The sequence below is a fragment of the Peromyscus californicus genome, unplaced genomic scaffold (assembly GCF_007827085.1).
Source record: "Peromyscus californicus insignis strain IS unplaced genomic scaffold, ASM782708v3 Scaffold_4__1_contigs__length_199733344, whole genome shotgun sequence".
NCBI lineage: Eukaryota > Metazoa > Chordata > Mammalia > Rodentia > Cricetidae > Peromyscus > Peromyscus californicus.
In genome coordinates, this window is record NW_026294562.1 from 36886590 (window position 1) to 37143684 (window position 257095).

The 257095-nt window shown below is 46.2% G+C and overlaps 1 protein-coding gene across 6 annotated transcripts; it reads right to left on the reverse strand.

The window, feature by feature from the left end:
• Positions 1-21349: 21349 nt before the first annotated feature.
• On the reverse strand, positions 21350-224760 carry Kank1 (KN motif and ankyrin repeat domains 1). 6 transcript variants are annotated; one of them, XM_052762153.1, is made up of 13 exons: positions 224516-224760; positions 145540-145667; positions 81252-81371; positions 44745-47423; positions 33610-33804; positions 32893-33001; positions 31551-31799; positions 30002-30089; positions 27911-28130; positions 25639-25781; positions 24985-25185; positions 22902-23000; positions 21350-22379 (listed from the first exon to the last, which is right to left on the reverse strand). In XM_052762153.1, exons 3-13 carry the CDS (start codon positions 81286-81288, stop codon positions 22317-22319), a joined length of 4083 nt encoding a protein of 1360 aa, XP_052618113.1. In that variant the 5' UTR covers positions 81289-81371; positions 145540-145667; positions 224516-224760; the 3' UTR covers positions 21350-22316. The 6 variants fall into 6 exon arrangements, with proteins under 6 accessions (XP_052618113.1, XP_052618114.1, XP_052618115.1 ...); XM_052762154.1 differs by lacking the exon at positions 224516-224760 and adding an exon at positions 186568-186624; XM_052762155.1 differs by lacking the exon at positions 224516-224760 and adding an exon at positions 169739-169852.
• Between the last annotated feature and the right edge of the window lie 32335 nt (positions 224761-257095).

The window sequence follows — 257095 nt, forward strand, 5'->3', positions numbered from 1 at the left end:
GCCTTTCCTGGATCTCGCTCTGTAGACCAGGCTGGCCTCGAACTCACAAAGATCCGCCTGCCTCTGCCTCCCAAGTGCTGGGATTAAAGGCGTGCGCCACCACCCGCCCCGGCCTGTTGCTTGGTTTTTCAATGACCGTGTATTAATTTGACCCAGGATGAGGTAAACAAACCTGCTAAATGGCCCTCTCCGGATAATGAGACTATACTGTATTATGTAGTTATATTAGTCATCTAGTCTTGACACTGGATGAAGGCCAGTTTTTTATTATCTGTATGTATAAACTCAGCAAGTGTAAATATCATCCTGTTTGGTGGGGAATTCTTTGGGCTTTTACCTTTTCCAGTTTGGAAATGCGAGCCACAGGTTTTGGACCCAGGGCATTGCTTCCAAAGCGACAGGAAGATCTCCTTATATTTGTTGTGCTCAGTCCCGAGAGCTCTGGCCTCCTGCTTCTTCCTGGTAGCAGGAGACAGCTGTTTCCTTCTCCTTAGTCATCTTCTCTTTGGGATCTTGCACAGCTGGAGGAGAGCTATGTCTCTACAGATGCAAGGCATCGCTCCAAACATGGGCTAAGACAGCACCAAATTTTGATCCAGATTCCCCAGGTCCGGCCACAACTAAGTGACTACAGCTGCAAGGCCGCTTTCCAGAGTCTCAGCGGGTCTGTGATCTCATCCAGGCTCCAGGGGGAGGGAGCCATGTTCTTGCTCACAAGCTGTTAGCATCAATCTGTGTCCCATGAGTGGCCACACTAAGGACTTGGATTCTTGCTATCAGTCAGAGGCCACACTCAGCTCCTTGCAATGTGGCTCTTCTCAGCGTGAACTCTAATCTCCTCAAAGTCTCTGGGGGTGGGGGGTGGGGGTGGGGGTCTCCTCAGAATGCAAGCATCTCAGTTAGATGCAACATGATCACAAATGTGGCATCCTATTGCCATAGTTTGGTGGTAGAAGCAGGTCCCAGGGCCCAACTGGGTAAGGGCATCACGTCTTGGGTGGCAATACCCAGAGCCCTGGTAATGGGGGCTGGCAATGCAATCTGCAGCACTGATGTATGGCAATTTTACAGTATGCACAGAACTTCTCTAACAATGGATTTCTCTCTCTCTCTCTCTCTCTCTCTCTCTCTCTCTCTCTCTCTCTTTCTCTCTCTCTCTAACTTAAAAAGAGCAGGCCATACTGGTGTATTCCTGTGATCTTGGCACTTAAAAGGTTGATACAGGGTAAAGAGTTCAAGGCCACCTAAGCTACATGAGACACTGCCCCAAAACAAACAAAACCAACAGAAACACCTTAAAACTAACAGGAAACATTATTTATAAATGACTCTATATTGGGTTAATGTCTCTGCTAGAATAATTTAAATAAAGAATGATGGCATGTATCTGTGGCCCCTAGCACTCAGAAATGAGGTGACATCTCTGAGCAAAAGAATTCAAGACCAATTAGGCAACATAGTGAGATCCTGTCCCCCCAAAAAAGATGTGTTTCCTAAGGCACTCATAAGGCATTCAGACAGCCCAGACCTGATGACGCAGTTCAGTGGTAGAGTCCGTGCTGAACATTCTTTGGGCCCTGTGTTCAAACTCCAGCTCCAAAAATGTATACACAGATTTTTATTTTTACAAAACAAAACAAAAAACCCACTTTAGCCCTATCTCAAGTAGTAGAGCAGGGTCATCAAAGTTAACGGACAGATTAAAATGTACCCCTTGCCTGTGGGGGCCATGTGTAGATAGATGCCTCCTACCCAGACCACCAGGCCTGACTGCAGTTACCTTTGGTAACATTTCCTGAGGGTACCTTCTGCCCGGGCTGTGATGCTGAAATAGGAGACCTCAACTACAGCGTAGAGAATGTGTTCTACCCTAGAACCAAGCATCCCTATAACGACCAGCAGGGAATCTAACTTCTCTGTGGTTTGGTTTCCTTATGGGTAAAGGAATACAAATGAGATATTGGGAGTTAGAGAGATGGCTGGGCGGTTAAGAGACATACTGCTCTTGCAGAGGACCCAAGTTCGGTTCCTAGCACTGATCGTGGGTGTCTCACAACTGCCTGTAACTCCAGCTTCAGGAGATCCGGTGCCTATGAACTCTGCAGGCATCTGTACTCACACACACACACACACACTTTAAAATAATAAAAATAAATCCTTAAAAGGGAGACTTGTATCAGTTAATTCTTTGGGTTTTTTTGTTGTTTGTTTGTTTATTTTTTTATTTTTTCAAGACAGTTTCTCTATGTAGCCCTGCCTGGCCTTGAACTCAGAGATTCACCTGCCTCTGCTTCTCAGGTGCTGCGATTAGAAGTGTGTGCCACCACCACCCAGCTACATCAGTTGATCCTTCAGAGCCAGATGGATGGCAGAATCAGCCTACGCCATCGAGCTCTCCGGAAGTTCACAGTCCATAGTCTCAGTTTTCCAACCTCACTCTGGATTTCAGATGGATTCTCCCACCCACAGCCTGTTGCCATGGCATCTTAGTTCAGGGTCACCTATGGTACAATAAATGATCTCAGAATGTCAATCTCATTCCAGTAACCTCTGATATTCAGATGCGGTCCCGGCCCCAAATCCACATGGGTCAGTTTCTTCTTCTTTTTTCTTTTTCTTCCTTCCTTCCTTTCTTTCTTTTTCTTTTCTTTTTTTTGGTTTGGTTTTTTTGTTTGTTTGTTTTTGTTTTTTCGAGACAGGGTTTCTCAGTGTAGTTTTGGTGCCTGTCCTGGATCTCACTCTGTAGACCAGGCTGGCCTCGAACTCACAGAGATCCGCCTGGCTCTGCCTCCCGAGTGCTGGGATTAAAGGCGTGTGCCACCACCGCCCCGGCCAATTTCTTCTTTTTGTGAATTTGGAGCTGGAAATATAAGAGCAACTCAAAACCAGCTCCACCCTGGGCAGCCACCATCTGCTTCTCACCTCCCTGGACTCTTCGGAGGAATGGACTCTGGCACTGGGAAGGAAGTAGTTAAACTCTCCTGTTTCCCCCCACCCCCTGGCCATGTTCTGTACCCCTCCCCCCCGCCCCCAGCTTACCATGTCTGTTCTGTTTCACTCCTCTCTTTCCTCTGTCCCGAGTACTCGTTGATCTAGGACTGACAAGTACTTTATAATATTTAACATTTACAATGGCTTTCCTTTTGTGTGTGTGTGTGTGTATGTGTGCATGTTCATGTGTGTACAAGTGTGTATGTGTGCATATATATGTGTGTGTGCAGAAGCCAGAGGACAGCCTAGCTTTTTCTTCAGGCTTCATCCACTTGTTTTGTGAGGTAAGGTCATATGTTGGCCTAGAACTCACCAACTAAGCTAGGCTGGCTGGCCAGTGAGCTCCGGTGATTCTCCCGTCTCTACCCTGCCTCGCCCCTCCCCACCAGTGCCGGGATTACACGTGCTTGCTGCTATGCCCGGCTTTTAAAATGTGAGTTCTGGGGGATCAAACTTAGGTCCTCGTGCCAGCGCAATCAATGGTCACAAGTCAGGCATCGTTCATACGACTCACATTCAGCAGGCCTAAAAGCTAAAGCTTGACAAAGTCATGTTCTTGCTCCAAGTCTCAGGTGGAGAATGTGGCAAACTCTGTCATTCTGTCCAGTCCAAGAGCCCATGCCTTCTCCCTGTAGCACGGTGACACTAGTTCCCTGTGACATTCCTGGGTTGGCTGAGTGATGAGGGTGGTAAGCCATGAGCGAGGGAGAAAGGAGTCCATCTTCAGAAGAGTCCTATGGAGGAGGCTGCAGTACCCTATGTGGACACTAGGTGGCAGAGGACCACTGGGCTCTGTCTGGTATGTCTTGCTCACGGGTTTTGCTTCCTGAGACCTGTATGTTAGCCAAAGGTTGTTATGTCCTGCTGTGAATCTTTAACTCTGATGTGAAGAAAAGGCTAGGCATAGCTATTAGTTACCCGAGTTTTAAAAGGTTCCTTACTTTAATTTTACACAGCTGTCACCAGAAACATGACAGAAACTACTTAAGGAGCAAGGATTCCTTTGGGCTCATGGTTCGAGGGCACAGTCCACCATGGCAGGGACTGTGTGGCAGAGTTCGTGGCGCCAGCTGTGTGTGGCTGGGACTCCTTACAGCTTGGTAGAGCTGGAAGCAGGGAGCTTAGGCCGGAAACCCTACCAGGCTACGCTATGAGGTCGCCCTCTAGCGGCCAGCTTCTTCCGGAGGCTTCACCCTTGAAGGGTTCACATCCTTCTGAAGCCGCGACACCCCGGGGACCAGGCGCCCAAACACACCGGCCTGTGAGAGACTTTCTCATTCAAACCCTAACGTTACTCCAGGGCACAAAAGAAGAATTAAAGGCTGAAAAGCCAGCGTGGAGATGAGAAAAGAGCCATGATACATCTCCAATACTGCAGAAATTCCATTTAAATCCCTTCTTTGAATTGTTGATATTTCCACTTACATTTAATGATAAATTTCATTTCATTCCCCCCTTTTTTTTCTCTTTCCACGGTCAGAAGAAAAATGTTTTCCCTCCAGGAAAACCAAGGAAAAGAGAACTTACACAGGTCTTGTTTCTTAAAAAAAAAAAAAGGGGGGGGAATAAAATGAAATTCTATTTCGTAGGGGAGAGGCTGAGTTCTATGGTGCTTTGTTGTGGCCGGATAGTGGCTGAGAATGTTGGTGCAAAGACTTCAAATCGTGTTGGGTGGCTGCACTTCCTGGCAGGAACAGGCTCATCTCTCCAGTTTGCCTGTGGGGTGAATGAAGCGGAGGGAGCTTGGCCTACTTCGTTCCAGAAAGCCCTCTTGTAACCTTTATTTTAAGACAAATTAGGTACAACCGTAGCCTAGTAGGGACTCTGCCTTTTCCAGAGTGGTCTGACAAATGCTTTAAAAAGTGATGGGCCGGGCAGTGGTGGCGCACGCCTTTAACCCCAGCACTCGGGAGGCAGAGGCAGGCGGATCTCTGTGAGTTCGAGGCCAGCCTGGGCTACCAAGTGAGTTCCAGGAGAGGCGCAAAGCTACACAGAGAAACCCTGTCTCGAAAAACCAAAAAAAAAAAAAAAGTGATGAGTCCCTACCTTTAACTGTGTAAAATCCAAAGCATTCTACTTTGAAGGACGTGGTGGCTGGTTATTTCATTATTAGGAAATACTGCAGAACTATCCAGTGTTAGGATTGGGGCCTAATGAGAGGTAAGAGTGGGAGCCATTGTCCACAGGATGGGGAGAGAGGCCTCCCTCTGCATCAAAGCTGCGCCTTCCAATCTTATGGCTTGGGATCTTGTATGTAGGACAGTATTCTGATTATTTAGTCCTGATTAAACTGGATTCAACCTCCAAAGGCATGCATATACTAGGCTCCAACCTGATCAATCCTGATAGTCTACCAGCACGATGACCGACACATTAAGACCTCCATTGTTGTGAGCAGACCCTGTTCTTTGCAAAGGAGACCAGCACCCACTGTTCAAAATGAGAGAACCTGGGGACTTCGGATCTCTACTGAACTCACTGAAAAGGAGTTCTGAGCAATGGATGGAGTAATGTTACAGTGGAGGGGCAGAGAACCTCCTGTGGCAGTTGGTTTGGCACAGCGGGAAGGTGGGAGGAGCTTCATAGGACTTAGCTGTCCCCTCCGAGGAAACCTCCTCTTGTCTCCTTGGGAGGAATTGAGTGAAGCCTTGATAGCGTTGAGGAAATAATGTGATTACATTCAAGAGGCCAAGGAGAGACCAGCTTGGACACCCTCCAGGCGACCCAGGAGAAAAACTGCCATGCTCTGAACTGAGGAAGTAGCTGTGGGAGAAAGGAGGAGAAACTGGGGGGTGTCAGAACAGCTTGGTGTTGGGGTGTGGTGAGGTAGCGCCATTAACACAATGGCGGGCCTGTTGGGAGGCACTGGTCACTACCAGCTGCTATCTGGGAGGCAGGTTAAGAGAACTGTTTCAGAGACAGGGAGGCTGAAATGAGTCCCGAACATTCTGGAATGCCCCTGAGCGTGGTGAGATTGCAGAGGCATGCATTGAGAAGAGCACAGGTCTGGTGAGGCCCAGGGTGTGCTGCCTGCCAGAGATCTCAGTCCTTGGAGGACAGCTCTCCTCTCTACACCCTACACCTAGCCAGAGCAACCTGTGGGTCACAACCCCTTCACAGGGGTCACTTTAAGACCGTAGGAAAACAGAGGCATTTACTTTTCGATCCATAACGGTAGCAACATTACAATTATGAGGTAGCAACAACAATAATTTTATGGATGGGAATCAGCACAACATGAGGAACTGTATTAAAGGGTCGCGGCATTAGGAGGGTTGAGAACCGCTGGCCTAGAGGTTCCTCAGAGGATTCTTCTTGCTGACCTTGTCCCGTGCTCCGTCGTCGCTTGTCCCGTCCCATCGCAGCGGCCTGAAGAGCTCAGTCAGCGCTGCAGTGGACGGCCCACTGCGCGTGTGCGCCCCGCCATTATCCCCGTTCGTGGGGTACCCGAGAACGATGCTTGCTTCTGTCTGAGCACCTCTGTTCTCCTAGAGAAATGCTAGTGAGGGAAAGGAGGGCAGAAAAGCGGCCCAAACTGAAGAGAAAGATGAGGTTCCCCTAAGCAAAACTGCCAGCCTTCCCGTGGTACTCGTGCAGGCTACGGAGCGCCTCCAGGAGCACAGGCTCCCCGACTTCCCAGCAGTGACAGGCTCCCCGGAGAAAGCAGCTGCAGATGCTCTCTGCCTTTCTTTCCGTCTAGAAGTTTCTTCATGTTCAACAAGTCATATAGCCTGAACACGGGTAGGATAGGGTTGTTGGCTGTGTGTGTGACTGTATGGAATCTGTGTTTATTACAGGCAGGCTGCTGGAGCCTGCCCGTTCGGCTGGCTTCCTCCGGGAATGGATGCTTTATGGCTCTAACTTGGGCAAGGTAGAATGTCTGGCTTCAGGGTCTCAGGATACCCAATCGTGAAGAACTCTGGGCGACAGGAATGTGATAGTTAATTTAGTGTGTCGGCTTGGGTAAGAATGCCCATCTAAAACCGGGGCAGTGGTGATGCATGCCTTTAATCCTAGGACTTAGGAGGCAGAGGCAGGCAGATCTCTGAGTCCAAGGCTTGCCTACTCTACAGAGTAAGCTCCAGGATAGCCAGGGCTATGAAGAAAAATCCTGTCTCGAAAAACAAACAAATGCCCACCTAACTGATGAACTATATATAATCTCTGGGTATGTCTGGGAGGGAGTTTCTATAAGAGACCTAGAAGAAAAGACGCATGCCATCCCATCTATAGTTTGGCTCCAACAGAACAAAGACTTGGAAGGGCAAGCTCTCCTGCCTCTGCCGGGGTCTCCATCTTCTGCTTCAGTCAGACCGTGGCTCTCCCTGGGCCGCAGGCTTTTGGGTTTGGACTAGAACCACGAGAACCACTGTCTTTTCTGGGCTTCCTAAATCAAGACGGCACATTGTAGAGTTTGTTGACTTCAAGAAGCTCACAGCTCAATCCCTCATATACCACTTTCCTCGGTGTCTGTGTGTTCTACTGGTTTGTTTCTTGGGTGGTCCCTGACTGAATCATAAGGGTCTCACAGGGAGGGCTGCGGACACAGCTGAGCATGGGAGGTATTTCACTGAGCATCGTCAGGTCAGGGGCAGTAGATGCCAGTCTATTGGAGAAAAAAACAAAACAAAACAGTATTCCAACCCTGTCTGCTGTCCATTACCACCCACTCTCTACCCCACTTTGTGCTTTGTATCACCCCTGGTTCCTTCCTTCCTTCCTTCCTTCCTTCCTTCCTTCCTTTCCTTCCTTCCTTCCTTCCTTCCTTCCTTAATTTTCTCCTCTTTCTCCTCCCTTTTTTTTGTTACAGTCTCCCTATACAGCCTGGCTGATCTGGAACTCACTATGTAGACCAGGCTGTCCTCCAGCTTGCGGTGATCTTCCTACCGCCCCCCTCCCCAGTCCCCTCTCCCCTCATCTTCCCTGCCCCCCACCCCTGCCCCGGCCCCCCCCCCCCCCCCCCCCCCCCCCCCCACCCCCCCCCCCCCGCCTTGCTGGGATTACAGGCATGTGACATTGCTGTAGCTAACCCCCGAGTTCTGTGACACCATACTTCTGGGGCAGAAGACCTGACGTAACCCTGGCAGGCAAGAAAGGTTGAAGAGAAAAACCTTAGAGCAAGTAGGCATGTGAGTTAGCCAGGCATCTGAGGCCTGCCTGGCACTCAGAGACTTTCCCAAAGCAAGCTGGGAGCTTGGGAAGGGCACCTTGAGGGAGTTATCAGAGCTGTAGCCTGAGGTACAGAGGCAGGTAAATAAATTTCTGTTTACCTGATCAACTGATGTCCTTAGATTTGGTTCCTAAAATGACAACCTAGAGAACTGGGCAGCCACACTTCAAGGACACAGAGTCCCCTGAGAACGCACTTTCTAATTATCTCTCTTGTCTCCAGAGCTGGGAAATTCAGTGCCTTGTTTGTTCTGCTGGAGACAGCAAACTCCCTCCCTTTATCCTAAGGGTGGGAGTGATAGCCTCATGGCTTGCTTGCTTAAGTATAATAGGTTTAAAGAAAGCAGCTATGAAGTCTTTGGCTTTTGTTCTAGAAGTTTCTGTCTCCATAGTGAGGAAGTCTCGTGACCTAGCTATTACTAGGGCAGAGTTCTTGAAACTAGTGTCATACTTGTGGGCTTTGTGCGTTGCTGGCTGGACTCTGGCTTACAGTCATTGAAGTCGGCTGGAGGCGACATTCAGGAGTGAATGGAATCCTGGGTAATTGTTCTATGAGAGCCAGGGCATGGCCAGAATCAGACCTGGTGTCACCAAATAAGTAGGGTGAGGCTAGAGGATTTCATTGTCCTTCAGTCCTTTGTCTTTACAGTCAGATCAGGCTGCTTCCCAAGCCCGTAGACCAGGATGTTTGTGGAGGTCAGGTATAGCTCAGCTTGCAATCTTTTCCTGGCCATGGGTAGGGGAAGATAACAGGCACCAGAGCTGATACTTCCTGTCTGGAATCTTACACAAAGGGAAAAATAATGGCACACAGCTGCCTCCTAGGTTTATGGTGAGGGGAAAGTGGGCTGGCGTGTATTACACACTCGTAAGCAAGTCTGTGTACAGTTGAATGTTAAAGAGCCTTTGTTGTCTTCGCCACTGAAATGAGCAGAATGTGAAATAAATGGTCAAGGCAAGATGGCTCTCGGCAGCTTCTAGAGGTGACAGACATTCTTGACCCAGGAGACAGGAGTTCTAGCATCCTCTGATCAGGCTTCCCAAAGAGTCATGGGAGTATCTCTGTGTCAGTCCTCGCACTTAAAATACAGCGATGATACAGCTGGTGATGACAGCCCGTGCGTCCATCTGTAGGCGGTGCTATGCGCAAGACGGGCACATGCGGACAACGGACTTTGGGGCTAGGTTATAGTATGGATGAACGTTCAAAACAGGCAAGTTAAACAAGCCAGCGACAAAGGATGCCTGTCACATGACTCCACTTAGGTGAGGCATCTCAAAGAGGAAGAAGCACAGAGACAAAGCAGAGGTCAGGTTTCCCTATATTTGTAGGTTTTGTTATTTTTTTAAAGTGATGGTAAAGTTCTGGAAATAGAGATGATGGTTACAGGAGACACTGAATAGACATAATGCCACTGAATCAATATCTTAAATGGTTAAAATGGCAAACTTTGTGCTATATATATTTCTCCACTATAACAACAACAACAAAAGCAGAGACAGGGACTCAGCTCATTGGTAGATCATTTGCCCAGCAGCAACAGCGAGGCTCTGGGTTCAGCCCCCAGCACTGTAACAATAATAGAAAAGCAAGTAATGAAAAACGGAGAGAGACAAGGTTGTAAATATGGTTTCCGGGAAAAGTCATGAGGTAGTGTCACTGCCCCACAAATCCACCCAGCTCTGGCCTGCAAACACTGCTGTTCCGCTCTCATGCCTCGGGCCCATCATTTCCCTCTGGACGTGGCTCCAGACAAACTCCTCAGCCCTGTGTTCTGTTCTCACACATTCAGGTAGATCTTCATGAGGTGATTCTATTACTCCATGCAGTACAACCTGAGATTGCAGATGTGTTCTGTTTTTCTCAACGCTACATCCTGTTTAAGAAACTTGAATGGGCCGGGCAGTGGTGGCGCACGCCTTTAATCCCAGCACTCGGGAGGCAGAGCCAGGCGGATCTCTGTGAGTTCGAGGCCAGCCTGGGCTACCAAGTGAGTCCCAGGAAAGGCGCAAAGCTACACAGAGAAACCCTGTCTCGAAAAACCAAAAAAAAAAAAAAAAAAAAAAGAAACTTGAATGGCTGGAGCTTGGGTGTGTTCACAGCTGGCCACTAAGGGGAGCTGATGGGTCAGGACTCGCTGAGGAGGAGCAAATTGGTCTGGTAGGGTTTTGAAGGGTGACAATCTCAGTAACAGGGGCTTTGGGACACTCAGCTTCTCACGCCCCTTGACAAGTCCCCTTATAGAGGGACCATAGGTGTTGACTCAGTTTATCTGCAGAACAACTGTTTACTTAGTTGATTTAACTGGATAAACATTTTCTTGGCTTATTGTCTCCTGGGAGGTGTTTTAATTTAGTGTCTTGTTTTATGGTAGGGGTTGACTCAGTACAAGCCTCTCTTTTTCCCAGAGAAGGGTAGAATTTGTCCCCACCACCAACACATGCTTTTTTTCCTCATAAAACTGCCCTAGTGTGGCCAGCTGCCTCGAGTCTCATGTAGACTCACCTCAACGGGTAAATTCCACACTGTGCTCTCCTCCAGGCACCCTCCTTTTAGCTTAGCAAACGAAGCTGCCTCTGCTTGCTATTTTGATTCTTTTTTGAGTGAAGGGGTGTTAGTAATATTTTTTAAACGATTTTTTAAAATTTGGTTTTATGCCAGGCGGTGGCAGCACACACCTTTAGTCCCAGCACTCGGGAGGCAGAGCCAGGAGGATCTCTGTGAGTTTGAGGCCAGCTTGGTCTACAGAGCAAGATCCAGAACAGGCACCAAGCTACACAAAGAAATCCTGTCTCGAAAAAAAAAAAAACAAAAAAAAATGGTTTTATAATGACATAATTTTCCCCTTCTCTGTCCTCCCCATCAAATCTCTCCTGTGTACCCTCTACACTCTTTCAAATTCATAGCCTCCTTTTCGTTAATTGTTGGTGGTGGTGGTGGTGGTAGTGGTGATATGTGTCTGGGTGTATTCCTAAATGCATAAATACAGCCTGTTCGGTCCACATAATGTTACTTGTGCATGTGTTTTCAGGCTGGCCTTTTAGAGGTATTAGACACCAGCTGGTGGGCTTTTCCCTGGGGAAGACTATTTCCCCGGCTCTCAGCGTCCTTTAGTTGCCTGTAGTTCTTTGTCTAGGGCTGCGGCCTCGTGGGTTTACCTTCCACATTGGTATGTCTTTTGGTGTTCAGGCCATGTTTTGGCAGCCGTGTTGGTGAGACTTCATGTTTGTAGCTTTACTGACATTTCTAGAAGACACACTCTCATAACAAACTTCCTGGTCCTCTGGCTCTTCCCATCTTTTTGGGTCCTCTTCTGCAAGGATCCCTGAGCCTTAGGTACAAAACTCATGTTGAGGATGTATCAGTTGGGAATAGGCTTCCCAACTCGGCATGTTGATAGGTTGTAGTTTTTCTGTCATAGCCTCTGCCACGAAGAGAAGCTTCCTTGATGGAGGCGTGAGAACTGCACTCTTCTGTGGGTATAAGGACAAGTATTTGGAATAGAGTTAGAGACTGTGTGGGTTTAGTAAAGTGGTGGTTGTGGGTTCTCCACAAGCCCCAGGTAGCTGGCTAGGTTTCCAGTCCCAGGCATGATTTCCCTGTTGTTCAGCAAGCCTTATACCCAATTAGAGAGCTGTTGGTTAATGCCCAAGGTGTGTGTACCACTTCTGCACCTTTAGGATTATTATGTCATGTTGGTCATTGCTGTGGTCCATAGGCATCAAAGCTGGGTAGGACTATTGATTACTTCCCTCCTTTGAAACCTTGCATGGTGCTTCTGGTACCATGAAAGCTGGTCCTCAGGGAGGAGGCTTTGAGATTAGATCCAACTTGGTTCCTATGGGTCCTGTATCCAAAGTGCCTGCCAAAGGCAACAGAAATAGTGTTTTGGGAATCTCTTGGATAACCCTGACCAACAACTCAAGAGGGCTTCTCACACCTGGTGTTGGAGTTAGATAGTATATGGCACTTAGGGGAGTATTGTCAGCAAATTTCATATGAACTACATATGAATATGATACACAGACTTACATGTATCATAGATATTCTTAATGTCTTAGTTAAGGTTTCAATTATTAAAGAGACACCATGACCACAGCAACTGTTATAAAGGAAAACATTTATTGGGGTGCCTTACAGTTTCAGAGGTTTAGTCCATGATCATCATGGCAGGACATGGAGGCATGCAGACAGCCATGGTGCTAGAGAAGGAGCGGAGAGTTGAGAAAGAGCTACATCTTGATCCCACAGGCAACAGGAAATGGTATGAAACACTGGGTGTAGCTTGAGCATATATGAGACCTCAAAGCCCACTCCCACAGTGACACACTTCCTCTAACAAGGCCATACCTACTCCAACAAAGCCACACCTCCTAATGGTGCCACTCTCAGTGAGCTTCCGGGAGCTAATTACATTCAATCTACCACATTTAGGTAGTCATTTTGATTCTTGAGAAAATTCCAAAACTAGAAGAAACTCCAAAAAGCCTCATAGCCTGGCACTGGGGATGAGGAACCCATTTGGGCATAGGTAAGAAAACCTTATGGCTAACTATGCCAGCTATACTGAGGACAGTCACCCCAGTCGCCTACAGAGCTGCCTGCTCTTGACTTCCTCCCTGAAGCAGATAGACATTATCTGGTCCAAGACTCACCTCAGTGTCGATCTTCAGTGAGAGACCATAGGTCCTAAGGTATTTCAGCCTTTGTCCATGAGCACAAAGGGGGTCAGATCGTAAATCAGTTAACTACATCATCTTTAGTACTTCAGAAGGTGATAGCAACAGAATTCTTCCTCTGTTACCTCTACCTGTGTCTGTAAGGCCTGTTTCTCAAACTTGACAAATGATGGTGTATTCACCCTTTGCAGTGGAACAGGAAGTAGGTGTCTCAGCAAGCAGGTGACAGTCAGTGTACAATGTTTACCAGCACAAGTCAGACAGTTAAATGAGCCTCAAGCAAGAGAAAGTCCTTTAACTTCCTTAGTAAGTGCCGAAGCTGTCTTCTCTGCTCTGTTCGGTCTCTACTGCAACCTCAACACTCAGGCACACTAGCACGGTCCCAACCTTGCGGCCTTCCAATGACAAGTCAGGCTGCCATCCATCAGCTGTCCTGGAGTAAGAGGGATAGATGGATGCCTGCCTCTCTCTTCCTAGATAGTGTTGCTAATTAAGAGCACCTCAGGGAAGTTTCATGAATGAGAATGCAGACCCTATTTTTGACCCTTTCCTATTGGCCCCAAGAAGTAGTCATGGCTTGCAGTGAGAATAACCCCTAGCCAAGAGCTGAGGGGACTCTAACGTGCCTCACACCTCTGTGATTCTGTCACAGAGGCAGAGGCAGTCAAATTTCCCCAAGCTTAATGTTGTCAACTCCTCAATGAGAATGTGCTAGAAAAATCTAGTCCTCCCTTTTGTGCTCTTTACCTCAAAGTACCATCTGGAACTGGCATCGAAGACTTTATGATGGATGGCGTGCTTCTCTCAGTTGGGGTTACCATGACGGTTTCTAAATGGCCGCTGTTCCTATCTCCCATTCATATTCAGGCACAGCTCACCTCCAGCTGGGTTTCCCTAATGGCAATAAGCATGGTGTGAAAACGTGTATCAGACCTCCGCAGACAAAGCTCTGCCAGTGCCAGTCAGTTTCATGGGTGGACCAGATGTGCTGTCGCCACCCTTCCCCACAGATAAGTAGGTTAAGAGAAGTATGTCTCTTGAGCAACCCCGGAGTCCTGCAGAGTAGTATTAGGGAATGACCCTATTAAGATGATAGATTTCTTTTACTTTATGACTCTAATTGATCCTTTACTTCTCTCTAGCTATAAACACCCTGGCATATGACCTACAGTTCCTGTCACTAAAGAATTTGTTTTTCAGTCTCCAAGGATCTGGGCTGGTCCTCTGACTTTCTTGGCCCAATAGAAAGCCACAGAAATGGTGGGGTGCCAGCTTGAGTCCAAGTCTCCAGAATCCTGTCCTTTTATTTCTTGTATGTTTGGATGGCCATGAGAACATGCGTAGGCTGCTAAGTTGGAGGCTGGAATCATGTGAACAAAGTCAAGTCCTCTCAGTTGCCTGATCAGAGAGAGTAGCCTACATCAGTGGAAAACCATGAGATTGGCCAAGATCAGGAGAACCCCATCACCGATCACCCAGACATGTGAGCAGAGACTGCCTACTGTGGTATGCTACCCAGGCTTTGGCACTGTTTGTTGGTTATGTAGCATTAATATGGGCAAAGGTACTGGGCTGTTGTGGGATATTTTGATCACATTCTGACACTCCTGAGACTGCCACTAAGTTTGCTTTGAGTCAGAGGGTGGAGCTAGCTACTGGCTAACTAAAATTAGCCATAGAGGTTTTGGAGGACCAAGGACAGATAGAGAGACACAGGAAGTAGTGAAGTGGCGCCTGGAAAGAGTCTCAACCCTTTTGGATCGAGAAAGAAAGAGAGGGAGAGAGAGGGAGAGAGAGAGAGAGAGAGAGAGAGAGATCACTGGTCACTTCTCCACTCCTTCTCTGATCATTCAGGTTCTTACCCTGATATCTGACTCACAGGTTTTTATTGATAAAGATTGATAAAGATAAACACGTCACTGAACAGGCTCTCCAAAGAGTTATTAGGAACAGCTCGCTCTCCTAAAGCAGGCTCCTGTACACTGCTCTTCCCTCGCACTGCTCCAAGCTGGGTATCTTCCACCGGTTTTCAACTCTGTAGACATGCCAATATCTTGGTAGGACAGAATAAGTAGGTAAAAGGGGAAAAGGCAGTCTTTATTGGGCGTCACGCAAACAGGAGCCAAAGCCCACACACAGGACTCCTTGTATTTGCAAAACTTTGGATACCACTCTTGTTATCCAGATAGGTCAGGTCATTGCATGGGTTAACATTCATCATGCTGGCATCTGGATAGCGTTCTTCTCCATGCAGCAGTTAGTGGATGTGCAGATAGATAGTCGAAAGGGTTATTGGTGAGTATAGGCAGTGTTTGGCTTTTCTAATATTAATATGGATTAGAAGCATAGACAAAACTTTGACAGAACAGTTTTGAATCTACGATCCAGTGCTCTGACAACCAACCATAGGACTATTGTCCTCTTTAGCTGAAGTCTCTCAACTCTGACACATGAGACTAAACTCAATCTCTTCCTTTTAAGACATTTTTTTTTTCTGAGACAGGGTTTCTCTATATAGTTTTGGTGCCTGTCCTGGATCTCGCTCTGTAGACCAGGCTGGCCTCGAACTCACAAAGATCCGCCTGCCTCTGCCTCCCGAGTGCTGGGACCGCCGCCCTGCCTTTTAAGACAGTTTTCACACTGGACTTGGTCATGCATACCTATGGCCCTAGCACTTAGGAGGCTGAAGCATTAGCATGAGTCTGCAATACATAGTGAGTACCAAGTGGCCATCCAGGGCTACCCATCAAGACTGTGTCTCGAAACACACACACACACACACACACACCCTAAACAAACAAACAAACCCAAACTCAAACCTGACTACACAAACCCAGCAAGACTGAAACAAACGAGCAAAACCCATACAGTCAAGGATCAAGAGTGTATAAGGCAGGCCAGTTGGTGTAGTGGCGGCACACACCTTTAATCCCGGCACTCTCAAGATAGGCAGAAAGAAGCAAGCAAATCTCCGAGTTCGAGGCCGGCCTGGTCGATGTACAGGGTGAGTTCCAGGACAGCCAGGGCTACACAGAGAAACCCTGTCTCTGGAGGAAAAAAAGAGTGTGTAAGATAGACCCTGAGCTTCTGGGTATTTGATTATGTGTCTGGCCTTATATCCTGCCAGTGATTGAATGACACATACTTTATTGATGTTCCTTTGGTCCTCAAGGCTGTCCATCAATCAGTCTCTGTGATTGTACTTCCTAGAGTCGAGTCTTGGAGATTAATTTACAGACAGGAAGGATATAAACACGTTGGCTCCAATTTCTCAGCCAAATACTAATTGCTTCTACTTTTTCTCATCTCAACTCAGTCTCTCACTCCAGAGCTGTGACGTGCCCTGTATGCCTTCAGAACAACGGACACCTTCAGTTGGCTCCTGGTCCCGAGGGCTCTGGTGACTTTCCCTGGCAGATGTGTGTGTGTCTCAGCTGCTGGCGTGCATGTCTAGAGTGGCCTCTGTCTTGGCTGTGTAAGGACCATTGTGAGCTTCTGGCCAGGGACGGAGAGAGAACAGGGGGCGGGTTTCAGGGGCAGCTGCTGAGAGAGCAGCTGTGTGGTTTTGCTGGATCCTCACGGGGACCCCAGGGGGGGACCAACTGGGTTCTAAAGGGGCATTCATCAGGGAGGGAGCCGATGCACGGACTCGGGGCTGCACAGTAAAGAAGGGGTCTAAGTGAATGTGGGTCATTTCCTTTCTTCTTACAAGACTGCTCTGACTTTAAGTCACGAGCGCTGGGCAAGCTCTGAAAGCACACTGTAGATGAATGCAGGGTTTATAAACACGGGCTATATTATCTGAGCCATGGAAAAAGAAGGCTTGTCATAGGAGAAGGCATCTTTTCAGAATTATCTTTCAATTGAGAAGCACGAATTCTACAGGGAACATCGTGACTACTAAGGCTTATTTTCTGAAAGATGCAAAAGAGACACCCCCAGGTGACAAATATGGATCCTGAGGTGTCCTCCTTGCCCTGTAGGAGTCCTTCCAGACAGGCCCTTGCAGCTGAAGAGGAAGGAAGGAAGGGAAGGGGAAGGAGAAGGGAAAATCTACTTAGAGTGAGTCTTCTGCTCACAGTGTGGCCTCTGGATGAGCAAAGAACTATGTAGAAATGCTGATTCCTGGACCTGTCCTAGACCATGTAAACTGGAACCTTGGGGATTGGTCTATGAACCCACAAGGGGATTCTATGTGCACTAGAGTTGTAAGAGTCTAAAATCCAATCCACCTTACAATCCAGGTGGCCCAGGCACACACTGCACACAGTAGAGGACCTTCTCTCTGGACAACTAGGATGTCACTAGTGTGCCATTCCTGGGATTCATTTAAAATTCGGTGTTGTCTGTCGGGGAGTCCCGAGTGATAACTTCCCTGCCGCCCACACCAGCTAAGTGTCTTGTTAGAGCAGCCCACTTCCAGGAACCAGCCTTGAGATGAATCTGGAAAATATAAGTCATGCCATAGGTCCACTCTATGCCTTTATGATGGTTTTTAAAGCTTCTACCTGGAGCTGGCACACTACTTCCGCCCGTGTTGAGTTGGCAGAGGAAATCACACGGCCGAAGCTAACTTCAGACTAGATGGGAGGTACACCCTACTCTGCTCCATTTACTAAAAGTACCAGACAGTCTGAGTACAGCCGGCTGGCTAGAATCAGAGGTTGTGGGTGGCCATGAGCACTCTTGGTGAGCAGAGCTGTCACTAACATTACAGGTTCCATGGCGGCCCGCTCTCTCTTTGCTTCTGACCTTTGGATATAAACCATCCATCCCCAGATCTTCTTTGACCAAGCTTTTAACTAAAAACACCCTGACATTAATATCCATGCACAAAGTGTACACAGCAAAATGAATCAAACGCTGCAGCCGCCACACAGGTGGGAAGTGGCCATCGTAGCAGCTAGGTAGCGCCTTCCTAGTCCCCCACCTCCACCCCCAGGCATCTTCTCTCCAATGGCAACTCTCTTCTGACTTTCTATAGTCTTACTCTTTACACACATTCACTCAATTAGTATTCACCAGTCACACACTGGAACCCCTCAGTCCGGGCAGGTGGCATTTCAAACCCAAACACAGAGGCTGGTCCTTCTTTCTGGGCATGCTGTCGGAGATGGGATTTTTCTGGAAAGTGTTACTTCAGGCAGGCCTGGGGGTGGATGAGTTGAGTTACTGAAGCTTTCAAGGACTCAACCTAGCTAGTGGGTACTGTCTTTATTTCCTGCTTATTTACATACAGCCAGTGTGTCCTAACAAGCCAGATGTCTTTGCTGCTTGACACATGAGGAGCAAGTGGACCTCCCAGTTGGGACTTGGGCCTCTGTGGTATTAAGCCACCGGGAATGGCTGACAGTAGTTCCTGCTCACCCACATCAGGCCTTTTCTCTTTGTTTAGCACCCAGCCTCACCCTTCCAGGTGGCTCAAGGACTCAGAAACCGGTTCCTTCTGGGATATGGAGAGGGAAGCCCCTCCTAGCTTGTTTTGGCTTAAACACTCACGAGGAGTACCTCTTGTGCAGGTCCCATAATTGAAAACGAAGGGCAGACTCCTCATCCTCTTGCCTACCAGATCACCAATGACTTAAGGCTCAGGCAGAGGTATATATAGCTGGTTTCCCAAAACTAGCCAAATGTCTTCCGCACCAGACACTCTGTACAAGTATGCAAAGCCAGCACTTGGCCTTCCAGCTTCTGCGCAGCATTCTTGCCAAATCCAGAGTGGGCAGCTCAAGATACCGTCTGGGCTCATGGTTAACTCTCAGCCCCAAGGGTACCACTAGCACCTGCAGTGAGAGGAAGCGGGGACCTGGGTAGGTCTGGAGCACTGTGGTCAAGGGCTCACCACATCCTTTTGTGGTGATCGTCTCCAACAAAATGCACTTTGGATGTATTTTTATAATCTGCTGGCTTCTAAATTACAGCTATGCTGAATAAGAGCTGAGTCAACTTATGATTAGTGATTTCCTTCTGCTGAATGTAAAGTGAAATTGTTTCCTGCTAAGGGTCAGGACTTAAAAAAAAAAAAGTGCTTTTAGTAAAAAAGAAAATGGAAAAGTATCACTATTTCGAAGCCAGAGCAAAGGTTCATGGCCTTCCTGAGTAACCACACAGTCCAGCTCCATGAGGAAGTGGGAAAGGAAAAGATTAAATTGGAAAACATACCAAGAGCAGCCTGCCTGCCTGCTCAGCCAGTCATATGCCTTGTGGTAACCAAACATGGAAAAAAAATGGTATGGTTGGCAATCACAGCTCCCGGCCTACCATAAATAACTATCCCAGGAGGTTCAGAAATGCCCTTGCACATGTTCAGGCAACACAGAAACTAAGCATGGATGGGCTCCTGGTACGGCAGAGGTACAGAGTTCCTGGTTTTGACACAACCGCATCCACCTTGCCTGTCTTCCTTGCAAAAACATCTGTGCAGTGTGTCTGGTAATTGGTAAGGAATTGTCAGGGTGGCCTGGGATGCTTGCGGACCCAAGGCACCAGATTCCAGGGGAGAGCTAGAATGTGTATCTTCTACCAGCTCCCCAGGAAATCCTGACCTGCTCTGTGAATGGAAAACGTCCTTCCACATAGAGGTCTTTGCCTTTGCAGCAGGCCCTCTAGAGCCTCTGAGATTTAAAGAAGGGTTGTGCTTAGTTGCTCCTTATTCCCTTGGAGGGAAAAAGAGCCATTTTCTCTTCATCTGCAAGGATTCTCACACGTCCACAATAGTAGTTCCAGTATTTTACAAAGCCAGGGATAAAACTCATCTCAGCAGGGCTGGAGAGATGGCTCAGTGGTTGGGAGCAATGGCTGCTCTTCCAGAGTACCTAAGTTCAAGTCCCAGCATGCACATGGCAGTTCACACCTGTCTGTAACTCCAGTCCTAGGGGATCTGACACCCTCACACAGACATGCATGCAGGCAAAAAAACAAAAAACCCTACCAATGCACATAAAATCAAAAAAACAAGCAAAAACTGCTCCCAGAGTACCGACAACTAACAGGATGTCAGGATTGTCACTTGTCTGTATTTGGGCCCGTGAGTCAGTGTGTTCCAGACAGATTTCTCCGGAAGCAAGTATCTCCCCATAATGAGGAATTTAGCTATCACATGTTCTAACGGTGGTTGGACACACTGTCAGTGTCATTTTCTTGATATCAGGATCTCAAAGTTCTACTGTGCTTGTCCTGTTGTCTTAGCGCAACTTCTAGCCTTCAGCTGGAATTTCCAGGGCAAAGGTTTCTAGGAAATGGGCGATACCTAAAGGTTTGGTCTCTTACTGGATCAGAAGATAAAGCTGGCCGTCTCCTCCCTTAGGCTGCCCAAGTCTCCTTTCTCAGTCCCTTTACAGAGTTGTGCTTCCATAAACCACAGCTTCACCTATGGGGGTAATCAGGCTTGTGTATACAGTGTGTGGAGATCCTAAGATAAAGAGCATTTGAGGTGCCCAGTGTTATGAGAGCAAACATGGCCCGGGCCAGCGTGCACTACCCAGAGGTTAGATACACAGTGTGTAAGGCTTTACTCAGAGATAAAGCAAGCACTTGTTTTTATCAGAGCACAAGAGTTCATTTCATGTTTCTCATTTACTATATATATATATGCTTTTGCTTTTTTTTGTCAGTGGTGGGGATTGAACTTAGGGCCTTGTGCAAATTAGGTAAACAACACCACTGAGCTAGACACCCACCCCCCACCCACCCCCCGCCCCAGTATTAATGCTTTTTACCTCTTAGTAAAACAAAATCCCCAGGATTATAAACCTCCTGAGAAACAGCTCTTTGCTCAAAAGGCATTTTTAGTCATTAAGGGACAGGCAAAGCCTCAGGTCACTTCCCTTCACAGGCCCCTTGCTCTTCCACGTTAATTTATGGCACCCATTTCTGGCTCATGGGCCTTAGGTTTTAATAACTTCCTGAGCCAAAATGTAGTCAGAATCCCAGAGCTCGCCGATCTTTTAGGGGAAAGAGAGAGCAGTTTGGGGGTCCAGTCTCTGTGACCTCACAATTATAGTTCACAGCAGAGGATCTCTGTCCCAGAGGCCCAGGCTGGCTGTGGAGGGCAGGCAGCTGGCCCAGGCTGACCCGAATCCATTCCCAGTGTTTCTTTCACAACTCCTCCAGCAGTTTCTCTAGAAGACCCAAAACTTTAAAAAAAAGTCTGCCTGGCTTCCTCTCCCCATTTTTAACCAACCACTGGTAGGTAGCTGCATTCCCAAATTAGCTCAGGACTAGCACTCATGCATCTGGAAGAATCGGCTCAGAGGCTCCCTGAAGGTTGCGGGGCTGAGAGGGGCATGTATAATAAGGTCTTAAATTTCAGCTTTGTGACATGCAACCTGGGGATGTGGAACCTGTGTCACAGACTCAAGCACCCTCAGAGACCCGCCCCCCTCGGAGCCGGAGACCGGTAGACCATGCTCTTGTTCTCCCAGCCCAAAGCATCCATCAGCCTTTGTGGTCACTGCTGTAAGTCACGGGAGCCAGGCAGCTGTCAGTGACAAATCAGGGGACAAGCAAAAGAGCTTAATGAAATTTTATTTTGAAAATATGGCAAGAGTCTAAGGCACTTCAAACATTTAAATACATACACAGGACCAAAGTAAATGTGACATGATAGAAATACACAGAGCTAGACTATGTTTCCCTAGAGGCCCATTTACAACCCACTCCTCTAACCTAATTCAGCCTTTATCACCAGATATAGACACAGGTGGGCAGCTGTTAAAAATGCAACATTACACGTTTCTTTATGACTATTGTGGAATATAAAAGTTGAAAATGCTGTGTCAATTTCATATAGAAGTCTTTTATATAAAAAGCTATATAATACATCACCTAGATAAACCAGCTGTGAAAATATTTCTTGTTGTAAGTTTATATAGTTAGGGGCTCATTTCTATTTTTAAGCCAGACATTATGAGCCTGGGGGCCAAGTCACTGATGATCAAAGTCATCTCGAGTTTCTTATTTTAAAAGACAAGAGAGAAATGAACAAAAGCCCAGTCTCCGGTCAGTATTGGGCATCCAACATTTACAGATAGGATGGAATCTATGAATGAATACTGGGAATGAAATACTGGAAGGGCTTCCCAATGGTTCCACATTTAGTAAGTACAAGTATTTGTGGAAAATTTCGAAACTACAATGTCATGAGAGAACCTGTCGCTTGCTTACACTGTAGAAGTGGCCTAGTCAAGCAGACTACCGCTTCCTACCATTGCAAATAACGGAGCCAATTCAGCAGCCACAGAGCTGGGTCCAAGCCCCACAAAGGCAGAGGGCTAGAGAGGCGGCCTGCACCTAGCTTGGCAATTTCCCACCAGCTCTGCTCTCCCTGCAAAAGTTGTCAGCCTTCGGCTTATTCCTTTATACTTCTGTTTGCTGGTCAGCTCGGCATGGTCCATATACATTCAGTATCTGTCACCCCAACAGGAATCATTAGCAGCTTCATGGTGGCACACATGTGGAGGGCTATGTTTACACAATCAGTCAAAGGAACCTCGGTGAGTGGGACCAGGGGATGTCTTTCTTCCAAGCCTAGGGGTGCCCTAGAGATCAGGAAAGGGGAAAAAAGTGGAGGTTAGTTACTAAGTGACTTCAGAACACTGGTTCACCACAGCTGACACCCACCACCTGTGTGTCAGAACCAGGCGATCTCTAGCTAAGAATGAGGGACGAATGTCCACCCTCAGCAGGCATGGCTCAAATGCCAGGCAGGCTTAGCAGGACTTGTCTAGGCACGTCAGCCTCCCACTGAGTAAATGATGAGCAGCCACTGACAGCTTTAGGAATAATGTCGGAACACAGTGACATGTAGCCATGAGCTCAACCTGTGCTGTTTGGATCCTTATGCATGGAATTAGCTCCTCATGAGAGCTGCTGTCCCCCAGGATGAGTGAGGTCCAGCCTTTCCTGGCAATGGGATAGAAATGAGGAAGACTGAAGCTCTGGGCTCAAACATTTTCAGAATCTATGGAAGACCCTTGTGGCCTGTCGATTCCCCTAGGAGAGGGGGCCTGTCAGCCTGTGGATTCCATCCTATCTGTAAATGTTGGATGCCCGATACTGACCGGAGACTGGGCTTTTGCGAAGTTGACGTGGGCATACAGAAGAACAGCGATGTCCTTGTGTCCAGCTTCCAGGGCTATGGAGAGGGCGGTGCTGCCGTCCTAAAGAGGAAAGGAAAACAACAGGCCAGCTTGAATCTCTCACACGCCAAGCAGCCAGAAGGTAACAAAACTAAGAAAGTCCCTCTAATTCAGCCATCTGTCAGTCCCTCAGGAAGTGCTTCTGGATCTTTCCTTCTTGAGGACATGGAGATAAATGAGACTAGCCTCTGCCCATAAGAAGCCAAGCACAAGGAGACTCATCCATTCAGTTCGGCTTTGCCTATCAGTGCTGGCAAGAGATACGTGTACACCAGGATCCTTAAAAACGGAAGGCTAGTTCGAGGCCAGCCTGGGCTACCAAGTGAGTTCCAGGAAAAGGCGCAAAGCTACACAGAGAAACCCTGTCTCGAAAAACCAAAAAAAAAAAAAAAAAAAAAAAAACAAAATACAAAAAAAACCCTGAAGGCTGTCCACAAAGAACCCCTATCCAACTGTCCCACCCTCCAGAAGGGGCAGTAAGAACAGGAGGGGTAGAAATCTCGGTCTCTTTTCTTACAGTCACAAATGATCAGGCAAGAACTAGGGTGTGTGTGAACAGGTCTAGCCAGTTGCAAACACCTCGGCCTTGCTCTGGACGAGGAAGCTGTGATCTTGTAGCCTAGAGCACCTCTACTGAACGCTAGAGGTCACGTTCGCATATAAGCACTCCACCCCGGCAGCGAGCCCCATGCATGCATGCATCTTGTGGAAATACCAGGGGGGAAACATTGCTTATGGGAAAGAAACATTTTTGTTAATTGTTTGATTTTTATTAAATTGCAGGGCCTGAAATGGATATGAAGGAACTAAGGCAAAGGGCAGTACAGCTTAGTTCCTGTCTGGTTTTGAAGGAAGGGCTCTCCTTTGGTCACAGCAACAGGAAACGATTCTCATGTTGAATATTAGCACCCTGCCCTCCCACACTGTGAATCCAGGGAGCAGCTTTTCTTCCGGAGGTCAGATGGATGTGTCTTCCTTGTGTGTGGATAAGGACGTGGGCAATTAGCTGGTTAGCCAGGATTTCCGAAGTCTCCACAATGGTAAAGATTCTTACTACCAAGAGACAAGTTTTCAGAAAGAAAGCAATTGAACGAACTCCCAGACACGAGGACAGAGACTGGAGTGGGGAAAAGGTAAAATGTAAGCTCTCGCTCCCTGAGCAAGTGAAGAGAATTGCATGCTCCCTGGAGGCGGGAGGAGGTTGCCCTTCTACCCAGTGAAGACCTCCCCTGCTTTGCTTGTTGGAGTGAGCCCAGCAGGGTCTGAAATTTATGGCAAAGGAGGATATTTTCCCTCTAACTTTATGGTGTTTTGAAATGAAGGAAGCTCTGGCCTGAACCTGTGTTCTGCAGAGAGAAACTTTCAAAACCAGGACCAGCTTGGCTTGACCTCTGTGACCCTGGACTGGTTCCACAGCCCAAGTGCTAGTCCTGTGCTTTCTGCCTGCAAGTGCGTGGTCTCTTTGTCTCAGAAGGTTCTCAAGCAAGGCTTATCTTGGAGTGGGACAGACCCGGAGCTGAGTGAGAAGGTCGATTTGGTGATGATGAAAACAGACCAAGCAGAAGTGAGAAAATGTGCTCAGAACAGCCAGAGAGCTCGTGGACTTCCTGGCTCATGTGTCAGAGAATATCCATGGTGACAGGCCACTGTTGCTCACCCGTGACACTGCATTTGCGTGGTTATGTGGTCCATCCAAGGGATAAAACCCAAACTTCTACTGGGAGACTGCTCACACACGGCTTCCACCGAGTGATACTTTGTAGGGCTCATCTGTTTCCTCCCATTAGGGGACACTGGTTCTCACCTCCTTCCTTTTATGAACTCAAGGCTGAGGTCCATTGATTTATTTTTGCTTTTGGCTAATGCACTGTCAGACTATACATGGTAAATGCTGCTCAGTTGGGCTATAAAAGGAAGAGGCCTGGATGCCAACACCAGTCCACACGGAGCAGGAAAGAGGGGGCTTGCGCCCGCCCGCCCCTGTGGAGGCCCCAGTGGTACTCACATTGTCCTCCAGGTGGCCATTGCAGCCTGGCTGGGCCAGCAACAACTTGACGATCTCCACATGCCCATGTTCACTGGCACACATCAGGGCAGTGGAGCCCTCATCATCCTGGATATTGACATCAGCCCCACAGGCCAGAAGGCCCTTCACCATGTCTATTCGCCCGTGACTGACGGCCAGCATGAGGGCTGTCTGTCCTGCCTATGAAAGAAATGAGGGTTAGAGTCAGAAGTACAGACTGAGCAGGAAGGCTGGGGGAGGGGTGGAGCGGATGACACACAAAGTCACCGGAGCTATGAGCTAAGGAAGAGCACACTGGGAGGAGTCGGGTTTTCACCAGAGCTCTGAGGATGTCTCAGTAGAGCAAGGGAGAAGGTTCCAGAGAGGTGTAAGCTCGGCGCTCTGGGTCTGGCATAAAGTCAAGACGGCAAGATAGTTGGAGTCCGCAGGCGATGAGTGTATGGTGAGGACCCTCCACAGGTAGGGTCCATTGTATGTGAGCATGTTTGGAGTTTCCCTGCAAGCTGCCCAAGAGCCCAGGCAAAGTCGGGAGAGATCTGCAACGTGGGACTGAGGCAGCGCCGCTCCGTCAACCTGGTCACATCAGACACTGGCCAGGGCAGTGACGGCGAGCGCTGTGAGCAAGACACCAACCTGACTGGCCTTGGCGTTGACGTCTCCACAGCCGAAGAGCTCTTCCACAACCTGCATGTCCTTCTCCGCCTCCACGGCTGCCAGTGCTGCCAACATGATAGGCGTGTACCCTGCCTTGTTCTGGTGATCGACGTTACACACGTCTACAAGAAAGGAACCTGGTTAGGGAGAGCCAGGTAGAGCTGCAAGTGTTCACTGGGAGTGTGGTGGTGTTCACAAGAGCCCCGTGAAAAGTACTCTAGGAATGAAAGGCTTGCGCCGCCACCACCGCCCGGCGAAGGAAATGCTTTTATGCCCTGTCCCAGAGGGCTGGCAGCAGCAGAAGGGATGTTAAGTTACTACAGTGTGCCCTGCCGGCAACTGGTGACCATGGTGTGAAAGCTCGGTGGTGTGCGAGGAGGTTCGAAGTGTACTCGCTCTGGAGCATGAGCACTACTGAGGGATCTGACAGGCACATGTTCAGAAACTCAGTCACACGGCTTCTGACTCTAGGGCCTGAGGTGTAAGAACAATATTAACGCAGTAAGTCCTCTAAGATACTGCCAAGGACTACCAGACTGGTCCCACGGGTGACCGCTCCTCTGTTCTCTTAACTCTCCAGAAGTGTTCCGGGGCTTTAATGACGCACCAGGATGAAGAGTAGTGGGAAGTGGCCTTTACACGGAGCAAGTGTCAAGTTAAACATTTAAGATGGGATGAGGACAAAATTGTCAGGACCCCACTCCATTTCATAGTGACATAACAGGATGTACAGAAGGACGTATGTATAGTAAGCAAAGTCTGTTGGGAGCAAAGTGGGTACATACATGTACCCAAGGTCCTCAGGATCTGAGCTCTTCAGTCTTTCCATGCTGAAGCACCCAGAATGACATTTTATGGAGCCAAAAATCTACTCAAAACAGTAAGCAATTAAAAACAAAGTAAATGAAGTAATTAACTAAAACCACCTAACAACAGAATTAATTCAATTTACCAAGATACACATTCTAGAGTTCTGAGGGCAGAAAAAACATTCATTTCAAGAGTAATGCTGAGCTAGGCGGTGGTGGCACATGCCTTTAATACCAACACTCAGGAGACAGAGCCAGGCAGATCTTTGTGAGTCTGAGGCTGGCCTGGTCTACAGAGTGAGTTCCAGGACAGCCAGGGCTGTTACACAGAGAAACCTTGTCTAGAAAAACCAAGAGTAATGCTGAAATCACACTCTCAGCTTCCCTGGGTATTATTATTCATGTCCTATTTTAACAATATCCCCAGCTATTGTTTATAGTCTGGAGGAGAGGAGGCCTGTAACTCCTTCCCATCATCAGATGGAAGCTGTTATCCCCTAACATGGGCACTGAAAATAGAGAATTTGCAGCCTTGGGAGCTAGCTCACTGCAGAGTGCTTGTCCAGCATGCAGAGAGCCTCGGGACTTAGCTCTAACACCACACCCACCCCCACACCAAGAAAAGAAAAGGGAAGTCAGAAACTGAGAATAGAAACAGATGATAATCATGCTGGGATTTTTTTTTTTTTTTTGCTCATATTATCAGGCCATTACACCAAAAGGCAATAAAGGAAACTGGACAATTTCACCATAGAAACCAGGTGCTAACATTATGTCCTCACCAGACTGAGTTACTGTGAATTCTGTGTTAGTGGCATATCAAAAATACTGTTTTGAGGAGGGAAGTGATTTAGGGGCTGCCCCACTGAAGCACATTGGTCTCTCACCTCATGCATAACGTGACCCAGGGCTGCATTGTGGGATGGCAAGTCCTCACTATTGTCACTAACTAATGTCCGTGATTCTTCAGGAGCGGTGGAGTGGGGCAGGAACCCTGATGACTCTAGTGTGGCTTTGCTAGTCGCTTTCCTGAGCAACCGCTCACTTCTGTAGGGCCACACAGGGGCTGGCGTACAAGGACAAATAAAGTGGTCACAGACACAAAAAGCCTGTGAGCCAAGCCCGTATGATTCATCAAGGAGCAAATGTGAGTCATGCTTATTAGCAGGAGTACACCTCATCTGAAGACAGCTGACCTGCAGCAAGAATATCTTCAAAACCTCCTTTCGAAATAGATCTGGATTCGGTTTCTTTATTGCCCAGGCTTGGTGCACTTGAAGCCTCCCACCCATGACTCAAGAACGATATTCTTGCCATGTCACGTGGAAAAGCAATGAGAAGATTTTAGGATGGCCCAAGAGCTCGGGCATGGGTCACCTGGCTTTGTGAAGACAAGTCACAACCTGAGCGTTCCTGGAGGAGCAACAGGGCAGCCTCCGTACCTGCGTCCAGAAGCAGCTTGACGATCTGGAAGTTGGAGTGGGACACGCTGTAGTGCAGGGCGGTGTTCCCATTGCCGTCCGCCATGTTGATGATGTAGCGGAGCACGTCCGGGGAGACAGCCTCGAAAGCGGTGATGTAGTCAGCCACCATGGCTGGCACGGCGGACTTCTGACTGGACACACGGAACCACTCATGCTGAAGGGTGTTCAGACAGAACCTCTGCCAAACACCAAGTCGCTGTTAGTCCTATTTATAGCGCGCTCTCGGAGCGCAAGCGAAAGCCCAAGCAACTAGGCCTTTTACAGTCAAAGTGCACGCTCTCAGCATCTGCTCTCAAGTGCCAGAGAGACCCAGTGCCCCAAGAGCAGCTTCAAACAGTGAACTTGAACTTCTCCTCTGGTTTGTCCACACTGGGATCGTTAAGAAAGAGGTCATATAACAATGTGCAAATGGGTTTAGAGCCAGATTCCCAAGGTTCAGTTCTGCTACTTAGGAACAAATGACCCCGGGGATCTTCCTTATCCTGCATCTCAGTTCCCATGTCTAAACACAAAACAAAACAAAACCCCTCATTTTTCTAGTATCCATCAGGCCTGGCTGGACTTCTGAGCTGTTTGTGTTTCCTGAACTAACTGGTCTTGCAAGCAAATTTTTCATAGGAATCATTTAGAACTTAGCCCACTCACAACTAAGTTGCCTCTGACCCAGACTGACTAACTCCAACTCTCCCACTGCACTAGGCTGGGAGGTGAGACTAACTTAGGCTATATACTGAGTTCCGGGCCAACCTGAGCTACAGTGTGAGGGCCTGTCTCAAAGAGCCAACTGAAATAATCTAATACCAGGCTGACATGGTAGCTGGTACTCAACAGATACCATATCCATTTATTATTGTGTGTGTGCGCACAACACACAGATCACACGCATGTGTGGAAGTCAGAGGACAACCTGCAGATGTTGGCTGTCTTCATCCACAGTATGGGTCCTGGGGCTCAAACTTGGGCCGTCAGGTTGACAGCAAGCACTTTGACCCACTGCACCATCTTGCAGGCCCTAGGAACACATCTCCCAGGGCCACAGATACTGGGGTGAGGTTTGGCTTGTGTGGTCTCATGGGCACACGTTCCTGTGTACTCGTGTCCAAGCCTGTGACAGCCACTGCCAACTTTCAACGTAACGTGCCAGGCCCACAGCATTCCAATTATGTTCCGAGGATTAGATAACTCCTCAGGTCTCATTTTGCTTTCAGAGCTCCAAACTCCTGAGAGCCTGCTAAGGCACCCGAGCAGCAAATGCTGACTTAGATGACTCAGCCTCAGATGAACTAAACCTGCTGACATGCAAGGACTCAGATCCATGCTATTATCAAATTAATGCAAGAAGCCACATTTTCACAATGTCCTGAAGATGGAGCTGCCAATCAGAGGCCTGGTCAGGTCAAGCAGCTGCAGATCCAGCTGTCAGCACAGCGGTGAGTCACCCGGCAGCACACCAGATTGGCCACCACCGCAGCAATACCTGCGTGTCCTGTGAGGTGCTATTCCTGACCATTATGATAATCACAGCCCCTATACTGTGTCCCTCCAACCGTGAAATGACAGTGCGGTTATTTTTCTGTTTAAAAATAGTGGCCGTCTGCATTCCACACCAGAACCCAATATGTACTTTCCTAACTGAAAGGAATGCTGACCTCAGCCCAGATACGTCTCTTCTAAAAACTACACTTGCTTTTTCAAAAGTTCTGGGATGCTGTTCTTTGGATCAAAAGGTTCTGTGGGTAGGAAGCAGAACATGGAGAAAGAAGATGGCCTGCAATTAGCCCTCTCTCTCTTTCTGCCAACTATGTGCCTCCCAGATGCCTCCACCCCAAGACAAGTACAGGGTGGGTAAAGGATAGCGGAAGCTGGGCCTCAGGGAAACAGCGTGTTCCCTGAGCTGGGCAGTACGATGCTCCCCCAGCTATGCCAGAAATGGATGGCTCACGGAGAAGCATGCATACAACAGCTCAGGGCCAGGCTGCCACATCCCTGACCGTGGTACACCTCGGTGATGCTGCATAGCCTGGGGATTGTTCCTATCATCGGACTCACCATATCTTTGCTGGTTAAAGCTTTGGGATCATTTATGTTATTTTTCAGTAAGTTGCACGCAGACAACATCTTTTCACTTAATTCATACCTAAAGGGGAGGGAAAAAAAATACAGAAAACTCAGGACTTGCCATAAAGTAAAAGTGATTTTTATCTGAAAGCCCACAACCATTGAATAGGTCAGGGCCATGAGCCAGCCTAGGCAGGTCATGATGATTGAAGCCGTCTCCAGGCACTGATGATTGACATCACCACACAAAGCCAGTACGTTTGCCATGAAAGTCTTTGCGTAAGGGTAACTTCTAGCTATATCAGTTTGGCCTTTAGGGCATTACAAAATAACATTTGGAAAATTGTATTCCTTTTATTGTAAGTTCTTAAAAATAGTCTTAGTCTTGGGCAGGTGTCAAGATACATGCCTTTGATCTCAATACTTGGAGGGCAAAGGCAAGCAGATCTCTGTGAGTTTAAGTCAGTCATGATCTACATGGTGAGTTCCAGTTCAGCCAGGACTACACAGTGAGACTCTGTTTCTAAAAAATATATATGTATGTATATACACATATATTTATATAGCTTATATATATTATGTATATTACTCTTAAGGAGTAAAGAGGTCTAATTTACTCTATTTCTGTTATGCTAAATCCACATCTCGTGACTCAAGTGTTTGTTCAACACACATGCAAAGCCCCAAATCCAATGACATGGTAATATCTCAATAAAGCTGTTTGAAACTAAGGAGACATTTCCAGCCCTCTGGAAACACTTACCTTGTGTTGACAACGGGCTTCCATTTGACAAATGTAATAGAGCAAACGTTTGCTGAAATGGTCCAATTTATACTTCATAGAACAAAAAAAAAACCACTCTGGTGGTTCCATCTTTTCTCATTTTATAAGCAACAAGTCCACACTTACTAATGGTGCCACAAACTCACTCCACTTCTCAGATGATGTTTTAGCCAACCCGAGTAGGTGAGATTTTACTGCAGCTGATACTTATGACAGCCCCACATCTACCGTTGTGTTCCTTATCACTCAGTGAGCAATGAAACAGAGACATGTGTCTGATACCCATCACCCTTCCAGTTAATAGAATTTTCTGGTTGAGGTTAAACTCCTGTTCTGCACACACACAATGGTCCTGTGATAACAATTCTGACATTACATCCAGATAAAATCATCTTAAATAGTGTGCTGGTCATCAGAAATGTCAAATATGTCTTTGTACACAAGGTGGTATGTTCAAACAGTGGATGCTATCGTGGGCAGCAGGTCCACATGCCAAATTAGACAGCACAGAGTTAAAGTATCTGCAGACGAAGGAGACTATGAGTTGAACTGTTCTCATGGCTACACTAAGAGCTCTGAAAGAGGCCATACTCTGCACTTGTATTTATTAGTTCCTTGACCAGATGAGCATGCCTCCAAGACACAGAGGCGACTAAACACACAGACGCAATTGTCAACTACCTGAACCAGTTAGTTCTATTACCCAAGCACACCACGCATGGGAGGAATCGGGGAGGGGAGGGGAATGTACCACACCTCTCTCTGATTTCCACCTTCTCAGGTTCACATTCGGGAACCTGCATTTCATCTTCCACCCTGGCAGACTTGAAACCTTCAACATTAACTGCATGCTGCCCTTCGGCCATTCCCCGAGTGGTGTCCTCCTCCTCCTCCTCTTCCTCCTCCTCTTCCTCGGGAGGATACTCAATGGTGTCACACTCGTCATCTGACTCGGAAGAAGAGCTTCCGTCTGAGCTGGAATCATCACTTGAAGTTGTCTCATACCTAGGTGGCAATTGGGAGTTCAGGAGATGCCCGCTGTCCCCACGAAGACCCAGTGACAGACCTCCCTGTGAAGGGCAAGCCGCTGCCTGACTGTGGACACCTCGCCAGTGGTTTCGAGCCTGCACTTAGAAACTCCAAGTAGGAGCTACACTTGAAAGCTTGGTAGGTTTACAGTGGGTTCTGACTTCAAAGAGATATCTCCCGTTGACGACTGACTGCTATCATATACCACTTGGTTTAATAATAATAATAATAATAATAATAAAAAGCCATGACAGCGCTAGCTCAGGATACACTGAGAGGAAAGGGACTTCATAGAAAAGTTGCTTTCCCCCCCAGCCTTCCTAATTTTGCCCCTTCACTCTCCCGCTGCCAAGGTGAACACATGATGTAAGTAACCAACAGCTCCTCTCTCACATGTCCTTTGAAATCTTCTGGGCAACATCACTCACTAAAGCCGAAGATTTGTAAAACATGCGCCATCATGTTAAGCCTCCCTCGGTAGCCACCTCACTATAAATACCCAACGCTGTCCTGTTGCTTTCTTATTGAGTAATTGACTAATTGCTTTGATCCAACTGTAGGAGGCCAAACAGGCTCAACCACCTGGGCCAAAGACTACGAGGTATTTATTCTATTTAGAAAGCAGAGAACTGGGGCTAGGGCTGCTCAGGATCACAGAGAGCTAAGTCAAAAGCAATCCATTCTGGAGAAGTGGATGACTGTCACTGGGCCCTGGACCAAGGTTGCCAGCCTCTTCCTGTTCCCTCCTGTACTCTAACATGTGCCAAGCACAACTGTCCAAGGGAGAGCAGCAACCCCGCTGGGTTTTGCGGAAGATGTTTTTTTTCCAGGTCAGAGGTGAGGAGATGTCACTTTCTCATTTTCAGTGGGTACCCTTGACAGAGGGACATTCCTTAAGGAGAGCAAGAGGAGAGAAGAGAAGAAGCCCAGGTGCACCTTTCTGAGGAGGGAATCTTCTGTCATCAGGATGTGGCAGCATCCCAGAACAGGCGCCTTGACCGTGACTTAAGTAGGCAGGAGGCAAAGGAGACAGGCGTCTTAGCACTCCCACACCACCAACTGGCCTTACCCGCCATTGATGCCAATGAACTGAAGGTTCTTTTTGGCGCCGTTCGAGTCTTTATTCCCATCGCTCTTCTTCATGATGGACTTCAGTGTGTTTTCGTTATTTGGACATACTGTTAAAAAAAGAAAAAGTGAATCAGAGTGATGAAAACTGATGGAAATGATACAAGCTACATGAGTGGGCATTCTTTCCTCATGTTGGTGAATGTAGATCTTAGAGTGCTTGTGTGAGAAACCTTTCATGAAACCCATTGGCAAAGTGTGTGCAAACAGAGAAACTAATTCAGCATTCTATTAATAATGTTCTTTTAAATGGGAGAAAAAAAAATCTATCAGTGTGCCCAGACATTACAAACCGGTGATAAGGGGCATTTACACCAGGCTGTAATGTTTATAAAGTGACGTCGTGTCTCATTTCACCCTTAAAAAACACTTAGGCACTGAGGTAGGGATATTGGTATACTTTTTCTTCTGCTAAGATAACCTGGGGGTGGGGAGGAGTGGCAGGATCCGCATGCGAGCATGTGAAAGATTGGAAGGCTGTTTGTACAGCGCATAATCTGTAGCTAAGACTACACAGCATGCTTTCTGTTAAAGATACTCTAGGCCTCGTAGCTGCCAAAAAATTATATAACCTGTCTTCCAGGTCAACATATAAATCATCAACTGGAATGTTGGCAGTGCCGTCAAGAACCCAACACCAAGCTCTGAGGAGACTTACCATAGAGGCCGGTGGCTATCTGGGCTTCTGTGAGGTTCACTGGGGGCAGAGTATTTCCCTGAGTGGGGAACTGGTCACGGCCTCTGACGAGCTTCCCTTCCGCCATTCCCGTCTCTTGCTCAGGCTGGGGTGTTGGCACATGTAACAGCCCTCCCGACCGAAGGCTTCCACACTTGGTACATTCCAAGTGATTCCCTGTTCAGAAAGAAAAGAGTGTGGGTATGTGGTACGAGGACCGCACAACACACTTAAAAGTCGTTTGGTCTCGAAAAACCAAAAAAAAAAAAAAAAAAAATTCTCAGCCGGGCGGTGGTGGCGCACGCCTTTAATCCCAGCACTCGGGAGGCAGAGCCAGGCGGATCTCTGTGAGTTCGAGGCCAGCCTGGGCTACAGCGCGAGATCTAGGAAAGGCGCAAAGCTACACAGAGAAACCCTGTCTCGGAAAAAACCAAAAAAAAAAAAAAAATTCTCGCGGAACTGGAGAGATGGCTTGGTTAAGAGCACTGGCTGTGTTTCCAGAGGACCTGGGTTCAATACTCAGCACCCACATGGCAGCTCCCAATGTCTCTAACTTCAGTTCTGGGGATCTCACACAGACATAAATGAAGGCAACACACCAATGTCCATAAAATTTTTTTAAGTAAATTATTTTTTTTAATTATTAAAAAACAATTCTCACAACTCACCCTCTTCTCAGGTGACCCCCGTGCTTCCCTTTTGAATAAATTGTACCACTTATTTACGTCACCTAGACTGAAACCTCCAAGACCTTATTCAATGACTGCTAAGCTCTGCCCTTGTCACCACAGTGCCGACCTGACAAGGCTCGTCGTCTGAGCCACAAAGCATCTCTTCCTTCTACTGTGGCTCCCATCTGGCAGAAACCATGTCCCCACCCATCTCCAACACCATTCAGACTTCAGCGGAGAAAAAAACCTGACACGATCTACAGAGCAGCTCCCCCACCAGGGAAGCTTGGGAGACGGAGTCCTCAGAGCACGGAGAACACACGGGGCATCGTGGCCGGGCACCACCTTGCTTTCCATCCTCAGTCCCTTACTCCTGTGGTCTCTGTGGGGAAAGGGACCGCAGCCGAGGGGTGCTAAGGCTGGGACCCCTCATTTCCTGACAGCTCTTCCGCTTGGAGTACCTTCTCCCCATCTCCACACGGCCACATCCTTCTTCTCATCCCTCCGTCCCACTTTTAGGGACAGAATGAGTTTTAGAACTATTTCCCTGTCAACTTTTTTTCTCATCATGTTTACTCGATTACTTCTCTATGTGTGAAGCATTTCATATTTGTTCACTGGCCAAAGCAGGAAAATTCGATTAAATAATATTTGTAATTTAATGTACCACAGAATTCTCAATATGACTGACACCGAAATGATGCTGATAATGTAAGATTAAATTGAAAAGCAAATAAACTGAAATTCATGGATGTATACATTTGTTTGAGACAAGGTCGTACTATATAGCCCTGGCAGGCCTGGAACTTTCTATATATACACATCAAGTTGGCCGCAAACTCGCAGAGATCCCGCCTGCTGCCTCCGCACGCCACTATGCCCAGCTAAACAAACAGAACAATATACACAAACATGCCTTTATAGAAGACTAATCAGTAAAACTCCACTGAAATGAATGAGCTATGGTGATTAAAATTTTTCAAATACTTACTACTTTTTCTATACTAAGTACAGAAAGTTTGCTGTGTATAATCCATACTAAGCATGGGTCAGCTGTTTCCAAAATCACTTTGGTTTAGCCATTTGATTTCCAAAGATGTGATTCGAAGGCTGCACAGAAGCAATAAAAGGCTTTTCATGACGGCTGTATTTAAAACAGAAGGAGCAGCTGGCATCACAGTCTGCGAAGGAAACTAGTGCATGAGCTGCAGGGCACTCGTACGAGACAGTTCTGTGCAGCCTTTATGGTTCCATGTGGTGCTGTGACCACAGCGCAGTCTTCTCTCAGCAAGCTGTCCACTAGCCTGGCATCCTGCCACTTTTTATGTTTAGTTCTATCCACGCACTTTCCGAGACGTGGCTTAAATCCTATTTCCTTTAATTCTGTGTTTCTAGCACCATTCTAGAAAGCCCCCCCTTTCTCTACCATTGCTCTTTAGCTCTCACTGTGCAAACAAAACACTCCCCACCCTGGATCCTCAGCTCCTGTGCATTCCCTTCCCGAGATGGCAGGTTCCTCGAAGCCCTTCTTGCTGCATCTGTATCTGGGTCCTCTGCAGGGCTTAGAACAGTGCTGGACAACAGATGTCCTCTGGAAAGTGTCTGTGCAATTCACCCGGAAGTCATAGATGCTGTTTGAGGTAAGGCAAGCTCACCAGGCACCAAACTAGTCCTTATTAGTCACGTCAGGGTGGACTGCTACCTAAGCTTCTGGAAAAATCTGTTCTGGGTGGTGTTCAAACTGGCTGGACTTGAACGGCCTGGACGTGACTCCCCGAGCTTGACAAGGCCCTTTCTATAGACATGGGCATCACATGGAGTGAAACCTGCCCCAGCATAAAGCCCTGACCAAGGACTGCCACATGCAAGAAGAACGGAGGAAAAGTGGGGATGCACAGGCAAAACCAGCATGGCCACCAAAGTCCAGTGAGATGATTTCAACCCTGGTCATGGTCGGAAATCATGTACATGAGGGGATGGGACTTCTAAAAATACAGAAAAGGGCTACCATGTGCTGGTGGGCTCAGGAATCACCATCATCGTTATTTTGAGGCAGGGTCTCACTACGTAATGGAGTTCTTGCTGGCCTGGAATGTGTTATGTAGACCCAGCTGGCCTCAGAGTGAAGCCTGCCTCTGCCTCTCCAGGGCTTGTCTCCACGCCCAGTGTGAAATCAGTACTTTTTTTAACCTTTCCCCATGATTCTGCTCTGCAGCCAGGATTGAGAACTATTAGATTAAGATTAAACTACAGCTTGAGAGTCCATGCCTCCTCAGCCTCAACTCATCAACTTGCATGTGTACGGAGTCTTAGAAGAAACTGGTGGTTTAATTAACAGGCCTGGACCACCAGATAGAAGTCCATAGCGAACATCACGTGTTACCCTAACGATAGCAAAATGCAAGAGCGGTGACCTAAAACACCCTCGAGAATTCTGGCCCTACAGCCCAGGTGTTCCAGATACCCACTGGGTGGCATCGGCCCCCACGGGCACCATCAGGGAAAAGACTGAAGGAGGAACGGGCAGCTTCGAGATGGCTTTTGTGGTTAACTCATTTAAAGTGGTCATGGATACCAATCAAACATGAGCTTCATTTTAGGGCTTGGCCAGGTTGGTGATGACTAAGGACAGTGAGGGACAGAAATCTTGATGTTCTGGAAAGTGAAAAGCATTCGTTCAATGCATTAATTCTAATTAATCCTAGTCCTCAAGTGCACACAGGATTTAATGTGTAGACAACCTTAATAGAAGGCAAACTACATTGAAAAATTTGAAAAATAAGTAACTCAAAATGTAAACTTTGTCTTATACTAGTCTCAACTTTGGGAACATTAGAAACAAAGTACTAAATAAGGAAAATAAGTCCATGAAAACTAGGGTCAGGAGAATTTTACAGGGCTCCCTTCCCTGTAATTCCTCTGTGACATTTCTCCCGGCTTTTGAAAACATACTAAGGTGAATTTTGAAAGTTTTGTTCATAGATATCTGCAGTACCCTGGCAAGCAAACCCATATTTTTATCTAGTTTTTCCAGCTGCTTTTAGAAAACGCAGCTCTAAACAGCGTGGCCAGCTCGGCAGCGGAGCTGCGGTGCTGAAGCTTTAGCATTCTGATTGGGGTGTTTTGTTTTGTTTTTGTGTTTTTCGAGACAAGGTTTCTCTGTATAGTTTTGGTGCCTGTCCTGGATCTCACTCTGTAGACCAGGCTGGCCTCGAACTCAGAGATCCGCCTGGCTCTGTCTCCCGAGTGCTGGAAATAAAGGTGTGTGCCACTGCCGCCTCGTTCTGATTGGGTTTTAAAGACCATTTAGCTCCCCGGTCAAGAATGAGCAGAATCCTAATTTCTGATTCACAGTGGAGGTCATCCATGTCTTTAGGTGTTTCCCCCAAAGTGTAACTGTGTAACTCTGAATCTCCTGGGGAGTGGATGGGCACACACAGGGACCCGCGGTTTTGGTGCATGGGCTGGCGCAAGGAAGAGTCAGTAGAGTTTTATTTCTGACAGAGGTCCCTTTGCGGGGAAAGTGCGTGTGGATGGAGGAGCAGGACCTTTCCTCTTGGAACTCTGCCCCAATCAGAGGAGGCATGCAGTCAGCAACACAAACAGTTACTTCCAGCCAGAGGAGCCATGGAGCAGGGACAGGGCAAAGCTACAGTTCAGTCATTTCTAGTAGCATTGTGTTATTTTCCTGAGAACACTTCAAACGGCTGCTAAGCATGCATCGAAAGTGGGCACTCACTCAGAAATGACAATGCTCGAATGGATTAAGAATCAGATTCTCCTTCACCACAAACCCCACCCACATTTAATTACATACCCTCCCATGACTTGACCCAGAAATCCCAGGCTGACAGGCTGCATTAACTAAGGCTGAGTTAAAATGTGCCCTGTACGGCTCCTCCCACAGAAGCAAAGGTCCGCTTCTCCTCCCCTGACCTTGGAGGCCTTGACCGCAGCTGAACCCTGAGCACTTTCAACCTGCCTAACATTATCTCCACGGGTGACCATTCACATTTCTGCCACATGTGTCTTGGCTTCCCAAGACAGGGGCCAGTTTAGTCAGGGCACATCTATATATCTCTTAGTTATATAGAGCTGACATTTAATGTACAACTATTGATCAGCATGAATAGATGGGGGGCTAGTACAGAGTCTAAACATTTTTGCTGAAGTATGAATGACTCTCCACGCAGGAAAAGACTCAGTGCCAGTGACTGTGTTTGCCATTGCTGTGGACATCAGGAATTCAAGCCATTTGTGTTTCTTGAAAATTACCACCCGCCAGCCCTTAGCCTGACATCAGTTATATGCTTCCGGATTCAGTCAGAGTAAGTGTCACAGTAAGCCAGTGTCTTCTCCCAGAACACTTCTGCAGTTCACTAATCACCATTTAGGAAGACCAACAGTTCAAGAGCAGACTTTTCAAACAAGTGTTAACTGAAGGGCCGCCAAGGGAGAGGGGCAGAGGTAAATCCTTTCAAGATCTCTCTTCATAGATGAATGCCTTTTCCCAAGATCATTAACAAATGGTCAAGTGACCTGGGCCTACAATTTCAATCTTTGAGGGATCACTTAAAAAAAGTTGTCTCCCCACCCCCCACCCCCACCCCCCTGAGACAGGGCTTCTCTGTGTAACAGCCCTGACTGTCCTGGAACTCACTCTGTAGACCAGGCTAACCCCAGACTCACAGAAATCTGCCTGCCTCTGCCTCCCAGGTGCTGGGATTATAGGCGTGCGCTACCACCACCTGGTCTGCTTATTTTTATTTTGAGTATTTTGTGCACATGTATGCATGTGTACCATGTGCACACCTGGTGTAGAGGACAGAAGAGGATGTTGGATGTCTTGGAACTGGAGTTACCGATGGCTGTGAGCCATCATGCGGGTGCTGGGAACTGAACTTGGGTCCTCTGCAAGAACGGTAGGTACTCTCAACCACTGAGCTCTCTCTCTAGCCCAAGCCCTCACCTTTAAATGTAGAGCCATTTCTCTAGCTCAACTAGCTCTTTTTTAAAATAATTTATTTTTATTTCATGTGCATTCGTGTTTTTCCTGCATGTATGTTTGTGTGAAGGTGTCAGATCCCTTGAAACTGGAGTTTCAGGCAGTTGTGAGCTGCCATGTGGGTGCTGGGAATTGAACCCAGGTCCTATGGAAGAGCAGCCAGTGCTCTCAACCTCTGAGCCATCTCTTCAATCCTGCTCAACTAGCTCTTAAAAAAAAAAAAAAAAAAGAAAAGAAAAAAAGATAGGGTTTCACTTTGTCCCTCTGGCCAGCCTGGAACTCACTATTACCAGGCTATCTCAAACTCGGAGATCTACTTGTCTCAGCCTCCTGAGTGCTGGGATTAGAGGTGTGGGCCCAGTAGAACATGTCCAGAAGAAATCACTTCTGTTTTCAACACAGGGTGTTATATACACCAGGCTAGCCCACTACTCCTTACATAGCCGAACTTCTGATCTTCTTGCCTCAACCTCTGAAGTATTGAGATTATAGGCATGGATCACCACACTATCACTTTTGAGAATCAGATAAAATTATGCACCGTTTTAGAAAACAAAACAAAACGCCCAAGCATTAAGATATTCAAAGTTATGGACTGACTCTAGATTAAGGAACTGTGATCACAGACTGGGGGTGCAGCTCTGTGACAGAGAGCCTCCCTAGCAAGGAACGGGGTTCATCTTAAGGGTAGACACACACAACCCTCTGCTCTAAGCCCATTTATTCCAACATGCCCCTAAAACTGGAGTGTTTAATTAGTGATGGGGTAGGTAACGGGTGGTAGCGATAGTACGTTTAACTATATTCAGAGGAGTGCCCTCAGTTAAAATGGATGGCCAGCCATTGACACAGCTACTTCCGTAGAAAAATTCTGCTGGGAGGGAAGCTGGGGGAAGAAAAAGTGAGTCTTCTCATTTGACCCAGACACAGAACTCAGACTCTGCAGAGACAAACGCAAACACCCTGGGCTGAGAACCAGCCAGCTCTCCAGACGCCCAGGCCAGTAGAGACCCCTGCCTCCCCAGGCCATCTAAACACTGCAGGCTTCCAGGACCTCTTGGCCTGGCTTATTTTGATGCTCTTATAGCATTTTCAAAAAGGGATGCAAAGAGAAAAGCAGATACTGAGTGGTGTAGCTCCAGAAACAAGGAGGCAGCTCACTAGAGACAGAATTCTGTAAGTTTCGTTTCCCACTCTTCTTTTGGCAAGATTTCCTCCTGCAAACTTGCACAGCGAAGAGGAGGTCTTCAAGTTCATAAACTTTTTAAACAAACCCCAGAGAACCAAGATTGCAAACACAGAGGCTGTTTAAGCAGCAGCAGCTCCCTTGAGTGTAAAAGATGAATTTTCTAAAAACCATGTGGCAGACAGTTAAGTCCTAGCTGCATTTGCTCAGGGCCAGTTTGATATTTTTAGGGTATTTGTAACTCTGAGTCATTTGTCTAGAATTTTCTTCCCCTTTCCAAAAGGAAAAAAGAAAAAAAAGAAATCAATATAACTCCCAGTGGTGTAAAGGAAAAAATAAAACTTACTTAAGATTTTTTGGTAACAACAGGGATTTCCTTCCTCTTACTTAGCCAGGCATGATGGTGTACACCTGGAACCCTAGACGGGAGAAGGCCAGCCTGATCCTCACAGTATGGGTTTGTCAAGAGGAGGAGGGACGAACCTACTTCCTGTGACCATTTTAACTGTACCAGAGAAACAACACTGTAGTCATTACCAAGTTATACTGTGTCAAAGCCGTGACACACTGTCCCTCCAATCCTGAGAGAACGTTTATGGCCAGCTGGATGAGAAAAAAAAAAAAACATGGAGGGGGTGCGGGGGATAGCATGATTCTACATGGTGGAATAATATGATGTGTGATTCAAATTTCGTTAGAAAAAGAAAGCGTGTTTCTAAAACACAGGCCACATACGTGCACTCTTGTACATAGCTAGCACACACTGGGGTACTATAGGAGAACATGTTTCACGTTCTTCTAAAGGACTTACAATCACATACTCCCAGTGCAATTTTAAATACAAAAAAGTATTCAGTGTGATGATGTGGTTAAAACAGCAGTTTGCAGCCGGGTGGTGGTGGGCATACGCCTTTAATTCCAGCACTCAGGAGGCAGAGGCAGGTGGATCTCTGAGTTCAAGGCCAGCCTGGTCTACAGAGCGAGTTTCAGGACAGTCAGGGCTACACAGTGACACCCTGTCTAGGAGGGGGTGGGGAGAGACAACAGTTTACAAGCTGACAAGTGACTTCATCATCAAACCCTTAACTCTAGAAAGAGTAAGTCTACAGACAGGGTATAATACTTGTATATATTGTATAATAATGTATTGAGCCTATTACTGATTTTTTGAATGACCGTGGCCTGACAATTTATCATACTCCCCCCCCCCAATTACCTATAATATTTATCTTGATAAAAAATATTAGTTGGACAGGCATAATTGGTGTGCATGGGTGTGTGTGTGTGATAGAGAGAGAGAGAGAGAGAAAGTATTCACAAGCCAGAATTATGAATACAAAAATTTGAGATTAAAAGGGGAAGGGGGGTGGTGCTGACGAGATGGCTCAGTGGTTAAGAGCACTTTTGCTGTTTTGGAGAACCTGGTTCGATTCCCAGCACCTACATGATGGCTCACAACCATTTATAACTCTACGTCCGGGGGATCGGATGCCCTCTGCCCACCTCCGCAGGGACCAGTCATTCACATGATGCACTGACATACATTCAGGCAAAACACTCACACATACAAGAATAAAAGAAAACAAACATCAAAAGTGACTTGCACAAGCTTTGTTCAGCAACTGTTCTGAACAAGCCCCTTTCTGGGAGAACTCAGACACGAGAGGCAGCAGCTTTCACTTAGCGCTTACGCTCCGTGCTGCAGACACTCAGGCTTCCCTCCTACAGTCCCTGATTCTTCACTACAACCCTGCGAAGACACAAAGACAACTTCTCCTTGCAGACAGAATCTGCATCCAGACTGCTTGGCTTCAGAGCCCGAAGTTAACTTCTTGAAAGAATTGGGTTTGTACAAGTGATGACTGATACTCTGAGACATGTCAAACCCAACTAATTCCTTATTGATTTTTTAAGGATAAGATTGTATGAACAAATGCCTTTCAGCACTGATATGTATTCTGTACTGTGTGAGGGATACTGTGGACTACAAGGGAGACGTGGTGATCCAGTGTCCTGTGACATTTCCTTGTACATGGCACGCAGATGTTGAGAATGCTACCACCTTCCTGGATCAAGCTGTCTGAATTTCCAGCCCACATACACAAACACCCTATATGGGGTAAATTCGTGACCCCATCCCTTTCTCATCAGATCTTGGTTACGATAATATGTGATGTGAATTATGGACAGTCTTAAGGTTGCTCTTGTGTACTCTGACAGTGGCTGCCACTGTGACTAACCATCTGCTACTGAGAGTATTGTCTCCTTTTGTTCCCAGCTGTCACAGAGCTCGTGTGAATTAGCTGATTAATTAGGTGTTCACTGCAGGGTCAGATCTACACACCGAAGTGTGGAATGTCAGCATGGCTGGACACAGCCCAAAACACACTGTAGCACAGTCAAATAAAACTTCCCAGTCTCCATGCTCAGGAGGCCACACACATTACTCCAGCAACACAGCAGGATATTCTTGACAAGGATGGGAAATAGTAGGCCCAGTTTTGGGAGGAGGAAGGAAGGCTGGGAAGAACATGTCTTCACAATCCCCTCTGCCATCTGTGTCTGTGGTACTGAAGAAGTTTATTTTGATATCAACATCTGACATCATGATTTTTTTTTAAAGGATGAGGAGACAGACATGTAAGACTTCATGTTAGCCTACATATCAATCTAATCCTGCTTATTATAAATGACTCCTCTGTATATTTATTAGTTATATATACATAAAACTATAATATATTAGAATATTAGTTATATATACATATATATATATATATTAGAATTCTAAAAGGCAAACCCACATAAACATCAGTTGTCATGTGCTTTTTTTCCCCCCACAATAAACACTGTCCTATAGCACAGAGACTGAAAACTAATGCTCATTCAGGTTTGAAAGCATAAACCCAGGAAGATATAGAAAGGGTATATGTTAGTCTACTTTCATGGCTGTCCTTTCTGGATATAAAGGGGCCCAATGAGACTCCTGTGGGTGCCTTAGTAAAATCTATCCCCACATTTCCACACAAAAATGAACCTGATGAACACCTTTCTCCCTAGGTATGGCTGGTTCCTGAGAACTACTGCATCAGGGAATGGAAGCCCAGGGCCGGCCCAGGATTAGTAGGGAAGTGTGGACTATTAGAGACTTAGAGCACCAAGGCAAGTCATTTCAGTGAGTCTCTTGGGAACAAGCTATCCCAGGGTGATTGCTCAATGACTAGCTTTAACTTAAAAACAGATGAGCAGGGATCTCAGTGAATGGGGGAAGAAAGATGTGTATGTGCCTATCAGCATGTGCAAAGGAAAAAGACCCATGGTCAGCTCTTGCTACGGGTCCCTTATCTCAAAAGGCATACCTTCCACTCCAGACACTTCACTCCCTGTCCCCGTAACTGGGAGCAAAGTCTCCATAGTACAGGTCTAACACAGCTGTCTTGTTTATTGCTTGTGACCTGATGACCCCAGCAGGGAGGGACCCTGGTTGAACTCCGGAAAGTATCCTCAGAGCCTGTGCCTGTGCTGAGGTGAAGTGGTAATTCAAAGGTTATTTGCCATCTTAATAAGTCGATGAGGTGTCTACCCTCTCATAAAATGTTAACCGAGGACATCTTACTCTAGAATTTTTAATTGGTCATATACTGATAATTATGCATATAAACAATACAGGCATTTTTAAAGCAGTTCTGTATAAAATGAGCAAATACATAACCAGAAGACAGGCATGAGGCATCATATAAAGCCTCAGAGGACACCTCCAGGGTAGCCAGGCCTCACAAACTTGCCTTCCTGTGTTAGCCTGAAACCAGAGGCCAGAGGAGGGAGCTATGGGATACTGAGGCTCGGCAAGGCTGCTTATGTATCTCAGCTCTTGGTTTGTGTTCAACTCATTACCATCCTAAAGCTTTCTCCAAGACTCCAAAATATGGTTCCAACAGTTAAAAAATAAACAAAACAAAACATAAAACCATTAAATCCTAGAGAGACATGTCCCTTGTCTTTCCTCCTATAGTTTGAATATGTCCCCAACAATTCATGTGGTGGAAAATGTATGTCACTATCCTGGGAATGGGTATATTATTGTTCATCTCACCGTATGATACATTCTTTGCTAGGATAGAGCAAAAGAAGACCTGGCTGAAATTTGGTGCCATGCTTTGGACTTCCTACTCTCCACAGCCTTGAGCTACACAAACATCTATTCTTTTGTAAGTTTCCCCATGCCCTCATGCTCAAGTCCCTTGGGGGGACCACCTACCTGTGCTTTTACTCAGCCTGGTTTTCTGGAAGTCAGTGTTCCTGAGCTCTTCCGTGCTTGCAGACTTCATGACAGAATTGATGGAGGACAGGGTGCTGATGAGCTGTGAATTGAGGGAGCCGATCTGTGAGTTAGGCTCCCCAAAAGCTTCAGCCAGTTCACTGTAGTTCTCAGCCAGCAATGTCTGTTGCTCGGCCAGCAGCTTCTGCACGCGCTCAATGTAGTGATCCAAACCGGTCACCACCCCAGACGCAAGCTGAGGCTGAGGAAGATCCTCCACGAGGTCCCCTACAGACTCGTTCCCGACACCTACACTCCTCCTGCTGCCCATCAGCCCCACAGTCAACTGTGGAGGCCCACAAGCTATGGTCCTCATTTTGAGACCAACTAGATAGTTGTCGTGAATACTGATCTGTCCCACACCTGACTCTTTGGTCTTCACAGCAGATGGCTTGTCAAACCCGGAATTGCCAGACAGCACCGTCCCAACACCAACAGAGCGAGTCTTAGTGGAGGGGTTGATGTCTTTGACACGGCCTTCTCCTATGGCCACCGTTCGCATCTCCACAGTCTGGGTGCTGGTCTGCTTGTCCAGAGTGCTGAGGAAAGTGTTGGTGCAGGACTCCACGAGGGTGGCCGCCTCTGTGTTGGTGCACTGGTCTGCCTGCTCCAGAGTTGTGCTGGTGTGTTGGTTTGTGGTGTGAGGCACCGCCATGACAGCAGCTTCCTCCTGGCCTACCACCTCTGTGTTCATGCTTCGGGACGCGCACTCCTTGGGAAGGCAGACAATCACATCAACAGAACAGTCTCCGCAACCAATGGACCGCACGTCTTTGAGGTTCAAGTTTGTCTTGAGGAATGTCAGGTCGCTCCCAGAAGCCTCTGTGTTGCTGCCTGTTTCACAGACGCTGACTTCCACGCCCACACAGCGGTCACAAGTCTCAACGGACTTCCCTACACATCGGTCATGTGTCTCCACTCTCTCCTTCACGACCCACCAAGTCATAGGCAGCTCAGGCCCCACGACTTGATTCCTGTGGTCAGGTTGGCAGGAGATGCCTACGCTACTTGTTTGCACGGAGGTCCCAACGCATGAATCCGTTGTGTCCACGTGACTGCCAACCATTTGGTCTCTGGTTGGCACGAGCGCCTCCACCAACTTGCTGAAGACCAGCGGCTGGGCCATCGTGGCCTTGTCCACTTTTTTCCTGGAGCCAGCCGCCTGCAGCTCTTGCTTTAGCTTAGTCATTTCCCGATCATGGGTGGTTTCTTTAAGTTGTACTTCCAGGCGGTAAATCTTTTCCTTTAAGGCCTCGATGGTCTGCTGCTGCAGCTCAATCTCTTTGTCAGCTTCAGTCATCACCCCGAGCATGGCTTCCGTCACACTGATACCAAAATTCCTTGTCTCGGTGACCGTCCCTACAGCCGTATCCTTGCAGGACCTGAAGTCTCTGTGGTAAACAACAACGTCATTCATGTTCTCGTCGCTACCCACAGCCACAGACTTGCACTCCGGAGACGGGCACTGTCCATTCTCCTGGAGCTCCGGTGCGGCCTCACAGCTGCTATCCTGAATCTTCTGCTCCAGTGCCTGCATGTCAGCCGTGAGCTGCCGGAACTCCTTGATCCTCTGTGTGCTCTGCTGCACGCTCTCCATCTCTTCCTCCTCATAGTCGATGTACAACTCCCCGCCGCCTCTCCGGGTTCGGGAAAGCAGTTCCAGCTGGGAGGCATTACCCGCACTATAGGAGCGCTTCCTCACACCACACACATCGTTCTGGGATGCAGCCCTCTGGTTCTTCAGCTGTGAGGCCAACTGCCTTTTCTCTTCTTGCAAAACAGAGATCTTGACCTGGAGCACGGGGATGGTTCTCACCTGCTCCTCAAGTTCCTTCAGGCGTTTTAAGGCGATAGCCATCTGTTCTCGAATATGCTGCAGGTGCATGGGGCTCACGTTGGTGACAGGGGTGGAGATCCCTGAACTCAACGGGCTGTGGCGGATGGAGCTTCCCATGGAAGAAGTGGTAGCCACTGCTGGGACATAGCTACCATAATCCCCATTGCCTTGGTATCCGTTCTGAAACTGGTGCATGGCAGAATTGTGGTTCCCAGAACCCATAAAGGATGGGAGGGAGCTCGTGGAGCCCATGCCTCCGAAACTGGCCAGCCTGGGCCTTCTGAACTCACCCGGTGCCATCTGCATGGTGACTCTCTCCTGTTCGAGTCTTCTCCGGGTCTCCATCAACGTCTTGGTGACATGAAGGTTGTGCTTTGGGAGTTGAGGTGAGGGAGGGGGCAGCAGCTGTCGATTTTCTGGGATGGTAAAAGTGGGTGAGGTCTCCAGCGGGGCAGGTGGCCGTGGGACTGGGGTTGATGTCACGTGGCTTCTGGCTAGGAGGAAGCTGGGACACTGCTTGCTGTCATCACTGTTGGAGGATGACAGGGATTCAGTGGAAGTCCACACACCTTGATGACCAGGTGTGGCCCTGAGTTCTGGACATGGCGCAGACGGTTTTCGCCTCTTCTGGATGTTCACTTTCTTGATAGTATTCCCCTTCTGTATGTCATCCACGTATTTGACGAAATCTAAGTCGAGCTGAAAACCATAAGGGGTTTCCACAAAGTATGGGTCTTTCTGCTCCTTGTTATGGTCTCCATTCAGAACTTCATCTGCTTTTTCTAAGAGAAAGAAGAGAACACGATAATACACTGCATTCCATATTTTGGTAAGAACAATTATCTGTGAGTGTAGCACACGCTAGTCTGACTTAAGAGTTGATAGTCCTAGTTTCTGAACCTCAACTCTCTGAATGAAAATGGAGACACTGACCATCGTATCAGCACAAGTCTATGATCCCAGCTACTGGAGAGACGGAGGCAAAAGGATTCCAAGTTCAAGGCCAATCTGGTCAACTAAGAGACCTTATTTCAACGTAAAACGTGATTGTAGCTCAATAGTAGAGCAATTTATAGTACTAACCCCCCACAAATAAATAAAAGGACAATTCAGGAAAAGAGGGCAGTTTTAAAGAGTCCTATCTTATGCAGTCCACTAAGTCACAAAATGCACTAAGTCAGCAGAGAAAAAGAGAGGGTCACAGCAGATGCATGGATCCAGGGATGTCAGTGTGTGTGTGTGTGTGTGTGTGTGTGTGTGTGTGTGTGTGTGTGTGTGTGTGTGTCTGCAGGTTTGGCAGTCTTTTCTTGCCAGTGGCCCAGAGCCACCTAGTGTCTATCTCCACATGATTCCATTTTGCCCCGAACCCTTCCTGCTTCTGATCTGGGGACACAGGACAGAGAGTGAATTCTCTGGTGGCCTGGGTGCAAGGCCACAGGCAGAGGACAGACTTTCACCTGCAGCTTACTTTCTCTCCCTACTCAAAACCCTCTGCCAACTGGAGGAAAGTTTTCTCCACTCTGCTGTCCTTTGCTTTCTGACACAACATTTACTACCTCACCAATACCTGGTTTTGTAGTCACAAGCAACCCAAACAGGTCCAAAGAGGGACGGAAGTGAGGGCAAACCAAACTCCAACTTCAGGGTCATGTGGTATTCAGTAAACGCTACTTCTGGCTAACCCAAACATAAAAAAAGGAAACACAGGAACCTTTCAAAGCCCAGGCGTTGTTGCTGATCTGAGCCATGCATTTCGAATTTAAAAGCAAGGTCATTTTGTTTAAACTGTAGGATTAGGTCATTTGTTTTTCTACAGTCCCACTAACACAGCCTGTGCTTTTAGGTCTAAGGAAAGGACCAAAAGCGAGGAGTGAAAATGAGAGCCATCTGTCCCCTGCCCCAGTCCTGGTCATCCCCCTGCCTACACTATTGTCAGACCCAAGGATGTGAAGCAATCTTAGGCTGCTGCCTGTCCTCCTGGTCTCCAACACTGCTCCACATTACAGCTGATGCCGAATGCTTGGAATGCCCCCCGACACACACACACACCCAACACACACACATTTCTCTCTCTTTTGAAACTCTGGAAAGTTTAAAAAGATTGCCAAATGGGACTAAAAATGGGCACACATTCTTTATATCTCAATTTCAAACAATATTAAGATAAGAATACTTGGCTAGCCTGTGGCATGAGTTCTGGGGTTCAACCATTCCATATACATACAAGCATTCCATATACACACATAATCCCCAAACCCAAGCTAAAACTGGCCGCTGCTGCCAGCACCACCCCCAGGATTAAAACTGCTTAGAGCAAATGTTAAGAAATTCTCTTTGAAATAAGTGCCCCAGCATGAGCTGACCCAGAGCGCCAGTGCCTGGAAATCTGAGCTCATGCTAACACAATGTATCTTCCTCTCTCTCTTTCCTAGCTTCCCAACTCCACAGGACAGTGCGCTAGCTCAAAATATGCAGCCAGACCTGTTTCCAGAACTATCTGAAGTTCCAAAGGAAGCGGGGAGAAAAGGAAAGCCCAGGGTGTCTGGGGGTGGAGGGGACGACACTCACCCGGGGTGCGCGGTATGGTGCTGGGCAGGGGTGGGATGGTGGGGGCGCGCTCAGGGTCGGGTGAGGAGGGAGCCGGAGCCATCTGCAGGTCACCCTCACCCCTAAGCACTCGGCCTAGCTCCCCTCGGCTCACAGGCCCACCCTTCCCCAGCTCACCTACCACAGGCGCGGATCCACAGCAAGACAGCCTCCAGCCGCAGCACCCCAGGCCTGGATTCCGCTCCTCTCCACTTAAGGCAACGCCTGTCAACTCTCGCACACACCTCCCAGGCCCGCAGGGACACCATAGGCCCAGCCTACACCAATGAGGGCTCCCCGCGTCCCGCCAGGCACACTCAGCAGGCCGGCATGCCCCTGGTGTCTTAATGAAAACAGGAAGCCGCCTTCTTCGGAAACCCGGCGCTCTTCGGCGGCGCAGCTTTGCCAGGAGCCCAAATAAAGCCGGCAATGTGAGCCTCTCCACCGAGGCCTCAGTCTGCCCCTGGGGCCAGACACTTCATCAAAGAGTCTGTGTTCTGGAGGCAGGCCTAGCAAACTCAGCCCGGGTCACCTGAGGAAGGGCAGGGCCACAATTGGCCACTGTTCCCGAGCACTGAAGGGCACTTCTTAGCATAGCTCCTGACAGGTGACCGGTGGCCAACAGCTCCCCTCCAAAAGCTGAGCCCTGGCCCTGAATCTTAAAGTAAATTAATGAAACAGGCCCTTTATCGGCTGTAAACAAAGCAGGGCATGCTTGCAAAAATATCACAGAGAGACTTTACAAAGAAAAAGTCAATCATGTCTGAGGCGGTGGCCGCTGGCATGACTTCTAGGTTTTTCTTAATGATGTTCCCACTGCAGCGTTTTCAGCAGGAAAAGTGAAATTGGTGTCAGGTTTCAGACTCCCTCCCCACCCCCAGCCCCCACCCCACCCCCCAGCTCACTTCTCCACAAAACTTAACTGGTCTATATTTAGCTACTTCCCAAGCTCAGCGAATAGAGATAACCAAAGGTCTGGGTCATTCTGAATTACCCCCAAGTGACAGTTTGGACTTCTCCCCTGGAAGTCAGGGGCAGTGAGAATTTAACCACAGCAGACTTCCTTCCCAAGCACTGCTGAATCTCAAATATTGAAAGGACCCTGGAGACTGTATCTTCTTCTTAAGCAATAAAAATGAAACTAAAATCCCAGACAGAGCAGATAGAAAAACATCCCCCCAAACAAACAAACAAACAAACAAACAAACAAACAAACAAACGTTCTCAAAGTACCAAGTATTCTACTATTACATTGAAATATCCAGTCTCACTTCAATATTTTTTATTTAATTAACTTAATATTGGTTTTTTTGAGACAGAATCTCATTAGATACCCCTGGTTACCTTAGAACTAGCTGTGTAGACCAGGCTACCCTTCAATCAGAGATCCTCCTGCCTCTACCTCCCAAGTGTTTGGAAAAGAGGTGTGGCCACCACACCCAGGACGCAGTCTCACTATTTTTTATCTCCTGATTTCCAGTGTCCTTGCACAAGCATCTGATGACATACTTATGACCCATACTTACTTCTCAATTTTTCTGTATAAAAGTGTCTTAACCCCACCCCCATACTATAAACATCCTCAGAACAATAGATTGAATTTTCAAAAACGTAAAACAAGATGGTTAGGAGCAAAGCAGACATTTAAAACCCCTTTAATGGTTATTTTTAGGGTGTGGAATTAGGGGTGATACATACTTTGTGCTTTATAAATTTTTATGCCAAAACTACCACAGAAGTCACTATTCCTACAGGAATGTAAAATCTAAGTACGCTCAAGTGTGAACGTGGCAAAGGTAGACAGTTAAATCTCTTCCACAGTAGAATTAACTTATTTTTAGATGAGTAAATCTAAAGCCAGTATTTCCCCCAATCTCCTTTTACTGTTAGTGTGGCCATACAAAGACAGCTCATGAAACAACCCTACCCCACCCGAACCGTCCTCAAGAGGCCCAGGAATAATCTTTCTAATTCTTCTCTTCATTCCTTCCTCCAGTGCGGGTATGATGCTAAGATCACTAGCTGATAACTTGAGTTTACACCTGGGGGTAGGCGAACCATGTGTTAGAAGGAATCTGGGTCTCAGGTGGCTCTGTGCATCAAAGCTAGTATTAAAACTCTTGAAGCACCTACCCCTCTGTACTTCTATGGAAGAGAAATAAACTTTAGAGTGACCCCGAATTCTAAGAGATACAGCAGTTTCTATCCTATGTCCACTTCTCATCCCTACCCAACCCCCAAACTGTGGGCTATATATATCTTAAAATGAAGAAAATGCTAAATAACTAAACTGAGGAGGTATTACAACATTAAAGCTTTTATTATGAAAATTGGTAAATTCAAGAATAAGAAAGTACAAAACAATGGCTTTTTAAAAAGAAAATATCCATAGCTGAGTTATAAAGAGACTTTTGAGCTGTCTCAAAAATCTTTTTAGACTAACAGAAATATGTCTGCTTTCACACGGCCAGAACTCCAATTGGTTTTGTGGAATTCTGCAAGCAACAGCTTCCGACCGTTCTGGAACTGGAGGGCTGCCCAGGTGTTTACGAGAATTTTCTGAATGTTTGGGAGTGCAGTCCTGAAGTCAGACTACTCCTAACATCCCTCTGCCTTCATTATACAACTTTTATTGAAAACTTATTGGGTGCAGAAAAAAATGATCCTATTCTGTTGAAAGAGTAGGAGAAAAAAAACTGTAAGAAATAAAATGAGATGTAGGCTTGCTGGGGCAATGAATCCACACCACACAGGTTGACCTTAGTTACAAAGGTACGCTATGGACAAGCCAGACCACCGTACGTGAGCAAGCGGCTAAAACAGAACAGGAGGCCCAAGAACTGGGTTTGGAAGAACAGGTAAGTGATGATAAGAACACAAGAGAAGAGGGGCAGGGCTGGGTCGGTCTGTGAGAGCACCTTCAAGGCAGGTGAGGCGGGATGGGTGCAGAACAGGCCCTGGTCCTGGGTCCAAGAGCAGGGCACTCTGGCCCCTGTATTATTTAGCCACCAACTAGGGGATGAAGGTTTGAAAGACATCAGCAAATCCGTCCTTGACAGCTATGGAGAGACTGGACTGGACCTGGCAAAAAGAGCTGAAATTCGGAGGACAAGTTACAATGGGTCGAGGGCTCTCTCTTGTGGAAGACGGTCTTACCGTGTATCTCTCTGGCTGACCCGGAATTCATTACATAAGCCAGGCTGGCTGTGAACTCTCATTTGCCTGCTGTTGCCTCCCAAGTGCTGGGTTTAAAGGAGTGTGAGTATTATACGTGACAACAAGGATTAGGTTTTAATAGCCACTGGGAAGTTTAGAGTCAAGAAGACAGGTATTTGTATGTGCAACTTATAGTCAATATTGAGACTAAAGACTTATTAAAATCTATCATTCATTCATCTTGACCACGTAACACTTTCTGCTGTAGGAGTTAGGGATATAATGTAAATGAAAGAAACAACACTTTTTTTTTTTTTTTTGGTTTTTCAAGACAGGGTCTCTCTGTGTAGCTTTGGTGCCTGTCCTGGATTTCACTCTGTAGACCAGGCTGGCCTCGAACTCACAGAGATCTGCCTGGCTCTGCCTTCCGAGTGCTGGGACTAAAGACTTCCTAGAACTTGCTTTGTAGACCAGGCTGGCCTTGAACTCACAGAGATCCGCCTGCCTCTGCCTTCTGAGTGCTGGGATTAAAGGCGTGTGCCACCACTGCCCAGCAGAAACAACACTCTTTTTTTTTTTTTTTTTTTTTTTTTGGTTTTTCGAGACAGGGTTTCTCTGTGTAGCTTTGCGCCTTTCCTGGGACTCACTTGGTAGCCCAGGCTGGCCTCGAACTCACAGAGATCCGCCTGCCTCTGCCTCCCGAGTGCTGGGATTAAAGGCGTGCGCCACCACCGCCCGGCAGAAACAACACTCTTACGTGGCTCATAGTCTAGTGCTGATAGGGCACACAGAAAAAAAAAAAAAATAGATGAGATGCTAAGCAGGAGTGAACGTCACCCCAGCCTTGGCACCAGTGTGCCGGGGTAACTGGGTGGCTAGCTAACAGTGGGCTGCACAGCCTGGGCCAGCACCCTTCTGAGCTGGTGTCACACCTGAAAATCAAAGGTCACAGAGACCTTTCTCCTCCTCTCTCTACCCAGTCTGTCCGGTCTGCAATTAGGGGTAACCACAAACTAACGTGACAGCCACCCTCAGAGAAAACTCCCCAAGTCCAGGAGAGATTCCCATGAGTTCAGAGGGAAATCAAAACCCACGGTTGATGATAAGGCTTTTCTTTATGCGTGTATTTACCTCCCCCAAAAGGCCCAACTGTGGCTTCAAGAACAGTGCAAGATTTTCTTGTGGTTCTTCTCCATGCACCAGTGAATCTGAGATACAGAAATGTTAAAAATCATTCCAGCTAGGGCCAGAATTGTTATTTATTCGATTTTAACTTTTTAAACAAACTAAACTCACTGTCAAAATAATATTCCATTTGGGAAGACCTAAAACTGACTCTCTTCACCAGGAAGCAGCAGCTTAGGCAGCAGTTACCCGGTGTGGGAGTCCGACCTGCCAGCAGCCGCTCTCAACTCTGTTCTCCCTGGTGACATCGGGCGACGTCACAGGTAGTGAAAAGTGCTACTGCTGGTGAGTGGCTTAGTGAGCAGAGTCCAGAGGTGGTGCCGAATGCCTGGTCTGCCCCCTCTCCCAAGACAGTCTTTCAGGCCCCACAAGAGAGCAAAATACCTTCATACAGCAACATCTGGGCTGTGGCCTTTTAGCCCTCCATTTGTCAATGAGACTATAACACTATGTGCCAGGGACAGGGTGATCTTTTTAAAAAAAACCAGAGTCTTGCTAGGTAGCCCTAGAGCATGGAGCTTGTTTTGCAGGCCTCAAACTTAGAAGTTCTCCTGCCTCTGCCTTGAGTGGTGGTATTATAGGATCTGCACCAGCATGCCTTGCTGCCCATTGACTGGAAAGCACAATGGGGCTTTGTGGTGACATTCTCACACATGGGTGCCGTGTACTCCAGTCACACTCACACGCTGTCTTATGCCTGTCTCCTCCTCATGCTCCCTTTTCTAACAAGTTTTACTTTCACGTCTTTTTCTTTTTAAATATAGATTCTGTGTATGACAGAAAATAGGCAATATTTATCTTTCTGAGAAAATGCCACTTTTGAGTAAGAAACACTCATCATTTTTCTAGACTTTTTCTACCATAACGAGCTATTCTTTATTACGAACAAAAAACTCTAGACATTTCCAAAATAATGCGCCCTGGACTTTTAACTGGACAAGGCTCTGATATTATTACTCTATTTGTTGGACTACAATGACCTCTTTGTTCTGCTGCCCACTCTAAGCCCAATTACTGAGGGCGCCATGAAGAATAATTACACCCGTGTGCCACCACCTCACACATTGTTAACGTGTTTTTACTCATCAGTCTCTGACTGCTGAAACTAAAGAGTTAATTCCCACCAAAGCATTGTCCTCTCTCACAGGAAGCACAGGGACCTGGCCTAGGAGCATGGCATCACCACAGAGTCCCACATGGACAAGTGGCCGAGTGCATTACACTGCTGTGGGGAGCATCCCAGAGGACCCCGCAGCTATGGCCTGGAGGCAGGAAAGAAAGTCGTGAGGGTGACGTGGAGGGAGGCAAGGCTCATGAGGTGAATTCCGCAGCATTTGAAGGTGTCTGAGCTAGCAAGGCAGCTAGCTCCTGCAGGAAGGGACAGTGAGTGGTACAGAGAGAAAGCAGGAAGTGGATCGGCTGGACCGTGCCCTTCAGAACAGGTCTAGCAGGAAACACTCCGAAGACACTGAGTACTAAGCTTTCCTATCCAAGCACCTTCCCTCCTAATACCAAATCTACATGAGAAACACCACCTATGGCACAGAAAACCACAAGAGAGATGCCACTAACCTGAGTATTCTGCATTCTGCCAAAAAGGAAAATGTGGCAGGGAAGGCACTTTCTTGCGTTTACCCAACAGTTACTTTGTTTTATTCATTTTTTTTTTTTTTTTTTTTTTTTTTTTTGCTTCTTGAGACAGTCTTGTCATGTTGCATCCCAGGCTGACCTCGGACTCAAGATCTGCCTCAGCGGCCCACGTGTGGACAGAGTTAACTGCTTCCAACCCGGCTCTTTTCCTCCCATTCATTGATTCCGCCACTCAAAAGGGTGCTAGGCTCCCTTTGAAGAGAGCTCATTTCTTTCTCCTGGGAGTGGAGACAGCCTCTCTTAATCTTGCCAATACCTCTCTGCAGTTATTCCAAACGGCTGTCCAAACACTTGTGCAGATAAAACAAGAAAGTGAAAGGGTATTTCAAAAGCTTTAAGGGCCAGACCCACTGACACTGTATGTAGCAAAACAGCAACTCCACGGCCGGCTTTGTTTGTGGGGCTGCCAGAGCGCTAGGTCCTTCTTTCTTCAACTCTTTCAATCTCACGTCCACGTTTGTAAGCTCTGTCTGTCAGAGCTGTTAACCTGCACACCATCCCTACACGAGCCTTCCTTCCTACACTAGTTCCATATCCCCAGGTTCCCTCCTGGGAATGCTCCCACACTCCACAGGGGGAGCCTCATCTTAGGAGGATGACAGATTCAGTTGATCACTTAGTAAATTAAATATTTACGAAGAACCCAACATGTGGCAAGCTGCTCAGTGCTGACCAGAACAGCCGTGGAGGGAACCTGCCCAGAGAGAACGAACAAACTAGAAGAGACAGATGTGTGCTTACACAGATTAGCAACTGCCTCAGCAAATGCCGTGGAGGTGAAACAGGGGTCCTCACACGGGGGTGGGGGGTGGGGGGGTGTCGGGGAAGGGGTAGGCACTTGAGAGCATCTGCTGGGCAACCAATTGGGGACATGGGGGAGGGGATGAGGCACATGCTAGCAGAGGAGGGAAAGACCAGTTTTGGATCCTGTAGTGCATCTTGAAGCTATTGGGTGTTTTAAACAAGGGAGGAAAATGGCCCATTTACATTTTAATAAGATTTCTCTGGCTAGTCGAAGGATTATATATTAAAATTCCCTTCTCCGTCTTCTGGTAGGCTTCCAAGGACTGTTTGTGCAAATCTTCTCTTCAGTCTCACAAGTGAGTATTTGTCTACTGAACAAGACAGATAACCAGCGTGGCATGACATTAAACTATCCAAACCTACACTCCATATTCGGGCAGTCGGGCCTCGTGTCTTGGTGTCCATCTCTCCACCTCTCCACCCTGTATTTAGGAGGAAACTGTGAAGTCCTGACAATGTCAGGCCCTGTAGGCTGAGCTGGAGACCAGACACCAGGACCAAGGCTGTGCCAGGCTCCATGTGCTGCCCCATTCTGCTACTAAAAAGGAAAATATTTGTCTGACAGCCAATGACTCACAGCGGAGAGAAAAGGTGGGGGAGGGGTTTCCTCTTCTGGAGGTCATTAAGCAACAATAAATCTAATCTGTGAAGGACAGAGGTGGCATGAGCAATGCCAGGAAGCAGGCACAGGACGTTTAGGGAATCCGCGTACTGACTGAACACAGAGGGAGGAATGCGGACTTACTCTACACCCCGAGATTCTGGGAGCGGCAGCAAGATTCAAAGTGTCAACACAAGGCTGACCTGGCAGCCAGCAGGAGCTTCTGTACCTTTAACCCTTTCTTGACTTTAATTTCTCCACCCATCCGTGACTAGTTGCTGAGGGAAAACTCAACAACTCGGAGAGGGTCTAGGGAGACTTAAGCAATGCTCCCCTCCCCCAGATTCAAAATATTTACCCACCAGAAGCCTCAAAGCTGGGTTTGGGGTTGGCTTGCCTTAGGTCCTGAATGCTCCTGTCTGCCTAGATCTTCCTGTGGCTGACACTGCCTGAGGAAGGCATCTCAAACCCGTGCTAGCCCCACTGCCTGTCAGTCACTGCTCTCAACTTCCAACACAACATTAGCTGTTTCAAACCAGTGCCGGTGGTCTCCTTGGCTCAGGGACTCTTCCGGGATCCCATTGGCCACTTGGATAATTTGAGCATCAAAATAATATAATTAATGATAATAACCAACTGATAAGTATCTGTGAGTCCATAATGCTAGAGAAGAGTGCCAGCTAATGACCACGGTGAGGATTATGGGAACAGAAAATTACCATACAGTAACCATCACCGCGGTGGCTGATGGAGACAGGAATGGCTGCAGAGGCTGGTGGATGGAATACTTCCTAACAAAGAGGAGAATGCTGCTGTGGTCTCATGACGAAACTGATGGTTCCAGTGAGGAAGCCAGCGGTGAACAAAGCTGGCGTCCTGACCCTGTGAGATGCACTGAGATAGAGGAGTCACTTTTGCCAAGTGAGATACGGCCGGAGTCTAGAAACATCCATGGATCCCACCTGAAGGACAACTCTACAGTGCCAAAGGACTTTCATCTATCTGGGAATTCTCAAAGTCACAAAGAAAGGAAACATAACTAACAGAAACTGGATTACTTAACAAGATAAATTTCAATTCCTTCCTCCTTTCCTCCTGCCATCCCTCTGACCCTTCTTTCCCTTCCTTTCCACATATTTGCTTATTTATCTATTCATTCATTCATTCATTCATTCATTCTGTATACAATGTTCTGCCAGCATGTATGTCTGCAGGCCAGAAGAGGGCACCAGATCTCACAGATGGTTGTGAGCCACCATGTGGTTGCTGGGAATTGAACTCAGGACCTCTGGAAGAGCAGCCAGGGCTCTGAACCTCTGAGCCATCTCTCCAGCCCCCGTTTCCACTCTAAAGGTGCATGAAGGCAGCCAGTCAGCCATCAAGGAGCCAGGCCAGGCCCCCGACGACGACGATGTCTGTTTTGCAGACTTAGCAGTCAGTCTGCTCTCTGGTGCTGCTGATTTGAGGATGCTCCCTTTCTTTGAGGTAGTTTTGAAAACATACAGCATCTTACTCAATTCTGGAGGTTGATGTGTCCCTTTACAAAAATATCACCCGGAATTCCTGTCCGCGGTGTTGCGTCTTCCACGGTTGAGCCTCAATCCACTCACCTCAGCGTACCAACGTAGTCCTCCCTATCTGTGGCTTCTCCCTCCATCTAGGACACACCTACCCAGACTCTACCATCTGTCAACACCAGCTGTGCTGTCCTTCAGAGCCTAAGCCACAGGGCTCCTCTTCCTCAAAGCCCCACCCACCCACACCTTAGCCGCTCTGTTCAGGGCAGAGCTGGTCACCTTGTCCCCACCACGCTCCTAAGGCCTTTGCAGTATGCAAAGTCCCGTGTCACGGTTAGCAGGCCCTTGGCTCACGCCCACCCTCAACTGTAAATGTTTAGGAAGGTGGGAACTGAGCAGAATATGTATTTTGTAATCCTTCAGTGCCTAGCTAGCCTGGTGCTTAGCATACCACCTGCTTAGTGTATGTTGGCACCAAAGCCTCACGTCCGGGCATCTACTGATGAGTAAGTGTGGTGGGGGAGGAGATTGCCTATTAAAAGCAGGTAAGCTGGGGCAGACTGCCCATGCTACTTGCTAGCTATTGGCAACTTAGATTATCCTCCAACTGTGTAATCAGGAAAATAGGCACCTGGATCAGTGCTGGGAGGGTGGGCAGGGAGGCTGGGGGTCTGTGCTACTATTACTAGGCCACTAACAGCCTGATAACCCAGAAATTATACAAGACTCTGCCTCGAATTCTGTCAGGGCCCCATGAAGTTGGGGGCTTAAGGTCATGAGCAATACTTGTTCAAAATCAAGGGGAGGAATCTGCTAAGCTTTATCTTGAGTCCTGTGTTTGGTGAACCCCGAAGGGGAGTAGGCATGAGCACATGTATATGCCGGGGTGAGGGCTGGGTGCTGGGGGATTTATTAAGGCAACTCCACGTACTTAAAAGGGAGGTTTATTTTGGGGTAACTTACAACAAGTAAAGGGATAGGTTACAGGATCCGGGAGAGGTGAAGTGCAGTCCGGCAGTGTTCTCTGGAGAACTCGGCTTGGTCTACATCCAGCATCCAGGATCACCAGGAGCCAAGGGCGCCAGCACATCCAGATCTCAGGTCTTAAGGGCTCCTGTCTTGGTCCCGCCTCAGGGGCAGGCCATAGATAGGCGTGACAGTTACTGGAAGCTTCACTGGGGGTAGTACTTCCAGGTCAAAGCTCCAACAGCTACCCACCACAGCTGGGTGCTGGGTAGAAAGAAGGGAGGCCTGGACCAGCACCAGTAACACCCAGGAAGGAAGGAAGGAAGACAGAAGGGGACACACATCCTCCCTTTTCAAAGCACGTCAGGCCAAGGTAAAATGCATTCTTCCCGCAGGGGTGCACAGTGACCGTCAGGATTCTTCCCGCAGGGAGGGGTGTGCAGTGACTGTCAGGAGAACTCACTCGGGGGTCTCTGGGGAGGTCCCCAGAGCTGAGGGCACTTCAACCCTGCACGAGGGTGCCTGAGAACCACCCAGTATATTTCCACGGTGGTCATCCCAGCAGGGCCTTCCTAAGCTGCGGGAAGGTACAGTTTTTTTCTGTTGAACAAGGACATGCAATAGAAACGGTTCTTTATTCGTGGTCAAGCAGTGGGCAACAAGAACCCATGACCAAAAAAAACCAGTAGTGATAATTTAATGTGCAAAATGGGTCCACTAGTATTCCATGAATTCCACAGCTGCTGACTGCACTCTACACAAAAATTCCCAACCGGGGCATGCTACTGACTGAATGGAAGTAGAAATTAATTGCAGGAGCTGTCACCCGGAGCTCCAGCAGGGCCTGTGGCTTGCTCTCTGTAGGGCCTGTTCACAGGTACCTTTCCAGTTGCCTCCTAGCCAGCAAGACTGAGCGCCCCTCCCCCCCTCTTCCAGCAACCCATTGGCAGTGTCCTTGGTTATACCCTGCACATGACTTAAGAGGTCAGAGGCCAGGCAACAGCCGTGAGGGGAAGGAGAGTGGAAAGGGTCAGCCACTGTTCCTGGGAACAAACAAGCATATGTCTTATTAAAGGGTCTGCGGGACCAGGGAGGTGCAGGAGGCGGCAGGTATCACATGGCTGGCACCATCATCCTTTGATCCACTGTTCAGAGTCAACAACAGATGCACCAGTCTTTATTAATAACCTACAGGCATCTCACCAGCCCGACCCATGCTGCTTGCTCTCTATCTAACGTTCACTATCTAGTTAGAATATTGGCACTGAATCAGCCCAGCTTCATCTCCCACACATAGAGGAGAGCTGCTCCTCAACCTTCATTCAGGAGTTCCGTGCTGGGCTGGAGAGCTGGCTCAGTGGTTATGAGCACTGGCTGCTCTTGGAGAGGATCCAGGTTTGACTCCCAGCACCCACATGGCAGCTCGCAGCCATATGTAACTTCAGCTCCAGGAAATCCTGTCCTTTCTTCTGACCTCCTCAGGCATCAGGCACACACATAGTAACAGATACACACATGCAAAATACCCATATCCATAAAATAAAACAAGCAGAAAACCAAAACCAAAAACCAAACCACACAAGAAACATTTTAATCCCTGTACAGCAGAGCACACCTTTAATCCCAGCACTCTGAGGCAGGGGCAGACAGATCTCTGTGAGTCTCAAGCTAGCATGGTCTAGATATTGAATTCCAGGCCAGCAAGGGCTACATTGTGAAGCCCTGTTCCCCCAAGAAACACAAAAAGAATTCTGTGCGACTCTGAGCATAAATAGGAAACAGGCCATGTGACAAGGACAGTTCTGTGAAAAGCAGACAAGTTGCCCAGGCCGAGACGGAGAGAGAGGGCACCAACTACACTTTTGGGCATGTGTGGGAGAACTCTTGCCGGAACCCCAGCCCTTCCAGAGCTGACACAGGAAACCAGAACCAGACTCAATATATCCCGGGCAACTAACTCCTTAGAGAATACAGAAGTGTGGGCTGGAGAGGTGGCTCATCAGTTAAGACTACTTGGTGTCTTATGTCCAGGTCCTTGTGTCCAAAGGGAGTAGGCTAGTACCGCAAGTATGCAGTACGCGGGCTAAGTTCGCCCCCACGCCTTAAGCATTCCTAGGGACTGGGTTATTTCTTTACTTATTTGTTTGTTTGTTTGTTTTGGAGACAGAGTTTCTCTCCGGGCTCATTTCTCAGCACTGACATGGCAGCTTGACTAACTACCTGTAACTCTAGTTCCAGGGGATCCAACGCCCTCTTTTGGCCTCTGTGGGCACCAGGCCATGCACATGGTGCACATACAGAGTTAAAACACTCATACACATAAACAAATCTTTAAAAAGAAAAGAAAAACACGTGAGAACAAATGTCCAAAGAGGGCTTGATTAGCAACAACACAAGGGAGATCCTGGACTCTAAGTAAAGCAAGAACCCAGAAACTCGAGCTTTAACTTCTGTGTGAAACTGTCGCTAGTGCTACAATGACATCTTTGTGCCAAAGCCACGGGCTGAAGGGAAAGTTTTCACTGAACCCAGAGGCAAGTGCCGAGTTATTTTTTCCAGCCTGTCATAAAGGCAAATATTTTTCATAACACACAGAGCTCCACTTTGTGTCGCAGCTGCCCCCACCCACATGTCACGTTCCCCTGTCTTTTTTTTTGACATTCCTACTTAGCCACCCAGGGACACAAAAGCTGTCATTTTCAGCAAGGCAGGAAGTCTCAGCAAACTTCCCTCAGCATTAAAGAGACTCCACACACTCCCAGGCACAGAGCCCAGGAGCCATGGCAGAGCATTTATTTATACCCATTTTGGAATTTCCTGACCAGCTAACAGTCACAGCGTCTAATTCCATGACATGGAGGCTCCATGAGACAGCAAAATCACCAATGAATGAAACTGCAGCACGGATCTTAACCAAAAAAAACAGGCCAAGATTCTCCCCCCGCCCCCCTCCACTCTTCCACAAGTCCCCCCCCCCCCCCCCCCCCCCCCGGCAATGCTGTACTAGAAATGGAAGAGAGCAAGGCAGCCAAGGTTCTGTCTCTCTCTTCTCTTCCCCAGCTCACTAGCCAGAGGGAGAAAGGTCCCTTGTTATAATCTGAGTTAGGGGGCAGCAGCTGGCTTGGGAAGGAAGTGATGTGGTCTAATGCTGCCCAGGGCTGGGCTGGAGACTTCCTGAAGATATTCTGTTAGTCCTGAAATTCACCACTTTTGCCAAACTTAAGCAAGCTTTTATTAAAATGTTAAAGACTGAGATGAAATTTGGTCAGGACCACTCCTGGAAACTTTCTAGCTGTGTGTCCTCAAGACACACAGGTGGGGGGGGTTTTATGGACAAAAGTCATAGGCCACCATACTTTCCCATGAGGCTTTGTTGTTATTTTCCAAGAACTATAACTCCCAGAATCCCAGGAAGTTACCTGGTCATTGGGCAGGTATTATCTTTCAAGAACTACAACTCCCAGAATCCCAGGAAGTGACTTGATCTTTGGGCAGGTGTTACCTTTCAAGAACTACAACTCCCAGAATCCCAGGAAGCTACCTGGTCTTTGGGCAGGTGGAGCTTACAGGTTAACTTCGGGTCTAACAATTCTTGTTTAGTGCAACTTGGGATCTGAAGGCTAAAAACATCATTTGTAAACCACAGCCCTCCCCCATCATGCTCTGTGACCCCTGCAACACACAACTTAGATGACATGAATTTCAAAGGCTGAAAATTAATTCCGGGACATGTACATTCTTTTCGCTGAGGTGGCATCAATGGACACGCTTTTGCCTCTGTTTTTAAAAATGAGTAAATTTGTGTCCCTGAAATGATTTACGTTCATCACTGCAAGGGAAGAAGAAAGGAAGGGAGGGAGGAAGGGAGGGAGGGAGGGAGGGAGGGAGGGAGGGAGGGAGGGAGGGAGGAGAGAGGGAAGAAGGAAGGAAGACAGAAGAAAGAAGGAGGAGAAGGAGGAAGAACCCCCACGTGTATCAACCAAAGCATGTAGGGTAGATGTGGTCCTGTGGAAGACTTGCTGAATTCCATCAGAGCACAAACAAGAGAAGCCAGTTCCAAGCAAGACCACAGAGATCAGCCATGACTGTGGCAGCTGCAAGGGAAGAGGTGAGGCTTGAGAACTCACAGGCCCTGTCCAGTTTCTCTGCTCATCTCAGGCCCCCATGCCTGCTCATCCCCTACCCCCAGCCCCAGCCTTTTGCCTTTCTGTCCACCCTCTTTCTAGCCGTGACCACACTGTGGGCTTTGTGTCTGCTCATCCCCCTGGCATTCACTTTTCTGTGAGAAGCTAAACCTTATTTGATATTTCAAGTTACTTTACTTATCACCTCCCTTAGGTAAGAGTTTAGGGGAACCTCTTCATTTCACCCCACCCCTACCTGAAGTTTTAGACTAAGAAAAAAAAAATGATGGCAAAGTGACACCCATCAAATGTGAAGTTAGTCATCCATCATCAGGGCCCAGTTTTAAAAGATGCCCATTGCTGTAAATGCTTTTAGCATTTGTTTTCCACAGAGAAATTGGTTTCTTTTTTTTTAAAATAAAATTCTGTATTATAGTGACATTATTTTAGCCAAAGCTAATTATTACTATCACAAAGCCTGCTGTTGAGAATTAAACTAAGGGGCTGATGAGGTGGTTGAGAGCAAAGTCTGTACTTTTTTTTTTTGGTTTTTCGAGACAGGGTTTCTCTGTGTAGCTTTGCGCCTTTCCTGGAACTCACTTGGTAGTCCAGGCTGGCCTCGAACTCACAGAGATCCGCCTGGCTCTGCCTCCCGAGTGCTGGGATTAAAGGCGTGCGCCACCACCGTCCGGCGGCAAGTCTGCACTCTTAAGGCTTGATTCCCAGCACTGCCCCTGTGTGGCTCACAACTGTCTGTAACTCCAGTTCCTAGGAGATCCGACGCCCTCTTCTGGTCTCCTTGGGTATTTCACACACATGGGTGAACATACATGCAGGCAAAACACCTATACACGTACAGCAGAACAATTAAACTAAGGAAAGCATCCGAATATGGTGTTTCTTGATCCCATGAAAGCATTTGGCTACATTTTTATAGATACATATTGTGCTCCAGGAAGGATATGATTTAGTATATAAAGCAGTGGGTGCTATTTGGCTTCTGTGGCCCGTGTCTGACGCTGTGCAGAGTCACCTGTGTGCATCTCCATGAATTCTGTCTGGCAGGGCAAGAGTTATTGTATGCAAATGAATGTCTGGTCTTTTGTCAGAGGATGACAGAAGCTGGGAAGGGAAACTCCTGAGACTGAGTTGCACTCACCTGGAAACCATCAGTCACAAAGGTTCCCACCACACAGAATGAAAGGACCATTTTCTTCACCCTCTTCAGACAGAGGAAGCAACAAGGCAAAGAGCTGAGGGAGGAGAGGACTCTCTGAGGCTGCTTCTCTGAGAGGTGGGGAGGAGCCAGGAAAAGGGATTCCTCAGAAGAAGGACACTGGCTGCAGACGCCAGGCTACTGTGGCAGCACGGGGCTAACTTTACCAGGGCAGGGGCTTCAGAGCTCTGCAATTACAAGTCGACACCTACGGCCCCTCAGCTCTGCCACACGATGGTACTGCCACACCAAGGCTGTCTCCTGGTAGTCTACCCCTCATCAAAGTCAGCGAAGCGGAGTGCTAATGAGATCCCATGGTGGACACCTCAGGATGCTTGTCCCATGCGGTGACCTCTCTCCCCTCTCCTATGCCCCTTCTGGCTTATGCACTTCACAGAGCCCTCCTGGCCTCACCCTACAGCAGGAACAAATGTACTAGCTGTCATTCCTGCAACAGCCTGCCCACATGCTTCCCACCTCAGCCCACCGCCCACCACTCTGCCGTCATTCACCCGTAGCTGAAGTACCTTTCCAAGGGCTTTCTCCACCTATGACCTCATCCATCTTCACAGCAGCCCTACAAAGCAGGTGTGACCATCTCCACACTTCACAGATGGGCTTATGTCATGTACACATAGTATCCTTCCACTGAGCCTTGACACTATATTGTGCTGCCCAGCCAGACATACTCCACCCTGCAGCTTTTATGGAGGCAAAGAGGGTCTGGGAAAGGGAGCTGGCACTTCAGAAACATGGGGACGATTAAGTACAGGCAGTTGTCTGCAAAGAAATTTCCTTCCAATTTCAGAAAAAAAAATTCTGATCTAATACAGCCGCAAAACTAAATATTAATCCCTCCTCCATCACAATATTAATTAAATATTAATTTTCTACCACAAAAAATCAAAACAAAACAAAACAAAAACCCTTGAACGTAAGAGTGAAATTGAGGGAAAGCATCTGGATGTAGTGTCTCGATGCTGTACAAACGTTCTGCTAAAGCTTGGCTTGTCGATACTGTGTTTTGGAAATGATATTTTAGGGACTCTTTCTTCTCTGAGTGAGGGTCACAGCTTATTTTTCTCTGGAAAAATTCTTCCCGTTTCCAAGGGCCAGCCAAAACCTCAGCTCTGGGGGCTGGGAGTGTAGCCTAGTGGTGGAGGTCTTGCCAAGAATGCCCAAGGCTCTGGGTTCAATCCCTAGCACTGAAAATGAATGCAGCCCTCCCCTGTCATGGGTAGATTTTATGTCAACTTGACACAAGAGTCACTGGACAGGAAGGAACTTCAATTAAGAAAATGCCTCCATAAGATCAGTCTGTACGCTAGCTTGTGAGGCATTTTCCTAATTAGTGATTGATGGGGGAGGATCCAGTCCATTGTGAGTGGGGCTGCTCCTGGGCTGGTGGTCCTGGGTTCTGTAAGAAGGCAGGCTGAGCAGTCATGGGGAGCAAGCCAGTAAGCAGCACCCTTCCATGGCCTCTGCATCAGCTCCTGCCTCCAGGTTTCTGCCCTGCTTGAGTTCCTGTTCTGACTTCCCTCAGTGATGAACTATTACCCGTAAGTGTAAGAGAAATAAAAACCCTTTCTCTCCAAGTTGCTTTTGGTCACGGTGTTTCTTACAGCAACAGAAACTCTCTCACCATCCCCCAGTGCCCTCTGAGGTCAGTCCTTATCCCCTTATTCGCCTCTCCCACCATGGTACCCAGAGCAGCGTGTCCCCGCTCCATCAGGGCATACCCCTTACATCCTCTCTCTATAAAATCAGAGAGAGCTCTGTCCTCTCCATCATAGACAGGGCTGTGTCCTCGGCCGTCGGGTGTACAGACCAAGTTCAACTCCAGCCCTTCTCAGGGAGCAAAACTCAAAAGAGTATTTATTTATTTCCTTTCAAGGTGTCTGTGAACACGCCAAGGACTCAGCCCATGCCCTCATTTCACAGCCAGGCAGGACTCTGGACACAAAGAAGTGACAGTCACTGACTTTCACTCTGTCATTCCAGGAGCTGGCACCAAGTTTGGAACCTCCCAGAAGTTCCCAGCCCCTGGACACTAACAAGCCACCTCGGGCTGTTGTTAGATGCTGACCTCCACACCCACCATGAATCAGACCTCCTGGGGCCTGGCCCAACGTGAGCATCAGCATTTTCAAAGCTCCCCCAGTGATTCTGTCCTGCTGCCAAGAGTGAGAACCATGCAAAGTTCTTTTTGGCTTTGGGATTAGTGCCGGGTTAACACATCCCTTAAACAACTCAAGCACCCTCATGGCCTAGGTCAGTTCAGGTACTTTCTGAGCCAAGTACCTGAACTGAAAGGAAAGGGGCGTTAAGGAAGTTGGGGGACCCAGAGAGAACCTGTTTCTTTCTCTAGTGACTGTGCCCCACTGGGACATCCATGTTCAGTGTTGCCATAGCGCCTGATTTTTATTTATTTATTTATTTATTTTTGGTCCCCAAAGAAGCTAAAGCAATTGGTATCTATACAAAATGAATTAATTAAAAATATCCAGGCAATGAATTCAAATGAAAACAATGGGTTGGAGAGACACAACATGGCCTCTGCCACCACGTGTCCTACGCAAGGACACCTGATACCCCTCTGTTCCAATTTCATTCCTGTTTCTATCACTTTCCTTTTCTTATCTTTCTTGCCCCCTCTGGTTTCATGAAGCCCTGGCTGTCCATGAACTACACAACCTTGACATTCTGATCTTGTTTATAGGCACAGCACCATCCATGCCTGGTACTGTTGCTGGGCTTTGTACATGCTAGGCAAGCATGCTACCAGCTGGGACCTACATCCCCACCCCACCCCGTCCAGGGACTCCTTTTTTTATTTGACAGTGATTTTCCTCTTATAAACCCACTGAAGGAAAAAAAATACATATAACCCAAGTTTTAAAAAGATTTAATTCACCGGGCAGTGGTGGCGCACGCCTTTAATCCCAGCACTCGGGAGGCAGAGCCAGGCGGATCTCTGTGAGTTCGAGGCCAGCCTGGGCTACCAAGCGAGTCCCAGGAAAGGCGCAAAGCTACACAGAGAAACCCTGTCTCGAAAAACCAAAAAAAAAAAAAAAAAAAAAAGATTTAATTCATTGCATATTAATTTGGTCATCTTTCACATTTAAATTTAGCTGTTTAGCTAACGAGATGTTTTATTGAAAAACGGAATAATGACAAGGACAATAGTCAAACAAGACCCTCACGTCCTCACCACCATTTCCCTGTGTACTCTGCAGAACCTCTCTACCGACCAGTGTTCATCCTTAAAGGGGCAGGTTGGAAGGAGAACTCTCTGCATTTCCTCTCGGAGGCGCTAGGCTATATGGGAGATTTCCTCCGAACACTCAAATCTCTTACTGTCCTTTTGCCTCGCCTCTCCCCTCAGACTGGTGATGGGGTGTGGGTGTAGATCTCTGGGTGTCTGGAGAACTGTACAGAGGAAAATGGTGGGTGCAGTTCCTTCCCAGAGCACTGATGCCCCTCTGCTCACCTCTCCCCAACCAAGGGGGCGACAGGACTTGCAGAGGATTAGAAGGCAAGCCAGCAAGGCTCTGCCCCCTCGTGCCTTCCTTGGGGTGTAGACCTTGCTCCACCCTGGGTGTTGGAAGACGGCTCTTTTATATGCCTGGATTAGCAAGACCTGTTCATGGGACCTAATGTAAGGGCAGACTTTCCCAGGAGAAGCCACCCAGCATGCCGCGGGAGAAGGGCGTGTCCTGGCAGCAAAAGGGGTGTGGTTCTTCTCAGGAGAGTGACAGAGGAAGAGGACACTATCTCGCTGTCCTATCTGAAAAGACAAGAGCGAGAAGCCTGTTCTGTTATCGCTTTTCCCTGAGCAGGGGCCTGAGCTGGGGCCACACTGGGTTTCCACATGTCCTGCTGTCCCCCCATTATTATCCTCATGAGATTAAAGGAAGAGATGTGGGTCTGTCTAGCCAAGATTTAAAAATCAACATTCTGCTGTAGTTTATCTTTTTACTTTGGGGACTGGGGGCCTTACCAGCAAGCACTCTACCCCTGAGCCATATCCCCAGGCCCGTGTTTACATTTTATTTTGACCCAGGGTCTCCTAAGCTGTCCAGGATGGCCTTCAACTCAATTGGTAGCCTAGGCAGGCCTTCAATTTGCAATCCTCCAGTCCTAGCCTCTTTGGTGTCTGGAATTACAGCCTGTGTCACCAGGCCTGGCTAAAACCAACATTTTAAAAAGTCAAATGGCAAAATCACCTGTGGGGCACAGAAAGAAATACGGGAATTAAAACCTTAAACATTCACAAGGACTACCTGCAAGGCTGTGAAGGAGCAACATTAGGGACTATTTACTTCCTCACATCTTAAAAGAGATGCAGAGGCTGCCCCACGAAAACAGCGGGAGAAAAGTAGGGCAGACCACACTCCCAGAGTCCCCAGCTCAGGTCTCACCCACACTTCCAAAGAGTTCCCCAAACCAGATTAAATTAGCTTGACCAAAGCAAGTCCATTGGTCCTCTGCCTCCGTCCTCTGGCCGGGTTGTCAACAAGCAGTGAAAGGAGCAAAGGAAGAGGCCAGGGGAGCTGGAAAGAACTTTCCAGAGAGCCTCTGAAAGTCCTCCAGGGGACGGCATTCACTATACTCTTACGCCACTCTGCCCCTCTCTGCATGCAGTTTCCCCGGTGACGTCACTGAAGCCAGCCTTTGAGCCGAGATTGGGGAGCAAGCAGCTACTGAACCACAAGAGGTGGAGTGGAAGTTAGTGATTGTTTGGTTCACCCAGGTGGACAGATGAAGTGTGAGCTAGCAGAGCAAGCGACTCCGGAGAACAGGCTGGTAGACAACAGGTTAGGGGCTGGGACGGTGTCGGACTGGCAGGTGGCAGGGCCCATTTCAGTCCCACAATTCCGCCCTTTGCTCTGAAGCATGTGCCCAGTGTTAGCTGGCACAATGCAGGGGCTCTGAAAGTGTGGCTGACCAGGGAATCTGCTGGTCCACAAAGCCAGGGAGGACAAATCTACAGAGACTATGACCCATTCCTACCTCTCGTCACAGATGGGGGAGGCACACGACTCACTGAAAGCAGGGGATGGCAATCATTTGACAGAAATACAAAACCCTCTCGGGATTAAGAAAAGCGGAGATGAAGAGCTGGAGACGGGTCCGTGGTGAAGAAAGAGCCTTGCAGCTCTTCCAGAGGACCGGGGTTCCTAGCTCCCATATCAGGCATCTCAGAAATGCATGCAACTCCAGCAGCAGGGTATTCCACACCCTCTCCTGGACTCATCCACATACCCACAGGTACACATAATGAAAAAATAGTTTTAAAAATCAAGAAAAGAGATGTTGAGAAATGATTTTAAAAAGGAAAGGTGAATTCCGCAGCATCCGTCAGTGAACATTGCCGGTAGAGCAAAGAGTCGTGGGGTTTGAAGGCTATGAAGGGCCTGTATTCACAGACGCAGGAAAGGCTTTCAGGCCCAGAGAACAGTGCTTCAAGCAAAGCCACAGGCTGGGGAACAGCCCTGGGATGGAGCAGACGCTTCTCCTCTCCCACAGTTGTCTGGCCTCTCGCTACCTCAAACCCACTGTGGTCTCCTCAGGCACCAGGGCTGGCGGTGGCAGAAGCAGACAATGGCTTACGTCAAAACTGGCCCCAAACAAAGGTCGAGAGTTAAGAAAATAGTTCTACAAGTTAGTGGGGGGAAAAGTACCTGAGGAGACAGGAAAAAAAAAAATCAAAGGATCTTGCCAGTCATCCCTAACCAAACAAAACCACAACCTAGCGAGAAAAAGGAAGGGAAGGAGATGCTTTCCCAGGGCCCGGCTGGCTCATCACACAAGAGAGGGACGGACGCAGCATGCTTCTGCCAGATGCATCTCTGAGCGGGTATTTTAAAGTGAGCCGCCGAATGAATGGGCTTTCTGAATTCAACTACTTCTGCCGTTTCCCATCACTCTGCCTACGAGTCCCTGAATGACACTTCAACTTAAACTCACCACTAACGGCAAGGTTTTCCTTCTCAATGTCATGCTGTCCGGGGAATACCAAAGAATAATTCTACAGAGGAAAAGCCCCCAGCCCTGAAATCCCTTTAACCTTCTACACGTCTATTTTGGCATTCTTTATTTCAAGTCAGTACTCTGAGGCGTCGTGGGCTCCAGCTGCTATTTTCTGGTGCCCGGATAAAGTCCCAGCGCTGTCTTCAGAGGACAAACATCTACAGCTGTTTCTGAGGCTGCCGAGAGTGTGGGAGGAGAAGCATGGGCTCACTGTGGCCCCTTTGGGATAAACAGAGAGGTGAGGAGACCTAGAATTCATGACACACTGGAGCCATCTCCCTCACACTCTGTCCCTGGGGCAGATTTGGAAGCTACACAGAACCTGGTGCTAGTGGAAAAATCTGGTGGCACAGGGCTTAATGTTTTGCAATTTTTTTCCTGTAAGCTACATTGTTGGAATCATTTCACAAGCAAACCATGCCTCCTCCCCCACTGGCCTACAGACTTCCACGTCTCCACCCTGGAGTGTTGTAAATGCCAGTGCATCATCAGGTTGATTCACCATTTGCAGGCCGGGCAGCAGCGAGGGTACGTGCTACAGAAACCTAAGCAGGTACTTCAGTATCCTCTCTGCCAGGGCATGGAAAGACAAACCAGCCTTTGCCATCAGTCGGAGGGGAGCAGGGGAGCAGTCTGTGACCCCAAATTTTCCTGGTGTGTCCCCAGTTGAATACAGCACCCCAGCCCATCAAAAATACTGAAGGACGGAGAATGAGCTGTATCTTGGCACGTCTCTGGGCTTACAGGAGGAGGCTGACTGAGAACAGGATCTAAGCGCTGACACACCAGTAGTATTACAAAGATATTAAGCACTAGGTTTGTGAAGGACTGGGAATACTCAGCACGCCACCCCCCAACCCCCATTTCTAGCTTAATTCGTTTGTCCCTTTTCTTGCAGGAAACTCTAGCACATACCTGTGGCAGAAAAACAATATGCCTTGAACTAATGGGCAGCTCATACACGAGGAAAGGACTCAGAAGAGGACAGGGATGGGAAAAAGGGACGCGGCATGCTCAACTGATGTTTGCACAAAACTATCTGTAAAGCCTGATGAGGTTTATCAACTCAACCAAATATTATGTGAATAAATCCAGAAGCCACGGGATTCTCTTATGGTTCTACCTAACAAGGAACATTTTGATTTTTAAATATGTGTGTGTGCGCACATGTGTGGAGGCCAGGCAGGTGTCTTCCTCTACCATTCTCCACCATATATATACATTGTTTGTTTCTTTGAGAAAGGCGGGGTCTCACTGTGTAGCCCTGGCTGTTCAGGAACTCACTATGTAGACCAGGCTGGCCTTGAACTCACACAGCTCTGTCTGCCTCTGCCTCCCGAGTGTTAGGATTAAAGGGTACACTACCATGCCTGACTCTATTATGTCTTTAGACTGGGTCTCCCCCTGAGCTCACTAATTGGCTACGCTGGATGGCCAGCACACTTCAGAGATCCACCTGCCTCTGCTCCACCAGTGCTAGAGTTACAGATATCTGCAACCACACCGGCTTTAATGTGGATGCCGGGATCTGAACTCAGGTCGTCATGTCTGTGCAGCAAGCCCTTTACACACTGAGACACACCTTTCTCCAGCCCCAGAAAGTGTACATATTCAAAACACAAAAGATCACTTGGAGAGAAAAAACCTTCTTCAGTTACATGAAGTAACAGAAAAAGATCTCAAGTGAACACAGTACCTGTGTCTTTTGATAGCAAACTGCTTCTCTGAATGCTGAATTCCTCCATAAATAAAGGTTTATATGCTGAAGATGTAACATGTCTGCAACCCTTCATCCAAGTGAAGGAACTGTCAAGGGATCCTTCAAATCTGGCTTGCATAAAACAAGGGAGAGTTGGGACTCCAGAAGCTGAATTTTCCAGTTACGTTAAATCCACAAACCCAACAGCTAGCCCCTTGGCCAGGCTTCCCTGTCTATAGTTCCACTTTCTATCTGTTGATGAGAGAGGACTGAAGAATACCACTTAGTCTGAATTCTAGTTGTCGCTGGGTCTAAGAACTGCTTGGAGGAGGAATCTGGCCACTGTATTTTTAAAAACCCTCAAAATAGAAGCATAATTATTTTTAAGTGGGGCGACCACTTGTCTGAACAGAACTCCCTGCTGAGATCACCAGTGCTCAGACACAAATGGGCCACATATTTTTAAATTTCTGATTTCAGTCTTTCTAATAAACCATATAGCCCCAAAGCTGAACCCAATTTGTCTTCTAAACACGAGCATATTTTCCCTAGCAATGAAAATGAATGAGCTAATGAATAGCTCACTCAGAATACATTTTGCAGAGAAGCCAAGAAAGAAAAAAGGAAACCCTACCTTGTTTGGCCTGAGAATGTTTGAACTCAGGTCCTCAGGTTTATGCATGTTGGCACTTTACACACTGAGATACTTCTCCAGCCCCAGAAAGTATATTCAAAACACAAAGGATCACCTGGAGAGAAAGACCTTCTTCCCTTCCATGAAGTCACTGAAAAAGAACCCGAGTGAACACAGTCCTTGTGTCTTTTGATGCCAAATTGCTTCTCTGACATCTACAGCAGTCTGAATTAATCCTGTAACATCTGATTTCCAGACCCGCAATAAAGATTTTATTAGTGAAGTCTATTCAAGGCAACTTTAATACATTTTTTTTTCCAGAAAAGAGTATTTATCGCTTCCATGAATCTGAGGACTATGCTTATATTCTTCATGCCAGATCGAATCAAACAGCTTTTTCACGGGAAAGAACCCCAAAACAGAGACTTGAGCTTTTGTTGGCCGTTTCCCTCCCAGCCCATAAAAACCTCTCGGAGACTGTATGAAGGAGATGGACTGAAATTCTCCAGGATACAGGAAGAAGGCAAACCCTGGAAAAGGTGAGCTGTCCATGGATGGACTCCACTAGCCCCCTGGAGCCAGTAGAAAGCACAGAAGTCAAATCATAATAAATGGCAATACTCACGACGGGAGTCCTAGAGTGTGGAATTTCCAAACCCTGGTGGGGCCAGCAAGGGCTGTGCTGCCTCCGTGCTGGCTTCCCGGGCCCTTAGAGTCACCGCAGTAGAAATCTGCAGCTCAGGCTTTCTTTGCCTTGCCCCGGGAGGAGCCCTTTTCTCTCCTTCCTACGCCCAAGGAGGCTGGTACTCACCAGTCCCAGCTTAGCTGCAGCCCTAATCGCCTGCTTGAAATCTGATGCTTAACCCATTACGACTGGGCAAGCCTGCGAGAAGGAATGATTGGAAGGTGAAACTGGCTACAGGTTAAGGCTGGAGCTTGAGAGTTAGCAAAACAGGCAAGCCCTGAGCAGGGAGGATCTTCCACAGCCTCTCCAGGGGTGGGGGGGATCAACTCTGGGGTTCTGCTTAGCCACACAGGCAAGACTCCAAAACCTAAGCTCTTCAGTTTATAACTAGTGTTGGCATTTTAACAGTTATAAAATTCAAAACTGCTTGACTTTAAAAAAAAAAAATGGCCTTGTCAAAGACCATTACTATAAGAAAAATTATTTTATTTATGACCTTCGGTGTGGAATTAGCCTTCAATAAATTAATATCTAAATTGTATTAAAAGCTGAAATGCACAATATCATTAAATCCAATAAATAAACACATCCAATGCTAGGAAGGAAGTTCATGGTACAATAAAGAAATATAAAGCATTAGACAGGCTAATTTAACTCAATGAAGCAATGCACACTAATGTGCATTAAAAAGTAAACTATCAACACAATCTTTATCATGCATATTAAGAACCTAACCAGCATTAAAGAAAAAAAAAACCTATTACCATAATCCCCATCTTAAAGGACATTTTGTTTTTAACCATCCCACTTTCCAGGTGTTAATAAATTTGCTGAAATACATACATCTCCCTTGGTATGTTTTCTCACACCATCTTGAGCAGATATTATATACACTGTCAATGTCAACACAAGGCAGCCTCGCTTTAGCCACTGACTCACTGTGTGAGCTTCACAAGTTGTATTTTGTCATCTGAGAGGAGGGGAAGAGGGGCCGGACAACTGAAATCAAAGAGACCTCCTCTAGCCCCTACCTGTATTTTTATGTTAAGAAACTCCGTTTTATCCTCGGCTTTTTCCAACAGTTTGATGACACTGTTTCGGGGAAAATACACGGCTCAAATCAGAATGCACATCTAACATCAGAGGTTACAAACAGAATCAAGAGACCCCGGGAAGTCACAGAGCAGAGCAGAGTTTGAAAATAGTTTAAGCTCTGCCTGTGGGGCCAGAGTAACTGAACGGCAGGGTTGGAACTCACCATCACCAACACACAGCAGCTCCGCTGTGTCCTTTCTAAAGATGGTCTCAGCAAACACCACAGTGATTCCAGGCAGGCTAGTCAATGCAGAGTAGTGTTTAAACTTGAAATTCCAGCTGCTAGGCTCACCTTCAGTGGGCTCAGAGTTCTGTTTGAGAAATGTGCCTGCCCAGAAAAAATATTTACACAAGCCAGAGTGGGCTGTGGGTGCCGTAGCCAGCTCTGCCTGCCCTGCAGGAGTCTTGGGCTCTGTCTACTTGACCCAGCCTTATCAATGCCCTTTGTACCTCATTTGAGATCAGCATAGAGACAAAATCCACAGCCAGAGCACTGCCCAGGCTAAGCAGATTCAAGACCTCTGACAGTTACTGAAGTCATTAAAAAGCTGTACTCTGTAACTCCCGTTTCTGTGAAATCACTCAGGAAATCATGGAAGAGGAGAAAATTGGCGCGACAAGAGGAAGCTCTCTGCATTATATCAATGAGGGAACAGTACGGCAACCTTCATTCCAAACACCCCAGCAAAAAGCGAAGAGTAACCAAGCTGCTAGAAACACGGCCAAGAGTATCAGGAAGCCATCACAAATATTAATTTGAAGGCTATTTTCCATGAAGACTGGGCAGATGCAGAGGAGTGTCAAAGCCAAGGGCTGCATACTAAAATGTACAAAAGCTTACTCAAGTTTGTCTGTCAAGGAAGGGGAAAATAAGACCTAGTATGGGTTTATAAGTACTCTCCCCTTCTATTTTCCTAACAAATTTATGAATGCTATCAAATTAATTTTTAAAAATGGAGTTAAAAAATATTTTACGTGTAGAGGTGTTTGCTGGCACAGATATCCGTGCACCACTTGTGTGCCTGGCACCCGCAAAACCTGAAGGGGGCATCGATCAGATACACTGGAGCTGGAGTTACAGAGGGTTGTGAACTATCGTTTGAGTGCTGAGAACCAAGCCTAGGTCCTCTGTAAGAGCAGCAAGTGCTCCTGAACCACTGAGCATCGCTCCAGCCCCAATAATTTAAAATGTTGAATGTAGTCAGTAAGTGAGCGAGCAGTCATCGTAAGTAAGTAGACATCTGAAGAAAGACACGCAGATTGACAAGAGGGAGAAGCCATAAAGCAGGGAAGGCAACCATTAGCAAACACAAAGATGGGAACAGGGGCCAGAAAAGTCACTTAACCATACTCATCCATTCATTCCATTTGACTGTCACACAGGAGAACCCACTTGCACCAATGTCTCAGCAGGGTTCCACACGAGGGCACCAGAGCGGGGGTTCATGACAGGGATAACAAGGCAAGGGCAACTGGCCTGTCTCCTGACATCTGACTAGGTCTTGTGTCTTAAAAAGTGTTCTTCCAAACCAGGTGTAAGGACACATGCCTATAAAACCAGCAGGTGGGAGGAAAGAGGACTGAGCTCAAGGGCAGCCTGGGAGACCCTGTCTCAGAAGAACCACGAAACAATGCACGGCAAAGTTCACAGCTTTGCTTATTTTTGCCTCACACCTGTCTTGTGAAGAAGACAAGACACGGGTTATTATCTTCATCTGACAAATCAGCCACTTGTTATTTGGCTTCTAAAGGAATCCTAAGGTCTAATTAGAGTTTCACAACATTAATTAGTGTTCAGAGAGGTATCAATCAGGGTAGCCAGTTTACAACACGACTTGGGAACTTGGGCGAGGAACAGATTGTCCCCATTTCGAGACCCCGAAGAAATTCAGCTACCTTCCTAACCAATGATTCCCATTTATTGCCTAGCTAGTTATGGAAGAGCCAAGCTCACAAGAGCAGACTCTGCAGTCACTGGTCATGTTTTGGACGGATGGTTACAAACTGTGCCATTGGACAGAAGCAGAGCTCAGCTCTGCTAAGGGGAGACAGTGTCGTGACGATGACTGACGTGGAAAGGGGTGAGTGACAAGGAGGTGGATGCAAATGGAAGGCGTTTGGGTGGGGCAGGTTGGCCAGGTTTAGCAAGCAGAAGTAGATCATCAGTTAAATGTGAACCCCAGACACCCACCACTTCTGTGGTGTAAACACATGCTCTATTTTAGCATCCTTGTCCACACGAGACCCTGGCTTCCACTGGATACAAACCCAGAGGGCAGAGATTCATGCCTGTTTTGTTCACTGCCGAATCCCTACTACAAAAACAGTACCTGGCACATGGTAGGCACTCAGCGATAGCTGTGTTTGGGCAGAGTTTATTTATTTATTTTTTTTAAGATTTATTTATTTTATGTATATGAATGCTCTATCTGCATGTATGCCCACACTCCAGAATAGGGCACCAGATCTCATTATAGATGGTTGTGAGCCACCCTGTGGTTGCTGGGAACTGAACTCAGGACCTCCGGAAGAGCAGCCTGTGCTCTTAACCACTGAGCCATCTCTCCAGCCCCCTAGAGTTTATTTTCTAAGCTGGATAGTGCAGTAAACATGTACACTCCTCACACAATCTTCACTTCTATGTCAGAACCATACATAAGAATTATTTATAAATTGCAGCATTGATGCTCTTATTTTAAAGTCAGCACCCTTGGTCCATTCTATCTCACGGTTCCGTGGAGAAGCTGGAATTTGGAAGGACACAGGACTGACTGCCCCCCTTACCCAGCTTAAACCCTAGGTGGTGTTAGTGTATGGTCAGTCTTTCTGAGAGCAGCTGGGGGACAGTGTTGTTTGGTCTTGTAGTGCTTTTTAATGGTTACTCTTCCTTGATTCCTAAGAACATGAAAAGTGTTTCCTATTCACGTTCTATGAACCAAACAGTTATTTCCAGTGAAAGGATTGGGAGACCACATTTAAGGGAAATGTAATTTTAAAAAAAATCATAGACAAGCTGGTCGGTGGTGGTGCATGCCTTTAATCCCAGCACTTAGTAGGCAAAGCCAGGTAGATCTCTGTGAGTTCGAGGCCAGCCTGATCTACAGATTGAGATCCAGAACAGGCACCAAAACTACACAGAGAAACCTTGTCTCGAAAAACCAAAAAAAAAAAAAAAAAAAAAAAAGCAAAACAAAAAATCATAGACACGCTTTTATATTTTTGGTGGTGGTGGTGGTGGTGGTGGTGGTGGATCTGCAAACATGTAGCTTGCATCTAAAACTTCTACTAAATGACCCAAATAAGTTACCCTTTTTTCTCACAGGACAGATCAGTAACTGGCCCCCACTAGCTGCCACCCCTCCCATATACATAATGTCAGTTTTCTTTCTACTGTTCTGATAAAACACCATGACCCAAGGCAGCTTGGGGACGAAAGGATGTGTTTGGCTTATACTTCCAGATCACACTCCATTATTGAGGGAAGTCAGGGCAGAAACTCAAACATAACCCTAGTCAGAACTGAAGGGGACCATGGAAGAATGCTGCTTACTGGCTTTTCTCCCCCTCTGACTGGCTTAGTTTCCTTTCTTATGTACCTCAGGAGCACCTGCCCAGGGGTGCTATTACCCACAGTGGACTGGGTCCTCCCCACATCTACTATCCATCAAGAATGCCCCACAGGCTTTCCTAAGGCCAAGCTTAGGAACCATTTTTCTCAGTAGAGGTTCCCTCTTCTCAAATGACTCTAGCTCGTGTCACGGTGGCAAGAACACACAAAACTAACTCTTAAAAAGAATTCTTTTACTTTTCCGTCATGATTATGTGTATGTGAGGGCATGTACGTGTGAGTGCGGATCGTAAGGAGAACAGAGAGGGGAGGGAGTTGGGACCCCTAGAGCAGGAGTTACAGGTGGTTGAGAGCTGCTGATGGACACAGTTGCTGGGAACTGAACTTAGGTCTCCTGAAAAATTTTCCCAGCCCCTCAAAACAGTACGTTCATAATCAGCATACGCTTTTGCATTTTAAACCAAGGGCAAGTATTTCTTGTGTAATACAAGACGAGAGGAAAAACACACAGAACAATGGTTTTGATAAGAAAAATCTTTATCGTCAAAAATATTTAAAATGTGAAAGTTTGGAAAGAAAGAAAACTATTTTTTGGGTGGTAGCAGTACCAAGGATTTTGGATTTGTCTTTTTTTTTTTTTTTAAGATAATACAACACTTCTCTACATTGTAGCTAATGAGCATCACATGCACACAAATCCATGTGTGCTAATTAAGCAACTGTGTGTGACTGATTTGCTTAAAGCAGCAGTTCTCAACCTGTGGGTCATGACCCCTGGGGAGGTCCGAATGATGCTTCCACAAGGGTCTCCTAAGACCATTGGAAAACATAGATATTTACATTATAATTCATAACAGTAGCAAAAGTAGAGTTATCAAATAGCAATGAAAATAATTTTATGGTTGGGGGTCACCACAACATGAAGACCTGAATTAAAGAGTGGCAGCGTTAGGAAGGTTGAGAACCTTGACTTAGAGGCTCCTTGTGCTAGTATAAGCAAGGACTCTTCTTTTGCTTGTCTGGACCGGACACCTGCTTGCTGCAAGCATCCATACTTACAGATCCTGGAAAACATGAATCTGAGGGCTTCCCCTTACACTGCTCTTGATGCCCAGACCTAGTAGGCAGGAAACCAAGCGCTGCCACCAGATACTGCCAGATCTCAGGGGTGAGGAAAAGGGAAGGGTGGAACAAGGCGAGGTCAGGAAGCGGAGAGGCAGGGGAGAAACAGATCTCTACCACGGGAGCAGAGCGCAAACGCTAACCGAAGTCTCCTGGCTCCAAGTGTCTGTCCCTCCTGAACACGACGCTGCCATGTGAGGGTGCTCGGAATCAGCAAAGCTAGAACTCTGGGGTCAGGCTCTGGAGAAGAACACTCTCTGCTGTCAATCATTCAGCTCCTCAGAAAGTTTTCAAGAGAGGAATCGATACTCTATAAGCTGTTTTACACAGGCTGTCATCGTTGGTTATGTATCATCTAATAGGATGACTGCCCCCCCCCCCAGTTTATTCTAAAAATTTCTCTCAAATCTTATAGAAGCAAACTGGTATTCAAAATATGCAGGTCTCTAACATAACCAAAGTAAGAATCAGAGTACAGGTCTTCATGATTCAAAAATATAGCTTGTTACGTATTCCACTAAAGGAGTTAGTTTACAGCACAAAGTCTCTTCTTTGCAGCGACCAAGCTATGTTCGACTCTGAGTTACTCCGTATTGTATGAAACAGTAGCTTTCAGGCTATGCCTTGTCCAGAGTGACTCCAGTTTAGGAAGCACTGGGTGGCTCCATTTTTAATCAAATGCTGAGTCAGAATGAGTCTCCTGCATCTTAGACACCACTACTAGTACATCGTGAAGCAGGAAGCACACAACTTGTTCACCCAAGTAAAGAGTTGCTATGAACTTAACAAAGTTGGTTGGGGCCACGGAAAAGCCAGGCCCAAGAACTTACCGAGCACCCCAGATCGATGATGACTACGACCCCCCTCACCTGGATCACCCAGGGACCTGTCATCTGCCTGGAGCAGGCAGCCCAGGATCAGGTCGATAAGCACTGGACTTCAGACTGTCCCCAGGGTGAGCGCTTGGACTTGGTGCCACTCATCAGGACTCAGTGAGGCAGCACACCCTGCTCCAGCTTGCCCTGGGCGAGAATCTTATTTGACCATCGGCACTGCCTCAGTACCGTCCCCGTCTCTGCCTTCAGGAAGGCCATCCCGTAGCCCACGTACCATTACGGTATGTGCCATGTGTGAATTTGAGAGTTAACAAGACGGCATGAAAGAACCTCAGGCTGCGAACTGCCACACCATCGAGTAGAGACAAGATCGCTCGGTGAATTATAAGCCGACAGAATTGACTGAACTTAGGAACTCACTCTTATTCAATAAATCCTGACATCGGAGAGACAAACAAATGTGTCTGGGCTCTGTTTCCGTTCACCCCATCCCCTTTTTCCCACGGTTGGTCTCATCAAACAAAACTCCTAGGAATTGGTTTTCTGGATCGAAACTGGTTGCCCTTCATCTAATGATTACTCAGAAGTCTGAAGCTGAGTGAGTGCTTCAGACCAACATTCAAGACTTCTACACTTCTTTCTCAACACATCAGCAGACTTTTGGGTAAGAACTGTATTAAAGAGAAAAGCAAAGGCTGGTCAGCTGACTCCGTGGGGTAAAGGCACTGACTGCCAAGTCTGACCGTGTGACTTTAATACCTGGAGCCTACATGACGGAAGGTGAGCGCTGACCCCCACAAAGTTGTCCTCTGATACCCCCCTACATAAGTGTGTGAGTGTGAGTGTATGTGTGTGCGTGTGTGCGTGCGTGTGTGTGTGTGTGTGTGTGTGTGTGCGTGCGTGCGTGCGTGCGTGCGTGTGTGTGTGTGTGTGTGTGTGTGTGTGAAGGCAAGTTTTCTAAGAGATTAAAGAAGACACAACTTCAACAAGATAGAAAGTTGCTGTGAAATCCTACTTCTCTAGGCCACTTACTATAATTTATCCTTTATTAAAAGAGAAATAAAAAAGTAATTTGAGGGAAGACATACCCTTCCCTCCCTCCTCTTCACCCCCTGTCGTCGGCGCGCACTTACCTGCGCCATAGCCGTTGACTTTTGTGGTATAAGCCATGCTGGCTCAAATCCAAGAGTGGACGCCGCAAACAGTGAGGATGTGTGCAGTTTTCATACAGCAAGTCCCCAACGGCTTTCAACCTGAAATGACAAAGAAAGTCCCATCAGAGCATTCAAGATGGGTAGAACCATAACCTCGGTTTCTGGGTACGGGTAGCTGCAATGGAGAAGGCAGATTAGAATGGAGGGAGACAGGCTGAGGATCCAGGTGGCGGCTGCATGAGGCTGGCCCCCAAGTATCCAGAGGAACGACATGCCCACCGGCCTGTCAGTGTCCAGACCTAACGCAATGCACCCTGGGGAGAGAAAACTGGCTCCCAGACACTGACTACTTAGGAAGTAGGACTCCTGACACATGTCCCTCTTTAATGTACTCCTGACACATGTCCCTCTTTAATGCTCTCTATATTTTTAAATTATATATAATAGTTATATACATACAGAGTTTTGAAGCTCATCTGCTTTTCTAGAAGCTGGTTCAATAATTTCATTTATCCAACTGCAATTTCAAAGCAGTTCTTGCACCAGACGCCCCGTCCCTGAAAGGTAAACACTGTGTAATAAATTTTTTGAAAAATATCTTTTCTCGGTCCCACTTTTCTTCTACGCCGTCACTTTGTTAAAATACTAATATGGTGCAATCAGTCCTCTCATAAAACGAAAGGACCCAAACCTTCAGTATCCTGCGCTTTCTGCTGGGGAAACTTCAAATGAGAGCACGCCACACCATCGGAGACACGGACTCCACACCGCACAGCACTTTTCTGATTTTTACATTGGCTCTCTGTTAAAAGTTACCTCGGTGGCTGGGGAGATGGCTCAGAGGTTAAGAACAAGGTCCTTTCAGAGGACCCTGTTCAATTCCCAGCACCCACATGGCAGCTCACAACTGTCTGTAATCCCAAGATCTGACACCTTCACACAGAAATATATGCAGGCAAAGCACATAAAGTAAAAATAAGTTATTTTTAAAAAAGTTACCTCAGGTTACTGCATTGAGACATATAACGGTTACAGACTTTGGGACAAGCATGAAATAAGCTAGGAAAAAATACTGCTCTAATTATTCCTTTTTGAAAATGCTTCTATAAAAGCCATACACAGGAGCACTGCCGATTCATCCTAACTCCAGACCTGTGAAGCCAGAAGAAACACACCTCCCTGCGAGGTGGTGTCAGCAGAGAGGTCAAACGACTTCTCAGGAGCAAGAGCATGCCAAGATAACAGTAGAAACACGCCGCCCTAGCACAGCCACCGAAACCACGGAGGTTTGTTAGGATACGGTAAAATCTCAGTGTAAGTTGATTTTTGAAAACCAAGACAGGGCTGGAGAGATGATTTAGAAAGTAACAACGCTTGCTACAGAAGCCTGGGGGTCTGAGTTTAACCCCAGGCATTCACATCAAAAGTCAGATGTGATGGCTCAAAGCCAGAAAGCCAGCAGCTCCTGTGAGATGCCACAGGGACAGGAGAAGGGGTAGAAGTTCATGGGCCAGGTCGCCTGGAGCACACAGGCCAGCAGCAGCAGCAGCAGCAGCAGCAGACCTTGACTCTATAGTAAGTGATCTTCTGACCACACACACACTCACAGCACACGCGTTCACACACGCAAATAAATAAAAACTTAAAATCAACAGTAAGTGTTATGTGTATGCATATATACCTACACACTCACCCCACGAAAATCAATGTGATATTAACATTTGTAAAGACGAGGACGGCCAACATCCAGTAAAGTCTAACTGCTGTGAAAATCTAAATCATCACATGCTTCAGTACACCATGATTTTAAGTACTACTGATTTTAAAAAAAGATGCTGCCAATCAAATCTTAAGCCTGAGTTTGTTAAAATATATGTGTGTGTGTGTGTGTGTGTGTGTGTGTGTGTGTGTGTGTGTGTGTGTGTGTGTGTTTGTGCGTTTAATTAAAAATTAGAAGTAAATGGACCAGGATGTCCCCTGTGCATGGCCCCTGACTGATGCACTGATGGACTATGCCGGCTCCTTTGTTACTTCTCTAATAATAATAATCATCATCATAAAAAGTGTCTAGACTCATCTTGTCATTTGGGCTTTATTTGCTATGAAAGGGGAGATGCGAGAATATGAATCCCATCTAAGAGGCCTTTTCTCTCAGGCTCCTTTCCAAACACACAGGATGTTGGTAATTCTTGTAAGTAAGAATAATGGGAAAGATGGCTGCTGATGGTGACCACACAAGGCAAGAACCTTGCTCCTTAGCTAGTGAAATTTTCCTCACTGTTCATAGCTGCAAACTCAAAAGGACTTTTTTGTTGTTGTTCAAGGCCGCTTCTGTCAGGTCCCGCACGCTTTTCCAGTTACAGCGGAGTGCTGTGCTCAGAGACCAGATGCTGAGCCTTCCACTCCCTACAGGTTCCCAGCTTCTGCATACCAAGGCAGGACAGTGCTAATCCCTCTCCCGACACTCCCTGGGAAACAGGGACACTGAACACGCAAGGCCTTAAACCGTGCAAGGTGCAAGATGGCTGCGTTAAAAGGCGAGGGGCAGAGGGAACATTAGTTTTCAGGAACAGAAGTGACTGCCAATGTCTGCCAGGTAAGGCTTTCCACAAAAGAATGTGGGGCCTGGAAAGACTCCAGAGGAGAGGTGGGGAGACGAGGGGGTCAAGGAGAGAGGCTAAGCTTCTGGAATCGTTCAACTAATTACACTTCTAAAAGCCACAAAGAAAACCTCAAAAACCTCAGCCTGAACCCCATTTTCTGGCCCCTCAGTGGCCTCTCAGGTTTGTGCTCTTGTGTCAATTCAGAGGCTTGTAAATACCACCATTTAGCCTATTGAGGGCCAACAGAAGACAAGAAGAGACAAGCTGTGGGTGTTAGGGGTGAATAAAGTATGTGTCAAGGTATTTGAATGGAGAGGTGCCCAGTCTTCCCAGCCAAGCTGCACAGACTTTGGCCCAACACACACACACATACTCTCTCGTTATTGGACCTCTCTTCCCGGCAGGAGATCTTTATCTCAGATCCAAACTGGTCTCTCCCACCCTCTCCTAAAACAGAACACTACAATAAAAAGAAGGAAGCCTAAAATTAGGAGCTACAAGCATGTCACAGATAAAACAACAAGGCACCCTGTCACGGGCTGCGGAAGCTGGCAATGTCTGTGTCGAGAACAGCTGTAAAGTGTGATCTGTCCCTCGCCGATATTATCCCATCTGACAGGGGGCCTGCCAATTGTGCTGACCTGCTCTTCCTCATGAAACGCCGAGTCTTTTATCGGTCCATTGAAGAAAGCAGAGAATAGCCATGGTCCGTTCCCTTGTTACCGCTCAATAAGGCGTCTCTTTTCTCCCTTGGAGGAAAGTACCAACCACTAACTCTGGTGGTGCAACTGTGGCTTAGTTCTGCTACCTACGGAAAGTCTTTCTTTTGATTTGGGAAAACGCTTCAGTAGAGAAGATAAAGAATGGGCCTTCTCTCTTTATTTCCAGAGACGGGATGGCACTGAGGGTCATCTCCATAGTAGTCCAAGTGTAGTTAGTTCAGTGCACAAGACAAATGCTGCCAGAGTTGGCCTCACAAACACTTTACACCAGCTGAAATGAAACAAATGGTGAAAAGCAACTCAAGAGAGGTCTGTGAAGAGCGCAGCCCTGGAAGACAGCAGTTGGAGAAACTGAGGCACACACACACATACATACACACACACACACACACACACATGGTTAGCTCTGTAGACCATCGGCTGTCACCACATTGCTTAGGACCATGATGACGATGGACAACACTGATGATAATGCTGCAGCTAACATGATTTCGTCCCTTGCTAGGATTTCTTAAATCTGAAATCGGAAACCTCACCTACTGTATGATGTGCCATTAAGTGCTGCTGATCTGAAAACATTTTACTAATTAAATGATAAAATGACCAGGGCTTGAGAGATGGCTCAGTGGTTAAGAGTCCTGGATGTTCTTCCAGAGGACACAGGTTCAATTCCCAGCACCCAGATGGTGGCTCACAATCATCTGTAATGACAGCCCTAGAAAAAAATCCAGCGCCCTCTCCTGGCCTCTGAAGGCATTGCACCTACGTGATGCACAGACACGCAGCCAAGCAAACCACTGATACACATAAAATACACATTTTAAAAATAAAAGTAAAATGCTTACTAAAACTACATTGGAGCTGATGATGAGTGTACCACTTGGTGGTACAGCATGTGTTTAGCATGTGTGAGGTCCTGGGCTTGCTTTTCAGCACCAAAAAAGAGGAAGAAAGGGGAGAGGAGGAGGCAGAGGAGGAATTGCACTCACTGTAAGACATATCCTTGTTATGAGTGTTAAAATCTGAAAGAAATCTTAAGAACTGAGGACATTATGATAAATTCTAGACAGTTTTTATTAAAACACACTTATCACCTTGTTTTCCCCTCCTAAGAGCCTGCAAATACTAACATCCATTTCCTCATTTTACAAGTAACAAAGGCTTAAAATTACCCAATCACACTGGATGGTGGTGGTGCACACCTTTAGTACCAGCACTCAAGAGGCAGAGCCAGAAGGATATCTGTGGGTTCGAGGCCAGCCTGGTCTACAGAGTAAGTTCCACGACAGGCACCAAAACTACAGAGAGAAACACTGTCTCAAAAAAACCACCACCAACAACAACAAAAAAGAATTACCCGGTCACATAGCTACATGACTGAGCGGACGTAGCTGAGCTTGCCCTGTTCTCATGTAATTAGCAGTAAGAGCATAAGGCTTTGACACGAGAACATACATGCACCAACACATGATGTCCCTTTCAAACCCTGAGCAGGGATGCTCGGTACAAGGATGCTTTGACTCACACTGCTTTTAGACAGAAAGGAGTGTAAATGAAGCAAGACGACAAGATGGTCTAAGGAGACTCAGAGAGGAACCTGCAGGAAACAGACTCTACCAAAAGCAACTGGACACACAGATGCACAAACACCTTTGCTCTAATTTAAAAGACTGCACAGCTCAATTATTTCTTTAAGTTAGTCTTTCAACCAAGCCTCCAAAAACCTGTCTAACTTACCACATACATCACATCACATACGACTGTCTACATGTTCCTGTGGACGCTGCAAAGACAGTCAAGTATCTAATTAATGGCAACAATTAAAAGTTATGTCAGAGTGTGGCCACCGTTGAGGATCAGACCCTCTCCCAGTGGTCTCTGCTGCTTACTGGCTTTTCAGCATCTGGGAGTGTGTGGGGGCTTTCATTTCTAATGGAGAAAGAATGTTGGGGTTTGCTTCCTGAGGTCTTTTAGGCTATGTTTGTCTACACAGCTATATCTGCAGCTTCATGTGTTGGGTAAATCCCAGATGAAAGGCTAAAGTAGGTGCTTTTATCATAGAAACCAGTTAAAATGCAGGCGCTAAGGAGAAAACAAAATAAGCACCAGTGAATAAGTTCGTTCACTCACTCATTCATTCATTCATCCATCCATTCATTCAGTGAGTGTCTGGTCATCATAAGCCAGTCTGATTGTGAACCTCAGAGTATAGATTGAGCAAAAGAGACACACACCCATCCTCTTCTCCAAAATGAGCTAACTGAAGATTTGTGCTTTGGGAACAAAGAAAGCATAGGTTCCTGGGATGCTTAATGACCAGCTGTACCAAAAGCTCATCTTTCTGCCTTACCTGAAAAGTTCCCACGGTAACATCTGCCTCCTTATGTGCTTACTTTGTCCCAAAGTGGGTGTGGGTGTGCCATGCCCGCTCACAGACCCCTATTGCTCATCCACATCCACCCAACACTACAAAAGGACACCGGTATCTTTCCCAGAGTGTGTAGGAGCTGTGGGCAGGCTAACACCACCTGGAAGCCTCCAGATGTTTTCAGAGCCCCACCCTGGCTCTGCTCCAGCTGGGTTGCTGGGACAGACATGGCTTCCTGTACACATAATAAGAACTAACACTTGCAAAGTTTCTTTCCAGGAAACTTTCTGTGGTGAAAGCTCATTGGATAGCCATGACCAACTTCTCCCCTGTCCACACACGTGACAGACTATGGAAGGCAGTCACAAGCACAGGGGCCCCTCTTCCCTTCAGGAACACCTCTCCACTTCTTATTGACTTTGGAGGAAAGCATCCTCAAGACTCAGGTGAAGCACATTGAAGCGGCATGTTCTGACCTGCTCTGGTCCCCCTGCAGCTGTTCTGAGGAAAATAATCCTAACGGAAATTAAACTTTGATTTACAAGTATGGCCAGATTACTAGTGCCTTGTTCTTGCTGAGAAAAGACTTCTGTCTGGCAGTGCTCAGGCAGTGCTTAAAATATCAGTACTGTTGCCTAGTCCGACATTAAGAACAAGACTAACAAGGCTGGGCGGTAGTGCCACACGCCTTTAATCCTTACACTTGAGAGACAGAGGCAGGCGGATTTCTGTGAGGTCGAGGTCAGCCTGGTCTACAGAGTTGAGTTCCAGGACAGTCAGGGCTACACAGAGAAACCCTGTCTTTAAAAAAAAAAAAAAAAAAAAAAAAGAACAAGACTAATAGCACAGATGTAAGAGAATTCAGTTCCTGTACTTGGAAAGATTTTAATGTGTCCTGTTTAATGATTTAAAATGTTCTCATTTATTGCTCTCAGACAAAAGTTTCCCTTTATTTCCTCTGGGATTATATTCTCTGGTGACGTTCTCTAAGCTTACTTTTTTTAACTGATCCATATTATTACTGGAGATGTCACTAAGTCAAGTGGGACCAGCCACACACCCTCAGATTCTTAGCCTTAAAATGATCTGTCTTAGAGTGAAGTTTCCACAGCATTGCCTCCCAGAATTTTGTAAGAAATGTTCCAATTTAGTGTCTTTATGGGAGTATGCAAATCGGGCCTCTGATTCCTATGCCTTCTCTTGGGCTCTTTTTCTTCTGTGTCTTTGTCTTGTCCCTACTCCAATGTGATAGTTTCTGTTTTATCTTATTATATTTTATTTTGTTATATTTTAATATTACTCTTAGATGCCTGTTCCTTTCTAATGAGAGATAGAAAGGGAGTAGATCTGGAGGGGAGGGGAGGTGGGAAGGAACTGGGAGGAGAGGAGAGAGGGGAAACCATAATCAGGCTATATTATGTGAGAAAAGTATTTCCAAGAAAAGGAAAAAAGGAATGAAAATCCTCAGATCTTCTTAGACATGGACCAGGTCTCTAGGAGCCACACCCAGCGATCTGCACTTTAACAAGTTTCTAGGAGACCCGATGGACAGACGTTCTTAACACCACAGCTTGATTAGAAGATTCACCAGGAAGAAACTAAGCTCCAAGGCTCCAGGAGCAGGGAAGGGTCCAGGATTTTAACACAATGCTTCTCAGTGATTTAGAAGCTATCCCCATGAAGCTTGATTTTCAATGGTTTGTTTAAACCAATATTAAACCTCAGCATGTGATAACAGACAGTATCAGATGCTACAGGGTAAACAAAACAGGCTTATGCTTGCGTTTCTGAGGCTTACAGACCTTAATAGCAACACATCAGGAGGGAAAGGACACTGGATCTTCGGACCTCACATTGAGGATTTCACCTTGAAGCTATCACCAGCCTCCGGGTTCAGAAAGGCTCGGTTATGCTAAACAGAAATCTCCCAGTGTGTGTGTGTGTGTGTGTGTGTGTGTGTGTGTGTGTGTGTGTGTGTGTGTGTGTGTGTGTGTGTTTTCCAAGAACAAACAAATGTCTACTAAGATAAACTTTATGAGGAGGAACTTTATAACGTGCTACCTGGTGAAAGTTCTCGGTGACAAACAAGGCAGAACTAGAGGAAAACTACAATGAGGTATCACCTCACACTCACCATCAAACTCCAAACTACCAAGTGACATTTGTGGTGTAGTGGTGGGCAGAGCTGCCTTCCAAGATAACAAGCGATGGTAATGTAGAGAAACAGGACTGTTTGTGCCCTATTACCAGAACTCAAAAATGGTACAGTTATAATGAAGACTGTATGGAGGTTCCCCACAAAACAAGAAATAGAATTACTCTATGATCCAGCAACCCGTTTCCAAAAACTCTCCAAAACACTGAAACAGAAACTTGAGATATTTGTGCCCCCATGCTCATTACAGAATTATTCACACTGTCCAGCATGTGGCAGCCCAGTAGTCCACTAACAGGTGAGTGTACAGAGTCTCCACACACTCAGAGAGTACTCATCTTTGACAAAGGCGTCCTATCAAACACTGAATAAACAACTGCTAAGCATCTCACGAGGTACAGAAACCTTGAGAGCACACACTTAGTGTAGTTCCCAGGTCTTCCTGTGCTTGTCTATGCCTGAGTTTATTTCTAAGTGTTACTTTATAATATATAACATTGTAGCTGGGCATAGTGCTGCAAGTCTTTAATCCCAGCATTTGGGAGGTGCAGGCAGATCTCTGGGTTCAAGGCCAGTCTGGTCTACAGAGTGAGTTCCAGGACAGCTAGGGTTACACAGAGAAACCCTGTCTCAAAAAACCAAACACATATATACACACACATACACACACACACACAAAACCACAACACAACACGAACAATCAAAGACAATAACTATTTTATTAATGGCTGCATAGTGTTCTTTCATATTTTTTCCATATTTTGTTTGACATTCCTTAATTACTAAATATTTAGAATATTTTTCACATTGCAACATTTTGACAGATTGCTCTGTGTACTTTCCCAGTAAATTCCAAGAGGTGGATGAGCAAGAAAAAAAAGACAGAGCCTGTTCATATCCTACAAATATGGGTAGCACTGTGTTGTTCTTCAGAAACCAAAATCATGGGAGGGAATTCGAACTGAGTTCCATCCCCAGTTTTGTTGCTTTGCACATGATGAACATATCCACCAAAAGCCCATCACAAATCTCTCTGCATCACAGCAAATGTGCTTTTAGCAGGTTTGAACTTGACATGATGTTTGAGCTATTCCACACTAGCATCTGCGTTTACTCCTCACTCTCAGCTTAGCGCAGTTTTTAATCTCAGAAGCTCAGTGCCTGAACATAACAGACACTGGGGGCAAATTAACAGAAAACATTCAGTTTCTCACCCCGAGTTACTCAGAGCACCTCACTACCCACTGCTGTACCCCAAGCTTGTCATGTGCCAGTCAGGCAGACTGAAACATGAGACAGGAGGACATTTTCAGTCAAAATGTAGTTGGACTCAAGGAACCTTCCAGAACTGCTTCTTTTTTTTTTTTTTTTCGAGACAGGGTTTCTCTGTGTAGCTTTGCGCCTTTCCTGGAACTTGCTTTGGAGACCAGGCTGGCCTCGAACTCACAGAGATCCGCCTGCCTCTGCCTCCCGAGTGCTGGGATTAAAGGCGTGCGCCACCACTGCCCGGCCAGAACTGCTTCTTAACTAATCTCCAAACAAATACTAGCAAGCCACAGATGAAATTCTAGCATCGCCACACTGTAATGTCACAATCTCAAATTAGTGTCAGGGACACAGAGGTTAATACAGCCACACGTGGGTTACATGCATAAAAGAAATAATTTTAAAAGTTTGAAGCCATAAAATTAAAGATGCTTTTTTTAAAATGGAAAAGGACAAGGAATGTAGGAAAAAAATATTATATATCAACATACATACTTATCTTGGAAGTGGCCTTATAGATACACAAACGCATTCCCAAAGCACAGCCATGAGTATCAGATGAATTGCTGGGTGAAGAGAAACTTCCCATGGATCACTGAAGCGGCTCCGAGAATAGAGTACATCCAAATTCTTGTCTCTGTACGTGAGGACACTTGGTGAAGTGGAACACAGTCTCACAAGCTAGTTGAAAGTGTCTCCTGGTTTTGTTCTGAAGAATAAAGGGGATGGTTCATAATCCCAGTCCACCCTTGGATGGAGGCAGGAGGGAAGGGGACCTTGTCTCACTTCCTCTTTATCTTGTCCCTCTGGCCTGCATTCCTGTCCTCACAGCCCCTGAGGAGCCAGTTCTGGGAATTCCACTCCCAATTCTTTGCATGAGCAGGCACGTTAAAACCTTTGTTATCCTAAGTGGTTTCTCTCTCTCTCCCCCAGTATCTCAACTAATCACAGCCATCCTCAGAGTTGGGGGCCACATGTGCCACCCTAACTCAGGGAAGGTACAATAGCATCCAGAGCCAGAGCTGGGTGAAGCACCCCACTTCCTGAAGACTTGCTACTCAGGCTGTGTCACACAGGCTTGGGGTCTGATGGAGCCTGCATCCTTCAGAACTGATTGGAAACCACGGTTTTAGGCCGATACTCCAGACCTACTAAACCTCAGAACCAGAACCTGTGGTTCGGTAAGAGCCCCACATCAAAGCATCAGAAGGTTTTTTTTTTTAATAAACAGATCTTCACCACACTTCTCCCTTTCTGGAGAATAGAGCGGGGCCAGCACTAAAAACATCTCATCCGTTGATTATTCTTTATTCACATTTCTTTGGGGCTTATAAGCACAGAGAACAGCTGTCAGGAGAGAAGGGTAGCGCAATGCATTTGATCTTAACCAGGCAAGACTCGCATGCAACTTCTCTCCAACTGCCCCGCAATGAAAACACCAGGAGCACATGTAATTACATAGCAAAGCATCGCTTTAGCCTTTTTTATAAATTCCATATTAAGGCCAGCAGCAAGGGACAACTTTGTACCATTATATTGGGTATTGCAAGCAGTCACACAAAGTGACACCCATCCCTTTGCTATAAAAGAGAACAGAACTGTCAGAAATGCCTCTTTGAGTTTTGGGTCCTTTGGTCCTGGCTTCTCTTTCTACAGGGAGAGACAGCCAGCAAGGAAGCTGCAATCTAGCCTACCCCGTCACCTTGCATCCCCTTCTGTGGGCCACACTATAGGAGCTATACAGGTAGGATGCTATTTTAAAAAATTGGAAAAGTAGAAAAATGAGACAGAAAAGGACAAGGAGTGTAGGGAAAAAATTATATATTAACACACATACTTAGCTAGGAGGCCGCCTTATAGATGATATATATATATACAAACGCATCCTCAAAGCACAGACATGGGTATATCAGAGGCAATGCTGAGTGGGCAGAAACTCTCCTGCATCACAGAGGCTCTGAGGACAGTATATCCAAATTCCTGTCCCCTTGGGTGGCTGACATGGTGAATAATGGCTCAACATGGGACCAATACCACCTTAATGCAAGTGTTCACACCAAAGGAAACCCTCGCTGGGCTTTCAGGAGGAATGCGAGTCTTGAATCTCCAACCAGCTGGTGTCCAAGCTCTGTTCCCTGCCGGGATGAACACTCACATGCTTTCATTCTTAGCAGCTCATCAGAAAACCTGCTGCAGTGGCGGCTCTGACCAGAAAGCACTGCCTTAAATCTGGAAGATGCATTCCGGGGTGTTCCTGGACCAAATCCACTCTCCGTGGGTCAATTCAGTGCCGAAGCTCAGTTACTTCGGACCTTAATCATTTCACTAATTTGCTGGCTGCTCATTTAATTTTCTCCTATGCCTTGAGACAGAGTGACCAGAAAACTTGAGGTCTAAGGGGGACACTTTGGAGATTATTAAAACGAGAAATAAATGTAATGTTAAGGACAACAGACATAGTCTAGACTCAGGAAAATTGAGACATATACATTTCTCTACCTTTAAAGAATAGAGGGGGAAATGGAGAAGGCTAGCAAATAAAAATACTGGGAAGTTATGACATGGACACTGTAGAAATTACCTATAAGGCAGGCATTTCTTCATGCCCTTCTATGCCACAAGGCCCAACCCGCTTTGCTAAAGATACAGAAAGAGTACAGTAGCAGTGTTAAGATGGGCTGTCGACTTGTCACACTGCTGCCCCCGGTGTCATGCTTTCAACATCAGTGTTGACAAAATGATTCCTGCATGAGAAGCTCTGCACCCCACTCCGACGAGCTGTGGAGCCTCACTTTAACCAGTCACCAGTATTATCTATGTGGTTTCAGACATCAGTTCCCCCAGCTTCCACTCTCAACCATACGTGACAACAGGCATATATTCAGCTTCGTGAGATTCTCAGCCTGAGACAGACAGAGAAATAAGGATCAGAGCAGTGAGCCTCTTGGCATGTGATGGCTCCTGCCATACCAAGCACTGCCTTTCCCCACTGGGCCGTGAGCTCTCTGAGTGCAACGATTATGTCATCTCAGTGTCCTGGCACCTCACACTCACGGCCGAGCTGGGGTTCGACAATATTTCTAATTAATAAAAAAACTGTACTTTGAGGACAGGATACATTCCATGAAAGAGTGTACTGATGCCTCTCCGTTTCTTTGTCTACATTTTCAGTTTTGAATGAGAAGGCAAGTTATAATATATAATATATAGGATATGAAATATATATGTAAAATATATACACATATATATGATATATACATTTAAAGACAAGTTCTAATGTAGAGCAGGCTGGCCTCGAACTCACTATGTAGCTGAGGGTGTCCAATTTCTCATCCTCCTGCCTTCATTTCCTGCTGGAATTATAAGCATACACCACCATGGAGTGTTGGAACGGAACTCAGGGTTCCATGCATGGCAGGCAAGCAGTCTACCACGGGGCTGCATCCTCAGCCCTGTGTACACATTTTTAATATATCAGGATGAGCTATGATCAAAGATCAAAGAGATAAAGAAATTCCTGCTATGCAGTTAAGAACACACAAGGAAAAGGATATCCAGACAAGTGCTTCTGCACCTTCAGTGGGTGGTACAACAGAGAGCAGAACATGCCGTGCCCTGGATGGAGCAGGCCTTTACTCTTCATCTGCGGGGACTGTAACGGCATCTCTGTGAAAATCACTCCCCAGTTCGGACTGATATTTTGGGAGGACAAACAAACAAGACCATACACTTCAAAACAAAATGAGAAAGCAAAACCCAGTCTTTTCCTACAGCAGCAGCATGGGCCGAGCTAATCAACACAGAAAGGTATAATACAGCAAAGGGTAGCTCGTAACACAATGACAAGGGCCAGAGAGATATCTGAAGAAGGTATCTGAAAGGCTTATGGGAGCTGTAATACAAACCCTATCAGAAAATGCATACATATAGATATCTGTGGATATATAGTATGTATATCATACAGATCTTATACACACACACAAATGCACACCGAAAACACCTGAATATGATTTCAAAGAAAGATGGACGAGACAGAGAAGTGTCACCCTCCTACCCCACTCCCCAACACATTCTTGGATTAAAACTTTCATCTTGAAATATATAAACTGTCATTAATCAATACATTATAAATTTTTTATTTTCCCCCCTTTTAAACCCAAGATCTTTTCCTGTCATGACCTAAGCAGGCACTTGAGAATGACCTCCCCTGTGTTATCTGTGTTTTCCAAATACTTTCCTCTTACAAAAAAAGTTACTTTGTTTCTTACAAAAACATGTTGACATATTTAGCACAAAGAACTACGAAGTAGGAGGGGAAAGAGAGAGAGAGTCATAAACAGGCATTAACAAAACAGTTCCAGACTTCCAAAGATACTCACCCTCCCATCCTCTCGGCATGGCTTTGCAGACAGGCCAGGCCACCAAGGAAGCATAAAAATAAAACTCCCAAAATACCAAAAGGAGGGACGACTCTTTTCCATCCACAGAAGCTCAGATGTGGGGAAGTAAGGAGACAGGCACCTGTTGACTGGGAAGAACCCCGAGGGAGGTCTTGCCTCTAGGAATTCAAATATCTCAAGAATTACCTGCTGCCATGCCTTGTCTAGCCTGTAGTGCTGTCCCTCAAGGATGGAGAATGTTATCAGTTAATTCAGAGAAATGCCCACTACCCCTCAGTGCTGGTGGCTGAGTACAAACAGGAACCTGGAGTTCTGGATAGGGCATCCAAAAATTAAGCCCGTCTGCTCCAAACTTTAGCAAAACCAACAACTGGTTGAGAACCAGACCTGCCAAACGCTTCCCAGCCTTTATTTGCTCAAATGGAAATCAATTTAGGAAAAGTCCTGCATAGATAATTCCTCTTTTTAAGGTGAGGGAGGAGAAGGAAAAGGGTTCTTTGCACGGAATCTTCAGAATGCTGTTCCCTCCCACTGACGTGGTAAAACACACAGTGACTTAACTATGAAGTGTCCTGAAGACCAGTTTACTCTGGGGCCCTTCCTGCTCTCAGGCTACAGAGGCCATGAGTCGGAAGACACACAGGGATGAGAAGCAAAACCTAAGGGCTGGTGCATCAGAGCACACTGGTTATTTTCGCTGAGAAATCCAAGCCAGCAGCTATCAGAGTTCAACCTCCCAGTCGGTGGGCATCAAATTCCCAAGGCGGAGAAAAGCAGACTCAGGGAGAAGGCAGATTGATGGTTCCTAGATCTGGTGTGTGGTGCCAAAGTTGGAAGGGAATGCCTCATGACTGCCGATGAGCTTTCTTTTCAGAATGATAGAAACATTCAAACATGGCTTGTGGTGATGGCCACAGGATTATGTATCGTGGATTTGCACATGTTAATAAATGTGTAGGCTGCCCGTGTGGTGAATTATACTTCAATTGAACTTCCATGATATTATCCAAATTAAAATTCAGGGCATGGGAGATGGCTCAGTGGAAGAAAGCACTTGTCGAGCAAGTGCGAAGACATGAGTTCAAATCCCCAGAACCCACTTGTACACTCACCCTTGTATAAACTCAGTGTCTTAGCATTCCTACAGTGAGATGGAAGGGGATGGGAGAACCCTGGCGGCAGCTAGCCTGGGATGTATGTATCAGCAAACAACAAAGACAATAACAAGGATGAGGGGTGAGGGAGGCAAGGCCCAACCCCTGAGGATCTCCTCTGCCTGCCATACAAGTACTGTGGCTGCACATGCACCCATATTCACATAAGGAGATTAAAAGCCAAAAAACAAACACAAAACACTAAAATACCTAAATTTCCTTGATCTATAAGATCAGAGAGCTGGTAGGGAAAGGCAGGAGTTGATGAAAGGGCATGAGAAGATCAGAGAGTCCAAAAGCTGTAAGACGAGTTGAGAGAGCATCAGTGGTCCTCTCCACAGAATCATCTCTCCAAGCACGCGCAGGCTCAGCCTCCCGGATGCTAGGAGACGTCTCTGATGCAAGGTCCTTAACTACAGGGTCATGTGCTTGGAAACTCTTTGCACCCCCAATGCTTGGTAGAGCATCCAGACTTCTGCAGGCTGCTCTGCCTGTGCAGCGTCCATAGTGGCAGAAAGGGTCTCCTGAACCACGGCACAGAGGCTACAGACAAGCCCAAGAGACAGCAAGATGCGCCCCCCCTTACTTCTAATGACACATCTGATGAGGATTACCACACAGGAAACAATTACACAAAAGACTTTCATTTGTTTATCTGATAAAGACAGAGCATACACACACACACACACATGCTCAGACAGCTTTTAAATATGTTGTGTGCGGCTGTGTGTATCTCCTTGCATTAATTAGCACTTCCATAGGGATTCCGGTTTTTCTCAGCTGAATTCTTCACCATCGCTGGCCTAATTTTTTCAGGCTGCAAGTATCACTTACTGATGGCGAAGGGAAACCAGTTTGGGCTCTTGGCAACATCTGCTGAAAACTGACATCAAATTTTGGCACTCCTTTGTACAAATTCATTAACACTCAGACAGACATGTAAAAATGCTGATGTGGGTCCACAAACAGAGTTTCCTTTCAGATGGACAGTCAGGCTGAGAAGGGGAGTGAGTGCCTTCAACTTCTCAAAGCACACAGTTGGGGAGGAAGGCTTTGAGTGCCTCACTCAGAGGTGGGTTTTATTCTAAAAGGGAACCGTGTGCGCACTGAGGTTGGGAGGCTGCTGGGCTCCGAACACCTCTGTCCACCCCATCCCAAACTCCAATGATGAAACTTAACTCCCGAGACAATGGTTCCAAGAGCGGGGCTTGGGCTGGGGAGATAGCTCAGGGGGGTAAGAGCACTCGCTTGCACAAGCGTGAGAACATGAGTTCAGATCCCCAGCATCCACATAAAAAGCCAGGCATGGCCTACTGTTCCTGTCACCCTATCAGGAAGGGGCAGAGACGGGCAAATCAGTGGGCTTGCTGGCCAGCCAGCCTAGCTGAAAACCCACAAGCTCCAGGGTTTCATGGAGAGACCCTGCCTCAAGAGAATAAAGCTCCAGGCAGGGCGTGGTGGTACTCAGGAGGCAAATCAGGCGGATCTCTGTGAGTTCCAAGCCAGTCAGGGTTCTGTTACACAGAGAAACCCTGTCTCGAAAAACCAAACAAATGAAAAAGAAGCGGGGGAGAGAGAGAGAATGTAAAGCTTGAATGATACAGAGAATGTTGGCCTCTGCATACACACATGCACGCATGCATGCAAACACGCACACACGCGCGCCCACACACACACACACACACACACACACACACACACACACACACACACACACACACACACACACACACACACACACACCTTGCTCCTGCTCTTGCGTTTCTGGGAGGAGGTCAGCCAGAGATGTGTGCTTTCAACAGGATCAGTGCCCTTAAAAAAAAAAAAAAAAAAAAAAAAAAAAGGCTTGAGGGTACAGGTGGGCCTGTTGTTCTGGGAGCGTGTGAAGACACAGAGGGTACCACCCACCCCATGAGGAACAGGCCCTCACCATCTACTGAGCTTCTGGCACCTTGATCTTAGACATCCGTACCTCCGGAACTTGAGCTTAGGCACTTTCAATGATCCCACCCCCAGCATTCTGTTTACAGCAGCCCTGGCTAAGACAGATACCTCACATGGAGCCCGAGGCACATGGCTGCTGCCCTGTTCAGGAAATCATCCAACATCAAATCTGCAAGTGGAAGAAGTGGGCTCCTGACACCCGTCACTGCCAGTGATAGGAAAGAGAAGAACTTCAAGGGATACTGAAGTGAAACAGGGCGGAGTACAATTCCAAAGTAAAACAGCAGCTTTGAAGAAACGCTGAATGAACCAAAACGGTTAGCATCCAATTTGTGGGGGAAAGTATGTTTTGGGGGTGTTTTAATGGGGCTGCTATAGGAAGGAGAGACGTGATATCTGCTTCTTTCCCCGCGTATGACGTAAAATCATTCTAAGTCATTATGTTTTTAGAAGGTGAATGCCTTAAAACACACGAAGATAGTTAAGTATGCTGAAATCAATCTGTTTGCTCAGGCTGCAGGTAAAAGGTACGGACTGCTCCCAAAGGGTGAGCACCGCCCAATAAATATCCTCTTTGGAAGAGTCAAAAGAGGCAGTTTCAATACTCACATTGATTTGAGGATCAGAGGAAATGACAGAAGAGGATTAGGAAGAACTAAGTCCTTCTTCCACAGAAGTCAAATTTAACAAGATTATGAAAGAAAACAAGAAGTCACTTCAAAGGGCAGGTAGCCTGGCGTTGGCCCAGAACCCGGGAATAAAGAACTAACATCGTCCTCGCCGCCAAGTACCCAGCCTCTGACAGACAGGACGCCCTGGGACGCCTCACACAGCTGGTGCCAGAATGTAATTTTAGCCTCAGTACCCAGGAGGAAACAGACTCATCAGAAGCTTTCCTCTTCCTATGCTTCCCTTCAACAAAACCGCACCATCCCCGACGGAGCGGAGGGGCACTCATCCCAGATGCCTTCCTCAAGGGCAAGAGGGTAACCAAGAAAGCAAAGGCTCGGGCCAGAATCAGAAGGGAGGGAAAGTGGAAGGGGCTGGTTTGGGTGAGCCTTCAGCCGGGCAGGCTGTATGGACACCCAGGTGGGGCAGGAAGGCAGTGGAGCAGTGGGGCCTGTTTGCAAAGCCTCTGGCCCAGGGGGTGGGTCTATCTGCAGTTTCATACTGCCGTGCAGGACTGGCCACGGAATTCGGGATGGAGATTTTTTTTGTTTGTTTTACTAACCCGGCAACAAAGTCCTTGGAATTGGAAGGTCCTATGAAGTGATGTACCCTGAATGTATGGAGATGGTTAAGAAAGTGGTGCAAAGCCTGTTATTAAGGAGGAGGCTGAGAAAGAACCACACAGTACGCTTCTTGGGTGAGCGAGTCAACCTGTCTCCGTGACTACTCTGCTCATACCTTAATGATTATCTTTGCCGAAACCCGCCTTTAGATTTCAGCGTCTCCAATAGTGACTGACAGTATGTCAGCCAGGACACTGAACGGGGTGCGCCTGAGTAAGATCCAAATATTTCTGCAGCCACTCTGTCGCCAAGGAGACCCAGTCTGAGGACCCAGGAGCCTGAGGATGCACGGTGATACCAGCCCAAGTGTCTGACATCTCTGAGCCAACTGGACCCATCAACCCCAAGATCTGCTTTCAAAAAAATATTGACTTTCTTAATGCTTCAGATGACTTCCTGTTGCCGGGTGGTGGTGGCGCTCGCCTTTAATCCCAGCACTCGAGAGGCAGAGGCAGGCGGATCTCTGTGAGTTCGACGCCAGTCTGGTCTATGGAGCGAGATCCAGGAAAGGCGCAAAACTACACAGAGAAACCCTGTCTTGGAAAAACAAAAAACAAACAAACAAACAAAAAGAAGATGATTTCCTGTATGTCTCAATTCAAGAATTCCTTTTCAAATCTATACCTAATAGTAGGTATCCCACATGAGTCCCTGCTATTAGGGGTAAGTATCTGAAAAGGACCTAGAGAGAATGTTCCAAATATATATTAACCTGTGCTCGAGAACACAGGTGTGTGTTGAAACTAGGGCCTCTTGCAAGCTAAGGGGCAACTTAATCTTTACTTTGAGCTACACACCATCCTGTCCACAATATCTGAGATAGGGTCTCTCCAAGTTGCCAAGGCTGGCCTTAAACCTTAGCTAACCCTGACTCTTCCTGTAGCCCAAGTAACTTGAACTTCTGCCTCAGCTACCCAGCTGAGATTACAGTCCTGTACCAACAGGCCTGGCTAACACCAAACACTTAACCTGAAGAAATGTACACTCATTCCTGGGCTGTCTCCTGACAGAGCTTCTCAAGTGTGGTCCCCAGATAAAGCTGTACTTTCGTGACCTGAGAACTTACCAGCACCAATTCCCAGGCCTCACCCCAGACTTGGTGACTCAGAAATCCTTGGGTGTAGGGACCAGCAAACTGTTTGAATAAGTACATCGGTGGTTTTGATGCAGGCTGAAATTTAAGAACCCCTGCTGCTTAAGACACCGGGTGCCACTCATCATTAGTCACAACCAAAGAAATGTTGAACCATGCAAAATGGGCTATATAAGTGCCACCCACCCTGCCCTCCAGTCCCTAAGCCAAGTATTGTCACAGATGAAAGGCCAAGAGTGAATGAACACCCGCCAGTGCCCGCACCAAAGCTTTCCCACCGTCCCCGTGCGTGCGTGCGTGCGTGCGTGCGTGCGTGCGTACCGAGGCTGTCAGGGAGAGTCTGAAGGAAGAAGAAAACCTGGAAATAGTGAACCTGAGAAAAGATAGAGATGCTTTTCCTGATACACTGATATTAGGGAACTGGTAGTTGAGTGAAACAAAGAAGAAATTGTCAAAAGTGGGGGGCGGGGGGGGGGGGAGACTCGTATATAACTGGACCGAATAAAGCAGGAAGCAACCAAAACATTCCTGGGATGGTGCGAGACGGGAATAGAGGTGAATGTGAGCCAAGTACAATGATATGTGCATCCTGACTTTAAAAATTAAAGGAGAAGGTAAACAATCATAATACACGCCCACAAGGCACAGAGGCCCGCAGACAAGACCAGCGGAGGGCAGCAAGCGCTGAACATTGTGGGAGCACGGCAGTGAGCAGGAGACAGCTCAGCGGTTAAGGGGTGCATGCACACTGCTCTCTCAGGGACCCAGGCACCCAGGATTCGGGAACCCATCGTTGGGGGGGTTCCGCTATAGGAGATCTGACACCTCTGGTCTCAACAAACATCTCTCTCTCTCTCTCTCTCTCTCTCTCTCTCTCTCTCTCTCTCTCACACACACACACACACACACACACACACACACACACTCACTCACTCACTCACTCACTCACTCACTCACTCACTCACTCACTCACTCACTCACTCACTCACTCACTCACTCACTCACTCACTCAAGCAGAGCACTGGCAATATGTCCTCAGTGATGGAAACTGAGCCTCCCCGATTGCTCAAATACTGTCATGGACTCTGTGGGAAGTAGAGAAATGAGATGTTGACCATGCAGACAAGGAAAGAAGGTAGATATTCAGCCATCAAAGGTTACACAATTAGATATGCTTACCTGAAACAGTCTGAGCACAAAGCTTGGAAATTTTGAATTCTGCTAGTTCTCTACGAGACAGGCTTGTATATGGAGGCCTTGGGAGCATTCCCAGAACACACACCTGTCTAACTCCAGGTCCACGGGATTTAATGAACTCTCTGGCCTCTGTGGGCACTATGCACGCGTGTGATGTACAGACATACATGAAGGCAAAACACCCATTCATGCAAAATTTAAAAAAATGATAATGAAATAAAATGGCAAGGGGTGAGTGGAATTGGCCCCCCAAAACCCTTGTTTTCTACCTTTGTTCCACTGAGGATGGGAACCATCTAACCTCATTCTCCTTGCCAGTGATCGTTATAGGAAAGGGCACGTGACTCAGTTCTGGTCAATGAGACACTCCCTGGGGTGTTTCTGTGGGACCTTTTTCACAGTTCTGAAGGGGACGCATGGCACTAGGTCATCATGACTGGTCCTTCCTCGGCCACTTTGTTTCTGTGCAATCTGAGGGTGTTCTGGCATGAGGTGGGTGGCAGAGTGTGGTGGCTCTGACAGCCTGGGAGGCGGATGGCCGTGCTGTGCCAATACGTCAATGAACTTTAAAGCTGCTCTTCTTGAATTTAAGTTATAAAACAGACAATCTGAGTCAAGATTTTTCTTGGGCTTTTATTCGCACCTAGTACACATTCAAACAACAAGACTAAGATAAATCAGAAGGAATTCTGGAGAGCCTGTACAGCCAGGCCAGAATGTGGATTGTTTGCTATAGGGAAAGACTTCATTATGAGGGATTCCTACGGTAAAGAGTGGCATTGTTGGTAGAAACTTGAATGGGATGAAGAAGGGCTATTACCCCAAGTCCATGAAATGTTTTATCTCACAACCCTTTATAGGGTTCTAGAAGTGTGCCTCTGGAGAGGCAGACCCAGCATGGAATGTCCTAAGATGAGGGAGGGGGTTGCCCTGCCTCTGCCTTTGGCTCTGTTGAGGTACCCAGGCACTCTCCTGGTGAGGCTCGGTTACAGACCCTTGAAGTAGCTCATTCCCATTCACAGAGGCAGTCAAAAGGCAGCTATGGGATTAATTTCCAAAGCCCATCCCAGAGGAAGGCTGTGCCCTGTGCCTTGAGGCTGCTAAACCCACACAAGGAAGCAGCGCTGAAGAAAACCATAAGCTGCTGCTGTATTCTGCACAGAGCATCCGTCTGCACCAGTTACAGTAAATTAAATAAGTAATTATCTTCTCCAGGCTCCCAGTAATTACCTTCTCTAGCCAGTTTTCAAAATAGTTTCTATTTAACTTCTCTTTTAAGAAGAACAATACCATTACTAAACCATCCATTCCTTTAACCTCATCTCTTAGAGCCCCAAGGTAAAGGCTAATTACCAAGACAAATAATTGCATGCCCAGTGCATCATCCCAAAGATCAAAATCTCAGAGCATGGAGTTTCAGGAATATTTTTGAGTAAGGAAACCTGGAAAAGCTGATGGCTACTGACACAGAAACACAAATCCTGCTAGGCATTCACTGCTACGGTCTACAGCTTGACCAATACTTCCTTATACGCTAGGGGTCAAAGTTCACCTCGTTTTTATTAAGTTTTTATTAAGTGGTTATACAGGCTCGACATGGTGTTTGTTCTAGGGAGAAGAGGTTAATAGCTCAGGCTTGATACTCAAGGAGAGAGAGAGAGTGCTGGAAGTCACTGCGACACACCTGTATTGTACTTCTCCCATTAGTGAGGCCGGGGCTACAGAGATGCAGAAATACAGGGCATAATCCAAATAAGGATGAGAGGACACCCGGCCTTCAGGGAGGGAGTCTTAGAGATGAGTAAGTCGGCCCTGGAGGAGAGGAAGCGGACTCTTCCAAGAGCATGGGGCAGAGCCCACAGGATGGGGCGTGTATGAAGGAGTTGGGGGAAATCAGATATCCAAGCGTGGATGACTAAGGCTGTGTGTGCCAAGCTAAGGAATGTGCCTTGTATTTTGAAAGCAGTGGGGGTCACTGAAAGACACCTGGGCTCAGAGTTGGGTGAACAAGCCTGGGTTAGTCTTCTGGAATTGCTGTTCTGGACTGAAAGAAAGGGAATGCTTAACCAGAGGGAGAGGAAGCAAGGAAGGCCTCAGTTGTGCCAACAGAGGAGTGAGGAGTGGGTAATAGTGTGGATAACTGAGCCCCAGTGTCTAGATGCTGGTCCTCAAGACAGGAAAGCAGTCTTAAATTATGGGGTAGCATCCCAGGGAGAGCATAAAACCCAGAACAGAAGCCTCCCAAATGCTGAAGTGCTGGGCTATGGATTTCCGAATTTGTATAGATAATTCTATTTGCTGGGCATACACTGCACTGTGTATTTAATCCACTACCAACTTGCAAATTCATGGTCTTTATCTCAAAGGCAAAGGAATAGGCAAAATCTGTGGATGGATTTGATGCAAAGCATAGCACCAATGAGCAGACCTAACAGTCATGCATGTCCCTCCAACTGCTTCTACAGAGTGACACTCCCCCACCAGCCAGCGATGGCCTTACTGTGCCCTTTGTTAATCTCCAAACAAAGTTTGACTAACCTTTCTACAGCCCCTCTCACCTTGGACCTGACTGAGTCTACGCTTTTGCCTTTTATTCCTATTATTCTCTTTGCTCTTAAAAGGAGCAGCCAGATTCCATTATGGATGAGCTAATACATGCGAAGAGCCCGGTCAAGCGGAGGACATACAGAGGCCCTCGGAAGCAGGTCACTGCTGTGGGTATGTGAAAGCCTTTCTCCACCCTCAGCCACTCACTGGGAAACCCACTAGTCTCTTCAATTCTTTTCAGGTATTTGCTCCCCACAGGCACGGGGCTGTCCCTGACATGTACTACAGACGTGTAGTGCAGCCTAGAGCGTGGTCTCCAGGGCTTAGAGGGAACTGGGTATCATTTGTTATTTATATTTGCTTCGGAGACCGATACCTTTCTCTCGGGACATGTGTCTGGATATTTATAATCTGTTTGGACAGAAGGAGCAATAGTTAAGTTACTGAATCAGAAAATGTCATAGCTTTCCGCAACTCGGCTGAGCAGATGGCAAACGACTATTTTTACAGCTTGTTTCTCCATTACATGTAGAAATATTTATTAACATTGTATTTCTGGTGCATGTGTGCAACCAGCAGGAAGACAAGGCAGGCAGCTGTCGCGGAGTGGGGGAAGGGCACAGGAGTGGGAGCAAGCTGGTGCTCCTCTTAGTAGGCAAGCAAGCCAAGCCTCGGCTTATGGGAGGGGAGCCCTGGATATCTGCTTAGCCTCGTGACAAAAAGAAATCGTCGTGTCAGGAAAACTCACATGCAGCACTTAGGAGCAGACATCCTTATGTGACTCTGAGTTGTGACTGATTATAAAACAAAACAAAACATTATGTGTCACTGAGAAAGAAAAAACATTCAAGATGGGGAGTTGAGCAAGGCAACCCTCCACTGGGCCACCAAAGGCCACCAAAGGCCACCACGAAATCAACTCTCCACAGAAATAAGGATGACGAGGAGATATATCTCAATGTGGGTACTGGAAACTGGGCGAGCCAAGGGGGACTCTTCTCCTAGGACCTGTCCCATGGGAGGCCAAATGGCCCTAAGGCAGGGAACCAATAAACTTTCCCTCTGGTTTCTCAGCCATCTAGGTAACCAGCAGAGGCAAAGGATGTAGAGACAGACCTGTGACAAGTGGACAAATGTGCATCTAGGAGCAGAAATACATAAAGGCAGCCATGACCACTGCAAGGCCCATCTTGAGAGTTATTCAGGGTCCACAGCTAAGAACAAAATCAGGAAGGACCAACACAGAAAGCAAGGTCCCAAAGCGGAAGGGGACCCAGCAGGTGACCCGCTGAAGGGAACGGAGCCAAAGAGGACTCCACAGCAAAAGCAGGCCGGACCTGCCAGCTTCTGCCCTCTTCTCTGAGACAAGGGCTCTCTCCTTTAGTAATATGGGGCGGCGAGGGTCGGGGGGGGGGGGGGAGGGGATTTCTCTAGGATCAGGGAGGTAATGAAACAAGCAACTGTTTTAAAATAATTTGTCTATTTAAAAAAATACCATGTCTGGAAAACTGTGCTTGCTACAATTGATGTAAGAGGTCTGAATGCTCTTAAAGATTTTATGGTTTTCTTTATTTTTATTTAGCATAGGGCTGTAAATAAACAAGTAAATAAATTCTTACCAAGTAACCAAACACCTACTGCTAAACATTGGCCTCAACCCAATTTGGACCCAAATACCTCAGGAAGCTTAGTTATTACTTATTGCTAAAAAATAGGAAGAGGAGAAAAAATAACCCCCAAATCCATCAATCCGGGACAGGATGTATCTGGGCTTACACAAGTACTCAGTTCCCACACATCTACTCCTGGCCACCCCAATACCACCAAAGTGGAAGTGATACCATTTTCCCCCTAACAGCTGGACTCCAGCAGGTGATCCGCAGTGGGACCAGACAGGACGGAAGAGACAACTCCAAACCAGGACCATGCCATACTAGGGAAAGACCCTTGGCGGCAGCATCTGTGATCTCAGAGACCAGACCATCATCCGGGTCTCCCAGAATGTCGAGGTACCTGCCAGGCAAATTTATTAACAGGGAGAAAAAGAAGGTCCTGCCCATGGCATACCCGAGAGCAGAAGGGGAGAAAGAAGTTGGGGGCATGGATCTAAGGTGAAGGAACCCACATCAAAGCCGGCCGGTCCTGAGTACACCAAAGGGAGGCTTGTTTAGGGAGATGAGCCAAGAGGGAGACAGCCCATGAAGGAACTGCCTGCCTGCCTCTGGGCAGACTTGACCATGACGTTAAGAGCAGACGGGAGTAACTAAGGAATGGTCTTCTTTGACGTATAGGTGTGTAAGAACAGTGCTCCATGCTGCTCACTCTCTGCTGTCCATCATCCTAGGGTGCTGGGAATAAAGGGTGCTAGGGAACTAAGAACTTAAACATAAAAGAACAATTAGAGACAAAAAGAGACCAAGGAGAAGTTGGAAAGTGAAGTTGAGAAATCTCAGTATCTACTCAGAATGTAAGAAATGTAAAGGACCGGGTGTGGGGAGGGCACGGTGGAGCATGCCTGGGACGCTAGCATTCAGAAGGCTGAGGCAGATAGATGGGGACCAGGTCTGGGAAAGAGGGAGAGATGGGAGGGTGGAGAGAAGGGGAGAAGGGGGGAGGAAGGGAGGGGCAGAGGGAGGGAAAGAGAGAGAGAGTTGAGATCAGGCAATGCCTGATTTACTCTATATTATATAAAGATTTACTTTCCGTGTGTGTGTGTGTGTGTGTGTGTGTGTGTGTGTGTGTGTGTGTGTGTGTGTGTGTGTGTGTGTCTGTCCACTGGTGTTCGTCTGTCTATACATAAGGGTGCCCAGCAGGCAAGGCAGTGTCAGATCCCTTGGAGCTGAAGTTAAAGGCAGTTGTGAGCAACCATGTGGGTGCTGGAACTGAACTCTCACCTTCTCCAAGAAGAGCAAGCACTCTTAACCGTGGAGTCAACCCAGCCCCACCACATTTTATAACCCCAGAGACCGGGTTTCAGAAGAGCATTTGGCTCCATTTTTAATGCAAATGCAGGTAAACTGTGTACCTTGGTGGACACATAAACAATACCATTTGTCTGGCACTGTCTACAAGGCCCAGACTAACTGTGAATTACTCCCAAGAGTAAACAGGAAAAAAAAATGCTCTCTACATTTACCCAAAAAAAGTGGGATTGTATCAGGAAACCTAGACCTGAGAACTGAACACACCAGATCGAGCACAACATTCTCACCTGGATGGCCACCCAGGTGTGTGCCAAGTGACCCACAGGCAGAGAATCTTGACTTCCTGAAACTCTGCCTCTGCGTCAGCTAGGTCCCCGCTGTTGATGAGGTCTGCTTGAAGTGTAGTCCATTCATCTGTCTGTCTGTTTATCTGTCTGGACCTGAAGCCCATCCATTCATCTGACCCAGCCCCGCCCTTCACCTCTAGTCTCCACAGTCCCACACCGCATTTCTTCAGCTCCACTCGGACTGGGTGGCCTGAGGACAGCAGCATTATCTGCAGACAACCTCCAGAGGCTGACCCGCCCTCACACTCTTCTTGCAGTATACCCTAAGGCAGTGGTTCTCGACCTTCCTTTAATACAGTTCCTCATGTTGTAGGGACCCCGGACCACAAAAGTATTTTTGTTGCTACGTCCTAACTGTAATTTTGCTACTGTTATGAATTATAATGTAAATGCCTGATATGCAGGATATCTGATACATGATTACTGTTGGTTTTAAAAATAAGTGGCGCTGGTTATCGTACGAGAAGGGTCAGAGGCACACAAAACCCAGTATCAGAGCTTTATTAGGAGGAAGTGGGGGGACAGAAAAGAGCGTGGCCAGGCCTGGGGCAGAGACACGTGCTGAGGAGAGAGGGGAAGAATCTGTGTTTGACTTTTTAAGGATTCCCCTGCACATGCGCACGCAGGTGGGCTTATGGAGCTACGCCACCACCACACATGCGCTGATTGCGTGACCATGCTGCGCGCATATGCGCAATCACACAGCACACTGATGACTAAGACCCCTTACTTGTTAGCTACTGAACTGCGCATGTGCAGTCATATAGCTGGAGTGGCCGAATCCTAACAATTACTGTGAAAGGATCACTCCACCACAAAGGGGCTGAGACCCTCAGGTTGAGAACCACTGCTCTAATGGCTCATTTTAGCCTTCAAAAAAAAAGATTTATTTTTATTTTATATAGATGAGTGTTTGCCTGCATGTATGTATTGCACCACATGTGTGAAGTGTCCGTGGCAGCCAGCAGAGGGTGTCAACCTCCTGGAACAGGAGTTACAGAAGGCTATGGAGTCACTATGTGGGGGCTGGGATTCGAACCCAGTTGTCAAGCCAGTGTTCTTAACCCCTGAGGCATCTCCCCGGCCACTTTAAAGCACAGGTCCCTGTTTGTCGTAAGAGGCGTGAAGCTGCTTTCTGTTCACTTTATTCTAAACCCCTGCCTGAGTGATTATTTCTGTGGAGGCAGCTTCAGTAAGCAAACACAGCAAGGCAGTACCTCAGAGAAAACACCAATTTGAAGAGGGATTTTTTTCTTTAGAAGTGACCTTGAGTCTGGGGATTTTCCAGACATCCCCTTGCACAGAAGGAACATAGAAATGTAAAACTTTCAACAATGGGTAACTATCAGAAGACCCAACCCACAAATTTCCAGTTGATTCAAAGGAAAAGCAGAAAACAAAAGCTCTGAGCCCAGGCTGGTTCTGCCCCACTCGGGTTTCTGGGAAGCCAGGAAACAAGGTTCCCTTCACCTCAAAAAGGCTGACAGCCAGAGTTTTTGTTGGATTTGAGTTCTTAAAGATGTCAATGTTTCCTATTCCCAGATTTTGGCTTGCAGTTCAATTAGCAGTCCTTAACAGGGACTGGCTTGATAAGGACTTAGGAAACTATGGGAAATTAAGTTTCAACAAATTCTTCGGGCAGTCTTTTCCTCTATGCAGAAGTGTGGGTGTGAGAGCTGATCTGCAGGAATAGACTGTGAGGGGGGCCCACAAGGGCTGGGGTGGGGTGGGGGATGCGGTGGGGGCGTCAGATTCCTCTGAGAGACTGGACAGTGTTGGTCTTTCTGAGTCTGGCTTGTGTCATAGGACTGCAACACCCTCCGATTCAACCACATTGTCCCAAATGGCAGGATTTCCTTCATCTTTATGGCTGCATAATATTCCTGTGTGTTTTGTGTTATCTGATGAATACCTCAGCTGATTCCATATCTTAGCTATTATGACTATTTATCCACTGATCACAGAGATACAAATACATCTTCAATCTTCAGATCTACAGGTAAAATGAAAAATTGCTGCAGCCTATGGTGGTTTTAAATTTGAGGGAAACATTCATACTGTTGCCATAGTGACTGCATTAACTTTCATAGCCCCTAACAGTATGAAATAGTTCTTTTTTTCTGCATCTTCTCTAACACCTTTTATTTTTTTTAAAGTCATCAGAATGAGTGAAATTTTAAGGTGTTTTTGATTTGCATTTCAACATGCATGTTGAACATGTTTTTATACACTCTGTCTCCTGTACCATCCCCTAGAAAATGCCTTCTTTCTAGGAATGTTAAGTCTTTCATCCATGTATGTGGTGCAGGATCGGGTGCACTGGACAGTTTCATGTAAACTCGACACAAGCTAAAGTCATCTGAGAGGAGGGAGTCATTCAATTAAAAAACACCTCCATAAGATCAGGCTGTAGGCAAGCTCGTTGGGCATTTTCTTAATTAGTGATTGATGGAAAAGGGCCCAGTCCATTGTGGATGGTGCTGTCCCTGGGCCAGTGGTCCTAGGTTTTGTAAGAAAGCAGTCTGGTTGGGAGGTGGTGGTTCATGCCTTTAATCCCAGCACTTGGGAGGCAGAAACAGTCAGATCTCAGTGAGTTCAAGGCCAGCCTGGTCTACAGAGTGAGTTTCAGGACAGCCAGAGCTGTAACACATAGAAACCCTGTCTCAAGAGAGGAAAAAAAAAAAAGGAAAGAAAGAAAGAAAGAAAGAAAGAAAGAAAGAAAGAAAGAAAGAAAGAAAGAAAGAAAGAAAGAAAGAAAGAAAGAAAGAAAACAGGCTGAGCAAGTCATGAAGTCATGAGGAACAAATCAGTAAGCAGCACTCCTTCATGGCCTCTGCATCAGCTCCTGCCTCCAGGTTCCTGCCCTGTTTGAGTTCCTGTCCTGACTACCTTCAATGATGACTACAATGTGGAAATGTATGCCAAATAAACCCTTTCCTCCCCAACATGCTTTTTGGCCACAGTATTTCATCTCAGTAATAGAAACCCTAACTACAACAATAGGTCTGTTTTCCCAGCACCACTGACTGAACGGCTCTCCTGTCACCATTTTGAGTCCTTGGCATCCTTGCTAGGAGGTTTGCTGTGGCTTTCCAGGACCACACAAGAGTCATTTTTTATACATTTATCATTTGTTAACTTTCAGCCTCTTTCAGGGTAGTTCCCGGCCACATCTGTCACCCACACCCAGAACAGGACCCCATCACAGAGCCTGAGGAGAGCAGGAGCCATGAGACACATGCCACTGGCTTCTTAGTACTCCAAGGGAAGTTGTCTTGGAGACAAAACAACTGTAGCCATTGGTTCTAGATACATTTAATGAGGATTCAGGTATTCCTTGGCTGACCCAAACAGGTTCTATTCCTTATCTTCTCTCCATCACCTATAAACTCCCATGACACAAAGGAGCAATAAAAGCCATAAACAGCCGTACCACAGAGAAGATCCTCATCATGTAGGCTTAAAAGAAGGTTGGAAAAAATTAATACAAGCATTTTCTCCTCTCCCTCGTCTCCTTTCTTCCTAAGAGGCATTAGTAGTGCTTGAGATCCCCAGGACAGAGTATTGTCACTGACAGAGCATCTGGACCTGTTAGGGCAACACCCTCCCACCGGGGTGGTCAGCAGGAAGACACCAGTCGGCAGGGGGACGGTTCAGGAGCCAGCACACAGCACACAGCAGCGCTGACAGTATGGCGGACTTTGCTCAAGCCTTCGAAGGCAGCCCATGCCAGACGAAAGCAAAGAGGAGCTGACTCCCGGCTGTCGGGGTAAGGATTATCAGTGAGTTCCAGGCTTTTTCTTCACGAATTCTGAGGATCTTTGTCCCTGAGGATTCAAGAACAGCCAAATGACCAGCCACCTGTCGGACGTGGAGTCATCTGTAGCAATGACAACTTGAGAATTTCTACACCTAGCACAGCCATGTGACACTGAATTTGAATGTGACTCAAGGGCACCCCAGGCTTTCTTCACTATCTCATCAGCAGTGTTTCATAAAGCCCACGTTCAATGACAGACATCTGACAGACAGAGCTAATACAGACAACTCGGAGCATTAATCTCTCTTTGACTGCAGTTACCAACCACTGAGATGCTAACATTCCCTTCAGGCTGTGAGATGTTCTGTTACCTGAGTAAGATGAGCCCCCAAAGTGAAAGTTCTCACTAAGTAGGGTAGGCTCCCCCAATGGGCAGTTGGGTTTGAGGCAAGGAACCTGAAAACGGAAAGTGAGTGCTTCTGATTTCTGAAACACGTTTGGTAAGTTGGCCCTTAAATGCAGGTTTCCAGATTCGAGATGATGAGCTAGGCAACTTGATTCAAATGCTTCCCTCTGGATGATCAAATGTTGACTAACTTCCAGGCAAACAGGGTACTCTTGTCACAGTAAAGTGTTGGCTAGGTATGATGGCACATGCCTGTGATCACAGCACTTCGGAGGCTGAGGCAGAAGGCTCATGAGATTTGAAACTTGCCTGGGTTACACAGCAAAACCTTGCTCACCCTCTCCCTGAAAAGGTATTATTTCTTAACTCATTAAACCTTATATTTCAGCCGGGCGGTGGTGGCACGCACCTTTAATCCCAACACTCTGAAGGCAGAGCCAAGCAGATCTTTGTGACTTCGAGGCCAGCCTGGTGAACAGAGTGAGATCCAGGACAGGCGCCAAAACTATACAGAGAAACCCTGTCTCGAAAAACAAAAACAAAAACAAAACAAAACAAAAACTTATATTTCTGAATTCTCCTCTACCCAGTACTTAACTTCAAAAGGTTATTATCAATGGCCTGGAGACTGGCTCAGTATCCAGGCTCATAATTACTTAGCATGTACACAGCTCTGGGTTCAATTCACTATAAACACACACACACACACACAGAGTTAACTATTGTTTGGCTTTTCTTCTGAAGAATCGCTTGCTGAACACATCAGCTCACAAAAAAATCAGGTTTTGACTGATAGATGGTTTATGAGTTAATGTCCCATTCTAAGACATGGTAGGAATTCACCCAGTGTTGTTAGTGGGTGACACTGGGTAATTAGAAAGTAAGACCATCTTAGATGCCAGGGTGCCTGAAAGTTGTCTGGCTGGCCTGGACCAGAACTATACAACTGAAACACAGAAAGGACTTAAGTCAGCGAAATGTAACTGAAATTAAACTCCCGCCAGCCCCCCCCCCCCCCCCCCCCCCTTTGAGTGAGTGGCAGCCAACCTCCTTGGTCTCAGGCACTTGAAAACGTGATGTTCCCCCTCCCCAGGTGGTGGCACTGTTTTGGGGAGGTTTAGGACGGAAGGCTTTGCTGGAGGAAGTATGTCCCTGGGAGCAAACTTTGAGATTAAAAGCCTCTTGCTATTTCTAGTTTCATTTCTCTGCTTGTGGTTCAAGATATGAGTTCTCAGCTTCCAGCTTCCACTGCCAGGCCTGCCTCTTGTGGCCATGCTCCCCGCCATAATGAACCCTTCTCTCGGGAACCACAAACCCAAATAAACTCTGTCTTCTGTTTTGGTTTTGTTTTTGTTTTGTTTTTGTTTTTTTAAGACAGGGTTTCTCTGTGTAGCCTTGGCTGTCCTGGAACTCACTCTGTAGATCAGACTGGCCTCAAACTCACAGAGATCCACCCACCTCTGCCTCCCGAGTGCTGGGATTAAAGGCGTGCCCCACCATGCCTGGCTTAAACTGTCTTCTATAAATCGCTTGGTTTTGTTTTATCACAGCAATAGAAAAGTAACTAAATACATCACCCAAGAAAAAGTCTGCCTTGTATCTTAAAATTACATAAAATTCTCAATATTCTAATGTTTTGACATTTTAATATAGGAATAAATTTTATGTGAAGTCCTTAAAAACAATAGCAAGGCTGATGGGCGAAATCTGCCCATGCATCTACATACTGAAGGTAAAATTACTTACAGATCATCATGTGGTTGTGCTTTTATCCCTGGCTGAATGCTGGAAAGCTACCAGGATTATCTAGTGGCTTATTTCATTCTAAAAGAATGGACGATTCTGAACTGATGTCAGCTCTTTGTGTAAACATTTAAACAGTCTCAAGATGTAAAGCAATCTTTACTTAAAAATAACTTCATCCTATAAATATTTTGACTGGGAGGTAACAGATCTGGGAGAACACAGTTTGCTTTTTTCTCAATGGAAGTAGCTTTACACTGAATGGTATCTAAACCGAGCACTCTATTCTTGGGAATTCGGTTGTTTGTCCAAAGGGAGTGGAATTCTGGGGGCAGTATCGGAAGTGATCTTCAGGAAGGTACCTCTGTGCAGGGTGGGTTACATCAGGAGTAGGTGGGCCACACTTACTTCTCTGACAACTGTCTACGATCAGTTTGGCATCCAGGGTGGTTCTCTAAATATGTTGACTGACAACAACCAGAATTCATTTCGTCCTCCACCCCACCCACACATTCCTTCTATAAGATGTTCCCATCTATAAACACGTGTTTTCATCTTTATGAAAGCAGCAAGTCTAAGTGGAGCCTGCTCCTATGAGAAACATGAACAGGGAGAGGGCAGCAGAAGAATGTTTCCAGACGAGACTGGGTACCTGCCAGGACCCAGCCTGCTGATCCGAGGCTGTGCCAAAGGTGATGGGCACAAGTGGCTGCTTCCCAGCCTTAACTTAGGGTGGGAGAAACAGGAGCTTTTTCTGAAAACAGTGGTTTTTCCTAGCAGCCTACTTTTACATGTGCCCCCCTCCCCATAGCCAGATGGAACAAGAGTGGCTGGCTCCTTATCAACACGGAGTAGCTGTAAGGATGGTGCTGGCTCTGCCTGCCAGGCTCACTTCCAGGATAAACAGAGCTCAGCTTCAGGGTCCCCCACGTCTTTGGACAGAGATAAAAGATAATTATTTCTCAGATAAAGCAGATATACACACATGAATAAGAGCTGATATTTTTGAGACAATGAAGGAAATGAAAGCCAGGACACTAGACGCTGGCCACGCCTTGTTCTTTCCCCTCAAGCCTCTCAGTTCCGTTTATCTTTAGGAGACAAAAGGAATATCTGGATTAGAACACTAAATGCCCAGTGTTAGCTGTGGAATATAAACTTGGTAAGAGAATAGCGGTTGTCCTTAATGATGGCTTTAATATATCATAAATTCTTTGTTATAAAGTGTTAGGAATGTCACATGTCAATCTAAGAGGAAGGCTTAAGGCCAACCATGGAGCCCACCTTGCTCTTTGGCTCCTTGCCGGGACTAGGGGCAAATGGAAGTCAAGCAGAGACGCCCTGAGACAGACTGAGGTCCTGGAGGAGAGGGCTGCAGACTCACCAGGGATGAGGCAGACCTGCCGCTTCTTATTCAAATGCACTGACTTTATGGTTGGTTCAGTAAAATTACTACCTCAGTTAATACTGGATGCTTCTACACAAGGAACTGGATGGATGGTGGGTGGATGGGTGGATGGATGGATGGATGGATGGATGGATGGGTAGGTAGGTGGGTGGATGGGTAGATGGATACATGGGTAGATGGGTGAACAGATGGATGGATACTTGGGTGGATGGATGAAGGGACAGACGGACAGATGGATGGATGGATACGTGGGAGGGTGGATAGATGGATACATGGGTAGATGAATGAATGGATGGATGGATGGATACATGGGTGGGTGGGTAGGTGGATGGGTTGATGGGTGGGTGGGTGGATGGATGGATGGATGGATGCATACATGGGTAGATTACATGGTTGGATGGATAAATGGTTAGGTAAATGGGTGATTAAGTGCTGTGGGATGGTCTGTATGTCAAATGTGTTGCTGATTGGTCAATAAATAAATCACTGATTGGCAGTGGCCAGGCAGGAAGTATAGGCGGGACTAACAGAGAGGAAAATTGAGAGAACAGGAAGCTGGAGAGGGAGACACTGCCAGCCGCCATCAGGACAAGGAAGATGTAAAGTACCGGTAAGCCACAAGCCACGTGACAAGGTATAGATTAATAGAAATGGATTAATTTAAGCTGTAAGAACAGTTAGCAAGAAGCCTGCCATGGCCATACAGTTTGTAACCAAAATAAGTCTCTGTGTTTACTTGATCGGGTTTGAATGGCTTGGGACTGGCGGGTGAGAGAGATTTGCCCTGACTGTGGGCCAGGCAGAAAAACTCTAGCTACAATTAAGCTTTCAAGAATTCCCATAGTGAAATTTGGTGTCAAATAAATACAAATAAAGTATTCCTTTACAGAACATGAAGCTAAGTCACATTTAGATTAAATGTCAGCTTTGAGAAGTGACGAAAGTTTTGTAAACTAAAATAAAGATCTGAGCTACACAGCCTGGTAGTATTTACATTTAAATATCTACTTTAGGGCTGGAGAGATGGCTCAGAGGTTAAGAGCACTGACTGCTCTTCCAGAGGTCCTGAGTTCAATTCCCAGCAACCACATGATGGCTCACAACCATCTGTAATGAGATCTGGTGCCCTCTTCTGGCCTGCAGACAGACATACATGCAGACAGAACATTGTATACTAAATAAATAAATCTTTAAAAAAAAAAAAAAAAAAAAAAAAATATCTACTTTAACAATCCGCACACAATCCACCCTGTTTAATTCAAGTTGCACCAGACATGAGTTAACATCAACTACATCCCAAGAATTCACTAACTTATTAACAAACGTGGTTTTACCTAAGTCCTCAGAGATTTTCCTTAAAATGAGGGTGTTCTAAAGTTTAAAAGTCTAGTACCCATAGCTGGGCATGTCGGCTCTTGCCTGTAATCACAACACTCAGGAGGTGGAGGCAAGAGGCTTTCAGGTTTAAGTCCAGCCTTGGCTACCTAGTGAGACTGAGCCTACCTGAGCTGCATGAGAACTTGGCTCAAAGAGGGAAAAATGTTATTAACCCAAACAAGTTCTAAGTTCACCTAAACCTGAAAAATCCACCTTATTGCCTGATCCATGCGAGCATTGAAGGACATTTCTTTGAGTGTCAATCAGGGTGTGGTGCTGCACTGTTGCTAGGCGGGGAGGTAACTCTGGAATCAGACCTACAAAGGAGTTCCTGCTGGTCTTCAACATGAACTTCTCTTTGGGCTGTTCTGCCTGACCAGGCTTGTCTAAGGCAACCAATGGCATCCATTCAGGCAGAGAACATGGATTTTCGTTGGTTTCCCCCTTTGGATCTTGGCATACCAAGGACTAGCTGTAGGCCAACATTTCCTGGAATCAGAGGTCGAGTTCCCTCTTTTTCCATCCTTGTGTGTTTAGTCTGTCAGGGGCCAGATGGCGTCTCCTCTGCCACTATTTCCTGTCTTTCGATATCAAGGGAAACAGGTAAAATCTGTTCCCAGTGACACAGGCCTAACGTGAGATGCTGACCTAACCTGTATCCAGAACTGAAGTTAAAAAGTTAAAACTGCACCAATGCAAAAAGCAGCCAGAAAAGTAGGCGACTAACAACTACATTAGTCACCTGTTTCCCTAGGGCAGGGCTTCTTAAAACTTCTTCGACTAGCAACAACTTTTGCCTGAGAGATTTTTACACAACCCCAAGTATATAAAAAAATACCAAAGCATTACTTATAATAAATCATAAAATCTATTTTTAAAACAGTCTTTTGGTGTGTATGGACTACTCTTACTTTTTAAGGACAAAGGCAAACTTGTATGCTAAAGGTAGATGTATTTGCTGTTACATAAAGAATTAGATCTTGGCTGAGAATCTTGGATAGTTCGGAGCTCAGACATGCAACATCTTTCAGAGTTTTCTGATATTTTGACTTTATGACAAGTGGTGAGATACGTGCTCGGCAAAAATACAAAACAAAATGGCAGATTTTGAACTTGAACTTATGGCCTTGTAGTCCCCCTGACTTAGCCTCCCCAGTGCCGAGATGATAGGCTTTCACCACCGTTCCTGGCAGATATTCCTGTCTTTAGTTGTTTTATTGAAGAAAAGAATGACATCTTATCTCTTCTCGTATGGTGTTAGTTACTTCTCTCGTTGTGACAAAAATACTCGAGGAAAAAGAATTTACAAGAGGGGAGAGGTTTGTTTTCCTCATGGTTTCTGAGAGGTTGGCCCATCACAGCAGGGAAGCGTGGCAGTGACAGCAACTCTGTCCATGGTGGTGGGAGCCTGAGGGGGCTGTTCACCAGTGTGAGGTGGTGGGAGCCTGAGGGGGCTGTTCACCAGTGTGAGGTGGTGGGAGCCTGAGGGGGCTGTTCACGAGTTCACGTGAGGTGCAAAGCAGGAAGAGAGCCCAGGCTGGTGCTGGGGCTGGATTAGGGCTGTCAAAGGTCGCTCCTGGTGACCAGCCATGCCCTGGCTCCTTCAGGCTCCACAGTCTCCACAGAGCCTCAAGCTGAGGACCTAGCATTCAAATCCGGGTCCTGTGGTGTTATTTTAGACTTCAGCTGTGACACTCAGTCTTTTCACAGTGACTAACTAGTCTGAAGCGGCTCCTGAGCTCAAGGACTTGAAGGATTCCTGTTTGCTCTCATGGTATTCAGCATAAGCTGGCCCCATGGCCCACCTTCTGGGAGACACAGTTTTTAAAATGTGGGCTGTAACCACACAGGAGGTCACATACCAGAATGCAGGGGTCATGAAATGTTTGACAACAATAAGAGATTCCCAAGCAAGCAACGATCAAAAACGAATTCAAAATCAAATGTCAACAAACCTAAAATGTCGCTGTCAGTGTTTCCCCGTGCTGTGTGACATGGCTTCACTGCGGCCTTGGTTCTGAACACACGGCATACGTCTGCACTGGACGTGCCATCCTGCCACACAGGGCCAGAGAACGCTGCCTGAACACCTTGACTTGGAATCAAGAGGCTTGTATATTTTGTATTGCAATGTTTTTACTACACATACAGAATCTCTGCTCTTATAGAAACATGCATTGTAGAAAACAAAGATTCAATATTGTCTCACCGTAGTTCCTCAGCATTCCTTAGCCTGTCTGCCTGTTGCGTCCAAAGGTTTGCATTTAACTGACAGGATTGTCCCCCCAAAATCATCAAGTGATTTTAGCTTGGGATTTGAACAGAATCACCAGCTGTTCAATAATAAGACTTTGTTTCAAAAAAAAGCAAAATTCAGACCAAGAAATGAATGGCATTTGTGTCACGCAACTACCCTCAGGCAAGGTGCCAACCACTGGATAATACTTCTCTAGGTGGTGGTGGGGAGGGGTGTGTGTGTGTGTGTGTGTGTGTGTGTGTGTGTGTGTGTGTGTGTCCGTCCTATGGCCCCAAGTGTACTGAGGGCAAAGCCTGCGACTCTTCCCCAATGTGTCTGAAATAATCTCAACAAACATGACTCTCTATAGACCTCAGGAAGATGATGCTAAAATCCACATAAACAAACAGTTTAACAAACAGTCCCCACTTTCAAAAGGCGTTATCTGTTAAACTGGGGTGGTAGGTAGTTGGATGGCGATGAGACCACCTTGGCATGAGGTGTTAACTCAACAGACGGCGGGGGGGAGCAAGAGAAGGGCCTGGTGAGGATAAATAGTCACGCCACGAAGTCAGGTCCAACTTATACCAAGCAAAATCTGTGTACATAGACCCAGAATCAGAGCATAAAATGAATGCTGATAAAAAGAGGAAGGGGAGGGGCCATGGCAGGGATTTCTAAAATATATGAAGTAGATTATGTGTTTCTTTTTTCAAAAGATCATTTCCCTCCCCCCCCCCACCACGTATGTGCGTGCATAGGCACGCACGCATGCACACGAGCATGCTCTCTCTCTCTCATGTAGCATTCACAGGACAACTTGCAGGCAGTACTTTCTCTACTAAAACCATGTGGGCTCTAGGGTTTGAACTCAGGTCATCAGGCTCGGCAGCCAGTGCCTTCGCCTACTGAGCCTTCTCACCAGCCCCAAATATACCTTCTTTAGAGGACTATGCCCACTGAGTCACACACACGTGCACGCACGCGCGCACACACACGATATTACTGAGTCATGTCTGAGGACACTGTGGGTGTTTAGTGGACAGGGGCCAGGGATGCAGAATAACCCGCAAACCCACAGACAGCCCCATGTAATAAGGAGCTGCTGCCCCATGCAGAATGTCAGCAGCAAACCGTCACCAGGGAGAAGACAAAGGAGGGCAGGTCTTCTAGACTTTCTAAGTGCTAACCAAGACACACAATTAAAAAAAAGGTTGAACCACTGTTAGTTTAATATCATTTTAATTTTAAAATGATGTAATTTTTCATTAAAAACTGATAGGTATGTAATCTCTCCTCAAAGACAGAGGTAGGGAATCAACCTTACATAAATAAATAGAGAAAAGCACCTCATTTCCTGAGACATTTAACGTATCTCCACTCATGAAACACATTTTCACATCTCATTGGTACACCATTAAATATAATAACATTAGTATTATTCCGAATGACCCTCAGTCACCCCTGCCTTGGTCTGAAAAAGAGAAAGCAGCAAGGGACATGTCTGGGAACCCGGCAGCCTTAGCCCTGAGCGAGCGGAGCACTCTGCAGACAGTTGCTCCTAGTGAAACCATCTCTCTACCCCTAGTGCCATCCCCAGATGCCCACAGCTGCCCCCAGCTGCAACTCGCCACTCCCTGATCCCCAGGCTCCTGTGTGAAAGGAAGGAGCAAAAGCCTTGGTTAAGTGGCTTTCTTGTCTTTTTTTTTTTTTTTAAATTAAGTATTTCAGAGTCACGATGCAATGGAATGCCCCAAAAGGCTGCTAATACTGCCATCTAGTGAACAGTGTCTAATGCAAAGAGCATCCCTAAAGCAACTCCAGAGGCGAGGGCCCCTCTTCTTAACCGCCTCTGAGGCTTTGCATGCCTGTGGAACATTGAGACGGAACAATAGAAAGCTGTCAGGATGTGGACTGTTGATGTAAGGATCGGTCAGACTTCAGAAATGCGCATGGTGGGTGCACAAACGAATTCTAGTTTCCCATAAAGCACCGGCGTTCTGTCCACCTCCAGCTGCTGCACAGCTGTCCTCACTGTATGTGTGGCTGGTGGCCAGACCCTCGGCTCCCCATGTGGTGACCCCCTGCGGCTTTCCTGAGCCAACTGAGTGGAGTAACTGGTCCCAATTCCTTGCTTCCCTTGGCTGTGAGGGGACCTGCAAGCAGAGCAGTGGCCTGTTCCAGCATGCCCCCAAACCCTAACGTGCTGTTCCGCCTTTTCTCACTTCCTCTTCCAGCTGACCCAGGGTCTTCATCTACTGATTTTGCAGTTCGTTTTGTGTGCTCTTTTAAGACAACATGACATTTCCTCAAGCCAAGATTGGTGTGCATAAATAAAAGCCGTCAGGAATGCTTGCCGTGCACATGGTAGTCTCACTGGGGTCCTGACTGCAACCACAAACTACTCCCTACAAATATGAGACAAATGGGGATTGCTGACCTTTGGGGTCTCCTCCATTAGGGGACGTGCAGATATACAAACTGGACCTGCAGCTAGTGTCCTCATCCAAGAGATGACCCACCTTCTACTCATTCCGCAATGGCTTCCTGGCATGTCTGCCTTTAATTCCTGCACCTCGCTCATCACCCTACAAATCTAGTATTAACTTGTTCAGCATGATGTCCTATTCCTTGACAGGTACCCACATATTCCCAAGTATCAACCACTGATAGGAAAGCCTTTCGATTTACTATATTGGTTTCCCTAAAGGCGGAGCATAAACTATTTCAGTAGCAGGCATGAAAATGACGACATTGAAAATCCCAAGGTACACCTTCCCAAACACCCAGGCTGGCACAGGCTGACTTATCACCACCTCTGTGCATGCGCCCACTGATCTGCCTACAACCTGTGCTTAATGACTGATACCCAGAGTTCATCACCTCAGCCTTGGGCTGCAATCCTTAGCACTGGTAATGAGGCATTAGAAACCATATGGATCACAAAAATGACCTTCTTTATCCTACACCCAGAAGCCACAACAGTTGGCTCTGTGTTTTCTTCAGAACCATCCAAAGCACAAAACAGCTATCAGTTTCCTATCAGCAAAGGACGGTATAAGAGGTGTGGGTGTATCAACAAAGGAGGCACTTGGGATAGCAGGTGTGTTCCTTGCGCAAATGGAAGCTGTTTTTTATTTCAGAAGATTGTATTTTATAGGCTTAGGCATGCACACACAAAAGAGACACATGATCTGGGAGCTGGAGAGAACTGAAACATTAGTCAGAAGATAGACTATCAAAACGGCCTCAGAGACGGGGTGGTGGTGGCTCACGCCTTTAATCCCAGCACTTGGGAGGCAGAGGCAAGCGGATCTCCATGAGTTCGAAGCCAGTCTGGTCTACACAGTGAGTTCCAGGACAGGCTCCAAAGCTACGCGGATCTCCATGAGTTCGAGGCCAGCCTGGTCTACACAGTGAGTTCCAGGACAGGCTCCAAAGCTACACAAAGAAACCCTGGCTCGAACAAAACCAAAAAAAAAAAAAAAAAGGCCTCGGAAAGTGAGAAGAGCGTCATCTGGAGGCCAGGGAGTCGGCCTCCGAACTTCTGATGTACTCCTATACAAGACAGGCTGTGGTATCCAGAAGTGACGTGAAACCTAGCTTGTCTGGAACTAGCCTCCATGCAGGGAACACAAACAAAGATACCCAGCCCACATCAGCCCAGGTGTTTGATAAGGACACATCAGAAAGCCTGACAGATGGATGGACGGTCCTGTGGTTTTTATTCCAAGCTTAATCATTAGTTTGAGGCCTCTACTTCTTCCTACCTATGTTTTAGATGGAATCCCAGAACAAAATCTAGCCATGCAATTTTAGAAATTAGAAACTATGGCTCAGAATGAGTGAAGAATTTGGCTCAGAGAGCTGGGCTAGGTTCAGTGACAATGCCCAAAACTTAGCAAAAGATTCCTTAGTCTGCTGTTTTTAGTACAAAGTTGTGGTCTAGGCCTACATTAGCAAACAGAACTTTGGGGGCCAATTACATGACATCTTTAAAGGCCAAAAACCCAGTATTCATGTCAGGCCCCCTTCTCTTGGAACACAGGGATGAATGGAGACAGGCCGGCACTCAAAGTGACATGCACATTGCATCTGACAATCAGACCAGAGTAACAGAAATTGGAAACACCTCGATAAGACAAGCAGACAGGAGAACACCATGGCTGCCTTCTTCCGGCTCCTAAACGACATTAGCTGGGTCAACAGCAGTACTACAGACTGGTCTCTCTGCTCACTGCAATTCCCACCTAAACGACATTAGCTGGGTCAACAGCAGTACTACAGACTGGTCTCTCTGCTCACTGCAATTCCCACCTAAACGACATTAACTGGGTCAACAGCAGTACTACAGACTGGTCTCTTTGCTCACTGCAATTCCCACCTAAACGACATTAGCTGGGTCAACAGCAGTACTACAGACTGGTCTCTTTGCTCATTGCAATTCCCAGAGAAACAGGAAAACCACAAACTTGACTTCTACCCGTGGACCTAAGACCATGAAGATGCATCTCAAAGAGAGCCAGTTCACAGACAGAAAGACTGAAAAGCCATTGCAACCCACCCTCAGGTGGGTTTGCAGCGTAGGCATCCCTCCAGGTCCCCAGACAGACTACCCTTCACATATCCGCAAGGAGTTTTCAATGTCCTGTGGCCCAGTAAAGCGGGGGCTGCTGATTCCAGCCAGAGCTTAAGAAGCAAGGACACCACATAGGAGCCGGCCCTTCTCCATCTGGCTACTACATCATGCCAACACTGACCGCTGCAACAGCTTGGTGGGAGACAGAACAACATTCTATTAAAGAAAACATCACACAGCTAACCCTGTACTTAGCTTTCCTTTTTAGCCACATAGTTCACTATCATCACTTCTATCCAACCCCCTTCCCATCAGAACCATCTTTCTCGTTCTATGTATCACTCATTGGCTTAAGGGCACATCATGGTTCATTTTGCTGAGTGAGGCTAAGGTCAGGTAGACAATTTCTTCTTTCTTTATAGATGTCTAAATTGTTTCATCTTGTAAAGATAATTGTTTACTTTTATAAAGAATTTTGATAAATAGAAAGTGTTCAAGAATATTAAAGTATACTTATCCCCAAGATCTAGTTATGCTCATGAATTGATCCCAAGGAAATAAATGACTTTGGTATGAAGATGTCATTCAGTGATAGATATCATTAGATATGTGGCAAAGGATTAAGCATAGTCTACACTTTTACCATTAAAACAGTCCATATATTATGGTATGTTAATGCAAGTGAATGTTATTTATCATAATTGTAAAGATTCTGTAAATAAGCAGAAAACCCCAACACCTCAAGAAAATGCCATGTTCCAAAGAAAATAAATAATTAAAAAATTAAAGCACATCAAAATGCATACTAAACATACAAACAAAAACATTTGTTATATTAGAATGGTAAAATTTATAGGTCATTTGAAAACATTTTTTTAACAAATAAACATAAACTACCGGCTAGCCAGTGGTCTGTGGAAAATTAATTTTGCTGCAGTTCCAAACTAAGCTATTGATCAGACTCTACTAGAATTTACAGGCTTAAGTTAAAATGAAAAATCCACTAAAGGAAGTGAGCGAGGGACCATGGATTAAAAGGCAAAATGTATGTGAGCAGATCAATGACCGCCGGATGTATTTACAATGGTTCTGTGGTGCCTGCCAATTAAAGAATCCCCAAAGAGCTCGCAAACAAATCCATTTAAATTAGAAGCAATAAGCTTACAGATGCTTTCTCAATTAAAATACTGTAGTGCCGTCATAACCCTGAAGCCCTGTTACAGGTTTAATAACAAGGGAAACTTGACTAGATGAAGGAAACTGACTCTCTCTCTCCCCCCCGCCCCCAAAGGGTCAGGAGTCAAGTTTTCTTCCCTTTGCTTCTCAGAACATAAGGATTTTCAATGTTCTCACAAGAGCTTCAGTCCCAACGGGCAGCCAGGCGAGAGAGAGAGAGAGAGAGAGAGAGAGAGAGAGAGAGAGAGAGAGAGAGAGAGAGAGAGAAGGAGGCCAGGAGTGACCCAAACGCCGGCAAGAGGCGTGAGTACATGCCTATGTGTTATTTCCCATGCTTCCATCCAAGAACAGGCTGTACGGAGGGAGGCAGTGTGTATGAATGCATCCATTATGCGTATCGCCCTTGCCTTATCCCACTCAAGGTCTAACGCTGGCTTAGGTCACCTCCCTTGGATACAATCTGTACCATCAACTCGGGTGGAGGCTATGAAGAAACTATGAGTTGGCTTCATCTAGGTAGCTTCTCAGGTGTGGTTCACCAGGCACACCCTAATAACTGACACTCTTTTAGAACAAAGTTTGGATTCTGCCTCGTCCGTTGGCTTGATGAAAGGCAGAGTGACCGCATCTCCTGAGTGATGACTGCACTCCTTCCTCAGTCCACCCCTGTAAATGTCAACCAGCACCCTCTTCCTCGTCCATGGTCTGAAACAACTATACTGTCCCACAGATAACATTGACCAATAGAGATAAAAGGGGTTTTGTTTAGTCACTTGTTATTACTTGGTATCCCAGGCTGGTCTGCGACTCACTGGGGTAGTGTAGGCTGGCCTCTGATTCACAATTCTGCCTCTTTCTCAAGTGCTGGAATAACAGCTGTGGGGTACCATTGGGGTACCATTCTATTGGGGTACCAACTCCAATAGAATGTTGGTTTTTTTTTTTTTACAGTCTTTTAAGTCTTTAAGAGTATATACAAATGCAGATTTTAAAAAAAGAATTGGTCTATCGTCATCAAAAACATCACATAAAGTTTCTGTGTGTGTATGTGAGTATGCACACATGTGTACAGTGTAGGGGTGTGTGTGCATGTGTAAGCCAGAGGTAGATGGATGTCTTTCATTACTGCTGTTCATCTTATCTTTTCAGACAGCAGTCTCTCTCACTCAACTTAAGAGTTTAGGGATTGGCTAGCTGGCCAGTGGGCTGCAGAGATTTGATTATCTCCAACATCACCCTGCCCAAACATGTGCAACCATGCCTGGCTTTTTTTTTTCTTTTTTTCTTTTTTTAACATGGTGTTGTGGATTGAAACTCAGGTCTTCATGCTCACGTAGCAGGTACTTTACCAACAGCCATCCCCAGGCCCACATAAAGTCATACTTGTTATAATTTTGAAAGTTTTAGCCCATCCTTTTAAGATGCCACCGTACCGGATAATCACACACAGAAATTCTCACATGAACACCCTCCGGTGTCAGGGCTTCAGACAGCCAAGGGCAGCAGACACGGGAGGAAGGGGATGTTCTTGGGGCGCTCCAGGATCCGCACAACTTCACACACCCATTTTGCTCTGCCTACCATCCTTGCCTTTGCACCACAACCTCTCCTCCAGCACAGCAACTTGGGACAACAAGAAAAGTCACAATCTCACAGATCTGAGAGAAAATGCTTCTAGAACCCCACCTCTGGGCTGGGTGAGCTGACAAGCTGGCTCTCCTAGCCTGGGGCGAAGCACAGGTCGGTCGTCAGGCAAAGGCAGCCAATGCTGGGTCAGTGTGAAAAGCAAGACGCTGCACAGAAGCCAACCAGCCCAAGCCCAAGCCCACGGCAGGGGAGTACCAGCTGAGCCTGTGATGTGCAGGCGCAGCCACCTGGGCACAAGTAGTTTTGGACAAAGTTAATCTCAATGTTACTCTTGATGACCCAACAGCATGCAGAGAAGGGGGGGGGGGGGGCGTGCCGCTCAACTGATCCTTCTGAGACTGTATTTTAAAGGATAGCCCACGAAAACTCATAAAATTAGAAGTCAAGTGCCAGTCAGTTCTCCCTGGGCATACACTTAAAGATCTGAGTGAGAAAAGCAACACCAACTCCGCAGCCAGCCTGGTCTCATCCAAACCTTACAGAACACAATCTCTCTGAGAACACAATATTGGGGTTCTTCCTCCCCCTCCCTCTTTCTCTCATTTTCTCCCTCCCCACTCTGTCTTCTATCTGCTCTCTCCACAGAAGAACAGCATCAGGCACACAGTAGGGCCTTAACACAGATCTGAGGAGTCGACGAACAAGCGCTAAGAGCTTGCTAATTGTGGCTCTCATTAACTGCACTTGTTATATGAGGGCACTGACTTATACCGTTAAAAATTTCGTCTTTGCCGGGCGGTGGTGGCGCACGCCTTTAATCCCAGCACTCGGGAGGCAGAGCCAGGCGGATCTCTGTGAGTTCGAGGCCAGCCTGGGCTACCAAGTGAGTTCCAGGAGAGGAGCAAAGCTACACAGAGAAACCCTGTCTCGAAAAACCAAAAAAATAAAAAATAAATAAAAAAAATAAATAAAAATAAAATTTCGTCTTTAAAATTCTCTCTTTTTTTTCTATACTGAGACAGAGTTTCTCTGAGTTGCCCTGGCTGTCCTGAAACCCACTCTGTAGACCAGGCTGGTCTCTCAAGAGACCCGCCTGACTCGGCTTCCCTCCCAAGTGCTGCACCACCACCGCCTGGCTAAAATTCTTCTATATTATATATTTAAGCTCAAATATTCTAATGTTAATTCTGTATAGTTAGCTGAAAGGGAAAATGAGAACCAAAGACTAGCCACTCTCTAGCCCGAGGACTCAGCACACAGGGCCATATGTCAACAAGAGCCCAGTGTTCCCCTCCACCCCGGTGCATGCAGACCAGCCAGCCAGCGCCCCGACCAAGACCAAGTCACTTCCCCTCCCATGCTGGTCACCGCCCATCCCAAAGAGAACAATTCTCACCAGACAACTGCCCTCTTACAAAACCCCGTCTTCATGCCTCTCTAGACACAGCAGCTTTCTGGACTAAGCTGCATGATCTCCTATATCCCTAAGTATTTAGGGCCCGCCATCCACGGAGGAGGGGGAGGGGTCCTTCCCTACCTCTTCTTTCTCCTGACCCTCCCCTCCTCCAGCACCACCAGCCTCTACTGTTGCTTTGTTTTTTAAATCCTTGTTTGGTTAGAATCTCCAGCTCGCTCCTGCATGGTCTGAGAAGCCCTCCCCACTCCAAACCCCACCTCTCAGAGAATCTCCAAGAAAGAAAAGGTCCCCAAAAGCCCAGTTCTGCATTCTTGACGGCTCTGGCAGCTCCTTCCCTGAAGTTGCCAGCCACCAAAGTCCCCGCCTAAAGTGTTCAGTTTTTGACCATACTTGGGCACAGACCCAGCTCTCCTACAGTCTATATAACCTCTGTGCTTTAGTTCAAGCGAGTGACTTCTGCTGCCTCGATCTCTGGGACTGGAGAACTCACCAGGAGTTGCTTTCTCAAATAAACCTGTTCTTGCCGGGTGGTGGTGGTGCACACCTTTAATTCCAGCACTTGGGAGGCAGAGCCAGGCAGATCTCTGTGAGTTCAAGGCCAGCCTGGTCTATAGAGGGAGACCCAGGACAGACTCCAAAACTACACAGAGAAACCCTGTCTGGAAAGAAACCAAAAACAAAAAAAAATAAAACCTGTTCTTTTACTTTTTCAATTTGGCTTGATCTGGCTTATTGCATCAGCAGGGAAACCTATTTTTGGGTTACAGAAAACCTTTTACTAATCCTGATTATGTTTTTCAAAAAAATTGTTTTTTTGTTTTTTTGTTTTTCAAAAAAAATTGTTTTGATTATGTGTCTATTTATGGGTTTATACATGTGTGCAGTACCCACAAAGACCACAAGAGGGCATCTATCTCCCTGGAACTGGAGTTACAGGCAGTTGGTATCTCAAGTGCTGGGGACCCAAATCTCATCCTCCAGAAGATGGGTTCTTTTTTCTTAATTATTTATTTTTATTTTATGTGTGCTGGTGTTTTGCCTGTGTGTATATCTGTGTGAGGGTGTCAGATCCCCTGGAACTGGAGTCACAGACAGTTGTAAACTGCCATGTGGGTGCTGGGAATTGAACTGGGATCCTCTGGAGGAACAGCCAGTGTTCTTAACCACTGAGCTATTTCTCCAGCCCAGAAGAGGTGTTCTTAACAGTTAAGCCATTAAACCCTGCTTTTAAACCCACAATTTCACCATGGCAGGCACTGCATGGATTCTCATCAGCCAGAGGGCTGAGAAGGGTTTGTGGGATCTAATGTTCTCTTCCCTTACAGACTGGTCCATAGAGTCAATGTCAGAGGGAAATCAAGTGCTCAGACAGTAAGAGAAGCCTCTAGAGAAATGCTTTGTGTTTTTTTTAATTTTATTGATTTTTAGTTTATACGTTTGAGTGTTTTGCCTGCTTGTGTATGTTCCTGGTGCCCAAGGAGGCCAGAAGAGGGTGCTGGATCCCCGGAACTGGAATTATAGACAGTTGTAAGCCACCATATGTGCTGGGAACTGAATGTGGGTCCTCTGTAAGAGCAGCAAGTGTCCCACTTCTAAAATCTCTCTCATCACAACATTTTTAATATACACTTGTAGCGCATACACTCCTCAGAACATATAGTGCTCATTTATATAGCAGGGTACTTCTTAAAATCTATGCTGGACTCTTTGGCAGCTGGACCTTATGGACTCCGATCACACACCCTGAGATCACTTACTATACAGCATGGAGTTCAATTCTGCACCATTTGTCCTCCTTCCAGCTACTCGTTCTCTATGATCAGAACAATGCCACTGTCCCCAAAGCCTTCCTCGACAGAGGTGCTCTTATTCCTCCTGTTAGTTATTATTATGCAGCGCTGTGTTATTCATTAAGCAGCGGTGCTGGTTTACCATGCAAGAAAAGCCATGAGGCACAACAAAACCCACTATATGGTGCAGAATTGAACTCCATGCTGTATAGTAAGTGATCTCAGGGTGTGTGATCGGAGTCCATAAGGTCCAGGTGCCAAAGAGTCCAGCATAGATTTTAAGAAGTACCCTGCTATATAAATGAGCACTATATGTTCTGAGGAGTGTATGCGCTACAAGTGTATAATAAAAATGTTGTGATGAGAGAGATTTTAGAAGTGGGACACTTGCTGCTCTTACAGAGGACCCACATTCAGTTCCCAGCACATATGGTGGCTTACAACTGTCTATAATTCCAGTTCCGGGGATCCAGCACCCTCTTCTGGCCTCCTTGGGCACCAGGAACATACACAAGCAGGCAAAACACTCAAACGTATAAACTAAAAATCAATAAAATTAAAAAAAAACACAAAACATTTCTCTAGAGGCTTCTCTTACTGTCTGAGCACTTGATTTCCCTCTGACATTGACTCTATGGACCAGTCTGTAAGGGAAGTTTATTAGGAGAAGGGGCAGGGGGAATGTGCTTAGGCCTATGGAAGATTGTGCATGGAGAGAGAGGAAGAAGAAGTGGGAAGGAGCCTGTGACCTGCTTTTCATGGATTCCTCCGCACATGCGCATATGGGCTTACATAGTTACCCACCGTAGCACATGCCTGTCTAACACATGGCACATGCTCAAAACTAACATAGAAAAAAAAAAATCTTTCTACCAGCTGCTAAGTATCTATGATGGGGATAACCTAGAAACAGATCAAGGATCCAACACCAGCATACAGCCTCGCACACCAATGCAACCGACCCTCATGTTCCTAATGAATGACCTCTATGTGACTTCTGCCCACTTTCAGAAGCACTTAAACAAAACGTGGCTGTGTTAAGGAAAACATACACAAGCAGTATGAACAATGGACTCGGTTGTTTTTTGGTTTTGTGTTGTTAAATTTCTAGATGCACATTTACACTCCAATTTTGTGCTATTTAAACTTGACATTAATCAGTGTGAACTATTTCAAGCTAACAGTCATAGCATCACACAGCTCACATCTGGAACCCTGCATTTACTAGAGTTAGAGTCATTCCACTACCTCTGGGCATGGACGCCCAAACGGCCATCCCACTCACTTTAACGCTGCTTGCTGTCTTCAGCCGATCCTCAAAAAACAGACTTAGAGAAGCCTTGTTCACTATTCCATCCCTGGTCTGAATCCAGAAACAAGCTGTATCAATGCTGAGTCCTGAGCTTCCCAGGGTCTGAGCCAAGGGATGCAGGACTAACCACGCCGATTTAGTGAAAGTGGCCATTTCTTCAAGTTTCTTCATCCAACAACAGGAACTTCCTAGGATAAACAAGCTGTATGCGATCGCTGCATAGGTGGGCAGCTCCATTTCCTGCCTCAGAGGTGCGCATACCAAACATAAATAACTTGGCATTTAGTTTTAAGTGTTCAGTCTCATGTTTTTTGTTTTTTTTGTTTTTTTTAAAAAAAAGGATTTATTTAAGGCTGGAGAGATGTCTCAACAAGTAGGAATTCTCAGATACCCCTGACCTCTGCCAATTGTGGATGGATAGATAGATAGACAGACAGACAGACAGACAGACAGACAGATAGATAGATATTCTGTATACAAGTGTATGCATGTGCCTGTGGAGGCCAAAAGAGGGAATTGAATCCCTTGAAGTAGAAATTGCATACATTTATGAACCACCTGCCGTAGGTGCGGGGACCTGAACTTCGGACCTCTGATAGCGCAGTTAAGTGCCCTGAGCCATCTCTCCAGCCCTCCCACCTCATATTCTAAACATGACTAGTGTGAGTGCTTGGCTTCCTCTGGGAGAGTAGTACACCCTCTGGGCCATTTCTCCAGCCTTCAAAACAAAACTTTTGGCAAACCAAGAGAACAACCATGGCTACTCTTCCTCCTCGCTTCCTCCCAGCTTCTTCCTCTTTGGGGGCACTGTACAAAAGCATCTTCCTGGGAAGGTTAAGACCTGAGTTTCCCACACATCACAGTGATCCTCCTGAAAGGAAAGCAGAGTCTGGCTTCCTTTCAGTTAGCATCTGTCATGATGGACAGCTGTAACTGTCAGCTTGACACAACTTAGAATCTCAAGGAAGGATTGTCTACCATGGCTCAGCCCGTGGACCTGTCTGTGGGAGACTGTCTGTATGTTGCGGGAAAACCCAGTCCAATGTGGGCAGCACCATTCCCTAGGAAGGAAGCCCTGAACTGTGCGAGAGTGAAGTGCTAGAACGCAGCACAAACAAGTTCACATGCATTCATGTCTCCCTGCCCTTGACTGTGGATGTGATGTGACCAGCGACTAGAAGTCCCCACCTTGACTTCTGCACAATGATGGGCGGTAATCTTGAATTGCACACGGAAAGAAGCCCCCCTTTTTCCCCGTTTCTTTATTTTCAGCGTATTTCCTCACAGGAACAGAAACGAATCTAGGAGAACACTGAAAAACCCAAGTCTTTAACTTCAGAGCAAGCAAGCAAGTTCCTAACCTAAAAAGATGGGTACTCCCAGAATCTGTCAACAAAGAACAGATCTTTTGGCATAAAACCCAAAGCTATCTAAGAGCTTCTGCCAGAAATGGGTGGAGGGATAAAGAAGGTATGTTGAGAGTGGGGTGGGGCGTGTGAAGGAAGAGGGAGAGAAGCGTCTAGAATCAGGGATGTACAACAGCTGCTCCCTCACTTAACAATATTAAGTTGAAGCACAAAGCATTAAAACCACTGTGTTTATACAGCTCGGCTACATGCCTGAAAGGCTCTTCTGTTCACTACATCACTGTGGATATTGCCACACTGGATGGGAATACAAGAACTCAGCTACACTTTTCTCCTTTTTTCTCAGACACTGAATTACTCAGCAGGATGATCCTGGGTGATAATGGGAGGCATCCATAACCAGAAGGGAGCGGGCACTTTATTTTTAAAGGGGGTGGGGCTCTCTTCCTGCCCATCAAAGTGCAGCACCCACTACAGTGAAGTATTAAGTATTCAGTCTTAAAAAGTCATCAGGTCCTACTGTTACGGCGTGAATGAAACTCCAGGACGCTTTGCTAATAAGTAAAATAAGCAAAGCATTAAAAGGTGAGTAGTGTATGACTCGTTTACGGGGTACTGCAAACAGTCAAACTCACAGACACGAAACTCACAGTATAATGGCTGCCGGAGGACGAAGGGCAGGAGGCGGGGCTTGATGAGCGTAGGGTTCTTGTCATTCGTGATGAAAAAGAATTCTGATGTTGGTTTCACAACCATGTGAATGTACTTAGCATTACTGAACTATACATTGTAAAAAGGCCTAAGAGGGTTACATATATTTTAACAAACAAATTGAAAAAATGTGTGTGTGTGTGTGTGTGTGTGTGTGTGTGTGTGTGTGTGTGTGTGTGTGTGTGAAGTTCTGGGGACAGAAGCCACAGAAGCCAGGGACCCTTGCTGAGCTACATTCTCCCACCTGAGAAGTTTTCAAAAAGGTAAGATGTGTGCTCTTCTCACCTCAGGAATTCTTTTGACCTCAGAGCCAGTCAAGGAGTTACAAACTGACACAGTATATGTGATTGCTATCTGTTGCACTGTTTGCAACAGAAAACAAAACCAAAACTACTCCTTAAAGAAAAAAAAGTAAGTACTCATTAAAACACAACTCCCTCTCCCCACTCTCCCCCTGGTTTTTTTGAGACAGGGTGTAGCCCTGGCTGTCCTGGAAGTCACTTTGTAGACCAGGCTGGCCTTAAACTCAGAGATCTGCCTGCCTCTGCCTCCTCAGTGCTGGGATTAAAGGCGTGCACCACCATCATCTGTAAAATACAACTCTGTACAACAGTCTCTCAGCACTGAAGGAGAGTAAGCCTAGACACAGAGGAAGAAAATAAATACCACACACATCTACAGGCAAACACAGATCAGACAAAGTGCATTGTGAGTGAACCCTGGGAAGGAACTGCATTCGCATGTAGATAAGCAGAGAATGCATAGAAGGACGCACAGCCAATGCAACAGAAGGTGGCCCTAAAAAACATCTGGATGGATAGTGACACTCCTACTCAGATTTTTTAAATAGCTGATAGAAGTCATTATTATTATCACATCGTTATTATTCTGTGCTACTTAGACCTGAACCCGAGACCTTACACATGGTAGGCATGTATCGACCCACACCTCTAGTCCCAGAAGCTAGTTTCTAAAACAATAAAGATTAGAAGCTGTTCTACTTCTATGCACAGGAATGAACAGTCCAAAAAGGAAATCAAGAAAATAATTCAGGGAGCTAAAGAGACGGCTCAGCAGAGAAGAGTCTGCTTTCTGGCACCCATACTGAGTGATTCACAACCACCTGTAACTCCAGGGGATCTGACATACCCCCCATCCCACCCCACACACACATAAATAAAATTAAAATAAAGCAAATGATTCTTGCTTGGGTGTAGTGGTGACAGATGCCTGCAATCTTAGTACTTGGGAGATGGAGGCAGGAGAATTGAGAGTTCAAGGTCATCCTCAGCTAAATGACAAGTTTGAGGCCAGCCTGAGCTACATGACACCCTGTTTAGAGAAGAGAGAAGAGAGAAAGGGAGGGAGAAAGACAGAAGAGAAGTCAGTTTGTTTGTTTGTTTGTAATTAAGAACAAAATACTTCTAAAAGGTATCCGAATTGAAACAAATTTGTGAATTAAAGACCTTGTAAAATAGTGGCTATAAATTAAATAAGACCTAAAAATAAATGGGAATAGACTCTAAATATCCAGGTATGGTGGGATAGGCCTGAATTCCCAGTACTTGAGAGGCTCAGGCAGGAAGATCGCAAGTTCAAGGTTAGCCTGGGCTACACAGGAGACCCCTGTCTTAGAAGAAAAAAATGAAAAAAGGTACCCTGTATTCACAGATTACAAATCTCAATATTTTAAGATGTAAAACACTACCTGAGTCACCCCACGAGTTCAATATACTTGCTACAAATAACCCCAAAAAAGAAAAATAGAGACACAGAGCCTTTCACTTACATGGAGCCGCAAAGGATCTTAAGCAATCCAAACAATGCTGAAAAATACCACAATGTAGACACCCCCACCCCCCACTTAGAGTGGTAGTGATGAGACAGCATGGTGCTGGTGTAAGGACAGACACACAGACCAGAGACTTTCAACAAAATGCAGAGGCCACTGAATGAGCAAAGACAGTGTCAACGAACAATGCTGGGCAAACTTACTATGCGGAAGGGTGGCATTGGGCACAATCCCCCACCACATGAAAAATTAACCCCAAATCACTTAGTGATTTCAGTATCAAAGGGAAAAGAACAAACCGCTTGAAAAAAAAAAGTATATCGGGAAATATGCATAACTTTCGGCAATGGATTCTCAGATACTCAGACTCCACCAAAATCCGACCTTCTTCATAACAAAGAAAGTAAAAAAACCAAAGAAATATGTCTGTAATCAGTATAGGGGCAAACATCCAGAATATGCAAGGAATCCCACAACTCAACAATCAAAAGATAAATGATCCAACTAAAAAAAAAAAACAAAAAAACAGGCAAGGACTTGAACAGACACTCCTCCAAAGAAAACATATAAATGGCCAAGAAGCACATGGAAAAACTCATCCATGCCACAGGTTGCGTAGAAATACAACTCAGTGGGCCACTATTGATAGTCGCAAAGGTAGCTATGATAGTTATAAAGGATAATGAGCTGCAAGGATGTGAAGAAATGGGAAATCCCTTCTATGGTAGAATGAAGCAGTTCAGCTGCTATGGAAAACACTTTTGCTAGTTTCTCAAAACACTTCAACAGAATTCCTGTAGGACACAGCACACTTCTCGATACACAACCCAGAGACATGAGAAAGAGTGATGCAAGCACTTGAACGTCTGAGTGGTACAGTCAAACAGAAAAGAAAGTCCAAGAGATGAATAGATGAACACACATAATACATAATGGTATACACATACAATGGAGTATCATTCAGCCCCAAACATAGCTGATACATACAATGACATGCCTAAACTCTCTGGAAACACACCCACTGAAAGACATGAGATACAAAAAAAAAATCACACTAGTGTATAACAGCATTTATGTGCAATGTTCAGGATTAGTGAATTCACAGAGACTGAGGCAGATTACTGATTGTCGGAGGCTGGGTTGGCAGGGAATAACAAGTGATGCTTCTGCACCCAGGATGTTCTTCGTGATGATAAAAGGCTTTGAAAACAGAGATGGCAGTGGCACATCCATTAATTTTTGTACTATGAAAATTTTATCTTATTAAAAATAAAGCGTGAGAAATAGCACAAAGGTAAGAATACTTCATTGGTGTTGGAGAGGTGGCTCCACTATTAAGAACGTTTGCTGCTCTTTCAAAGGACCTGAGTTCGGTTCCCAGCACCCATATGGCAGCTCACAGCCACCTGTAAGTCAGGCATCAATGCCCTCTTTATGGCCTCCACAGGCACCTGCATACCATGTGTCAGACACACAGATATATACAAATAAATTAAATATACATAAAATAAATCATTTTTCAAAAAGAGACCAAATCACCAATTCTCTTTTGACATGTCACATGGGAAAAGCTGGACAGCAGAACAGTGAGACAGTGAGACGGAACAGCTTACATGAGGACATTCGGCATCTCGCTGCCAGTCTGAGCAATGCCCTGAGCGAAGGACCACGGTGAGGGGAGAGGAGACACACTCCAAATCAGGAGTTATGTAATCCTGGGTCCCATGCAGTGGGGATACATGCCTGGCAAATGAGTGCGTTCACTCAGTCAGGGCTGTGTTCTGACTGTTCTTACTCATGTCTATCCAAACCTGATCCAGACACGTGCAACCAAAGAGGCTCCGTGTCCTCCCTCCTTTCTGTTAAGAACCTGCAGCGAGGCTGCTGCTTCCAGAGTCCATGCACAGGACCTTCGGTAGGAGATCAGGCTGTGGCAGTTTGCCAGAAGAGCCTTCTGGTCCCCCTTTATCAGGTTTTAGAAATAAACAGTCCCCCTGTCCTCTGGGTTAACTCTCATGGGTGCCCTCTCCAGGGGCACATCAGGAAGGGCAGGAGAGTGCTGCAGTGTATTCCTGGGGTTCTTGTCTTACCGACTGCGGTAAGCCTAGATCTCAGGCCTCCAGTCTCCCCAGGAGAAATGCACACCAGAACACTTTATTTCCTGAGAGCTCAGGTATATTAATTCCTAGTTAATCCTTTGTCAACAGGTACCAACTATTAAAACTTACACGCATTTCTTTGGGTCATTTCAATGTGATTATTGTGGGGTAGGAGGATGGGGGAGAGGAGAGGAAACTTCAACTTCAGGCAGTTTTTCAAAGCATCTTTCAATTGTTTCTATAACACAAAAGGATGATGTGCACATTCACATACCTCTACCCTGAATTCTTTCAGTGGACGTGGTCTGCACCTACCAGAGGGCCTCAACCAAATGCATTTCACGATGTGGTAGAGGAAGGGTGATTGGAATGGAATCTGAACCATTCAGATTTTATGTTCAGTTTTTAAAAACTGTGCCTTAAGTGTCATTACTTAACGCTGAAGATTGTGAGGAAAAGGAGACTTGAGAGGCGTGGACATTTCTTTCACTTCCGGTCTCTGCATCCCTTGCAGTTTGTGGTCCCTGACATCTTGGGGGGATGGAGGGGGGAGGTGGGAAGAATTTCTCCTTTTCCAGTGGAAAACAAGGCAGCAGTTACTGGCTACGATCACTGTCGCCCTGGATCTGATTTTCTGCACCTAGTAAGACACCCAGGACTTAAGAAGGATATTGTAATTTCTTGCTTTAACAGATATGAAGAATGTTTAAGAGAGGTGTGATCTCTGAGAAATGAAGTAAACTCGAGTTATTATATTAGATACAACTGTAAATACGCTGACAGCGTGAAAAAAATTACCAAGGCTATTTTTAAACATTTAGAAACTACAGAAACCTCACCCGATATTTTTGAATATTTTAGGACGTCTACAGTTATGGATCTCAGTTCAGGAAGTGAAAAGCAAACCCCTGGGTTTTGTCCCTCATTCCATATTTTCTTAAAAGATCCCAGGACATATAAACAAGCTCAGCTAATTAACACTCTAAGACGTCACAGTCCCAGGGGCTCACTTAATCCTGGGCACACTGCTTCACACTTTGAAATGAAAATTCCACGTTAACTTGGAGGATTTAGAGACTTACAAAGTCAAAAAGAAATCATAACTCCTGCATTTTTAATCATCCATCCTCCCGGTCAATGATTTACCCCATAATTCCCACCAGAAAAATGAAGAAAGATTTGAGGAACGAGTTATTCTCAATGTAAATCTCCTACCAGCCTCTGTCAATCATGTTAGCCTTTTCCCCCTGGTTAGCCTTTTTCCACTTCCTGCCTGAAAACTACACTATTATTTAATTGCTTGGTGACTTCCCATTTTATTAAGAGGCAGAAAAACATAAAGGGCTAAAACATGGAGATGAGGCCATAGCCGTAAATTGTCCCCTTAAGCAATGAGACTTGCCTCTCCAGGGTGATAAGCTGGGCACTGTGGAAAACCCTACAAGTGCAGTTCTGTGGAAGTCCACAGCCCCCATCACTTACAGCCAGCCCTGCAGTTTTCAGGGCTGAGTGCCATCCATCAGAGCCAGGCTAGTCAACTAGGTGCTCTCTAGAGCCAGTGTGAAGGGCACAGCCAGGAGTCAACTTTGTCCACCACCCTCACCCACCCCAAATTTATCTTCTGTTCTCACGGGGTAAGAAAAGCAGGAGAAAGGGGTGAGATGCAGCCAGGGCTGAGGCATCACTCAGCACATGGAAGACACAGGGTTCTATCTCCCAGTACCAAATGGAAATGGGCACAGGGAACTTGTAAGAAGCGCGGCTATGAAAGATTTTATGACCTGCCTGGACTCCACCTGCCGTCCTGTTTCTTGGGAAATCAAACTATGTCATAATCCAGTGAAAACTGTAGCTAAATTTTCAGCCTCGTGAACTCAGAAGAATTCACTTCTCTCCCATTCATACACTGCCCAAATCTCCATTTCTTCCTGGGAGACAGAAATCATTATCAGATTATGCCACATCCTGGAATGTGCCAGAGCGTCTGGCCTCTGAAGACTGCTTCCAGTGAGTCGCAGAGACTAAGTGGGGTCTGGTGTTCCAAAGCCTGGGAAAGCATCAGTTGGTGACTTCTCTAGGAGGCTGCCAGCCCAGAGACAAAGGCAGCGAGTGTTAGTAAAGCCACCCATTGATGTGTACAAGAAAGTGGGGGTTTGATGCTGTTCAGAAAACCATGCAAGTGCATAGATAAGGGAGAGTGAGTGAGTGAGTGAGTGAGTGAGTGAGTGTGTGTGTGTGTGTGTGTGTGTGTGAGAGAGAGAGAGAGAGAGAGAGAGAGAGAGAGAGAGAGAGAGAGAGAGAGAGACTGGTAAGGCACACAAGAAACTCAGCAGCGTTATAGGAGAGAGAAATCAGGAGGCAGGATACTTGTCTGTTTTCTTCTTTAAAAATATTTTTAGATTTTTATTGTTTTATGTGTATGGGTGCCGTGCGTGTGTGTGTGTGTGTGTGTGTGTGTGTGTGTGTGTGTGTGTGTGTGTACCACAGAAAAGGGAATTTGATTCCCTAGGACTAGAGTTATAATTGTGAGCCACCATGTAGCTGCTGGGAATTGAACCTAGGTCCTTTGCATGAGCAATAAGTGCTCTTAACCATCAAGCCAACTCTCCAATCCTCTATTTGGTTTCTGAACATGTACTACATTTTTATTCTTTAAACTCCCAAGTCCTAACACTTAGTTCACCTAGAGGGAAGACTGAGTTGGGAAAGGGCTTTAAATACCAGAGTGCTTAAGTTTCCCAGTTCCAGTGATTTCTAAGTAGACAGAACTTCCTGAAACAAGATTGCCTAAAACACCCAGCAAGCTTAGAAGCATTGGACACTGAGCCACTGGTCCCAGTCCCCAAGTCAGCGTCACCTCCTTCCCTCTTTCTTAGAAGCAGGGCCCTGAGGGATGACCCCAGGATCATCTTTCCTAGCACCCGGCCAGCACACTCACCAGGAATTTGGCTCAAATCTATGGACAGTTTCTGCATTTACTTTTCATATAGAGAAGCACTCGAAAGAAACAAAATTACTGTGAGTCCCCAAGGACATATAGTTTGAGACTTGAAAGGGTTTCATTGAGCTACTCCTTTAAAGGGGAAAATGCCTATCTCAAATAGTACTTCAAGCTAAAGTTCAAGTGCATGTATTTAAAATGCCAAAGTCATAAAACAACAATAAGAAAATGTAAGTAAATTTCCATGCAGTCTGGTGGTTGGAATATTGTTCCGGTTCATGTCTTCTAAATACAGAAAGTAAAGCACTAGACACCCCGTTACAGACACAATCCTTACCCCATGGGAGTCACAGGGGGAAATTAAATAAAAAATAATTGCAACTGCTAAGTGCTCAAAGGGAAAAAAGACAAGACTGTGAAGTAAGAGCATTTTGCAGAGAATGATGGGCGGTTGGTTCGACAGCAGGACACTCTCAGGGGAAGTCTAAACTGGAGCCTGAAAGATGAGGACGGTGAGAAGCGCAGGGATGTGAACACAGGGGGAGGTTTCCAAGAGTTCTGCATGAATGGACCGACTTAATCCTAACAGCTCTCGGGTACGCATTATTATGAAGATGAGTCCAAAGTCACAAGCCAGTAAGTCTGCAAAGTAACCAGTTGAGAGTTAATGAACAAGAAGCCAAGTGATCCCCAAGCACCAGGACCTGAGTCTTCATTCTAGAACTGCTTCTGTGAGCACTCAGCTGCAAGGCCTGTGTGTGTGTGTGTGTGTGTGTGTGTGTGTGTGTGTGTGTGTGTGTGTGTGTGTACACGTGCACATTCATTCATTCCCTGCCCCGAGAGGCGGCCAAGCACTGGAACACAGTGTTCAAGGGTGACAGGAGGTGGGGATGGAGAGCAGGCACAGCCAGATCGTGTCCCACCTTGCAGGCCTTGATAAAGAGAATGTCAGGGTGTGCCCAGTGGGACCACACCTGAAAGTGATTACAACAGAGCAAAGACTACCACATTCTTGCTTCCAAACAAATCTACGCAGGAATAAGAAAGGAAAATAAATACTCGGCTGTCTAAAATGTTTACATATAGTCAGAAGCACTAAGCATGATTCAAGGCCCCAAAAAATGACTAACACTTCTATAGTAGGCCAACTGAGAAGAAAAACATTCTGGTGAAGCAGAAACAAAAATAGTCATTTCTCTAGAGACATGGGCAAGGTGCATGGACAGAAAACTCTACAAAAGCACAAATATGAATGCATCAGAAACAGTCCCCATGTCCATAAAGCTCCGCGCACTTTGTTTGGTTATTGCCTTAATTGCATGCATTTCTTAGGAGGGGAAGCATGTGCTGGCCCATGTGTGGAGGTCAGAGGTCAACTTGGCAGGAGATGGTTCTCTCCTTCTACGTGTGGGTCCTGGGGAGGGAACACAGGCCATCAGGCCTGGCAGCAGAGGCCACCTGCTGAGCCATCTCATCAGGCCCCCATCTTTTAAAACATTTATTTATTTTGTGGGGGGGTGGGGGATAGTGTATTCAGGCACCATGTTGCACACACGAATGTCTAAGGACACCTTGTGAGAGTCAGTGCTCTCCTTCTGCTGTATGAGTCTCAGGGCTAGAACTCCTGAGGCTTGGCAGCTGGTACCTTCACACACTGATCCATCTCCCCTGCCCCTTATTATGTTCTAAACACGTTTTTCTCCAGTGTTAAGACAGATATGGAAAGAGAGACCTTTTACATAGTTTAGCCTTCCAGGTAACAGAATGGAGAAGCCTCTTTATTGGTTTTTAGTAAGGAAAAACATAGATTGGCCTCAAACATACAGTTAGAAGGATGGATATTAACAAACATCTCTAAAGAGATGTGTTAAGTACAGTACACCTCTAAAATCAACTCCCCAATCACTTTTGATAACTACAAAGTAGTGACTTATTGGCGTGGAGGAAGTTTTGCTCTTTGTAACTGATAAAAGCAGGTGAATTTTTGTGTTTAAACTCTGACAATACACATTATTCTTAATAATAAAGTTGTACTTTTGAGATGACTAGTTTTGAGGCTAGCCTGAGCTACAGTGAGACTCTCTCTCAAACAACCAAATGAGCAAAAACAAAAAAGCCAGATGGCTCAGACGGCGGTTAAGAGCACTGGCTGCTGTTGCAGAGGACCCTGGTTCAATTCCCAGCACCCACATGGCAGCTCACGTCTGCCTGCAACTCCAGTTTCAGGAGATCCAACACCTTCACACAGACATACATGTAGGCAACACACAATGCACATGAAGTAAAAAATAAATAATTTTTTAAAAACAGCCAAATCTTTAAGGAAAAAAAAAAAACCCATCATGAAATGAGAGTCATGCTATATAATATTAAGTGATTCTCAGCCTGTGAGACACAACCCCACTGATATCAGATAGTTACATTACACATATCCTGCATATCAGACATTTACATTACAATTCATAACAGCAGCAAAATTAGTCATGAAGACGCAACGAAATAATTTTATATAATAAACCATGATATGAGGAACTGTATTAAAGAGTTGCAGCACTAGGGAAGTTGAGAACCATTGGTCTATTAAGTTGCCTTGGAGCAGAGGCTCAGTGTAGGCTGGAGAACTACACAATGGTAAGATGGGTTCTGGAAAGCCGGGCGGTGGTGGCACACGCCTTTAATCCCAGCACTCGGGAGGCAGAGGCAGGCGAATCTCTGTGAGTTCGAGGCCAGCCTGGGCTACCAAGTGAGTTCCAGGAAAGGCGCAAAGCTACACAGAGAAACCCTGTCTCGAAAAACCAAAAAAAAAAAAGATGGGTTCTGGAAGTATCCACTGAGTCCAACATCATTTCAATATTCAGGAAAGCACCACGAAGAACAGCCCTGAACAAAGGCTTTTCAAGGCAAACCCTAGCTAGCTCTCCCTGCTACTCCACCAGTCAAGGGTCTGTGTGTCACCTGAGCAGCTGTCAAAACTGTCCCTGACTCCAGCAAACCAGGAACACAGCCTGACAGCCGCTGGACACCAGAAACAGCGCCACCATAGGTGGAGTCTTTTCACCCCACAGCAGTGGGGAACTCCACTTTCCTCACACGCTTTCGCGATAGAGTCTGTGCCTGTCTCGGGCTGAGCCCGAGAAGCATCTGCATCCTTCCCAGTGGCTTCAGATGCTGGTAAGCCTTCCTCAGCACCACAAGTGGAGTCTTGGGCCACACTGCCTGGTCTAGCCTCCACCACAGCAGAGCCCTCTCACGGTTCTGTCTCGGTCTTGCTGAGCATTTCCTCTTCCTCTGATCTAAATCCCACACCCTACCACTCTTGAGGTCTTCACCAACATTTAATTCCTCTGTTTTGGAAGAGCCTCGGCATCAGACATGGTGGTGCAGTTCCGTAATCCCAACTAAGAGAAGTTAAGGCAGGGGATCCCAATTTGAGGTCTGCCAGGGTTACACAGAAGTTTTAAGTATTCATTCCTCATAAACGTTCCTTTTAATCCTCAGAGCTCCCGGGCTGTGCGCTCTTGGCTTTGAGAAAACCCACTTTCTGTCTCAGTGATCGATTTGGAGTCGGGGAGGTGACTCACTTGGTAAAGTGCGTTCTGCACAAGTCAAAGATCCAGAGTTTGTATCCCCATCACTCACATAAACAGCTACACATGGTGGCACATGCTTCTGATTCCAGGGCTGAGCAGGCAGAGACGTGTCATCTCTGGGGCTCACTGGCCAGCTAGCCTAGTCTAATCAGAAAGCCCCAGACCAGTGAAGATCATGTCTCAAAATCAGGGTAGAAGGGTCTTGAGGAATGACATCTGAGGTTGACAGCTGACCTCTACATGCAAGAACACACATGTGCACATGCATTTGAACACACATATATATATATATATATATATATATATATATATATAGAGAGAGAGAGAGAGAGAGAGAGAGAGAGAGAGAGAGAGATCACACTAACAACAGAAACAATAATAATTTTTTAAAAGAAGTTCCAGGTCAGCCTAGGCTACATAGGGAGTTTAAAGTCTGGGATACAAGATTCTGACTCAAACAGCAAGAGAGGAAATCCTCTGCCTTGGATCTTTATTCAGCCCTCTTAGCTCCGAAGTCCTCAACTTCTGCATTTATGCACACTTGCTCTCCACGTGGTTCTCTGTCACACTTCTAACATGCCCAAGCTTCCTTCTCCCAACTCTGCTGCCCTCTCCTAGGGAGCATTGGTCTTGCTCTTCCTTTACCGGACATCTCCAGCCCTGGCTCTCCCCACCCGCCACTCACTCTGCGGCTTATCCTTATGCACGGAACATCAAGAATGAGGATTAAGGACACAAAGACAGAAGTCTGGAGTACTTTCCAGCTCTGCCACTGACCATTCCATGACCTGCAGTGAGCAAAACACCTAATCCTCCAAGTTAATTTCCTCCCCTGTAAAACTAGGTTAGTCACAGCTGCTCCACCTCCCTACAGGTATACAGAGGGTCAAATGAGTATGCACAAGTGTGTGTGTGTGTGTGTGTGTGTGTGTGTGTGTGTGTGTAAGTCCAATGGGAGCCACAGTCACAGCTGCTCCACCTTCCTCACAGTTATGCAGAGGATCAAATGAGTATGGGCAAGCGTGTGTGTGTGTGTGTGTGTGTGTGTGTGTGTGTGTGTGTGTGTGTGTAAGTCCAATGGGAGCTTTAAAGCTGCAAGAGCCTGGTTACCCCTATTTCTACTCTGCCATTATACAGAGGCAGGAATGGTTATGTGTGAGCTACAGCTTGTCACAGTTAATGCTAAAAGTATGACACAGTCTAGTTTCTACTGTGATTTACTAATTTGGTAACAATCACATTTCATTCAAAACAAGTATAGCCTTTGTTGTTTTGGTTTTGTTTTTTTAATTGTGTGAGCATGTACTTCTGGAAGACAGCTATAGCAGAGAAGTACTGAGCATGTACCAAGGGAGGCCATTCCAAAGTGTTTCACAAGGGAGGTCGGGGAAACTGAGGCAGAATAGCCCTCCTATGGTCTAAAGACGGGCATCTTACTCTCCAGCCTGCACCCTTATGCACTGTCCTGCAACTCTGAAGTGATGACAGAAAGAGAGTGCCAATGTGACGGTCTCTAGAATACTGGGTGGGAGAGGGTATACCTGCAAGAACCTTTGGGATCTTAAAACCAAGACAGCGTCATTCAAATTGCAATCTTCAAGTGCTGTTGGGTATACTCAGTTACTTCTCTATCCTGAAGCCAAGGAGCTACATTGGCACAGCTTTTTGAAAACCAATTAGAAGAGTGTCCCATCAACCCTGGCAAGGCCATGGTGGTAGCAATTCATCCTACAGAAACTATCATACATGTGTATGACAAATACTCCCAATAATGAAGCTTCTAAAATTATAGAAAGAGAAGTGACGTACAGCCAAGAAAAGGATGGGGTAGAGAGATGGAGCGTTGCGCAGTCACGTAAAAAGGTGTGTTGTTGAACTGTGTATAACAGCCTAATGGAGGGGCTTATTATTTCAGTAGCCCAAGTTTTTTGTTTTGTTTTGTTTTGTTTCCCGAGACAGGGTTTCTCTGTGTAGCTTTATAGCCTGTCCTGGCTCTCGCTCTATAGACCAGGCTGGCCTTGAACTCACAGAGATCCACCTGCCTCTGCCTCCCGAGTGCTGGGATTAAAGGCATGTGCCACCACCACCACCCAGCTTCACTAGCCCAAGTTTACACAAGCATGGATAAGTCACTTTCCCAAAGTCTCAGTTTTCTTAGATGCAAACGGTGACAAAAGCCCTGATCTCACAGCATCATTAAGAGTTAACAAACGGACAGGCATGAAAGACGGCTCTGCAGGTAAATGTACGGGCTGTGCAAACCCAATGACCTGAGTTCGATCCCCACAGTCCTGGAAGTGGTCCTCTGACCTTTGCATGCACACACGTGCACAAACAGTAATAAAAAGACAAAAGAAATAATTTTTATAGGAATCAATAAATTAACGCCTACAGAGGGGATGCTGTGGAGACTGGCACAGGGCAAGAATGTGGTAAATGTCCATCACTGCTAAACCAATCTAGGAGCTGAATCTCGCACACTAAACAAATTGGGACACTAACTCAATGCAATGTTAACATCTCTGAAAGTGGGACAGTGTTCTTCTTTTAAATTCCCTGTGGTTTTACTTTTGTCTTTTGAATTAAACCAGCAATATATTAATATTTAAGTATTTCCATTTATTTCAAGTAGCCTTAATAATCCTTCTTTTGAGCTAATAAATTTTTTCAAGTATAATCCAGCCTATGCATACTGTGTTTATGGAAATGGAATATTTTATTGATTTAATCTGAGGAGTAATATATTTCACCTCTATTTTTCAGCGTCAAACAGCCTGCTCATATTTCATCCTATAAAAATATTTTCTGCACTCTTATACATTTTCAGATTAAGAGTGTTCTGAATGGAATATTAGAGCATAAAAACCTGTGGAAGGGAATGGATTGATGTCTGTAGAAAGTAAAGTTATAGGACACAAACATGACAACTTTGTGATGGCTTTAAGATAAAAAGTAAAACCTTACCTTAATCACGTAAGGTCAGAGGTTACCGCAATCAACATTTCAACTCCACAGACAACTCCCTCGTGTGGTCAGAGAAGATGGACGTAACTCAGCAGCTCAGCAGTCCATCCAGTATGGTGACAACCATTCTGAAAGGGAAAAGATCTCATTGAGGGAGGTGTGATGGAGCAATCTCCTTTCTAAGTTGAGACTGACCAGCCGGGGTAGTCAATGACTCGGGTCAGCTATGCGTTTCCAAAATCAACCTCAACTTCTCTCCTGCTGGGAGTGGGAGCAGGATAAAGAACTGAGGAAAATGCAAAAACCAGTCTCTGCTCTAGGTAGAGGCTAGCTGCTACTCTTCCGGTGATTTATTCTTTCAAAGAAAAGGGCTTGGTCCCTCACCGCCTCTCATCCTCAGCTGTTACCGTCTTCTGTGTAGTTGCTAAGATATAGGTAGGTCAGCATACATCCCGCCCCCCCAATCTTTACATTGTTTCCTGTCATTTTATACTGGGACCACTCCATCATCGACACTCTTAAGTGGCAGTTCCCCGGGATAAGAACCTTGAGACTGTCACTCAACCACGCTCTCCACTATTGCCAATTCCAACACCCATCGGCCACCATCTTCCCTTGAACTTCTGTTTTAGTGGCAGTGATTTAGTAACATTGCCTGGTACCAAAGCCATTGGCACACTGCATGTGTCTATGACTTCTTGACCTGTAGCCTGGACCCTTCCTGTGGTTTGCCACCTGTCTGCTCTCTTCCTATTACCTGCACAACCTTGAACAGACTGTCCTTGCCCCCGAGCTCTTGGTTTTCTTGACTATGCAATCAAGAACCAATGCCACTTTTACATCCTCATTGCTCTATGAAATCAGAGGCATGAATCATGCTCCCACCATTCTGCTGAATGTAACCAGTATGTCTGCTCTGCCGAAAGTCTCAGCTTCGCTATCAATAAAATGAGAACATGCATCCCAGAGGCTGCTGTTAAATAAGAACAGTACAATCTTTGGTCTCACTGCTCCCGCCACAGGTACTCCACAGCATCAGCCATTCCCATCCCACCTTACAGACTACCACCAACCCTAAGGCTCTCTAGCCTTAAAACTTCTAAACCCCGAGTCCTCTTTTACCCAGATCCTTGGTGTTAAAGATTTTGTCTTCTGCCAAATATAAACTCCTGTGCTGGCTTTCAATTCTCCCAAGATCTATCATCCACTAACTATGTGCTGGCAGCTTTCAGTTCCGTCTGTTCCAGTGAGACTAGTCCGACTACCAAAAATATGCACTGTTCCACTCTGCCTATGTAACCATCATGTCCCCTAGTGAGGTACATGCTAGGGGTTCCAGCCCCAGCAATGCTCATCATCCACCTTCCGTAACCCTCAAACACCACCTAACATTACTGTCCAAAGTGGTATTGTGGATCGAGTTTAACTGTCCAGCTGAAAAGTGATTATTAAGTTTTTCACTTCAGTGTAGACGGTATTAGAGTTTTATAAGTCAATTCTCTTCTGGGTCAGCTCTGCCAATGCTCTTTGAAGTCAACAGGCCTTTATTAAGTTTCTTTTACTAAAAGAAATTCAAAAGTTTTCACCATAAAGACATAATAAATGTTTGAGGAGATATATCTGCCTGGATTTAGTAAGTCACAACATATGTGTGTTTTGAAATATATTGTTAACCAATTGCATACAACTTTTGTGTCCCAGGTTCAATGACCAGTGGGTACCAGGCATGTCTAACCTGCTAGGTCACAAAGGTCCTGAGATGCATATGAATGTGGCCCAGCACATTTCTAGAAGACATCGAGAGGTAATGTCAAAAGGCTGGGCACCACTTATAGACAATTCAGTCTAAGGATCGCCTCATGGAGCTAAGAGATGAATTTTAAGTATGTCCAACATGTATTAGATCTCATGCCAAAGTGAACATACTCTAATTTCAAATTGCATCTCATAACCAAGCTCTTACCATCACTGACAATAACTTGCCATGGGAAAAGATGATGGGTGACTACAATTTTATCCCAAAGAGAACTAAAGGAAGGCCGGATGGTGGTGGCACACGCCTTTAATCCCAGTATTGAGGAGGCAAAGACAGGTGGATCTCCGTGAGTTCAAGGCCAGTCTGGTCTATATGTTGAGTTCCAGGACAGCCAGGGCTACATAGAAAAACCCTGTCTCAACAAAAAAAAACAAAAACAAAAAACAAAACAACAACAACCAAAAAACCACAACAACAAAAACCTAAAGGAAGGTCCTGAGCAGGGATAGGAAGAAGATTTAATGACGTGCTGAGGGATATAGGAGTGACTGATAGAGAGGAAATGGAACCACGGCAAAGGTGAGAGAACCATGCCAACAGCCGAGTTGAGCATGGCAGGACAGAAGCTCACAGCAGGCCTCAGCCTTGAGAAACAGGAAGCAGCAGGTGGCTCCCAGGTGCAACTTTCAATATGGCTGACATAAGATGCCTGTGGCAGGGGACTGAAGAGAAACCAGGAAGGGCAAATGGAAACAATAGACTTGCCTACCAAGAACTCTAAGGTTAACTGCTGGTCACTGTCAAACCCTGGGGTCTGCCTAACTTAACATCCTGACAAAAACACCCGAATTATTTAGTTTCATTCCTCTGTGTGAGAAATCCTGAAGGAAACAACTTAGAGAGAGAGGCCTTATTTGGACCAACAGTTTCAGAGGGTGGAGCAGCTAGGTTCACTTCATGGTGGGCCAGGAAACAGAGAGCTGGCAGGATGCGGCGTGGTGCGTGATGATATACCCCCCAGGGATGTGCTACTTCCTCCAGCCAGCTCCCAGCCCCTAAAGTTTCCACCAGCTCCCCAAAATATCACCACCAGCTGGATGTGACAGTTCAATCCCTAGCTGCCAAACCCTGCTCTGCTAACATCACCCTGCCTGCCTGGTATTGTCTCCCGAAGAAATCTCACAGAACCATTCAGCACTTTCCACTGTCAAGAACGCTGGAACACGATGGTTACTCACACAGATAAAAGAAACCAGATACGACGCTGTGTCAAACCGACAGCCCAATGCTGGGTAATTTATACAGTTAATGCTCAATTATTTTTAAAGTAAGATGTTTTCATCTTTCAAAATAGTGTTTGTTCTAAGCTGGGAGGTGGTGGGGCATGCCTTTAGTCCCAGCACTCAGGAGGCAGAGAGAGGTAGGTGGATCTCTGTGAGTTCCAGGACAGATGTTGTTACACAGAGAAAACCTGTCTGGAAAAACCAAAAAAATTAGTGTTTGTTCTCAACTATAAGTTGAGAAAATTCAAGAGATAAAACTTTTTAAGTGCTGTTAGCATCTTGTTGAATCTTTTCTCACTTTGGTATATATATGCATGGGTGCTGTGGGATGGTCTTTCTGTATGCCGTAAATATGTGTTGCTACAAATTGGCTAAAAAAGAAGCTGTTTTGGCCAATGGCAACACAGCATATAGCCAGACGGGTAATCCAAGAGAGATACAGGGAGAAGAAAGGCGGAGTCAGGGAGACACAGACGCCAGGGGTGGGAGTGGGGTGCAAGACGTAATGGAACACAGGTAAAGTCACGAGACATACGGCGATACATAGATTAATAGAAATGGGTTAATTTAAAATGTAATAGCTAGCAAGCAATAAGCCTGAGCCATAGACAAAACAGTTTGTAATTAATATTAAGCCTCTAAGTGATTATTTTATAAGCTGCTGAGGGCCGGGTGGGACACAGAAAAGTTTCCAGTTATACATGGCCAATTTATAAACATAACACACAAACAAGAATTATCTGGTATTATTTGTAACTGGATTTTCCCATTTATTTTCATGGAAGCACTGTCATTTAATAGTTTTCTACACCTTTATTTTAATGACTTTATGAGATTTCATTTTAAAACCCCCTTGACTCGCTGAAATAATTTCTAAGCTTTGATTGTAAAACAACACTGACTTGGATACCTTTTCACACGCCATTTGGTATTTTTCTGGAAAAAGTCGCAGGCTAATCATATGAAACATAAGGAGCTATACTGTGAAAAGCTGCACACGAGAATGTTAAATCCCTGGAGAGATGGCTCAGCCGTCAAGAGCACTGGCTGCTCTTCAGAGGTCCTGAGTTCAATTCCCAGCAACCACATGGTGGCTCACAACCATCCGTAATGAGATCTGGTGCCCTCTGCTGGCCTTCAGGCATACATGCAGACAGAACACTGTATACATAATAAATAAATCTTTTAAAAAAAAAAATGTTAAATCCCATGACACATGGCAATACCACTCTTTCACACCCCTCCAATATATTTTTTGTATGTTTTTTAATATTATAGTCTATAGATACTTCAAACTCAGTGTGGCTATGAAGTTAACACATTTTACCTTCTTATACTTATTCCTGCCCTTTGTTTATTTTTCTACGTGAGTGTTCATCAGGTAGTATGGATTTACACTATCTCATTAGATCAAGGGCATCATCCATTTGGTACCCTGACTGTACATTGATTGGGTGTTTTTGGTTACAAGAAGTAAAGTTTACGGAAGCCTCTGTGTCTCAGAAAGGATCCTGGTGTGGGTCTCGAGAGTCTTTCATACTGAAGACACTAGCATATGCCTTTGCCTTGCTGAGAGTTTCCTAGCTCACATTTTTCTAAAAGAGGAACATCTCCACTTTATCGGCCTATTTCAAAGATCTCAGAAAGTCAAGGTAAGCTCACGAATCAACAGAACCTTCATAAAAGCAAAGGAACAAATGAGATCACCCCCACTTACTAAGCAGCGGGTGCCTCAGTCTTCCAGCCCTTCATCAGGCTGTGAGGTGAGCACTATCACTCCTCTTCCACAGACAAACACACAATAGAGTGAGAGATGCTTGGTTTTACATATAAGCCATGTAGGGATGGGACAATGGCTTTACTAAGTGCATGAGGACCTGAGTTCAGATCCCGGGTACCTATGTAAAAACAAGGCATGACAGCACGTGTTTGTAATTCTAGTGCTTGAGAAGTGAGGTGGAGATGGATGGATCTCTGGGTATCTCTGACCAGACTACCTGGCTAAAATGGTTAAGCTCTGGGTTCAATAAAAGAGTATGCTTTCAAAAGGAGGTGGCACGTGCCTTTAATCCCAGCACTTGGGAGGCAGAGGCAGGTAGATCTCTGTGAGTTCGAGGCCAGCCTGATCTACACACACACACACACAAGCCATATACTGATTCTCAAGACTCTTCTCAGCTGTAACCTCAGAGGCTAAGCTTCAAACACCTCCTAGCTCCATCCATCCTCTTGAGCGTCTCTAGTAAACTCAGTCACTAGTAAACTCGCTTCTCTCCCTTTACGTTTCTTGATACTTAAGGGTCATTCTGATATTCATAAGAAGTCAAGTGTTTGGGGCTGGGAACCAAGGCTACTCTATCAGCCACTACAAACTCAACGACAAACGTTTTCCTTTCTTCCGAAGGTCCTTCAGGAGCTTCTCAGTGAGTGACGTCCGCAGTAACAGTGCACACGGAACCCTCCTTTTGTGAAAGGTGAAGCACACTGTGCTCTATAAATATTTTACGCACAGCCCGTGCTGAAACTCTAGAAGCCAAGGGCTTCACCGAACTCTCTGGCAAACTGTTCCTATCAACGCCGGGTGCGGGCTCTGTCATCCTTCAGGGTCCTCCCCACTTAGACCTAAGTGTCTCCCCCAAATGCCTGTTTTATTTTTTACTGTAGAAGCTGTGCTACAGGCAAGGAAGGAGGGTCTGAGATTAGAACAAAAGGCGGCAGCTGATAACTAAACCTGACTGCACTCACAGCTCTTTGCTGAGGCCTGAGGGCAAAAGTTCATGGCTGTGTGACCCTGGAAGATAGGTTTTCATCAAAGGATATTATTAGAACCAAAGGACTCATTGCCAGAAAGGGGGGGAAAACATACTTTGATTAATCAGGTGACGATTTAAAGACAATGCTAGAAATTTGAAGGCTAACATGTGTGCAATAGAAAGTTTCCAAATTGGCTTTGGGAAGCCAAATGTCTCAAATTCCCCTGCCACTTGATCGCAGGTACAGGCTGGTGCATCTCAGGAGCCATGAGAGAGTACAGTTGGCATCCCTGCAGTGTGGATGTAGCCACAGAAGCCATAGAAGAACTGTGGCTAGGTAAACTGAGGAAGAATGGCCTATAGACCATTGGGCAGTACCCAGCCTGGGGTAGCTCATCACTGGCTTGGGGGTAGGAAGCTTGCTCAATGTTTAAATGCCAAGTACTACAGGAGAAAAGCCAGGTGCTGAATGTACACTTGTGTGGCCAAGCGTGGCCTCAAAGTAGTTCAAAAGTGGCAGGGACCAGTGTCAACACAGGGCCCAAAGGCCTTACTGACATTGTGACATGCCATCAGGCCTGGAAGCTTGACATAACCTGTCTTAGGGTGTTATTGCTATGATGAGACACCATGATCACGGCAACTCTTATGAAGGAAAACATTTAATTGGGGCTGGCTTACAGTTCAGAGATTCAGTCCAGTATCACCATGGTGGGAAGCATGGCAATGCACAGGCAGATGTGGTGCTGGAGAAGGAGCTGAGAGTTCTACATCAGGATCCGCAGGCAGCAGGAAGAGTGAGTGAGCCAATCCTGACTTGAACTTCTGAAACCTCAAAGCTCTCCCCCAGTGACACACAACCTCCAACAAGGCCACACCTCCTGAATGTGCCACTCCCTGTGAGCCTATGGGGGCCATTTCATTCAAATTACCACACAACCCCAAGAGGGAGGTGTGGGAAGAGTTTCTGGGACAACCAAGGTGAACCTTGTAACCCAAAGAGAGACGCTCACTGTGAATGCTAAGTCAACTTAGGAAAAATGCAATAATACCTCTAGTTTGTGGACTAAGATTCATCCCAATTCAAATCAACTATTGACTGAAAAAATAAGGAGAAGTGGAGGGGTTCAAGGCCCAGAGTCTCTGTTTTCTTAGTTCTGTGTCATTGACTTTCAACATTCTCAATAAGGGAGGCTTTTAAAGTAGACAGTCACCCATGAAAAGGCTTTGACCACGAAGCCTTTCCCTAAGAACTCGGACTCAGCTGTCACCACTGTTGTGTCAAAGGTCTGCACTAACAGAGACAGGCATCGCTGAAGGCACAGGTGCTGACAGCCAGGGGGCCTCAGGAACAGAGTGACTTGGAAGTGACCCACACTCCCTTTCATTTAACACCAGCCTGGAGCCCAAGAAGGTCACTCCCCTAGCGTGGGGTTAATGGAGAAATCCACAGCATCATGCTAATGGTGTGTGGAGGGAGAATGACTCTGTCCTGTCATGAGATCTGTGGCCTCTTGGGGGTTTTCTGATGAGGCTGCGGTGTCAAATAAAGGCCATCTTTCACCTCTCAACATGTTCCCTGGGTCCTACTGTCATTTCTGTGGCTGTGACAGTCTAAAGAAACAACCTGGGTTTCTAAGTGAAAGGCTTAGACAACACTGGTCTGCAGAAAGCGAGGCCAGAGCTGAGAAAAGTGAGGACAACAGGTTTTCTCTGAGGCTCCCGGGCTCTTAGGAGTATTTCAGGATCCTGATAAGTTCATTCCTAAGTTGGTTTTGTTCCTTGTACCAGATTCCCAGTGGACCCATCTCTTCTGTATGCCCCATTCACTGGGTGTACTGGGAACCCTAAAGCAGTACAGAGTGGCAGGGGATGGTGGGGAGAGACACATGATGGAGTAGAGTCTGGACCTGGGGGCACCAAAGGCAGCTAGCCCTCGCCTCCCTCCAAACACAGACGCCTCGCTTCTCTGACTCTACTCAACAAACTCTGTTCCTTGAAGCTGGTGACTGAATACTCCAGTATGCTTTCTAAACATGGCATGTGGTTAACTCCCGTTTTCAGCTGTACACATTTTATTAAATCCATACACAAGCCTTCTCCATTAGATGGCTGACTGGAAGCTGCCACCATGAGACCTAGTTAAGGAGAAGAGTGAGTATAAGGAAGACAGCAAGGCGTTGGTGGCGCACACCTTTAATCCTAGCACAGGAGGCAGAGGCAGGGGCATCTCTGTGAGTTCCAGACCAGCCTGGCCTACACAGTGAGTTTCAGGACAGCCAGGGCGATATCGTGAGACCCTCCCTCAAAAAATAGTTCTAAAAAGAAAGTATGGACTATGCTCCAAAGAGATAGAGCTTTGGAATCCCCAGAGACGGTGATAAAAGGGCTGAATAGTGTCAATAAAAGGGCAGGTAACACGGCAAGAAGCCAAAATGAACACAGTTCCAGCCTCGTGGGTCCCGCAGGAAGAGGGGGAGCAGAAACCCCATCCCAAGAGTTTATTTTATGCTCTGTGGGTAACAGTAGGGGCTGAGCTCTCAAGAACAGGCTGCTCAGTAAGAAGGAGCCCCAAATTAAAGCGGGAGAGACATCAAACGAACAAGTAAATACAGCACAGAAACCACACGCACACACACATGCACACACACACACTACACCACACCACATCACACCACACAGACAGATACATAACAAACACACCACACAGACACAAACAGACACACACACACAACACCATACATTACACCACACAGACACACAACAAACACACCACACAGACAGACACACAACAAACACACCACACAGACATACACACACACACTACACCACACCACACAGACACACAACAAACACACCACACAGACACAAACAGACACACACACACTACACCACACCACACCACATCACACCACACAGACAGACACACAACAAACACACCACACAGACAAACAGACACACATGCACACACATACACTACACCACACCACATCACACCACACAGACAGATACATAACACACCACACAGACACAAACAGACACACACACACACACTACACCACACCACATCACACCACACAGACACACAACAAACACACCACACAGACATACACACACACACACACACACACTACACCACACCACACAGACACACAACAAACACACCACACAGACACAGACAAACAGACACACACACACATTCTGGAAAAGGCAATAGAATTCTACCAAAAAACATACAGAAACAGTGTCAAACATACAAAGCAAGGAAATGATATGAAACATTCCAAAGGGAAAATACTAAATTATCCCCAAGCACATCAGTAACATCAAATATCTCATTGGCAACCTAAAAGCATGGACACATGGAATGACATATTTCATACTCTAACATAAATAACTCCCAGCCCCGACTGCTGCAGCCAGGAAACCATCCTTCCAAATAGAGAAATAGGGACATCTTAAGAAACCACAAACTAAGGCAGTTTATGATCAAGCCAGCACTGGAGATGCTAAAAGGGAAACTACACGAGGAGGAAGAGAGACAGTCTCAATCATAAGAGCACAGAGAGAATAAATTCCAAGGGAGAAACGAAAGTAGGAAGGAATCCATCACGGCCAACACAGTTCAACAGTAATCCAACACTAACAGGACAGGAAGAAAAGAACAAACAATAATCCAGCCATACAAAATTATAGGAATTTGTAAACATCTTTCAAAGAAGAACCTTAAATCACCAATTAAAAGACAAAGACCAACTGAACTTAAAAAAAGAAAAAAAAATCTTTCCGGGCTGGAGAGATGGCTCAGCAGTTAAGAGCACTGACTGCTTGCTCTTCCAGAGGTCCTGAGTTCAATTCCCAGCAACCACATCATGGCACAAAGCCATCTATAGTGGGATCTGATGCCCTCTTCTGGAATAAAGGTGTACATGCAGATAGAGCACTCATAAAATGAATAAATCTTTAAAAAAAAATTCCAATTATCTCTGGTTTCCAAGAATCACGCCTCACTAGCAAGCTAGATACAGAGGGAAAGGATGGAAGCCCATCTACCAAGAAAGCCAAAACCTGAAATAAGCCAGAGGATTCGGGTATCTGATAAAGCAGAATGCACCCCAAAATTAGAGGAGATTTTAAAGGCCACTACATACTAGTAAATGGAAAAATTCATTGAGAAGACACAATTGTAAACATACATGTGTAAAAATTGAGGCTTCCAATTTCATACTAATAGCCCTAAAAATCAATTCAGTCGTGATATAAGAATATTCCATCTCAGCTGAGCAGTGGTGATGCACGCCTTTAATCCCATCACTCGGGAGGCAGAGGCAGGCCGATCTCTGAGTTTGAGCCCAGCCTGGTCTACAGAGTGAGTTCTAGGACAGCCAGGGCTACGCAGAGAAAGGCTCAAGGTGGGAGGGGGTGGTAGTGTCCATCTTTAGATATGTCAATGAAACTAAAAATCAACAAAGAAACTTCAGAGTTAAGTCATACTCCTGATCAAATGGACTTAACAAGGTACCTACAGAATATCCCACATATCAGGTAACAAAACACATTCTTCTCTGCAGCCCAAGGGACCATCTCTAAAACAGATTACATTCGAGGCCACAAGAAAATCCTAACAAATACAAAAGAATCCAAATAATTCCTGTATCTTATCAGGATAAGTTAACTAAAAAGCAGAAGCCAATAGCAAGAGAAACTTCAGAAACTAGGCAAATGCAAATCCCAGGAGGCACAGAACTACGGTGCAACAGTTTTAAAAAAATTTAAGAGTTATGCTTAAAACCAGTTCTTTTCAAATATTAGCATGTTCCAAAATCACCCCTAGGGTTTGTTAAAATGATTGTTCCCACATCAAGAGGTTTGAGGTGGAGCCCATGAGTCGTGTTCCTACAGCATCCCCAGGTGATGCTGCTTGGAGTCCAGAGAGCACATTTTAGAGAAGCAGAAGAGGCTGCTCTCTAGGAGACGATGCACACAGTTGGTGTTAACTGTCTAATGATTCCTTCAAACGCTGCACATCAGAGCACCTGCTACCCATCAGGCAAAGGATATTAATGGCTTACAAGATAAGGTCCCTCCGTCTGAAATAAAATCAGTTTCAAGAGAAGCGCCAAGTTTATCTCAAAGCTTCCCTTATCTCTGAGTCGAACCAGCATGCACAGACTTTGAGTGAAACATTATCCCCCTCTGTGATCCTCGGCAAAGAGCCAACACAGACATCAAGGCTGGACCTGAGAATGACAGGCAGCTCCCTGAAGAGAAAGTGCCACAGTGCACGGGACACAGCAAACTAAGGGCAGCGGAGTAGAGGGAACTCAGCACGCTTTTCTGGCTTCCCTCTGCACCTCAGAAGGCTACCTTTGTGGCCCGTGTAAGGCTGTCTGTGGAAGTCCTTGAAGGAGGCTGCTCCCACTGCTGATGGCATGGAGAGTCCGGGGAAGTCTATCACCGTGCAGACCTCAACAATGAAACTGAGGCAATGGTAAAAAGGATGCTTCTAGCCTGTGGCTGGCAACCTTGACCCTACCGGAAGTATACGGAGACCTTGGTTGTCTGTGGCTGGCAACCTTGACCCTACCAGAAGTATACGGAGACCTTGGTTGTCTGTGGCTGGCAACCTTGACCCTACCGGAAGTATACGGAGACCTTGGTTGTCTGTGGCTGGCAACCTTGACCCTACCGGAAGTATCCGGAGACATTGGTTGTCTGTTTTGTTTTGTTTTAGAGCCATTGTTGGATACTCTAGAGTACATTTCCCTGAGTCTGAGAGGCACCTGAGAATATCAACTTGCTAAAAACCTCCCTGATGATGTGCAGAGTCTGGTCCAGAGATCACAACAGAGAACCACTCATTAAGTCATGGCTTAGGCCACTGTCATCTACCTGAGCACCTGCTCTGTTAGTGACCGTGTTAACACATGCACAGAAATCCCTCACTAGGAATACAGCTTTTGTCACTCTATGTGACAGACATCAGATGTGCCCTGTACATACTTCATGCCCTTCCTTTCCACATGTAAATGGACACTTCTCTCCACACTGTTACAAACCCCCCACTACTGTGTAATTTTAAAGACGTTACTTGGCATCAGAAACTGTTTCTTCTCTTAAAATGTTTTTCCTGGTTTAATTGAAATGGGGTATGACATTTAAAACAGGATCCAGAGTTCCTCACTGGAAAACAATGTATGGGAGAAAGATGCAAGAGCCTTTTTGTTTTGTTTTGAAGCTAAATCTTTGCAAATGGGAGCCTTCATTAAAAAAAAAAAATCAGAATCTGAAGCTGTTTTTCCCATGTTTTCATTTTTCCTCATAAAAAACAAGTTCTGTTTGTGATATGGTACAGCCAATAATACAGGTTTCAATTAAAACACCCACCCACATACAAGCACGTGTGTACATATATACATACACACACACACACACACACACACACGTCCTTTAATAAAGCATTACAAACCTAAGGTTCTCCCAGGTTGCTCGTTTTAGGAATGTAAAAATGTCCTATGTCAATCCAGGGGAAAGGGTGGGAGGTGGGGCCAGGGGCTCTGCTGCAGCCCCGCCCACAGGATCCGCAGTGCTGACTGGCAGAAGCTCAGCCGAGCTCCAATGCTGGTCTTTCAGCAGACACCTGTCCTTCCATACCCACACACATGCCCACTCTCTTTACTCCTTAGTCTTTAGGGGAGATTGCAAGTGACAAGCTTCTGCTTCTCCCAAGACAACAGGGGTGTGAGGTGAGACCTCCAAGTCTTTGTAGCCAGAGAACAGAGACCATGTGATGGGCAGGACATCTCTGTGACTTTATGGGCTAAGACTCCTTCCACCATGAAAGACAAATGCAGATTGCCCTGGCATGCGCCCTGGAAGCACTGGGCTGTGGAGAATAGGCCAGCCTACTCATCCCCTCCCTGGCTCCTCCAAGCACCTTCCATTCTGCCCTCGGCCTCTAATTAAAGTGAGCTACAGTCACAGAAACAAGAGGCGCATTGTTCCCGCAAGTCAACCCATCCCGACAGCACACCTTTCCAACGCGTGCACTCATCTCTATGACCTTCCAACTTCAGCCACTTGTTTTGTAATTAAGTGTGTGTGTGTGTACACAAGTGACTGCAAGCATGTGTGTGCAACACACATATATACCCGGTGCTCATGGAACCAAGAAGATGGCATTAGACTCGCTAGAACTGGAGTTCCAGATAGTTATGAGCTGGGAGCGGAAGCCAGGTCCTCTGCAAGGGCAACTGCTTAACCATGGAGCCACCTCTCCAGCTCCATATCAGCCGCCTTTACTACAATGAAATCATTTCTCCCTCTTTTCACTCCAGATTTGGAAAACAAGTATTAATCACTAGGATTGGGGAGCTGTGGAGAGCCTAGTTAGAGAACCCTTTAGTCATTTCAATCAGTGTTAACACTCCCTGGGGCTTTTCCTCCGAGCTCACAGCCTGTTACTTCCAGTTTAAGGAAGAAAATAATGATCCTAAATAGAAACTGGGCAACTATCAACTTTATTATTCCAGGTCCTTCACACTGACAAAGTATCTTTTTTTTTTTTTTTTGGTTTTTGGTTTTTGGAGACAGGACTTCTCTGTATAGTCCTGGCTGTCCTGAAACTTGCTTTGTAGACCAGACTGGCCCTGAACTCAGATATCCACCTGCCTCTGCCTCCCGAGTGCTGGGATCAAGGGCATGGACCAACACTGCCCAGTGACAAAGCATCCTTTTAAATTTTAATTAAATTTAATACGTGTGGGTATTTTGCAGGCAGTACCCCTGGAGGCCAGAGGGGAGCACCAGATCCCCAGATACCGGCATTCCAGAGGGTGGTGAGCCACAAGGTGGGTGCTGGGAACTTAAGTTGAGTCCTGGGCAAGAGCAGCCAGTGCTTTTAAGCCTTCATCCATCACATTATCTTTTATTCTTCTGTGAAGACTGCTCTCTGTGTGGTGGTGATGTTAACCCAGGAAACACTCTAATCACCATGACATCAGACCCACACCTTCCTGAACCCTGGAACCCTGATAGCCAGATTTTCTTCTTCTTCATCCGGTGACTAAAATCCACACCAGTTATTATTTATAAAGTTTGCTAAGAGAAAAGGGGACTTCCTCTTAAAAGTCAACTCCTCTGGATGAGCACATATACTGCTGCAAGGTTTGAAGAGGCTGGCAAGAATGCAAAAGCAAGTCCTGCTGGAGCGACCCCTGCACCCAGCCTCCCCATCCTATTCCAGGAGGAGACTATCTCTTGGGATTCCTGACTATAGAACTGGAAAGCACAAAGTCATCTAACCAGAAATAGCGTTTGTCTCCTCATCCGTACAAACTGGTACTCATGCAACAAACACATTAACATTTTAAACTTCCCTGCTAAAATGGACATGCCTTAAAAGCACAGAAATATTTTAGTCACTATTACACATATAAGCCTGAGATGTATTAGTGGAAGGAAAACATCAACTTCTCGGTTTCAACTTGTTTTAAACTGAACTACACTGTTGGGTGTGGCTACACACATCTGTAATCTCAGTAATCAAGAGGCAAAGGTGGGCAGCCACGAGTTTGGAGCCAGCCTAGACCACATAGGTAACGAACTGTCTCAAAAACAAAACCAACCAAAAAACAGAAAACAGGTGTCTCCTCAAAAATGCTCACCCACAGGTGCCCTAGACCCACAGGGAACCTGAGCAGAATGTAGTAAACTTAAGACTTGATTTATGAAACATGAAACTAAGGAACTCAACTCTGTTTACCAAATACCTGATATCCCTAAAAACCAATATTTCTCTCTGGATAATGTGTTTACTGCCTTTGAATAAAATGTGTTATTTTTCTAATAAAGGGCACTGCTCATTCTGTGTGTTTGAGATTCTGAGCTGAGAGCCTGGTTGCCAACTGTATTCCTGGTATTCATTCAAAAAAGTCAAATTGGGGCTGGAGAGTTGTCTCAGAGGTTAAGAGCACTTGTTGCTCTTGCAAAGGACCTGGGTTCAGTTCCCAGCACCCACCTAGTGGCTCACAACCATTCATAACTCTAGTTTCAAGTGATAGATCACCTTCTTCTGACCTCAGAGGACACCATACATGTATTTGGTGCACATACCTACATATACAGATATACACAAAATGCTCATACACACAAATAATAAATAATAAAATAGTTTAAAGCAAAATTAGGCAAGTATCTGACTGTAACATGCCTAGAAACCAAACAGTAGGTCATGGCCATTATTGTCTTTTTTGTTTAAATGGGTTTATTTCTCAGCCCATGCTGATGGCCAAACCCATGGCCTCACATATATTAGGCAAGAGCTCTACCACTGGCTACATTCCCAGCTCAAACTTGTTCATTAAAAAGACAAAAACAGGCGCGGGGGGGGGGGGGGGGGGGGGGGGGGGGGGGGGGGCGGGCGCTCACGCCTTTAATCCCAGCACTCGGGAGGCAGAGCCAGGCGGATCTCTGTGAGTTCGAGGCCAGCCTGGTCTACAGAGCAAGATCCAGGACAGGCCAAAACTATACAAAGAAACCCTGTCTTGTGGGGAGGGGAGGGGAACACCAACAACAAACCCTTTGGCTTGCAAAAATGGCTGGGCAGGTGAAAACACTTGCGATACAAGGCTGATGATCCAAGGTCTATCTCTGGAAGAGAAGGTAGAAGGAAAAAAGAACTCCGAAACACTTTCCCAACCTCCGCACAGTCATGGCACACACACCTGTACACATACTTCTTAGTTTATTTTATATTCTCATTTTAAAACGAGGCATGGTCGCATCCTTGCCTGTTACATAGAAAAACATCCACTTAGCTCAATAACGCGACCTCTTTTGTTAAGTCTTAACAAGAGATATGAATATTCCTGACTCCGGCCGTGCATCACCCTGTTTTCTCAGGGCAGGGGCTGAGACTTTCATTTAGTAAGAGGCCAGCAGTGGAACAAGCCTAGCAAGGGGCACTGTGGGAGAAACAGTAACTTCTGCCCAGCACGATCTTCCGCAACTGGCAACAAGCTCCCCGCCGGGAAGGTTTGCTCTGCCCTTGACAGGACTGTATTACATATCACTGTTTGCCTTGGGCACAAGACCTGTTCTTGCAGAGAACACACACACCTATCACACACAACTTTACCACGGGGCTGATCCTGGATGGAACCCTCCTCCTCAGCTGGACTGGGTCCATTTTGTGGAGGTACGAATTGGTGACTGAAAGTTAATTGATTTAACAAGACACACCCACCGTCCTTGGTAGTTACAGTTTTGTGTTTGCTTGTTTTCTTTTTGGAGACAGGGTTTCTCTATGTAGCCTTGGCTGTCCTGGATCTAGCTAGCTCCACAGACCAGACTGGCCTGGACCTCAGAGATCTACCTGCCTCTGCCTCCGAGTGCTGGGATTAAAAGCGTTAGAATAGTTACAGTTTTTTCCTTACATTTGTAACTTCTTTTTTATTTGTTTGGGGGTGGGTAGGTGTTGTTACTGCTATTGTTTTTGAGACAGGATCTGGATATGTTAGCAGGTTAGCCTGGAACTGGGGATTCTCCTGTCTCTGCCTCCAGAGTACAGGCATTACAGGCATGTACGCACCCACCACATCTAGCTGTATGTTTTGAACCTTCTGAAGCTTATTGTCTCTCTCTAAAAACACAGTAAGGAAATAATGTTCATTAAAAAAAAGAAAAGGTATTTACAAGGAAATGCATTTGCCGCTTACTTCATTATTGTAACAAAAAAAATCAGAAACTTAGATTATTAGATAAGCATTTAAGAAGTTGATGAAAGGGGCCGGGCGGCAGTGGCGCACACCTTTAATCCTAGCACTCGGGAGGCAGAGGCAGGCGGATCTCTGTCAGTTCGGGGCCAGCCTGGTCTACAGAGTGAGTTCCAGGACAGGCTTCAAAAGCTACAGAGAAACCGTGTGGGGGGGGGGGGGGGTGGAGGGGTGGGGGGGGGTGGGGTGTGTGTGTGAGAGAGAGAGAGAGAGAGGAGGAGGAGGAGGAGGAGGAGGAGGAGGAGAAGGAGAAGGAGGAGAAGGAGGAGGAGAAGGAGAAGAAGGAGAAGGAGGAGGAGAAGGAGGAGGAGGAGGAGAAGGAGGAGGAGGAGGAGGAGGAGGAGGAGGAGGAGGAGGAGGAGGAGGAGGAGAAGGAGAAGAAGTTGTTGATGAAGTCTAACAAGAACTCTGCAAATGGACTTTCAAGTTAATAAATTCAGTTAAAATCAATGTAATTTGCTACCTAGTGTGTATATATGTGTGTATAAACAACTATATATATATATATATATATATATATATATATATATATATATATATATACACACACACACACACACAACAATCTAAGTTAATGGAGACAGATAATTTTAAAAAGGGAAGTGAAGTCTCTAAGCCTGAATTTCCATAATAAATGGCGTTAAACAGACACAGCCAGGTTTTATCAGCCACATTAAGATCGTCCTTGCCTTTCAGGATGATGAAAGTCCTTAAACAGCTGAACCTCCTGGTAAAAAGCATCTGGGGACCCAGTCTAGGTCATAGGTTAGGTTTCTGGGGACTATGACTTGATTTCTTTTTCCTGTATTGGGTAGGGCATCAACCAGCTGGGCCCTCTGGGCAGCCAGACAGCATAACTCATCCCAAAGCTGGTCCACTAGGAGTCAAGGCTTCCTGTTCAGTTTGTGCTGAATACATTTTCCCCCCCAGTCATGAAAATGTAGTTTGGGATTGGAAAAAGCAAACCTAAGTCATCTTTACATTAATAACTTTTTTCAGATGTACACAAACATAAAATTGTACTAGAGCACAGAGGAGTTCCATAACCTCTTGCACGCAATCACGACAGATCACACTCCAAGCACAAAGACAAAACCATGACACATTTGCACAGGTGAGTGTCAACACATGAAAAGCAAACTCTTTTAAATAACTACTGACTTAAAGAAACACAAATCCAGTTACACCATTATTATGAAAACCCAGAAAGGTTTAGAGCAAAAAAAAGAACAGACTTAAGAACACCTCCTGCCATCAGTGCCTAGGAGAACCAAGAGAGACACCAGCCCCGAGGAATTACAGAGAACAAGCCACCTGCCCAAATGAGAACAAATAACCAAATTGTTAGAAAGGTAACAATGAATAAATGCACTGAACAAATACAAAAACAGAAATAACAACTTTAACAGCTTTTCAGAAAGTCCACCCAAAGTAAATAGCCACAGAGGAACAGGATGAAATGAGGAATCACAGGCCTGTTCCCAGCTCATCACAGCTCTTTAAGTCAGAATTGATACCAGGAAGGGAAAGCCATGGAAGAACAGCAGAGAGGCAGACATACAGGACTAGATCAGAAGCCACATCCTATGGACAGAGACACAGCACCAAGGGCCCCCTCACACAGAGGGGCTGGTCCCAGATGAAGCTGGCAGTTGGGAGAGACACACAGGCACCATCCTTACCACTCCCTGGAGGCCAGTGAACACCGGCACATTCAGCAGTGGGAGAGGCAAGCAAACTCAGGTTTAAAATGAATCCATTTAGTAAATGTATCAAGTCTTCAATGTGGTTACAATCTTGTTGGTTTTGGTGAGATAGTGTCTCACTTTGTAGCCCAGGCTGACCTTGAACATGCAGCAATCCTTCTGCCTCAGCCTCCCAAATGCTGAGATTAAAGGCGTGAGCCACCACATCTGGCTCACGATTTATTTTAACATTACTCTGACCCTATAATTTTGCATCTATTGACACATTGTAAGGAAATAATAAAATAAAGTTTTAAAATACATCCAGGCTGGGGAGATGTCTGCTCTATTGGTAAAGTGCTTGGCACATAAGCATGAGGACCTGAATTCAACTCCCTAGAGCAAATGTAAAAAAGCCCAACACCATGCTGCATATATTCAAAGCAACTGGCTGAGATGATCCATCCTCACAGACTACTACAGCCAAGATTTAACTATAATTCTTAATTTTCTCAGGATCTCCATAAGATGACCAGTGCCCCCAGTCAACAGGAAGTAGTAGGAGAAGCTACACCCAAATTCCCAAAATATTGTTTATAAATATTTATTTTTATTTAAAGGGGGTTGATTATAAATGCGATCTCTTTCTAAAGAAGAAAAGGGGATATTATAGATATGATAGGATGAAAGGGTAGATTATTGAATCTACTTTTAAAGAGCAACAACTTGTTTAAAATGTTTTACACTGTTAAAGATCTTAGTTTATTACAAATTTAAATTAATTTTGTTATACTGTGTATATTTCTACTCTTGTTTAAGGTTTTATGTTTATACAGCTCATTTAAAATTATAATATACAATTAAGAAACACAGACACTAATAGTCATCTAGGATAATCAAATTTATAGTCACGTTAGTTAAGTTTTTTAGGTATATAAAAGTATGTTTCAATTAGGTAGGTAATCTTCAAACACTTCAAAAACTTACAGAATATGGCATTTAAAATGTTTTAAGGGGCTGGAGAGATGGCTGAGAGGTTAAGAGCACCGACTGCTCTTCCAGAAGTCCTGAGTTCAATTCCCAGCACCCACATGGTGGCTCACAACCATCTATAATGAGATCTGGCACCCTCTTCCGTATACATAATAAATAAATAAATACTTAAAAAATAAATAAATAAAATGTTTTAAAAACTTAGACTTTCTGGACAACGAGACACATCTGCTCCTGGCAGCATCAATTTACTTCAAAGAGGAAGATGGGCATTGAAGACACTCCAATATGGAGTTCATCTTCTTGGCACAAAATGGCCTGCTTGACAATATGTTATATAGACTGGGCATACAGGACCCATAGAAAAATGACCACTAAATTTTGCCAAAACAAGGCGAGATGCTCCTTCAGGTTCCTGCTTCACAGGAGACTGCCAGATATTCTACAGGGCACAGAGTAAAGTGACTAAAAAAACTTTAGGCCTATAGGCTAAAAATGGATGCCCCAATGTTACAGAGGAATTTTGGATGACTGTCCAAAATTTGGATGGCTGTCTCTGTCATTCTAGATTTTTAGAAGTTGCTTACAATGCATTTCCTGTTTACTTAGGTAATATTATATCCTTCTGGGGTCTTTGATGTAGTTGAAGACCAGTTATAATTATAATTTTCCTTGGTTATGATAAAAAATAAATTAGATATAAAACCTTAGACTCACAAATATAAAACAGATAAAATATTTTCTTTAAATTTGCCATATACAAATAGACTAAGTATTGTAACTGTAATTCCTGCTTGATAACTATTCTATTATATTTAATTTTACTATGTTAAAATTAAAACTCCTTTTTTATTAGATTAAAAAAGGGGAAGTGCTGTGGGATGCCTTTCTATATGCTGTGAATATGTGTTGCTCCCATTGGCTAATAAATAAAGCTGTTTTGGCCTATAGCAAAGCAGCTTAGAGGCGGGAAATCCAAGCAGAGATATGGAGAGAAGAAAGGAGAGTAGGGAAAGATGCCTAGCCACCACTCAAGGAGCAGCAAGATGCCAGCAGACCCATAAGGCTACAGCCACATAGATTAATAGAAATGGGTTAATTTAAGATAAAAGAGCTAACTAGCAAGAAGCCTGCCATAGGCCATACAGTTTGTAAATAATATTAAGCCTCTGAGTGATTATTTTATAAGTGGCTGCAGGACCACGGGGCTGGGCGGGACTGGAGAAACACAACACTATACATGCCCGTAACTCTGGTGCGGTGAATGCAGAAACGCACAATCTGTGGGCCTTCCTGGCCAAACAGCCTAGCCAAGTTGATGAGCTCCAGGATGAGTACAAAAGATGCCAAGATAGACCTGTGTGTGCTTGTGTGTGACAATCAGCTCACTGACTTCACACAAATACAGTCACTGATTTACCACGACAAGGACAAATTTTTCAGAAACTTGATTTTTCAAAAACACAACGCAGACATTACACACTTAGGGAGAGTCTAAGGGGGAAATAAGTTTAGTTAAATTGAAAACTAGGTATGAAGTTCAAGAGGAAAAAAAAAAAAAACAGAAATGACCGGAGAATTTAAACAGTTTCACCTTTCATGGGAAGCCTATCAGGGGAGGTTAATTTTCCCTTTACACTGACTTATTTACATTGGGAGTCAGGAGGAGGCAGTGCATGCCACAGCATGCCTGTGAGGTCAGAAGACACATCTTGTCAGTTCGTTTTCTCCACGCCCCATGTGGGTTCTGGGGAACCAGACTCAGGTCCTGAAGCTTGGTGGCAAGGACCTTTACCTCCTCGATGTTGTGAGAGTGAATACAATGTATGCTTTTCTCACTCAGAATCCAAACCTTTTCATGCCTGGCTAGTCTGCAGCTATAGACAAATTAATTTTGTGAGGTGAGGAGTAGTTTGCTTGAGACAGGGTCTCTGGTTGCCCAGGCTAAGCAGCCCAGGATGACCCTGAACACTGAGCCTCATGCTTCTAACTCAGTGCTGGGATTACAGGTATGTGTCCCTATGCTCAACTTAACTTTTGAATGCTTTTCCTTCTCCCTAAGATGAGAATCAAAGCCAGTTAAAACTACCACCAGGATTAATATCAGTGAACTCCCCAAATTTACAAGTTTCCCTAGTAAAAGAAAGTCTGGCAAGCAGTCTTGGGCGTTTCTCTGGCTAGCCAAGAAGCTTTAGCAGGAACCAACGCAGCACCAGACCTCCATGAAGAAGAGACCTACAGAAGTACCACTGTCAGAACAAAACATCTCCGTGAGCAGGCAGGCTTCACACTCCCAGCCACGCTTCATTTTGATGGCGCTTCCCAGCTAAGAGACACTTCGAAAGCGTCTCGTGCTGGGTCTGATCCACACAGTAGGGACTTGGAAGAACAGTTTAGGCTTTGTAGAGAAATCTTTTAAGGCCCCTCCCTGCACCGGGTTGATGGGAGCAACTGTGAATCACTGTTCAGCACTCACGTCCCCATTGCCAGGGCTCCTGGCAGAGTCCTAAAGTTGGGGTGCTACCGTTTTCTCGCCAGCAGTCATGAGCCAGTGAAAGTAGGTGGATGTGAAGGCTCTGTGTACAGTGTCTCCAGTTCTCTGATTTTCTAAAATGTGGTTTACACAAAGGTTGCCTAGCCACTCTTTCTGGTCTTCACAAGGGTCATAGGTAACACAGAGGGAGGCAGGCTTTGCTCCCTTTTCTCAAAGTCCTTTGTGTAATGGGTGTGTGTGTGTGTGTGTGTGTGTGTGTGTGTGTGTGTGTGCGCGCGCGTGTATCAGTCACTCTGCCCAGTGTCACCAGGCTCCTTCACACTCTCCAGGCAGCAGCCACATTTGTACCACGTGGCTATCCCCCTTGAACACAGCCAACTGTAGCAGGAATCTTAAAGGGTCTTAATAAAATCAAACCTGGGGCCAGGTATTGGGGTGAATGCTGGAAGATCAGAGAAGCAGAACAAGCCACAGCTACCTCACCTCGCCAATTCCTCAGCTGATCCTGTTTCCTCAGACTGGAAGCCTCTCAGTCCTCATCCAGAATGAATCTCAGCTAAACTGCTTTTCGAAAGCCGGAAAAGCTTAACCAGCCTCTAGTTCCTCGTCCTCACACCTTAAATACCTTTCTGCTTCCTGCCATCACTTCCTGGGATTAAAGGCTCTTGTTACCACACCTAGCTGTTTCCAGTGTGACTTTGAACTGACAGAGATCCGGATGGATCTCTTCCTCTGGAATGCTAGGATTAAAGGCATGTGTGCCACCATTTTCTGGCCTCTACATCTAGTGGGTGTTCTGTTCTCTGACCCCAGATAAGTTTATTAGGGTGCACAATATTTTGGGGAACACAATAACACCACAGTCAACTGTGTGGGTCAGAACAGACTCATCATCGGGAGAAGCCAAAGTAATGTTGTGGATGGGATCACGTGAGCTTTACCTGAAGTAAGCTGAACTTAATTCAGTTCTCAGCTCCCAGGTGTTTGGGTGAGGGAAGCAAGGGAAAGCAGCGGCCACCACTGGGGACATCCGCCGAAAGGGTATTAGGAGAAGCAAGAGGAACCACGAAGAGGCAAAGCTGGGTGCAAACTCAGATCATAGGACTGCCAAATTGTTGGGCCGAGCAGAAGGTGGAACGCCACGAGCCTGTTTGGTCGTATCTAATGTTAACGAAGCCAACATGGCGTCCAGTACACTTAAAACACTGCCTTGCCACATCCTTGTATTAGCAGTGTGCTCAAGTTTAATTTCTGTTGCTGTGATAAACTCAGGAAAGGAAAAGATTTATTATCTTACACTCCTAGGTCACCGGTCATCACTGAGGGAGGTCTCTGCTCTCTGGCTCAGGCTCATCCAGCTCGCACCTGCCTAGGGATGGTACCACCCACGGTGGGCTAGGCCCTCCTACATCAATTAACCATTTCAATACCCACCCCCACCAGCTCAGACCTGCCCACAGGCTGATCTGATCCAGAAAATGTTGCAATCAAGGCTTTTCTCTCAGATGACACCAGGTTGTGCAAAGTTGACAATTAAAGCTAATTAGGGCACAGTGCAACTATGTGTACTTCATGTTATTCACATGAAACAATCAGACCATGTCTCCTCTTTATAGGCAGGCATGTGTGGATCATTTACAAACTGTCTATATTAAGGGTGTGGCTTAGACTGTTTTTGATGAAGGTAAAGGTATAATAATTTTTTAGTACATTTATTCATTCTCCCCCCTCCGTGTGTGTGTGTGTGTGTGTGTGTGTGTGTGTGTGTGTGTGTGTGCGCGCGCGCACATGAATAAGAGAGGGGGGGAGGGAGATAGATAGATAGATAGATAGATAGATAGAGGGTGGAGGGACATCCTATGTCAGTTGGCTTTCTCCTTCCACCATATGAGTCCTAGGAATTGAACTCAGTTCATCAGGCATGACAGTGCACTTCTTCCCTGCTGGGCCATCTCGGGGGCTCTCAGAACGATTTTATACTTGACACAGGAAGTACACTTTCTATCACACTGAGTGACCGAGGTTAGGACACTGGCCGATGATCATGACAAAGACCCTGTCTTCAAGGAGCTTGCCAGCCATAACGAATAACAGAGGAGAAAAAAGCAACATCCCCAACTTTCCCCTGAAGTCCAGCAATGTTCTCTTAGCACCCATGGGAGCCCTGCCACAGTCTAGGCTCTGACCTCATTTTCCAGCAACAAAATTACCACTGTTCAAACATACTGCTGGGCCAGTGGTCCCTAAGCGTCACTGGAACAGACTGCACTTATTCCATTTTTTTCTAATGGTCCATCTTCTAGGAATGCATGCACAAATACAACCGCATTGAATTTCATTGATGCTTCTTTTACCCAAAGACTGCGAATAAGAAATGATTAGTTCTACTTTTTTTTTATTTTGACATATAAACAGATAAACACACATAATAATCACACTGTCCCAAACTCGAGTACTTACTTGGGAAGTGTATTCACAGGCTTCTCTCTTCAGCTGCATCATCTGAGTAGCAGTGAGAGAAGACCTCCAGAGGTGAAACACCACTTCTGTTCTCAAGCACAATGCACAGAGCTGACACAATGTCACTCAGCTCCACAATGGCTCTTCAGACGTCCCCGTGAATGGAACACTCACCATCAGAGCCCAAACACAATGCACAAAGGGCGGAGACACAGACCGAGTTGCCCTATCAGGAACGCAGGGACACTGATTTCCTAGCACATCAGAGTGTGACAGATGAAACAAAAATTATTTTTGATAAGGATGAGTAAATAAAGTCTGATACACAATTGCATCCCTTTGCTTTGAAAGATTTTACACAATAGAGTCATGGGTCACAGGTCTGGATCGATGTTAAGAAAAACAAAAAACACGGATAAACAGATTAAAATCTCCTGAGGACACCAGCATGTAGCAACGGGAACCAGTGGAGATCAATCTTCGGTTTCCCCATTTTAAAGCTAAGAATAACAGGGTTAATCCCATAAAGAAGGCAAGTACATTTTGCTGTGGATATCACTCTGTATAAAATGCTGATTTGCCAGTAGCCAGGCAGGAAGTATAGGCGGGACAAGGAGACAGGAGAATTCTGGGAAGTGGAAGGCTGAGTCAGAGAGACGCTGCCAGCAAACTGCCATGAGAAGATGTTAAGATACCGGTAAGCCATGTGGCAGCTTATAGATTAATAGAAATGGGTTGATTTAAGATATAAGAATAGTTAGCAAGAAGCCTGCCATAGCCATACAGTTTACAAGTAATGTAAGTCTCTGTGTGTTTACTTGGTTGTGTCTGAGCAGCTGCGGGACTGGTGGGTGAGGGAGATTTGTCCTGACCAGGAAAACTCTAGCTACAACATCTTTTCAAGGGGGAAAAATGCAGACTTATTGTTTCACAGCAAGTCAGGCTACGGTCCCCATATATTCTTCTAGCATTCATTCAACAAATGTGTCATGAGACGCAGCTATAAGTAAAATAGTAAAATTAGAATACCTCTTTTTTTTTTTTTTTTTTTTAATTTTTTTTTTTTTTGGTTTTTCGAGACAGGGTTTCTCTGTGTAGCTTTGCGCCTTTCCTGGAACTCACTTGGTAGCCCAGGTTGGCCTCGAACTCACAGAGATCCGCCTGGCTCTGCCTCCCAAGTGCTGGGATTAAAGGCGTGCGCCACCAACGCCCGGCTTAGAATACCTCTTCTTGATGAAGCTTATTAGCTTCTTCGTCTGTTAGGAAGATGTAAAGCTGAAAGTTCTAGTAGCTGCTAACGACAGCCAATATTCATGTGGTGATGTGCAGATTAAAAAGTACTGTGCATGCACCACTGCATATAATCCTCACAGTAACTTGGAGAAATGTGGTAACTGGTCATTTACACATTAAGAATTCAAGGCTTGTGGAGGTCCAGTGCTCACCAGGCACTATGGCTGAATCTACTGCACAGAGAAGCCCTGTACTTCACGCTGTCTAAGCAGGCTGAGCTGGGGGTTGCCAGGAGAAAACATGAGCAAAATGATCCTGAACTTTTGCCTAATTCCACTCTTCCCAGAAGCAAAGTTTACTCCATTTCTGTGATTGTACAGAAATGCAAATTGATTTATTTCACACAAGACTGACACATACACCTTTAATCTCAGTAGTTGGGAGGCAGAGGCATTTGAATCTCTGACTTCAAGGCCAGCCTGATCTACAGAGCTAGTTCTAGAACAGGCAGGACTACACAAAGAAACCCTGTCTCAAAAAACAAACAGTCAAACAAACAAAACCCTGACTTATATAAACAATACAACAATTAAACAACCAGATGTGGTAGCCCATGTCTCTAATCCCTGGAAGATGGAGGTAGGAGACTTGTTAGTTCCTTCTCAGCTCCTTAGCAAGTTCAAGGACAGCCTGGGCTACAAGAGACCCTGTCTCAACTAAAACCAAAAATTAACTAATGAATTAAATAAGACTGAATGGTCAATCCACTGTGTGACCTCCTCTCTGGAGCATTGAACTGAGGCTGCTGCTGCGTCTCTCTTTACTGGTCAGTTTCCACAGAGCTCTTTGGATGCAGCAATCTGCATTATATTTCTAATGACACATTTTTTTATGCATATGGGTGTTTTGTCTATGTATCTCTTCACCACATACATGCAATACCAGCAGAGGCCAGAGGAGAGGTCCAGGAGTGCCTGGAACTGAATTTACAGATTGCTGTGAGCAACTGTGTCTGTGGCAGGAGGCAAACCCAGCCTCTACTGACAGATCCTAACAATTAGATACAAAGCCCTCCTATGCCATCTCTGACTTGGGTTAGCAGACTTTAACAAATTCTTTCATACCACTGGTAAGGCAGTTCAGCATCCAGTATCCAGAGCCGTAAGTAAGAACAAAAGGACTAACTTCAATAAGCATTCCGTTTTTGGAAATCTGACCCACATTCTTCATGGATGGTCACATTGCCCAAACTAAGATTCCTTGTCACTTGGTAAGAACTACTCTGCCCATTTTATTGGATGAAATTCCCTGGGACTGGCATTACAGATGACTGAACTGCCATGTGGATGCGGGAATCTAACCGGGGTCCTCTAGAAAAGCGACCAGTTCTCTTATCCACTGAGCTACCTCTTTATGCCCAAGAGCACATTCATATAAATGTCATTAAAGAGATTTATAAACATGAAAAGATTACAGGCTCAATCTAATGAGAAAGGCAATTGCATGTATGTGTGTGTATATATATATACACACACACATATATATTCAAGGTTTCATTAATTCATATATATATATGAATTAATATATATATATGAAAAACCTTGAATTAATGAAATGACAAAACATGTTCTCTCCTTCTCTCTCTTTCTCTCCGTGCGCGCGCGCGCGTGCGTGTGTGTGTGTGTGTGTGTGTGTGTGTGTGTGTGTGTGTGTGTGTGTGTGTGTGTGTGTGTGTGTGTGTGTGTGTGCGCGCGCGCGCACCTGTCTGTCTTTTTAGTTTTTCAAAACAGGGTTTCTCTTTGTGGCCCTGGCCATCCTAGAGCTCACTGTATAGATCAGGTTGGCCTCGAACTCACAGAGATCCACCTGCTCCTGCCTCCTGAGTGCTGGGATTAAAGGTGTGTGCCACCACTGCCCGGTTAAGGCCCTTATTTTTACAACTCACCTAAGAACAACCTTGAGAAACTCAGACCAGCACTCAGCTTTACTCTGGCATTTTCTAGCAATGCCATTATCCAAATGTTCTCTGCAACAGGGAACTCATTTTCAAAGGAGCCCCAGTTACCTTAGCAGGGGCCAGATCTTAGGAAGGAAATCCTTGTGAGGTCCCCAGCTAACCTTGAATCGTCCTTTCCTCCTGTCCACTTCCTTCATTCCAAGGTCATGCCTTCCCTCTTCTTTTCAGAGCACTTGTCTATAAATACTACCTGAGATAGAAGCTCCTTTCTGTTCTACCAGGGAGAGTCTGACACATACTCTAACAACTACAAAAGGCCAAGGAAAGTCCCAGAAGAGAAAAACTAATGTACAAGAAGGAACGTGTTGTCAAGCTTGGATCACAGGTGTAGAAAAGGCAAAGGCCAATCAGGGCACATAGTGGGCACTTCTCTATTTAAGGATGCAACTGTGATTTCACTTGGGACCATCTAAGCCTTCTGGGTCATGCTTAAAAAAAATGATGCATTTTCTATTTCAGAAAATTACTGTGGTTCAATTTCGTAAAAACAGTCTTTGTCTTTTCAAACATTTGGTCTTTCTCCTGTCTTCAAAGACTGCCAACGCAAGTCTACAAATCAGAAAAGGATATACATTTTCTTTCTTTCTTTTTTTTGACAATCTTTTGAAGTTTGTGAGGAATTTTGAAATGGATGACCTTTGCACAACTCTAAAGTATGCTGAGATATGATGAAATTAGGACCTAACATTCAACCTCAGTTCAAGTATCGTTCTTATTGTGGTCACCTCCCTCAGCCTGGGTAGCTACCAATTTTAAGCATAGTTGTTTTGATCTTTCCAGTTAAAAACCATCACCCACCCCTGAGTTTTCTAAACTTAGAGGAAAAAAAATTAATAGACTCAACACAAGTCAAAGATAAGAGTTACTGTAAAAATTCAGCACATAACAAATTAAATCAATGACAACTGCAAAAAAAAATCACAAAAAAATTCTCAGGGACTTTAACAGTTTTGGATAAATCTGTAAGGCACAAGAACAGGCCAGACAATAGTCAAGGCAGTACTTAATCTGAGAAAAATATTGAGTGCCTATCAATAAATTTTCCCCCAAAGGCTAAGGAAAAGATACAGGTACCTGTAAATTAAAAAAATACATGAACAAAGTGAAACTACTTTTCATATCATTAATAGATCCTCTATTTACAAATTTGTCTGCTCACTAAAATTTACTTGTGATGCCAAATCAATAAATGTGCAGCCCACCCAAATGCTTGCACCATTCTGCACAGATTCCCAGATGAGGTCAAAGGAGGCTCTGTCCACCTTCCTTCAGCTCCCCTGCTGTATGTAAACGTCCTTTGACACAACCTTTGAGGGTCCTTTTGTAGATGATTTTACTGTCTAGACTTGACCTTTTCTCCAACCCTCTCTCTGGACCACACTAACCCTTCGACACTTGCTTTCTTGACGTGTCTACTATCTTTGTACGGGTCCAGCTACAGGCGCATTTCCTAGGTAGCCTTAGACACCTCTTAGACTGTCTTCTTAGCCCATGGATCGCATTATGTTTGTGAGCAATCTCCTGAAGCATCTGTGTCTTCCATCACATGACTATACCTACAGTTTTGTCTGTTTAAAATTCAGTTTTCAATAGCGCCCCGAAACAATCCCCCACCTGAAAGTCTAGGACATGAATAGTTCCTCCATTGTTGCTCAAGGAGCCTTTAAATGTTCTGATATGACAGTTGTATATACAGATGCAAATACATACAGAGTAGATACACATACAAAAAAGAAACATATGCTAGGAATTTAGAACTCCATTTTAAAACCTGTTATTACAAAAGACTTCCAACATATGTAACAATGAGGAGACTACATAGGAATTCAACACACAGTGATCTGCAACAAGTATGCTCTTCCTCATCTAGCCCTTTTTTGTTCAGTTTCTTTGAAGATTTAGTTTTATGTGTGTGAGTGTTGTGTGTGTACCTCATGTGCACCTGTGCCCAGAGGCCACAAGAAGGCACAGGATTCCCTGCCAATGGACGTTACAGGTGGTTGTGAGCCACCATGTAGGGGCTGGGAATATGACCCAGGTCCTCTGTCTGCAAGAGGAGCCAATGCTCTTAACCATGAAACCATCTCTCCAGCCCTTTGCTATTACATCTTAGAGCAAAAGTAAGCTGCCTCTTAACCTTCAAGAACATCCTTGTCATAGGCGATAAAGACGTTTGCTTTAACATAACCACACAGTTATGTTAACTATCAAACCTAAGAAAACCTATCATTTCTCTGGAGAGCCATCTGCATAGGAATTTTTATTTTAAAGCTGTCGTTAGGGTGCATTTATTCAAGAACCTAAACAAAGTCCCCCACTCCCCAGCATAGAGACTGAGACTCGCCTGAGACTAATGCAGAAAAGCACCACAGAGCTTGAACAAACAACAGTTCACTCAACCAGAAGAATTAGGTTGGAGGACTGCCCCCAAGAAAGTGAGAAAATAACAAAACCTCAAACTATCCAGGACAACACGAAACAGGGCAAGAACCAGAGGGCTCCACAGAGGCTGAAAGCCGAGAGAGACAGTAATTGGGTAAGTGATTGAATTATCTTAACGGCACCAAGGATCCAGCTAGAAAACTCACACTTCAGGTCCATCGAGTAATGAACAGCTTTTGAAAGGGGAAGCCTTCCAGGCATGGTGCCTAACTTAGTTCACTTCCTAAACCTCCGTGTCATAAGCACCCTTGTACATCACAACACCTTCACAACCAGGCTACAAGTTCAAAAGGTTCCTGGATGCAAAGTTGTATTTTATTTCCCCAAAGAGACCAAGACAAACAGTGCCTCAACTGGATGATAGTGGTGTAAATGACTATCTCTTATTCGTCTCTAGTTCTTGGAATTTACTAGAAAAGAAAATAAACATGGCCCTCAACTTACCAGGATGATAGCTAAAAGTACAAGTGACCAAGAGGGGTACTTCCAAACCTGATTTACAGAAGGGGAAACTGAGGCCTCAAGCTCCCTGACACAGTCAGGAGCATGTCTCACAACTGGTGGCACCAAGACTCCAAGTCCAGAGACCAAGATTCAAGCCACACTCAGCCAGAGGTCAGCACAGCTCAGCTGTCAGTTTTCAAACACTTCCCTCTATCTCAGACAGACAAGAAAGCTTTTACATGCTCAACAATTTTAAAAAGAAAGAAAAATAAGTTAACAATGAATTCAAGTATTTTTTTCTCTTCCACCTTTCTCATTTGTGTGTGTGTATGGGGGGGGGGGGGGGGTCAGGTATGTACACACACGTGTGTTTATGGAGGCCAGAAGCTGACATCAGCGATCCTCCTCAATCCCTCCCCACTGGAATGTGCAGATTCAGCTGGACATTCTTGTCAGCATGGACAAGAACCAGGGATCCTGTCTTCAGGATGATGTCCCCTGCAGCCTGGCGTGAACAGATGTTCACCACCATGCTCGGCTGTTACATGGAGGCTAGGGCTCTGACCTCAGGCCCGTACGTCTGACCAGCAAGCACTTTATTAATTGAGCTGTCTCTCGCTCCTGTTTGCTTCACTCCAGCTGGCTACAGAGCTGAGGACGAACTTCCATCCTGCCCCTTCCATCTCTGTCTCTCAAGTGTTGGGATTCCAGGCATGCGCCACCCTGCCCAGTTTTATAGGGTGCTAGGGATCAACCTAGGGCTTCATGCATGCTAGGTTAACACTTTACCAACTGAGCCCCACACTCCAACCTCCCTTTCTCCAATTTGACATTTAGTATCAGAAGTAATTTCAGATTCCCTCTCATTCATAAAACACAAATTTGGAAAACGCTTTTGTATTCAGTAATATTTGTCTTTCCACCAAGCTCAACCCAAATAGAATCTAGAAAAACTGTAGAGATGTGACCTACCTCCCCCACCAACTTCACAGTAACATTTTAATTAGAGTGGTATGATTAAAAAACTAGTTGTCTTAAGTATAGCTCTGCAAAAAATCTAACGATCACGTTACACATGACCAGGGATGTTTGTGTACACACAATTAATGACAGTGTTGTAGCATCAGGAAGGTTAAAGTTGTTTTAATTCTAAACCGTCCGTATCTTTATCACCACCCAAGGGTAACTTCAGCATCTCAAAGGAATTTTTCCCTAATTGTATTTTAAGAAGCACTTTTTTTTTAAACCGCTTATGCGCTGGGAGCACACAGATCTTGTCCAATCCCGAACCTCGTATGCTGGTACAAGTCTGGACACATCACATCTGGAGGAATTCCTTAAGGCTTACTTGCACCAGCCTCTGTGATTTCAGCTATCCAGCTACTTCTCAGTCACCGCAAGGAGAGAGGGAGGGGGAAACTCGGTCCAGCTCCTGTGGGCAAAACACCCCAGAGGAAGGACCGCCACACAGAACCCTCCATCCTGAGTAAACTAAACAGATGTTATGCCTAATTGGTATCTGAATCTGTCTTTTTGGTTTCTTTTGTATCACTCCCCCCCACCCCACACACACACACACATATACACACCAGTAGACCAAGCTGGCCTGGAACTCAGAGATCCACCTACCTCTGTACCAGCACACCTGGCTGGTATCTGAATCTGGACTTACGCCGATGTTTAGTCATTTGATTGTTTTCAAGGAGTGTGCATGCCCTTGCCTAGTGCCTAGCAGAACGGAAGGGTATAGTCATCCTAGAATGCACAGGATGTGTGCTCGTGCTTCTGTGTCGGGTGCCCTCACCTGTAAGCGGATGGGGTACACTCTTCTACCTGTCTACCTGACTACCTGACAGTGGTGCTGGCTCCACGCTGGCTCCACGGAGTCCTCGCCTCACCCCGACCCTGGCGAGCATCTGATTCACTTGTTATTGGTTACAATGTAGCTAGAACTGGGAACTGGCTCTCTCTGGGGATCAGGACTGGATCGTCTTATTTCATTAGCGCTATTACTGTCCAGGAGCGGTCTCGCTCCTAACCAGTGCTGCTCAGAGTGTGTGCGCCCCGCATTATCTACAATGGCAGTTCAGTCAAGCTGGCACATTGAGTTAACGGAGCAAGGCTGGGGTAGCTAGTAAGCCACTTCCAGGTATGTCTGTGAATCTGCTTCTGCAAAAAGACCTGCATGAGCTTGGAGACCTTATGGAGCAGACCTCTCTCGACCACGTGGATAGGCATCCAAATCATAGCAGAAACGAAGGAAAGGAAAATCACCTCTTAGCTCAAATCTTGTTGTGCTGGCTACTTTTACGTGGACTCTGACACAAGGTAGTCATTTGGGGGAAAGGACTCTCAGTTGAGAAAATGCCTCTGTCAGATGGCCTGTAGGCAAGTCTGCGGGGCATTTTCTTAATTAATGATCTACAGGGGAAGGCCCAGCCCATGGTGGTGTGGTAGGCAGGGCCGCCTCTGGGCAGGTAGTCCTGGATGGTGTAAGAAAGCAGGCTGAGTTAGCCAAGGAAGGGTGGTGCACGCCTTTATTCCCAGCACTCAGGAGGCAGAGGGAGGCCGATCTCTGAGTTCAAGGCCAACATGGTCAACAAAGCAAGTTCCAGGACAGCCAAGGCTACACAAAGAATCACTGTCTTGAGGGGGGGGGGGGGGGGGGAGGAGGAGGAAGAAAGAAAAAAAAAAAGACACTAAGAAAGCAGGCTGAGCTGGCTGTGGAGAACAGGGATAGCAGTGCAGCAATACTCCTCCATGGCCTCTGCTTCAGGTCCTGCCCTGACTTTTCTTCATGACAGACGGAAATGTGGAAAATAAACTCTTTCCTTCCCAAGTTATTTTTGGTCACGGTGTTTGATCATTCCAATAGAAACGTATCCAAGGCACTTGCTTTCTCTGCCCTTGGACATTGGGGCTCATGGTCCTCAGACCTTCAGACTCCGCTCAAGACACGCACCAGAGGCTCCCCTGGAGCTGGGAGGCATTCCCAGCTCCCCCTTACACATGGTGGATCTTGGGACTTCCGGGCCTCCCCAGTCACATGAGCCAACTCCTCTCATATCTACAGGTAGACAGACCAAGAGTCATCAGAAATGCCAGCTCTCAGGCCAGACACAGAAAATGCTAGACTGGACTCAGAAACCCCATACTTTACACATCAGTCCCCCAGAGGACTCAGCCAGGCATGGAAATCTGAGGGTCCCCTCTAGGAGTGATGTATTTAAAGGTCCCATTCCCTCAGATTGCCGTGGTATTTGGGTTTAGTTTTCACTAAATCTATTAGGTGCTGTTTATTGATTTTCTAATATTCCTTTGAAAGTAAAGTCAAATAAAAGGAAGGCTTGAACTTATCAAAAGTAGCAAAGAATAATGTAAAATTTAGCGACTAGCTTTCATTTTTACCTTATTTGGGCTCTGGAATGAAGTTCTTCCTAGAGTTTAGAAGGCCATACCTCTGCTTACATTTATTTACCGTCCCCCACATGGACTCATTGTCAAGGCAATGCCCAGGACCGGCCTAAACAGCTGAGGTCTCAGCTCCAGCATGGCCCACCTAGGGACTCCTGGGAAACTCAGTCTCTGGAACCTCAATTTCCAAACATGTAGATGAAAAATCGTCACACAGCCGTCGGCATGGAGAAATCCTGAGAATCAGAGGGTCTGAAGTCTACTGTCACCTGGTCCCGGGGACTCAAGAGACTGAAGCAGGGGCATAAGTGACCTCAACTCAAAAGAGGGAAATAGGAAAGGAAGGAGGGTGGGGAGGAGGGAACGAGAGAGAGAGAGAGAGAACGAGAGAGAGAGAACGAGAGAGAGAGAGAGAGAGAGAGAGAGAGAGAGAGAGAGAGAGAGAGAGAACGAGAGAGAGAGAGAGAACGAGAGAGAGAGAGAGAGAGAGAGAGAGAGAGAGAGAGAGAGAAAGGGAATGTGGGCGGAGCAAAAGCAAAGACTCTTACCGGCTTGCACCAAGCCGGCCTCCATGTCCAACAATAATTTTATTACCATTAGCTAACAGTTTAGTTTGATTTTAAATGCTTTTGAACATACCTGAGTCCACAGAAGACAAGGGATGCAAACATCTAAACTGTTTTTTTTTACATGAAATACCAGTAAATGATTATTAAAAAGGACTGGTAAGAGAGGAACAAAGTCAGTTAACATTTATTTCTAACCAAGGCATCCATAATAGAAAAATACTTTATTCTGGGCTGGATATTAAAAAGTAATAAGACAAACAACAAAAGCTACAAAAACAGTGTGTAACCCTTCCAACCCCAAATACTGTGATCACGAGAAAACCCCTGCCTAAGATTTTCTTTAAAGATCCTTAAACTGCCCTGAGGGGAAAGCCAGGGCAAAGACCTGACAGAGTGGTCAAGGATGTGACTAGAAACATGTTTTTAATTATATTTTGGCTGAAGTGGAAGGCAGGCAACATTCCAAACTTGAGTTCACTCAGTGGGTCTTTCCCTGCCTTTTTGTGGCTAACATTACAATGTTTCATATTACAATCAAAAGATCAAAACACCAGCTATAAAGAAGTCACTTAAGGATCTTTTAAATTTGTACTAGGTTGCTGGGAGTGACGGCACACGCCTTTAATCCCAACACTCAGGAGGCAGAGGCAAGCTGATCTCTTAGGGTTGGAGGTCAGCCTGGTCTACATACTGAGACCTTGTTTCAAAAAAAAATCAAGGGAAAAAGCTTAACTATACACGGGACTGATATAAGCATCATTGCCAAATAGTCCTTTCAGTGCTGAGGTGCGAAGGGATCTGGGTGGAGTCCTCGGCTGGTCATTCACATGATGAATTCTACCATAGCAACCACATAATCCCAATCTGTTCCTCAAGCAGGGCAGAGCCCCCTTCTCACCTCACAGCCTTTACAAATGTCCCACAGTTGTGCCACAGAGTGCCCTTCACAGAATTCCAGCCTTCACACGCTAATTCTATTAATCCTCAGGTGTCCAGTCTCCTCTCAGGAATGTTCGCCTGGCCTGAACTTGGCTACAGCCTCCCATTAGAGCTCCCTTTACGTATTGCCCGTCGGTAACTTTGGTTAGTGTTTGATTCGCTGCGCTGGGAGCTGCGGGCCGGCTGGCACCGGGCCTGTCCTCGGCTGTGTTCCTAACACAAGATCAGGGTCTGGTGCACAAAAGAGAGTCACTTCAACAGCCCTCTGGACACCGTCTTCCCAAGTCAGAGTGGTCAGCTAACTTCAAAGAGAAAGGTGAACACAGATTGTTAGACTCACCAGCCAGAGAGTGAAACCTTCCAAGAATCGGTCCGGTTTCCAGAAGAATGAAGGAAAAGATAAACAAGCGTGAGCCTTTGTCATTGAAATGACCCGCTGACTTCGGGTTAAAGAATCTATCTCAGAATGCGGCGGGAGAGGTGACTCAGCAACCAAGAGCACTTCTGTGTTCTTGAAGAGGATCTGAGTTCTGTTCCCAGCACTCACATGCTGGCTAACAACCGCCTAAATCCAGTTCCAGGGCATCTGACACTCTGGAGACACCTGCATACACAAGGTACACAGACATACGTGCAGGCAAATACTCATACACATAGAATAAAAATAAGTAACTCTTTAAAATCCTTTGACTCAAACCTATAGAACACAATAACCTAGTATACGGAATCTGGTCCTATATCTTACCATGGAAGATGCTGTACCTCCCAGATGGACAACCTCATACAGCGGACCGGGGACAGGGTCACACTATGTAGCCCTGGCTAGTCTGATATGGATACCAGGCTGGCCTTGGGCTCAGGGAGATCCACCTGCCTCTCTCTGCCTCTCCAGTTCTTGGATTATCATGTGTCTCTCACCTTTTCCATGCTTAGAAAGTTCCCTGGGGTGGAGGAGTAGCCACTTGGGATTCTCGCCATCTTGGTTTCCCTGAGGCACACACTCATGTTACCCTCCTTGTCCCAACACATGGGTTAGCTGGGCACTGCCTCCCTCCTTGCCCTGCTCTTCACACATTCCCAAGGAGTCACTCATGGCGTTCTCCTATGGCCACATGTCTCTTTCCCGACTTCCCCTTATGCGCTCCTGGACTCAATGCTCAAGATGCATGATACTTAGGAGACTGGACTGGGCATCGACTCCTAAAGCTGGAAGTCTGGGGAAAGCAGAAGGAAGGTTAAATAAAGTAAAACTATAGGCAATCCAGAGAAAAGAAGGGAAAAAAATAGGGTAGAAAATCAAATAGGGTGTCAGGCAGTGGTGGTGCAGGCCTTTAATCCCAGCACTCAGGAGACAGAGGCAGGCGAATCTCTGAGTTTGAGGCCAGCCTGGTCTACAGATCGAGTTCCAGGACAGCCAGGGATACACAGAGAAACAGAGAAACCCTGCCTCAAAAAAACAAAACAAAACAAAACAAAACAAACAACCAAAAAAAAAAAAAAGGAAAGAAAAGAAAATGAAAGAAAATGAAATTGGGTATAATGGATCATGAGGGAGGGAAGACGTGGGTGGGTACCTCTCTTTCCTAATCCACCTCTTCCCTGCTCTCCCTCCAGCTAGCAGCTGCCTCCCCCCTGCTAAGGAGAGTCTAGGTCACTTCCTTGGCTTTTGGAGAAGGTGGTTTATTTGTTCCTGTGCTTCAGCTCAAGGGATGATACTGTTTAAGATCTACAATTAGGCTCACTGTGGTTGTGGGAGAAAGGAGTGGCCAGAAACGTTCGTAAATGACAGGTTCTGGTTTTTTGTAATACACATCTTAACAGCTTTCATTAAAAAAAAAAAAAAAAAACAGTTAAAGATGGAAGCTTCTGCTCAGAATCATTAATATCTAAAACAATACTGAAAATTACAGCTGTCACCAATGAAGGCTGTTTATCCCAGCTCTGTGTGTGTGTGTGTGTGTGTGTGTGTGTGTGTGTGTGTGTGTACACACGCACATGCCCGCATGTTTTCCAACACACACACTTGCAACTCTGGCTATCTTGCATCCCATTTGATGGTATGGAGACTGCTAGCGTCCCACAGGCACCCACACATGAAAGCAAGTCCTTGATTTCAACAGCCTCAGAGTTAAACAAGAAAAGACTAAAATCCACCAAGTACGTTTTCCCCAATGCTCCATCCACTGTCTTATGCTAGTTTCCCTGGGGACCTTTCTGACTCACTGCTTTGTGTGCCCCACCCCACCCCCAGCCCCAGTTAGGCATCGTTTTACCCTCTGGAGGCTGTGAGGGGATGAGGGCAGCCCCAGGAAGAACGAGGCTGGCTTCCTCCACACAATAGCCAGCCACCTGCACAGGGATTTAGTCCCCCACTTCCTAGTTCCTATGTCCTGGAGTCACTGCTGCCGGTCGCCCGCCCGGAGAACAAGGAGAAAGAACAAAGGGGCCAGGTGGCCAGGACAGAGGGAGGATGGGGACTCTTCATTGTCACACGCCCCAGTGCAGCCTGTGGATTGAGGAAGCCAGGATGCTCCCACCTCAAACTGTGTGTGTTGAGACAGCTGTTACAGCCAGAATAGGGAAAAGAAAATGAGTCATTTTTAAAGTCTTCCCAGGCATTCGCTCTACAGCAGCAGTTCTCAACCTTTTGAGGTCAAATGACCCTTTCCCAGGGGTCGCACACCAGATATCCTGCCTATCAGATATTTGTATTACAATTAATAACAGTAGCAAAATTACAATTATGATAGCAGTGAGATAATTGTATGGTTGGTGGTCACCACCACAAGAGGAACTGTATGAAAGGGTTGCAGCATTAGGAAGGTTGAGAACCACTGGTCTAGAGGAAGGGATACTTCTCACCATGAGATAGAGCCTGTCTTGAAATACTGTGGACTTCCCTCCACCGATTTAGTTTAATTCTGGCATGAGCTGGGTGTGAGGGGCTGGAGAGATGGCTCCGCAGTTAAGAGCACTAACTGCTCTTCCAGATGACCAGGGTTCAATTCCCAGCACCCACACGGCAGCTCACAACTGTCTGTAACTCCAGTTCTAGGGGAGCCAATGCTCTTGGGAAAACATCGATGGCAGGGGGGCGCACACAAAAGCTGAGTGTGATGATGAACATCTGCAACCCCAGCACTCAGGAGGCTGAGGCAGGAGGATTGAAAATGCTGAAGACTAGCAAAGTACAAGCTAAAAAAAATTAAATAAACTAAGTCATCCACGAGCATGAGGCTCCATCCATCACTTGCTGCTAAACATTCTGCCCAAAGGGCACAGTCTGCGATGCTGGGAGGCTGGGGTGAGGGGTGAGGGGTGGGGAGTGGGGGGTGGGGGGATGGGGGGGGGTGGCTTAGATTGGCAGCTGGCATGCATTCATGTCCAGTCCAAGAAGCTGAGATTTACAAAGGGTTCTGATCAGCCATTCACTGGTCTCTAGAATGCTTCATAATAATAGACCAGGAAGAAAGATCAAAGTAGGACATAGGAAGAAATGAAACCAGAGACCAGTTAAGCTGAAAATTCACATATACCCCTCTATTCTCCGGTGGAAGGAATAACAAAGAAAGGAAGACATTTCCTTCACATTTTTGATGGAATTAAAAGAAGGCTATTAACTTCATATTATCACATCTATAATTTGATGTGAAACATAGTTCTTCAGCCAGATTATAAAACTCCTGTCACTCACACTACTTACACATACTGTCCCCTTATAGTGTATCTTTATCACATAAAGGTAATATGATCAATATAAAACTCTTAAAATCCTGATCAGAAAAATTTCAACAGCACATTAAAATATGATATGTCATGAGCAAGTTGGTTTCATTCCAAAGATACCTTTAGATAAATAAAAAAACCAATAAGGTAATACGGTCCATAAATAGATTCAGGGACAGAAATCCAAGCTGTCAGTACAAAGGCAGAAAAGGCCTTTGCAAAATCCAAACACCTTCATGATAAAAGCCCTGCAGAAACTCAGACTAGAAGAACACACCTAAATACAATAAAGGCTCTGCATGATAAACCTATAGGTAACATTGTAACTGCAAATTAAACTGAAAATCATTTTCTCTAAAAGTCAGGAATGAGTCAGGGTGGCCACACTCTATGCTAATTCAATGTCATACTAGAAGTCTTAGCCAGATCAATGAAATAAGAGCAAAATAATTAAAAGGATATAGACAAGAAAGCAGGAAGTCAAATCACCCCCATTTACAGACAATGGTCTTTGTGCTTAAAGACCCTAAAGCAGAGGTTCTCAACCTGTGGGTCACAAGCATCAGAAAAACATATTTCCAATGGTCTTAGGAACCCCCAACCCTAAATGTACTTTCGTTGCTACTTCATAACTGTAATTTTGTTACTGAGCGGTGTCTCAGTTCCTAAGGCCATCGGAAATATGTGTGTTTTCTGATGGTTGCAACCCCCAGGCTGAGAACTGCTATCCTAAAGACTCTCCCAGAAAACTCTCAGATCTAACAACATGTTCAGAAAAGCAGCAGGACACAAAATACAAAAATCAGTACCTTTTCTATTCCTCAATAACGAACAAACCATGAAATAAGTCAGGAAAACAATCCTGTACACAATAGCTTCAATAAACAAAATACCTACAAATAAGTCTAAAGGAAGGAATTTAAATAAAATATATAATGTTAACACCGAAGAAAGAAGCTGAAGATGATTAAGCTATCCCCTGGGTCCAGAGAAGCATGATTCATATTCAAAAAATGGATTTACCACGAAAAGCAACCTATTAAAAAAAAAACCCTATCAATATTCCAATGACATTCTTCACACAAACAGGAAAAATAAAGTCTTTAAAAAAAAAAGTTCTAAAGTTCACATGTAAACACAAAAGATCCCAAATAGTCAAAGCAACCCGGCACAAAGAGTGAGGCTGGAGATGCCTCAACCCCATAGGAAAACGGAACACAAACAGACATCTAGAATGGGAGGAGAAGGACCCAAAAGTAAACTCAGACAACTATATCCATCTCAACTGTTTGTTTGTTTGTTTGTTTGTTTCAAAACAGAGTTTCTTTGTGTGGCCTTGGCTGTCCTAGAACTAGCTCTGTAGACCAGGCTGGCCTCGAACTCACAGAGATCCTGAGTGCTAGGATTAAAGGCATGTGCCACCACTGCCCGACACAGTCACCTCATTTTTAACAAGGTACCAAGAATATACCTTGGAGAAAAGACAAGACAGGCTGTTTCTGGTCTGTTTTGGTTTTTGCTTTTGGACAGCAAAGGAAACAACATAATGAGGAGATAGCATATACAACATGGGAGAAAAACCTTCACCAGACACTTACTAGGGGATTAATAGCCACAATATATGAAGAACTTAAAGATTAAACATAAACCAAACAAATAACCCAATTAGTAAGTGGACAAGTGAATTAAACAGACGGTTCTTCAGATAAGTATAAGTAAGCAACAATATATGTTAAATATCCTTAGCCATCGTAGAAACGTGTATCAATAGTCATCAAATACAATGACTATTATAAAGGTGCTGGCCACCAAGTCTGATGTCGTCTGTTCTATCCCCTAAACCAGCACAGTGGAAGGAGAGAAGGAACTCCAAGTTTTCCTGACCTCCACATTGTTGCTCATGGCAACACACATTGACATATACGCTTATACACCCAAAATAAATAAATGAAAAATTATTAAAATTACTTGTAATTAGGGTCAGAATAGCCACCCTAAAAACAAAGGCTGGAAAGGACGAGAGAGGAGAGGGAAGCCATCCTTACCCACTGCAGCTGAGAACTGAGAACGTAACTGGTACAGCGGCTAGGAAGTCAGCGTGGAGGGTCTACTGAAGAAAACAGGTATGTTAGCGGATTGGTCATGCCTATTTTGAATCTCAACAGCTGCCATCAACCGCCTCACTCTCAAGAGATCTGGCCTATTAACAGTCCTTGTGGAGGAAGAAAGAACCTCACAGGATCCTCATGTGGTCCAGCCCCTCCCAAGGTTATAGAAGTTGAAAACAATTGCTTGGTATGTGTGTAGGGGAGGGGGGGGCAGAGACTGGATACTTGTCAATCATGAAGGTGCCCAGGGGTCTCAGTTATCACTGCAAGTTACCCAAGCTGTGGGTGGGACTCTTCTCTGCTGCAGCTTCCCCTTAGCCTAGGTTCCTGGTGATATGGCCCGTTCTTTATAACTAACTTGGGTATACCCACTCATTCACCATTGACCAAAATCCCATCTTTGGTCTGTCAGTGCCCTCCCAGTCTGGGATGAATAGCCTTTTTCTTCATATTGTCCCAGGAAAAGTCATGTGACAACTACTAGCTCATTGAACTTCAGCACTCTGAGACTTCTAGATACATACACAAAGAATTCTAAGTCAGCATCTCATAGAGATTCTTGCACACTCATATGCATTCATATGTATTTATATGAATGTATATATATGCATATATATGCATGAAAATACAAATGTAGCTGGGCGTGGTGGCACACGCCTTCAATCCCTACACTCAAGAGGTGGGCAGATCTCTGTGAATTGGAGGTCAGCCTGGTCTACAGAGGGAGTTCCAGGATAGTCAAGGCTTACAGAGATACCCTGTCTTGAAAAACCAAAAAGGAAAAGAGAAGAAAATACAAATGTTTATGCACCACAAAAGTAAAAATGGCTCTATTTTGGGGGCAAAAAGGGAGAAAGTGTTGTCAAGAAAGGGTACTGTGGGGGCAGATATCACAAAAGTACATGATACATACCCAAGAAAACGTCAGAACGAAATCCATTATTTTGTGCAATGAATAGACACTAATGAATGCAATTACTTTAATTACTAGAGAAATTTGCCACTATTATTTTTTTTTTTCTTAATTGAAGACAGGGTCTCTGTGTAGCCCTGGCTGTGCTGGAACTCGCTCTGTAGACCAGGCTGGCCTGGAACTCACAGAGATCCACCTGCCTCTGCCCCCTGAGTGCTAGGATTAAAGGCATTCACCACTACTGCCAGGCCACTATTAACGTTTTGTCACATCCTTCCTTATTTTTCGATATGCAACCATGTACATGTGAACGCATGACGAGATTAGTGGGTTCTTCGTTCCTGTCTGGGGAACCGAACCACCACCTTCTGCATGTTAGGCAAAACAGAACCACTGAGTGCTAGTCCAGCACTTCGTGTACTTTCACTTTGAAGTAGTGTCTTACTAAGTTGCCCAGGCAGGCCTTCAACTGACAATCCTCCTGCCTCAGTCCTGTAGCAGCAGGCTCAGCTCCTCCGTTGGATTTTGTCACATAACTCACAAACACTGTTTTGCAAATAAGTACTGGATCATTTGTGTTCTCTTCTCATACGTTCTTGGCAAGTATTCCTGTGGTTTACTGTTAAAAATAGACCTGGGAAGCACACGGGGACATCTATACCAGCACTGAGGGCTGAAAAGGTGGGTCAGTATCAAGTTCACCTGTATCAAGTTGGACAAAGGGATTGTCTCGTTGTTAAGCAGCAGTCCTTAGAAATGCCCTCCTAGGTTAATACCAAAACAGAAAAGGAGGCAGGGTAGAATCCTTTCCTAGATAATCTATTAGCTGCCCGAAGTGAGAAAAACCCTTGCGGGCAATGACTACTGACATCATTTGTGTCCATAATATTATAGTTATAAAGGGTTTTTTAATACATGTAAGAAGATTTAGTCAATTTAAAAAGCATGACGAATAGTTCTCTTACACGCAGAAAAAAACATTCTAGCACAGATACAGATTTTCACACTATGGAAATGAGGGAGGGGGTGGAGACTGGGCAGCATTTATCTACAGTCCTCACGAAATGAACACATGCACAAACTGATCGGGGTGCTTTTTGTTTGTTTAAACCGACAGATAGCCAAGTGTATATACTTTGGCTAAATGTAAGTAGACGGTCACATCCATCTAATTAGCAAGCGTCTGACCTCGGATAGCTGGCGTATTTGTGGTGCAGGCACATACAATCCACTTTTCAAGAACACACTGCATTTCACTAGCTGTCCTGTACACTAGATCTCTCGACAGTTTACTCTTCCCAACTGCAGTTAGCTCCCTTTCCGAATTTGAACACGATCAGCCATCGCTGGAAATGGGACTCTGCATCAATACCCTGCCCCAAACCTGCTCTCCCCCACATTTCACTTCCACCAAATGAGCCGATTCTCTACATATAGGTAAACACTGCATGAGGTGCCAAGGAGTTATAGACCAAAGCTATCATTGTTTATTGGTATTCACCATCCGGGAAGAGAACACTGGCATCAGTCCTACTTTTGAACTCTAAAGAAAACAGTTTAATAGAAAAAGACCTAAAATACATCTCTATAGACAGTATTTAGAAGGAGCTGACCCACATCCAATGCCTAATTCACAGCCAACACCACCAGTAGTTCATTTTAATCAGCTCTCTAGCACCAGTTTTAAATTAAACACACTGTTCTCCCACACACATCTCACTGCCTTGTAGACTCTGCCAAATGGTAACATTTAAACTTGTTTACTTTCTTTCAAGGGGTTTAGATTTATACACTGTTGCACTAAAAAATACTCCTCAGCATAGAATCGGCACCCAACACACTCACCCAGGACTTTCCAAATAGGTTCTGCAAATTCAACTCCTTCCCCATTGACCGAGTGTCGCAATGTACTTGCTTGACCATTGGAACCAAGACGCTGTTAGCCTCAGACTGGAGGGGCTCACAAAATGTAACCAGCAATCGTTTGTATCAAATGGAACAGTATCATCAAATGAGCAGCCAGGGGGTTTGGACTGCCACTTGAGAAGGCTGAAAAAGGACACCAGGAGAGACAGTCGCTAATTAATTCTTCTCCGCCCCATCAGGCCCAAATGTTTCAAACAGCAAGAGAGCTGGGAACACAGTTTTGACATTGTTGAGATAATGACTTGATTTGCTCCCAAAATGCAGGGAAAGCTGCCGGGCGTCTATCTGGTGAGAACCATTCATACCCTGTTCTCAGGGCCAGAAGCAAGGCTGCTTGGAAGTCGGAGAATACTTGCTCTTGCTTTCCAAGACTGGCAGTGGAAGGGAGCTGACTAGCAGTGAAGGGGCCACACACTAAGGGCCTTGTCAACCTCACAGTGAATTATGGGCTGCTCTTGATTAGCCAAAGCAATGTTTCTGGGTTGCCAAAACAGAATTTGCTGACCCAGGTTATTAAAATGCAAATGTCCAACAAAGTGCCTGGAGGGAGGAACGCAGACACACAGAGTATCTACATTTTGTACATGTGGGCTGTGGAAGGCTGCAGGAACCTCAACAGTGAAGACCTCCTACCTGGTGACCAGGAGACCCGAGGTTGGGAACACTATGGCACAGGTCGGGGAGGCCTGGAGACAACTGCCACAATCCGGAAAGACCTGGGCCACTGTTCTCACGAATGCCTCCAGACTCACCTGCCCCACTCTCCTCATCTGTTCGTTTGCTTGTTTTGAGACAGGGCTTCACTAGGTAGCCCTGGCTGTCCTGGAACTCACTCTGTAGACCAGGCTGGCCTCTGTAGACTCAGAGATCTGCCTGCCTCTGCCTCCTGAGAGCTGGGATTAAAGGTGAGCGCCGCCGCCGCCGCCGCCACCACCAGCTCACAGCCAAATCTTAAAAGATTTGTCCATAAGGACCATTTGGGCCAAGGTATTGTTGGGTGTTTAAGAGGGGCAGTTTGCAGAATGAACACATGCACCCTGCTATGGTGACATACAGGAGAGAAGTCCATCCAGGATGTCCACTCACCAAGCTATGCACCCAGAAACTGTCCATCCAAAGGGGCATATTCCCCCTGATCTGCACAAGGCCCCCTCTAGGCCAGAGGAAGTACTGTTTGCACAGAGCTCCTGGCTCTCCATTTGAAGCAAGCCAGGCAATCACCCAATTACTTACATGCTTCTTATTGCCAAACCCCGCAGAAATGACTCAATTCTCACTGCTCCACAGAATCTGACACTAGTGACTCCTCCCTCTTGAAAATGCACCCTCTCAGCTTGCTCTGCCCTCCCGGCCATCAGCCTCTGCCTCCTTTACGGGCTGTTCCTTCGGCTTTGGCCTCAGCTTTCTCTTGTTCCACCACCCTAACCAGGTGATCATAATACCTCACAACTGCACTGCCATCCGTATAATGACCCTTCTCCTTTCCAGTCAGCAGTCTCTTTTAACACCCACCAAAATCTGCCCATAAATGAGCTCACTGTCCCCCACCAACGTCCCAGGATTTCTCTTACTGAGCAGTAGATTGATCTCCCAAGCACCCGAGCCAGCACTGGCCTTGACTCTCCCCTTCACATTCCACCAACTCTCTAGTCTATTCACCTTCCTCCAGCCAAGCCTTAGGCTGGGCTAGCTTGCCACCCACCTGGGTATATTCCTGGGGCTCTGTTCTCAGACCTTTCTCACATGCTTACACTGGAGACATTTTCTCCAACCTGCTACTTCCTGTCACATCACTCACCAAACGAAAACCCATCAAGATTTCCCACCATCCTCCAGAAAAAGTGCAAGATTTCTTCCCACAGCATACCTCTATGATCTATACACACCCAACTCTACTCTCCAGTGTGAAGTCTCAAACTTAGCTCTCTCTGGTCTGAACACAACAGTCTCCTCCCGTTTCAGGGCATGTGCCTCTGCCCACCTGCTCAGCTCCACCTTTCCCAGCATGTTTCAGCTCTGACTTTCTCTCTGAATTGTTCCTACTGTTTAGGTGTACAGGGTCGAGCTTCTCCCATTAGAACACTGACTGATGACTGGCCTATTTCCCAAGTACACAAACTCCATTTCTTTTAGCTATAAACTAGTCTCAATCTCACTTATTCTACACACATTGGCTTGTCTCTCCATGAACTGCCAACTTCGAGTCTGCTGTGACTCATTATTGCCAATAAACACAGTAAGTACCAAGACTACAGGACACCCTCACTAAACTAGAGCCATAGCTGTATCTGAGCACACAAGACACAGGACTGCCCTCAAGAGATATACCAAGGCAGGTGGGCACTTGCCACCAACCTTGACAACGCTGAGTACAATCCCTAGGACCCACATAGTAGAAAGGAAAAACTCAGCACTGTGTGCACATGCACGCACACACACACACACACACACATACACACATACATACACACACACACACACACACACACACACACACACACACACACACACACACACACACCATTCCAGACCAGAATAGCATATTTAGAAGTTGATTACACACCATTATCAGTGAAACTTATGCCTCTTGTGCAAGGATGGTTCAACACATATATGTGCAAATCAATATGCATGATATGCCACATTAACAAAATGAAAGATTACAATTTCATAATCATCTTAATAGGCGCAGAAAAGGCAGCACAAGTCCCACCTAAGTACTCAGCTTTTGACCATACTTGGGCACAAACCCAGCTTATGGCAGACACGTCATCACCCCTCGCCTACAACCTATATAATCTCCCTGCTTTTGTTTGGGGGCGTGCCTTCTCTGGCCTTGATCCCTGGGACTGGAGAACCCCACTCTGGAGTAGCTTTGTTCAAATAAACCTGTTGTTATACTTTTTCAGTTTGGCATAATCTGGCTAACTGCATCGGTGGAGAAACCTATTATGGGGTACAGAAAACCTATTATGCAGGTTTCCAGCTTTCATGATCTACCGGGCAGGTTGGGGTGGGCTTTGGTGGTGCAACTGTCTTCAAGTTAGATCTGCTCCTGTGAATAACCCCAATAAATTTATTGGCTCACCAAGCTGGACCCTGGTGGGATCCTTACCTTGGTCTGCCATTAGTTCCCTATCTGGCATAAGTAGATGCTTATTCTTGTCTCTCAAGGAATGCTGTCATACAAGAGTAGTCCAGGCTGCAAAACCAGCATGAGATACATTATGAACTATCCAAAAAGCAGAAATTAAGAAAATTATCTCATTTATACTAATAACAGTAAAGAATAAAAAGCTTAGGAATGCCGGCCAGCAGTGGTACATGCCTTCAATATTAGCACTTGGGAAGCAGAGGCAGATGGACCTCTGAGTTCTGAGTTTGAGGCCAGCCAGGTCTACAGACAGGACAGCCAGGGATACACAGAGGAACCTTGTCTAAAAAAACAAAACAAAAACTTCGGAACAAATTAAAGCAAGAAGAGATCTGTAGACACAAAGCCACAAAATATTTATAAAAGACACTGAAAAGGATACAAATAAATAGAAAGATAACCGTGTGTGCATGGATCAGAATATAGTTAAAATGACAATATTATTAAGCAATCTATGGATTCAACACAATCCCTATCAAAACGCCAGTGACATAGCCAGGCAGAGTAGTGCACATCTTAATCCCAGCACTAGGGAGGTGAGAAGCAGGCGGATCTCTGAGTTTGAGGCCAGTCTGGTTTACAGAGGGAGTTCCAGCACAGCCAGAGCTAAACAGAAACACCTTATCTCAAAAAAAAAAAAAAAAAAGAAAAGAAAAGAAAAGAAAAAAAAAGCCAGTGACATTTTTTAAAAGGAACAGAAACAAGTAACAAAAATAACAAAACCCTTAAAGTTTGCATAAAACCACAAAATACTCCAAATTAAACAATTTAGAGAAAAAAAATTGGACATGATACGTAAAAACTGGACATTTTTCAACCAGTAATGTTTGTAAGTATCTCTTTTTTTACATATTTACTCTGCCAGAGGTCATACAGACATATCTGAATTAGACTCTTTTAATGACCATTTATGGGACTATGACTATGAGAGTCATTGAATTATCAATGGGATTCAAATGCAAATTTGACTCCTAACCTTATATTCTAAACCAGTTTTCAAACAATTTGCTGGGCCTGGGGTACCAGTCTGTAATCCTAGGAACTTTCGAGGGGGAGACAGGAGGAGGATCACAAGCCTGAAGTTGGTCTGGGTAGCTGAGTGAAATCCTAGAAGTTCAAACTTTAAAAAGAGGGGGGCGAAGACGACACTCAGTAGGAGAGTACTTGCCTGTGATGTAAGAGGTCCTAGGATGTGGGGCGTTTACCCAACCACCCCCACAGTTCCCCAGAGTTTTCTTGAGTGCGAGCAGCAGGAAATATTCGATAGAAGGATTCATTGCGGAGAATCTTGAGGAGATAAACAGATAGAAAATAAAGGATAGCTTCGAGAGGGCCTGGAACCTATTCCAACGGGCCCCGACTGTCTCTGCCCCAGGGTTTTTAATAGAGACGCCAAGGGGTGGAGCAAAAGACCTCCTCCCCCAGCACGGCCAAGTGCAGACCATCTCAGACACCTGCACTCAGGCCCGTGGTCTAATCATCCTCTATGCGGACCTGCTGGGTAAAGCCACGAGGAACCCGAGAACGGACTCCCACACTAGGATTAACTGCTTGCAGGGGAGGCGGGGGAGGGGAGGGAGGGAGGGACTGAACATGAACCCCCTAGCTTTTGTCAACTCTAGGAACTGCTGAAACCCACCTGTGTGAAGGAACCGCTGGGCTTTGTAATTTAGTCAGGAGTGTTACAACTTGAACTAGCTGCTGTCAACTCAGCGTTAAAAATAGCTCTGGCCTGAGGCCTGCAGGCTTCTGGGGTACTTGAGATTGCTTTGTCCATCATGAGGTAACCTTTGCCGAAGAGGAGCTGTAAATCCCCTTCTCTTTCCAGGGAGAGCCGAGGACAAGCCCAGGATGCGTAAGGCTTCTTTATGAAATTTTTAAAACATAAAATACGGCTTTTAGGCCCCTTGTACAGGTTGCCTGGGACAGGGGCATTTACATTTGCAGGCCTTGTTTGTTCCATGGCACACTTTGCAGCAGCATCTGTCTCAAATACCCACAAGCACCCTAAGTCGCTGCTATGATCGGCTGCTTTTTCGGATGAGGAGCAGGGGCGCAGAGCAATCCCAGGCCTCGAATGTTCTTCCCATCTTTCCCCAGCGGATTCTGCCACTGCAGCCATTTGATCCTCACTGCTGCCCCAAGCGACTCTGATCCAAGACAGGGAGATGAAGACCTTGACCAGGGTGCAGGCCACAAGCAACAACAAAGGAGTATGCGAGCCCAGGGCAAGTTGCTTCATGTATTGAGAAGCCAAGCCGTCACAAATCCCTATCACCAAAGAAACTCAATACAGTAGCAGGATTAAGAAATCAGCCAGGTTGGGGGCGGGGGGGGGGGGGGGGGGGGGGGGGGGGGTGCACGCCTTTAATCCCAGCACTCAGGAGGCAGAGGCAGGGAGGATCTCTGTGAGTTTGAGGCCAGCCTGGTCTACAGAGTGAATTCCAGGCTATCCAGAGCTACAGTAGTAAGAGACGGTGTGGTGCTTTCAATGAGAATGGCCTCTCGAGACTCATATATTTGAATGCTTGAACCTCACTTGGTGTAAAGGAGAAAGATCAGGGGGTAGGGCATGATTGGAGGAGGTGTGTCAATGGGGGTGGGAATTGAGGTCCAAAGGCCCTCACCCTTTCCAGTTAGCTCTCTGCCTCCTGTCTGTGTCTCAAAATTTAAATAAGCTCTTGGCTATTGCTCCAGCACCAAGCCTGCCTTGCCTGCCTACTGCCATGCCCCCCCCCCCCATGACGGGGAGCTCTCGGAAACGGTGAGGCCCCAATACACTCTGTGTCTATAAATAGCCTTGGTCGGAGAGTCTTAGCACAGAAACAGAAAACTCATCAAGACACCCTGTCTCACAACGAAAGGAGGGGGAAGGATGGAAGGAAAGAAAGAAGAGAGGAAGGAAGGGAAGAAGGGAGGGGAGAGAAGGGATGAGGGAAGGGGAGGGGAGGAAAAGAGAGATACCCACGAAATGAAAATCGGGAAAACTGTCTCCCTTCACTGCAGGTTTCTCAACCTCAGGCCTTGTTGATATGCTGGGCTATGTAATTCTCACTTGGGGACTGTCATGGCATCATGGGGGATTGAGAATGTCTCTACCCTGCATTCTGTAGGTGCTGGTGGCACCTCCCAAGTCATAATGACCGGAAATGTCTGTGCATTGCTGAATGCCCATGGAGAAGCCTCACTGCCCATCCCCAACCATCTGAGATCCACGGCTCTGAGAAAGGCAGGTGCTGTAGTCATCTAGCACGATTATTTCAGGTTATTCACTGCAAGGCTTCATCTTACACAGGCCAGTTCAAGTTTTCAGACTTCTTTTCTAACATATTGAGAGGCACATCAATCAAACGCAGAAGCAAACTTAACAATCAAAAAAAAAAAAAAAAAAAGAGAGAGACTCAAAATTCCTTGCTTATCAAGGACCTGAGAGTACTTAGAGATGGTGTTTACATTCTCCTAAACCAGTAGTTTACTGAAAAATTAATTTAACCCATAGTGCTTTGATCTTCTTGCACACTATTTCCCAGACGAGACCTGGCTTGTAAGGGCCCGACAGGCTAGCCAGCTGCCAGATGGGGGCGGGCATCAAATTCCAGGTGTCTTAAGAAGGGGCTTCTCCCTCCCCCCCAAAGGAACCCTGCTCAGTAACATGCCAAATGCCACAGAGGGGTTCAATTTTCCAACAGAGAACACAGGATCAAACAACAATTCACCTTCAAAGAAGAACGAGCCCTTCGGAGGCACCTCAGCTTTCTACCCCAGCACCCCCCTGCGTCAGTTATGAATGGGTGTCTTCTGGATGGTAGGCGTCTTTCCTCAAGTCACAATAAGGACAGTCACAGCTCCAGTGGTCCCTCTGCTTCCCTTTCTCATTGCAGTCACTAAGACGAGGGGCGCGGGGTGGGGGTGCAGGGACCCTACTCTTCAGTTCATCTAATACCGAGGTTCTCAACCTTCCTAATGCTGTAACCCTTTGACACAGGTCCTCATGCTGTGGTGACCCCCAACCATACAATCATTTTTTGTTGCTACTTCATCACTTAATTTTGCTGCTGTTACGAATCATAATGTAAGTATCTGCGTTTTCTGATTGTCTTAGGTGACCCCTGTGAAAGGATCATTTGACCCCAAAGGGGTCATAACCCACAGGTTGAGAACTACTGATCTGATACCTGACCTGCAAGGTGTATCCAGTGTGAAAGATGTACCCTGAAGAAAATGCTCATATTGCACTATTCAAGTATCACCTGTAAACACGGACCAGATGGTTGACTGTATTATGTTTGGATTCACATGCTGCCTTGCAGGGCAGGCAGGAAACTGTACCTCTTGAAACTGCTTTACTCCTAATTCCCAAACCTGTGAACACATCATAACTTACATAGCAAAAATGACCCTGCTGGCCAGACAGAGGCTAAGGATGCTGACATCGGGACCATATCCTGGATTACCCAAATGGGACCAGTCTAATCATGAATCCTAAAAAGCCAGAAGAAATGCCAAGGAAGTTTGAAATGTAAATGGGACTCACCCCTTGAAAATGGAGCTAGGGAATGCATACTGCCTCCATAAGCCAGGACCAGAAGGGGATCCTGTGGTGACTTAAATGACAATGGCCCCATGGATTCACATATTTGAATGCTTAGTGGAACTGTTTGGGAAGGATGGGGAGGTATGGCATGGTTGGAGGAGGTGTGTCCCTGGGAGTGGTCTTCGCTATTTCAAAAGCCTGTGCCATTTCCAGTTAGCTCTCTACCTCCCGACTGTGTCTCAAGATGTAAGATCTCAGCTACTGTTCCAGCACCATGCCCGCCTGCTGCCATGCTCCCCACCCACGCTCCCCATCATGATGGGCACGGACTCTAACCCTCTGGAACTGGAAGCCCCCAATAAACTCTTCCTCTGATAAGTTGCCTTAGTCGTGGTGCCTTAGCACAATGTTAGAAAAGTAGCTAAAACAGGTTCTCTTCTAGAGCCTTCAGAGGAAGCCAGCCCTGCCTACCTGTGGATTTTACTCTAGAGCACTGGTTCTCAGCCTCCTAATGCTAAGACCCCTTAATACAGTTCCTCATGTTGTGGTGATCCTCAAACATAAAATTGCTTTTGTTGCTATTTTATAACTGTAATTTTGCTACTGTTATGAATCATGATGTACATCTCTATGTTTTCTGATGGTCTTGTGACCCCTGTGAAAGGGTCGTTTGACCCCCAAAGGGGTCGAGTCTCACAGGTTGAGAACCACTGGTCTAGAGAGATCCATGTGGAACTTCGGGCCCATATCCTCTAATAGCAGAATCTGTGTTTTCAGCATTAGATCTGCGCCTTCTACTACAGCAGAGATGGGAAAGTGATGCAGCTGAGGGAACCAGGCAATGGTAAGAGGAAAGGTTAAACACACAGGAGCAGCTTTGGAATCACATGCTGTGTGGAGCCTGCAAGAACTGAGGAGAACGTGGTGGGAAATTTACAGAATGGCTGAATGGGCTGGTTAATAGAAATACGGGTGTTACCTGGCTCAGAGGGAAACATGGTAAACAGCACGTATCACCTTAGAGAATACTCAGATCGCAGAGAACAGAACATGAATCCCAGCCCATTTGCTGCCTATGTGCACTAGGGAGGTGAAGCCTCCTGGCTAGGGGCCTGGTGCTTAGGACAGCTTCCCCATCTGTCACTCACTCAAACTGCAGAAGGTGGTTTTCCTTAGAACATTTTGTTGCTGTTGTTTTGGTTTTTCGAGACAGGATTTCTCTGTGTAACAGCCCTGGCTGTGGCCTCAAACTCACAGAGATCCACCTGCCTCTGCCTCCTAAGTTCTGTGATTAAAGGCGTGGGTTACCACACCAGGCTCCTTAGAACATTTTTATATCCTAGTCATTGGACCAGGGTCAACAGCCTCTCTGCGGCTTACTCCAGGGCTCACTCAGCAATCCAGCAATCAGGGTCACACAGGGAAAAAACTCTCAGTTACAACAGGGCTTAACAGGGTGAACACTGGAAAAGTTATGTGAGTTATTTTCTGCTTGGAGAAGAAAATGACTGACAGATCGTGGTCTTCCTTTCTCCCACAGGAAAGCATGTGATACGATTTCTCCTGGGACAGACTTGGGGACCTGGCATGGAGAGGGGAACCAGACAAATGGAGTTCATTCAGAAAGCCGGTGCTAAATGAAGGCAAGGCCTGGGGACTCAATGGGACTATTCCAGAATGCAGGGGACAGAGGTACCAAAGTCTGGGGATGCTGCCCAAGGCTGCAGAAGGCAGAGGGGAGGCTCAGCTGTTTCTCAGAATGGCTGTGTGACTGGAAACCCCCCCAAGTGCAATCAGAAAACACTAGGCAGAGGCACTGTGCCACTCTTAGTGCCAAGTTGGACAGGAAGTGATGTGCCGGGTCCCATGGTTGGTTGGCCAGCAGGAAGGGGTGATGGGGTAGCCTCAGAGAAAGACATCACTCTTCATTCTCGAAGCCTGGCTTCCCACCTCAGCCTCCACCAGTCTCCACCCGTGTAATTATAACATCAAACTCAAGCGGGGAAGAAAAAACAACCGCTCAACACTCCGTGGGCGAGGCAAAGCAGATTTTATAGAAACATATAGAATGTTTTTTTGTAAGAAGAATGACAGTTTTCCTTTCCTGATGTAATTAAAAGTTTAATTTTGATGCTTTTCATAAAATTTCCGGAAGAAGGCATCACAGGAAGAAGAAAAATACTCAAAGCATGAGGCCTTTTTGGCCTGTTTGCAACCATACCCCTAACTATAACAATAGCTCATACCCCAGGATTATGTCATCCAGGAGACTACTCCATAACCAACGGGGAAATCGCCCTTAGGATTCTTCCCAGAAAGCCAAGCCCGGAGTCAGTGAGATGGCTCAGCCACCAGACCTATGACCCCAGTTCAATCTCTGGGACCTACGTGGTGAGGAAGAGAACTGACTCCCCATGTTCTCCTCTGACATCCACACGTGCACTGGAGGGCATGCCTGTGTGAGTGGACACCCCTACACAAGTAAATACACAAAATGTCATTTTTATTAAGAAGCCAAGAAGAGAAGGATAAAACCAGGCACATTAGTCTGCAGTCTACTCTAGAGCAGAGCCTTGCCCCCTCCATTCATTCTTTCTAGATCTAGTTCCTGCCGAGAAGACCTCCCACCTCCTACCTTCCTGCTCACAGCTCCTGACAGGTCCCAGCCGTGAGTCGGGGACAGACTTTTGTGGTCAGGGCACACATACGCACTGAGCACAGTATGGCTTTCAAAACAGAACAGGCTTCAGAAGTTCTCCCAACAGTCCCATTGTTGGGGCCACAGAAGCTGCAAGAACCCACATTTCTGCATTACATTTTCTGAATTTCCCCAAGTCGGGCTGCTCTAAGAGCTCATTCTTCACACTCCCACGATGTTTTATTGCTCAACGCCCTTTCCAAGTAGAGCAAGATGAGCAGCAAAACTCTGGTGAAAGGGACAGAGGAACTGGCTCTGATCCCTGCCCACTGCTCTCCCTGGCCCCTGTGCTACACATCTGTACTAGGGCCTATGCAGAACAGGGCCAAGAGGGGGAAAGGTGCTGGGTGACATTCTCCTTATCTCACCCACTCTGTGGAATCTGGGCGTGGCAGCTGGTAAGCTTCCAGATCCTCCCAAACTGAACTGATTTTGTTTTGCTTTTCATAAACATGAGAAAGGGGCGGCCTGACTCACAATTATATCATGAACCTAGCTACCAAAAGCAAATTCCAACCTAGGGCTCAAAGGGAAGCAGTAACATGTAGAAACAGTTCAAACGCCCTGCGTTTTCATAGCTTTCTTATTCATCCTGCCCACTCCAGTTCGGGCCTCTGGAGTCCTTAGCTTCTCAGCAATCAGGGCCACCTTCAACAGAGACAATCTGGACCCCTGAATGATAAGTTATACAAAAATACACACACATACACACACACTTATATATCATATGTACATGTGTAATTACAGATATATAGTATGTATTTAAAATATAATTTTCCACTTCATCTTTCCTGTCCAGGGGCGTAAGAGGCCTCACATAGAAGAAGTCTTTAGAATGTGCTATGGCCTGCAGTGTGCTATGCATGTATTACCTGCCCTTACAAAGAATGGTACTTTCTGTGTCCACTCCTCAGATGAGGAAACTTAAGTTTAAACAAGTTAGCCTGAAGTCACAAGCTAGCAGCTCTAAAGCCTGAGCCAAACTCATGTGCCTAGCCCGGGATTAACTCCTATGACACACTCACAACAGATGTGAAATTCCGCTATGACTCCTCCAAACCGCCCTCAGGGCTCAACAAATTTTACTGGCAAAATAAATGATTGTCACAACCTCTCTCTTTCTTTTTTTTTCCTAGCAACCTTTGTTCCTACCTAAGAAACCTTCACACAATCAGGCCTGCTTCTGACTGGCAATAAGTCACAGTATCTCCATGGCGCTGACGTCAAAGTAATGCAAATATCCAGAAGGCCTCCCTCTTCAAAGAGGACCATCCATGCAGGACAAAATCCAGTTCCAAAACTGTTCTGACCAGCAAGGACGTGGTGCCAGATGCCCCATTATCTTCTACAAGCCACCCTGCCTGAGAGCACAGCCACCTCCCTGCCACCTCCTGCAGCTGCGTACACGTACTTTATCGTAACTCAGGAGCCGGTTAAGCTCCGTGGCCAAGAAATATGAAAGACAAGCTGACTGTGATGCTACTCTAAGAAAAGCTTTGATCTATATTCCAGAGACCTGGAAGTGTGATGCTCCACAATGCAAGCTTCATCCCCTTTCAAGACGTTCCAAAAAACCCAAGGTCTGGCAGCTTGGTGAAGACTTTTACACAGAAGGTTAAAACTCCTGAGTATTAATTCTACATCTAAATAAAACAATTACAGGAAAGCAGACTAGGTGTCACCCGTGCCTGCCTGTGGGGAAGAGGTAAGGTGAGTTAAGAGTTTAGCGAGACACAGCTTCTGTTTAAGAAGATGAAGAGGCGATGGACAGGGATGCTGATGCTGGTCACGTAATGATATGACTGTGTCAGATACTGTGGCCCGACAGTTACAATGCTTAAAAACGGAGCTAGGGGCATAGGTCCACGGACAGTGCCTAGCATGTGTGAGTCCTGGGTTCTATCCTTAGTACCACAGGAAGGAAGGAAGGAAGGAAGGAAGGAAGGAAGGAAGGAAGGAAGGAAGGAAGGAAGGAATTAAGGAAGGAGAGAAGGGAAGGGATGGGAGGGGAGGGAGGGGAGGAGAGGGAGAGAGGGAAGGGAGGGAGGGAGAGAGAGAAGGGAGGAAGGGAGGGAGAAAGGAAGGAAGGAACAAACGAATGAACGAATGAACTAAGGAATGAAGAAAGGAAAAAAGAAGGAAACTGGTTAAAATAGAAAAAGACCTTGTCTCAATATGTAAGGTAGAGAATACTCACAATGCCAGCCTCTGGCCTCCATACATATAAGTACACATACACTCATATACAGTAAATATACCTATACATATATGTGCATACCACACACATACATGAAAAAAGAAAACAAAAACAAAAACAAATGCTATTGAGCCACTAAATGAAAACACACACACACACACACACACACACACACACACAGAGACCCATATACAGTAAATATACTTATACATTAGCTTGCATACCACACACATACAAGCAAAAAGGGAAAAGAAGCTATTGAGCCACTAAACACCAACATACACACACACACACACACACACACACACACACACACACACACACACACAGAGAGAGAGAGAGAGAGAGAGAGAGAGAGAGAGAGAGAGAGAGAGAGAGAACAGCATATGCCTAAACAGAGCCCAAGCTTGGCATACTCCAATTATTTACAACCCAATCCATAATTGCTCCACATCTGTGTTTATATTGAACTACTGAGGTTTTGTTTATTCTTTTGTTTTTGTTTTGTTGAGATAGAATGTCACCATGTAGCCCAGGATGACCTCAAACTTGGGACCTTCCTGCCTCAGTCTCTCAAACACCCCAACAACACACTTCCCTCTAGTGTCGTAAGACACAGCAGGTCTCCCCACACGCGTGGCAGTGATTCTACATTTTATGGACTGCTTCAGCACACCAAGGGCCAAAGTGATTCAGAACGAATCAGTCTTCAGCTCACAGCAGTCTCTTTCCATCTCATAAAAACGGAAGCTAAACCTGAGACTCCCATCCTCCAGGTCACCACTGACTCTGTACAGTCATCGCCTGAGTTCATCTCAAATGACAGAGTTACCCCAACTCATGCCTCCATCTAAAGGGTTTGCTTTGCAACTGGTTTTTTTACTCATTCTTCTAGAGTGTTCTTATACATAAGCCAACCTTGATCCCAAAGGGGAATAATTAAGTATGTCTTACCTGTGCTATGATAACATGCTTCCCACACAGACAGGCAGACAGACAGAGGGGAGAGAGAGAGAGAGAGAGAGAGAGAGAGAGAGAGAGAGAGAGAGAGAGAGAAAGAGAGAGAGAGAGAGAGAGAGAGAAGGAGGAAAAGGAAGGAAGGCAAGCCTTGGGTTAAATCCTGACCTCTGTCAGCCCAGGTCATCAGACTTTCAAGTTACATAAACTCTGAGTGGTTTCCTTTAAGTGATATGTGACTCAGGCTTAAATGCCAATATAAAACTGAAGGTTAATATCAACAGTCAAATACATAAAAATAAACTCCATCCTCCCTAACAAACAAATATTCTGAACAAATTTGGAACACTGTTAGGATTAAAACAGGAACATCCAGGCAAACCAATAGAACAGAAAACTGAGGACAGAGGGTCGGACACGTGTACCACTCGGCACATCATGAAGATGTCACTGCCAGACAAGGTGGGAAATGGATTACTAAATAGTTGGGGGAACAATAAATATTAGGAAGCGGAAAAAAAGTAAACTAGGATCCTACTTACCTAAACAAGTTCGAAATGGAACAGCAATTTTATTAATGAAACTAAAAACTGGGGCTGGAGGTGGACCTGAGCAGCCAAGCACTTATTTACCTACCTCCTCCAAAGCCCTGGCTCCATCCTGACCACCAAAACACAAACCACCACAACCAAACAAAAGCCCCTCATATCATAGACACAGCAGAAGACACCCTTCCTGGACAATAAAAAAAAAACAGCCGGGCATGGGGTTTTACACCTTCAATCCCTGCACTAGAGGGGCAAGGGCAGGCAGGGTCCTGTGAGTTTAAGGTTAGCCTGGTCTACACAGCAAGTTCCAGGCCAGCCAGGCTGCATATTGAGATCCTATCTAAAAACTTTAAAAAAAAAAAAAAAAAAAAAAAAGGATTGTTTTTCTTTTATGACACTCGATCTAAAGAACTAAAAATAAGCAGCTGACAAATTCCATGAGAAAATACAATGCAATCTAAGTTAAAAGATGAGGGATAGACTGGGAATGGCTCATTATTTTCACACATGAGGGGCTGGAGAGATGGCTCAGCAGTTATGAGCAGTAGCTGCTCTTCCAGAGGACCCGGGTTCGATTCCCAGCACCCACATTGCAGCTCACAACTATATGTAACTCCAGTTCCAGGGAATCCAACATCCTCATACAGACATACATGCAGGTAAAACACCAATGCATATAAATAAGTTAAAAAACAAAAAGAATGACTTGTTGTTTTCACAGAAAAGGGGTTTGTTTCCAGTGCACACAAAGCGACACAATCAAAGTGATACAGTCGGATACCCAACAGCCCAGTAGTGAAAGACTAACGGTTCAGAGTCAGGTAAACACAGACGGCAATTATGGGCTCATGGAAAGACACTCAACCTCCGAAATGAGCTACAAATTAAAACCACTTGAGATGCCATGTTTTCATATAAAAAATTTAAACTTCCAGAGAAATGGCGGTGTCTGCACCTCACTGGAGGGGGCCAGCCCAGCTTTAGTGGAAAGCAGTGGCGCAACCCCCCAAGGACTAATACATGCATCCTGTCGCCTGCCAACACCGCATTCATCACGTGAGCAGAACAATACACACGCAAGGCTGTCTCCTTCAGCCTCGTGGGATAAGCGAGATCAAGGGGAAGCAGATTAAAAAGAGTCAGGGGTGTTCAATTAAAAAAATACTGTGCTGCTGTAATCAAGGTGGTCAATGAGCAGGTGACCTGAGGATGGGTGAGGGGAGCCTCTTCATTACACTTAGAACTTTTATCTGTGAACCATGTATTAGTCATTTGAAAATCTTTTTTTTTTTTTTTTTTTTTTGGTTTTTCGAGACAGGGTTTCTCTGTGTAGCTTTGCGCCTTTCCTGGGACTCACGTGGTAGCCCAGGCTGGCCTCGAACTCACAGAGATCCACCTGGCTCTGCCTCCCGAGTGCTGGGATTAAAGGCGTGCGCCACCACCGCCCGGCTTGAAAATCATTTTTTAATCCAACAGAACAGTCAAGTAAAGCTGAGGCAATTCATAAGAAAAAAATGGATTTTTAAAACCGAGACAAAAATCAGGAAAGAGAAAAGTGGTAAAAAGCTCAGAGGATTGCTCTTGAAGGGCTAACACTTGAAAACAGGAATGTGATGAAGAGAATCCTAAGGGGGGATGGGACTGTGAGAGAGAATAAATGTTCCAGAAACTAAAATAACTTCTGCTTCTGTATTCCCAGAAAAATGAATAAAAAGTGTCATTCATGATTCTTGGGACCAAGAGTTTTAAAAAGTTCACCAAAAGAATGAAAAGAAAATCCCACTTTCTTTATCCCCGCCCATAAAAAAGGTAGTCCTTGAGGGTTCATGGTTCTGAGGGGCAACAGTGCATGTGTGTGGTGTGTGCACGTGTGTGGTGTGTGCACGTGTGTGGTGTGTGCCTGTGTGTGGTGTGTGCATGTGTGTGGTGTGTGCATGTGTGTGGTGTGTGCACGTGTGTGGTGTGTGCACATGTGTGGTATGTGCACGTGTGTGGTATGTGCACGTGTGTGGTGTGTGCACGTGTGTGGTGTGTGCCTGTGTGTGGTGTGTGCCTGTGTGTGGTGTGTGCATGTGTGTGGTGTGTGCACGTGTGTGGTGTGTGCATGTGTGTGGTGTGTGCACGTGTGTGTGTGATGTGTGCACGTGTGTGGTGTGCACGTGTGTGGTGTGTGCATGTGTGTGGTGTGTGCATGTGTGTGGTGTGTGCCTGTGTGTGGTGTGTGCCTGTGTGTGGTGTGTGCACGTGTGTGGTGCATGTGTGTGGTGTGTGCATGTGTGTGGTGTGTGCATGTGTGTGGTGTGTGCATGTGTGTGGTGTGTGCCTGTGTGTGGTGTGTGCACGTGTGTGGTGTGTGCACGTGTGTGGTGTGCACACCTGAGGAAGATGGTGTGTACGCAGCCAGCGTGAGCAAACGGGGCTGCAGAGCAGGATGCAGGGAACTCCCCTCTGCAGCTCTTTACATTTCCAACCTTGAGACAGGGTCTCACCATTCAGCTAGGCTGGCTGGCTACCAACCCTCAGGACCCTCCTGTCTCCATTCCCCAGGGGGGATTAAGGCACATTCAGCCATATCTGGCTTGTATGTAGGTTCTGGGATTTGAACCCAGGTCCTCACACTTGCACAGTTGGTGCTCTTACTCACTAAGCCATTCTTCCGCCACCCTGAAAAGTTACAAGCTATGTCTTCGTCTTCTTCCACAGAGTAACTTCAATAAATAGCATCCCGAGTTTTGTTTTTGTTTGTTTGTTGTTTGTTTTAATTAAGAAAGGACAGCCCAGAACACTTTCTCAAGAAACTACCATTTAGGGACTGGGGAGATAGTTCAGTCAATTAAGTGTTTGTCACTCAAGCATGAAGACCTGATTTGGACCCCTAGGGCCCACATTAAAAAGTTAGACACAGGCCGGGCGGTGGTGGCGCACGCCTTTAATCCCAGCACTCGGGAGGCAGAGCCAGGCGGATCTCTGTGAGTTTGAGGCCAGCCTGGGCTACCAAGTGAGTTCCAGGACAGGCGCAAAGCTACACAGAGAAACCCTGTCTCGAAAAACCAAAAAAAAAAAAAAAAAAAAAAAAAAAAAAAAAAAAAAGTTAGACACTGGAGAGACAGAGAAACAAAGGAGGAGACCTGGAGCTTGTGGGAGAACTAGTTTGTCAAATCAGTGAGAGACCCTGTCTCAAAAAATAAAGCAGACTGGGGCTGGAGAGATGGCTCAATGGTTAAGAGCACTTGTTGATCTTTTCAGCACCCACAAGGTGATTCATGAACAACCATGATTCCCAATCCAGGGTATCTGACACCCTCTTCTGACCTCTAAGGTCACCAGGCATACAGATGGTACACACAAATGCATGCAAAACACTCATACTAAAAACTAAATAAAGTAGACAGCACTCAAGGAAGGTGCCCAGTGTTAACCTCTGGCCTACACACACACAAACACATATGCACACTCAGATGCCACACAAACATACATGAAAAAAAACAAAAACAAAAATCTGCCATCTTCATGAGTCTAAGCCAGCAAAGCAGCAGCATAGTCTGTGGTTTAATGACAAGGAAGAAAGGCAAGAGATTTGCAAACAGTTCCTCAAAGGGGAAGGGATTGGGGTGACGAAGGTTTTATAAAGCCTTTGGAGAGCTTGTCTTTTTAGAAACGTTAAAGTGCGGAAACGTGAGCGAGAGCTGTAGATCAGTTAGTAGAGTGCTTGCCCAGGGTGAACGAAGCCCTGAGATCCATTTTCAACACTGCATAAGCTATGTGTGGTGGTGCATGATTCTAATTCTAGCTCTTGGGAGGTTGAAGCAGGTAGATCAGGAGTTCTAGGTCACCCTCAACAACATAGCAAGTTCGAGGCCACGGTGACATCATGCCTCAATAAATAAACAAAGTATGCAAACATACATGAATAATCCATTGCTAAAACTTTTTACAGATATAATATTCCAGTTTGGGGGCTTTTGTTGCTGTTATTTTTTTCTTTACAACAAACAAGAACCAAGGAGTAGCTTTATCTGTACTGCCCCAATAATAGCAGCTGCCTTTCAAGTAGCAGCTAAGAATAGCCGGAGGTTTCTGGGTCACTGCTGCTGGCGCTGCCTACCAACTGGCTACCAACTCCTACTCGTGGGTCAGGACACAGCCATGGCCTGCAGGCTCATTCACTGGGAGAAGCATTTGGAGACAACACCAGGAGAGTCAGTCATACTCCTTGAAGAGTTCAGCATTTCTCGGGCTTTCTCATTAACACCATCAATTTTTATCAGTTCTGAAATGACTAAGATCACAAAATAAACCAGAATCCTCAATCCTTTGTTTTTTCCAAACCTCATTCTTGAGAGGTGGAATTGGGGAGAGGTGTGGGTTTGCAGGCAGAACTTAATTAAAAACATCTTAAGCAGAAAACATAATTTGTAAGAGCCTAATGGCTATAGGTGAACATAATTAAAAAAAAAGTACTAATCCTTTGGGTAAAATCCGATGTGATAAAATACTAGGTGTATATTTTGACTAAGCGTTGACTTGAAATCCCCGGTCCCAGTTCTAAGAGAAATGCAGTCACCAGGGCTGCAGGGACACTAACCCCACCCCTGTGGTCCCGTCAGTCACAGTGCCTAAAATCAGCCACCTACTTACATAGAAGGAAGTACAGTACACCCACTAGAGTCACTAGCACCAAGACAGGCAACTCAGGAACGTGAAATACTACTACCAGTTTTTATATGCACCCATGGATCAGAACTTGCAGGGATTCCCCAATTCAAAGCAATCCCTCCTTCAAGGGATTTCAAGAGAAAAACAAGGTCCAGAAGGATGTTTACTCTACACTTTGGGTACCTCCCACACAAGTCATGTGTGCAAACCCTGTTAGGGTTTCTTACGTGCCCAGGATGCACACAGCACATAGAAGGTAATCCTTTCAAGTTTTAGCTAACTATTGCTTTTACAGAACTGTGGCAAGAAATACTTGAAAAGATATTCTGTCTGAAATTAAGGGCTTTAGGTTTAAGAAGCAAGAATTGTGAAACAGCTAACCAAAGAAGGCAGCAATGGCAGTTTACAAGGGTGTAAATGTCTATCTGAGCATATTCAACCCAAGGGAAGGAGGCAGAGAACCAGCATATTCCTAGCGCTGTTTTAGAAGACTTGAGAAAAGTTGAAAGAAAACCAGCTAAGCTGAGGCATGCACAGCTCTCTACTACACCTAGGCTCCCTTTTGGTGATTAGACTTGAATTCTTATCCACCATACCTTTCCTAAAGTTATTTAATAGTTCTAACAACAAATGGCTGAAAAGATGGCTGAGCAGTTAAGAGCACTCACTGCTCTTGCAGAAGACCAGGGTTCAGTTCCCAGCACCCACACGACAGCAGACAATCATCCACGTTGGGCATGGTTTCTCATTTTTAAAATGGCAAAGTAGAAAGCCCCTAGTAAAGACTGTTTCAGCAACTTTTTGTTCTTAGTTTTATTTTCATAATCATAAACTTAACTCTGAGATCCAGCCAGATTTTGAGGGGAATAAGGAAAATACAGACCCTAAAGAGCTCCATAGGGAGAGCACGAAGATAACGAGATGTTTCGAGCAGGTGGGATGGAGGGGCACCCTTGTGAGCTAAGGGAGGAACAGCCTGATGTCACTGGAAGATGCACACAAGCCTCAAGTATGAGAGTCAGCAACGTTGGTAGTGGTGATCTTCTCTCTGGTCTTGCCATGCTTGGACAGAACACTCCACAGCATCCATGATGCTCGCACCAACTTTCCCTGTCCTAAGCTACACGCTACCCTCCAACCATTCAGCCTTGGCAGCAAGACAGAAACCTGGGAAGTGTTTATGCTCATCCTGCATTTGCTGCAGTCAAATTGCCAGCAGCCGGGCACTTTAGGACGAAGTTCTCACCCACAGAGTTCTCCCTGTACGTGGACCTGCCACGGTGTCATGATGGCATGTGCGGTCACCACCCTGACATCCCGGAGTAATTCTGTGAAAGCAGGACCCTTCAAAACCAAATTGTCTCTCTCTCCAGTGCTCTGCAAGTTTTCTGCAGTCCTTGGAACTCTGTCTGCATACATCACAGGAGGAGACACAGCCCAAGGGCTGGCTATCAGCACTGACCAAAAATGTGGTGGGGCTGGCCATGGCTCGGGTCAAGCAACCACAGGGGACAGGGGTTCTGTTAGAAATCTTGTTTTTTAAAGAAGACTGTCAGGGCAGATTTATTAGGTCCTAAAGAATGCCATTTTCATCAAAAGGTACCACACACACACACAAGTGTGTGTTTGTGTGTATGTGTATGTATGTGTGTGTATATGTGTTGTGTGTGTGTGTGTGTGTGTGTGTGTGTGTGTGTGTGTGTATGTGTGTGTGTGTGCATTTGCCTAAGATGATATTCTCAGGCTAGAAGAAGTGAGAAATTTTAGAAGTGAGAAATCATGCCCAATGTGGATTGTCTGCTGTCATGTGGGTGCTGGGAACTGAACCCTGGTCTTGTGCATGAGCAGTGAGTGCTCCATTAATGTATCTCCCAGCTTCCATTTCTATCCTTCCCTTGAAAGCACTCTCTACCTCTAGCTAGCGAATGACGGCAGAACCATATCAATATAGATAATTAAACAAGATTACTTGACTCATATGATAGAGCATGTGAAAAATCCAGACATGAAAGCCAAGAGAATAACAAATATAATTATGGTTGGTTTTTCTTTTGCCGGGGGTGGGGGGCGGAGTGAGTGAACAGAGGGACTTGTACATGTTAAGTCAGTATGCCACTGAATTACATTTCTAGTCCTAAGAAATATGATTTCTTGGTTCAAATGCAGATCTGAGCTCTTAGTAACAATGAATGGAAAGTTACCAAGCTGTGGGTACAGCTCGCCAGCTCATGAAAGATTAATCAGTCCCGTCCGAAGAGTAGTCCTTGTTTTCCAAATCTAGGGAGACTTCTGAGGCCTAACCTTTTCCAAATGAAACTCAGAATGCACTTTAATCAGTTCTAAAAACAGTTTCAGCATTGCCATAGAGGTCATTAAACCTTTCTGAATTAAATATAGATTTCTATTATGGGAGATTACATTGTTTGCAATTATTTGCTGCCCTCCTGGAAGAAGGTTATACCTCTCCCATCGTTACATGATGTACAATATTCCCAGATGGAAGAATTAATTATACTCCCACCTCCTCCTGTTGGCCAGCTTGGCCATGTGGCTGGCTTCCACCCACTGAGAGTAAGTGGAATGGATCCACAAACAGGCATGAGAGTCACTTCCTTCCTTTCTCTCTACCACTAGACTATGTCTCAGGGTGGGCATGGTGGTCTGTTCAGTTCAGACCTAAAGCAAAAAAGTTCCCTGCAACAGAGCTCTCACTGTCATGTAATATAAAAGGTTTAAGCCACTGTCTAAGGCCAAATGATACAACCACTTCATTCTTGAAACCAACGTACGGACCAGGAGAGGAATCACCACCGAGAGCTGTCTGAAGGAGTGGGCAGATAGACAGGCTTTACTGTTGGAGAATGTTCAGACCGAAGACAAAACACACAGAAAATCACGTCTGCCTTTTCCCATTTTAAGTTTTTACCCTCCGCACAGCTGCTCTGGGGCACAAGGGGACAAGAACGGAGCTACTGGTTTGGCTGACCTTTAGAAGACCTTCAGGAAAACAACAGTGAGTTCACAGAAGACACCGGCCAGCCAGTCTTTGCACAGGTGTGTAATTAATGTCTAACTGGTGGGGGATAAAACAAGAATCGCAGTTATAAACTTAACTGGCAGGCCAGGCTCCTGGCAATACCAGGAAATGTAACTGTCTGCCAATGTGATGAGAAGTAGAAATCTTTTGAAGTACCTGGTTTGGCTTGACTCCTTAAGTCTTAGTGGCTGCCTGGAAATCTGACCGAGGCCTGAATATCTGAACCGTTTTTTCAAATACCAATTAAAAAAAACTTGATGAAAAACCAAAAAAAAAAAAAAAAACCTTGATAACTATTACTTGATCTCTTAGTTAAAGTTTCTATTGCTACAATGAAACACCACGACCATAAGCAACTTGGGGAGGAAAGGGTTTATTTGGCATACATTTCCACATTGTAGTCCATCATTGAAGGAAGGCAGGACAGAAACTCAAGCAGGGCAGGAACCTGGAGGCAGGAGCTGATGCAGAGGCCATGGAGGGTGTGCTGCTCAAGGGTTTGCTCCTCATGGCTTGCTCAGCCTGCTTTCTTATAGAACCCAGGGCCATCAGCCTAGGGATAGACCCACCCACAATGGACTGGGCCCTCCCATATCAGTCACAAATTAAGAAAATGCCCTACATCCTGATCTTACAGAGGCATTTTCTCAGTTGAGGCTCCCTCCTCTCAGATGACTACAGCTTGTGTTAAGTTGATATAAAACTGGCCAGCACTGTCTCACAGATGTTTGTCCAGAATCCAGTCTGTTTAAACCACTTAGGTTTTCCTTTTTACAAATTACCTTTAAAATAAATCAAAATGATTTTATACTTTTTAAACAAAAAAACTGATTTGTATGTCTTAAAAATGAAAGTTAGCATAATGAAATAAACTAACGCTTCAATAAATGCATATCTTGATGAATTCTTACAAAGGAAAACACCTGTCAACACCTAGATCGGAGACAGGGAAGAGCACCATGACTGGACATTGCCCACCCTCCCTCAGTCCTTCCCTGCTCCGGGCTGCCCCGTCCTGGCTTCCGTCATCTGGGCTGCTTCTGTCTAGTTCTGAGCTTTGTACAAAGGAAGTCACAGAACGGGTAGCTGTGTCTGACTATCTCTCTTGTAGCATGTATACATTTGGCTCGTTCTGGATAACAGCCATTTTCTCTTGTTTGATGCTGAGTAACACTCCACTGTATATCTACACCACAGCGACCTTTGACTCATTTGGATTGTTTCTGATCAGTGCCATTTACAGTCTCCCAAATGCTTTTGAGGAATGTATATGTTCATCGAGTTGAGGATACATACCTTTTCAGGGAAATGAGTGTAGTTGCCAACTCACAGAATGTGTTCAGCACTAACTGGTACTTCCAAACAGCTTTCCAAAGTGGGCAAACTCACTCACACTTTCATCAACAGCACACAATAGAGTGCATGTCTACATCTCTGCTAATATTCATCAGGATTCATTAGCTTTAAATTTCAACCGTTATGTTTGCAAACGTCTTAACAGGCATTCTCCTGATGACTACAAATGCCATCTTGTTCAGTTTAAAACCTGAGTTTTCTGTTGTTTACTCTCCTGGAATTGTCTTCACATAATTTAGACAGGTCTAGAAGCTATACACTCTGAATTTGTACTGATGCGGCAAAGTTTGTTTTAATGCATGTGAGAACCGATGACACTGTGTTCTCCAGTGGCCCAGAAAGGACCCGGGGATTCCTCAGGTGAACACTGCATTTGGCTGAAATATGGAAAGCTATCTCTGTCAGCCCCAAAGGAACAAATGTTACAAATCACTGTTCTCCTTAAACTTCAGGTCCAACCACAGGGAAGCAGGGGAGCCAAGAGCTATCAGTTGCGTTTATGCGTACACTCTAGAACACTGTTGCCAGCAAGGAATGGCTGACACCACAGGCCTGGGAAGCCCCACGAAGCTTCTGCTCAACCTGCAGTTGTCCCATGTCCCATCCGTCCAAGCCCCACTGTCCTCCCCCAACCCCATTCTGCTGCCACAGATCTCAGAAAAGATGTGCCAAGCATCAATTTGGATAGCCCAAGAAAAGATCTCATCTTTCCTCAACCCAGGGCCCCAGGAACCAGTGTCCTCAACAGTTAGTTCCTCAGCAATGACACTCTTTCTCCTCAGTGCTCCCTATGAGCCTGAGGTCCACAATCCACTACCTCACTGATCCCCTCAGGTCCACTGTGAGGTGACCTCAGCACTCCCATTTTGCAGACAGAAAAAGCCAAAGTAGGTTAAGAGTGCTCAGAGATAGGGAGATGGTAGAGATTAATAGAGGAGGCTGACCGGCTCCCTGGAAACCATCCTCCATTTGTTACTTCCTGCGAGAGTTCTACTTCCCTGGTCCAGGTGGGCTGGCGAGGGTGGCCCCTTTCCCCGCAGTAAACAAGTCAACCCTTCAGATTTTTCTAGGGAGTCTTGGTCAGGAATGGTCTTCCCCCCTGTCTGGCTGTCCTTCCTGTGTGCTCCCAGTATTCACTCCAAATTTACTGTACTTACACCCATCAGCATGATGTTTTTTTGAGCTTCTTGTTCAAACACAGAAAAGCCAAGGAGAGACGTCCAGCAGGAAAGGGTGGAGTTGAGACTCCAGGGTCCAGGTGCCTGCCTTACACCCAACCAGACCCTCTCAACCAAGAGCTGGACAACAGGAGAAGAAGCTGGAGAAGAAATGCTGGTCTAGCAAACCGAGAGTCAAGGACAGAGAAGGGTCACATCTGATGCCACAGGCGTCATCGGAACTTCAATCAACAACTCCACAGTGGCTCTGACCGGGCTCCATCAGATGGGCACATTCACAGCAGGCTCGGGTATCTGGGCAAACTAGATGTGAAGCCAGAAGCTCACCACATGTTTTCTTTGAAAGTTCCCAAGAAAATGACTGCTACACTGTCTAAAGTCCAGGGCCCCTGAGCTTTAGGACCTCCTTTGCTTCTGTGCAGGAGCAGGTGTGACAATTTTTCCCACTGAAGCAGCTCTGGCAGGCAGGGACTTGCTATGTAGACCAGGCTGGCCTTGAACTCACAGAGAAGACGCCTGCCTCTGCCTCCCGAGTACTGAGATTAAAAAAGCATGTGCCACCAAGTCCTCCATTTTTCAGTGGGTTTTTGTTTTTCTTTTCCAACGGGCCACTTGAGAAGTTAATTGCTGGTACAGCCTTCCCTCTATCAAAGAGACACTGTGTGTCCCAGTGAGACTCTTGAATCCTCCAGCAGGTAAAATGATCTTGGGGGCTGGGCCACAAAGGCCTTCAGTTGGCTTTTCCTGTGTCCTGGGGGAACACCCTCCGGAATTTTGTTTCTTGAGGATGGCTACAAGAAACCCAAAATGAAACATGTCTGTCTCTCTTTTTGCTAAAAAACTGATCCAGATCCTCCTGAACTGGAGGGACATGATGCTTTGCTCCCTGGTGGCTCTAAATTCACCAGAGAAAGGGGTGAGGGGACAGGAATGAGAGAACACAAGAAGGGTTCAGAAGCATGCTTGGTGGCTAGGATCACACTTCACTGGGACAACTATAAATCTTAAATGGGCCGGGCAGTGGTGGCACACGCCTTTAATCCCAGCACTCGGGAGGATCTCTGTGAGCTCGAGGCCAGCCTGGGCTACCAAATGAATCCTAGGAAAGGCGCAAAGCTACACAGAGAAACCCTGTCTCGAAAAACCAAAAAAATTTAAAAAAAAATAAATAAATAAATCTTAAATGGTAAGGACTAGCTGATAGAAACAAGGGATTCCTCAGGCAAGGGACAGGTACCTACCACCCAGTGCCTGACCCACCACAGTGGTGACCAGTAAAGCAGAACCTTCAGGCATGTCTGCTACTGATAAAAAAAAAAAATAGCTCAAATGTGTTTTAACAAATATTTCTAAATGCCTATTCGGGACTGCCTAGCTTCTCCCTCCCTGCACAGCCATGAGCCGGGGGCTCTGGCCAGCACCTCCCTTCCTATGTTCGTGTTATTCCCAGCACCACCAACAATTCTGGGGCCCAGTCCTGGAGCCATAACTACCCTCCACGGCCTCCCAAAAGACACGAACTCACAGGGGAACCGGCAAAAACAATGCACAGAAGGTCCCATCCGCAGTGGGCTATCTAAACGTCTTCTGATGTCCCAGAAAGCCCGCCAGGGCTAATGTTTCCTTCATCTGTGTCTCTCCAACATCCTTTCCTTGACAGGGGCTCAGCCAACTATTCCCACTCCTGAGTCCTAGCTCTGAAGGAAGCCAAGGGGACGTCTCTAGAGACAAAAATCTGACTCTGCACCCCAGGTTGAAGCCAAGATTCCCTCTTACATAGTCTAGGAATCACACTCACCAAGCAACAGGGACAGTCCTTACAAGTATGTCATAGGAATTTCAGATCACAGGCATCCATGCCTTGCTCATACTAATTTCCAAAGGCCAAGGGAATACATGAACGAATTAGAGCCAGTTGAAATGCTAGCTGTGCATGGCACTCCTTTTTTTTTTTTAGCTTTATTTGATGTGTATTAGTGTGAAGGTGTCAGATGCACTGGAACTGGAGTTACAGACAGTTGTGAGCTGCCATGTGGGTGCTGGGAATTGAACCTGGGTCCTCTAGAAGAGCAGCCGCTGCTCTAAACTGCTGAGCCACCTCTCCTGCCCCATGTATGGCACTCTTAAAGAGGCATAGGTCCTTAAAAAGAATCAACTGAAGCCAGGCAGTGATAGCTCAAGCCTTTAATCCCAGCACTCGGGAGGCAGAAGCAGGTGGATCTCTAAATTCGAGGCCAGGCCTGGTCTACAAAGAGAGTTCTAGGACAGCCAGGACTATGGGGGGTGGGGGAAGACAAGTAAGCAAACAAACAAAATCAATGGAGAAGACAAAACAGGAGCCCTGAAATTGAAGGGGTAAATCCAAAACAGTCACCAGGAAATAAATCACACACACACCAAGCTCTCTGCCCCACAGGTTACATTCCTACAGCAACGCGCTTCTTTTTCCAAGCAGCATCAAATACTCCATGCCTGGGATTCTTCACACTATCACCTGACCCTGGACTGACAAGCCCCACCCTCTGTAAGAATCTCCATTACTTCCCTCCTCCTATCCCCTCCCCTCCTTCTCCTCCCTCTCTGTCCTAACCCATTCCACAGCAGGACTCAGACACTGTCCCCTGCAAAAAAATGTCACCTCAGGAGGCAAAAATCAATGAACTAATTTAGTACAATATAAAAGTTGAAATATCATAATGAGTATCAGCTCTCAAACATATCATACTCTCAGAATTAGCTGGGTTTATCTAATAAATTCCTAATCTTTCAATTTCGATTAGACATAAATCCCTTGAAAAAATGGAAAAAAAAGGTGAGTTTTGTGGCATGGAGGAACAGACATAAATAACTGATACAAAGCCTCCTGGTGGTTGGCTGGTTGGTTGGGTCACTGGCCCAGAACTCAGGACCCCACCAAAGGCTGCGTGTGCAGGCCCCTCTGCCATGCCCAGCTCTAGATGAACTCTGTAACTGCTCTGGTTTCTATTTCATCATGCTAAAACATAAAAAGAATATGAACCTTTTGGGGTTCTTGTCTTCATGAGAAGTCTGGAAAATTCAATAGCATGCACTTCCACAGCTAAAACAAGGCCGTGGACAATTGCAAACATTGGCAAGAATATAAAAGTGGGGCTGCTGGAGCTCACACACCAATGTCTGGAGCAGGTACCAGCAAAGCCACTTCGGCAAGTCCTACGCCAGTCCAACTCCAGGAACAACCATTCTGTTCCCAGACATATTTCCAAAACAGATGTCCATGTATGTTCAACAATAAAAATGGCACAAAACTGCTTCACGACAGTGTCCGAATTTCTTTTCTGTTGGTGTGATAAACACTGGGGTGGGAAGAGTTTGTTTCATCTTACACTTCCGGGTACCAGTCCATCACTGAGGGAAGTCAGGGCAGGAACCTGAAGGCAGGAACTGAAGCAGAGACCATGGTTACTGGCTCACCCCTCTGGCTTGCTCAGCTACCTTTCTTATACAACCTGTTAAGCTTCAGAAGCTGGGACAAATGGCTGAGGTGCCTTATTTAACACATCAAAGTGAACCTGGCCAGGTTCCTCCCAGCATCCCTCAGTCCCTACCTGTTTGTTACAGGGCCCTCCAGGATAGCATACCCTGCCCCCTACCTTGAACTTCTCCAGCCCGGGGGCTGGGCTGCCCTTCCCCATATAATCCAACCATTTTAGTTAGCTGCTCTCTTTGTATCTTTGGGCCTCCTGGCTGCTGCACCTAGTTCCTCTCTCTCCCTTATCCTCCCCCCTCCCCCCTCTTCTCCCACGGCACAGCTCAGTCTGGTTATATTCACTCTGGACTCCCCCAGATGTCTCTGTCTCCGCCTCTGGCTATGCTCTCCCACACATCTGCAATAAACATCCTCCTCCACCATACCTAAGAGCAGTCTTTCCTTTCCTTCCCTTTTCATTTCTTTTTTTTATTCATTTGGTGCCAAAAACCCAGGACCAGTCATATCCTTTCCCTTTTATTTCTTTTTTCTTTCCCATTACAACCCAGGACCACCTCTCTAAGAATGGTGCTGCCCACAGTGGGTTGGACCCTCCTCCATCAATTATCAACCAAGAAAATACCCACAGACACATCTGCAGGGCAATCTGAGGAGGCAATTCCTCAGCTGAGGTTCCCTCTTCCCAAGTGTACCAAGTGGGCAACCAAGATGAGTCATCACGATAGCATTATTTATATTAGCCTCAAAAGGGGCAACCAGCTCATGCCATCCACAGTAAGATGATAAAGAGTAGGATACCCAAAATATAGGACACAAAACAGCAACAAGCATGAACAACCCATAACCCCATACAACAGGGGAGATTCATCTTAGGAACACAACAGAGAGAAAAACCAGGCATGGAAAGTCACACTCTGTGATACTACGTACATAAAACTCAAAACAGACAAATTAATCTAGATATCAGAGATAAGCGTAGTGATAATAAGGGACCACAATACAAAGATGGCCGGCTTGATCTCTGGCTTCCTTGGGGAAAGGAAGAGGGAGAGTTTGGTAATAAAGGAGAGGCGATCCCAACCAGCTGCTGCCTTTACAGCCAAGGGCCGGGCTGTTGGGATGAACACAAAGACAGAGAGGAGGAAGTGAAGGAGAAAATGCTTTCAGGCCTGACGCTGTGCTTGCTCCGGTGTCCCTTAAAGAGTAAACAAAAGGCAGGCCCGGCAAGCTGAGGCAAGAGGATCTCCAGTTTTGCCGTCAGTCTGGGCTACACAAGAGACTGTCACCAAATGGGAGAGGGGTGGTGCAGAGAGAGAAGCAAAGCGAGACAGAGACAGAAAACCTCTCGCCAAGAGACTCAAACTGAAACACAAACATCAACAAATACGAGTTTATAGTCTTGTCTCAAATCAAGCCAACATTTATATTGTAAGAAACATTGGAAATGGTTTTATCTGCAGTGTGTCAATGCAACCCAACAAGAGTAGCAGTTCCATGCTCCTCGGGGCTCGGCTAATACAAACATGGATTAGTGAGTCTTCTGAGACTTAGTGTAAGCTCCACTGACCAACTCCATTAACTAAATGAATTTTTTTAAAAAGCCACCTTCTTCTGAGCTCCAGGGCTCCTGACACTACACTGGAATTACTTCCAATGAACCGATTGCTTCTGTAATGAAATTAGCATGAGGATGCTTACTCTTAACAAGCCTTTCTGTGCGCACATCCACAGACACCGCTTTGAGCTATGCCTGTCCCAAGAGTCTTCATATTGAGAATGTCATTTCCAGCATCCATCATTTAAATGAAAAGCGTAAGACTGGAAAAAGCAAACAGGTCTAAGCTTAAAAGCCTAAGGGGGAATTAAAATCCATCAGGTGGTGCTGCTGGCTATTCTCAGGACCCCACCTGCCCTGGGCAAAGACAGCACCATCTCCAGTGCCTGGGGAAGGAGGGGGGTGGTTTCACAGGAGCAGCAAGGTCAGCTCTCCCTCACCCAAGCCAATTCCATTGTTCTCTTCCTTCATTGTCTCCCATACACACAAGGCAGTCAACAAACCTGGGCTCCCTACATCACCAGAGCCACATAAAGGATGGAATGCTTTGCCTAAAATATAAAGACAACTAGAGGAACTAAAGCTAGCCAAGATAAAACTGTAAGAAAGAAGCCAGCGGGGTGGTGATATCAACTCCATTGTATCCTGGATGAGGGGGAGGGGGTGTGTGTGTGTGCAAATCTGTGACATCAAATATAGAAGACAAACAGCTCTTTTATAAGGTAGCAAATGCTTTGATGCTCTTATCCTGTCCCTTGAAGTCTGGGAAGCTGTTACAAGCAAGGGACACTACCTAACTTTTGAGAGTGGGTTGTAAAGGGAGTTTCCACCTGCTTTGTGGGGCTACCCGCTGTACGGTTGGTTTTCAGTGAGAATTCACAGGCTGCTTTTGGAGGAGAGCGTCACCTAACTCTTGGAAAATCAAATTATCATCCATGATGGGGATGGGCATTCTCCAGTCCATTTCTTCAGTTTTCACCTATATCATGCCCAGCCTGACGTGACATATGTCAGCCCACACTGCAGATTTTACACTAGCTATCTCCAGAATTTAATTCCTTAGTTTAAAATTACTATCTATCTATCTATCTATCTATCTATCTATCTATCTATCTATCTATCTCGCCCTCCCTCCCTTCTTCCCTCTCTGGAACACTCCAGACTAACCCATGAGAGAAACCCACCCTGCATCTACAAAGCCCAACACATGGGACCACCATGCTCAGTCATCATGGAGACAAATGAAGTCATCTTGTGTGTCCTCCAGCAGTAGTCAATTGTGAGCCCGGCCTCCTTCTGATAACCAAGACCCTCCAGAGAAGCTCAGTCCCCAGCTGGGAGCCAGGCAGTGTGACTTCCTCTGCAGGATCACCCTGCCACAGAATCGGTAAAGACTAGCAAACTATTCTTAAGCCACCTTTTGTGGTAGGTTGTTTTTGTTTTTAAAATAATAATCACCTAAAAACAGAAATAGATGTTATACCCTTAAAAAGACACCACAGCTGAGCTGGGATCAGAGAGAAGTGATGGGTTTTAGTTTTCGTCTTAAACTTTTTGTTGTCTGCCCTAATTGCAGTGTGAAAATTAGAGACCTTAAAATTCAGAATTTAGAAATAGCTAAAATGGAGCCCCACCTCCTCTGCTGGGCATTCTTGCTGCTGAGCAGGCCCTGTGGCTGCCTCAATTCACAGAGTAAGTTTAGGTCACATAACCTTCACCACAAACTCTAGAAGACGGTTTATTATCCCTGGGTGGCTTTGTTTTGTTTTTTATTTGGAGACAGGTGTCTCTCCCAGGCTGGCCTTGAACTCACGATCAGTACAACATCCCGAGTCTCTGGGAATACAGGCCTATGCCACAGACTCGGCCTATTTACCCCATTTCACAGAAGGGACAGTGAAGCGTAGAGCAGTTCAGTAACTCACCAGAGTTCACAGAGTAAGAAACAGATCCTACATTCCAGTCAGGGATCTGGGCTCAGAACAACAGTATTTATTTACATGTGCAGGAAAGCTTGACAGTCACAAGTCCATGGACAAAGATGGCAATCTCAAACTGTCATTTAAACGCCCATCACATGTCCAGCATCACTGGTGCCTAACTTATACGGCCCTGCTTACCTGAGCTTCCATACCTCAAGGTACAGTCCCTGCCTGTCACCCAGATTCCTGCTCCCTGCTCCCAATTCAATGACACCCTCTGAGAACGAGCCACTACTGGAACCCACTGCAGACAGGCCTAACCCCTGCCTCCTACTCTGTCTCTGTACCTTTGTGCCTCTCCACTAGCTACGTGCTCAGGGTTCCTCCATCAGGACCCTGCACAGAAATATAATTATTATTTACCAAACTTAAGGGTATCACCTTACTCACCAGTTTTCCCATTAGGGAAATTTCCACTGAATTCTAACAGGAAAGAAAAGAAGTTGCAAGCTCCAGCTACAGGAAGCAGCCACTCACGGATCCCAGCCTCTCCGGTCCTCACAAGGAGCCCCGAGAGTGCTGATGTGCAGGTACGAACCAGCTCTCTCCCTATAAACCCGAGTGTTGCCCTGCCTTTCTGTTGGCTCTGTTATTTACCATCTTCCTGAAGAACAGCAAAGAATCCGGCACCACTTCTACAGTCCTAGAAGCCGACAGCGCCGCCCTGCCCATTGTACCGCTCCCCTCCCTAGAGATGCTCAGTGGTCTCTCGCTTCCCCCGAGATCCCTTGAAGGTCGGCCCAAGACTGACAGCTCTGAGACCACTCCTGAGCATCCACAAGAGAAGAACCTGACTCAACTCAAACACCAAGCAGATAAAAAATAAAGCCCTGTCTTGAGCTGGAATTTTGCCCAACTTTAAATTTTTACATATTCTTTCTGGACAATAAAAAACACCAAACCACTTTATGGTACAGCCTTGTTTTGTCTCCTAAAGCCCTGGGCTCGGAGTCTTTGCAACAAAGCATCGCACAAAGAAAAACTGAACGTGACTGCTCAATGAAATTGCAATTTACTCTATTTAGAAGGAAGATATCAGGGTCAACCTCAGTTATTATCTTCAGAAATAGCATTTCAACCCACAAGAGACCCTCCTGAAGTGCTGTTTTAGCAACTTAAAGATGTCTTTCCTCAATTCCATACTAGGTTCAGAGGTCCCTCAGCTTTACAGGGACAATACAACAAGGATTCAGAGACACAAAGGAGAGGCCACAATTACTAAACCAAGAATGAGAGAAAAACTATCCACAAAGATCATTTCTGCAGCCACACACACCATTCCAAGGAAAGAATAAACACTCCCAATAATGGGAATTATATGTGATTATTGTCACATGAAAGCACACACCCAAATCATCCCGGTGCCTAAGCTGAACACAGTAGCATATCTCTGCAATCCCAGCACTTGGAAGTTCAAGACTATCCTCTGCTAGATGCTGAGTTTGAGGCCAGCCTGGGCTACAAGAGATCCTATGTCAGTACACACACACACACACACACACACACACACACACACACACACACACACACAGGTTTCATAACATTTTAATAACAATATTTCAAAACTATTGAAATATAATGTTTAAGAAACACTACAAACGTATTAGAATTGTGACTTCAAATGAACAAACAGGACATCGCTACAAATCTTCTATTTAAGTTTAATTGTGGTTTAAGGCCAATATAAAGCTCATGCACACTGCTGATAGAAGTATAATCTTGCGGGGCGGTGGTGGCGCACGCCTTTAATCCCAGCACTCGGGAGGCAGAGGCAGGTGGATCTCTGTGAGTTCGAGGCCAGCCTGGGCTACCAAGTGAGTCCCAGGAAAGGCGCAAAGCTACACAGAGAAACCCTGTCTCGAAAAAAAAAAACAAAAACAAACAAACAAAAAAAAAAAAAAGAAGTATAATCTTAAAAAAAAAATACTTTGGAAATCTACTTGACAGTATCTAATCCAAACACTAACTTAGAACCCCAAACTTGACTCCTATTCTCAGTACATGTGTCTACATGTATGCATGTATGCAGATTCAAAGTCTCAATTGCCACAAAAACTAGAAACGGTTACAATCCTAAAATGGATAATGTAGAACAGTCTCACAACAGAATACTCCACAGCCATTAAAAGGAACTGTCTCCCCAAACCTTTGCCTTCTCCCCATCTAGACCCTTCCCTTCTCTCTTCCCTGGAAGAGAATCCTATGATCTCCAGCACTCACAGAATTAACCTAGTTTTCGATGTATCAATACCTGTAGTTTCTTCCCAGACAGTTTGGGCAACACTTTAAAAGTACTTTTAGGCACTGGGAATGGAGCCCAATGGTAGAATACTTATTTAACATGGTTGAGGCTCTGAGTTGGAGCCCCAGGACTAAAAACAAACAACCCTTGCTTTTAAAAGTGAAGATTGCCCCCCCCCCCCCCCGCTTTAATCTCTCCTTAGTGCACTTGCATGCTATCTGATTTTCTGTAGTCCTTCAGTCCCCTCCGTCCTGCCCCACCACGTCCTGCCCCACCACCACCCGCAGAACTCACTTTTGCTATAGTAACTCAGTCAACTACAGCGACCCACGGAGGAGGCAACCCCAGGACTCAGAAAGATCATCAAAAGGCCTCCTGGACGCCGGGGGCTAAATGAATTCCCCGTTCCTACTGCACGGGTAGACACTCCTCCATGTTCACCCTTTTTAATCTTCCCAAGCAACTGCCACACTTACCCGCAGCCGCCCGACTCAGCACCTTCCCCAAAATTTAACAGTAAAACAGCCAAAGTTTGATCACGTGTCTTCTCATTATCTATCCCCTTACAATGGGAGAAAGGCCAAGGAGGCAGAAAGAGTGAACGGCCGGGATGGGGATGAGGGTTAAGGTTTCTGTGGGGAGGTGGGGGGGGGGGGGGCGGGGGGGGGGCAATGAAAATCTGGTTTGCGTTGATGACATAATTTATGATTATATTAAAAGCCAATGACTCATGAATTTTAAAAGGTATAGTGATGTTTATTACATCTTAACTTTTAAAATTAAGCTTAAATAGATTAAACGTGGAAGAACCCACCAACTTACTGGAGAGCGATGTACGAAAGGAGAAACAAGATTAACAACTAAGTACCGTATAAAAAAATCAACTTGAACAAATTAACTATAATAAGCAAGGAGGCTTATGTTCCCATCTAGTCCAGGTGACAACCAAGGTCACTGATCTGGGGGATCGGCATTCCTGATTAGTCTCTGGCTCTCGGTCTGATTCAATACATTATTAAGATGAGCGGACCCTGAGAGGAGAAGTGCGGAAAGCCGGCGCTGGGGGACGCCACAGAACGTTGTCAAAGCGAGCGACACGGCCTGCGCCGGGTCAGCTAGCTAGCTGCGCGCAGTCCGCTCCTGGCCGGACCGCCCGCGAAAAGTTGCCTTTGAAAGTTGCAAGGGGAGCGGGTGAAGGGGATGAGACTCACCAGCCCCGCGGCCCGGGAGCGCGGGGTTCCCCACGTGCCTGTGCAACAAAGTGTGCCTCGGGACGCTGCCACCCGCCCTGCTGGACCTGACACCGCAGGCCCTCAGGAACCCACGCTAGTCACTGAGCTTAGGGCGGTCCCTGAAGGCCGCGCCCCACCCCTCCCCCACGCCCAGACCCTGCAACACCAGCCAGGGCCACCTGCCGCTCCAGGACCAGGATAAAGGGGTCCTAAGCGCCGCTCCCTCCAGGCAGACGGTCCACCGATCTTACCCCGAGACGCCTCGGAAAAGGGCGCTGCATCGCACCCCGACTCCAAAAGGCCGGGAAGGTACTCAAAGGCCAGCGCGCCCCACTCCGGGTCGGGAGGCGCCGCCCCCTTCGAGCGCCAGCGGTGATCCCAGGCGGCTGCTAGCCGAGGCAACCCCACAGAGCTCCCCAGGGCAATCCCAGGGCCAGTGTCGCCGTGCGCGCCAGCACGCACCAAGAGTGCGAGGCTGGGCACCGGGCTGGCTCGGGACAGGGTCGGAGCCGAGGCGCCTCAGATCGTCCCTGCAGGGGACAGGAGCGCAGCACTGCCACTACTCACCTCCAGCGCGGCTGGTCTGGAGCTGGCGCAGGGCGGGCGGCTGGCGGGGCGGGACTGGGAAGCGCGGGGCGGGGCCTCGGGCAGCGCCAGAATCAAACTCCAGTTGCACCGGGAGCGCGGAACTGGATCCTGCAGCGCCGCGCATGAGTTCACCGCGGCTGCCTGGAGCCACCGAGTACAGGGACGCAAGGGCAGGGGCAGCCCGGCCGGGGATCTATCTGGTCGGGAGGTCGGCCAGAGTCTCCTAGCGCGCTCTTTGTACCGAAGAGCCCGCCGTGGAAAGCCCAGTGCGCCTGCGCGCCGCCGTGACTCTCCCAGGCGCACCTCCGCACCTCTGGTTCCTACCCACCGGCGCGACCCTCCCAATCGCGGGAATGAACGACATCCTTTCCTGGAGGGTCCTCGATGCGTGCAAGTTATCGACCAGGGGAGCTGGGCGCGCCTGGTGCAGGTTAACACCCCAATAGCGCCTGTGTGCAGTGCCGTTAAGAAGTTGACTTGGGGACCTGGATGGAGTAGGGGACTCGAGTTTGCGAGTCTTCAGCCGGACCTCTTTGGAGGGACTGGAAACTTCCAGCTAACCAGAACGCCGCAGAGGCTTAAGTGCATTCCTGTCTGGCGTCCTAGATGACTCGGCCTGGCTCCAGGGTGTGGAGTCCAAGAAAGAAGTCAGTTGTCCTAAAAGCTCCATCTGGAGCAAGGACAATAGAGCCACAAGAGATGAGCTGGGGACTGAGGCTCGAGTCCTCTTTCAAGAAAGTGGTTAGGGACAGGAAGGCCGAATAATCTGTTAAAACTGTCGGGGTGGCACAAGTCTGGAGGCAGAAGGATCAGGGGGTTCCAGTCATCCTCTGCTACATAGCAAGTTCCGGGCCAGCCTGGGCTACATGAAAAAACGGGTGTAACCAAAACAAACAGAACGCGGGCTGTGGAGGCTCTGATTGTCTGAATGGGAGGGTTTTGAACCCCCGTGAGTGCGAGAACACACAGACACAGCCGGAGTGGCCCTTACCCACATCTCACTATCTGTTAACTGCTTAGAGAAGAGCCTGAGGTTATGTGGGGAAAGGCTCACCCTGGAGAGAAGCTGTGAATCAAAGCTTCCTTGATCCACCAGGAAACACTCCTGTGAATTCTCCAACTGCTGCCCCTCCCCCAGGCCAGATGGTTAGAACAAGCCAAAGACAGTCCGGAATGCTCATTTTCTCAGAGAGCAAATCATTGTCTCCTCGGGACCTCAGTTTCTGCATCGATTAAAAGGGCCCTTGGATTCAGTAGCTGGTCTCCCACATCACTCATGCCCTAGTGCCTGCCGCCTGGCTCTGTTAAGGATGATTACAGTCAAGTGTGTTAACCGCCAGAGAATCAGAGGCACCGGGTTGCCTAGGTTTTTAAAGTGTCCTCAGCTGGCTAGCTAGACTACTCAGTTGGTGAGCTCTAAGTTCAGGAAGACTGGCCGTCTTCATAAATAAGGTGGGAAGCCATCCACGAAGACACCCGACTTCATGTTCTGGCCCCTGCATGCATACACAAATGCATGTTCACCTGCACACACTAATGTGCACACACATGACCCATACACACGCACATCACACACATGGAAAAAAACTAAATAATGCCCTTCACCCCCAGAATTCCAAGTCTTAACCTCTTCATTTCTCCCTCTTTACATTTAGTCAGCCAGTATTAAACATACAGACTCTCAAATGGTAGACAGATGTGATCAATAAAAAACATAGCAGGCCTGTGGTGGGGCTGCAAGCCTTTAGCCCCAGCAGTTAGGAGACAGAAGCAGGTGCATCTCTGGGAGTTCAAGGCCATCCATTGCTATATAGTCAGACCCTGTCTCAAAAACAAAATAGCAGATTCAAAATTTCAGGTTTATATTTCACACTTTATTTTAGATTTACTCAGTTTTTTTTTTTTATTTTTGGTTTTTTTGAAACAGAGTTTCTCTGTGTAGCTTTGGAGCCTTTCCTGGAACTCACTTGGTAGCCCAGGCTGGCCTCAAACTCACAGAGATCTGCCTGCCTCTTCCTCCTGAGTGCTGGGATTAAAGGTGTGTGCCACCACCGCCCGGCCTATTTTTTTTTTTTTAATTAAAATCAATTGACACATACAATTTACCCTGTCTGTGCACAGCTGGAGTGTTGGAGTGTACTCACAACGTTACAGACAGACCATTGCCACTCATTTCAGAGTAACTTCATCACCCCAAAGAAACCCCAGAGCCAGCAGCAGCTTCCCCCACCCTCACCCCTACCCCCAGCCCCTGGCAACCACTAAACTGTTTACTTCTGTCTCTAGGGTCTGCCTGTTTTGTTTCATAGGAACAAAAGCATAGCAATATGTGGGCTTGGAAAGCTGAGGTGTCTTTCACTGTGAAGGTCCATCCAGGCTGTAGTGTATGTACATCAGCACTTCATCCCCTCACCCCAGCTCACCTGCAGTGAGATGGTACTAGGGAATAACCATAAGACAACATCAGCCTTTTGAATGGAATAGTTTACAGAGTGAGACGTTTCTTGGAGGTGCACCATGCAAAAGAATTGTGAGACATGTCAACATGTACAGAAGCTCTTGAATTTATATAAAACACACAAGCAGCGATGTGCAGCTCTTCCAGAAGAATTCTAATTCCATCAAGCAATCACTCTGCACGCACAGGTCTTCACACTGCTGTGTAAGAATGCTGAAGTACTCACTAGCGGGATGTTTAGGAATAGGTTGTTCAAGCTGAGCTGTGAGAAGAGAGCTGTTTGGGTCAGTGAGTGAGCACTCATCCTTAGCTATAGAGGAAGCCCATACCCAGCCTCTGGGTACGGAGTGAGTGAGCACTCATCCTTAGCTATAAAGGAAGCCCATGCCCAGCCTCTGGGTACGGAGTGAGTGAGCACTCATCCTTAGCTATAAAGGAAGCCCATGCCCAGCCTCTAAGGACAGAGCAGCCTCTTCTATTTATATCCATCCATTCAGTAAACTTTCCTCTGAGCCCAAGTGCCTTGATATCATCCATCTGATTTCAGGGAAGGACATCGGGGTACAGGTGAAACTAACTGGGTTTGGAGATTGAGTGGGGACAGTTGAGCTGTTCAACCAGAAGTTGGGTGATTTGGGCAGAAGCAGGCTTAGCCAAGGATTCTTAGCAAAGATTTCAAGTGGACCTTTGGGGGTGATTTTTTTTTAATGTTTTCATTTTAAAATTGTATGTGTTGTGTTGAGGAATATTCCTTTACATTGTGTGAAGATGTGTCACTGTGGTTGGTTTAATAAAAAGCTGAATGGCCAACAGATAGGCAGGAAGAGGTTAGGTGGGACTTCTGGGGACAGAGAGGTCACAGGGAAGAAAGGTGGAGTTGCCAGCCAGATGCAGAGGAAGCAGGACATGCAGGAGGAGAGGTAAAAGCCACGAGCCATATGACAGCACACAGCTTAATAGAAATGGGTTAATTTAAGTTATAAGAGCTAGTTAGAAACAAATCTAAGCTAAGGCTGAGCTTTCATGATTAATAATAAATCTCTGTGTCATGATTTGGGGGCTGGCGGTCCAAGAAAGCCTGCTATAGTGGTGTGTGTGTGTGTGTGTGTGTGTGTGTGTGTGTGTGTGTGTGTGTGTGTGTGATGTGAGCGCAGGTGCCTGAGGAGGCCAGAGATGTTGGATCCCCTAGAGCTGGAAATACAGGTGGTTGACTTGGGAACCAAGTTGCTGGGAACCAAACTTGGGTCCTTCGGAAGAGCATCACATGCTCTAACCTCTGAGCCACCCCACTAGCACAAGAACTTCAGGAACCTTAATATGGTAAGGGGAACGCATTTGTTTTGTGGTAGACAGGCTTTTCCATGATAATGACCTAGAATTGCTTCTACCAGCACTGCTTCAAGTCTGTGTTTGGGTTTTTATTTGTTGATTTGTTTTATTTTGTTTTCTGAGACATCTCTTGCTCTGCAGCCCAGGTTGACCTTGAACCCTGAGAGGTCTTCCTGCATCAACATCCAGAGTGTTGGGATTTCAAGAGTGAGCCACCACCCCAGGCTCCTTTTAGTGCTGTTTTAAAGCATTTTATTTAAGCTTGGAGTAGTTTTACCTCCTTTTTTTTTTTTCTTAACGTTTCCGTACACACATTATCTGAATAATCAACAGGTCAGTAAGTTTCAGACCACTTGGTGTGGCTTGTAAGGAAGTGGGTATATACGGCACGCCCAGGTGTGTACCAAGTAGTGCATGTGGTAATGGTGTAGACACCTGTTCTTGCCATTTCCAAATGCTATGGAACATTGACCTAGCACAGCGGTTATCAACCTGTGGGTCTCGACCCCTTTGGTGGTTGAATGACCCTTTCACAAGGGTTACAGATCAGATATTTATATTACGATTCATAACAGTAGCAAAATTACAGTTATGAGGTAGCAATGAAAATAATTTTACGGTTGGGGTCACCACAACATGAACTGAATTAAAGTGTCACAGCATTAGGAAGACTGAGAACCAGTGGCCTAGCAGTTCACCTCTACAGGAAATTGTTGCAATAAGAAGTAACCTCTTCACCAGTCCTGGTGGTCCACACACAATCCCAGCACTCAGGAAGCTCAGGCAGAAGCATCACAAGTTAGAGGCTAGGGTGGGCTACATCATGAGATACTGCCTAAAAAAAAAAGTGCTCTCTGGGCTTTTCATAAATTTTCCCTGTCTACAATATGTGAAATATACAGAATATGGTTCATAGACCTTCTGTTGGTAACTGCAAGTCAACAGCAGGCTGTGTAGCTAATCTAATTATATGGGGATTTTTCTACCTCGCAGGGGGTAGGCACTCTAACGGCTGTGTTATTCAAGGGTGAACTGTACCTCATAGGGCAACCTGTGAAAGAGTCTTCAATGTTCATCTGTTATTTCTGACTTGCAGTTCAGGTCTGTCTTTTTAAAAATCACCCAGTTAAAGTATCAGTTTTGTTTTTTATATTTGTTTTCACACTGCTGCTTCTGTATCTCATCCAGGTCATGCAGGTTTTGTGTATGTGTGTGTGTGTGTGTGTGTGTGTGTGTGTGTGTGTGTGTGTGTTGCATTTTCAGGTTTATGCATGATTGTGCATATGGAGGTCAGAGGTTGATGCTGGGTGTTTACCTCAATTGCTCTCCACCTTATTTCTCAAGACAGGTCTCTCCCTGAACCTGGTGCTCAGCAGTTCAGCTGGACTGGAGCCCCAGGGATCCCCGTCTCCACCGGTGCAGTGGGATTACAGGGGTGCACCACCATGCACTGCTCTTGTACATGGGTGCTGGGAACAGAAGCCGATCCCCATGCTCAGGCAGCATGCTCTTTACTGACTGAACTATCTCCCTGGCCCCTCAAATACCAGTGTGGAACACATCAAAGTCATCATTGTTGTTTTCTGAACAGTTAAAGAATTAATTCTTACTAATTATTTTAATAATTCATATTAGCAATTAATATGAAGCTCACTTGTTGTTTTTTGAGGCAGGATTTCTCTGTGTAGTCCTGGCTGTCCTGGAATTAGCTCTGTAGACTAGGCTGGCCTCAAACTCACAGAAATCGGCCTGCCTTTGCCTGTCAAGTGCTGAAATTAAAGGCCTGCACCACCACCACCAGGCTTTTTTTTTTTAGCTCAGTTTTATCCTTTAAATATCTGTCCATCAGGCTGGGTGTGGTGGAGCACACCTTTGATTCCAGCAATCAGGAGACTGAGGCAGGCAGATTTTTATGAATTTGAAGGCAGCCTGATCTACATATAGAATTCCAGGACAGCCAAGAATACATAGACAGACCCCATCTAAAAAGAAAAAAGGGGAAAAAAATCTCTCCATCAAAATAGCTAGGACTTAGCCCCAAATGGCACTTGCCCCCAAGTCTGTGGTCCTGAGTTCAGTCCTTGGGACCCATATAGTTGAAGGAGATAATTCACTACAAGATGTCCTTCTCCACACACACACAAAGTAGTCAATCAATAAATGCAGAAATGTTTAATGTCTCCTTCATCATGAGGCTGGAAGAGCTCCTCAGCCTTGAGCATCCTGCAGTTGGGAATCCAGTGTCTCTAAGTGTTCCAAGAGGGAACATGAAACAAGGGAGCAGGTCATGAGAGGGTGAAGAGGACACCCAGGCAGAGACACCAGAGGCAAAAGACCTTTTGGACAAGAGGAACCAGGACAGACCCTGGGGATGCTTTCCTTCTTTACACCCTTCCGTTCACTGTTCTTCCTTCCTTCCTTCCTTCCTTCCTTCCTTCCTTCCTTCCTTCCTTCCTTCCTTCCTTCCTTCCTTCCTTCCTTTCTAATGGAGTGACCCTCTGTAGTGCAGCCTGGCCTCAGCCTCCCGAGTGCTAGCATTACAGGTATAGTGGCTTGGTTCTCAATTCTCTTAAAACAAATAAATAAAATGGAATATAATAAGTAAAGATTTTATGCCCCAGTTCTGTGTGAGAAGGTTTTGTATGTGTAGTCTGGTTGTTGATGTTTTCCTGGGGAGGGGAGTAATTCCCAAACATTCTACAGAGCAGTGAAAAATGGGTTTGTGTCTGTTTTGAATATCAAAGGGGGTAGGGGTAGAGAAACAAAAAAAAAAAAAAAAAAAAGTCTTCATAGGGAACAGGTAACCTGGGCAGGGTTACATCCTTTGGGACACCTGGAGTTGTCACCTTCAGGGCCTTTTCCAACGGAGAAAACCCTGTGGGCCCGAGATTTACTAAGGGGAACTCTATGTCATCTTTCCCTTACCCAAGGTCTTCCTGTTAAGGATACTTCTTTCTACAGAATGTCTGTTAATAGTAAAAACTCAAGCTGGGTGGTAGTGGAGCGCACCTTTAATCCCAGCACTCGGGAGACAAAAGCAGCCAGCCTGGTCTACAGCCAGAGCTACACAGGCAAACCCCATCTTGAAAAAAAATATAACAACAACAACAAAAAAAAAAAACCCAAGAAACAAACTCAAGGTAGGCTTGATGGCTCAAACTTGTTATCCTAGTACTCAGGAGGCCAAGTCAGGATTGCTACAAGTTCAAGGCCAGTCTGGCTATATAATGAGTTCCCAGTCAATCTGAGCTACAGAGTGAGACCTTGTCTAAAAACAAAACAAAACAACAATAATAAAACAGGACTGGCAAGATGGCTCAGCAGTTAAGAAGAGCTCTTGCTGCTTTTGACAAGGACCCAGGTTTGGTTTCCAGCACCTACACGGTGGCTTACAACTTTCTGTAACTCCAGTGTCAGCAGATCCAGCCCCTCTGGCCCCCTCTGACACTAGGCACTCACACGGTACACATACATACATGCAGACCAAACCCTCATGTACATAAACAGATATCTTAAGAAATAATTACAAGCCAGGCAGTGGTGGCGCACTCCTTTGATCCCAGCACTTGAGAGGCAGAGCCAGGCGGATCTCTGTGAGTTCGAGGCCAGCCTGGTCTACAGAGGGAGCTCCAAGACAGGCACCAAAATTCCACAGAGAAACCCTGTCTCGAAAAAACATAAAAAAAAATAATAAATTTTTTAAAAATTACAAAATTCCAATCTGTAAGTCTCCGTGTGGAAGATTCCTCTCTACTTGTGCTGTGTGCTCTCCTCTCCCAGAACGCTGCTCAGCCTCCCTCTTTTTAAGAAGCCATAGTTAAGAGAGCAGGAGGGAATGGCCCACCTGACTAGCTCTGTTCCCTCCTACACGCCAACATTCTGAACTCACACTTCACTAGCTACTTTGCCTCTTACTCATAAACATTACAAAGGCCAGGAAATGACAGCAAAGTAGTCCAGATGCCTATGGTTAGGAAACAAATAAGGTGATCATTACCCAAATGTGGAAAGAAAGGAGGACCCAACACATTGCAACTCGAGTGCGGGGCGGCCCCAGCGCCTGCCCCCTGGAAATGGGGATGTGAAACAGTGAAGATACATTGATGCCTTTGCTGTAGTTATTCTAAAACACGTTAGAATTTATTTGTATTCAATTGAAATCCCATGTAAGTTTTATATGCTGCTAATGGACAGAGCCCTACTTCAGGAATATCATGCTAAGGGTAATCTTTAGGCATAATTATAATCATTATGTTATTGTGGCTGTTATCAAATATTTATAGAACATCAAAAGGAGTATGACAATACTTGGATCGTAAGTAGAGGGATTATGTGTACAAGTCTGGCGTGGCACACATGCTTCATCTAGAAACATTATTAACCAAGTATGCACTGAGGACCTGTTCTGCCTAAAGGGCTAGTGAGGCTTTACAAAGGACACAAAGATGAATGGTCCCAAGAAACTTTACATCCTGTAGGGGCATTGCATATATATGTATGTATGTATATGTGTATATATATATATGTATGTATATATGTATGTGTATATGGGTGTACATGTGTACATATCTGCAATACAGATTTTGGCTTCAAAGCCATACAAGGTTACCAGTAAAACAAGAATATAATTTTGATAGTGGATAAAATGCTCCGTAAGTTTACTTCTGTGCTTGGTATTGATGGAAGAGCATCCTTGAGCCGGCTTACCTCTCCTGTGAGGTAGTCATGAGTATCAGCTACAGTGTGTGGAAAAGATGATGGCGGCTCCGACTCTTGCACTCTCTGCAGGAAGCCATGAAGCTGGTGACAGGCACAGGATTGGAACCCGGGTTGCTACAAAGCCAAATCGGAACTCTGATCACTTTCAGCTGGTACAGTGTGTGCTGTCATTAGGTCACTGCTGCAGGTCTGACTTTTTGTTTTCATTTTGTTGGTGATAATCACATTATACTGAGTCACTGTCACCAAAGCCACCCTCCTCTTGGTAGGGCATTCCTGACCCAGTGACCTTTTGATCTTGACCTCAGAGCACCATTGTCTAACCCAGTAGTTCTCAAACAACTGAGCCTTCTTTTGAGACTCAAAGCCTTTTCATCAAAGCAATGTTGAGCGGAAGATACAATGAAGGTTCTCCAGGGCATCTGATTAGGAGCGGGGAAGAGCAACCTTCCAAGGGAGGCAGGGTCCTGGGGGGATGGAAAGGGGGCTAACACACATTCAGTTGAGGATTATCACTGCTGAGGTCTAATGAGGAATGCTGCTGCTAAAGAAATCTGCCTGTCATTGAGAGAACACCAAGTTTTTCACCCTCTGTTCTGTGGCAGGGCAGCATCTGGTACCCCAGACTGACGGGAAGGGTCCTAAACGAAACTACAGCATCAGTCAGGTTAATGCACCTTACTATAGCTTGTGTGACTCTCTTTAATTGGTTTTGTTGTTGTTCTTTTATTAGTTTGTTTCCCTTTTTTCTTTTTTGCAGCACTGAGGATCAATTGTTGGGTGAGCACACTCTCTTGCTCTGAGCTACATCCTCCAGCCAGGCATGCACCTGAGGAGGAAGTCACGGCCAAGAATAGCAGTGTGCCTACCTGATGATCCTGAAACCTGTCAGGAAGGTGGCTGGTGTTCAAGGTGGGATGACAGAACCAAAGAATCTAAGAAAAGGCAGTTGGAAGAACATGGCTCTCTGTGCTGGAATCTGATTTCTTTTCTTTTCTTTTCTCTTTTCCCTGTATAGCCCTGGCTGTCCTGAAACTCGCTCTATAGACCAGGCTGACCTCGAACTCAGAGATCCACCTAGTGCTGGGATTATAGGCATGCACCACCACTGTTGGCTTCTTAAGAGGCTTTTCATGAGTGCCATGCTCAGAGGAGACCCGGTATGTGGAACACAGAGCTGAATTTCAACAAAGAAAGTCCAAGTCATCTTTTCTCTTCCAGCCACAGTTGTCAACCCTGACAAAGCACAGCCAGAGGAGGGCAGAGCCTCACTGGCTGGGGACAATGGCTTGAGCTAAGGGGTACTCTCTCTGAGATTCTGCTTTGACACTCACAGCTAAGGCAATTATTTATAGGCCCTTTCCAAGGCCCTATTGTCTACTGGGGCTTCTGTATTTCTCTAGGAAGCACACACAGTTCTATGAAGCCATTATTACTGTCTAAACAAACAAGTTAGGCCAGCCCCCCTCCACTGCCGGAGATCATCAGAAAGGTCATTCACTCATCTAACCTGTGTGTGTGTTCAGTATTTGCGCATAGTTGTGTACTTTGGGAGCTCTTCTCTCTGTGTCACCTTCTATGTATCTAAGAGACCCGGTCTACTGAACTCTCAGTAACTGACCAGCTCATTTGCAATATTTTTATTGTGACAGCTAGTATTTTGAAAAGCTGGAAATAATCCAGTGGTCCTGCCATAGAGAACGTTTGAGAAAGTGTGGCACAGCAAATGGGCAGAACAATTTACAGCCAATAGAAATGCTAAGAACCCTGCACGTGGTGTCGGAGCTTTGTATTGCTGTGAGAAGAGGAGGCTGGAGAGATGGCTCAGCAGTTAAGAGCACTGGCTGCTCTTCCAGAGGACTCAGGTTTGGTTCCCAGCAGCTCACAACCATCTGTATGTAACGCTAGTTCTAGGGGATCCCATGCCCTCTTCTGGCTTCCGCAGGTACCAGGCACACATGGTACACAGAACTACATGCAGGTAAAACACTCATGGACAAAATTAAATTCAATTAAAAAATAAGTAAAATACTCAAGAAAAGACAATTTAAGTGCTGGGGAGGCAGCTCAGTTATTATATGTTATATACTTATATGCTTCATAAGCATGATGACTTGAATTCGGATATCTAGCACCCATTTAAAAATCCAGGTGTGGCAGTGCACATCTGTAATCCCAGCACTGCTGAGGCAGAGACATGCAGACCCTTGGAGCTCACTGACTAACCAGTCTAGCAGAATCAGTGAGCTTGTGCATACTAGTATATATACATGTGGAGGTTCATCGACAACGCCTTCCTCAACTGTTCTCAACCTTACTTAAAACATTTTTAATTGTTTATTTTTTCAAACTTTTTAGTAATTTTTTTTTCAAAGGACCTAGGTTCAATTCCCAGCACCTACAAGGTGGCTCAAAACTACTCGTAATTCCAGTTCCAAGGGATCTACTTCTTCTGGATCCTCGGACACTAGGCATGCCCACGGTGCAGACATACCTGCAGATCGAACACCCATACACATATAATTCTTCAAACAACTAAAAAAGAGTAAAAACACTGTTAATTAAACATATGCACATAATCTGTTGGTGGAGCCACAAATTCTTCCAACACCAGACAACTTCAGACAAATATGATCTGAAGGTGTCTTATTCAGGGGGACTCATGAAGCTGCATTTGTGGCTTTTGTCATCCGGAGGCTTGGCAAGAGCTGATGGATCCAGTTCCAAACAGGGCTCTGACTCATACAATTGTTAGGGGCTTACCAAGTGGGCCTCTCCTCAGGGGCCTCCCTGTGGGCTATTCACCACCTAGCAACGGGATCCCCAGAGCAAGCCCTGAGAAAGGCTGGGACAGAAAATGACAGTGACCAGAATGGTAGCTGTCACGCCTTCTGTCTCCTGTAACTTCACCTCAGAAGTGACATACTATCGTGGCTGTCATATTCTATGGTCACCTGGAAATATCATGGCACAATGTGGGGCGAGACTACTTGGAGACAAGGATCACTAGGTGACGTCTTGAAGGCTGGGTTCCTAGACTTTTTCAACCATTTTTCCTTAAAAGTTCCTTTTCACAGCAAATGTACATTTCAAATATTCATCAAAATAGTGGTTTCAAACTGCCACTGGTGGCATGCACCTTTAATCCCAGCACTTGGGAGGCAGAGGCAGGCGGATGTCTATGAGTTCCAGGACAACCAGGGCTACACAGAGAAATCCTGTCTTGGAAAAACAAAACAGTGGTTTCAGAATACCTAATCCTTCTCATTACAACCTTCAAGCAATAATGATATTTACTTAGTGTTTTCTATGTGCCCAGCACCATCTTAAGCATTCTACATGCCATACTCATAAGGTTAAAGAAGGCACCCGTTAAGTGTGCTTTCACAGACTAGAACTTGAGGCACAGGCAGGGTAAGTGACCGTCCATGAATTCCTACCCAGTAAGGAAGAACATTAGGACAGAAACCCAGAGCTGTTCACTTATTTGCACAGGTCATCACCAACCATACCGATACCCTCCAAGCACAGGTTTGAAATAACCTTTCAGTCCATCCACGCCTTGAAAACTAGAGCCACCGTTCCAGCTGAGCAGTTTAGAATTTCTCCACAGTCCTAGAATAAGTAAACTAAGACTCAATTGCAAGTTAGACTCATGGCCATTGAGTCCTTTACCAATGAATATGAGAGTTGTAAGTGTGGCTTTTCTCCCCCCTCTTCTCACCAGCCACATTGCCTCCCCTGGTTATTCCTGGAATGTTCTAGACTCGTTCAGAACATGTTTCTGCCTCAGGTCATTGGGTCTGGTGTTTCCCTCCTCTTCCTCCAGATGAGTGTTTTCTTCCTCTCCTTGCCTGTACTTAACAGACAGGCCCACTGTCATGTTGCTATTGAAAACTGCCATTCTGAGGGCTGGAGAGATGGCTCAGCAGTTAAGAGCACTGGCTGCTCTTGCAGAGGACTCGGGTTCAATTCCCAGCACCCACATGGCGGCTCACAACGATTTATTACTCCAGTTCCAGGGAATCTGACACCTTCACACAGACAAACACACCAATGCACATACAATATGAATAAATAAATCATTAACAAAGAAAGAAAATTGCCACTCCAGCCCTTAGCACAGTCATTCTTTTCTTTTTCTATTTCCATAGCAACGACCACCATTCAGCTAATGATTCACTTAGAGTGTTTATATCTGTCTATGCCCACACAGGCCATCCACACGGGCAGGACTTGGGTCTGTTTTACAGAGCTGCTCAGTTGAAAATGGAATTGTCAACCTCTATTCTACCTGATCTCCTTACCCTAACAATGGAGCTACCTACAGAATTTACCCCAAAACATGTTTCTGGGGAGAATTGTTGCTTTTTAATACTTTATATACCAACTGCCATGTTTGTCTATTTTTTTAAGCAAGAGGATATGTACTAAGAAACTGTTGGGCAGTGGTGGCGCACACCTTTAATTCCAGCACTCGGGAGGCAGAGGCAGGCAGATCCCTGAGTTCAAGGTCAGCCTGGTCTACAGAGTGGGTTCCAGGACAGCCACAGCTACACAGGGAAACCCTGTCTGGAAAAAAAAAAAACAACAACACCACAATGTCTAGAAACCACACAAGACCTGGAAATAGAAGTTGCCTTTAGCCTAGAACAGGGATAAACCAGCTCCGAAGTGAGACACTTCCACTGCCCAGGTAATGGGCCCATCCCTCTGCACAGTGGCTCAATAAAACCGAGCAAATATTTATCTTTGACATCAGAAAAAGTCAGTTAAGCAAATGACGTTTCATAATGTGTGAAATGAAAGACTTCCTTCCTTTATTTATTCTAGATAATCTATTAAATGTTAGTGTGGGTTTATTCCCCCAGACATAGAGGCACTGTTTGCTAGAAGGTCAGCACTCCTTGTACCTCTGCCTAGTCCTCTGTCTAAACTATAGTCTTAGTTATTTCTGCATGCCAGTATGCTATTTGACAGTGTAATAAAGGATTCCTTGGCACGGCATTTTCTTCAAGCCAGCTACTCAGATCAACTGTAGTGATAGCCAAACTTTATTATATGTGCTAAATGCTAGGAGTTGCACCTGTGTTTCTTATAACATATTCCTCAGCTCTACACAAAACATGTTATAAGTGAGTTATAGCCCAGTGAGTTAAGCAATTTACCCTGCTCACATAGTCAGGGCGAGATCATGTCAGGTTCCTAAATCTGGTTCGGTAAAAGGGACTCTCTGGCTCTTACCATCACTCTGAGCAGTTAGCCTTACCTGGTTGTCCTTATGCAAGTTTCCCAGCAACTAAAAACTATTTGTTATGTGCTGATACTACAAACACTATTTATTGTCTTTTTTGTTGTTTTTTTCGAGTCAGGGTTTCTCTGTGTAACAGTCCTGGCTGTGCTGGAACTCACTCTGTAGCCCAGGCTGGTCTGGAACTCACAGAGATCCACCTGGCTCTGCCTCCCAAGTACTGGGATAAAAAGCATGCACCACCACCGCTTGGCTGTTGTCTTTCTGAAACTGAGTTTAACTGGATGTTCTGTGTTTCATCTGCTATCTCTGGCAGTTGTATAAAAAGACTTACCGTGGTTCTTCGTTTTCTTGGTGATTTCCATCAAGAAGTGTTTGCTGAAAACAACCAGGAAGGAATTTCCAAAAAGGACAGGTAGGCTGTACCTCATACTACATCGGAATGTCAGAGTTGACCCAGGCCTGTGAACTATAACAAGTTTCACTTATTTATCCATAAAATAAATGTATATCTGCTGAGTACATTCCTTATGCCAGCAATCTGTGTAGGCCTTGGAAGCAACACACAGCACAGAGCAAGACAACGTAAGACCAGCAACAGAAGTCTACCTTTGGGGCTCTCTGCCAGGTGTGACACCAATCTTGGTTGTCAACTTGACACATCTGGAAAAGGGGAACTCAGCAGGGAATCACCTGCGTCGGGTCGGCCTGTGGCCGTGTGTGGACATTTTCTTGATTGCTAATTGCTGTGGGAGGGCCCAGTACAGTGTGGGCCATGCTGCCTCTGGGCAGGCGGTCCTGGGTTGTATAAGAAAGCTGGCTTAGCATGAGAGAGAAACCAGCAAGCCAGCAAGCGGCATTCTCTGTGGTTCCTGCTTCAAGGGCTTGCCCTGTCTCCTCTCAGTGACGAACTGTGAGCTGTAAGGGAAACCCTGTCTTGAAAACAAAAGGAAGGAAGGAAGGAAGGAAGGAAGGAAGGAAGGAAGGAAGGAAGGAAGGAAGGCAGGAAGGAAAGAAAGAAAGAAGGAAAGAAGGAAAGAAAAAACAGTGGGTTGAAAGCCAGACATAGTGAGTGGCTCAGGCTATCCTGAGTTATAGAGACGCTGTCTTAACAACAAAAAACAAACAAACAAACAAACAAACAAAAAACAAAACCAAGAGACTATGAGAAATGATGAGCACTCTTATTTTACCATTTTGGCAGAAATTGATGCCAAAGATGGTGCCACACTTGTTCAAGATCACTGAGGGACTAAAGTCCAGTCTGCAAGCCCTAGTCTAGGATTCACGGTAAATACAACGATATTCTGACCTTACGTCTGTTTTCTGCAATACGCCCCTTTGAATGTTCTACTAGTCCTCGGATTATAATCTCTGGTTTACAAATTGTGGACCCAGAAGCGTTGCCGGTTTTACAATGATAAACTAATAGGGCTTGAAGTTAAAGGTGTTGGGAGTAGTTACAGAGCAACTTGCCCTCAGATGCAAGCGGCAGTCACTGCTGGTGCTTCCCTTTCACAAGACAGTTTATACTGTACGCAGCGCAGCGCTCGGAGTCCCATGGGCTCCCCCCCCCCCCCCCCCCCCCCCCCCCCCCCCCCCCCCCCCCCCCCGTGCCAGGATGAGTCAGAGACGATGTTACTGCGGCTGTCCTTGTGCAGTTGAGGTAACAGGTTAGCTGACGCTGCCGACGGCATACAATGTATGGGTGGTGAAAACGGGGCTCAAACCCAGGTTTTCTGTCTCTGACTTGGAATAAAATAGTCTTGAAAGTGGGTGAGAATTTGAATTGATTCTTTTTTCTCCCCCAGCAATACAAATGCATGATTTAGCTCAGTGGTAGAGCGCTTGCCTAGCAAGCGCAAGGCCCTGGGTTCAGTCCTCAGCTCTGGAAAAAAAAAATGCATGAAAATAAAAAAAAATGTAGGAATTGCTGCCATAGTTCACTCCCCATATGCACAGGCTCATCTGGGAGTCTAGGCTTCAGTAACTAAAAGGTCAGGGTGGACTGTCCATTGCCCCACTATTGACCTTCACACTGAGTTTCTCATCCTCTTAATTCTGCCTTCTGTAGCTTTTAAAAAAATATTTATTTTTCTTTTATGTGTATGAGTGCTTCAGCTCACATGTAAGTCTGTGTATCACATGCATGTAGTGACAGGGAAGCCAGAGAGGGCATGGGGCCCCTGGGACTGGAGTTACAGACTGTGTGAGCAGCCATGTGGGTGCTGTGAATTGAACCTCGGTCCTCTGAAAGTTCAGTTCAGGCCTGCTTTATTTTGAGTAATGTCTCTAGTGACGGTTTGAATATAATGGCTTCCCTAGGCTCATATATTTGAATACTTGGTGATTAGGGAGTAGCGATACTTGACAGGGATTAGGGGGCGTGGCCTTGTTGGAAGAAATGTGTCCTTGGGCTTTGGGGTTTCAGATGCTCAAGCCAGGCCCAGTGTCTCCCTCTCTTCCTGCTGCATGCTGAACCAGATGTAAAGTTCTCTTTCTCTCTCTCCTCTCTCTCTCTCTCAGTTCTTTCTCCCAGCACCATGTCTGCCTGCACACCACCATGCTTCCTACCATGATGAAAACAGACTAAACCTCTGCATGTGAACAAGCCCCAACTAAATGCTTTCCTTTATAAGAGTTGCCGTGGTCGTGATCTCTCTTCACAGCAGTAGAACATTGACCAAGGCAGCTCCTCTCTCCTGTCACCAGGACAGCAAATGAACCAAAGGGAGCATGTGGCTCTCCTCCAACAGCTCGGCTAAGTAAGTCTCTTTGTGACTACAGGTAGGCATGAGAGGTGTTTTTGAGATGGCCAAGCTGTTCTAAAAACTAGATGGTTGTCACAGACCGTCTATAAATTAACTAAAAAATGTTGCCTTCTTGACCAACACCCCAACTTACACTGTTTTGAACTCCGAGAGCATTATGCATTCTGTAGGAACCATGCTTCAGATTTTGAATTAAGAACTTTTCTAGCTAGTGCTTGGGGCAATAATACCTTCATGGTTCTGGGTGTTGACAGTGAGCTGCTGCTACAGTCAACCACCAGATGAGGATGAGGGGATGGCAGACCCTGTGGTGATATGTGGCTAAGCTGTACCATTTCCATAGGCTAGCTGCGTCCAAAGCATTTTCAACCAAGGATGTTATCAATTCGCAACAGGCTCACAGGGATGAAGGCTTATGGGAAGGAACCCTTGTACTTCGAACACTTCATTTTACAGCATATAAACTGTACTTCCACAAAACCCTTTGAAAGAGTTTCTGAGTGTATTTCTGCACCTATCACTATCATTGGCCAAGCCTTCTGACCACACCCCCACTCCTGGAAGGCAGGGATAACCTCAGTTTCCTCTAAACTTTCTAAAGCACAGTGGCTGGGCATGGGAAGAGGGTGGTTCCCAGTTTAAAATCAGGTAAGTAGATGGACTTCTTAAGGCCCCAGGACCAAAGCTGGCCTTTGACTAGTCCAGGCTTCTTGGGTCTCTCTGAACACAGAGGGCCTGCTGTAAGGCAAAGCAAGGATGTACTGCTGTCACACTAAGTTCTGCTTTTCTTGTCCTCTGTATGCAGGTCTCCAAGCAAGGCAGAAGGCTGTGGAAATGGTCTGGACCATTTGCCAGACTCTTACTCTTGGAAATACTGAGAAAGCCCTGAGGCGTGCTAACATGGAAGGGGGAAATCTCAGAGGGCCTCAAACCCAGGCAAAGAACTACATTGAGCAACTGAGGAATGCCAAGAGGGAGCAGGAATCTTCCCCAGGGAAGAGCCCTCACATTGGTTGTCCACTACTAAATGGTCAGCCCCGAAATCATATAACACAGGGAGACCAGGGTGGCTTTTGAACTCATAGAAATCCACCTGCTGCTGCCCCCTAAGTGCTGAGATTACAGGTGTGTGTGCCACCATGGCCTGCTCTTTTTTTTTTTTTTTTTTGGTGGTGGGGGAGGGATCATGTTTTAATTTTTTTTTAAATTGATTTTTTACAAAGCAAGCCCTTGTCCCCTTGTCCAGCCCTCAATCAGTGTTTGTTGGGTTGAACTGGAGAATTCTCAGTGCTTGCTGAAGTGTGGTCACAGACCTTGAGGTGTCCCCTGCCACCTCCCTGTGACACTCTCAGCAAACCACAGCCTAGGGCTCCCAGAATAAGGATCAGAAACAAATTTTGTCTTTTTCCTTCCTTTCCTCTTTTCTCTCTTTCTCTCTCTCTCTCTCTCTCTCTCTCTCTCTCTCTCCAGTTCTACACTCATTTGCCTTTACTCTCCAACCCCCCAAGGTTATTTGACTTGTTTGGTGAGCCCTAATCTGAGCCCTGCTCCCCAAATTCTTGGGTCATCCCCTACAACATTGGTTCTCAACCTGTGGGTCACGACCCCTTTGGGGTTAAATGATCCCTTCACGGGGGGGGGGGGGGGGGGGGGGGGGGTCAACTAAGACCATCAGAAAACACAGATCTCTACATTATGATTTATAACAGCAAAATTGCAGATACGAAATAGCAGCACAAATAATTTAATGGTTGGGGGGGTCACCACAACATGGGGAACTGTAGCAAAGGGTGGCAGCATTAGGAAGGCTGAGAACCACTGGCCTACAACATTTCTGTGCTTTTAGTGTTGAGGGGAGTGAGCGTAGGAGTGGGAAGGGCTGACTGAAGCCGGTCGGTCCCCTGGTTGAAAGCCACAACTGAGGAGCACCCACTGAGATGAACCTGCTACACATTAACCACTTGAACCCCTCTGGCAGCTGGCTTCTCACCGCTGCTTGCTCTGCCCAGACCCAAGCATCCCATGACTGCACGAAGCCCTCCAGATGCCTTTCACAACAGGCTCTGTGGGAAGCTGTGGAGCTCCGGCAGCACTGGACAATGGTTCTCTGAATGTGACCCTGGCAACCCTCTCACTGCAGTCCAGTTAGAGCCCCACTGTCCATTCACTCTCCCTAAAAGTGAGCTCTCTCGGACACCTTGGATTAATCCGGTGTGTTCCAGTTTAGCAGGCTATGGCTGACTGGCGGGTCCAGGGCACACCAGCACCTCAGGAGGCTGCAGTTTGAATCCATGACAGATCTATGATCTTTATCTCACGTGGCCCTCAAGACCTAGACGTTTTCATAGCTTCATGCCGCACCAAGTGAAGTCCACGCCTGAACGCACAGGAATGCAAACCCAGCAATTATTTACCAGGTGGAACGTGGGCTCTGTGCTTCTGTCTGCCTTCCAGTACCCCTCTGTCAAGTGTCTGCTGCTGGTTTTGATGGAGTGTACTCTAAACCTGTTTTAACCTGATTAGGAGAAAAAGAATCCCATATGGAGGAGAAAGAATCCCACAGGAGGGCCATCTGGAGAAATGAGAGTGTAATAAATCACTGCGAGCATCAGTTGGACTTACTGGGGGCCCAGTTATTTTCTTGCAAGTGGAAACAGGAGAAAACAGCATTGGCCCCATGAACGTCCTTACGGGAAAGCCAAGGTCCAAAGACCCTGGGCTGTCAGCCTGAGAAGGAGCTGTACGGTCTGGGAAAAGCCACAATCCCCTCCTTCCCTTCCAGCCATAGACATCACAAAAACCAACTTTTCTATAAAAAAAGAAAAACAGTCTGTTTATCTATACTTGCACGCTTTTTAAAGGCATCGTGGTTTACAATTTGACTGATTCACCGTTTGCGGGACAGGTTCGCCAGTCAATGCAACGGTGGCAGAGTCACCATCAGTACCCACCTAACCCCCTCAGTCTCTTCTCCATTTGGGAAATTACCTATCAGGGTGAAGTACTTGGTACTGAGGTAAACAAGAAACATGAATTTTTCTGTGAGTAAAAGAAGTCTACATAAAATAATTTTGTTTTTTTCAAGACAGGGTTTATATAAGATGATTTTAAATGGTATGATTTAAAAGAGCAACATAGGGGCTGGAGAGATGGTTTAACAGGGAGAGCACTCGCTGCTCTCCCAGGGGACCTGAGTACCCACCCCAGCACCCATACCGGGCAGCTGACAACCACGTATAACTGCAGCTCCAGGATGTCTAATACCTTCTTCTGGCCTCTGCAGGCACTAGCAGGCACATGCACACTCACACACACTTACTTTATTTAAAAAAAAAAAAAAGGAAAATAGGAGCCAGGCGGTGGTGACGCATGCCTTTAATCCCAGCACTCGGGAGGCAGAGCCAGGCGGATCTCTGTGAGTTTGAGGCCAGCCTGGGCTACCAAGTGAGTTCCAGGACAGGTTCCAAAGCTACACAGAGAAACCCTGTCTCAAAACAAACAAACAAAAAACAACAAAAAAAGGAATATAGACAAGACATTAATATTGGGCAAGGGGCTGGTTGCATCAATTTCAGGCTGTGGGTCTTGCCCGTCTGTGAGCAAATTCTCCCATCACATTCTTTCCCTAAAGAGGTGGAGCGTTGACCCAGGGAGGGCTATTGTCCTCAGCCTTTAATCAGTGATCCAATCTCAGCCAAAGTTCTTTTCTTAGATTTTTTTTTTCTTACTGAGACTGCCCTCCCTCTTTGGTGAGAATCACATGACCGACATCTGGATTTGCAGGAGGCATGGCCCCCATCATTTGGAGAAACCCAAAGACTGAGAAATGATGAGCCATGGTGATATAGAGTTCCTAGTCTCCAGTCTAGTTCTTACAGATCAACAGTAATCCCAGCAACTTCCATAAATTCCCTTTCCTCTTAAGCTTCTGACAGTTGACTTTGTTATGCAAGTGCGAGAATTTTGACTGACAGCCCATTAGTCTATCAGCACTGACAGTTAGGAGGGCCACCACAGCAGCACGGATGCGTGATTTCAAAGAATTTTATAAATGGCAAGACAAAAAACTATGTGAATGATATGGGTTACAGTAATTAATTAGTTAATTGAATTTGTAGTACTAAGAATTGAACCCAAGGCCTCACAAATTCTAGGCAAGTGATTTATTTACCACTGAGCTAGATATCTGGCTCCTTTTCTCTCTTTTTTGAAAAATTTCTTACTTTTATTTTTTACGTATAGGTGTTTTGCCTGCATGTATGTATGTGTATGATGTATGTGCCTGGTGTCTGTGAAGGCCAGAGGAGGGCATCACATCTTCTGGAACTGGAGTTACAGACAGTTGTGAGCTGCCATGTGGGTGCAGGGAACAGAACTCAGGTCCTCTGGAAGAGCAACTGAAGCTCTTAACCACTCAACATCTCCCCAGCCCTGATCAAGCCCTTTTCTCGCCCCCCCCTCCCCGCCCCCCGCCCCCGCCAAGACAAGGTTTCTCTGTGTAGTTTTGGTGCCTGTCCTGGATCTTGCTCTGTAGACCAGGCTAGCCTCGAACTCAGAGATCCGCCTGGCTCTGCCTCCCAGGTGCTGGGATTAAAGGCGTGTGCCAACACTGCCTGGCAATCGAGCCCTTTTCTAGCCTTCCATTTTGAGAGAAAGTCTTGGTAAGTTGCCCAGGTTGGCCTTGAACTCACCATGTAGTCCAGGATGGCTTGAAACTTGTAGTGATCCACATGCATTATCCTCTCACAGAGCTGAGTCTAGAGGTGTGCGCCACCAACCCCAGCCATCTAAAACAAGCGGGAAAGAACTGCTTTACAAAGGGAGTGCTCGGCATGGGACAGAAGTGGGTGATTGTTACCCCTGCGCCACATAACGGAGCTGAACATTTATTAAACCGTGTTCAGTTGTGCAAAGTAAACGTGGCTCCTTTGTTTACTTGAGGGCCCTGATGGCTAGGGCACAGACTGGAGGCACTGTGGCAAGGGGAAGACAAGAATCATTAAGGACAAGGGGAAGGGGAAGGACACACCCATCACCCAAGAGTCTGCTTGGAGTTGCTCCCCAGCTTAGAGTCACAGATTCCAGAAAAATCAGCAAGATTTGTTCTGAAGGTCGCTCACCAAAAGGCAGACTTCCTTTTAGAGGGAGCCATTCAAATCAGAAGGCTGACATAGCAACAAATCCGGCTTACATCCTGGTGCATGCTGCCTTCGAGTATGGCTTGCTTTTTCCTCAGATGTTTTCTGGGAATAAGACTATAAACTTCTGTTTATACTTAAAACATCTTGGCTTCCTCTGTGACCTCTGTAATGTAGGGTCTCACCTTATCAGCTGTAATCCTGCCCAGGGCAGCTCAGAGACCCCCAGTGACCTCATGAAGTTCCCTTGAGTTGCAGCTTCAGAAGCCGCCCACATCCTATGCAGGGCTACTGTAAAGACAATGAAGAACCTTCTCTTGAGAAGCCCACGACCACACATGCTTGGGCATGATTTTCTCTGAGCACCTCCCATTAGCTCCCATGCTTGAATCTCTGTCATAACCTCTCTTTTTTTGTTTTGTTTTGTCTTTTTTTGTTTTGTTTTTCCAAGATAGAGTAGCCCTGGCCGTCCTGGAATTCACTCTGTAGACCAAGCTGGCCTCGAACTCAAGAGATCTCCCTGCTTCTGCCTCTGAGTGCTGGGATTAAAGGCGTGTGCCACCACTGCCCGGTTTACAACCTCTTCTTACCAAGCACCAACTCCAACTCTGCTTTACACTAGCTGGTCCTGACGTGCTTTTTTTTTTTTCAAATTACATTTACTTCCTTATAGAGGGGGTGAGCATGCCACAGCACTGTGTTAGGCCGAGAACATGCAGCTGTTCTTCTCTCCATCCACTAAGTGGGTCCTGGAGATCGGACCTAGGTTGTCAGGCTTGGCAGCAAGTCCCTTTCCCTGCTGAGCCATCTAGATGGCCCTGCTCCTGAATATTTTTTCTTTGGGGAAGTCATCTGAGCTCACCTGCCTCCAGCTCCCGCCCCACTGCTGCTGACATGGCCTCCCGCCTTTTCGTGAGACAGGCCCAGGGGTCTGATCTTAGGGGCCAAAGCCAATTCGCTTGGTGCCATACCTCAGGCATGCCGCATTGACCTCACTGGGGTTGAACTTGCGCTGCATTGCAATGGTGGCCGGGATGGAATGATCCTGAGGTAGGTTACACAAGCAGAGGGGAAACTGAGGCAAATTCTATTGTGACTAGAGGCTGTAGCAACTGAAGAAGAACTGTAATTACGAAAACATCACGTGGTTGCTCACACAGCAAAACAACGAGGCTATCCGAAACCAGATGGGACCAATGTGGCTGACCCAGACCCTGGGCAAGTCTCCTTTGCCTCACCGTAACGGCATCTTGGCCATTCCTATCATGCTTGTGACGCAGCCAACAACCCCACATAACAGCCAAAAGGAGAATAAACCCTATTATTTTACTCCATTCTGGGATTTCCTACCGTGGTAGTTTGCTTCTCTGTCGCTGTGATAAATCACTGACCAACACCAGCTTGGGGAGGAACGGGTTTATTTGGCTTACACTTCCAGAAAACTGTTCATTCCTGAAGGAAGGCAGGACAGGAACTCGAGGAACCAGGAGGCAGGAACTGAAGCACAGCCACACCTGACCACTGCTTACCAGATCTTTCAGGTTCACACTTGCCTGTCTTATTTCCCAGGACCACCTGCTCAGAGGTGGCACCACCCACCAGTGGGCTGGGCCCTCCTACACTAATCATTAACCAAAAGAATGCCCCATAGACATGCCCACAGGCCAATCTGAGGGAGGCAATCCCTTAATTAAGGCTCTCTCCTCCCAGGTGACTCCAATTTGTGTTAACTTGACAGAAACTAACTAGCATATCTACCTTTAATGTACGAATAATCTTCCCATCATTAAGGTTAGCCCCTAAGATAAGAGGAGCTCTCCAAACCCCCAGGGCAGGACTTCCTGGAGAAAGCCACACTTCCCCTTGAAGGGCTTTAGTTGTTCTGAGACAGGGTCTCACTCTGTAGTCCTGTCTGGCTGGAACTTGAGGCAATCCTCCCATTCTGTCTCCCAAGTCCTGGGGCTGTGTACTTATGATGTAAAGTAAACTTACTCCCGATTCCTTTAACTCATCTCTGATTTTATTGTATTTTATTTTGCTGGTGGAAGAACCTGAGAACACTGAGTAGACAGTTTGATCCGGCCTCTGCTCTCTGAGACTGCCCTAGCCTTCCCCCACAGACGACACTTCCCCCACAGGGGCTCTGCTAACAAACAGAGCATGTAGGAGTAACACCAGCGCTCTGTACAGGAAGGCGGGTGCTATATAAATGACCCATGAAGAACCTCGGTCTTGTGGCCCATGCGTTAGAATATCCCCTTTCCCTGCTTACTTGCCTGCTCTGCATTCTCAGTGCTTCTCACTGTCTGAAGAAATTGGCTCTCTTTCTAGTTCTTACTACGTATGTCTGGTGCAACTGTTTGTTCTGGGACATTGAACTTGGAAACTTCAGTGCGTGACCTCCAGACGCCTATAGCAATACCTCCACTGTAGATCAGCAGCTGGATTTAAGGGGCTGCCTAGCAGGCAAGTTGTCTGGCCACATGTGCCATGATGTATGAGTGCATGTGTGTGTGCTTTAGTACAATGCACACACACACACACACACACACACACACACACACACACACACACACACACACGTATGCACACAATGAATTAATATATAGCATTATAATTTTTGTTGGTTTGTTTGTTTTTTGAGACGGGGTTTCTCTGTGTAGCCCTGACTGTCCTGGAACTCACTTTGCAGACCAGGCTGGCCTTGAACTCACTGAGATCCACCTGCTTCCGCCTCCCAAGTGCTGGGATTAAAGGCATGTGCCACCACCGCCCCGCTACCTGGTGACAATTTTAAGAGGTGGGGAAGGCGGTGGAGAAATGGCTCAGCAGTTAAGAGTGCTCGCTGCTCTTCCAGAGGATCCAAGTTTGGTTTCTAACAGCCACATCAGGTGGCTCACACTGCTGGAACTCCAGCTCTAGAAGCTCCAAAGCCTTCTTCTGATCTCTGCAGGCACCCTGCATACACATGTGCCCACATACATGCACACGCACCCCCACACACACTCACACACACACGATTTTATCTATTTTGTGTGGCAGATGAACAGAGGTCAAAGGACAACTTCCAGGTTGGTTCCCTCCTACAATGTGGGTCCTTAGGGTCAAACTCAGGTGGTCAGGCTGTTGGGCCACCTCAGCAGCCCAGATCCATGATGTTTAAAGGTAAGCAAGTAAATTACAGAGGGGATTTTAAATGGCCTCTATATAGTATTGGTCAAAGCTGAACAAGATCCCAGGCCACATGTATTCCTACCTAGCTCCCTGTTTCCAGCCAGAATTCCCTCCCCAGATTCCTTCTCCTGGTTGAATATCAGAGTGCACTGAAGATGTTTGCCATCACAGGCAAACATCTGTGTATAACCTACATACGCATACTTCTATGCATACCAAGAAATGTATCTCCAAGATCATCTGTAAAATGTGCTGTGAAGGGAGCTGCTTGCCTTTTCTGAAGTCTCACTATTTTCTAAGTAGAGTACTGTACATCAACATGATCTTATTTCATGGATTCTTCACACCGTGGTTTCAGGTTTAACTGGCAGTACCTGCTGTTGCTACTGTTCTGTAGAGCTCAGGCTCAACCAAGACCCCCTTCCCACACATGCTAGGTGAGTACGTGCGCTACCCACTGAGCTCAACTTCTGACTCAAATCTGTATCATGTAGAAGAGTGTCTGGTCTCTAAAACACAATGAGAAAAAGCAAAATAAACACAAATGAGCTCTCCAAAGGCGTTTTTCCTCCCCCAAGTCAGTTTTATTGTTGCTGTTGAAATGTCACCTTTTCTAAATCTAGCTTCTTAAATATTTAAGATTTAAGATTTATTTCACACATATACAGAGAGAGAGAGAGGGTGGGGGGCTGGAGAGATGGCTCAGAGCACCTGTTGCTCTTGCAGAGGACCCGAGTTTGGTTCCCGGCACTACAGCATCACAACCGTCTGCAACTCCAGTTCCAGGGGATCTGATGCCCTCTTCTGACCTCTTCGGGTACCAATCACGCACTTGGCACACAGGCAAACACACAGGTGAAACACACATACACGTAAAAACATTTTAAAATAAAAGATGGGTATAGACATCAGATCCCTGAGATTTCTCAGTGTAAGGAGCTGTGGGAAAAAAATGTCCTCAGAGATGGAATAGTCTCCCCTGGAGCTTCCCTGTCCACCTGCCACCACTGTGTCGGGTTCCCATTCTATTCTGATCGTTCCCTGCGGTTCTAGTTTACACTTACTGCTGTGATAAAAACCACAACGAAAAGCAACGTGGGGAGGAAAGGGCTCATTTGGCTTCCACGTCCCGATCACTGTCCATCACTGAGGGAAGTCAGGGCAGGAACTCGGGTGGGAATCTGGAGGCAGAAATGGAAGCAGAGACCATGGAAGAACACTGTCAACTGGCCTGCTCTCCAGGGCTTGCCTTCTTAAACCACCTGGAACCACCTGCCCAGGGGTTACCCTGCCCACAGAGGGGCTGATCACGCCCAGTCCATATCAATCATTAATCCAGAACATGCCCCACAGACTTGCCTACAGGCCAATCTGATGGAGGCATTTTCTCAATTGTGATTCCCTCTTCACACATGACTCCTCTAGCCTTGTGTCAGGTTGACCAAAAAAACAAAAACAAAAACAAAAACAAAACCTCACCAGTACACTTGCTCAACTTCAATTCAGGAGAGGAAGGAAGGAATGATGTCGGGATAGGAGAGAAAAAAAAGGGTACTGGGTAGTGAAAGAGTCCAGCCAGCGGCAGAGTGTGGAGAGACAGATATACACAGACAGGCTTTGGAGAAAAGGTCCAGAGAAGGGCGGGGGAAAACCATTTTGATCTTACTTTCTTTATTAAATAAATAGTAGCTCACGGTCACAAGCCTGGCCCTGATGAATGTGCTGTCTGCATCATTTCAGCCAGTCCTCGGGTGTGCTTTACAGATGTGAGAGAAACTTGTGCTCACAAAATGCACCAACTGGCCCAGCATTGCTGTATTAGTTACCTCATGTGATGAGACATCTGGTAGAAGCGACTCCAGGGAGGAGTCCATTATGAAAACAAAGGCATAGGGATGGGGCTCTCTGTCCAAGGAGCTTACACAGGGCTTGTCCTAGCTCAGTAGATATGGAATCGAACCAGAGGTGGCCTCTAACTGTCCAATAGTGTTTGTCCATTAGCTAGCCCCGCCCCCAAAGGGTCCACAGGGACCAAGTGTGCCAGGAGATGACCTGGAGCCACACTTTTTCTGTTTGTTTTTTGAGACAGGGTTTCTCTGTGTAGCTTTGGAGCCTGTCCTGGAACCTGCTTTGTAGACTAGGCTGGCCTCGAACTCACAGAGATCCGCCTGCCTCTGCCTCCCGAGTACTGGGATTAAAGGCGTGTGCCACCACCGCCTGACCATACTTTTCATTCAAACTATAACCATCACATTTGGTAAGAGGCAGGCCTGGGGCTTGAACTTCTGTCCTGCCTCCAGAGTGAGTGTTCATAAACACTGCTTTCCTGCCTGCCCTGCTTCTAAGGGAATGCCACTATTGCACTCAAGGCAATTTGCATTTAACCTGATCTCAGGGCTGCCCTAGAATGATGTGGTCACCACTTATAACAGTCAGTCATCGGACAGACTGGCAGGCACCTGTCCATAAACTGACACTCCCTGATGCCACTCAGGAAGTCTGGGTGAGGAATATTAATAATGCATAATATAGAGTCATCTTGTGTGGTGTGGGTGTTGACATGCAGGGAGAGCCTCTGTAGCCAGTTAATTAGCTCCATCTTAGTCTACTGGTGAAATTCACTCTTGCTTTGAGTAGAAGACCATCTCTGCAGGCCCCTGCAGATGACCACAGGTGGCGGAGGTTTATGTGGAGAAAACACATAAATAAGGGGTAGGTGACCATCCCCAACCAACCATATCACATTTTCTTAGCATGGTACCTACTCAAAAAACCAGTTAGCCTCATTATTGGATACTTGTAAGTATCTAATTACCAGTTATGGTTGAAGGTCGCAGAGCTATGAAGTGATGATGTGGTCATTTCCCTGACATTTCAGCTGCAGGGTTGTGAGAGTATTGGGAAGGATGCAACAGTCTCCAAGGGCACGTGCCTTCCCTGCCTCTGGCCTGTTTCATTCTATGGATAATCTACGAGTCATAATTAATTAGACTCAGGTTAAAATTTGCATTGAAGTAGTCTCCCCTGTAAAGAAGCATCACAACCCAGAGTTTTGCAAGTTGCAAGGCTCTGGTGAGCCGGGGTGGGGGTGGGGGGGGTTGGAGGAGCCAGGGTGGGGGTATGGTGGGAGGGTTGGAGGAGTGGGCGGTGCACACCAACATAAAGCCTGGAATATGGTAGGTGACCATTCACTGCAAATTCTTTCCACCTGTTTTGGTTATTGTGTAAAATACTATCTCCAACCTTAGTGGCCCTAAGTACCATGTCCATTGGCCATGAAGGAGCCTAGTAAGCTTTTCTTGAATAATGATTATTTGCTTACAGCTCTGCAACGTGAGCTGGGTTTAGCTGGCTGTTTCTGCTATGGGTCCCACAGCTACTCTACCCTTTCTCATGCTTTTATCTTTCTCACCAGGTGGGGCTGCACTGGGTTGGAAATTCAAGATGGCTTCTCCAACACATCGGACTTCTGCAAGGTGGGTTGGAATAGCTAGGGCCTGGGTTCCTAGAATCTTGCTTTTTTTTTCTCATGTTTGGCTAGCACGATCAGTGTGTAGGTATTTAATGTGCGGTCATATAGTGCTCCTTGATCAGAAGGACCTTACTTGGTTTAAGGTGCACCTGTCATTTGTCCTAGTTGATGTCTGTCAACCTGGCAGAAGCTAGAGTTATCCGGGAAGAGACTCCTCAGTTGAGAAATTCCCCCACCAAATTGCCTGTAGTTGAGTCCGTGGGGCATTTTCTTGATTGCTAATTGATAGAGGAGGGTCCAACCCTCCCAGGGCAGTGTCACCCCTGGGGACGTGGTCCTGGACTGTAACAGAAAGGAGGCTGAGCAAGCTAGTGAACAGTGCTCCTCCGAGGTTTCTGCTTCAGTTTCAGGTTTCTGCCCTGAGTTTCTGGCCTGGCTTCCCTCAGTCAGGGAATGTGAACTGAGGGATGAAGGATAAAATAAACCCTTTCCTCCCCAAGTGGCTTTTGGTCAATGGTACGTTATCACAGCAACAGAAATCCCAAGACATACATCAATACCTTCAAATTCTTAGTAATTTTCAAACAAGGTATCCTACATTTCTATTTTCTTCTGAGGCCTCAAATGAACCAGTCTTCATAGCCAAATCTCTTTCATGAACACTTGCCGGGAACCAGCTCAGGATCACCTGTCTTCTCTGGGCCAAGGCAGTTCACAAGAGCACCCTGAGGAGCAGGCAAGGGTTTGCAGCCATCACCTCACTTGGGTTTCTTCCCTTCAGAATCCCATGAGCCACAGATCCCGAGAGAGCTGCACCAGCAGGTATGGTCCCCTCTCCAAGCTATCTCATAAACAGAGAGACTTATGGCAGGCAGCAAGAAATAGCCCAGAAATGAGGTGTAACTACATCCCAGGAAAGTGGAGTTAGAAACTCAAGTCTCAAGACCATGTCTTGCCTGTCGGAGGAGGTCACATTGGCTTCCTTGGCCAGCCAGCCATGGCTTTGGGTGGGAGAACTGGTCTACCAGAAAATCAACTGCCTCGTCTGAGACCATGGGTAGGGCAGCTCTTTACACACAGCTGTGAGTAAATTGAGTCAGCATGGCGTGATGGAAAGGCTTCTCTTTATTTACCAATCATTTAAGTGCCAGCAATTACGTGCAGCACAGTGCTCACACCCGTAGGGATATAACTGTGGCCCTAGGAGAGAAGGCCTGTCTCTTTCCAGTCACGTAAGGGTGTGTCTTGTTAGTTCTGGTGGAAGTGGGAATTGGAAATTATGGAGAATGGGACATTGATTCTTGCCTGTTGATTGTGCCTGGGGACTTAGTCCCAGTTATTGCTGACTGGCTTTGCGTGTATCTCCACGTGCTTACAGCACCTGTGCTCCACAGAGATCGAGAACGCATTCCTCTACTGAAAGGTCAATTAGCCCTAGGGTAGCTGAGTGAAGAAGGGAAAGAGACTGGTTAGTTCCACTTACTTGATTTGGTTCCATTCCAGGAAGGAAGATGGCAGGTCTTCAGGAGGAGGGATTCCTACATGGGTACCCCATCTCTTGACCTCTGTCCTCAGTGTCCTGTTTCCTTTTCTCTACCCTAAGTTCTTGGCCATTCTTTCTTCCACGCCCTCAGTCTCTATTGGGAAGCCCCATCTCTGTCCCTCCATGCATGGTACTCCGCCCCGCCCCCCACACACCCATTTTCTTCTTGGTTTCTTCACCGTCTACAGTTAGCATTGGCTGGTGTCATGCCTTCCCTTCCTTCACACAGCTTTCCTGGCTCTGCAAGGCATGGAGGGAGTGAGGCTCAATGTTGTGCATGGAGGGGTTGGTAGACTTTCGTACCCTGGGGAAGGCTCCCACCTGTGAGAACCAAAGGCTCAAGCAACTTTAACAAGGTGAACTGATTTCCCAGTGGCCAGGCACAAGGCGCACCGCCGACCCCTTACAAAACAGTAACTGGGCCTGAAGACAGGAATCCCACTAGCTAGGACTCTTGCTTGAGGACCCTAGGTGGCTAGAAGACATCTGGGTGAGAGCTTGCTGCTTTTCAATCATCCTCCTTGACAAAAAGACAGTTCCTGCCTTTGATAAAGTGGAGAGGACAATCCTACACACAGATACGATTAGACTGAAAAGTCATAGAAAGATGGGATGTCTGGGGAAGGAAGTTTCCAGAAGCAAGCGTCGCATACGGCATCATCTGTGGCTGGGGTTCAGGCAGTAGAGCTGTCATGGAGGGTGGAGCCTCCTCCAAACCTCCACCATAGATAGCTACGTGCAGGGGTGCAGGGCTCTCTTGGGGCATGGTGGGCTCCTGTTCCCTTTTTTGTGGGAAGGGCTTGCATCTCTGGCTGTCACCTAGGTCCTGGGTACAAACAAGTATGCCTGGTGCGGAGGGTCTGCTCTGGTGTCCTCACTAGCACCTCCCCCACACTTCCTTTCACTTTTTCATTCCAAGCACACATCTAGGTCTGGATTGCAGCCTTGCGGGGGACCACAGGAGGAAAATTTCAGGATTACATCCACTTGCCAAGGTTTTTTGCTTTGATTCCTATATTGATTTCAATCCACGAAGCTTCACAACTGAGGCCCTGAATGCTTTCTTGATGAAGTGGGGTGTCTCTCCTTTCCAATCTCCAGCCACTCTCCAAGCCACAGCCTTCAGCACTTTTCTGCCTCCCAAGCCACCCCCAAACGCTTCTGGGCATGGCCAGTAGGACCCCTGGAGGCACTCGAGTCGATAAACTTTTAAACCTGCTATTACCAGGGAGCCCTCAGTTCTCGGTGGATTACAGCCACCGAGTTCCCTATCAGTTGCTGAATTCCATGCAATCCTTTTTAGAAACCTTCTGCTTCATATGCTCTAGAGGCATTCACCACCCCAGCTGCAAAGCAGGAGCCCAGGAGTGCCCCAGGGGAGGCTGTAGACCGAGCTCAGCTTCTGACCAGCAATGTTACTTAATGATTGCAAATCCATCATGCCTGCCAAGTCCTCACTTTCTCGGTCCTATTATTAACTGGGAACCCTGCCGGACAGTGGCTTTGTTTCAAGTGGAAGTCTGTGGACTTTGATTCCCTCAGGGGGCGGCTTCCAGCCCAGGTGGATGCAGGTGGGCCAAGGCAGCAGTGTATTTACTTCCTGGGAGAGCATGGAAGCCCGCTGTGAGCCAGGAGGTGTGCAAGTGGGTCTGGTTGGGTTCCAGGTCAGTTCTGTATACACCCTCTGAGTTCTGTTGATAACCCTTCTCCCTTCTGCCCAGAGGACTGTGTTAGCCTTTGCCAGGCTGGGAAAACTGGCAAGGCAAGTGAGACAGACTAGGCATCTGTTTTCTCGGAAGTCAGGCCTCTGTCCTGCCTGCACCTTTGGCCTCGTTTTGATCAAGGTTGCCAGCACCGGATACAGTGTGTGGGGGTGGTGTCTAAACCTTTAGGTGTCGGTTTAAAGTAGAGTAACCTTACATTTTGGGTAGCACTTTTGAGTTTCCAAAACTGGCTCTCATGCATTCGGTATCTCATTGGATTTCCTCAGGTTGAAAGGAGGGTTCCTCTTTCACAGTGAAAAATTTCCAAAGCTCAGAGTTTTAAGCAAGTTGGCTGGTTTTGCAGGACTACGGAGGGGAAAAATAGGGAACCAGGAGTTCTGCTCCTCAGTAGGAAGACTTTCAGTGCCCACGCAGACTTGGTAATGCCTCACTACTAACCCCAAGAAGCTTGTTGGGTAACAGGACATTTATCCGTCTTGCTATCTCTTTGCAGAAAAGAGCTGGAGAGGGGCAGAGGTGAGGTAGCTGGTTTTTCCTCTGTGTCTTTCAAGGTTATAACATCTGAAAATCACCACCCCGCAACCCTTGCTGCCAATGTGTTCCCAAGGGGCACACAGTCGAGGTGACAACCATTCAGTTGTTAGGCCAATGCCACAGACGCCCT

Excerpts from the sequence above, each read along its gene's own strand:
- Kank1 (XM_052762152.1), bottom strand. The coding sequence starts at position 49,496 with ATGGTGTCCCTGCGGGCCTGGGAGGTGTGTGCGAGAGTTGACAGGCGT. Across the intron at positions 33,002-33,609 it reads GATAGCCACCGGCCTCTATG|TATGTCCAAATAACGAAAAC; the intron begins GTAAGTCTCCTC and ends TTTTTTTAACAG. Across the intron at positions 28,131-30,001 it reads CTTTAACCAGCAAAGATATG|AGGTTCTGTCTGAACACCCT; the intron begins GTGAGTCCGATG and ends GGTGTTTGGCAG.